Source organism: Macaca fascicularis, chromosome 9, assembly GCF_037993035.2.
Source record: "Macaca fascicularis isolate 582-1 chromosome 9, T2T-MFA8v1.1".
NCBI lineage: Eukaryota > Metazoa > Chordata > Mammalia > Primates > Cercopithecidae > Macaca > Macaca fascicularis.
Window position 1 is genome coordinate 18221482 of NC_088383.1, and position 277297 is coordinate 18498778.

General features: G+C 41.2%; 2 protein-coding genes and 3 pseudogenes across 4 annotated transcripts; 2 read left to right on the forward strand and 3 right to left on the reverse strand.

Moving 5' to 3' along the window:
- Positions 1-4800: 4800 nt before the first annotated feature.
- Positions 4801-136496, reverse strand: ST8SIA6 (ST8 alpha-N-acetyl-neuraminide alpha-2,8-sialyltransferase 6). Of its 2 annotated transcripts, XM_015455613.4 has the most exons (8): positions 136059-136496; positions 135467-135565; positions 74511-74600; positions 43152-43238; positions 17834-17978; positions 13371-13483; positions 9568-9660; positions 4801-7758 (listed from the first exon to the last, which is right to left on the reverse strand). In XM_015455613.4, the coding sequence occupies exons 1-8, from the start codon at positions 136157-136159 to the stop codon at positions 7290-7292; spliced, it is 1197 nt and encodes a 398-aa protein (XP_015311099.2). In that variant the 5' UTR covers positions 136160-136496; the 3' UTR covers positions 4801-7289. The 2 variants fall into 2 exon arrangements, with proteins under 2 accessions (XP_015311099.2, XP_065376456.1); XM_065520384.2 differs by lacking the exon at positions 74511-74600.
- Positions 81001-90990, forward strand: LOC135965059 (uncharacterized; annotated as a pseudogene).
- Positions 98187-98695, reverse strand: LOC102126208 (small ribosomal subunit protein eS12-like). The gene has a single exon (XM_045399643.2). It carries the CDS (start codon positions 98610-98612, stop codon positions 98214-98216), a length of 399 nt encoding a protein of 132 aa, XP_045255578.2. The 5' UTR covers positions 98613-98695; the 3' UTR covers positions 98187-98213.
- A 39948-nt stretch (positions 136497-176444) lies between the features above and the next one.
- On the reverse strand, positions 176445-177257 carry LOC102126600 (bis(5'-nucleosyl)-tetraphosphatase [asymmetrical] pseudogene; annotated as a pseudogene). The gene has a single exon (XR_012417222.1). The product of XR_012417222.1 is annotated as a bis(5'-nucleosyl)-tetraphosphatase [asymmetrical] pseudogene (transcript).
- A 91324-nt stretch (positions 177258-268581) lies between these two features.
- LOC102126961 (pre-mRNA-splicing factor 38A pseudogene) lies at positions 268582-269672 on the forward strand (annotated as a pseudogene).
- The last annotated feature ends 7625 nt before the right edge of the window (positions 269673-277297 follow it).

Below are 277297 nucleotides of genomic sequence, written 5' to 3' on the forward strand. Positions count from 1 at the left end.
TGCAAGAAGGAATAGAGCCACAATTATTGTCAAAGATGTAGCACTCTTCTCTCTATAATTGATAGAAGTATACAAAAAAATTAGGAAAGATAAGGCTTGACCAACAGCATCAATCAATCTGATCTAATTGACATTAGTAGAACACTCCACCTAACTACAACTGAGTACACATTCTTTTGAAATGCACACAAGACACTTACCAAGAAAGGCTATATTCTGGTCTGTAACACAGTCTCAATAAATTTAAATGGATTTAAATCATACTAAGCATATTCACTAACTACAGTGAAATTAATTTAAAATGATCTACAGTAACACATATGAAAAAAATCAGAAATGTTTGGAAACTAAATAATATACTTCCAAATAACCCTTGGTCCAAAGAAGATTTCAAAAGGCAGTTAGAAAGTATTTAGAAAGGAATGAAAATGAAAACATGACATATACAAATTTGTGGGAAACAGCTAACAGTTCTTGGAGGAAAATAGAGTGCTAAATTCTCATGTTTAAAAAAAGGTATCTCAAATCAATGACATTAGGAAACTATAAAAGGAAAAGCAAATACAACTAAAGAAAAGAAATAATAAGGATCAGAGAAGAAATCAGAGACCAGACAACAGGTTCTCAAGATGGTCAATAAAACTAATAAACCTCAAGCTAGACAGACCAGGGGCAAGAGAAGATGCAAATGACCAATGTGAGAAATCAGATAGGGGGATTATTGTAGACTCTACAATATTAACAGATAAGGGAATATTATGAACAACTTGATTAAGATAAATTCTACAACTCTGATGAAGAAGATAAATTTCCTGAAGAACACAAACTACCAAATCTCACTCAAGAAGAAATAGACTGTCTGAATGGTCCTGCATCTATTAAAGAAATTGTTCAACATTAAAAATCTTCCCTCAAGGAAAATTGTAGGTCAGATGGTTTCTCTGGTGAATTTTACCAAACGTAAAGAAGAAAATGCTGAACTTATGCAAATTCTTCCAGAATAGTAAAAAGCAAAACATAAACACAAACAAAACCAATACCAGCTTTGAAAAAGAATTAAGATTGGAGTTTTATCTCAAGACTTATAAAGTTACAGTAATAAAAATGGTATGATATTGGCATAACGACAGACAAATCAGTGAAACAGAATAGAGTCTACAAATAAATAAACACAAATATAAATCAATTGATTTTCAACCAAGCAGTACAACAAAGGAAAAATCTCTTCAACAAATTCTGCTGGAAAAACTGTTCAGATATATGCAAAAATATGATTTAATTCTTACCTTACACTATGAACACATATGAAAAATAATTAACTCAAGATGGCTCATAGGCTTAAATATAACAAACTATAAATCTTCCAAAAGAAAACATAGGAGAAAATCTGTTACCTTGGGTTTGGCAAAGATTTCTTAAGTTTGAAACCAAAAACACAAACTATAAAATTTTAAAAATTAATAAACTAGACTTTAGTAAAATTAAAAACTTCTGCTATTGAAAAACACTGTTAACGAAATGAAAAGGCAGAGAAAGTTGTTGCAAAATACATTCTAATAAAAGACTTGTATCTAGAATATATAAATATCTTTTATAAGTCACTTATGACAATCCAATTAAAAATTGCCAAAATATTTCAGCAGACGCTTCATCAAAGAAGATATATGGAAGTCAAATAAACACATGAAAAAAATCATAAGGGAAATGAAAATCCAAATCCCAATGAGATACAGAGATACAACTGTGTACCCAATAGACTGTCTAAAATTAAATACTGCTCAAACCAAATTTTGTCAAAGATGTCAGGCAAGAGCAACTGGCATAGGCTATTGATAGGAACATGAAATGTTACAACCCCTTTGTAAAACAGCATGGTAGTTTTGTAAAAGTGTTAGGCATACATGGACCATCTGACCTAGTCATTCCAATCCTAGATATTTGCCCCAAGGAAATAAAAATATATGTTCACAAGAAGACTTGCACAAAAATGTTCATGATACCTTTATTTGTAATAGCCAAAACCAGGAGATATTGAAATGTTCATCAACAAGTGAGTGGATAAGCCAATTGTGGTACATCCATATAACATAATTCTACTCAGTAAATAAAGGCATAAACTACTGATACACAATCAACATGAATTAATTTTAATATTATTATGTCGAGCAAAAGTGCAAGACAAGAAATGAATAAAGATGGTAAGATTCCATTTATATAAAATTCTAAAAAATGTAAACAGTCTAGAGTGTAAAAATGTAAATTAGTCTATAGAAAAACAGATTAGGAATTTTCTGGGGACCAGAGTGGGATGGACAGGGAGGAGGAAGAGGGAGGGATTACAAAGTAGCACAAGAAAACATTTTGGGGTAATGAATATACACATTGTCTTAATTGGAGAGACGATTTCATGGGTATCTGCATGTACATAAATATGTGCTATTTATTACATGTCAATGACATGGGATAATCCTGATTTTTCTTTTCATTTTATAATTGCATAATGGAAATAATATTGGCTTTAGAGTCAGACATATGAGTTAAATACTAGCTCTGCTCTTATATATAATGCAACCTTATGTAAGTTACTTACCATTTTGAGTCAGCTTCTATATTTATTTGTGTAGTAATAAGAATATCATATGTGAGTATAAGAATATATATGTCAAAGGCTTGCTGTATTAAATATAAGAACATGTATATTTTTCTTCTTTATCCCTAAACCCACTCCGATTACTCTCTTCTTAATGGGTACCCTTCTTGTATTTGACACGTAGCCTTGAATATGTTTGTATGTATGCATGCATATGCTTTAATGTAATTAAATGGCATTGTGCTAATTAATTAAAACTAATTAATTGTTTTCTCTTTACGCTAAATTTTAAGGATATACCCTTAGATATACCCTTATTTCTCTATATATGTCCAGTAAGTTGCTTCTAACTGCCGTATTGTATTCCATATCATGGATCCAGCCAAGTTAGTTCACTGACTTCCTAAGAAACAAACATCTGTGTGTCCGATTGTCTACTACCGCAAACAATAACGGAATAAATATCTTAGTACTTGTTTTTTTGTGCGGATCGGAATAAATTCTCTTGGCTGTATATCCAAAAGTGCAATTACTGGACTTTAGGACAGACATGTGATGAATTTTACTAACTCAGTACTCCTAGGTTACTTTCCAAAATGATTCAATCAGCTTATACTTCCACCATGACCTTACTAATTTTGACCAATGCAATGGATATAGTATCTCACTTTCATTTGCATTTCTCAGGTTTCTGGTAAATTTGAGTATCATTTCCTATTCTTATTAGCTACTCAGTTTTCCCCTTTGTAAATCACATTCTTATCTTTTGTTCATTTTTATACTGAGTTTCCTGTCTTTTACTTGTTGATTTATAATTCCTTGGAATGTCTATTAATGTCATTAATTTTATGCATTACTAAAAGCTATTTCAGTCTGTCCCCAGCCTATTAACTTTAAGGTGTCATTCACTGACTAGAAATCTTTCATTTTAATATAGTCATAACTATCCTTTCTTAGCCCAACTCTTTAAAAAATATTTTTGGGTCATGTCGAAGAAGTACAGTTCCTCACCCATATCTCAAACATAATTCTTCTACATTTTCTTCTGTGAGCTTTACAATTTTCTTTTTAATCCATCGTTTTCATCCCTCTGGAGTCCAACTTTTTATATGGTGCAATGTAGGCATTTTTCTCCATGCAGTGAGCCAGTGTTTCAATAGTATCTGCTAAAGGGTTTGCCCTGTCTCCATTACATAAGTGGTGCATCTTTATCATATATCACCCACATTTTTTTAATTGAAAAAAAGAATGCTTCTGGAAGAGTGATGACCCCAAATAAGAAAGAGCATGAGAAATATTCTTGCCTTTCCACTCTCAGGAGGGTACTGGTGACACTGTTCCTCACTATGGGATCAGCCTTCTGAAGCCACATGTAAATAGGACATCTTAAACACTCCTAGCAGCCTCAAGTGGATTTTTTTATTAGTATAAAGAAAGAAATAATCTTATTAGATCAAGTGCATCAGATAGATGAATTCCTACAATGCCTCCAATTTTTAATGGCATAATAATGTGTTTCCATGTCACGTTAGATAAATAAAATGTTTTGAAGGTCACAATATATTATATATCACATCATAACTATACTTCTGCAGTAGCTGTTTAGGATGTTAGTGGACCTGTTTTCTACAAAATTTTCCAATTTTCCCAAAGCTTCCTAATTCTTGGATTGATTTAGGGTACTTGACATTACATAACACTTAACTGGTAAATTTTTTTTAAGCAAGGAAAAATTTAGGCAAAAACAGGTCTGATTTACTGCTTAATTCTGTATTCTACAGAGAGTCCTCAAAGAAAGAGTTTTTGACTGATTACCTGGCTGAGAGCCCACACAGTTACTGGGTTAGGACTCACATGAAGAGGGAAATCTCCTTTAGTGAAAGTCATGATCTGTTTGTCATTGCCTTTTGTTCAAAGGGAAAAGCACCAGAGACTTCAAGGATGCTAGAGGATTATTATACTGTGCAAAAATTAACACTATGTAATTGATCATGGAGCCCTTTGCGGGGACCACAGAGTGCTATGGACTATATACTTAAATGAATATTTCTGCCTTGCCTTTAGATTTGGCTGAAAATTATATTGGAATCTTGTTATTCTGTTTCATTACTCAGTGAGGCTGAACAACAAGTGGAAAATAGAATCAAGCAAGCTAGTATTTCTGTTAGAAACTGGCAGTATGTAGCATTATGAGCTAGAATCCTAACTAAAGGACTACTTTTTTTTTTTTTTTTTTTTTTTTTTTTTGAGACAGGGTCTTACCCTGTCACACAGGCTGGAATGCAGTGGTACAATCCCAGCTCACTGCAGCCTCTGCCTCCTGGGCTCCAGTGATCCTCCCTCCTTAGCTCCCGAGTAGCTGGGTCCACAAGTGCACACCACTATGCTGAGCTAATTTTTTTGTTTTTTGTAGAGAGGGGTTATCACTATGTTGCCCAGGCTAGTCTCGAACTCCTGGCCTCAAGCGACCCACCCACCTTGACCTCCTAAAGTGCTGGGATTATAGGTGTGAGCCATTGTGCCTAGCCTAAAGTGCTACTCTTGTCTAGTATCAGAACTCAGACTTTCCATTCTCATTGCCCTTGGTTGTACTTGGGCTTTAAGAGCAGAAGATCACATTAGATCTAACATTTAAGCTATGCTGATTACACACACAGTGTCACAGTCAGACTTGGTTGTGGTGAATCTACAAATCTACAAGATGCAATTGATAGTTTTTCTTTTTGCTTTGCTCTTGAAAAATTTCCAATAATTCACTACCACAGAACAAAAAGACCTGTGACTTATGTTTTACAGTTTATATAGCCATATGTTATATTGTCAACATTCATGTTCTATCGCATTTTATAAAGTTCTAAGTAATGCCCAACAACCCCAATCTGTTGTGAAATCACAACTACAGACCCACTTGAGAAAAAGGTAAAAAGAATGCACATATTATATGTGTCACAATGAATGTGTCTAAATATGACAGAATATGGATATCGACAATACACCACATCAGCTATGTAAATAATAAAACATGAGTCACAGTTCTTGTCACTCTGTAATGGTGAGTTACTGCAAGTTTTTCCACCAAGATCAAAATAAAAAGAAAAGCTATGAACACTATTTTGCAGATCTGTAGATTAATTACCACCAATTCTGACTATAACACACTTAATGAAATCTCTGGGTGTCTGTTTACACAAAGATTTTTGGCTAATGTGAATCTAGGTAGGATTGTTGTAAAATTTCAAACATGCTTTTAGGATGGCAACACAGCTGTCGAACCAGAAACTTCAGATGTGTTAATGTGGAAATGTCTACAATTTTCTCCACAAAAGAAAACCCGCAAACATTTTTTTTAGCCTAAGTTTTTACTGGAACATGGGTATCATTATGCTCTTTGATCTCACGCCATTTGGAATATTTCTGAAATCCATATCAGTGACACTAGAGATTCTGTCTTGATGTTCTACAGAAAAATATTTAAGTCAGGATAGGATATTATATGGGGAAAAAACTTAAGTAAGCTCTAAATGTCCTAACTATATGTAATTTTTATTAAAATAGCATATAAAGTCCCCACATTGTATATTTATTTCAGTATATTTTGTTACCTTTACTAATCAATTATATATTCCTAATATCATCAATGGTTTCAGGCATCCACAGGGGGTCTTCCCATATCTGCAGATTAGGGGAGACTATTGTACATTGAAATAGATTCCACTGAAATGGATTTAATTATCCCTGCTTCTGTTCCTTGCAGCACTTGATTCATAGTTTTTGTCATTATAATACTTATCATACACTATCATAATTAATGATATGCACATCTGTTTTCTCCTATGAGAGACAATAATCCTTCTCGCCCTCTCACAAAGCCTGGTGCAGGGCCTGGCATGAAGTAGTTATTGAATTATTTTAAAACAAAATTGAATGAGTGACCCCACAGACAAGACAACAGGTAACAAAGACTGGGTATTGTAACCGTTCATGTCCTTGAAGTACAACGTATAAGTGAGAGAGAAAAAGGTGTAAGAATGAGGCAGGAAGTTAAAATAAAATTATGAAGTGATGAAAAAATGTAGACAGAAGAGGAAAATAAATGGCTTAAATCCAACCAACATATCATCACAGCTACTATTAAAAGTGAATTTAATCAGAAGCGGGCATACTGCCATACTCAGAAGAATTTCATTCCTGAATTATCACGAATTTCTTGTTTAAGTGTATAATTTTCTTGTATGCAGTCATTGAGGCAGAAAAATGGGAAGGATATTATTGATAGAGACCTGCCACAGAAAGAAATCCAATGGATACTGGTAATGTAGCTATTCTCTTTAGAGGAGATGTCCAAGACAGCATGCTTTTATTATCGGTCTGGTGAAGGTGGAGATGGCTGGTATAAATAGTAACAAAGAAATATTCTTTGAGTTCCTACCTCACACCAAAGGCCATGTCAATAATTTTCATAAATTACAAAAATTTGTATGAGTCAGATATCATGGTGTCCAAATTACAAGGAGAAAAAATGAAGATTAGAAGGATTGAATTACTTGCCATCATTGCAAAATGAGTGGGGAAGCTTTGGTCAAACCAAATTTGGGGGCTCGTCTTAGAATACTCTGTAGCCACCTCCTTTGGTGTTTGGAGACACTGTTAATCACCTACTGCATTATATTAAAATTATTCCCATTTTAAGATACTTTGTTTAGGCGACTTCACATTTGCTAAATTGCAGTTTGAGGATTCCTTTCATGTGAAGTTGGAGGATCTGGCTGTATTCTTTGGGCATCTGATGGAAGCCACGTTTAGGTAGCTTGTTGTCATAATAGTGATGGCTGACAGGTATGTCTTCTACAGTTTTAGAGAAGGGCCAGAATCCATACAGCTTCACGTTTTCACACAGTTCCACTGCAACACTTGTGATCATCAAGCCAGTGGACAAGCGGTATGCAGTCACACCTTTAGTTCTCCAGAAAAGGGCCAGATGTTTCAGGTACTTGGGATGGAAAAATAGAACCTTTTGTCTTGCTTTAGACTCTTCGAGCGTGTAGTACACTTTAAAAGAGGTACCCGTGTTGGCCCTGAAGGAAAATGCTGGCAGAAGAAAAAATGCATCTCCATAGGTTGCAATGTCCTCCAGAAATAGGGCTCTTTTTTCCTTTAAGTTCCCATATCTGCCAAATTAAAAAAAAAAATTATAGTAATCCCAAGAATAATAATCAAAGTAGCAGTTTTGATAACATAAAGCTGAATTTACCATTGGCCAAAAAACTGAACAATTTGTATACTGTATATAAAACAGATAAAGTGTGGACTCAGAAAACTCATTCAAGTAAGCATTACATCAATATCAATGGCTAGATCTTCATCTCTCTTTCTTGGAATCCTTTCAATTTTTACTTTCTTACTGGGCTATACCCTTACTGAACAGATATTTCTTGTATTACTTTTTATTCTTATTTGATATTTTTTCCTAAAGTTGCTTTTTGTTATTGAAACACCTTCCAAATGTATAATGATAAAATATTTTTTCAAGCATAGTATGCATATCAATACATTTTTTAAAATTCATTGAGCTGCACATTTATGATTCATGCACCTTTTGCACATATTTCATTATAAGTTTCCTTTAGAAAACCTAAAATAGACCAGGCACAGAGGCTCATGCTTGTCAGCACTTTGGGAGGCTGAGGCAGGAAGATCACTTGAGGCCAGGAGTTCGAGAACAGCCTGGGTAACATAGCGAGACCCCGCCCCACATCTCTATAAAAAATAAAAATATTAGCTGGGAACAGTGGTGCATGCCTGTAATCCCAGCTACTTGGGAGGCTGAGGTGAGAGGACCCCTTGAGCCCAGGAGTTTGAGGCTGCAGTGACCTGTGATTGCACTGTTGCATTTTAACCTGGGTGTCAAAGTGAGACAAAGAAAGAGAGAAAGAGAGAGAGGAAGGAAGGAAGGAAGGAAGGAAGGAAGGAAGGAAGGAAGGAAGGAAGGAAGGAAGGAAGGAAGGAAGGAAAGAAGGGAGGGAGGGAGGGAGGGAGGGAGGGAGGGAGGATGGAAAGAAGGAAGAGAGGGAGGAAGGAAGGGAGGGAGGGAGGAAGGAAGGACAGAAAGAAGGAAGAAAGGGAGGAAGGAAGGGAGAGAGGGATGGAGGGAGGGAGGGAAGGAGGAAGGAAGGAAGGAAGGAAGAAAGGAAGGAAGGAAGGAAGGAAGGAAGGAAGGAAGGAAGACTTAAAATATCTAAATGCAAATATAGATATACATATAGATTATTTTTGAAAATTTCCTCCACACATTGTAGTAACTATATGTATGATTTAAATAACTTAGTATCCTTGTAAGTATAATTGTGAGTGTTTAGAAAATATGCTTTGAAAGGCAAGTTCAATATTTATTTTACTTTATTTCAAGAGATGCTATAACTATTAGCACAAACATTCTATTACTAATGCTTATCAGTTACTTTTGATGAAAACAATGGAGTAAAAACTTTGTATAAGATTATTTATTAACCAACAATTTTATGGTAGTTATGTTGCATAAATGAAAGATGGTAATTATTTTTTAGTAATAAACTCTCCAACGTGATAACTGTATTTTGCCAGGTTGTCTTAGCGCTAACTCTCTGAAGTTTCTAAATAGAGTAAGTTTTATCAAGAAAGTGCTACCAAGATAGAAGAGTAATGCTAACGCTCTAAAAGAAAATGGAAAAAAGTGGCTTCATTATTGTTAAAAGAGATGAAGAAATAAATATGATTTGATTAGCTTATGACACTGGAAGTACAACTGAGTCATAACTCTTATGAACAACAACCTTGATAGAATGCCACAATTTGCAAATGAATTCTTATATATTTTTCCAAAAATTCATTCCACCTGTATTGCAAGTCAGTCTCAGCAACAAGATTAGTGCTTAAGCTGAGAAACATATTGAACAATGGAAAAATGTTCTTGATCAGTTATGTAACTTGCAGCTACTTACTTCAGAGTTATGATACTAGGATTTATAGTCACAAGATTTGTTTTACTGCCAACATCTTTACTAACATCTCCTGTGGTTGGGGGGAGGTTACACCTGAAATTTGAAAAGAAAATCATTTTCAAAATAGAACTTGTAGAAAAAAGATTGTATACACACATATGCACGTGCGTGCACACACACACACACACACACACATCTCTATAAAATGATTGTCCTTATGTTGGAGAAATCATTGCTATTAAGAGACCCTCAGAATCCATCTAGTTTCTATTTTAAATTATTTACTTTAGTAATTACTCAGTTCTTAGCTGACATTTCAATGTTGTATAAAATACACACTTTTTTTTTTTTTTTTTTTGAGACAGATCTCACTCTGTTGCCTAGGCTGGAGTGCAGTGGTGCTATTTGGGCTCACTGCAACCTCCGCCTCTTGGGTTCAAGCAATTCTTCTGCCTCAACCCCCTGAGTAGCTGGGACTAAAGGCATGCACCCAGCTAATTTCTGTATTTTTAGTAGTGATAGGGTATCACCATGTTGGCCAGGCTTGTCTTGAACCCATGACCTCAAGTGATCCACCTGCCTTGGCCTCCCCAAGTGTCGGGATTACAGGTGTGAGCCACTGTGCCCAGCTAAAAGATACAAATTTGATCAATGCTTTCAATATGGATAATCACTTTTATAAGTATCAAAATCAGAAATGACAATTACACCTTGTCTAAATTTAGAAGAGTTCCCAATCCTTTTATTAAAATTGTTATTTATATTATTTCTATTGATTATGTTCCCATAGTGGTATGATCACCAATTTGCATATTCTTAAAACCTTGATGTACTGTGACTAAAGTTATACGGTCTACCAGAAGCAAAGACTACATTAAAAAATCAAAACCTCCCGATTCCCATGTGGATAGTTTTGTCACCAAATTACGGTGTTAATAAATAAAATCCTAATGTTCTTATAGTGATGTTTTCATACTGATGTTCTCATCTTCCTTTGAGTACTAATTTGCTTTCAAATTGGAAAACAAATTAAGAATTCTAATTTTGAGTAATTATATTCTTGTCACAAAAAAGGAAAAATTGGTTATGACTTTCTAAAGATCATTTACTGAATTTCAAGTAGTAAGGCTAAACATAAGAAGGGAGCATCTTTGAGTGCTTCCTAAAGAAGGCTGTTCAAAATTGATGTGGTCTATAACATGACTGAAGGTGAAATGAGCCGTACCATGTCCTGTAAAACACATGAATGAATGAAACACGAATTTCCCTCATTGATATGAAAGCTATGTCAGAAAATAAAATAAATACCGCACCTTGGTAAAATAAATATGAATCAAATATTACTAATAAATATTAAATGATAAAGATTAATCATAGGTACTAGGGCATAAAAGTGACCTTGCTAGTGGGCCTCCCATAACAAATGTCCTTTCTAGAACAGTCTCATATTCTTTTGAATAATCAAAAGTGATTTCTAGTAGAATATCATAGAGAGGGGTATTTTATAGAGGAAATACAATCAGTTTTGGCTTAAAACTTAAAAGAAAAATATCTCAGTATATATTTATGAGTCTAAAATAAATGCCCATGTTTCTAGATTCTACTTTTGCTGATGCCAGGTACTTTCCTGAATATAGACTATACACACACACACACACAAACACACACACACACAAACAGTAGTATAGGTCATGGTATGTATTATACGTATATACATATATATTACATTTAAATTATATAACAGCATTATATGTTATATATGTATATGCATAATTTATGCAATACTCATATATTACATAACATGTATGTATAATATGTAATATGCATGTGTATTATATATAACATGCATATATAACATGTAAACTTATAATGTATATCCATATTATACATATATAACACATAATACTGTTATATACTTTTATTTATTATATAATATGTATATATAATATGTAATACACGTATACATTATATATAATTATATATCCTGTTAATTTTATACAAAATATATGTATCTATGTTATTATAGATGTATAATATGTATGCATATGTTATATAATACGTACATATGTAATATATATATTATATTACATATAATACTGTATTATATAGTATACAATATACTATTATATATTGCATATTATACAATATACAATATATTATATACTATATATAATACAGTATTATATATTTATTATACATGTGTATAATATGTAATATATAAATACTACTAGATTATATGTATTACAGTATACTACAGCATATATGTGATTAAATATATTACTACTGTAATATATATGTGTATATATACTAGTATAGTCATATATAGCAGTAGTATATATAGTCATTGCCTATTTTTGCTCCTCACACACTTAATTCATAGCTCCAAATCTTTTGAAATGAAAAATAAAAGTTTGCTTTATGAACTATCAACATGCAGCACCAAAATAAGTACAGGCTTAAAAAAATTAAATATATTTTAATGACACCAAACACATTCAGCCCTCATTTTGCCTTTCAGTTCAAATGGCTAGCTTTAAAGGAAATTCTATATTCAAGAAAATACCTGACATCAGCAAATGTGGAATCTAGGAAACAGACAGTTATTTTAGAATTATAAATGAAATATCTGCTGAGATATTTTTCTTCTGGGTTTTAAATCAAAACTTATTGTATTGCCTATACTTGCTATAAAGTATAATGAATGTTTAGGCCTCATCCTCATCACAGATGTTTCGGGAATTTTAAGCCTATAAAAAATCTACAGCAAGAAGAATTATCTTCCTTATGGCTTTTTCACACTGAGTACTTGAACAAAATGGGTAAACCATTCAGATATTGGCCATTTTAACACCAATCAGGAAGACCACATTCAATAATTGTTGCACTGTCAGGTCTATTGTGGCTTTATGATTACCTTCAGCACAAAATTTAAAAATGAGATTAAAATTGGGAGGGAGCTGTTTACTAGAAACCGTGTTTCTTTTTCAATTGCTTAAAAGGGCAGCATTAAATCAAGAAGGATCAAAGCATCTCCTGTGATGTATGAAATCAGTGCTCCTAAAACAGGAAGAATCAAACTTCCACTTACTCCTGAAAAAGGTGCATTTCAATTGAAACCCATCCTCAGACGGATGAATTACCTTTCCATTACACTGAGAGAGTGGAGATGCTTTGGTATGGCTTATGAGTACAAGGAACGCATGAAAACCATTTTGTTTCTATTTTTGCATGCTAACTGACACTCAGATAGAAAACATTTTAAAAGACCAGAACTTAGAAGCAGTACAAATTTGTTTTTTAAATTGCAAGCCAGAAAATGAAATAATGATATAGTTTGTATGGCTGTAAAACGTCTTGATCAGCATTTTCCCAAGTGTTGTCTAAGAACAAAACATCCTTGAAATGCTCTGTTACACAAAAACAAACAAACAAATAAAAAAGGATCTTCAAGGTCAGGTGCGTCTGGGACATGCTGCCCTCCGGAGTCCTCCCAAGGTAGCCAAGGTACCCATGAACACGCTGAACGCTCTGAAAGTTCCTGCAGTACCAAACCCTCTTTCACCACAACTTCACCCGGGGTTTCCTGAACATATATAAATATAGCACATTTTGATTCTTCTGGTATTGACATTCTGAGGATCTCATGAGCCATATAACACTTCAGGAAAAACTTCCTGGGTAATTAGTAGACTTTTGTAACAGAGTTCAAAGGTGAAAATATACAAAGGATATCTTTACACTGTCCCCCTCTGAAATACCCAGCTGATCTTTTGTTTCAAAGAAACCAATTCGACAGATCTTACCTAAAAACGAAGTCGGATTTATCTATTTCAGCTCCACAGAGAGACTTATTCAGAATTCCCCCATTTCCGACCACTGCACACTGATTATAAGGGTACTCCACAAAAGGCTGGGACTAGCAGGAGAAAGTGGAAAACTACCATGAAATACCATTAATTTTAGAACCATAGACAACAGCTTAATTCTAGTGACTTAACTTTTTATGCATGCTAAGGAGAAGAATAAGAACAAGAAAAAGCAGCAGCCCAGTTTGCTAATCAACTTACTATGACTTAGTATAAAAAATCAGCTGGGGCTGGGTGCAGTGGCTCATACTTGTAATCCCAGCACTTTGGGAGGCCAAGGCAGGTGGATCACAAGGTCAGGAGTTCAAGACCAGCCTGGCCAAGATGGTGAAACCCCGACTCTACAAAAAATAGAAAACAAATAATAATAATTAGCTGGGCGTGGTGGTGGGCGCCTGTAATTCCAACTACTCGAGACTGAGGCAGAGAATTGCTTGAACCCAGGAGGCGGAGGGTGCAGTGAGCCAAGATGGCACCACTGCACTCCAGCCTGGGCGATAGAATGAGACTCCGTCTCAAAAACAAAACAAAACAACAACAACAAAAAACCAGCCGGGTGCAGTTGCTCGCATCTGTAATCCCAGCACTTTGGGAGGCTGAGGTGAGAGGGTCACTTGAGGCCAAGAGTTTAAGATGGGCCTGGGCAACAAAGCAAGATCCTGTCTCTACAAAAAGTAGAAAAATTGGCTGAGTTTGGTGAAGAGCACCAGTAGTCTTTGCTGCTTGGGAGGCTGAGGTAGGGGAATCACTTGAACCTAGGAGTTCCAGGCTGCAGTGAGCCGTGATTGCACCACTGCCCTCCAGCCTGGGCGACAGAGCAAGACCCTGTTTCTTAAATTTAAAAAAAAAAATGTATAAGTAAAATAAAATAAAATAAATCATTATGTGAACCTAAGTTTCATTTCTCTTGAGAGAAACAGACAGCATAGAATACACGGCATAATGTAATATACAAAATACAGTATCATGTATTTTTCATCACATGATTAAGGAAAAAAATTAGAATGGCAAAACCCCATATTCTGCCTTTCTGATAAACAAGGACATTTTCAGCAAGAAAGAGAAAATAAAGAAATTAGGAAGCAGCATTAAATCTATTTATTCTAAGGCATAAAATTAATAGGTGATTTAGCAAAAATTTCCTGTGCTTCTTAAACAGTTAGACCTTCAGGCTCAGTAAGGCATTAGATTTATGCCTGCCGTCTCTGCGAATGACCAGCCAGCGTGCTTCAGGGAGGTCTACCAACTGGACTGATATATTTCACATTAATTTCCAAGACCTGAATCTTTTTTATTCCTTTTAGGACCCGGCCTGCTTACCCCAGAAGGTTTCCTATTTTCCCCAAGTTCTCTGCAGTCTCGAAATCTAACTTTTCGATTCAATGGCGTACTTCCCCTTTCCTGGTCACCTTCCATAAAGTAATAATGTGACCTCGAGCCCACAGTCGGGGTGCCAGCTCATGCTTCCCAGTGACGAGGTCCTGATCTACCGATTTTGTCTGTAGGATTAAGGTGTAAGTCCTTGAGAGCAGAGAGGCTGTTTATTATTTTTAATTTCCTCTCATTTTTCCTTCCCGATCTTGTGTAGTGCAATGTGCACAGCTTTCAATATCCATCTCATGGCCTTCAACAAGCTCTCCCACCTTCACACACACACACACATACTTCACACACTTCAACAAGCTCTTCACCCTTCACACAGAAAGGTGGCTTTGTGAATAAATCTTATTTCTTTTGCAAAACCGGTATCACAGTAATTAATTGACTGCACGTGCGCAGAACGAAACTGACCCTGGCCTGTCAGCATTGAAGGGGCCACTGGTAAATATTCAGGAATTTTGTGAGTTGGTTTTTTAAACCATTGGTCACTAAAAAGTGTCCAGGATGGGGGTATTGACGCCACTGAATTTGGCAAAGGTTACAAAATCAAGGCATGTCAAACTTGCCAAAGTCAGTTTACCAGCCCCACTGGCAACAGTCCAGGGCCGACGTGGTTCTGAGCAGCCCAGCGTGACAGAAGATGCCCCAGAACCACCGTGACTGCTGTCTGCCCCTGATGCTGGCTCTGGGAGCTGCCCAACTAGCAAAGAAACTCGGTTTCAGTACAACTCTCTTTGTGGGTTTGTCTTTGAAACGTAAAAGTCATATTGAGCTTTTTAAGCAAGAGGCACTATTTCAAATACATACTTTATTAGCACATTTAGCCTACACAGCAACCTTTTGAGTATTTTACAGATGGGAAAATGGAGGCATGAGTCCAAGTAACGGACAGAAAGTGGCAGAACTGGGATAGGAACCCAGACAGTTTGCCCCAGAGTACCTGCTCTAAACCACTACACATTATCGTTTCTCACAATTCCATGGATTAAAATGATAACTTAATGATGTATAATTATGTATCTTATTCCTTGTTATATCTGCAATGGCTAGCAGAGTGATTGGCTCTTAAATGAATGGTTCCCAGATACCTCAGGCTATTTCATGTCACCGAACTTCTAGCTCACGACGTCTTCAGCCAGTATCTACTAAATGGTGCCACCATAAATTCCGAATTTTATAGATAGGGTAGGATTGAAAAATGCAAATAGGCTCTTTATGGTATAAAATAGAAAAGATTACTGAAGGAAACATATCTCAAATTATGCATTCACAATAATGAATGTTTTTCTCTGGTTTCTTGGTCAACTGGGAGGAAAACATCTATATGCTTCAGTATCTCATGTTCCATATGAATTTAAATAAATTACAAACCTCAACATTTCCTTAAATAAACCTCCTAAGAAAATGCAAATTTGCACACTCCACTGCCTGCTCATTGCCCACTCTGGTTGAAAATCAAGTTTTGGTTTTTCTCTCTGCAAGTAACTTAGCAAAGTTTGTGGAGGAAGTGGCTCCACATCATTTCATCAAAACACTTAATGCGATCTTCTTGTGTGCCCAGCAGTTCGTTCCGGAGAGTTGCATGCAGAAGGGCAGAGTAAAGCAAAGTGGCAAAGAGGACATCTCCACCACGAGCCCCGTCCATGAAAGGAGAAGCTGGAGCAACACAAAAAAATGGGACCTGGCGCTGCAATTGGTGCTGTATTGACTGCAGAATTTCCTCTCCTCAGTTTAAAAAAAAAAAAAAAAAAAAAACAGTATAAATTTGGAAAGTGGATGCAGTTCCCGGTGGCATACATAATTATCAGGCCTATATTAAGTTAATCCTTTCAAAGGGTCAAATGAGGGTAAAGTAGTTGCTGCTCCTCTGTTCCGGTCAGTGGAAAACATGGCAGACACTGGCAAAACCTGAATGGATGAATGAGTGAAAGGGTTCACTGTCAAACTTTCCAAGGCTTTCCCTGATAGGAAAGATAAATACTCTTTCCTTATCATCTTTTCAATCACTGGTCATTTCAGGGCATCATGAGAATGCTTTATGAGTTATATTTTTTGTCCCCTTTTTCTTCCAGAAAATATACAGTATTTTTTCTCTATCGTTTTCTATTTATTTCTCACTCATACTCAACAAGTTATTCTTCCTCTGAATCCTAACATAAAAAAAGAATTGGAACAACTTACATAAGCAACAAAAATTAGCTGAAAGAGGTCAAAGTTCCAACAAAAGAAAACTGTAGGAATCTCATATCCTACAGTTAGTGTACTGCATATGTAGAGGAATCCCGTTTTGACCATCCTGACATGGTCTAATTGCTTTGTCATGGAATCGTAGAAAGATGCTGGAGAGCGTATGTTTAGAAGCAATGAGATGTTTACGTTCCTCAGAACCAAAATTTCCCCGTGAGGATTTGTATTAAGGGTCGAGTTTCTCCTCACTGTGTGAAGTGGCTTTTTATCCTATCATTACTCATTCTTCTGATTTTACAAATAGGTAGTGAGTGCATATACGTACTGGGAAATGTTCTCGGGGTTTGGGATATATCAGTGAATACAGCAGACAACAATCTCTATCTTATGGTGGCTACGTTTATTGACTATAAATCCTCACCTATTTACTTCCCAAAGATGAGCCACATAAACGCACCGTTCCTTGTGAAGGAATTGATTTAGTCACCATAACTGACAATTGGAAGAATCTTATTTGAGGTGAAAAATGGCCATCTTCACACGCCTCAGTGATTACTAAGCAGGAAGCCCAAGCGTCTCATCTCATTCGAAGAAGAGTCTGGAAGACTCAGGAGTGGAAGAGCTTATCATTTAAGATATAAATAATCCTTCCCTACAGAGCCACACTGCATTCAAAATGGCCCTTTTAAAAAATGGCCCACTATCCAAATTTTATACAACATAACAATATGGTATTTTAATTAATTCCATCATAATTGTAAGTTACAGCTTAAAGTAAAAGAAAATTCACCTGGAATGGTAACACAAATAACCCACCACAAATCTTTACTCACCACTGGAAACATATGAAAAATGTTCTTTTTAATTGGGATTTTCTTTTTGCTTTCCACCTCATAACTCATGTTAGTCCCAACTGGAGTGTTATTCTGAGAAACAACAAAGTTTTGAACAGCATCACAGCAGGAAGCAAGTTTTGCTCTGCAAAGGAAAAGAATAAAAAGGAAGCCAAGGTATAAGATTAAGAAACTGAAAATAGACACCACAATGGATGATGCAAAAGAGGATTTTGTCAGACTGACTTTCAAAAAGAAGATGATTATTCACAAAGATGACTTGTTATTTTTTCTCCAGGCTCTAAATCCCTTAAGGATTGGGACTGACTCTCTTTTTTACTTTTTTTTTTTTTTTTTTGTCTTTCCTTTAATCTTATCTTAATTTCTTTTTAATTTTTTTAATTTTACTTTAAATTCCAGGATACATATGCAGACAAGGAGGTTTGTTACATAGGTATGTATGTGCCATGGTCATTTGCTGCACCTATTAACCCGTCATCTAGGTTTTAAGCCCCACATGCATTAGATATTTGTCCTCCCCTTACCCCCAACAGGTACCAGTGTGAGATGTTTCCCTCCCTGTGTCCATGTGTTCTCATTGTTCAACTCCCACTTATGAGTGAGAACATCTGGTGTTTGGTTTTCTGTTTCGGTGTTAGTTTGCTGAGGATGATGGCTTCCAACTTCATCCATGTCCCTGCAAAGGACATGATCTCATTCCTTTTTATGGCTGCATAGTATTCAATGGTGTATATGTGCCATATTTTCTTTGTCCAATCTATCATTGATGGGCATTTGCGTTGGTTCCATGTCTTTGCTATTGTAAACAGTGATGCAATAAACATACATGTACATGTGCCTTTATAGTAGAATGATTTAGATTTCTTTAACTATATACCCAGTAATGGGATTGCTGGGTCAAATGGTATTTCTGGTTCTAGATCCTTGGGGAGTCGTCACACTGTCTTCCACAATGGTTGAATTAACTTACATTCCCACCAACAGTGTAAAAGCGTTCCTATTTCTCTACAGCCTCAACTGCATCTATTTCTTGACTTTATTTTTTTATTTTTTGAGACAGAGTCTCACTCTCTCTCACACTGGAGTGCAGTGGCATGATCTCAGGTTCACTGCAACCTCCACCTCCTGGGTTCAGGCGATTCTCCTGCCTCAGCCTCCTGAGTACCTGGGATTACAAGTGTGCACCACCCAGGCCTTGCTAATTTTTTTTAGTAGGGAGAGGGTTTCACCATGTTGGCCAGACTGGTCTCGAACTATTGACCTCAAGTGATCTGCCTGCGTCAGCCTCCCAATGTGCTATTTCTTGACTTTTTCACAATTGCCATTCTGACTGGTGTGAGATGGTATTTGATTGTGGTTTTGATTTGCATTCTCTAGTGACCATTGATGATGAGCTTTTTTTCATGTTTGTTGGCTGCATAAATGTCTTCTTTTGAGAAGTGTCTGTCCACATCCTGGGGTTGTTTCATTTTTCTTGTACATTTGTTTAAATTCCTTGTAGATCCTGGATATCAGACCTTTGTCAGATGGGTAGTTTGCAAAAATCCCATTCTGTAGGCTGCCTGTTCACTCTGATGCTAGTTTCTTTTGCCATGCAGAAGCTCTGTAGTTTAAAATCATGTGCAAAAATTACAAGGATTTCTATACACCCACAATAGACAAGCAGAGAGCCAAATCATGAATGAGCTCCCATTCACAACTGCCACAAAGAGAATAAAATACCTAGGAATATAGCTTACAAGGGAGGTGAAGGACCTCTTCAAGGAGAACTACAAACCACTGCTCAAGGAAATAACAGAGAACACAAACAAATGACAAAACATTACATCCTCATGGATAAAACAATCAATATTGTGAAAATGGCCATACTGCTCAAAATAATTAATAGAGTCAATGCTATTCCCATCAAACTACCACTGACAATCTTCAAAAGAACTAATTTAAATTTCATATGGAACCAAAAAAGAGCCCATATAGCCAAGACAGTCCTAAGCAAAAAGAACAAAGCTGGAGGCATCACGCTACCTGACTTCACACTGCAAGGCTAAAGTAACCGAAACAGCCTGGTACTGGTACCAAAACAGATATATAGACCAATGGAATAGAATAGAGGCCTCAGAAATAACACCACACATCTATCACCATTTGATCTTCAAAAAACCTGACAAACACAAGCAATGGGGAAAGGATTCCCTATTTAATAACTGGTGCCAGGAAAACTGGCTAGCCATATACAGAAAACGGAAACTGGACCCCTTCCTTACACCTTATACAAAAATTAACTCAAGGTGGATTAAAGACTTAAATGTAAAACCCAAAACCATAAAAACCCTAGAAGAAAATCTAGGCAATACCATTCAGGATATAGGCGTGGGCAAATACTTCATGACAAAAACATTAAAAGCAATTGCAACAAAAGCCAATTTTTTTTTTTTTTTTTGACAGAGTCTTGCCCTGTCCCTCAGGCTGGAGTGCAGTGGCACAATCTAGCTCAATGCAAATTCTGTTTCCCAGGTTCAAGGAATTCTCCTGCCTCAGCCTCCTGAGTAGCTGGGACTATAGGCACCTGCTACCATGCCCAGCTAATTTTTGTATTTTTAGTAAAGACAGGGTCCAACCATGTTGGCCAGGCTGGTCTTGAACTCCTGGCCTCAAGTAATCTGCGCTCTCAGCCTCCCAAAGTGTTGGGATTACAGGCGTGAGCCACTGCACCTGGTAGTTTTTTTTTTTTTTTTTAATCTCACTAGACTTCTAACTGACCCTGGATCGTAGCATGGTGACTTGGCAAGATCAATGGCAAAGCAGTTAAACATACTTATACTCAGGTAGGAACCTTCTTATCAATAGAAAATGCTCATGAATGTAACATTTTTAAAAATACAAAGTTTCTTCTGATAATACTGTTATAACACTAAAAACAAAAAATGAGAGGATTCATTTTGATTTTATAATAATTATAAAATACAGAAACTAAGTTAAGAAGAGTATCACAGTCACTAAAACAATACATAATCATTTATTGTAAGTCCAATAAAAAAAGAAATATCTAATACAGTGAATTTTTAACTGAGGCAAATTTAAAGTTGCTATTCCTTATAGAAAGGCCAGAGAAGCATAAATTAATACCAAGCTACATTTCAAAATGATTACCATGGAGTGAAACATTATTATTAGAATGTAGACCTAGGAAGTGCTTTCAAGGATCATCTGAGTTAACCCCCAACCTCTGGCAGATGCATGCAGAACTACTTAGAATTCATATTTCATTTCTTCAATTCTCCAACGATGTAGACTCCCTAAAGTCTCTTGATAATTGTTCCAGGGTTTAATCAACCTTACAATCAGAGAGATTTCTGCATTTGTACAATGCAACTATGTTTTAATGTAAATCCATTTTCCTTGTTAGGTTTTCATAGAATCTCCTTATAAAAATACTTCACGTACTTGAAAATGGAAATCAGGCAAAGCTTTAGCTTTTTTCGGTCTTGAAGAGTTTACAGAATTTTCCCTTCTCTCAGGTTTTCCTCATACAACCAGTTTTTCATGATTTTAGTCATCTCATTTATCTTTCAACCTCAACTTATTTCTCCATATTACTGAAAAATCTGTATCCAAGCCAGATTCAGTCATAAGACAAGAGTCAGTGAATATTCAAAAGAAATGTTGATGGTAGTGAGTCATTAGAAATAGTCCGTCCTCAGCCCACACTTCTATTATTAGTTTGGTCCTTAAGAGTAAGCTTCCATACATGTTTTTACTGAATTTTGCCCTTTTGAAAAAATACAATGCTCTAATTTGTCAAGGTCATCTAAAATTTAGTCTTCTAAACTCCAATAATTCTCAAGGCATGAAAAGTAAGGGTGATATTTGCACCTCAAAGTTAAGGTTTTTAATAATACTTCTTATCAGTTAACTTAGATAAGTTACAATATTCGTTAAAATAGTATGTCCTTCTTAATTGGATTCTGTCGCCCATTTATTGTTTCTTTTTGTATTTTACAATCTACCGTTTAAAAAAGATGGTTCATGGAGATTAACAAAAGAAAAAGATGAAAATAAATGGTATGTAGTCAAAAACATGATACTAAGTAGTTTTTAATTATACGTTTAATTTGATAAAAATTTGTGTGACATATTGCAAATTCAGAAATTCTTACTTGTATATAATTGTAATGGCTCTTTTATCCAGCATTTTGAGAAAAGGCAACATAATAAATCCTCATTTACCTTTGGCAAATAATTTCTCTAAGGATATTCAGTGCCTACAAGAATATTGCATCACCAAAAACACTAAATCAGATCTCCTCTTATGCTTTTTAAAAATATTAATAGAGTTTTTGCTGAAATGTTTTTTTAGATAGAGTCTCACTATGTTGACCAGGCTGGAGTGCAGTGGTGGGATCTCAGCTCACTGCAGCCTCCATCTCACAGGTTCAAGAGATTCTTAGCCTCCCGAGTAGCTGGGACTACAGGCGTGCACCACAACGCCTGGCTTATGTTTTGTATTTTTAGAAGAAATGGGGTTTCACCACCTTGGCCAGGCTGGTCTCTAACTTCTGACCTCAAGTCATTTGCCTGCCTCAGCCTCCCAAAGTGCTGGGATTATAGGCCTGAGCCACCACCCTGGGCCTTTTTCTGAAATTGTATATTTTAAATATCGTATAAAATTTCCAAACCTCTAGAAAAGTTAAAAGAACTGGACAATAAACACTTGAATAACCAGCAGCTAGATTTGACAATTAACTTTTCACTATTTTTGCCTTATTGTGTATCTGTCCATTAATCCAATTTTATAGTGGTACTTGTTGCAATTCAAAGTAAATTATAGATCTGAGTGCATGTCACCTCCAAACACTTCCTATCTCCAGACCCTCCGCCAAGCCCCAGAGGACACTTTTGTGATGATTTTTCACCACAAATTCGTTTTCCCTGTTCTAGTATATGACTAGTATTATGAACAGAATTATATCACATGTATGCCTTTTTTTTTTTTTTTTTGAGATGGAGTCTTACTCTGTCTCCCAGGCTGAAGTGCAGTGGCTCGATCTCAGCTCACTGCAACCTCCACCTCCCAGGTTCCAGCGATTCTCTTGCCTCAGCCTCCCGAATAGCTGGGATTACAGGCGCCCGCCACCATGCCCAACTAATTTTTATATTTTTAGTAGAGATGGGGTTTCACTATGTTGGCCAGGCTGGTCTCAAACTCCTGACCTTAGATGATCTGCCTGCCTCGGCCTCCAAAAGTGCTGGGATTATAGACGTGAGCCACCATGCCTGGCCTACACGTACGCTTTTATGTAAGACTTCTTTCACACAGCCTAAATGTTTTTTGAGATTCATATTGCCATATTATATGGTTTGGGTCTGTGTTCCCATCCAAACCTCATGACGAATTGTAGTCCCGTGTTAGAAGAGGGGCCTGGTGGGAGGTGGCTGGATCACGGGACTGGATTTCCCCTTTGCTGTTCTCATGATAGTGACTGAGTTCTCACGAGATCTGGTTGTTTCAAAGTGGGTAGCACCTCCCCCTTCTCTCTCTTCCTCCTGCTCCAGCCATGTAAGATGTGCCTGCCTCCTCTTTGCCTTGTGCCAGGATTGTGAGTTTCCTGAGGCCTCCCCAGCCATGATTCCTGAACACCCTGCAGAACCGTGAGCCAATTAAACCTCTTTTCTTTATAAATTAGCCCATCTCAGGTATTTCTTTAGAGCAGTGCAAGAACAGACTAACACACCTTGTGTAGCATCAGATTGTTCTTTATTGCTGGAGTAGTATTCCGTGGTATGGATGTACCAGGGTTGGTTTAGCCATTCCCCTTGCAACTTTTGAAGATCTCACTATCAAAAATCAACATTCAACCCCAAAGCACTCGTTATAATCTCCCAGGAAAAATATCAGAATTATAATCTAAGATGTCACAGGCTAAGGGGACTTTTCCAGCTTTTGTGTGCAGTGGCAGAGTGATAAGTGTACGGTCTTTGTCACTTTCCAGCTCATCCATGTGGCAGAGAGTAAGAGCCAGTGTTGCTCTTACAACAAATAAAACAAAATGGAATTTTTATCTCTATTACTCTATTTCTCATCAGCCCTAAAATCCCAAAGTGTTGGGATTACAGGCATGAGCCACCATGCCTGGTTATTATTCCCATTTTAAAGATGAGAAAATTGGGGTTGAGAGAGGGTAAGTTATATGACCAAAGCCTGCAGGTTGTAAACAACTCAAACCTTTGTGTTTTGACGTTCAGTTCTCTGCAGTTCACACTAGAGTATGTTGTAACCGGGGAAATGCCATTATCTAAGCCTCTTCCCCTAGAATCCTTTCCAAAATGGTAACCATAGCATAGGTTGTTGCCCCCGAAGTATTGCTGGTAGCATCTTGCTGAAAACCTACCTAGACTCAATTCAAAGGCCACCATGCAACTTACATATAAATGCTTGCTTCAAAGCCTGTATAACTGAGGCATTTGAGGTTCTCCTTTTACATGGAAGATATATAAGCCGCCCTATGGGAGCAGGATTATCAGGTGACCTGAACAATGTGCCCTAAAATAAACTGAAAAGAAGCCTCTGGCTTGATGAGAGTCTAATTCTTCTTGCATTCTACCTTGAGCAATTTCCTCCGTGCAACTCAGGTTCAAAAGAGAATACACTGCCCCCCATCCCCCCAGGAAAGAATTGGGACTTTCTGTACTGCACCGAGTTCTGGAATTCAGGAAGGTTCATATACTTTGAAAAATGCTTAACTTTCAAGGAGTAGGTTGGTTCTGGGAGGATCTGACTTAATGCTTTTCACCTGGATCTATAAAGATGGACTCGAAGATCTGCAAAATCACCTTTGCATCCAGATGTCAAATCATCTTTGCATTACAAATTCCTTTTGAGAAAGGGATCTTTATTAAAATTGTAAAAGTTCCTTTTTGTTTTTTTTTCACTGTAGGTGCTATTTTCTTTTTCTGTTTCTTTTGTTGTTTGTTTTTATTTGTTTCAAGTCTCAGGTCAAAATTCTTCTTCAGTTCTAAATTCAGTGCTTCCTGGATTTCCATGAAGTGTTAATGACTACTTAAGGCTTACAGTTCACAGACCCAGGACACCTGAATACTAACGACCTAAAGGCCCAAACCCATGACTCCCAGGCACCTCTTCTGTTTGTTAAACTCTGAGCCTCCCTAATGAGATGTGAAAAAGTTCCCATAAGGTAGAGGCTGCAGGCACTGTCTAGGTATTGATAAAGACCTACCTTTCCAGAATTCATTTTCTATGAATCTAATGAGGGTCCTAGGAAAAAGAGTTTTAAAATGTAAGCACCAGCAGAAAGTCAAAGGATTTATTTACCATCCAAACCACTTCTAAAATAGCCACATTTCTTTTTCTTCATGAAAACATAGCATACATAAGCCAACAATCCAGCACTTGCCTCTCTCCTGTTGATGCCCCCTTTTTTTGCCTCTCTTCTTGCCCTATTTGACATGTAATTCATGGATTGACCGATAATAATAACAATAACCAACATTTCGTGCATTCTCACTGCATGCTAGATATTTTACGTAGATTATTTCACTTAAGCCCTAGAATAGCCCTACAAAATAGATGCAATTAATATTCTCATTTTATAGATGAGGATAACTTAGGATAATAAAGTTAAGAAGGTCATATATGACATATTCATTCACTCATTCATATTTATTTAGCACCTATTAAATATTGAGCTCTATGAGAAGTGCTGGCTACACATTGGTCAATAAATTAAGCATTGTCTCTGCCTTTATAGTGTTTGTGATCCAGTAGGAAGGAAAATAAAAAGGTTTAGAGATGATTTGTAAGGCAGTAAGTAGCAAAGCAAAGATTCAAACCCAGAATTCAAACTCTTCCTCTAAAGCCACTGCCACCGCTTGTACTGCAAAGAACTGTTAAATACAGTGAGTTCTAAGTTTCTCTTCAAAGAATCAGTATGTCAGTATGTTCAGTTCTTTGTTCTCCATTTTAAAGTTTAACTTCCTCGTTCTCCTTGTCTCCTTGCCCCTAGTTTCAGTAAACAACCTTCCTACCAGTTGTAACCAGTAGTTCACATCTATTCCTCTGGTCACTTGCTCTGTCCTGAGTCACGCCTGGTCACCTGCTCTGACCTGAGTCACCTTTAGTCACCTGTTCTGTAACTGTATTTCCTGCAAAAACTGCTCATCCTGCCACTCTGGCTCGTACCCCTGCTCTCTTTAAAACAGTCAATCGGAATTAGCTTAGATTGTGCAGTCCAACCCTAGCCAACAGGGGAATGTCACAGCAGTAGGAGCTACCTGTGTCAGGGATAAGAACCCCTTCCCCTCCCTTGTTCAGGTGTGCTCTCGCCATTGCTCCATTCATGAGACACACCCTTCTATAGAAGTAAAATTGCCTTGCTGAGAAAATTTATGTTTGAGTGCTATTTCTTTTGTGGCACTAAAAATTTATTTCCAACAAAACCATGGTGTGCAATGGGGGAAATTAAAATGTTCTTACCTGAGCCACCGTATCTTACAACCCAAAATATTTTTCTAGATTTCTCAAGTTCGTATTTGGAAGAACTTCTTTAACAAAAAATAAAAGAGCTTTCTGGGCTCAAGGAGCCTTTCCATTGCTGTCACATAGAGTAGAAGACCCACCCCCTGCACCCTAGCTGCCCAGCCTCCACACACAGTCTTCATGTCCCAGTGACTGCTCTAGACTTTGCAGGAGTCTGTGTGTTTGCCTCTGGGCTTGCGTTGTGCAGTTATGGGAGGCAAGGCCTGGAGAAGGTGAGAGAGAAAGAATACTCTGGTATTGGAGGTTGAGAACAAGTCATCTCTGGTTAGAGGCCATTGAAGGCAAGAAGAAGATTTACAGGCTTTTGCTTGACTTTCTAGAACCCAGTAGTGTGCACTGGCTTTCCAAACTTCCAAGCATGATCTGAAACTGTGTATTTAAAGGAATCGTGCCTACAAAGGGAAGAGAGAGATACGTGCTACTCTGTAATGTTCAAAACCATGCCTGGTGTGCTTGAGTCTGTTGTGGAAGCTTTACTTTCAAAGGCAATTGACAAACCAGGGCCTGTCTGGAGGGAACAGATTGAAATTCATGGTAGGTGAAGAACTAATAATGTCCCAGCTGGAGAAGAGCAGATTCGGGGGATTCAATAGCTCTCTTTGAATATTTTAAGGACCATAAGGTAAAGGAATAATTAGATTTAAAATCTGTAGCTTCAAGCTACAGAATGAGGACTGATATGGACAGAATGCTTGCGTCTCCCCGAAATAAGTATGTTGAAACCCAAAGCCCCTGTGCGATGGTATTAGGAGGTGAGGTCTTTGGGATGTGATTAGGGTCTTGAAAGTGGAGCTCTGATAAATGTGAGGTTAGAGTAAGAAGCTGGGGCCAGGCACGGTGGCTTATGCCTGTAATCCCATCACTCTGGAAGGCCGAGGCAGGCGGATCACAAGGTCAGGAGTTCGAGACCAGCCTGGCCAACATGGTGAAACCCCCGTCTCTACTAAAAATACAAAAAATTAGCCAGGTGTGGTGGCAGGCACCTGTAATCCCAGCTATGTGGGAGGCTGAAGCAGGAGAAATGCTTGAACCCAGGAGGCAGAGGTTGCAGTAAGTGGAGACCGCATCACTGTATTCCAGCCTGGGTGACAGAGCAAGGCTCCATCTCAAAAAAAAAAAAAAAAATAGAAGCTGTCTGTCTGTAACCCAGAAGAGGGCCCTCACCCAGAACGTACCAGAACCATGCTGGCACCCTGATCTTAAACTTCACAGCCTCCAGAACCATGAGAAATAAATGTGAGTTGTTAAACCCCCTGTCTATGGCATTTGGTGACAGCAGCCCAAGCTGACTGAGACAAACACCAATATATACAGCAATTCAGCCCACATTCACTGAGCAGCCAGCAGTGATGGCCATGGCCCAAGGTCGTGGTGTTACAATTTGCAAAGTATTAAATACAAATATGAATAAAACATGAACGGGCCTTGCCCTCTGGGAGCTTAAGTGTATTAAGAGAGACAGACACAAAGCATCACTGGTATTTAAGTATCATTTCACCATAATATGAGGCTGTGAGAGCAGCACAGGGGAGGAACACTTAACCAACCTGGAAGTTAGGGGAGATTTTGTGATGGAGCTTTTAACATAGCACCCAGCACAGGAGGCACTTGATAGATATTTCCTCATTGAATGAATAAACCTGTGTTTGAGGATAATTCTTTGGGTCGTATAGGATGGATGGCAGTGGAAGGAGATCAGAGGGAGGAATGTCAGCTGGGACTTGGCTGCGAGGCTTTTGCTAGAGTCACCTAATTAAAGATTAAAAGGGCCTACATGAAACGAGTAATTTTAGAGTTGAAAAGAGGAGGAAGGAGACTTGAGATATATTTAGTAGGTGGAAAGAACAGCCCGGGCACAGTGGCTCATGTCTATAATCCCAGCACTTTGGGAGGCCAAGGCGGGTGGATCATGAGGTCAGGAGTTTGAGATCAGCTTCGCCAACGTGATGAAACCCCATCTCTACTAAAATTACAAAAATTAGCCGGCCATGGTGACGGGTGCCTGTAGTCCCAGCTACTCAGGAGGCTGAGGTGGGAGGATCGCTTGAACCCAGGAGATGGAGGCTGCAGTGAGCTGAGATCATGCCACCACGTTCCAGCCTGGGTGCCAGAGACACCCCCTCAAAAATAAAAATAAGAGTGACAAAGGCAGCACGGCGTTATGATAATGGCTCGATATGAGACGCTCTTCTTGGTCTTCCCCTAAACCTCAGTACTCCCAAATGAATTCATTCCTTTCACAAATATTCATCAAGGGCATCCCAGGTGCCTTGCACTGTGCTAGGCTCTGGGGATATGCCAAAGAATGACCTGGACCCCCAGCCTCTCCTCATCTTGCTCCTGAGACAGCACAATGTAGATGAGAAGCAGAAGATGGAAGAAGCCTCTGAACAAGGTAACAAAGGTGAACAATGGCTGTTAACTATGGTCCAGAAAGAAAAGTCAGCAAGATAGAGGGAGTCTTTTCTCTACAAAGGGTCACTGAACCACAGGAAGAAAAATCAATAGACGGTTGTGCAAGCAAAGAACAATTTGATTCCCCCCTAGAGAGCCATAGAAAATATTGTATTCATAAGCTCATAAATGTTTGAAAAGGGAATAGAAAACTATTTAATGAGCTCAGAAAATAGTTTCTAAATTTCAGCTCTGATGTTATTGGTACTGGCAGAAGAGAGGTGGAGAGGTTAAAGAGAAAGAGCAAACTAAGACTGTGCAGAAACCAAGGAAAAAAAAGAAGAAACAGTTGAACATTTCATGAAACAGAGGAGGAAAGAAAAGTGATGGACACATGAAATAAAACACAGAAAGAGAGCCCTGAGAAAAACAGAAGAGATGAAGACAGAAGGCAAAAGACAGTCACCCACAGAAACCAAGGATATAGAGACATGTGAAATAGACAGAAATGCAAACACAAGATCACAGAGGAGCAGGTTTACACAGACAGAACGTTCCACAGAAAAGGCCCAGAAAGAGAGATGCCAGACAGAGGCTCAGATAGGAGCATAAAAAGGGAAACGTGTGTTTGAGGCTCATGTCTATAGATGCATAAATAATAATAATAAATACATGCATGGCTTTTACTGTCTCAAGAACTCTTCCAAGCATTTTATATATTATTTAATCCTTAAAAGAGCCTTATGAGGAAAGCACATTATCATCACTGTTGTTGTCCCCATCTTTCAGATGTAGAAGCTGGGTCAGAGAGGTGAAGTTACTTGCCTGAGGTCACACAGCTAGCTAACAACATTACTGAGACTTGGATGCAGGCAGTCTAGGGTTTATTAATAGCTGTGTGCTCTTAATACTGCCCTACATCCCTGTAATTGTTGTCTGACATATACACAAATAAACCATGGCAAAGATGCACAGAGGGGGTAAAAGTCAAGAAGAAAGCCCACACAGTCACTGTCACAAGACATGAATAAACTCTGTTGTATTAGAAGTTTTCACGCTGCTAATAAAGACATACCCGAGACCGGGTAATTTACAAAGGAAAGGAGGTTTAATGGATTCACAGTTCTACGTGGCTGGGGAGGCCTCCCAATCCTGGCAGAAGGCAAGGAGGAGGAAAGCCACATCTCACATGGTGGCAAGCAAAGAGAGAAGGAGAGTAAGTTAAACCACTTGGATCACTTTTCTAATAAAACCATTGGATCTCATGAGACTTATTTACCACCATGAGAACACTATGGGGGAAACCACTCCAGTGATTCAATTATCTCCCACTGGGTCCCTCCCACAACATATGGACATTAGGGGAGCAACAATTCAAGATGAGATTTAAGTGAGGACACAGCCAAACCATATCATCTGTCCTTCATGGGAAAATGTCTACATCTTCGGAAATTTTGGAAATTGTGATCAAATATTCTTAAGCTGTGCTAAATATCCACAGCTATGTGCATAATAAAAGAGGGAAACAGTGCCCAAATCCCTCCCTCGAAAGGGCCAGGGAAGACCCAGCCAGATACAGGTTAAGGGGCTGCAGGTTGGAAACTGAAGTGCATGGGGTCAAGGCTAGGGGAGGAAATCCCTGCCCAGGCAACAGATTGCTTGGGGCTGGGTAAACCAAGACAAACTCCTGCAAAAAGATAGGATGGAAATACCCAGAAGAACAAATGTAATTCACGTGGACATGAATGGATAAACAAATCAAGCACTTACTACTGTTCTTACTACTAAGAATGTAACAGAAAAAAAGACAGAGAACATCCCATGGAGAACTCTTAGCTAGTGGGAGAGAGACAACAGCAGACAATTAGAACATGGTGCTGTCAGTCTACACTGCAACAGGGGGAGGAGGAGGGAAGAGCTGGGCTAGGCCAGGCCTACTATATACTTCTGAGGCTTCACAGAGGGAGCTGGGAGGGGTGAGACTGCAGCACAAAAGCTCGCTTCCTCTTGTCACAACAGTGGACCTTTGAGACTGAGATGCCTGGAGCACTTCAGGTGCTGCTCTGAGTGGGACAATCCACTCTCTTGAATCCTTAATCTTGTGTTTATATTTTGCTGGCTCCATAATAAAGCAAAGTACAAGCAAGTTTGGCTGAGTCCAATTTCATAGTCATGCAAGCCCAAGGAACTGGGCCAGCCATGGGGTCAAGAGCATGTTGGAAGGTACCTAAGCCACCCAAAGTTTGGGGACAGCTCCCCACAAAACACAAAGCTTAAGCTGAAAACTTAAAGATAAACAGAACTAGCCAGGTGAGGCAAGAGAAGGAGATGGAGGGGTAAAGACTGTTTGAGAAGCAGGAAGGAGAGAATGTGAAAGCCGGGAGGAGAGAGAGAGAGAGAGAGAGCATAGAATGTGCAAAATTCTGAAAGAAATCCTGTGTGACTTGGGAGATGGAGAACTAGGTGGAGAATGCTGGAGAACTATAGTAAGAGTTTTATAGGCATCACAAAGTCAACAATGTGGATTTCTTCTATGGGAAAGGGCAAAGCATTGAAGGGTCTTAGTTATGGAAGTGACACACGGGATATGCATTTTAGCATGTGCACCCTGGCTTCAGTGAGGATAGATTAGTGGGTCTGCAGAAAGATCCCACTGATCAGTTAGAAGGATAGGCAATGACCCAGTGTTGCAGTGGCCACCATGAACTCGTTCTCTCCCTACATGCACATGTCAGAAAATGAAACCTAAAATTCCTCCCCTTGAATTGGAGCTGGCCTTAGAAAGTACTTGCACCAGTAGAATACTACAGAAGAAGTGACATTCTGGGATTTCCAGTGCCAGGTCATAAAAAGTGTTGTGGCTTCTGCCTGGATCTCTTGGAACGTTCATTCTCTGGACACTTCCCCAAGAAATCCAGCCATTCCCCCAAGGAATTGAGTCTTCTTGAGCTGCAAGAAGCTCAAGTCACATGTGGAGGCTCCTTTGAAGATCCTTTAGATGGCAGCCCTAGCTGAATTCCTAGTAAGCAGTCAGTGGTAACTGAACTGACATGTGAGTGTCACATCTTGGACGTCCAGCTCAGGCAAGCTCTCAGATGACTCAGTGGACTGCAACCCTATGAAAGCCCTCCATTAAGAGTTCCCTGGGCTGGGTGTGGTGGCTCACATCTGTAATTCCAACACCTTGCTGAGATGGCAGGATCGCTCGAGCCCAGGAGTTGCCTGGGCAACATAGGGAAACCCCATCTCTACAAAAAAATTCAAAAATTAGCTGGGCTTGGTGGCGTGCTCCTGCTGTCCCAGCTACTCAGGAGGCTGAGGCAGGAGGATTGCTTGATCACAGGAGGTCAAGGTTGCAGTGAGCTGTGATGGTGCCACCGCACACCAGTATGGGTGACAGAGTGAGATCCTGTCTCAAAAACAGTCACAACAACAAGAAAAGAATTCCCCTGCTGAGTCCAGGCAGCCCACGAAACTGAGAGAGAATATGAAATCATTGAAAACAAACAAGCCATCAGTTTGGGGGCAGTTCCTTATGCAGCAATAGATAACCAAGATGCCAGTTAAGAGAGAACAATAGCTATGTATGTCTGGGCTCTCCAGAAAAATAGAATCAACAGCCTACCAATCTATCATCTACTTATCTGTCTTCTATCTATGTTATCTATCTATGTATCTATGTGTGTATATATGTATGTATGTAGGTATGTATGTATGTATGTATGTATCTATCTATCTATCTATCTATCTATCTATCTATCTATCTATCTAAAGAGACTCAAGAATTGGTCCACACAATTGCAACGGCTAACACATCTAAAATCTGTAGGGTAAGCTTGCAGGTTGCACATCCAGGCAGGAGTTGATTCTGCAATCTTGAAGTCGAACTACCTCTTCTCTGGGACACCTCAGTTTTTGCTTGTAAGGGCTTTAATTGATTGAGATGAGACCCACCCACATTAACAATGGTAAGTGCCTTTATTTAATGTCAGTTGATTGTAGATATTAACCACATCTACCAAATACCTCACAGCAACACTTTGATTAGCATTTGATTAAATAACGGTACTAGAGCCTAACCAAGTAGACACAGACAATTAGCTATCCAAGTAACCCAGACCAGAGATGGGTGGTGAGATTGCAAAAAGAAGATAGGTTTAAAACATATTTAGGGTGTAAGACTTTAGCAAAAGTTTGGCGACGGACTAGAAACGGGCACTGAAGAAGACAGCGAGGGTCACGCAGGGGTTTCTGATTCAGGCCACTGGGAGAAGGATGGTGCTTTTTCTGACACACAGAGTAGTGTAAGAGAGGGGAGAGGACCACGATAGGTTAATAATGAAGGTGGTGACCTGTTGTGGTTTTAATTCATGCTAAGACTTGTAAAGAAAAAAAAATGGGATCACGTTGCAGAACCGGAGTGAGATTGTGAAAAAGTGGGACTGTGAAATCATTGGAAAGAGGTGAGGGGTGCACCCATGCGGCCGCCTTCAGGTGCCGTTTGCAATGAGCATAAAACTGTGACAGAAGTGACTTGCAAGGACCCCCCAGAGCTCTAATTGCATGGGTGTCCCATGCCTGCTGAAGTGGGTAGATCACGAGGTCAGGAGATTGAGAGCATCCTGGCTAACACAGCGAAACCCCATCTCTACTAGAAATACAAAAAATTAGCCGGGCGTGGTGGCGGGCACCTGTAGTCCCAGCTACTCAGGAGGCTGAGGCAGGAGAATCGCTTGAACCCGGGAGGAGGAAGTTGCAGTGAGGCAAGACCGCACCACTGCACTCCAGCCTGGGCGGCAGGGTGAGACTCCGTCTCAAAAGAAAAAAAAAAAAAAAGAAATTAAAGCCGATTGTAAGTGTGAAAAATGCAAGTTCTAAAAATACAAAATCAACAGTTATGATTAATGTTAAGATTTCAGAATATAGTTTAGTTTGCAGACAAAAAAAAATCTAGGTCACTGCCATTATTGTTCCATGTGTGAAGAAGAGAATGTAAAGAAACCAAGTTTTGTTGACGGATTATAAACTTTTATTTAGTTAGATTTTTTAGGGAAGGAAAAGGGAAGAGTAGGAAACTTTTTTTTGTTGTTTTTTTTTTTGCAGACGTTGTCTGGCAACATATTGAGAGCCTGAATCAATACTGAATCCTATGAAAACAGTTTTGTAATTATAATGCTGAATCAGTCTTATGTGTAATTACACCAACGTGCTAATTTCTTAAGGGAAATGTTCACAGTATATTTTGTATTTATGCCACCGTCTTTTATAAAAGATCTTATTTCATGAACTTCAATTTACCAGACCAAGTCCTAACTGTAGGCTTCAGCAAGGACCAGCAATGCACGTGTATTTCAAGGAGCTTCATCTGTGCTCTGACTGGGAAACTGTGTCTTGCACAGGTGGAGAAACAGGGAGGCAGGTCATTTCTGCTCATGGTCATTAAATGAGCCGGGTTCACATACCTAAAGGGGCCGTAAGCCAGCGCACATCTCAGGCGTTGTTCCAGGACAGCTCCCACGGTTCACTGTGGAATTCATCATCTTCTGCTCTTTGGCTTCAGCCCTGCACTCAGCTTCTGTTTTTGCTTGGCCTCTGGGAACTGCTTTTGGCTTCTGGCTCCCTTCCAAATCCTAACTTTTCATCTTTGCCCTTAGGCTTCACCCAGCAGAATCTCAAATAAGAATGATCCCTTCCTACCCTGGGTTGTCAGCCCTTATTTAGCCCTAGGCAAGGGCTAAGTAATCTGGGGACAGGGCAGGAAGCGTAACTCTTGGCTCTGCCTATACTCGAGCTGATTAATTTTCAGGGAATTCAGAGCGATTCCTGATTAGACCTCAGAGCCCGTGGTTTGACCGGCCATCTTGAAAGGGAGGGACAAGCCACAGACAGTCCATATAAAGGTAAGTCCGTTTCTATAGAAAATAATGCACAGAAAGATGATAACCTAGAAAGTTGAAGTTTAATACTTTCTGCTCCGTGTGACCTACTTTCCATCATGAAAATACCAAAGAAAGTTCGAACGGAAGGAACTGAACAGGAAGGGTTGGACCTTACCAAGCGCGTGGTGATGCATATGAAACGATCATAAAAGCAAGACTGGGGTTTATAAATGTTTACACATCCCCTTAGGCAGAGGACTGGAACAGAAACTATTATAGCGCTACTGCTCCATCATAGACTTGCTGTATTTATTGCAGATACCAAGAGTTTAAACTAGTTAGTAAAATATGAATTGTAAGCCAGAAAAATTAAACTGGAAATAATCACAATAGCTACGATGTGCTGAAATTCTAATATGTAACAGCCTCTGTACTGAGCATTTGACATGTTGAATGTTCATAAAAACTCACACAGGTATGTATTGTTTCCATTTGACTGATAAAGACACTGGCTGGGAAAAGTGGCTTAGCCTAATAAGAATAAAGATGTTGCCATCAATAACCAGCAGCAAAGGTAAAATGGTGCCTTTAAGATGTTCTAGTACGAATTCATTCACTTACAGGGAGACCAAATTTAAAAGAAAATGAAAGATTAGGGATAACAAACAAGAAACATCAATAATAAAACGCCTGAAACAAACAAGACACATGGAGTCAACTTAAAGCTGAGCCTAGAAACCAGACTGTACTCCTCAACCCTTTCCAACTCCTAGTTCCTATAGTGAGTCTTGACCTATTTTCTGAACCACCTAGAAAGATCCTTTATTCCTCCTGATACACTCCATAAAACACATGGCTCAGATTAACCAAGCCTGTAAATTAAACACACACACACACACACACACACACAAATGAAAATTTATTAACTGCGGCTAGTGTAATGAAGGTGAATTTCAGGATAGTATGGCAGCAATGACTTAATCAGGTTGTCCAGGGAAGGCTTCCCAGAGGAGGGGATAACTGGTTCTAAACTGGTTGGGGCAGGGGTGGAAGTTGTTGGAGTGATGTGACCAAAGTCCATGGTCCCTCCAGTTACTGGGCAAGAAGTAGATGAGAAGGATTCACCATGGTTCATGGTGACCAGTTTGAAGGTCATGGATTAAGTAGAAGGTACTATGAGAGAGTGGGTATGGACAACTCCTTCCCGGATTTGGCTGTGTAGAGGAGGACAAAGCATCTTTGAGTGTTTAAGAAATGAAACAAAAAATAAAATCGAGATGGCATGCTGACATACTGTGATTTTACAATCAACTGGCTCACGATGAATGCTTGCTTCAAACTAAAGGAGTAGTTTGTGTTATTAAGAAAACAATGATCTAGCCCCAGCTACTCAGGAGGCTGAGGCAGGAGGATCGTTTGAGCCCCGGAGTTCAAGACCAGCCTGGGCCACATAGTGAGACCCCATCACAACAAAACAAAACAAAACAAAACAAAACAAAAATGATCTAAGAAATCCAGTGATTCAGGGATTCTAAAGGCAGGAAAACATACCATTTCAGCCCTAATAGATTGGAAGAAAATTAAGAGCTTCAAATAGACACCACCTTTTTATTTAGCAGTACATCTATACCTCCGTTAAAACAGAGTTGTCTCTTGAACTAGCCACTTGGTACATTGGGAAAAATCCCAGCAACCTAGAGGGCAGATGCCTGTAGTCTGTGTGATCATCCGGCTGACATCACACTGACAGATAAGATAGTGGCACTTATAGTGAGCCCTGGTTCAGGTTAATCTGGGACACTAATCTCAGAGTAGAGTTTGATCTTCAAACTCCTGACTCCCTAAAAAAATTGGGAAGGTGGCATGACCTACACATTTAGAATCGGAAAGTCAGACATCAGTGATTGCCCCTTAATGAATCTAGTGAGATGCAAAATGGAAGACATTGTGTTCAGAAAAGCCAAGAATATTATGAGACTTCAACAACTGGAGAAGCCTCATGTCATCATCTTGCCACTTTTCCCTTTCCCTGGAACTGCTGAGTGTTCCCTGCCCCCACCCCAGCATCTCTCTTCTAATTGCTTTACTAGGCTTCGCAGTCCAAGTCTTCATCACTTCGCACCTGGCCTAGTGCAGGAGAGGCCACCTGTCCTATCTATCCTGTACAAGTCCACTGCACTAATCATTTTTGACATGATATGGCAGAGTGGTCAATGGATATTGAGAATTCCAAGATTAGCTATCCAGTTCCTTCATTTACTAGTGATGACACCTTGGAAAATTCACCTAAACTCTCTGAACCTTTACCTCTTCATTTGTTAAATGGCGGGGGGCGGGGGGCGGTTAAATTTCTTCCAGAATAAATAAAAGTAAAAAAAAATTGTTAGTACTGTAACCAGGACATGTGTATTTAGCCTTCATTTTACGTTACATTCTTCCACCATCACATATTAGATGAAACCCAAACTCCTAGGGCCCCACGTAACATGACAGCTAAAGAAAGAAAATGAATAAATACCCAAAGGAAACGAAATCAATATGTCAAAAAGGTGTCTACATTCCCATGTTTCCTGCAGCATGATTCACAATAGCCAAGATGTAGAATCAGCCTAAGTGTCCATCAATGGTTGAATGCATATATATATATATATGTGTGTGTGTATATATATATATGTGTATATATACACACAAACAGTGGAATAGTATACAGCCTTAAAAAATGAGGAAATTCTGTCATTGCAGACACTAAGAATAAACCTGGAGGACATTATGCTAAGTGAACTAAGCTAGGCACAGAAAGACAAATACTGCATGATCTCACTTACACGTGGAATCTAAGAAAGTTGAACTTAGAGAAGTACAGAGTAGAATGGTGGTTACAAGAGACTGGGAGGCAAGGGAAATGAGATGATGATGGTCAAAGGATACAAAGTTTCAGTTGGGCAGAAAGAATACATTTTCAAGATCTATTGCACAGCAGGGTGACCATAGTTCCTAATAATGTATTGCATATTTCAAAATTGCTGAAAGAGTAGATTTTAAAAGTTCTCACTATAAAAAAAATGCTAAGCATGTGAGCTGATGGATATGTTAATTAGCCTGATATAATTATTCCACAATGTATGCATATATCTAAACACCATATTTTATTCCATAGATACAATATTCATCAATTAAAAATAAACATTTAAATTTAAAAGAATAATAAGTAAAACTCTTCAAAAAGTCCAAATTCAATCAGCAACTCACATGTCTAAGTTTTTCGCTTAACAGCTAATGTGTACATTGATATTGTTAAGCTTATAAAAGATCAGCTGACATATGTGAGTAGAATGTCGGAACTAACACAAGGTGAAATGAAATATAAAAGAATATGATGATTAAAGCAAAGGATAGAAAGGCAATTGAAATATAAACTTATAAGTGAAGGAATAATGTTAAAACACTGGAGAAAGATCTGTCTGCTGGGATATTGTACCAATGTAAACAATGTAATGTACCAGTGAAGACATGGCAAGCAATGTTATATAAGGAAAAGAGAATTTGAAACACAAGGCAGCCTAAAACGGAGCTTATTTGACATGTGAACATAAAAATATATAGGTAATACTGAGTAAAACTTGGGAGATAAATTTTGAAATAGAATTTAGAGGACCAGTGAACGCCATGTGAGTTCTATACACTTCGATGGCAAGGTTTATATTCTGAAGACCAAGGAGAGGAGCTAATCCCTAAATGTGCAAGAGCTAGCTTCTGTTATTAAATACGGCAGAAGTAATGACATGGTGTGGTTTTTGTTGCTTTTTCTAAATGCACAGGCACGCTGTATGGCAATGACAAATAGAAGATGATATGACAGTATATTAATGATGAAAAATGGTCTCGATGCAGAGGAAACAAAGAAAAAAGCTTTTTCAATCTGACAACTGACCCAAATCACCTATCATAAAGTATACATCTTCTTAAATTAAAAAAAAAAAACAAAATATGTATTGCTTTCAGCTGTCAATGTAGTCACCCTGTATGAACTGTAAACAGCAAACATTTAGAAGAGAATAGTGGCTCAGAAAAATGAACTTAGTCTTGTATTCTCAAAAGAAGCCCCTAGCAGAGATGATTTTTGGTTTTCTCCAAGAACTTTGTCTCACAGAACAAAATGCCTGGAACATAATAAGGTTCAATAAATGTTAATTGAATGAAAAAGTGGCCGGGCGCGGTGGCTCAAGCCTGTAATCCCAGCACTTTGGGAGGCCGAGGCGGGCGGATCACAAGGTCAGGAGATCGAGACCACAGTGAAACCCCGTCTCTACTAAAAATACAAAAAATTAGCCGGGCGCGGTGGCGGGTGCCTGTAGTCCTAGCTACTCAGGAGGCTGAGGCAGGAGAATGGCATGAACCCAGGAGGCGGAGCTTGCAGTGAGCCGAGATCGCGCCACTGCACTCCAGCCTGGGCAACAGCGTGAGACTCCGTCTCAAAAAAAAAAAAAAAAGAAAAGAAAAGAAAAAGTGTAAGCTCACAAAACACTTACCAAAATCAAACAATACTATTGCTTTTGGAGAAATGGTTCAGAAAATAACTGAAAACTTTGTGGTAAGACTAAGTGTGGTTTTCCAGTTTTATTATCTAATGCAAAAATTTGATTAACTTATCCCATCTCTTTTCATAATTTATGTCCTTTCACAAAGTTAAATCATTAAATGGCATGGTTTGAATAATGTAAATGTCATATAGTTAAAACAATTAACATATGTGGTAGATATGCATGTGTATTTTGTTTAACACTATATTCTTCAAAGAGCGAAAATAAAAATGAAAGCAACACAGTGACTGTTATTTTAGAAATATCAATGAATTTACAAATACAGTACGGGAATCTTTTCTCACATATCCAACACAAGAAAGACAAAGGAATAATTTCCAAGAAATTTTAATGTAATCAAACCCGAGGGGATAATTCAAGATTTAATAAAATTGCCACCATGTAATAGTTATCTGTAACAAAGTAATCGGGCACAAAATACCTGTTTTACAAGTCATTTGAAAGGTATCTCATTTGCATGAGTCATAAATGTGTGGGTTGACATAACAGCACTGTTTCCTGCCACTAAGTTTTCAGTAAATATGTGATTGATAATATTCAGTCACCTTGGATTCCAACTCATCTCTTTGAAATGTGAGGATGTCTAAAAAAAATCAAATGGTATTAGTGGCTCCAAAAGAAATTAAGAAACAAAATAATAGTGTGTGTATTTCTTGGGGTGGGGGGGAGCAGGGAAGTAAACTAGAAATTAAGCACTGTTACTGTGTACCTATTAGTTTTCTGTAATTGGTTACACAAATGAATATGGTTCTTTTAAGTTAGAAAACCATTCAAGAAACTAATGCAGTAATTACCATGCAAGTTACCTAGGGAATCTAAGACTAATTACTGAAGCTACTGATCTTCTGGGATAAAACCTGCTTACCAGAAGTTTCCAGAGTTTCACAAAGGAGCCTTCAAGGGTGAAGCAGAAGTGGGGAAGGAGGAGTAGAGGGTGTCTCATATCATGTTTAATTTAAATTTAAGCATCTCAATGTTATTCTCAAATAGCTGAGTGTCACGTTCAAGCAAAGGATTATCCATCATTTTTCTAAAAATCAGAGGGAGAGACTGTGAAGAGCAATAATTTCTTAGACTGAAATCCAGGTAGATTTTTCTGTTGTTTGGTTGGTATAAAATACTCGAAGTAAATAAAATTAAAAATAATTTAACTACCTGACATCTATAATTACAGGGAACATATCTATAATACCGGCATTATAAACAAGCCAGAGATTCCCCAGATTTGGCTAGCTATATTGGTAAAAATTTAGGAAAGTAGGTGGTTTATTATGATTTAATTGCATAGATTTCTGTTGAGGGTTTCTATAATTTAGTTTAGAAATATGCCCATAAAAAGAACATTACAATATAATAAATATTCAAGTCAATAAATAAATGTGTCTGTGCCTGTTCTTGGGTTACCTTTCCCCCAAAAGAATCCCCAAGAAGGGGATTTCCTTTTGCTCTTAAGCTAAGGGCGGATCTAAATCCAACTCAGAATGGAAATGATTCGAAGTTGGCCTTCAGTTCTTTTTTTTTTTGAGACGGAGTCTTGCTCTGTCATATCATCCAGGCTAGAGTGCAATGGCGTGATCTGCAACCTCTGCCTCCCGGGTTCAAGCGATTCTCCTGCCTCAGCCTCCTGAGTAGCTGGGATTACAAGTGTGTGCCACCACTTTTGGCTAATTTTTTTTTTTTTTTTTGTATTTTTAGTAGAGATGAGGTTTCACCATGTTGTTCAGGCTGCTCTTGATCTCCTGACCTCAGGTGATCCCTTGGCCTCCTAAGGTGCTGGGAATACAGGTGTGAGCCACCGCGCCCAGCCCCTTGAGTTATTTTAAAAACTGGGTTTTCCAGGGATTCAAAGTTGGCCTTCAGTTCTTTTGAACAGTGTTTTTTCCAGGGATTGCTGGAAGCTCTGCTCAGCTTCTCTGCCTCTCAGCCAAATTTTGCTTTTGTATTCGGCAAGTTCTTTATAAGAAAAACCAGCCCAAATTGATGGGTTCCCTTCACCTTCTGGGCTTTAGTCCTTTAAATTCTCCCTGCCTTGGTGGCGCTCCAGTGTCCTCACACAGGTGTTTGGTATACTTTGTTTTATTTTCATTACTCTCAGGAGGCTTGGTCTCAACTTAACAGCCACAAGTAAAAGCTCCTATACTCCCTACTTGGATCATTACAGTCATTACAAATCTATCTTTCCAGCTAATTATCTTAGATTGATCCTCAGTAGCTCACGACCTGAATCTCTCCCTCTTCTTGTCTATTCTGTATATGCAGAAAATCAGACTCTGTTATCACTTGCTAACCCTGTGATCATTTAGGTTATGATTGTGCAATTTTCAATCTCATCTTCCTGCCACCAGGACCTCTCAAATCCAGTCTTAAATAGATTGGATTTGGCATAAAACGTCCTGGAAATGAAATAAACAGGAATCCCCTTTCCAGCCTCTCTTCCTAAAATATCAGGTTGGAAAGATGTTTAATGGTATCCTGCAGGAAGTCATGATATCCATGTGTCTACCCAGTGGAGGGAAGATACCCATTTTTAGCTTTGACACCACCAGGAAGGTACTCTTTCACCTACTGGGGGTGGAGCAGAACCCTCCTCACATTGGCAGCAGAATCAAAGGCAGTTGGTCCAATCATACCAGCATATTCTGCTAAAGAAGGAACAGGCAGAGCCACTACATAAGGCAAACAAGAAGAGCTGCCTTCCCATATGAAAAAAGAGAACCATACTGCAGATATTTCTTAAGAGTATTTTAGGGGAAAACAAAGTCTCTTTAGTAATATTTTTTACAAGTTTAATGCTTCAAGTAAACTTTGAAAATAATAAGTAAAGATAAAGACATGTCTCTGGATTGTAATAGGATAAAAGAATTTGGCATAGGACAAAATTGGAATGGTATGTACAGGAAAGAATCAGAATGTGGGAAAAAAAAGGAGGAAGAGGAGGAAGAAGAAGCAGGAGGAGGAGAAGGAGGGAAGGAGGGAGGAAGGAAGGGAGGGAGGGAGGGAGGAAGGAAGGGAGGGAGGGAGGGAGGAAGGAAGGAGAAGAAAAAGAGTAAGGAGGAGGAGGAAAGAAGAAAGAAGAAAAGAAAAGGAGGAAGAGGAAAAAGAAGGAGGAGGAGGAGGAAAGAAGAGAAAGAAGAAAGAAGAAGAAGAGGAAGAGGAAGGAGGAGGAGAAAAAAGAAAAGAAGCCTCCCTCAAACAAAAACCAGAACAATCCAGACCAAGCAAGCACAGAGACAACTGACCTTGATTTATGATATGTGGAGGTATAGTGGGTAAGAACTATTAGATAAGTATTGATGCTCCCTCACTGCATATTGCTTTGACAAAGTTAATTTCTGTCTGGATGGGCTACAAGTTCTCCAACCACAGCCCTATAATGGTCAAGTGACACCTCCTCTCTGGGTTATTACTTAGAGCAACTCACGCCCATGAATGTCACTTGTGTTAAAAAGTGAATGAGGAAAAACTGGAAGAAACAGAAGTTGTTGTTCTAAAGTGATGGGATTATAGATTATTATGTTTTCCAAACATTCTTTAATACTATGATATTTTATTTACTAAATAAATAAATACCAAATATCAGTGGTACCAAAAAACACAACATCTTCTAAAATATAACTTAAAAACATAATAAAATCTTTCTCTTGAATTTGGCATTTCCTGTAATTAAAACAGTGACATAATGCAAATTTCTACACAAGAAATGGAGATGGAATGCCCTGTGGCTCATGACAGGGTCTTAGAATTCAGTCGGCCTCATTGCCAGCTGGGGTTGGTTCTACTTCTCTTTTTAATAACATATTGCCTATTTCTCTACAAAGCAAATGAACAAGACACTTTTAAAATCTCATATTATTTATGAAAAAAATTACCTAAAATTTGCATATTCTTCTGCTTGCCGTTTCCATGGACAGCTCTGTATATCTGTGATAATCTGAAGGTAGTCGTTCTCTGAATACCTAAAAATTAAATGTCAATAGAATTAGAAAATAACCATCTCATATGTGAGTGTTCTTAGAAGATACTTTTATAATCTACTCACTTTAGTCTAAATATTTTATGATACAAGATGAGGCAGAAATAATTAAAATCACACTCATTTCAAAACACTGAGAAAATACAATTTGTAAATGATTATGATGCTGGTTTAGGGATTTATAACTTGCACATATCATAAGCCAAGTGTAGTATTAAAAACCATGACAACACACCAACTCACATATATATCTTATGGACATTGCACCTTGGCTTGAAATAATTGACAAATAAATATATCTTTATAGATGTTTTATAGATGTTTGCCATAAATACATACTCAATAGATTTTTTTCAGACTCTAAGTTCACATATTTACCTCGGAATGTATAGACAAAAATTTCCTCCAAATAATTATACTAAGTTATAATTTTGAACTGTATATTCAACACCCGGATTGAACTGTTGAGAGAGAAGTTTATTGACGTAAAAATCTATAGCTAGAGTGGTATAGTTTGAGAAGCACTGAGCAGGATCCCAGTCCCCAGTAGATCTCTCCCTATGTGAAATTCCACCATTAAGTATTAATTTATAAAGCACAGAATATCCTTTAGTCTTTGTGTTCTCATTTGAAATGCAAATATCCCTTTGAGTGAGAAAACTCTTAAACTTTATTTCAATTAGTAACTTATTCATTAGTTGCCAGCTATTAGTGATCAAAGGCTCTACAACAATGAGATAGAATATATGTTGAAGACATAATGGAGAAGAAAAATGAAACCAGACTGATATCTAGATTGACAGAACGTGATGAAGAGTACTGGGAATGTAAAATATGAAAATACATATGAAAGACTTTTTCTTATTTTTCTAAGTCTTCTTGAAAGATAATTGTTTAAAGTGACTATAATAATATTTGAGGTGGGGTTATATATGTAGCCATAAATGCATGACAACTACAGAACAAAAGCCAGAAAGAGGTGGAGGCGGGGAAGTGGAAATTGAAGTGATATAAATCATTTGACAACTGACAGCAATAAGAAAAAGATGAATACTCTTCACCTAAAACAACCAGCAAAACCAAACAAAATCATAAAAATGTTATCATAAAAATACTCAGTCCAAAGGAAGGCAGAAAAATAGAGAAGGGAATAAAGAACAGGTAGAGAACAAACAGCAAGATGGCAGATTTAGGCCTAACTGTGTGACTAATCTCAACAAATATAAATGATCTAGGCATACCAATTAAAAGGCAAAAAATGTCAAACTGGGAGAAGAAGATGAAGAAGAAGAAGAAGAAGAGGAAGAGGAAGAAGAAGAGGAAGAAGAAGGGAAGAAGAGGAAGAAGCAGAAGCAGAAGAAGAAGAAAAAGAAGAAGAAGAAGAAGGAGAATAATAATCAACCAATCCACATGTTGTCTACATGAAACATATTAAAAGTAAAAAGATAAGAATATAAAAGTAAAAAGATAAATAAAAGTAAATAAAAGTAAAAAGATAAGAATCATTAAAACAAAGTTAGAAGGGCTATATTCATAGTATATTTCTGAGCAAGGAATATTATTACAAGAAAATAATATTTCCAAGCAAAGAATATTAATGAAAACAATGAGATTAGAGTAGAAATTGATAAAATCTTTAAAATTCAATGCGATCAAAAACTCATTCTTTGAAAACATCAATAAAATTGATAAAACTCTTGCCACACTGATTAGAAAAAAGTAAGAGAAGATACAAATGACCAGTACCAGAAATGAGAGAGAATGGAGTGCTAAGAATCCTTAAAACATTAAAAGTATAATAACTTTATGCCAAAGCTGGTGACTTAGATGCAATGGATATATGTGTTGAAAGACACAAACTACCAAAGGCCACTCAAGAAGAAACTGATAACAAATAGTCCTATAGCCATTAATAAAATTGATTTTGTAATTAAAATTTTCCTGCAAAAAAAAAAAAACAAACAAAACACTAGGCCCAAATGGCTTCACTGAAGAATTTTATGAAACATTTAAGGAATACTAATATCAATTGTAGGCAAAGTCTTCTAGAAAATTGAAGGGAGTAAGACACTTCCCAACTCACTATATGAGAACAGGGTTACCCTGATACAAAAATAAGGAAAAAATATTCAAAAAAAAAAAAAGGCCAGAATTTCTTATAAAGATAGATGCAAAAAATCCTCAACAAAATATAATTGAATTGAATCCAACAACATGAAGAAAGGATAAAGCACTGTGACCAACTGAGGTGTATATCAGGAATTTGGTTTATTTTAAAATCAATCAAGGCAGCTCACCATATTAACAGAATAAAAAAAAAACACAAATAATAATCTCAGCACACAAAAGGATTTGACCTGATCCAACATTCAGCAATGACGAAAACTTTCACAAAATTTAGTGAAAAACAGAATTTCCAACTTGATAAGCGCATTTTACAAAAACACCTATGGCTAGGATCATACTTAATGGTGAAAGACTGAATGATGAATGCTTTCCCCCTACAATCAGGAAAAAGACAAGCATGTCCACTTTCACCATCTCTATTCCACATTGTATTAGAGGTCCAACCAATGCAATAGAGAAGAAAAGGAAATAAAGCCATCCAGATTAAAAAGGAAATAGTAAAACTGTCTTTATTCAGAGATGTCATAATCATCTAATGATCATAGAAATGATGTATACATATGCCAACACTTGACAAATTATACACTTGAGTTGAAGTTCATTGAACATTACTCCTCAAAAAACTTTTAAATGTTTATTACTAAACTAAAAATTGTATTTTCCATGATGCTATAACTAAGATAATAAGCACTATATATCAGCTGTTTTTAAGGATCAAATATTTAAAATTTGAAATATGATTTATTATGAACCTAGAGTATATTTAAATTGATATGCTTTTTTAAAGAGTTCCCTGGATAGCTAATAAGTTGCTACCCTCCTATGAGCTCTCAGACTGCTTTGACCAACATTACTATAATAGCCTCTCTCACGTTAAATTTAATTATGAGTTTACATGTTGGTTTCTCAGTCTGTCCCTTCCCCTCAGGACTTTGAGGACTGACCATTTCTGGCCCAGCACAATCCCTACGACATGCTGATTTGTTTTTATTAACCTAGGAAATGCATTTTATTTATTTATTTATTTATTTAGAGATGGAATCTTGCTCTGTTGCCCAGGCTGGAGTGCAGTGGCGTGATCTTGGCTCACTGCAACCTCCGCCTTCCCGGTTCAAGTTATTCTCCTGCCTCAGTCTCCTGAGTAGCTGGGATTACAGGCACACATCCCCGTGCCTGGCTAATTTTTGTATTTCTCATAGAGACGAAGTTTCACCATGTTGGTCAGGCTGATCTCGAACTCCTGACCTTGTGATTCGCCCGCCTCAGCCTCCCAAAGTGCTGGGATTACAGGCCTGAGTCACTGCACCCAGCCTGGAAATGCATGTTTAAATATAAATACAACATGTAATAAGGTCATAAACTATTCTGAATAAGCTCAAAGCTTGGATTATGGTTTCCACTTAAAACTTCCCTCAGTACTGACTTCCACTGACTTTTCCTATTTACAAATCTCCCCATTTAAAGCCCAGCCCTCCTTCAATTTATCTATCGCTTGAGAATTCTCACATTAGAGCTAATAGCTCATTAGTCAATTTTCTCAGTCCAGTAATCCAATTCACCCTTCTTAATTTCCCAGTTTCTTAGTATTAAAGGCATGCGTGTGTGTGTGTGTGTGTGTGTGTGTGTGTGTGTGTGTGAAACTACTACCCCCTTTTTCCATGAGTAATGTATACATTATCTATACCCATCTTCCTTTTTGGGCTCCATCAATAGTAATCAATGTAGAACTTGCCGATTAGGTCACAGGAAATGGAGAAAGGGGGTTATATTGCTTGGTAGTAGAGATCTAACCTCTGCAACTTAAAGAATACAATAAATCCCTATCTCTTTTTGGCTGACTCTTGGACTTGAGGGAAATCTCCTTTCTCAGCCCTCTTTGTTGGCATGGCGTGGGTTAAGGATCCTCTCGTTCCTTCCTTCATACTTTATCTTATTAATACTCGGGAGTTGGCTCATACAAGCTTATGGGAGCTGACTGTTAAGTTTTCAGGAATGTTGTGAACAGGTTATTAAACCATTGGTAGCTTGAAATCAGCCAAAGTTGAAGCATTTACGCCACAGGAATTGGCAAATTTGACAAATCAGGTTTCTCTGCTTCCCCCCTCCACCCAAGCTAATAGTAAAACATGAATGAGCTCACCATAGCTCGTATACTTCTCATCCCAGCTGTGAGCCTATTGGCCTGGCTCCCACTCATTCATTATCCCCATAGTTTGAGCTTCACTGAGGCTTGCTGAAAAGGCCAGATAAGATTTTGCTGCCACTTCTAACTCATCAAATAAGACTGATCCAGAGTGGTTCTGGGTTGTACAAAACTAACATGTAGCATCCAAACAGCAAGGACTACCTTGGCAAATTAAAGATGACGTTATTAACACCAAAATTGTGTGCAAATGCTCCTGAGTATATAATAATTTTACTTTAGCTTACTTGAAAAGCAGAGATTTTTTTGCAATCATTCTTGCCTGTATATTGAGCTTAGTCTGGAACATTAAAATTGCCATCCACGGACAATTGGGAAAAACATGCATTGTAGAATACGGATAGCCTTCAAAATATTTTGTTTTAAACATCCTTCCCCCTGTATATTGTAGCTGGTTCCAATTTAACCTAATATTGAAAGATGCCAATCATAATGTATCTAAGTTTACTGGTAAGTTAGCTGAATAAAACAGCCTTTGACTTTATGGTCACTGATATGTAAAATGAAGTGAATACCTTATAGCAGACCCATCTATTATTAGATATACTTCTGGTCATTTTATATTGGAAGACGGTCCTCAAGGTACTTACTTCCTGAGATTATGTGTTCAAAAAGTTATTTTTATGTCCAATCTAGAAATGAAGCCTTATCCTCTGATATTATAGAGGGGAAAACAAGAATAAGGGATATCAAAGGGAAGTTTTTTCTAAGTGCTTGCCCTTTTTAGTGAAAGTTAAATCACCAACAGCTTTTTGAGAAAATTAAGATTGCCACAGGATCATCGCAACTATAAAATGGAAGCATGGTTGCAACCAAAAATCATTTGAGGAGGAAAAATCACATGTGTGCTCCAGCTGTGGGCCAATTTGGGGATAGGCGTGTCTCTGCAACAGCTTCCTGTTAAGTAAAATGTTCTGAATCACATCATATTTTCTGCACACTTACATATAGAGTTGATTTTCAGTTTACAAAGCATATATCTCACCCCAAAATCTTGGGAGGTAGCTCTGCTTCAGATATCATTTCTGTGTTTCTGGATGACAAAACTGAGAGTTGTGAGAAGATAAACAGCTTGCTCAGTATTGCATTGTATGTAGATGAGCTAAGAATTAAACTCATGTCTTTTGATTCACATTCTGGCTCTTTCCAACATATCATGTTGTGTCTCATCTATTTTCATAATGAAACTGAAAACTAATCCCATCAGAAACGTTTTCTGTCCCAAGACATACAATAAATCACACTAAATAATGCAGCAAGTTATGTTCAAAAGAATAAATAATGTCTATTTAAATCATTATTAGTAATACTCAAAATGAGCCACAAATTATAAATAACCTACTAAATGATAATAAATGTCATATTAAAATTTTAAACATTTTCCTAGAAACGTCTCTTTGAAGATGAAGACCCACATGCTGTGACTAGTTTTATCTCAATTAAGATATAAATAGGGCTTATAAAGCACTAGAATTTATGGTTAATTAATTAAATGATTAAATATTTACAGTAGTTCCCCCTTTCATATGGTTTCATTTTCTTCAGTTCCAGCTACCCATGGTGAACCACAGTCCAAAAATATTAAATGGAACATTCCAGAAATAAACAATTCATAAGTTTAAAATTGTGGACTGCTCTGAGTGGCCTATGAAATCTCACATCGTCCTGCTCCATCTTGCCTAGGATGTAAATCATCCTCCGTTCAGCAGATCCACCCTGTCTATGCTACCTGCCTGCTGACTTAGTTACTTAGTAGCTGTCTCAGTTATGAGACTGAAATAACATGGTATATATAGGGTTCTGCACTATCTGTGGATTCAGGCATCCACAGAGGGTCTTGAAACATATCCCATGCAGATAAGGGAGACTACTGTATTGGGTACTTACTACGTACCTAGAAGTTATCTTGGAGATACTCATTTACTAGTCTTATTTAAGCAGCTGAGATACCGACTTGGTTTCCTATGACATCTCTTCATGGTGAAAGCCCGCCATTTTTCATCCATTGAAATAGGTGGGGATAACACAGTAATATTAAGTCAATAGTTTTCTGAGTGATGTTCTGTGTAGATCAAAAAGTCTTTTGCAGCATTTTCACCAAGCCCCTGAAGAGCTCAGCTCTACTTGAAAATAAATTCTGCAAATGAATACAGTGCTACAAGATGTTCAGTCAATACAGTCAATCATTTCCACTGAGTAATACTCTTTAAAGGAATAGCTAATGAGTGTATGAAAGCTAAACTAGAAGTGCGTGGCAGGTAGACTGAGTTGAGCTATGCAGTGGCACTGACATTTTATCCACTAAAGGTAAAAGAGTTCAATTTACATTGTTTTCAGCTATGCACGATGGTAACTTCTAATTAGAGTGTCATGGGTATTGTCAACTGGCATGGGAAAAAGGGATGTGAAACTTTTATTTTCTCCATATCTTTTAATGTCCCTCAGACAAGTTAAATAAATATTAGAACATAGGTTCAGAGATTAACTCCTGAAGATGCCAATGTACTTCTTCACAGCTCCAGTGAAATCTCCAAAGTGCTAAAGTGTATTATTTGAAAAAGCCAGGTGTTCTTTTTTTTTTTTTTTTTAGGGATGCTTCCTTTGTTCTAGAAAATTAACTTCTCGGGTACAGGTATTAGGCATATACTTAAGATGTGCTAGGAAATGCTGTGAGCAGTGACTAACCTTAGCCAACCAAGAAAGAATGGTGTATCCATTTACAAAGAGGTGGGATGTGAGGTAGGAAAAGCTACACAGATTGGTGGAGCACATTAGGGCCATCAACAGGGTAGCGTAAGAGAGCTGTTCTCACCCCCAAATCTACAGGTGACCCAGAAAGAGCTGTGATTGTAGGTGAAGAAAAGGGTGGTAGCCTTTGGTAGAAGATGCAGTCATCCCTAATCCCAGCTCACAGGAGGAATCCAGGGGAGTAAATCCCCCAAACTCTCTCTCCTTCCATTCTCCTGCCAATGACTCCCACAGGCTGAACTTAACCAAAAGCCAAAGGGTAAGAGGGTCCAACTAATGTAGTCCAAGGAAGTCAGCCTCAAGGACATGCAGCAAGAAGAAAAAGCACGGATGGTAGATCTGAATGATCAGATCTTATAGCACAAACGGCAATCTATTCATGATGCTATTTCTCAGCATTATTTTGGGGTAACTGAATTGCACTTCAATGGAAAATTTGATACAATGCCAAAATCAACCAGTAGCTCACAGCAAAACACAAAACAGAATTTTCAGTTGTATTAGTCCATTTTCATACTGCTAGGAAGAAATACCAGAGAGTGGGTAATACATAAAGAAAAAGAAGTTTAATGAACTCACAGTTCCCTATGGCTGGGGAGGCCTCACAAACATGGAGGAAGGCAAAGGAGGAGCGAAGGCACATCTTACATGGCAGCAGACAAGAGTGTGTGCAGGGGAACTGTGCTTTATAAAACCATCAGATCTCTTGAGAACTATTTACTATCACAAGAACAGCACGGGAAAACCCATCCCCGTGATTCAATTACCTCCTACCAGGTCCCTCCCATGACACATGGGGATTATGGGAGCTATAATTCAAGATGAGACTTGGGTGGGGACACAACCAAACCATATCACTTCTTCTTTACAAATATCTGCAACCTGCAAATATATCACCAGGATAAAGAGAATGAATAAACAAATAATGAGTCTGATATTTAAGATTTTCATATTTCCTCTTGTCATACAATCACTATAAGATTTCTAAAGATGAAAAAATCAATGGCCCACTTTTCAAGGTTCAAGGAAATCTCCAGACATATAAGAGGATATTCAGAGATGAAAGTGACAATTTAGTGATCTTATACCATCAGTTTTTACAAGTAAGACCTATAAATTGCAGAGTCTGATAGAACCAATAAATTCACTATTTCACCATTTCTTGAAGTTACAACAGTAAATGAGCAAGCATGCACAGAACACCTGCTAAGATTCTTAAGCCATATATGAGTGGCTGTTAACCTTTTGCATCTTCAGTTGTCCCAACTCACATACGCTGAGTTGTCCCTTCCCTCCCTCTTGACTCTCCTATGCACAACTCCTATATCTATTACATATCCCTACAGCACTTATCCTTTTTTTTCATGTATTTATTGAAAAAATATGTATTGGGCATTTGCTATGCATGAGACACTGTTCTATGCATCAGTAGTAATCAACACAACACAAAAATCTATGTCCTTCATGGTGGATTACAGGCATGGTGGCTCATGCCTGTAATCCCAGCACTTTGGGAGGCCAAGGCCGGCAGGTCACCTGAGGTCAGGAGTTTGAGACCAGCCTGACTACCATGGATAAATCCCATCTCTACTATAAAAAAAAAAAAAAAAGTAGCCGGGCATGCTAGTGCACGCCAGTTACTTGTGAGGCAGAGGCGGGAGAACTGCTTGAACCTGGGGGTCAGTGGTTGCAGTGAGCTGAGATCACACCATTGCACTCTGGCCTGGGCAACAAGAGTGAAACTCCATCTCAAAACAAACAAATAAACAAACAAAAACACTATGTGCTCATGAAGTTTATATTGTAAGGGTTGATAGCAAACTGAAATAATACATACATTAATAGAGTGTTACAGCGCTAGGTACTTCAACATACTAAGTAATAAAAAAAAAAGAAAAGAAAAGAAAAGAAAAGAAAGCAGGACAATAGGGAAAGAAAGTATTAGGAACAGGGTTGCAGTTGATGTAGGGTGGCCAAGGAAGCCCTCACTGAGAGGTGATAAATGAGCAAATACTTGAAAAATGTATAATTAATTAATTAATAATTAGTAAGCTGTGCAAATATGAGGGGGTGCAAGTGTGGGCAGAACATTCTGGGCCAAGTAAATGACAATTGCAAAGGCTGGAGATAGAGGCAGGCATGGTGTGTTTGAGGGACACAAAATGATCTGGGTGGCTATAATCCACCTCTGAGTCACTCCTGAATCCAGTCATGATGGTGGCAGGAGATGAGATCAGAAAGTTAATAAGAAGTCTGATGGTATTAGCCTTGCTACTCAAAGTGTGGACCTGAGACTAGTGGTATTGGCATCACATAGGATAGGCTTGTTAAGAATGCAGTATCTCAGGTCCCATCCCTGACCCACAAAATTAAATCTATATTGAAACAAAATCCCATAGGTGATATGTAGTTAAAAGTTTTTATAGCTTGATTGCAATATAATTTGTATGCCACATAATGCACCCCTCATACGTGTACTGTTAAGTGGTTGTTGTTATATTCACAGATGTGTTCAAACATCACCGCAGTCAATTTTACAACATTTTAATCACCTCAAAAAAAAAAAATCCTGTATCCTTTATCACCCCCTGCATCCCATAAGTTTTGGTATGCCATGTCTTCATTTTCATTCATCTTAAAGTATTTTCTAATTCTCCTTTTGATTTTATAATTATTATATATTGCTAATGGATGACCTTAGTCATTATAAAATCTCCTTCTTTATCTCTTAACTTTTTTGTTTTAAAAAGTCTGTTTTGTCTGATATCAGTAAAGCCACTCCAGCTTTCTTGTGGTTGCTATTTGCACAGTGTATCTTTTTCCATCCTTTTACTTTCAATCTATTGTATCTTTGAGTCTAAAGTGTGTCTTCTGTAGACAGCATAGAATTGGATCTTGTTTTTAACTCAGTGTGACAACCTCTGACTTTTGATTGGGTGATTTAATCCATTCAAATTTAATATTGTTATTTTATGTCTGCTATTTTACTTTTTGTTTGCTGTATATTTCACATTCTTTTTTGTCTATTTTTCTTTTATAGCTTTGTTTTGACTTAGGTAAATATTTTCTAATGTAACATCTTACATCTTTAATAATTTTAACTATTTTCAATGTGATTGCTCTAAGGTTTACCATACACATCTTAACTTATCAGAATCTGCTTCAAATTTATACTAGTTTAATTGTAGAGATACATAGAAACATTATTCCTACATAGCTCTATTCTTTTTTCTCCTTTATTATATTATTATTATAGGTATTACATCTATTAATGTTACAAACCCAACTGTACCTTGTTATCATTATTACTTTATCATCTCTTGTCATTTCTATAGCACAGTATACCTTTGCTCCAACCCACTTCCTTTGTGCTGTTAATGGCAAACATATACATATATATTTGAGAAGCACTTGTAAGAACCTTGTAGGTCACTGGAAGAACTTTGTCCTTTATTTTGAGTGAAACTCAAAGACTTTGGAGCAGAGAAGTTATCTGTCTACTTACAGAAGTAGGATCCCCTTGCCTACTTTGTTGAAAATAGTCCTTAAGAGAGCAAGAGGTGGAAGTTGGGAGAAAATTAAGAGATGTTTGCCATCATCCAGCAGAGGGATGAAGGTGGCTTAAACCAAAGTGGGATTGGTGGGGTTAGGAAGAAATCAGCAGCTTCTGGTTTGATTTGAAGGTAGCCAATACGATTTAATTATAGATTGGACATGGTATGGCTAAAAAGAGAGGAATCAAGGATAACTCCAAAGTTTCAGGCCCAAGCAACTGGCAGGACAGACATGTCATTAACTGATATAGGGAAGAGTGCTAAAGTGCAAAGTTTACAGGGAAGTCCGGGAGATCAGTGTGAGATAGACTAGGTTTGAGATACCTTATAGACATTCCAGAAATGCTGTGACTGAACAGGGATACATACAAATCTGTGAAGAGGTTCAGGTGGGAGATAGAAATTTGGGAATTGTCAGTATGGCATTTAAAACCATGAGACTAAATGAGGTACTTGAGGGATGAGGATGAAGAGAAATGACGCCTGAGCATTGAGTTCTGGACATACAGTGTCAAAAAAAGGAGACGTGAGAAGGAATCTACAGTGAAGAATGAGAAAGGGCCAGGTGCCGTGGCTTATGCCTGTAATCCCAGCACCTTGGAAGGCCGAGATGGGAGGATGACCTGAGGTCAGGAGTTCGAGACCAGCCTGGCCAACATGGTGAAACCCCTTCTCTACTAAAAAATACAAAAAAGTAGCCGGGCGTGGTAGCACACACCTGTAATACCAGTTAATTGGGAGGCTGCGACAGCAGAATTGCTTGAACCCGGGAGGCAGAGGTTGCAGTGAGCTGAGGTCATGCCATTGCACTCCAGCCTGGGTGACAGAGTAAGACTCCGTCAAAAAAAAAAAAAAATGAGAAGAGAAATCCACTGTATGATAAATATTTGTTTAAATATACGACTCTCTTAATATACTGTGGACTGCCAAGAAATAGACATAATGTATTTATTGTCATGCTCCTTGTATACAAGAGTTCTGAATCCCTTCTCAACCATGTATACTTTGAAAAAGCTTCCCAGTGAGTCTAATGCACTCTCCAGGTCAAAAAGAACTCTTCCTGTGCTTGCCATGGTATTGGGCACATAGTAGTTGCTTTGCGTTTCTGAAGTTAATATTTAATATATGACTAGAACTTAAAAATGTCCAAAGCTTTCAGACATCAGTTTTGAATGATGACAGTAATTAGCCATCAGCCAGGATCTTACCAAGAGAACCATACTGATACCCAAGCTGCAAGTAAGGTACTGCTGCGTAAGATAATGCTATCTAAGTACATTTCTATTATGGACGCTTGTGTAAAATAAGTAACAAAAAGTGAGGAACGTGTATTACTATTTTGGAGCTGGATCACTTTTGAATAGTTTCACATTATACAATCAAAATCCAATGCCTTTTTCTTTTCAAATTTCTGACTTACAATTCTGCTGTCATTAAGAGTGGCGCCACCGGGCACAGTGGCTCACGCCTGTAATCCCAGCACTTTGGGAGGCAGAGGCGGGGGGAATCACTTGAGGTCAGGAGATTCAGACCATCCTGGCCAACATGGTGAAATCCCGTCTCTACTAAAAATACAAAAAATAACCGGGTGTGGTGGCGTGCACCTGTAGTCCCAGATGCCTGGGAGGCTGAGGCAGGAGAATACCTTGAACCCAGGAGGCACAGGTTGCACTGAGCTGAGATCGCGCCACTATACTCTAATCTGGTGGCGGAGCGAGACTCTGTCTCGAAAAAAAAAAAAAAAAGAGTAATGCCGGCAGGGCGCGGTGGCTCATGCCTGTAATCCCAGCATTTTGGGAGGCTAAGGCAGGCGGATCACCTGAGGTTGGGAGCTCGAGAACAGCCTGACCAACATGGAGAAACCCCATGTCTACTAAAAATAGAAAAATTAGCCGGGTGTGGTGGCGCATGCCTGTAATCCTAACTACTCAGGAGGCTGAGGCAGGAGAATTGCTTGAACCCGGGAGGCAGAGGTTGCTGTTAACCAAGATCGTGCCATTGCACTCTAGCCTGGATGACAGTGCTGGACTCTATCTCAAAAACAAAACAAAACAAAACAAACAAACAAACAAAAAAGAGTGGTGCCTTGGAGTAGTGAAAAGAGAATAGTTAGAATTTTATCCAAATCCCAGCTCTGCCATTTGTAACTGTCTGATGTTCTGGAAGCCATCCTCAGAGCTCATTTGTCTCACTTGTAAAATTAAAATAGTAAAATGTACTCTGAAGAAATATTGCAAGAACTATACATACATTTAAATTACCTGGCAGAGACTTAGCCCACAAAAATGGTAATTGTGACTATCACTATTGATAATTATGAATAATAATTATCATCGTTATGACAAAAATAGAATAATGTAAAGCATTATGAACTGAGTAATGGGTTAGTTATCCATGACTATGTAGCAAATTACTCCAAAACTTCGTGGCTTAAAATAACAGTAAACATTCATTATTGCACAGAACTCACGAAGTCTCTTATGACCTTTCTTGAAAGTCACACATTATTTCTGCAATATTCTGTTGGTTACACGGGGCAGCCCTCTTTGGGCTGACAGGGACTATAGAAGTGTATAAATACCAGGAAGAGAGGATCTTTCAGGCTGCGATCTGAGAGACCAAAATAGATAGCCTTTTATGAACTAGGAAGGACCACAAGGTTAGGAAAACAAAAGTTACCTACAGATCGAGGGTACAGGGCATCTAGGATGGCAACTCTATAAATTCCCATGGCTGTAAGAAAAACCACACTCTTTCTAAACTCCCTAATAGGAGCTATTAGGCAATTTATCAGGCTGATTTATAACCCAGATAACCTTAGCTATGATTGGACGGAGGACAGCCTTACAAACATTGTTTGCTGGCAAGCAACTCCAGCAGACCTTAAGCCAGTTTCAGCAGTTTATAGAGGCTGTGCACAAACTGTCTTTCTGTCCTAGAGTTCACCTTTTGACATAAGGAGCCGAATCCCACCTCATTTAAATGCTAAAACCCACCCCAAAGTGAATATGGGATGTATGTTACATATATAGCACATGAACTTGACTCCCCCTTATAAATATGCATAACTTTTCCCCAAAACCTGCTGAATATGCTTGACTTTACCATGTAATACAGACCCTGTGAGGCATAAAACCCAACCCGCTCTTCCTCTCTTTAAAGAGAGAGCACCTATAGTCCACGTTGGAGACTCTCTTCCCAGTTTGCCAACTGATATTGCCAATAAAGCCCTCCTTTCGGGCCGGGCGCGGTGGCTCAAGCCTGTAATCCCAGCACTTTGGGAGGCCGAGACGGGCGGATCACGAGGTCAGGAGATCGAGACCATCCTGGCGAACACCGTGAAACCCCGTCTCTACTAAAAAATACAAAAAACTAGCCGGGCGAGGTGGCGGGCGCCTGTAGTCCCAGCTACTCGGGAGGCTGAGGCAGGAGAATGGCGTAAACCTGGGAGGCGGAGCTTGCAGTGAGCTGAGATCCGGCCACTGCACTCCAGCCCGGGCTACAGAGCGAGACTCCGTCTCAAAAAAAAAAAAAAAAGCCCTCCTTTCTACCATTTTAGTCACCTCGCAGCTCTGGCTACCACACATAGCAAATAAACTATACCTTTAACATTGCCTGTTATATTTGAAGACATTGAAAACAGCAACAGATTTGCTTTCTTTCCCGATGCCACTTTTAAAATTGAAAATAATTCAAATTACTTCTCAACGACTTTAAATAAGTTTGATTATTTTTATTGCCATGGTCTTCCCAGAAAGGCTTTGTTCAAATGACCAGTTATTTGAGGAAGTATGAGGAAGCCTTCTGATATGAATGTGTAATCAACATTGTAGTCTAACTAGCAAGCCAGCATTTCCATTTTTCTCTGAGAGAAAATTCGGTTTTGTTTCCACTGACAAGTACTTATAATAAAATAATACACGATTCCAATCTTCAGCATAGTAAATATGATAGTAAGGAACTCTTACCAAGTATTAGTTAAGGAATTCAGATTAGGATTATGCTAGCTATTTTTTAACATCAACAGCCACAATACACACACACACACACACACACACACACACACACAAACACATGGGAAAAATACAGTCTTTTATTTCTCATCCTCCCACTAACAGATTGCATGACTTTGAACAAGTCATAATACCATTTTTTTACCTTTAAACTGAGGGAATTAGATTAAAAAAAAAAGTCATATATGCTCATAGTTGAAACAAACAATATACGAATTCAAATAATTTAAGAGAGACTATGCTTTTAAACTCTTAGATTGTGATTATTTTTCATGTACTCTCTGAAGTACAGAATGATTGTTAAACCACTTTTTAATAAATTTGACATAACTTTTGTTTAAATGAGAACATTTTCAGAGACTTCTATCATACTTTCAATATTATTAGCTCGGCCGGGTACAGTGGTTCATGCCTATAATCGCAGCACTTTGGGAGGCCGAGGCAAGTGGATCACCTGAGGTCAGGAGTTCAAGAGCAGCCTGGCCAACATGGTGAAACCCCGTCTCTGCTAAAAATAAAAAAATTAGCCAAGCATGGTGGCGGGCACCAGCTTCTTGGGAGGCTGAGGCAGGAGAATCACTTGAACCCAAAAGGCAGAGGTTGCAGTGAGCCGAGATCGTAGCACTGCACTCCAGCACTCCAGCCTGGGTGACAGAATGAGACTCTGTCTCAAAAATACATACATACATACATACATACATACATATATATATATATATATTTAGCTCAGCTGCCCTCCCAACTTGAAATTTTCTATCAGCAAACATAGCCTTTGCTTTGATTACCAAGAAGAATTTCCCAAAATACTAAGAATGTAATATGTTGGTATGAATGGCTGTTTTGTGTTGATGTATTATTTTCTGATCTATAGCTCTTCTTTTCTTCCAATTTCATATATATATATAGGGTCTCACTCTGTCACTCAGGCTGGAGTGCAGGGGTGTGATCACAGCTCACTGCAGCCTCAACCTTCTGGCCTCAAGCGATCCTCCAGCCTCAGCCTCCCAAAGCAATGGAATTACAGATGTGAGCCACCATGCCCAGCCTTGGAACTCTTAAAAACTGATGAGAAAAGGCAAGGTAAAAGGTCAGAGGTGAGTAGAAAGACAAAAATGGGCACATCACTTTAAAAAGCAATCAAAGCACCACAGATTTAAAGCAGAATGGAAACAAGTCACACAGCATTCTAGGCCAAGAAAATCTTGTCTATGACCAAAAATCTTTCTTTCTGATGGGCAACTTGAAACTTAGGATACTTGCATAGTTAGCAGGCTGTCAAGTGATATGCTCACATTTGGGCTTTTTGAAGTTTGATCGCCCATAATTTATGCCTTTTCTTTTCAAGCAGCAATCAGGTCATGTTGTTCTCTCTAGGATAATAGAGTTAAGAACACTTAGGGCAAGTCTTTAGTTCACATTTCACCCTGCAAAACGGTGCCTCCTGAGTAACAACTTTATGCCACTCCATGAAGAAGATATCTTTCAGAAAATTCAGTTGTTCCCGGTGATTTTAAGTGGTACAGCATGAAATAGCTCATCAAATATAGACACTCATCTATGGCGTAAGCTGCACTTAGTCTATGCAAGGCAGATGTTCCAAATCTGGATTCTGAGCATTTGTATTTTACCCCAGAAAGCTATCTGAATACAAGTGAGCCCACCATGCCCTAGCAATTGTGCAGAAAGTCACAGGGCAGTGGCTTACACGCTGTTCCTTAGAAGACATCTCAATCCCTTAGTAGAGGATCTATTTAAATGCTCTGGTGCTCAGAAGATGTACAAGATTGCTGCTGTTTAAAAAAAATGTTTCTTCCCACCTTTAAGAGACACCCTAGAGGCCTATAATCAATAGAATGATCAGAATGGTAGAGCTATTTAATACATACGTGGCAGAGATGCCTGGCAGACTACCACTGATTGGTTCTCCCTTTCTGTAGTACACACCTGTTGCTACAAGCAGCTGCACAGCCACACACTTCATTCCCAAACACCCACCGCACATCAATGCTACTTGCATTTTATTAGACAAAACCCCCAACATGTCCCTATGTCCCCAACATCTACAGGGCCAGTACCAGATGGCAGAGTGAGAATGGGAGTGATGTGTGCTCACTGCAGGCTGCATGCAGTATCAGCTTTCTCTTTATTAGTAGTCACTCTTGGAGCAGCAAGATGGTTGAAAATGGCTTCATCTTAAGATGGAAGGAACCAGTATCCCTGAATCAACATCGCGGGGAAAAGCCACCCAGGAGGGTTGGTTGCCTGATAAAGAAGGAATATTTTGCACTGTGTGAGAGAGAGTAAAATTTTGTGCTCAGACTTCTGAGTTTTGAGAGATTTTGTTAGAGAAGTGCGTCTACTCTAACCAAATGGTAGAAACTGAACAAATCAAATGGTACATTTTCTTGGGAGCCAGGACTCTTGGGGGAAATGAAAGAAAAGCATAAAAAAGAGAAGGCAAAACAACAGAAGCAGAAAAACCCAAGAAAAGGAAATGAGTTCATTTCCTGGGTCAGCACCTCTGAAGTATCTGCTCTTAGAAAAATCATTTCATTTATCTGAGGCAACGAGCAATAAGATGGACAGCTTGGATAGCCATAGAGACATTTTTCTAAAAATATAAGCAAGAAAGATTACAAATAATAAGTTTGCCATACTGAAAAATGAGCAAACTAGCAGTGATAAGAAGGCTATAAAGCATTTTTAATACAGTATAATATTTTATCTGGGAGATAATGTACTAGAAAGAATAGAGCTACAGAAAAGCAGAGAAATATTCAAGGAAAAAGGACAGGGCAGGAAAAAAATAGAAAAGTACAGACTCAAAATAAGAGAAAGAGTCAAAGAAGTTAAAATAGGTTTCAAAAAAGTATTGGTTTATAGATTTAAAATTTTTTTGAAATCTAGGAATTAGAGTTTGTCAGGCCTCTGAGCCCAAGCTAAGCCATCATATCCCCTGTGACCAGCGCGTATACATCCAGATGGCCTGAAGCAACTGAAGAACTACAAAAGAAGTGAAAATAGCCAATTCCTGCCTTAACTGATGACATTCCACCATCATGATTTGTTCCTGCCCCACCCTAATTGACCTTGTGACATTCCTTCTCCTGGACAATTGAATCTCAGGAGCTCCCCACTGAGCACCTTGTGACCCCTGCCCCTGCCTACGAGAGAAAAATCCCCTTTATCTGTAATTTTCCACTACTTACCCAAATCCTATAAAACTGCCCCACCCCTGTCTCACTTTGCTGACTCCCTTTTTGGTCTTAGTCCGCCTCCACCCAGGTGATTAAAAAGCTTTATTGCTCACACAAAACGTGTTTGGTGGTCTCTTCACATGGACACGCGTAACAGAGATGGTATAAAAATGCTTTGAAAACCTAAGAAATACATTCATTCAATCATTTGTTTATTCAACAAAAATTGATTGAGCAATTGCTGTGTGCTGAAGCCTTGTGATTGGCACCAGGGGATAGACATGTGAACAAGACATTGTCCCATTCATTTTGGAGCTCAAAATCTGAAACACAGAATAAAGAATTATGGCACAAAAGACCCTATCCCACTCATTCTCCTAATGGCAACTGCCTAATTTCCATTTATTCAAAAAATACGGTTAAGACTAGGGGAGAAAAAGGGCACTTTTCCCTCCCACTATAACTCCATCTTTCTAAATCCTATTTTAGCAATGTGAAAGGGACAGATAGGCTGAAGAAAGAGAAGATTCTAAGTTTTTAAAAACAGGGCCAGATAATTATTTCTAAGAAAATGAAATTACTTTTTTATCGCCATACACTGAATGGCTTTCCCCATTGTGCTCCCTAAGTCTGTAATAGCACACACAGTTCCTGACCATAGGCAATACAACCAAAAAAATTAGTCTCCTGTGTGCAAAACAACACTTTTATAACAATAGGCAATTCATGCCTGCTCTCTCTAGACCTTTGCCAGAACAGAATACCAGTGCAGGCTAATTATATGAGCTAGCTGAAAATCGCATGTGTTTAATGGAAAGGCACCCCCTAAAGAATTGCTGAGAAAAGGTCTTAGCACCCAAAACAAAACAACAGAGAAGGAGTGAGAGGGCAAAAATGGGGGTATGGGCACCCGGCATTCTCATTAGCATGCCGCAGTTAACCACTTTTGTTGATTCACATCAAAGAGTTGTCAAATTCTCTGCCTTGAAAAAGATGCCTTCCATGATTAGAGAATTTTCTCCCTCTCTCACTCAAGTGTTTTGCAAAAACACAGATATTTGTCACTCTCAAGTTGAGAACTTTTGTCACTTTGGAAAGCAAAAACAGGTAATGTCAGAGATCACTGAAGAGAGTCAAAGGCAAGTTTCAGTCACTAATTTGCACATCTGTCAAGCAGTATAGCCAGCTTTCCACAGGGTCCGGTGGAGCAAAGACCAATTTGCCCGTTCTACTTTTCCTGCATCATTTTGTCACACGTCTGATGTGCGGAGGGTGCCACAAGAAGTTTGGAACTCAAGTCCCTCAGGAAAACCTTCAAAAAGATCCTTGTAACACCCACCTACCCAACAAACAACAAACAAAACAACAGCTTCAACATCAAAACCGGCATGTAGTGCATCTCCAGTGCATGAACTACTTTAAGTCCACCCCCAAAATCAGTGACTTTATCTTGAAAGGGGAGAAGCATTTGCAAAAGTGTTCATTCCAACCAGTCTATAGAAACCTAGAGTCCTGGCAGGAATGATGGCCTGCTCCAATCAGGGAATTTAAGAAGGGCTTAAAGAAGGGACTTTTCAACCAGGCGCGATGGCTCACGCCTGTAATCCCAACACTTTGGGAGGCCGAGGCGGGTGGGTCACGAGGTCAGGAGATCAAGACCATCCTGGCTAACACGATGAAACCCCATCTCTACTAAAAATACAAAAAATTAGCCAGGCGTGGTAGCATGCACCTGTAGTCCCAGCTACTGGGGAGGCTGAGACAGGAGAATCGCTTGAACCCGGGAGGTGGAGGTTGCAGTGAGCTGAGATCGCGCTACTGCACTCCAGCCTGGGAGACAAGAGTGGGACTCTGTCTCAAAAAAAAAAAAGGGAGAGAGAGAGAGAGTGAAGGGACTTTTCCCAAAGATCTAGGCAGGTTGTAGAGAAATACAGGGACAATAGTAGGGGACTATTAACAGCTTATCCCTAAGTTGAAGGGTCCAGTGGAGGGAATGGGAGAGAGGGAGGGAGAGAGAGAGAGAGGGAAAGTAGGAGTGAAAGTGAGAGAGAAAGAGTAAGAATGAGAAAAGGAGAGGGTGAGAGTCCTAATAATAACCTTAGCGTTTGTTCAGTGAGGCAGCCCTTCTTTCAGTCAAGGATGTAGGCCAGGAGTGTTGGGTCACACCTGTGAAAGGAAAATATCTTGGGCCCCCAAAATCACTAAGGAAAACTCAAGCTGGGAACTGCTTGGGGCAAACCAGCCTCCTATTCTTTTCAAAGTTACCCTCTGCTCGCCAAGATAGGTGCGTATCCGATTGCCTCCATTGGAGAGGCTAATCAGAAACTCAAAAGAATGCAACCGTTTGTCTCTCACCTGTGACCTGGAAGTTCCCTCCCCACTAGGAGTCTTCCTGCCTTTGCTTCAAGTTGTCCCGCCTTTCCAGATGTACTTCTTACATATATTGATTGATGTCTCACGTCTCCCTAAAGTGTACAAAACCCAGCTAGGCCCGACCATCTTGGGCACATGTCATCAGGATGTCCTGAGGCTGAGGAACAGGTGTGTTCTCAACCTTGGCAAAATAAAGACTTTCTAAATTAATTGAGATCTGTCTCTGATTTTCTGGGTTCACATTTTGGTAACCATGAAGGGATTCTGAGTGGAGATGCCCCTGACCTCTCACAAATCTCCTTTTGGTGCCTGGTACCAGCATGAGCTAACTTTATAGCTCAAATCAATAGGACAATTTGCTGAGGTCTGAGAGCACCTTCCAGAGAATCCCTGGTCTCCCAAAATCTGGTTGAGATCTAAAGTTTATTTTGCTGTACAACTCCTTTTTGGGGGACTTTACTTGCTTCCAACTGGAAGGCATGACGATGGAAGGCAGGTACCTCCTTTATGGAGCTTGAGCTCCCTTCCAACAGGGAAGATGAGTTTTGTTTCATTTGTTTCCTGCTTCTAGGATGGTAGAGAGCAGTCTACAGCTTGAGACCCATCACTAAGAAACTGGTTTGGGATTCTGTCTTGCAAATTACTTTAAACAACAAACGTTAGTATTTAACAACCAGCTGGTGTTAATTTCTGCTTACACTTACAGCACTCAGAAATCATATAATTTGTGTGATCATTGTTAGTTTTGCTTAATGGTTTTGTTGTTTGTTTCTGTCTTGGTCAAATCCGAGGAGGAACCCTAAATTATGGGGAACAAGGTCTCTGAAGTGGGAGGAAAATGGCCATCAAAAGGAAAAAAAAAGATTTTTAATTTTAACTACAAAAGGGGCTTTATTTACATAACAAGGCCACCTTTTTGCCAGCCAGACCAAACTGAAAGAGCAATGACTGTACTTCTGAAACAGCAGCATTTTGTCCTAGCTGAAATATGTAATAAAATTTAAAAAAAAAAATTTTTTAAGGAGCTGCATGGTTAAAAGTCAGCTTAATGAAAAAGCTAACAGCCAAGATATGTGTGTGTATGTGTGTGTGTGTATGTGTACATGTTTGTATTTGAAAGGCCTTCCTGTTTTGGGTTTTTTTTTTTTTTTGTCTGTTTTTCTCTCCTTTTTTTTGGTCTGTTTTTTTCCTTTTTCTTCCCAGTTGACTGAGTTCTGTTTTCACCTGATTTTTTGACTAACATAGTTACTGCAACAGAGGTTACTCTTGGATTTTTAAGGAAGAGTGTAGTTTAATTTTATGTTTAATTTGATTCAAATAAAAATGAAAGTGTCTCCCTCTAGTACCACCAGACTTTTTCTCTCTGTACCTTATGATGCAAATTTTGCTATTTGATTTTCACCTAAGTTGCTTCCTTTAATGTGCAAACTTAAGGGTATTTAGCTGACAACTACCTAGGGTTGTAAAACAGATTATCAAGAATCTGAAAGTCTATAATATGAAAAAAGGGGGGGTTATAAATCTATAAAATGTACTTCCATCGGCATGCCTAATACGTCTTTATATGTATTTAGGTGCTGTGTGCACAATGTTTCACTACTAAAAATATATAAAAGAGCTCTAATTAATTGGCTTAAAAAAAAAGTGCTTAAATCAGATACCAAAAAAGACTAGTCACATGCTTTTAAAGGTTATATAACTTAAGTAAAATCTTTAATAAATAAGCTGGCTTTAAAATTATTGGTAAAGGGCCGGGCGTGGTGGCTCACGCCTGAATCCCAGCACTTTGGGAGGCCAAGGCAGGCGGATCACGAGGTCAGGAGATCGAGACCATCCAGGCTAACACGGTGAAACCCTGTCTCTAGTAAAAATACAAAAAATTAGCCGGGTGTGGTACGGGTGCCTGTAGTCCCAGCTGCTTGGGAAGCTGAGGCAGGAGAATGGCATGAACCTGAGAGGTGAAGCTTGCAGTGAGCCGAGATGGCACCACTGCACTCCAGCCTGGGCAACAGAGCAATACTCCGTCTAAAAAAAAAAAATTATTGGTAAAGTAGTATTATAAGTGTCTTAAGAATTGCCAGCATACATTTTTGTTTGCATTTATTAATCAAGCAATTTCATACTTATCCTTGCCAAATACTGTAAGGTGTCAAAACTTGGCATGGGTTACAAAACTGTAAACCCAGCCCAAAACAGAATGATCTTTGCTTGTGTAATTTTTAATAAGTAAGACATTGATATGGGTTTAAGGAAAATAGCTGCATCTCAAATTTAGTAAGATTATCATAACTTCTAAACCTGTGGCTTTAGGCAGTCTAGTCCACAGACAATAAGGAGGTTTGTTGTGGGAAAGAACTGTTACCGTCTTTCTTTCAAAGCTAAACTATAAACTAAGTTTCTCCCAAAGTTAGCTTGGCCTGTGTTCAGGAATGCACAAGGACAGCTTGGAGGTCAAAAGCAAGATGGAGTCAAGTCAAAATTTTTTCACTCTCTCAGTTATAATTTTGCCATGGTGGTTTCATAACTTTAAATAATGACTATCACATTTTTCATAAATAATCTAGGTAAACTATTAAAATAAATAATTAGGTAAATGTAATGGGATAAATACTTGTAGACAAACTGGTCATAATTTAGAATATGAAGTTGTATTACATTAAATAATAGATATCTCATTATTTGGGAATTTTCCGATAAAAGAAGTTTCAGTTATAAAATTTTTTTTTAATAAATGTCATTACATCCATGTATCTTCTTGTAGGTGCTTTTTTGTTTGTTTGTTTGTTTGTTATTTTTTTGAGACAGAGTCTTGCTGTTATCACCTAGGCTGGAGTGCAATGGTACAATCTCGGCTCACTGCAACTTCCTCCTCCCAGGTTCAAGCAGTTCTTCTGCCTCAGCCTCCCAAGTAGCTGGGACTACAGGTCTCTGCCACCGTTTCTGGCTAATTTTTGTATTTTTAGTGGAGACAGGGTTTCACCATGTTGGCCAGGCTGGTCTTAAACTCCTGACCTCAGGTGATCCACCTGACTCAGCCTCCCAAAGTGCTGGGATTACAGGCGTGAGCCACTGCACCCGGCCTCTGTATATGCTTTTAAAGTCCTTGTAACATTGACTTACAGGGCTTTAACTCCTGGGTTTAAAAAGGACATCAAGTCCTGCTAAATCCTAAACACTGATGGAAATTAAAGCCTCATCTTCAGGCCCCATAGAAGATGCCAATCAAAATAAACTGCATGCCTGAGATACAGGGCAAGAAATTAAAGCTATTCAATGCCTCAAGGCCCAGGGACTACTGTGAAAGAGGTGGGCCCATAAGATTTGTAAGGGCTGATTTTGAAAGTTAAAATAAGTTCAGTTTCTCTATGAATTAATCATTAGTGTCAAAGGCACACTGATGCAAAACTAGTATATGGATCCCTGTGTTAGATTAAGAAGGTTTTCTAGAAGCATAACCAACACCTTAATAAAGGTTATAAAGGTTATAAAAGGCTTGTGGAAGTTATATTTTATAATCAAGATTAAATTTTATAGATTGTTTACAAAATTTTGAAGAACAAATGTAACTGGCTTCATGCTGTTTTTATCAGGGCTTCTTGTTTAGAAAATTAAGTCTCTTTTCACAAAGAATGAAGGTTTTCACTTTCTCTTTTAAAAAATGCTTGAATTATCACTTTGGTTAAATAAGTGACTTCACAATGACCTGTAATCCTATTTTGTAATATCAAGTGTTTTAAACCTTTGATATTTGACAAACTGTCTAAAATCAAATGATAAATTATGTCTTTTTCTAATCTGGTTAATCCTTTAAGACATTAGGTTCCCTAAAGACCAAAAAATGACATAATTTGGCTTATTCGGTATAAAAATTATACAGGAAGCATTGTCAAATATAAAGTGGTATTTCGTTTTCTTTGGGCTATATTTGTATAAATATGTTATTAATATGTGTTCCAAAATTATGGGAAACTCCTATAATTCTGATATAACTTAGCGTACATTATCAGTAATAGTCATAATTGTTATAATCATTGTGTGCCACAGAGGTAACAAATTTTCTCATCAATTGTGTCTTTTGACTATGACTGCCTTAAAACTTCTTTTTCATCCACGGACAATTGTTGTCTTGTTGTGTTCCTCTTTAGAGGGTGGTTTTATAATCAGCTATAAAACTTCAACAGGTGATTTTAAATGCAGCTTTCTAATAACTTTGTAGATTGTGATATCAGAATGTAGGAAAAACTTTCAGAACTCGTGGAGAGCTAAAATTATCATGAGTATCAAGCAGAACACAGGAATTAACTGCATGGACTGAAACAATCTTTTTGACTTTTTGTTTAAAAGTGTTCACTGATCCTTTGTTTTTTCAGACCCTTAAAACATTTCTTTTGAGCTACGGACAGCTTTTAACAATTTAGTATACTCCCATGAACAAAATTTGGAGCATATTTGTTTCTCTCTGATTTCTCTGGAATTTGGAAACCACTTGTGAATATTCTTAACTTATGGCAATACAGCTATTTGCATAAGTGCGATAGGAATCTGTTTTCATTTGTAACAGGGCACATTGGAGAAATCGGTTATTTTACCAAGGCTTTGACTGGAATGCTGTGCTTTCCTTTAAAGAATCAAACTTGACTTATGGAACCAATAAAGCCCTTGGGAAAACTGGCCTCAAATTTTGTGTACACAGTGCCTGTACATGGTTTCTGACCTGTGGTAAAAACAGAATGCCACTTTCTGACAGGCACAGAACTCCCAGGTTAAACTTGGAACCTCAAGAGGAGAGAAAGTCGTAAGTATTTTATGGCACAAATCCATGGCTGGGCTTGGCTTTTAAAAAGTCTTATCTGAGTTTCCTTCTATGGAACAAAGTTCCATCAAAACCAATTTAAAAACCTATGTAAAAATAATTATTCCTGCTGCACTATATACAAATAATTAGGCCAAGTCTAATAAGCAAACCAGTGCTACCATGATTTGCCTTTAGTAAAATGGGAAACTGGAGAGAGAAAAAAATTGTGTTTCAAAACGATAGTATACCTGTTAGATTCTAGTCATGCCTAGTTCTTTTTTTTCCATTTTTATTACTTTCTACAGTTTGGACCAAATTCTAATTTTTCTTGGCTACAAGTCTTCAAAACAATGTTTTCAATTTTTTTCTTTTTTTTTTTTTTTCCATTTTTCCTAATTTGGAATCACTAACATCTAAGCTGTGCTTTCTTCAAACCATGAGAATGGAAGCCAGACAATTTAAACTTCAGAAGAAAATAACAGCAACCAATTTACATACATAAGCCACTTCCGCATCTACCTACTAATGTATGGACTTCAGAGTAATGTGGCCTATATCGATTTTTCCAGGATTGTTCTTTTGTTTTTTGTTTTTCCCCCTTTCTCCCGCTAATTTTCTTTTCACAGGACAGGAGACTTCACAACCTGCTAAAATGAACTTTCGGGACCTACCCATCTAGGAACAAACCATCCTAGCCATGAAAGATGGCAGATGAAACCTGAAACCAGAGCCTTTTTTTTTTTTTTTTTTTTTTTTGTAAAATTCTTTATCCAAAAGATTTTTAAAAAGAAAAAGGTGAAATGTGAAAGGAAAATATCTTGGGCCCCCAAAATCACTAAGGAAAACTCAAGCTGGAAACTGCTTAGGGCAAACCTGCCTCCCATTCTATTCCAAGTTATCCCTCCCCTCACTAAGATAGATGCATATCTGATGGCTTTCTTTGGAAAGACTCATCAGAAACTCAAAAGAATGCAACCATTTGTGTCTCACCTATTTGTGCCCTGGAAGTTCCCCCTACACTTCAGTCTTCCTGCCTTTACTTCAAGTTGTCACCCCCTTTCCAGATCAAACCAACTTACTTCTTACATATAATGATTGTTGTCACGCACCTCCCTGTGAAGAGACCACCAAACAGGCTTTGTGTGAGCAATAAAGCTTTTTAATCACCTGGGTGCAGGCGGAGTGAGTCTTGAGTCGGAAAAAGGAGGGAGATCGGGGTGGGGCAGTTTTATAGGATTTGGGTAGGTGGTAGAAAATTACAGTTAAAGGGGGTTGTTCTCTTGTAGGCAGGGGCGGGGGTCACAAGGTGCTCGGCGGAGAGTTCCGGACACTTATTGTCCAGGAGAAGGAATGTCACAAGGTAATGTCATCAGGAACTGGCCATTTTCACTTCTTTTGGTGGTTCTTCAGTTGCCTCAGACTATATGATGTATAAGTGCAGGCTTGGGCTCAGAGGCCTGACAGAGCTCTCATGTCTCCCTAACATGTATAAAACCAGGCTGTGCCCCAACTACTTCGGGCACATGTTATCAGGACTTCCTGAGACTGTGTCACAGGCGCATCCTCAATCTTGGCAAAACAAACTTTCTAAATTAACTGAGACCTGTCTCAGATTTTCTGGGTTCATGTGCCTGTAAACACAACACTTTGGGAGACCAAGACAGGAGGATCACGTGCACCCAGGAGTTTGAGACCAACCTGGGCAATGCAGAAAGACCCCGTCTCTACAAAAAATAAAAATCAGCCAGCCATGGTGGCACGCACCTGTGTTCCTGGCTATTCAGGAAGCTCAGGCAGGAGGATCGCTTGAGTACAGGAGGTCAAGGCTGCAGTGAGCTGTGTTCACGCCACTGCAGTCCAGCCTGGGCGACGGAATGAGACACACACACACACACACACACACACACACACACACACACACACAAAGGGCCGGGCACGGTGGCTCACACCTGTAATCCCACCACTCTGGGAGGCTGAGTCAGGCAGATCATAAGGTCACGAGTTCGATCACAAGGTCAGAAGCCTGGCCAATATGGTGAAACCCTGCCTCTACTAATACCACAAAAATTAGCCAGGCATGGTTTCGCGTGCCTGTAGTCCCAGCTACTGGTCAGACTGAGGCAGGAGAATTGCTTGAACCAGGAGGCCGAGGTTGCAGTGAGTCAGTGTCATGCCACTGCACTCCAGCCTGGGTGACAGAGTGAGACTCTGTCTCCAAGAAAAGAGAAAAGCATGTAGTTAACCTGCAATGACACCAAAAACAGTTTCTTCTCCTTCCTCCTGCAAGGCTCTTGTATTGGTTGAACCGCGAGAGCGGGCCAACAACACAAGGCAGTGTGGAGCAACAAGCTGTTTTAATGAGAGCCTGAGTGCAGACGGGCTGAGGCCTAAAACGGCATCAGCCCCAAATGAGGACAGGGCAGGGGTTTATAGTCTCCTATAAACAGGAAGTGTCTCAGACTGACCTAACTGCTACGTAGTACCCGGTCCGCCTCTCTCTTGGTCTTCAGGCCACCTATCTTCCTGCTTCTGCTATTTTGCTGACGCACGCTGATGACGTAAGTGGCTTTGCGCCTTGGGACTGGGCCTGAGTAGGGAGGAGTTATTCATCCCCCCACCCAGCTTCAAGGTTCCAGGGAAAGTCTTTGGCCTCCCTTTTTCTGATCTCTTTCCATGCTCCTCCTTGGTCAAATCCAAAGAAAAACCGGATGGCAAAAGAGTCCAGAACCTATTGGTGAGTTCCATGTAAGTCAGCCTCCTTGGGAAAAGTCAGGCAGAGATGAAACTGGGGATGAAAAGCTGTGAGGGTGAAAGTGGATTGAGTGGGGCCAGTGGAAGACACACAGCACCGTGCATTCCCCTCGCAAGCTTAAGGCCCGCTAGTTGGAATTTAAGGAAAAGAAAACAATTTTTTTTTTTTTTTTTGAGACGGAATTTCCCTCTTGTTGCCCAGGCTGGAGTGCAATGGCGTGATCTTGGCTCACTGCACCCTCTGCCTCCCGGGTTGAAGCGATTCTCCTGCCTCAGCCTCCCGAGAAGCTGGGACTACAGGCTGCGTCATCACGCCCGGCTAATTTTGTATTTTAGTAGAGGCGGGGTTTCTCCATGTTGGTCAGGGGAGTTCGGAGTTTCTCGAACTCCCCACCTCAGGTGATCCATCCGCCTCAGCCTCCCAAAGTGTTAGGATTACAGGTGTGAGCCACTGCGCCCGGCCCAGAAAACAAGGATTTTAACAGAGCTATCATTTTATGAGAAACGGAGCTAACATATAGGATTGGACTGCTGTCAAATCGATTAACTCAAATCAGAGATCTTAGCCAATATCAGGCTTTCCTAATAATTTCAAGGATCTGCAGAGAAATGAGGGGAAATGGGGATAAAGGGGAAGTGAAAAAGTTAAGAGATTTCTGCTGAACACTAGGAGAGAGATGGCAACTCCTTTTACTTACCAGGATAGAATAGACTATGACATGATAATAACGCCAAGCTGTCAATTGCTTTACAAAACAAAGGTTTATTTCTTGTCCATGAAATGCCCACTGTATATCTGGAGGGCCGTCTAGGACAGCTCTGCTGCATATAGTTTAAGGCTTGTAATGATGGTTCATTTTCTGTGTTAACTTGACTGGGCTCAGGCATGCCCAGATAGCTGGTAAAACATAATTTCCAGTTGCGTCAACAGGCTCAGACATAGCAGAGACAGGCATGGGACATCAAGGGTGGACACCCCAGTCCTGTCTTCCCACATTGCACATGGCCCAGGATAGTAGGTGAGGTTTCTAGGTGAAGTCCATGGGCTTCCTCACACAGCAGGAAGGTTTAAATTGTTACACGGTTTCTCTTTTAGACCCAGAGAGTTCCACAGCCTTTGAGCCATGCTCCAGGGAGTCCTGCCTCCTGGATCCTGGATCCCATTAACTTTAAGCAGGACCTCAGCCAGAGATCAGCCTGCTAGGGACACTCAATGGATGTGTCTCTTCCTTTAAACAAATATCATTGTCTATTTACCCAGAGGCTCAGTGGAGAAACCGGTTAAACCAGTTTACCTACTTTGGTTTCTTTATCCCCAGGTCAACCTCCAACACCCCCAGGTAAGGGAAGGAATGGATTAGAGGCAGCGGCTTTACTCCTTCCTCCCATAAACTCTATTTCTAACATTTAAAAGAAGAGGTGTGTGTGAGAGACTGAGAGAAAGAGAATCATTATTATTATGATATAGAGATGAGAAAGATTCCTTAATTATGATATAGGAAGAGAAAGTGAAAAACATGAAGGCAGGAAGACCACTCACTGGGTCTTCCTTGTACAGGACTGGCATGTGGAAATCAGCAATACCTCTTACTGAAACCATCTTTGAAAATGATAACTGAGGAAATTATGACATGAAAGAAATCAGACCTAACTGACTCCATCTTGCTTCTAATCTTTAAGCTGTCCTTGTTTATTCCTGGGCGTAGGCTGAACTAACATTGGGAAGGAATTCAGTTCGTGGTTTGACTCTGAAACAAAATTGATAATTGCCCTTTCCTGAAAGAACCCCTTTCTGCCAGGGGACCAGTCTGCCTTTGCTGGACTAACAAATTAGCTACAAGATTAGAAATTACAGATTAGGGGTCATATGGCCTCTGGCTCCAAGAGTCTGAACCTCCCCATATTACTCCTGGGGATACCATCACTATTGTAAAACCTAACATCAGTACTTGAGATATTTTTTAGACCCTACACTGGATGGATCAGCTGACACCCCCAGACGAGTAATCTGGATCAGCCAGTTCTGCCATCCCACCCAGGAACAGAAGATGGCAAGAAAAACTCACTTCAACTCCCTGTGATTCCATCTCCAACCTGACCATCAGCACTCCCCACTTCCCAAGCGCCTACCCTCCAAATTATCTCTAAAAACTCTGATCCCCTAACAAACGCTCAGGGAGACTGATTTGAATAATAAAACCCCGGTCTCCCACACAGTGAGCTCTGCATGAATTACTCTTTCTCCATTGCAATTCCCCTGTCTTGATAAATCGGTTCTGTCTAGGCAGTGGGCAAGGTAAACCCACTGGGCATTTACATTATCCTGAACCGTCTTCAAATGTTAGGCAAGCATAAAGCAAGAGGAAACTTGGATTACTTCCTTTCAGGGAGGTTACAGGCATAACCTTGTGTCCCTGCCCAACACACACACATCCTTTGTCCAGCACCATTGGACTGGGCACCTTCCAGGAACTTCTCACATCAGAGTCTCAGGCCACCAGTGCCTCTTCCATGTAGATGAGGCATGGAGCACTTGGATTTCCTTTTTTTGAAGGAGATGATGTAGCAAACCCTCTAAAATCCAGGATTGTAAGCAGCGCTGGGGAAGCTGAGGGGGTGTCACAGCTGAGACTGGGGGTAAATCGTTTACCTGCTGAAACTGTAAGCACAGTTTTGTTCCAGTGTGTATTTCTCTAGGATAGCGTTCAGAATACATATCAGGTTCTCAGAAAGGATTGAGGGCCTATAAAAGTTTAGCCAGTAAAACTACATGGTGTTTTGAGGGCTTTTTTGGTTGATTTTAGAGACAGGGTCTTGGTCTGTCACCCAGGTTGGACGAAGTGGTGCAATCATTGCTCACTGCAGCCTTGAACTCCTGGGCTCAGGCAGTTCTCCTTCCTCAACCTCCTGAATAGCTGAAACCACAGACCCGAGCCACCACACTCAGCTAATTTTAAAAATTAGTTTCAGAGTCAGGGTCTTGCTCTGTCCCCTGGGCTGGAATATAGTGGTGCCATCATAGCTCACTACAATCTTGAACTCCTGGGTTCAAACCATCCTCCTGCCTCAGCCTCTTGAGTAGCTGGGATTACAGGCACATGCCACCCAATTTTAATTATTTTTTGTAGAGATGGGGGTCTTGCTATGTTGCTAAGCCTGATCTCAAACTCCTGGCCTCAAGCAATCCTCTAGCCTCTGCCTCCCCAAGCACTGGAATTACAGCCATAAGCCACCGCACCTGGCTCCTACATGGTATTTTTAACAAATGCGGATCCAGGGACAGATAAGTTGAGTCTCACTGCCAGGGTCTGACCCTGGTGCACACTGTTTGGCCCCTGGTCCATCCTGCTCATTAACAGGACCTACAGAGCCCAATGGTAAGCCTGAGAGTGAACACAGTCTCATATTCCAAATGACTTCAGAGACACTGTCAAACATTCTGAATATAAAACCCTTATTGTAAAAGGAAATTAAATGTGAAGAGTAGAACTTACCCTTTCGTTTTGTTAGAGAAAGACTCAATGCCATATTGCAGATTTTTGCATTTCTCCGTCAGTTGGAGCGACTTCTCATTCAGATATGTGCTGTTTCATGAAAGAGATTTTTAAAAAGATTGATTTAAAATGAGAGCTTATAAGATATTGTTAACAAAAATCAGATTTACTTGATAAAGTGTGTCCAAATGAAGTCTGATTTTTACTCCTTTATTGGATTTCTCCTTGGAAAAGGAAATTAATATTTTCACCTCTGATGGGTCTAAATGAAAAAAAGAAAAAAAAAAAAAAAAACTTATGCTCTAAAGTCAAACATAAAAGAACTCCATTTTGAGGACTTTTTTTTTTTTTGAGATGGAGTTTTGCTCTTGTTGCCCAGGCTGGCGTGCAATGGCACGATCTCAGCTTACCGCAACCTCCGCCTCCCTGGTTCAAGCGATTCTCCTGCGTCAGCCTCCCCAGTAGCTGGGATTACAGGCACCTGCCACCGTGCCCCACTAATGTTGTATTTTTAGTAGAGATACAGTTTCTCCCTATTGGTCAGATTGGTCTCGAACTCTCGACCTTAGGTGATCCACCGGCATTGGCCTCCCAAAGTGTTGCGATTACAGGCATGAGCCATCGTGCCCCCTCCTTTGAGGACTTTATACTGGCAGGTTTTCATATTCTGAGGTTAGTATTTACAATGAACAAGTTATTTAATAGTTTTAATCACTGCATTTATTTTGCTTTATTTTTATTTATGTATTTTTGAGAGGGAATCTCACTCTGTCCCCTAGGCTGGAGTGCAGTGGTGCATCTCAGCTCACTGCGAGCTCCACCTCCCAGTTCACGCCATTCTCCTGCCTCAGCTTCCCGAGTAACTGGGACTACAGGCGCCCGCCACCACATCCGGCTAATTTTTTGTATTTTTTTAGTAGAAACGGGGTTTCACCATGTTAGCCAGGATGGTCTTGATATCCTGACCTCGTGATCCACCTGTCTCGGCCTCCCAAAGTGCTGGGATTACAGGTGTGAGTCACCATGCCCAGCCGCGTTTATTTATTTTTATTTTTTTTGTTTTTTTTGAGACGGAGTCTCGCTCTGTCGCCCAGGCTGGAGCGCAGTGGCGCGATCTCGGCTCACTGCAAGCTCCGCCTCCCGGGTTCACGCCATCCTCCTGCCTCAGCCTCCAGAGTAGCTGGGACTGCAGGCGCCCGCCACCTCGCCCGGCTAGTTTTTTGTATTTTTTTTAGTAGAGACGGGGTTTCACCGTGTTCGCCAGGATGGTCTCGATCTCCTGACCTCGTGATCCGCCCGTCTCGGCCTCCCAAAGTGCTGGGATTACAGGCTTGAGCCACCGCGCCCGACCCGCGTTTATTTTTAAAAGATGTTTTCTTTGGTAGAAAACATGCAGACATAGGAGATCATTAACTCTCTCCACAATGAACACAAATCTGGCCTTTCATTATTCTGATAGCTGCAATATACTGGCCTGGTGCTATTTGTTTTATAAACTTTGAAAACTGGAGGTGGAAAAAAAAAAATCCAGTCAGGTTAAGGACATGGGTTACAAAGTTAGCCTGCCTAATGAGCCTCATGGACATAGGCATGTTATTTAACCCACTCCAGGCACAGACTTCCATATTTCTAAATCAAGGATAACTGTGCTTACCTCATAGTGTTATTGCCATGATATATATATATATGCTAAGAAAACAATGTAAACCACTTGTAACATGCATCACATATAGTAAGTGCTCAACAAAAATCAACTATCTCTTTCCTTAGACTTAAAAAATACATATGCGGCCAGGTGCAGTGGCTCACGCCTGTAATCCCAGCACTTTGGGAGGCCAAGGCGGGCAGATCATGAGGTCAGGAGATCGAGACCATCCTGGCTAACACGGCGAAACCCTGTCTCTACTAAAAATACAAAAAAAATTAGCCGGGCATGGTGGTGGGCCCCTGTAATCCCAGCTACTCGGGAGGCTGGGGCAGGAGAATGGTGTGAAGCCAGGAGGTGGAGCTTGCAGTGAGCCGAGTTTGTGCCACCGCATTCCAGCCTGGGCAACAGAGTGAGACTCCGTCTCAAAAAAAAAAAAAAAAATATATATATATATATATATATATATATATATATATATATATGCGCAACCCTAACTTGCTGTTAATGCATTTATTTCATCATCCTCAAGGTATTCGTTGATAGCCTAATATGGGTTGGGCCCACACACAGGTTATTTAGGACAGAGAGGAAGAGAAAATAGACATGGTCTCATTCCCTAATGGAGCTTACAGTCTGATTAAGGAAAAAGATATCAATCAACAAATAACCACACAAATGAATATGGAATTATGAACTGTGATTGGTTATGGTTGAACCAGAGTAGGTGGCTCAGAAGAGTAGGTCTCTACTCACACTGAGGGGTCAGAGGAGGGCTCCAAGGGATTGTCATTTAGGTGGAGACACCCAAGGATGATCCAAACCAAGTGGGTAGTGCATTCAAGGCAGAGGAAACCATGTGTGCAGGCCAGGCACAGTGGCTCACACCTCTAGTCCCAGCACTTTGGGGAGCTGAGGCAGGTGAATCACTTGAGCCCAGGAGTCCAAGGCTGCAATGAGCCATGATTGGGCCAGTGCATTGCAGCCTGGGTGACAGAGTAAGACCCTGTCTCAAAAAAATAAATGTGCAGTGGTTCCAAAATGGGGAGCAGTCTGGATTATCTGAGGAACTGAAAAGATAATGGGATTCAAGGCTGAAGAGCCATGGGGTGATTGCAGAGAAATGAGGAGAAATGGGGCAAGAGAGGAAGTGAAAAAGTTAGGAGGTTTCTGCAGGACTCCACGAGAGAGAGATGATGGCAACTCCTTTTACTTATCAGGATAGAATAGACTATGATGTGATAACAAACAACGTCAAGCTCTCAGTTGCTTACAAAACAAAGGTTTGTTTCTTGCCCATGAAATGCCCAGTGTATGTCTGGAGGCCCGTCTAGGGCAGCTGTGCTTCATGTGGTTTAGGACTTGTGATGGTTCATTTTCTGTGTCAACTTCACTGGGCAAAGGGGTGCCCAGATAACTGGTAAAACATGATTTCTGGGTGTGGCTGTGAAGGTATTTCTGGAACAGATGAGCATTTGAATCAGTAGATGGAGTAAAGGCTGCCCTCACCAACGTGGGTGGCAGCATCCAATCTGCTGAGCACTTGGATAGAACAAAAAAGTAGGGGAAGGGTGAGTTCACTCTCAAGCTGGGACGTCATTTTCTCTTGCCCTTGGACATCGGTGCTCCTGGTTCTAGGGCCTTCATATTCAGACTGGGACTTAAACTGTTGGCCCCCTGGTTTCTATCAAAGTCTCCTCAGCCTTTGGGCTTAGACTGAACTACACCACTGGCTTTCCTGGGGCTCCAGCTTGGAGAAGGCAGGTCCTGGGACTTCTCAGCCTCCCCTAATTATGGGAGTTAATCCCTCGTAATACATCTTTTGCTATCTCTCTATTGCTTCTGTTTTTCTGGAGAACTCTGACTAATACAGCGATCCAAATTGCTTCAGTCTTATGGCACCTTCATTTCAATAACCTGCTTCCATAATTGATATGGCAGGAGAAGAACATGCTGGAAGGTCTTGCCCTGTATCCAAATGTTTGAGCCAGAATTACAATGCATCATTAGCCAGAGCTGGTCACATGCCCCACCTGATTGCAACCTGGGAGTCAGAAATGAGCCACCCTTCTGTGTCCCCAGGGAGGAGATCTGACACAGGTGTGACTGGAGACTTCACCACACTTGTGTCCATCAGGGGGAAGAGAAGTGGACAGATTTGAGATCCATTCTAGAGGCAAGACTGACAGGACTTCATAGAAGATTGGATGTGGGAAGTGAGGGATAGGAAGGCATAAAGAAATAAACAAGACAGATTTGTAATTAATTCTCCAATATTTCTCAGAAATGCTTTCTAAAAACACTGCCTGCAGAGTACACATGGGCTCACAAAAGTCCCTTTTAATCCTGATAGGATTTATCTCCCCCGCCACCTCCTTCTCACCTCCCTCTAGTTCAGTCTCCACGCATCACCCTCTGTGTTTTCTGAATGTATTATCATACTGTCCAAGGATTTGTTTATTTCCCATTTGCCATGTATTTTATGCAGGCAGGACCGTTCATGAAGTGAATTACCAAGCCAGCAATGCTTCGAATTATGATGGCATTGCAGTACTGAATTGTGAAACTGTGACTGGTAGGCACCAATAGGATTGTGTCTCCTATGCCTCTTCTTAAATCAGATAGATTATCTTTTTAAATAAAAACTCAGAACGGGTTTAGTTGGGCAAACTAAAATCACAGAAGATACATGGAAACAAATGAGAGGATCTGGGGTAGAAGTGGAGGTGACAGAATGAAGTCCTGGGAACCAAACGGGGTCTTTGGAGTCAGCAAGGCCAGTCTCTGAATCTGGACTCCACTCTGTGACTTGGGCTTTCGAACTTTGGGATTGCCTTTAAAAACAAAAAAAAAAGGCCTAACCCAATAAAGGAATTTTAGGAATTTAATGGGGATGTATATAAAAACACCTGACAAGTAGAAGTCAGTAAATAATTGTGTTCTTATTCTCTCAAAGTCATTATCGCATTATTTTCTCAAATCAGTCATTGTTATTGCCATAGAGGTAGGGAGCATCTCACACTGGTAAGAAGTCACCCAGTAATGAAAGGTACAGACAGGGAAGCCCTTTTAGTTATCTTTGCCTCTATACCTTCCCTGTCCCCTCCTTTTCATTTCAAGAGTCTTCAGAGTTTTCTTCCTTTTTTCATCTAATGTCGTTCAAACTTGCTCCAAAAAGAGACCTTCTCAATTCTGGGATGAGAGAGGACACTAGCTGTGAGCAGATCCCATCTAAGAGGTTGGTGCACACCACAAGCGAAGACATTGGGTTGAATCCTTTTTAAAAACTGATTTGGGGACATCTCTCAGACAAGTCATAGGGGATTGAGAGAAATTGATCAAGGTGAAAGTAGAAATTGCAAAGACTCTGAACCAGAAACAACATGGTGGCACAAGAGATGGCTGCAAGACAAGCGTGGGTTGATGCGTAAGCCCAGGAAGGATTACTGGGTGATATGGTTTGACTGTGTCCCCACCCAAATCTCATCTTGAATTATAACTTTCACAATTCCCACGTGTTGTGGGAAGGACCCTGTTGGAGATAATTGAATCATGGGGGCAGTTTCCTCCATACCGTTCTCATGGTAGTGAATAAGTCTGATGGTTTTATAAGGGGAAACCCCATTCAGTTGATTCTCATTCTCTCTCTTGTCTACCACCATGTAAGACATGCCTTTCGCCTTCTGCCATGATTGTGAGGCCTCCCCATCCACGTGGAACTGTGAGTCCATTAAATCTCTTTTTCTTCATGAATTACCCAGTCTCGGGTATATCTTTATCAGCAGCATTAAAATTAACTAATACACTGGGCATCATATCACATCTTGCTGCAGGAGAGCTCCTTTCCAGGTAGAAGGCCAGGATATGAATGGAGAAGGACCCACCTAAAACTAACCAAGTTAGAAGTCTGAGCAGTTGAGTCTAGGGAGAGAAAAAGAATAGGATTCAGTAGGGTTGCCAAGCAAACTCTAAGAACAAAAACCCTGGGACCAGATTCTTGCAGGCTCGAAGTATGAATTCTGTTTCTGTCAATTCTGAGACTAAAAAAAAGTTTTTAAATTTTATTCCAATTTTCTGTTGAAAGCACTTCTTAAAAACTTGCCAGGCACAGTGGTTCATGCCTGTAATCCCAGCACTTTGGGAGGCCAAGGTGGGCAGATCATCTGATGTCGGGAGTTCAAGACCAGCCTGACCAACATGGAGAAACCCCATCTCTACTAAAAATAAAAAATTAGCCGGGAGTGGTGGTGTGTGCCTGTAATCCCAGCTACTCGGGAGGCTGAGGCAGGAGAATCACTTGAACCTGGGAGGCAGAGGTTGCAGTGAGCCAAGATGGCGCCATTGCACTCCAGCCTGGGCAACAAGAGCGAAACTCAAAAAAAAAAAAAAACAAAAAAACAAAAACCACACACAAAAAAATAAAAAACAAACAAACAAAACCTTCTTACCAGAATTAGCTGAAACAGAAAAAAAGGACCTGTTCACATCAGAACTGCCAAACTCTACAGTGAGCTTGCCCCCAAAGAGACAAGTCATGGGAGAGACCATGGCTACTACCCTCATGGTGTTCTGCTAGAACTCTGTAGTCAGCTTAGCATGAGAAGCCTCCGACCCATGCGCAGAGATGGCTCTAACTGTTCTGCCAATGCTTCTCTAATTGCTCCATTAGAAGATCACAATCTGCTCACATGTCACTGTGCAAGATTATTTTTCTGCCCACTTGTAGCATTTGTCACATCTTGACAGCCCTCTCAATTCCCTGATCCACTGACATCTTGTCACCTGGCAAATCTGCAATAACGAAGCAATACAGCCCCTGGTATCCTATATTCCTATACCTGACGCATGAGGGGTACTGGAAAAAAAACTCATGCAGGTGGGTTGGTGCCTTGGTAAATTCATGGTGTCCAATTTGCAGGGCCTTTTATATACCTTGGCAATTCCATTACATGCCCAGTTCCCTCCACGGCTATACTAGGCATCCACTGTTTCCTATTGTCTGCCTGTTCTCTGGACTCCTAACTTCTCATTTAACTGTGCTCCTTTTTCAGAGAAACAGGATGCAGGTGGGTGAGCATTGGCCTGTAAGTACAAACCATCCTGACTTTCCATCTCAGAGAAAGAAATATCTCCCCTCTCACAAAAGAATAATCCACCTGCCATCACATCCCTCTATCTCCTCCGAGATCCAGCCCATCCCTTGATTTTTGTTTCTCCTGAATCCCTTCTCCCTACCACGGTCTCCTTTCCCAGCTCAATTCCATCTCAAAATGAAAAACAAACAAAATCATCCATTCTGCTATGCTCCTTCATCTACTGCCTTACCTTTCATTCAGAGTGCAACCAACTCTTGTCCCTTTTCTTTACCTGCAAATCCACTAAACCATTGTTGGAAAGCATCACCAAGTCCAAGAGCTCTTTCAACATTTGCCACTTGACCCCTGAGGGTATGTGAACCGCTAACAACTCACTCAGTACCTGGCTTCCACCACAGTCCTCTCTTCTTGTCCTTTGACCTCTGACTACTCTTCAGGGTCCTTTCACAGGTTCTTTCTTGGACCAGTGCATAAGAGTGGGTGTTTCTTATGCGTCTTCTTTTTCTGATGTGAATTTAAAGTAAGTGGCTAGTATTCAGTTTACCGGTGTTCCCTCATACACTGCCTCTATGTTTCGTGTCTTAGCCTGCTGGCTTCCTCTAAACATCTCTGCCAACCTCTTTCCCCTTCAGCTCCATCCTCGTTTCCTCCACGGTAGGTTGTCTTGTGTGCACTTTTTTTTTTTTCAGACGAAGTCTCGCTCTTGTCCCCCAGGCTGGAGTTAAATGGCACATTCTCGGCTCAATGCAACCTCTGCCTCCCGGGTTCAAGCAATTCTTCTGCCTCAGCCCCCTGAGTAGCTGGGATTACAGGCGCCTGCCACCAAGTCAGGCTAATTTTTGTATTTTTAGCAGAGACGGGATTTCACCATGTTGGCCAGGCTGGTCTCCAACTCCTGACCTCAAGTGATCTGCCCGCCTTGGCCTCCCAAAGTGCTGGGATTACAGGCATGAACCACCGCGCCCGGCCTCCTGTGCACTTTTGATCACATCACTTCCCTGCTCAAAGACCTTCCATCCCCATCACTCTTGAGATGTGCTCTGTACTCCTTATTAACTGGGCATGCAAAACCATCCCCCGCCTGACCCCTGCCTGTATTTGTTAACCATTAATTGGTGCACATTTCCCTTTTTTAATTCCTTCCAGTCTTACGTGATGGCTTCTGGATGCTTTTATTATTGGATTACAGAATTTGTTTGTTTGGTACTGGCAACAAAGACTTTAGGCATGTTTTCATCACTTCAGTATGTTGGAGGGGGGAATCTTTAATAAGGTTGGAAAGAAAAGATACACAAAAACAAGCAGTTCTGCTATCGCTGTTATCCACATATGGTTGATGTGCTATAAAAAATTATATCTGTATAAGTCATTCTTGAGTGGAAAGTCATCACTTTACAAGCCCCGCTGACAAGATTCCACAGAATAGCCAAAAACTTAAAAGACTACAATGGCTACTACCAGGTAAGAAAAATTAAGACTCTGGGCCGGGCATGGTGGCTCACGCCTGTAATCCCACACTTTGGGAGGCCGAGGCGGGTGGATCACCTGAGGTCAGGAGTTCAAGTGCTGGCTGGTCAACATGGCGAAATCCCGTCTCTACTGAAAATACAAAAATTAGCTAGGCGTGGTGGCACATGCCTGTAATCCCAGCTACTCAGGAGGCTGAGGCAGGAGAATCGCCTGAACCTGGGAGGCAGAGGTTGCATGAGCTGAGATTGCACCACTGTACTCCAGCCTGGGCGGCAGAGCAAGCAAGACTCCATCTTAAGGAAAAAAAAAAAAAAAAAATTAAGACTCTGATAATGTGAAGAATGCCTCTTGAAGGAAACAAACTATTCAATCCCTACAAAATAATGCCAGAAGTGCTTACCAATCATCCACAAAGACCTCTAAAACATAGAATTGATGTCACCCTCTGCATATGACTCATAATTAATACAATCATGCAATCAGTCCCCTGGCCAAGTAAAACATCCCAAAGAATAATCTCCATATGGGTGACAAAGGAGTTTCAAGAATATCCCAAATTCTATTTACAGTGACCATACAGGAGCTAAAACAGGATTGTGAATTTAAATGTAACACTTAAAACCAAATCAATGTTACTCTCTGAAGAAAGAATGCTTTAATAGACAGGGAATATTATCAAAGAACAGAAAGCCCAACTAGTTACAAGATTCTTTCTGTATACTTAGAAACACTATGTCCTCATTCCAGGGATGAGGAGCCAGGAGAGCATCCTAGCCACCAGCATCCTGAACACTGTAGTGGGATGTAACAGGCTGACCTGCCCCTGGGACAGAGGCCACAGTCATTGCCTGTGTTCCAACTTCCAGCTCATTAAGCAAACTTCTAATTATAATGTAGCCACCGCCCCCCCCCGCCCAACACACATACACCACGTAGTTTTCCTGAGGGAGAAAGGCAAGCATCCTAAGTCTACTGCATGGTTTGAGTACTCTTTTTAATTAACAAATTAATATTCTGGTTTATAAATCATCTTGTGTGAATCTGGCTAACAAAATTCTGCCTTCGTATGTCCATTATCTCAGGAACTGACAAAATCAAGTTATGGTGCCTACAAAGATGAGGGGCAGATTCTGGCTGCCTTTTAATTTCATCATTCACCAGATATCTGTGCCAGAGAATGGTAAGTTCTGGAGATAAAACAAGGTACAAGACAGTTTCTTTGCTGCCTTGAAGCAAACAGCCTGGTGGGGATGACAGACAAGTAAACACACAATTACCATCTGAGCTTGCAGAATGAAAGCCGGCTATCTTCTGTAATCATATTAATTTCAAGAAACCATGATTCTGTGCTTTGGTGAATGCCATTTAATTCAAATAGAGGAACTTTTCCTAAAATGACTTCATAGAACTTCATTTTATCCACAAACATTTCAGGCAGCTTAAAATTGCAAAAATGTCTGCAAATAATCTCTGCTTAGTTGGCTTTTATTTGCCTTCAGTTACCCTCAATGAAGATTAATTAGCTAGTTCTCTGCTTCTGAGTCAGTTACCATAATGTATTTTGCCCTCCTACCATAGTTGAAAGATAGTTTTCAACAATGTAAAAGCAGCCGGATGTGGTGGCTTACACCTGTAATCCCAGCATGTTGGGAGGCCGAGGTAGGGGAGGGTCTTGAGCCTAGGAGTTTGAGACCAACCTGGGTAACTTAGTGAGACTCCTGTCTCTACATACAATTTAAAAATTAGCCAGATGTGGAGGTGGGTGTGTGCCTGTGGTCCCAGCTACTCAGGAAGCTGAGGTGGGAGGATTGCTTGAGCCTGAGAGGTGGAGACTGCAGTACGCTTTGATTGCACCACTGCACTCCAGCCTGGATGACTGAGGGAGATTCTGTCTCAAAAAAAAAAAAAAAAAGCAAAATTGTAACTCTCATGCACATATAAAATGAATATATGTGAAAGCGTTTATTCTACTCATAATGAGGGAAGCAGTTCAAAGGAGAATGCAGAGCACCACCACCTTTACAGATCAAGAATATTAAGATGAATGTGCCAATAAAAGAACTGGCAGGGTGAGGGGCAGGGTGAGTCATTAGGACCTCTACCACGAAGGACATAATTTGCATATTTATGGACAAGAATTATTTTGCATTGCTATCAATTAACTGCAACTCGGAGTTATCAAATAGCTCCCACAGGATCAGAATCCGATAACTCAGAGGTGTGTGATCTGGCCAGGTACAGTGGCTCATACCTGTAATCCCAGCACTTTGGGAGGCTGAAGTTGGTTGACTACCTAAAGTCAGAGTTTGAGACCAGCCTGGTTAACATGATGAAACCCCGTGTCTACTAAAAATACAAAACTTAGCCAGGCATGGTGGCACATACCTGTAATCCCAGCTACTCGGGAGGCTGAGGCAGGAGAGTTGCTTGAACCCAGGAGGTGGAGGTTGCAGTGAGCCGAGATCACACGACTGCACTCCAGCCTGGGTGACAAAGTGAGACTCTATCTCCAAGAAAACAACAAAACTAAAAGTCAAAGAGGTATGTGATCCAAACAGTGCAAACCTATCCATTGTGGCACAAAATTTTCCCTACACCGTGAACACTATCGCTGCCCATCACTCTAATGTTAAGGGAAGGATTCACAGGAATGAACCTCACAGACTCACTTCTTCTGAATTTCAGTCTCCCTGCACCCCGCAGATTACCCCAAATGGGGAAACAGATGGGCCTGGCTCCGGCGTGATTGAGTCCTTTGGGCAGTCAGAAAGTATTGGCTTACCTGAGTCGCCTGAAGTGGGAGTTATCAAAAGGACAGGTTTGATATGGAGATTTATGAAAACTTCAAATTCAGTGTGCAAGAGTAGGACCCAAACTAGGAAATGGTGTATTTAGGCAAGTAGAGATAAAATAAAATAGAAACAGATTGAAAACAAGTTGCCAACATGAGCATCCGTGTCTCATTTCACTGGTCCAGAAGTGACAGGTCCTTGGCTATGGGAAGCAAGCCTAAAAGTGTAGAGTCAGGGTGGAATTCACCCACAGTGCAGTGTTTCTGTCTTTTTTAACCGACTTCCAACAATATTCTCTTACTCTAGGCTGCTCTGAAGGTACTGAGTTATCTCAGTTGATTGCTCATTCTGCCTTACTGTTTTAACAAGTGTCATGAATACTTTCTTCTTTAACAGAGCTCTTTTGCAATTCTATAAATTGTGCCTAACTGATAGCAATGCAAAATAATTCTTATCCATAGGCATGCAAATGAATTGTGTCCAGGGGAGAGGCAACTCTCCCTCTCCCACACCACAACAAAAAGGTAGTTCTGCCTCCATTGACACACTCAGCTCGATAGTTCTGATCTATACATGTAAATGTATCTATTCTGTGGATTCTCCTTTGAACTGGTTATAACACCTTTCCAGTTCTCTCACTGATGATTTAAATTCAGTCTTTACGGTTGAGCCCAGGAGTTCGAAAGCAGCCTGAGCAAAATTTCTTTTTTTTTTTTTTTTTTTTTTTTGAGGCGGAGTCTCGCTCTGTCGCCCAGGCTGGAGTGCAGTGGCGCGATCTCGGCTCACTGCAAGCTCCGCCTCCCGGGTTCCCGCCATTCTCCTGCCTCAGCCTCCCGAGTAGCTGGGACTACAGGCGCCGCCACCACGCCCGGCTAATTTTTTTGTATTTTTAGTGGAGACGGGGTTTCATTGTGTTAGCCAGGATGGTCTCGATCTCCTGACCTCGTGATCCGCCCGTCTCGGCCTCCCAAAGTGCTGGGATTACAGGCTTGAGCCACCGCGCCCGGCCCCTAAGCCACCGCGCCCGGCCCCGCAAAATTTCAAGAACTCATCTTTATAAAAAAATTTTTTTTAAATAGCCAGGCATGGTAGTTCATGCCTGTAGTCGCAGCTACTCCAGAAGCTGAGACAGGAGGATTGCCTGAACCCAGGAGTTCAAGCCTGCAGTGAGCCACGATCACACCACTGAACTCCTGGGTGACAGAGTGAGACTCTGCCTAAAAAATAAAAATAATAAAATAAATATTTAAAAAGTGATCAATTTCATATCTGTATGAAATACATGGTTTTACCTTTATATGAAAATTGTCTTTTAACACCTCAAATGAGGGTGCTGACAACATTTTTTGAATGAAATAAACAAATTACAGTGCCAAGAGGATAAACTTTGATGGCAAGTGGATAATCATTCAAATTCCTGCTCTGATACACACTAGATGCTTAACCTTAAGCAAATTATTGGCTGGATGTGGTGGCTCATGCCTGTAATCCCGGCACTTTGGGAGGCCGAGGCAGGAAGATCACAAGGTCAGGAGTTCAAGACCAGGCTGGCCAACATGGCAAAACCCCATCTCTAATAAAAGTACAAAACTTAGCCAGGTGTGGTGGGGGGCACCTGTAGTGCCAGCTACTCAGGAGGCTGAGGCAGGAGAATTGCTTGAATCTGGGAGGTGGAGGTTGCAGTGAGCCAGGATCATGCCATTGTACTCCAACCTGGGCAACAGAGCAAGACTCCATTTCAAAAAAAAAAAAAAAAAAATAGAAGAAAGTTATTTAGCCCTTCTGTGGTTTCAGCTTCCTCAGGTGCAAAATGAGAATAATCTTCTCTTTGATGAATTTGATGCAAAATCTGTACGAGACAATGCATAAAAACACTTAGCACAGTCATTGGAGTGGAGACCCAGCTTAATAATCAGTATTCAGGAGTATTTGTTTAAAGAAACCAGAATGTGTCACCTCAAAATATGCCTCTTTGACATAAATGGTTTTTGAGCTAAAGGCAATTAAGAAGCGACTCAGAAAAGCTCTTTGCCTTCCTTCGGTTTGCCTGAAAGCAGGGCAGAGAATTGCAAAGACAAAAGGTCTTCTACCCTCCCCCTATTTCCCACCTAAAGCCAGGATGTAAATTCTCCTTTACAACCTTTTATCAGCTCGGCAACAAAGCCAGGAGATTCTGCCAGTGGACTTCACTCCGTTCATTTCCCATAAATTTGCCTTCCTACATTTTCCCACTTCTAGAATCCTGGGATGGCTTTCCCTTTGTCTTGTCACTTCTCTGAAATTTATTGTTCTTTGTCAAATATACGACATAAGCCAGACTCCTAAAGCCACTGCTTTGAGTTACTTTTCTCCCACAGGACGTGCACTGCATGCATTAATACACTTGCTTGTTTTTCTCTTGTTAATCTGTCTTTTCTTGTGAGTCTGTCCCAAGTACAAACGTATGAGGGTTGAGGAGGAGTTACTTTTTTCTCCCATTCATAGTCTATACAGCGGCAGTCGTTATTGTCTTGGCAGGCGTCTTAAAGCAGCATTTCTTCAACTGCAGTGTGCCCATGAATCACCTGAGAAATGTAATAAAATGCAGATTCTGGTTCAGTAGATCCAGGGTAGGCCCTAATATTCTACATTTCTGAAACCAAGGGCTAATCTTTTTTTTTTTTTTTGAGATGGAGTTTTGCTCTTGTTGCTTAGGCTGGAGTGCAGTGGTGAGATCTCAGCTCACCGAAACCTCCACCTCCCGGATTCAAGTGATTCTCCCCCCTCAGCCTCCCGAGTAGCTGGGATTACAGGCATGTGCCACCACACCCGGCTAATTTTTGTATTTTTAGTAGAGACGGGGTTTCTCCATGTTGGCCAGGCTGGTCTCAAACTCCCAATCTCACGTGATCCGCCTACCTCGGCCTCCCAAAGTGTTGGGATTACAGGTGTGAGCCACTGCGCCTGCTACTGAGGGCTAATCTTTTAAGTTGCTTGCACCTTGTTGATTTTTGCTGCTTGTTGATTTTTTAAACCCACATAGCTTAAAGGCAGGCTGCTAAATGCTGTAACTTAGCCTTCACTAGCTTCCCTATAAATAACAGTCTGACATATATGTCACCATAGTAACAATTGCTTAAGTTGTCTTTCGGGAACTTGGGGCGGCCCCTATCCAGTTAAAACCAGCTGAGACCACCAACCCTCCGAATGCACCTGCATGGATGTCCAAAAAGTGACATTTGCCATCACAGGGCCAAAACTCCACCCTCAGATCATGTTAACACTGCTATTTTCTGACCACGTATCCTAGGAAGAGCCATGAGCCCAGACTACACTTGCTGAGATCACCAATTACCTCATTTCCCCCCACCCTCAATTATCTTCCCCCACCTTAGACCATCCTAATTCTTTACTCCATAAATATCCCTAAGCACTATCCTTGAGGAGGTAGATTTGAGAGCTGTTCTCCCATCTCCTGGCTGGGCTGCCCTGTGAATGAATCTTTTCTCTTTTGCAAAACCCACTGTCACCGCGATTGCCTTACTGTGTGGTACTGGCAGAACGTACCTGGTTTGGTGTCATATCTATGAGCTCCCAGACAATGCCAATCCCACTGGACTAAGGGTCTCACTTTCAGTAACAAGTTCTTAAAAGTCACCTGGATCAAGTTCTTCTGCCCTGACAGTCTTTTTCATAATAGTCTAGAGCAAGACTTCACACACAAGAAACATGGGACTGTCTCATAGGCAGAAAGGTTTGTGGGAAACGCAGTGAGTCCATTTGAAAGCTACAAAAGTAAAGTGAGCTAAGTCATCATGTCACCAATAAGTGTTCTATTTTGTTTTCAATTTTCAGATAAAAACCATAACAAAGGAAATAATGGAAGAGGAGACTTATGTTACTGGGAACATTTAACATAATTATTTTCCTGATTCAGCAGCATGGTTCAGTGTCCCAGGAGCTCTGCATCAGAGAGTCACCCCGATCCATCATGGCCAAAGCCCCCAGTCAGCCTGAGCTCTGGATCCAGCCCAACAAATGCAACCCTTGAATAGGGTTTGTGCAAGCAAACTTGATGACGACTGAAGAAACCCTGTCGCTTCTGAGAAAACACCCAATCCAAGAATGTGAGTTCTGGAAATGTCATTAAATGTCAGTTATATCCATGCCTACGTGTCCATATCAGCTATGCAATCACCATCAGCAAGTTCTTTTTCCCAACCAAAAAAATAAGTAAATTTCTCTGCTAATTAAATATTTCCACAGGCCTGGCACAGTGGCTCACGCCTGTAATCTCAGCACTTTGGGAGGCTGAGGCGGGTGGATCACTTTAGGTCAGGAGTTCAAGATCAGCCTGGCCAACATGGTGAAACCCTGTCTCTACTAAAAATACAAAAATTAGCTGGACATGGGGGTGTCTGTAATCTCAGCTACTTGGGAGACTGAGGGAGGAGAATCGCTTGAACCCGGGAGGCGGAGGTTGCAGTGAGTCACGATTGTGCCACTGCACTCCAGCCTAGGCGACAGAGCGAGACTCTGTCTCAAAAAAAAAAAAAAGATAAAATAAATAAATGAATAAATAAATGTATCTTCACTAAAACTCAAATAAGTGAATTTTGAGATAAGAATTTTATTTTTTATTTTTTATTTTTATTTTTATTTTTTTTGAGACAGAGTTTCGCTCTTGTTGCCCAGGCTAGAGTGCAATGGCGCGATCTTGGCTCACCACAACCTCTGCCTTCCAGGTTCAAGAGATTCTCCTGCCTCAGCCTCCCAAGTAGCTGGGATTACAGGCAAGTGCCACCATGCCTGGCTAATCTTTTTTTTGTATTTTTAGTAGAGATGGGGTTTCTCCATATTGGTTAGACTGGTCTCGAACTCCTAACCTCAGGTGATCCGCCTGCCTTGGCCTCCCAAAGTGTTGGGATTACAGGCGTGAGCCACAGTGCCCAGCTGAAATAAGAATTTTAATGGGAAAATATCTTTTATCTGTATTCAATGTTGACTCCATGCTAATTTGAGTGTTTGAGATGGCCATTAGGTGCTGTAACATTGAAGAATTTACAAATACTTAACTATTTGAACCATAACTACAGTTTTAAAATAAGTTTACTCATCTAAGGGTGAAGATTCTCTTACAATGGGAAATCTTAGCTCAACTTTTACATGTTCATGCTTTATACTCATTTTCAGGAAAGCATCAGGTTCAATACCTAGGAACTCCTGTAGAAAGTGTTGCAGAATCTTCTTTAAAAGAACAAAACAAGGCAAAACAAAGTTTAATAGGGTAGCACAGCCAGGTGTAGTGGGTCATAACTGTAATCTCAGCAATTTGGGAAGCCAAGGCATGTGGACACTTGAGCCTAGGAGTTCAAGACCAGCTTGGGCAACATAGCAAGACCCCGCCCCTACCAAAAAAAAAAAAAATCAGCCAGATGTGCTAGTGCACAGCTGTAGTCCCAGCTTCTCAGGAGGCTGAGGTGGGAGGATTGCTTGAGCCTAGGAGTGTGAGGCTGCAGTAAGCTGTGGTGGTACCAGTACACTTCAGGAGGCCAAGGTGGGCGGATCTTCTGAGGTGGGGAGTTTGAGACCATCCTGACCAACATGGAGAAACCCCGTCTCTACTAAAAATACAAAATTAGCAGGGAGTGGTGGCACATGCCTGTGATCCCAGCTACTCGGGAGGCTGAGGCAGGAGAATCACTTGAACCTGGGAGGCAGAGGTTGCAATGAGCCCAGATCCACTCCAGCCTGGGCAACAAGAGCGAAACTCCATCACAAACAAACAAAAAAAACATAGAGTTATTTCTGGCCAACAGAGCAAGAAAGAACTGAACCAATGAAAACTGGTCCGAGTCTCGGAGCCTATATGAAAAAGCTGCCTAATTAATGTGGAAGCCTCAGGGAAATGATATACCATGAAAACCTAACACTACAAAAGCTAGTTGTCAGACATATGTGAGGAGTGAACAAAGTCCTAATTTGCTGGCTTAACATTCAAAACTGGTGAGTGTCTGTGTATCATCTAAAGACTGTTTGGGGGTTATTTGTAGAGTTCAGCTGAGTGTCATCGGAACAAAGATTAGTGCAAAAAATCTTTCAGAAATCACACCCAAACATTTGCGTGCACCTTAAATATGAAATGAAATGGCAAGATGAGTATGTCACAATAAAGTATAAATAGCAAGTGAAATGTCTCATCGTACTGGGACAATTTTATAAATGAGGCAAAGGCCCTGTCAAAAAATAATGATGATTTTCAAAATTCTGAAAGGCAAAGGGGAAAACTACTTCACTCAGTTAACAGGAAGCACACAAGAATCTCTCCATTGACCAAGACTTTTTTTTTTCTATGACCCATGCTTTCTAAGACAATAATGAAAAACTGTAAACTAGAATTTGTTGAAAGAACCACTTCTAGAGTTTGCCCTTTATCTGCTATTTTATGACTTCCTTGTCTATTAGTAGCCTCCTAATAAATGTGAACAAATGAATGAATGAGTAAGAGACAACTAAGCATGAGGTATTGCGAGATGGTAACTCATCCGGGAAAATTAAAATCAGGAGTGTGGATCAGATGGAAAAACAAAATAAGACATTCTAGAAAAAAACATCACCAGGAGGATGTCGAACCAAAAGGTCCCCTGGTTAAGCTTCAGCTAATTATAAGATTTAATTAACTAGAAAAACTCAATCCTTGTTTATTCTATTTAATTGAGATTTTACAGTATTGAAAATGATGTTACTCAAGTGTACTCATTAATATTTAATGGAAGAGTAAGAGAATTGGCTAACCAAATTTACTGTGCTTAGGTAAACTGCAATTAGGAAGGGTTAGCAGAGCATCCCAAGGGACCTATCAATCACAAAATGAAGCAATACAATTAATTACAGATGAATTTCAACCAGGAAACACACAAAACAATGATCCTCAAAAAAGATGGAATAAAATTACTTGAATGTGGTGGTCGGTTCTGACAAGAGCAGTCAATCATGTGTCATTTCAGACAACTCAGAAGCAATTACCCTACCCAAAAGACTTGAACTCTTTGTGTGTGTGTGTGTGTGTGTGTGTGTGTGTGTGTGTGTGTATGTGTGTGAGAGAGAGAGAGAGAGAGAGAGAGAGAATTTCACTCTTGTCGCCCAGGCTGGAGTGCAGTGCAATCTCGGCTTACTGCAACCTCTGTGTGTGTGTGTGTGTGTGTGTGTGTGTGTGTGTGTGTGTGTGTGTGTGAGAGAGAGAGAGAGAGAGAGAGAGAGAATTTCACTCTTGTCGCCCAGGCTGGAGTGCAGTGCAATCTCGGCTTACTGCAACCTCTGCCTTCCAGGTTCAAGCAGTTCTTCTGCCTTGGCCTCCCTAGTAGCTGAAATTACAGCCCACCACCACACCCAGCTAATTTTTGTATTTTTAGTAGAGAAGGGGTTTCGCCATGTTGGCCAGGCTGGTCTCGAACTCCCGACCTCAGGTGATCTTCCCACCTCGGTCTCCCAAAGTGCTGGGATTACAGGCATGAACCACTGCGCCCGGCCCAGACTTGAGCTCTTGATTGCATGAAAGTGTATTAATCTTCTATCTGCTTATTCCAACTTTCCCAGCTGATAAAACGCCCTACTGTTATTTCACTTACAATTTGGAATAACCTGCATCTAGTTAAGTTGGAGCTACTTTGTCTTGTTGCAGATTTTCTTTTGCTTTGCTGTCTTCATTCTAACTTGGCAGAGCCCAGGTGCTTTGTCTCTATTTGCCTGCAAGACTCTTTTCCAAGATATCTCAGGTTTCCCTCTAAAGCACCTTCCACCTGGAGGATATGTGTTCTTATTCTTTAATTCCTAGCCCTATTTCCTATTCATCTATAAAACTAGGCTTTGTGAGCAGGATCATGCATGGCAATGAGTTCTAATGAGTTTTTAATGTTTCACACCTCATGATGAACATATATTTGCATTTCAGAAAATGCTTTTAAGGAACGTTTTTTTTTCTGCCCTCACTCCCAACTCGGTTGTCTTTAAGCAAAAGCAAAGAGAGCTGTGGCCAGCCTGGTCAGATGGCTGCAATCATTTGAGGCCCTCTCGCTGCGCTGTGGCCCCTCTTGCCTTCCTAGCCTGCCCATGCTTGCCCCATCTCAACCTCTGCCCCCGCTCCAGCTGAACAGATTTGCCATTGTCAGCATTCATCTTTGGGGATCCTTCTTGACCATGGTTAACAATCGCTGTGATTATCCTCACATCACACACTTTTGGGCTTCTGTTTCTTAGGACAATGCCTGCTCTCCCTGCTAGCCTGTCCCCCACCCCAGGCCCTCCAACCTCCAGCCACCCCAACTCCAGAGCCACATCCTATCCCACTGACTAACCCAACTGACAAGCCAAGCCCAGTCCCCAGACCTAGAGCTCAGAGAAATTATTAATCCAATCAAAGGCACTAAAGTTGGGATTCTGACTGTGAAGCAGGTACCAAATTTTTGACAGAGAGGGGCTCCTCAAACCATACTATTCCTGGATTAAGTGTCTGGCAATAGGCAGGGGATATGATGTGATCTAGCAAGGCCTTGCATGGAAATTAACCTGCGTGAGCTCCACTTGGCTGCCCTCCAAAGGTCAATGCATTATTTGAGCCTAGGGGAGCCAGCCACCGCTACATCAGTGGCAGCATCAGGGTACCCTTTTTAGGTCTAAACCTGCATTTTCCTAATATTCAGGTCTGTAGGAACTTTTACTACAAGAATTTTACAGGAATGGCTAAATATCTGTAAGTACTTAAAAGTATATATGGTAATATATAATATGACAGAAGAAATAAGACCTAATGTTAGATACATCAGCAAGGTAATTATAGTTTACAACCATCTATTGTACATTTCAAAATAGCTACAAGAGAAAAAGGGGAATGTTTTTAAAATAAAGAAAAGACAAATACTTAAAGTAATGGATATCCCAAGTATACTGATTTGGTATTTACAAATTATACAAATGTATTAAATTGTCATGTGTACTCCAAAACAATGTACATCTGTTATGCATCAATTAAAAAAAAAGATAAAAGTATGTATGGATCAGTAAGTACTTCTAAGTATCTATAAAGCGATATAAGTGCATATTAGTGTAAGAGAACTAAGGAGAATTTGAGATCAGTGTTTACACAGTGCTAGCATTTTGTTATCTAAAACATCTCTTTTTCAACTCTATCAAAGATTGAATGCATTTTTAAATTCAAGGAATATAATATTCAGGATGATTATTTTTATTACGGCTGTGGACTTTTTCCTTGGGCATTGAATGCTTCTATTTAGTTCAACTACTTACTATCTTTTCTTCTCCTTTTTTTTTTTTTTTTTTGCTTAACTTTCTATTTCTTTCCCAGTAATAACATATATTTTCTCAACTTCTTAAATCTCTTTATTAGATACAATTGAATGTAATTTGGAATTTACGAGTCTTATCACATTCTCATTCTGCTTGAGCAATTCAAGATATAAGAAATACAGACTGTCTAAATTTCTTCAGTTCCTCCAACTATTTGCTTAAAATTCCTGAAATTAAAATTATAGTTCTTTGACACCGCTTCTGTCTAATCATTGCTGATACCTGGAAAACACCAAATGGCTTGCTTACACAGCGCACCACTCTGAAATTTCTCACACAAAGGGTTGTCTTACACAGAAACACTGACCATTTTGACAAGGGAATGGTCCTAGAATTGGGCCAGAGCTAAAAATAAGCAGAGTAAACAATTTTGATATTCTTCTTCAATGGTCATAAATCCAGTTAGCATGTTATCATTTACATATTATGATTTTGTTCATGATAGTTGTAGTAGAATGGCCTGAAGAAATCAAGATCTGTTATATCTGCTACATTACTTTAGTTACCAGACTGATAACTCACATTATAGTTTATCAAGTATTTCAATTTGTTCCCTGGAATAATCCTGTGAAGTGGGTATTTTTTATCACTAGTTTCATATAATGAATATATTATTCATTATATGAAATATATGAATATATTAACAACCACTCTCTGTTAATGTCAATACATTCTATTTATCCAGCTCACTTACTCTAGTATTCTCTCTGCAATGATTCTTTAATCTCATTGGGAAGCCCCCATGCCCAATACATGCCTCCTATCTTCATTTCCCTCCTTCCCCAACTCACAACCTTGAAAACATTCTTATCGCTCTTGTTTCTTTTTCTGTTGTCCTTGACTGGCAAATTTGGAGCCATGGATGTACCCAACTGTCTGCCATTTGGGGCTACCCCTGACTAGCCAAATACTGCTAGAGAAACTCTCCTGAATGATTTCACTCTAAACTCAGCTCTATGAACTTCAAATGGGCATTTAAGGATACCTGGCAATCCTACTATATTTTCCTAATAAATTTCATTTTCCTCTTTCAAAAATTGTTATTTATTCTCCCTTCTTCTCCAACCTCCCATATCCCCACCAACACACTCACTCTCCGCTGATGACCTCACTTCATACTTTATTAAGAAAAAAGAAGCCTGCAGAGGAGCAACACTTTCATACTCTTCCCACTGTATCTAAACATCTCTAAGTTTCTGTGCCAGTCTTAGTCCGCTTGGGCTGCCATAACAAAATAGCACAAAATGAGTGGCTTAAACAACAGAAATTTTTCATCTCACATTCTGGAGGCTCAAAATCCAGCATCACAGTGTTGGCTTGGTTGGTACCTGGTAAGGGCTCTCTTCCTGGCTTGCAGACAGCTGCCTGCTGGCTGGGTCCTCACATAGTCTTTTCTTGGTGCATGCATGAGGGAGAGAGTGCTGGTGTCTCTTCTTCTTACAAAGACACCAGCCCTATCAAATTAAGGGCTACCTCTATGACCTCATTTAAATAGAATTATCTCCCTAAAGACCTTATCTTCTAATATAGTCACATTTGGGACCAGGACCTCAACATGAATTTTGGGGAGACAGAATTCGGTCCTTAATAGTGCCTGTGTTTTTCATCTTACCATATGTTACAATAGAAAAAAATGTCCCTGCTCTCATCAAAAATCAGTAGCCTCCAGTATGCTCTGGCCCCTGCCCGTCTCACCTTCTTAACATCACTGACCTCCTCATCTCTTCCTTCTCTTACATAACTAGGGTTATCCTTCTTACAAGCACACAAACACGCTCCTCCCTTGACTCCATAATCCCTCTCCATCTCCCAACTCATTTTTCTACCTCCCTGTAAGTACCAGTACTCTAACAAATTATCTGAAATTACTGCTTCCCCTTCCTCAACAATTTATTCACTCATTAGAAGACTTAAAACTGGCTAATGTAGCTTCTGAGGCTCAGAAAATGAAAGCCCAAAATATGACACTTTGGACTTCAAACTGAGAGCACGTGGACAGCAGCAAATGCAGAGAAGGGCTTTCCCCAAAGGTCCCTCCCTACCTAAACACTGGGTTCTCCTAAGATACTCAGTCATTGTCAATAACTTCCCCGGGGTATCTCATCCACTGGGAGAAGACTGAAGAATATCCCAGGAAAAGAAGACCAGAATTAATGCCATACCAGGAGCCCAGATGGGCTTTGTCTCAGACTACCATCTGTTCTTCAGGTCCATTCATCTTCCCTAAAACTCACTTACTCCTCCTCTAAATTGTCTGCATCCCACCCTTCCCTCTCCCTGTGAAGAAGGGTATATAAGCTTCTAAATGCCATTGGGTCATTGGGCACTCAGCTTCCTGGGATGCATGCGTACACATAATATACATGTTAGCCTTTTCTCTTGTTAAGTGATCTATTAGTTTATTTCTCAGACTCAACTATCGAACATCCAGAATGGAAAGAAAGGGATCTCTCACCCCAACATGGATCATCTCAAGCTCATCAACAGCCCCCATGTTCCAAATTCAATAGACGCCTCACTTATCTTTTTCTTTTTTGAGACAGAATCTTGCTCTGTCACCCAGGCTAGAGTGCAGTGGCATGATATCAGCTCACTGCAACCTCCACCTCCTGGGTTTATGTGATTCTGCCGCCTCAGCCTCCCGAGTAGCTGGGATTACAGGTATGCCACCACGCTCAGCTAATTTTTGTATTTTTAGTAGAGACAGGGTCTCACCATGTTGCCCAAGCTGGTCTTGAACTTGTGACCTCAAGTGATCCACCTGCCTGAGCCTCCCAAAGTGCTGGGATTACAGACGTGAGCCACTGCACTGGGCCTCACTTATCTTATTCGATCTTTCAAGAACACCTTACCCAGTCAACCACTCTCTTCCCTGAAAACTACACCACACTCTCCTGGTTTTCTTTCTGCATCCCTGACTGCTCCTTCTGCCTCTCCTTTGTTGGCTTCTGCTCCTCTTTCAAGCCTCTAAATGTGGGAATACCCTGGAACTTGCTCCTAGATCCTCTTTTCTTCTCCAGCTGTCTCCAGAGCTAAGTGAGCTCATTTCACTCTCTGGCTTTGAGTCCTATCTCTCTGGCGATGACACCCAGATTGATATGTGCAGCTCTGACCTCTCCCTTGAGCTCCAGACTCATTTATATGGTCAAAATGCCCATCTGACATTTCCAACTGGACGTCTAATAGTCTTGTCAAATGTAGCATATCCAAAACACAACCTTTGACTTTCTTCTCTCTTTTCCAGTCTTCCCCATTTCTGTGGATGGTAATGAACTGCTGAAGCCAAACATTTATCATTCTGATTCCTCTCCTTCTCTTCTCTCCTATACCCTTGTGTGTGAGCCAAAGATTTATTTATTCATTTCTTGCATTTGAAGTACTCTTCGATAACATCCTTGGCCTGAGACTCCTTTCCATAGTCCTTAATTACTACACAACTGCAACCAACCACTTTACGGGGTTTCCCCTCTCTGTCAATTTTACAGAGGCCTACCCATTCTCCTAGTTTCTTGTTGTCATCAACCTTAATTAGGTTGATCTGATGTTCAGCACAAAGGGCCTCCACCAACTTGACATACATAGGCTCATCACAGTTGGATGCAAGCACACAAAGATGGGCTTGGCGCTTGTCTAAGGCTTTGGCAGCTTCGCGAATTCCACGTGCTAGGCCATCGTGGATGAGGGCGGTCTTCAGCACCTCTTGTAAAGCAGTATTAACGTCCATTACACCTCCAGCAGCAGTGCCTTCCTCGGCCATGGCGGTGGGTTACGGGTGAAGCGGTATCTTGAACGCACCCAAGCCTCCGCCTCCGCGCGACTCCGCGGCGGCAGGGAAAGAGCTACCCAGGCTTTTGACGATTCAGCCTTAAATCCATCTACTTCTCTTTATCAGTACTTCTACTGCCCTCATTCAAGGTACATCAGCTCTTGTCTGGATGGAAGCCATGGCCCCATAAGTAGTGTTTGTGCTTCGATTGCCTGACTGCCATACATTCTCTATGCAGCTATCAGAGTACTATTTTAAAAACTTAAATCATACTTGTCATACATGACATATTGTCATGCCCTTGCTCAGAACCCTTCTGAGGCTTCACTAATTATTAGAATAAAGCTCAAATCTTCACCAAGGCATGCATCCTACAACATAACCTGACTTAGTAGATCTATTTCCTCCTTTGCTGTCTGTATTGGTCCATTTGCATTGCTATAAATAAATGCCTGAGACTGGGTAGTTTATCAGGAAAAGAGGTTTATTTGGCTCACAGTTCTGCAGGCTGTAAACAAAGCATCGTGCCAGCATCTGCTTCTGGTGAGGGACTCAGGAAGCTTATAATCATGGCAGGAGGTAAAGGAGAGCCAGCACATCACATGGGTAGAGAAAGAGAGAGAGAGAGGAGACAGTGCCAGGCTTTTTGAAATAACCAGATCTTGTGTGAACTCAAAGAATAAGAACTCACTCATTACTGCTAAGACATTCATGAGGGATCTGCCCCCGTGACCCAAACACCTCCCACGAGGCCCACTTCTAACACTGAAGCTCACATTTCAACATGAGATTTGGAGGGGACAAACATCTAAACCCTATCACCCTACATGATCCATTCTTTCTGCTTCTCAAATATGCCAGGTTCAGGGCTGCTGTTCCCTCTGCCTTGAATGTTCTTGTTCATCCTTCAGGTCTTAACTCAAATGTCAGCCCGTCAGAGTGACTTTTGCTGCTCCCTATGGAAAGCTCGTTCCCACCCCACCCTCAGCATTTATTTCTACTTCTTTCCTACCACTTAGCGCTATGAGCTCCAGGAGGGCAGGCTTTTGTCTGGCATGCCCCCTGCACCTTCTCCAGCACCAAACACAGACCTGGCACAAAATGAATGTTCACTGAAAGAATGAAATTGATCTCAGACTCTCCACCCAGCTCCAGGCTGCCAAAATAAGCCCCTAATTGCCTTCCCTGCTTCTCCTTTTGTTCCTGCCCCATCTGTCTCCTAGGGAGACCTGTCTCAGCTAGACCAGTCCTGGGCTCTTCACACATCAGAGTTAGAGGGTTGACAGGGAATTAATAGAAGATAGAACCTGAAAGGCTTAGGAGGGGAAAGACTTGGAGAAATCCGTTGTCAGTCAAAAATAATAAAGTACAGAGGTGTATGTGAGGAGGTAGGGGAGGGAGTGCAGGAAGGGGAAAGAAATCTGTATAGTCCAGGTGTAAGTAAGAAAGTTCTTTCAGCATTTGTCAAACTTGAGTTTGGGAAAGGGTGTGGGAGATAAATAACTGAGAAGAGTAAATGGGATTGTAGCACAGGTGAGGATTCTGAATTAGGGCCACTCTGTCACCCAGGCTGGAGTATAGCAGTGTGATCAAAGCTCACTGCAGCCTGGAGCTCCTAGGCTCAAGCAGCCCTCCCACCTCAGCCTGCCAGGTAGCTGGGACTACAGGATGTGCCACCAAAGTCAGCTAATTTTTTTTGTATTTTTTTGCAGATATGGGGTCTTGCTATGTTGCCCAGGCTGGTCTCAAGCTCCTGAGCTCAAGTGATTCTCCTAAAGTGTTGGGATTACAGGCTTGTGCCACCATGTGCAGCCCGGAACCCTGTTTATGTACTTTAAGAAGAAGGAAAATAAGGACGCAATTTTTTTTTTTTTTCTGGCATGTTGAGTTGTGTTTTCTGAAATACTAGCCTGGGCTGAATGCCAGGGGCCTGTGATTTCAACAAGGTTACATACATATGAGAAAACTGAAGCTCTGGGTGGTCATAGGACATGACCACTGTCATTCGGCTGATGGATGACAAAAGGAGGATTCAAACCCATGGCTTTTACCTACAGGGCCCTTATTGTTATAAGCGTTCTCCTTGCTTCCCTCCAAAGCAAGAAATGAGGTTAGCCAGACATGTGGCCTCCAATTGTTATCATTTTCCTTTCTAATTGTTTACAATAATTTAAGTCAAGTTGGCCAGGAGCAGTGGCTCATGCCTGTAATCCCAGCACTTTGGGAGGCCGAGGCAGGTGAATCACCTGAGGTCAGGAGTTTGGGACCAGCATGGCCAACATGGCGAAACCGCGTCTCTACTAAAAATACAAAAATCAGCCAAGCGTGGTGGCAGGCACCTGTAATCCCAGCTACTGGGGAAGCTAAGGCAGGAGAAGTGCTTGAACCTGGGAGGCAGAGGTTGCAGTGAGCTGAGATTGTGCCACTGCCCTCCAGCCTGGGCAATAAGAGTGAGGCTCCATCTCAAAAAATAAATTAAAAAATGTAAGTCACTCTCACCAATTTTTGGTTTCCAAAATATATCTTTATCCTCCCTTTACATATCAAAATAACATGTTTCCTTTGTCATTTTCTATCACCTCTCCTCTTCTCTGTGATTCATTAATGATCACCAGTAATAAGTATCAAATTATACGTGTAAACAACCTTTAGTACCAGACTGTAATTTGTCTCCATCTGGAGAATGAAATTTGCTTAAAATGACTGGAGGGGCTGGGTGCAGTGGCTCACACCTGTAATCCCAGCACTTTGGGAGGCCAAGGCAGGAAGATTGCTTGAGCCCAGGAGCTTGAGACCAGCCTGGGCAACATGGTGAGACTTAATCTATACAAAAAATTTAAAAATTAGCTGGGTGTGGCGGTGTGCGCCTGTGGTCCCAGCTACTTGGGAGGCTGAGGTGGGAGGATGGCTTGAGCTTGGGAGGATGAGTCTGCAGTGAATCATGTTTGTGCCACTGTACTCCAGCCTGGGCAACAGAGCAAGACTCTGTCTCAAAACAACAAACAAAAACAAAAAAACTCAAAAAAAAAAAAGAAAAAAAACGACCGGAAGATTTCTGACTAACTCCACACAGCGGCGTTTCCATTCCCTCCTTTATGGCTAGATGTTTCCGGTATGAAGATCATTGTCTCTGAAAAGGAAGTCATAGACAGAAGAAAAAAGGAGCCGTTCTGATTTCCCCACCCTCGGGGAACAATATTCAATCTGCTGCAAACAATGAGTATCATATCCCTTTCTTGTTTTTGTTTAAAACATGGCTATCAAAAAACATTGGAGGTTCTTGTATTCCTTAGCTTTTTTCCTACAATCTTCTTACAACTTCACAGCCATTGTTTTGCACACATTTTTCTTACACACACTTTATTTTTCCACCTACCCTTTCTGACTCTGATGTCATGCAGTCATGCTAATTTGAAAGATGCTTTCCTATTTTTTCATTTGCATTTATATCATCAGAATTTCCTTAAAAAATTTTTCCACTTGGTGGAGGCTTAAATAGACACATGTTTTCCAAATAGATAAGAAGGAGGTTTTTAAAATGATAACCATGATATAGTTAACTTTTTAAAAAAATTATTACCTCAAAGACGAAAGACTCTAAAGTGCCTTATAAAAGAGCTAGTGCACGTTTTTGTTATGGTGAAAGTCATGTGAATATTTGCATTGCATGTGATCATACTCAAAAACTCTATAAGGATCATCTAGAGACTAGATACTGATGCATACCCCCTGGGGCTGATTTAGGCACCATGAAATAGTTGATAACACCTGCACAGAACCTCTGTACCAAATGGTAGCCAACAGTTACTTTAATCATAAGCCTGATAATGTACTACTTCATGGCAAATAGACCTTAATAATTCTACTCCTCTCTTGCTGCCAACCCTGTACTGAACAGTGAGAATACATTGTGTGCATGCCACCCAGGCCCTCTATTTTCATCCTGCCAGCTACTGGGAGTTTTGTCTACTGATGGCCCCCACTGGATCCTTCCCACGCAGGTGTCCTCTGTGAAAGGAACTGTCTCTTCCAAGGTGACACCTTGTATTGGTGTCACACTGCTATAAAGAATGACCTGAGACTGGGTAATTTATAAAGAAAAGAGGTTTAATTGACTCACAGTTCCACCTGACGGGGGAGGCCTCAGGAAACTTACGGTCATGGCGGAAGGCAAAGGGAAAGCCGGCGTGTCTTCTAACAGGGCAGCAGAAGACAGAGAGCAAAGGGGGAAGTGCCCACACTTTTAAACCATCAGATCTCATGAGAACTCAGTCATGAGAACAGAACACGAGAACAGCAAGGGGGAAATCCAACCCCGTGATCAATCACATCCCACCAGGCCCCTCCCCTGATACATGGGGATGACAGTTTGACAAGAGATTTGGGTGGGGACACAGAGCCAAACCACCTCACAGCTCCTGAGAGGCAGCCACGTCATGACCGACTGATGCCTAGCCCCTTACCTGGGGTGGAACACAACTGGGGAGGGCCATGGTAGCCTCAAGCCCCCTATGGAACTGGCTGAGTCCTCTGCTGCAACTGTATTAGACTCTATCTGTCTTCTCCCGCTACTTAGTCCTGTTTCCCTCATGGGCATTGTTCCTGAGAGCACTTCCTAATAAGTGTCCTATATACAAATCTGTATCCCAGAGTGTGTTGCCCAGGAAATTCAATTTACAACAGTTCATAATACAAAAGAAATTGTATAGTATGTAGTTTAATTGACCTGTGCTTCTAACAGGCATGCAAAAAAATTGTGTACATAAATTGCCCAATTAACTAGCCCTGAATGAGTGTGATCTTAGAATTAAAAGGATGCATACAAATTAGAACAGATCTTAAACTTAATTTTTTTTTAAGACTGGTCTTGCTCTGTTGTTCAGGCTAGAGTGCAATGGCGCAATCAGTTCACTGCTGCCTCAACCTCCTGGGATCAAGGGATCCTCCTGCCTCAGCCTCCCCACTAGCTGGGACTACAGGAGTGTGCCACCACGCCCTTCTAATTTAAAAAAAAAAAAAAAAAAGGTTGTAGAGATGGGGTTTTACTCTGGTATCCAGGCTGGTCTCAAACTCCTGAACTCAAGTCATCGTCCCTCTTTGGCTTCACAAAGTGCTGGGATAATAGGCAGGTGCCACTGTGCCTGGCCTTTAATTTTATTTCCTCTTGATGACAACATTTTCCATGGGTACGCAGCCATCCAAGTAAAAAGGAAACAAGTAGAGAAGAATAAAGATTCTGCAAGTGTTTGCTTTATACAGCCCTTTTCAGAATGCATTATAGACTATACTGTAGATTTTATTTATTATAATATAGAATTTATAATTTCATACATAAAGGTAATTTCAATCCTAAATCTGTGTCAATAAAGTAGAACGCCTAACAGTGACATTAGGTCACTCTTTCACTTTTAATCAAGAGGACAATCTTTAAGCCAATAGAAACAGTCTTTAATCACGCTAAAAGAGAAAAAAAACCTGAATATTGAAGAGCAAAATAAATTTAAAAATCTTTAGGGAAAAGCTTACATTTGAAAGAGTCAACTGTTCTAAAACATTTATGAAATACCATTTTTGATGTGCAAAATAATGAATTTATTCCCTGGTCCACATTTTTGCCTGAAGCACCACTCCCCACCCCACAAGTAATTAAGAGTTATTTTATGGGACAAGAGTTAGCCAGTCATATCCAATTACTGTGAATCAGAAAGACAAAATTTATATATCCTTTTCTGTCCTCCCATAATACTGATCTTCTCTTTACCAAATGGTAGCCAACAGCTACTTTAATCATAAGCCTGATAATGTACTACTTCATGGCAAATAGACCTTAATAATTCTACTTCTCTCTTGCTGCCAACCCTGTACTGAACAGTGAGAATACATTGACATTGTCATGGTTCATGACACATTGATTAATCAGGTAATACACATTCTAAACACTTAGTGAAACGGACTGTAAAAAAACTATTTTACTGACTCTGAGGGGTAACAATTTGTCTTCTTCTACTTTAATGACGATACTGTGTCTCTGTCTTTACAGTCAATGATACTTAAAATTACCTGGAATGACTGGGTTTCACTGATTCAGCATCACTTAAAAGTCAACTGAATTTTGCTAAAATTTCCAAAAAATAAACAAGAAATACCGAACAATTTTCAGCATGCTAAGAGATAGAGAAGCGAGTGATAGAAAGGATAGAAATTATTGAACAATACGTTCTACATAGGATGATGCACAATGCTAATTTCACTTTGAATACAGCCAACTGGAAAATGATGAAAATCCCGTTCAGTGTAACAGGAAATAAATGTGCATGGGTGCAATTTTTGATAGAATAGTGTTGCCATTCATTTGGCTGCACCAGAGCCAAGGAGACACTCAGGGAGTGCTTGGTAACAAAAAATACGGACCTGATAAATTATGCAGCCAAATTAGCAAGTAATTAGACAGAAACATTGAAACTGCACCAGAAACAGCAGCTATCCCAGAAATTCCAAACATTTGCTAAAACAAATAAGTGGAAGCTTGTGAAATTCACTATATTTACAATTGCTCACTCCTGTCTTCGAAATCCTAATAATTTCCTTGGGGGGGAACTTCTGGAATCCCCCAGAGTTGATTTCCTTGTCATATGTTTTCGTAGCATCCTATTTTCATTTCCTGCACATAACTTAATATTCCTGGGATTCAGTAATTTATGCTTCCCTCCTCCAACTAGCTCCATGAGTCTAGAAACCTCATGTCTGTTTGGTTCTTTGCATGTCTAGTGCAGTGTGGGCTACATTACAGGTGCTCCAAATATACTTTTTAATAAATTAATAATCTTCTCACACACTAGCAGTTCTCTTTCCAGTCTTTTCTGGGTTGTTACTTGCATTGTCTCTAGATGCTCTTCCTTTCTCTTCCACTACCACTATGGTGAGAATACAATAGCAGACAGCATCCCTGGAACAACATGACATCTACAGAAAAGGGGCATGCCTCTCCCACCCCTTTGTACTCTGTACACCAAAATAGATCACTTGTTCCAGTGCAGTAAGGCATCCCTGATGGGCCCCAAAATACATAGGCAATAATCTCACAGGAATCTTACATCTCTGTCTGAAATTATCTTCAGAACCACACAACATATATTTTACTAGGTGCTCTGTAGATAACCAAAGTGATGCAGAAACCACACACGTTCATCCAGTGCCTACCACGTGCCAGTTATTGCAAAATTACCCCACATCAAGGACAGACAGATAGCAAATCTCCCTTGAATCCTTCTGTCCAGCTATGGTCACGCTCACACTTTCTAACATTCCCCCTGCAGCAACATTCTCTCCGTCACCCCACCTGATGCCTTAACTGCCTTACGTTTGACCTTTATAACATTATTTCCAAATTCTTTTTTTTTGAGATGCAGTCTCACCCTGTTGCCCAGGCTGGAGTATAGTGGCACAAGCTCAGCTCACTGCAGCCTCCTCCTCCCAGGTTCAAGCAATTCTTGTGCCTCAGCTTCCTGAGTAGCTGGGATTACAGGAGCACACCACCATGCCCAGCTAAATTTTGTATATGTAGTAGGAATGAGGGTTCAACATTTTGGACAGGCTGCTCTCAAACTCCTGACCTCAGGTGATCCGCCCTCCTTGGCCTCCCAAAGTGCTGGGATTACAGGCGTGAGCCACCGTGCCTGGCCTATTTCCAAGTTCTGTTGTTGCATCCTTTGTCGTTGTAACAGACACCATATTTCAATCCTGCCTGTGCCCCCACACAGTGTGTGAGTGTATGAGCGTGAGTGTATGTGTGTAAGCCTGCCATCTATTAATGTGTTCATTTAAAGATTGTGCTCTGATTGTCAATGATAAAAGAAGACAAACCGTATTTTCATTATACAGGATATTTCCACAGGTCTAATATGAGGTTTCTTCTCACTCCATTTATTCATACCTATTTCATTATCTCCCTGTTTTACTTGCAGCTGTGCCCATCAACCACTAATTATTTTTCCTTTAGGAAGAAATAATACGTAACATCATCAATTTTTTCTTTTGAGACAGAGTCTTACTCTGTCACCCAGGCTGGAGTGCAGTGGCACAATCTCAGCTCCCTGCAACCTCTGCCTCCCAGGTTCAAGCGATTCTCCTGAGTAGCTGGGATTACAGGCACACCTGGCTAATTTTTGTATTTTTTTGGTAGAGACGGGGTTTCCCCATGTTGTCCAGGCTGATCTTAAACTTCTGGCCTCAAGTGATTCTCCCACCTCAGCCTCCCCAAATGCTGGGATTACAGACATGAGCCACCACGCCCAACCACCCATCAATGTTAACTCTAAAAAAATTGCTTCATCTTACCACCAGCTATTTGGGACTCAAAATTGAACTAATAACCTAGGAATATTCTATAAAGTAAAAATGACTTTCAGAAATTACAAACATATATGTATATCATATATACATATATATTTACATATACACACACATCTTTAGTAGCAGGATATGCTTACAAGCACACATATAGTTGTATCCGTTTGGGTTGTCCCAAAAGCCGACCACAAGACAAGGATTGAAATGTAAGTAGGTTGACTGGGCATGGTGGCTCACACCTGTAACCCCAGCACTTTGGGAGGCCAAGGGGGGTGGTTCACCTGAGATCAGGAGTTGGTGAAACCCTGTCTCTACTAAAAATACAAAAATTAGCTGGGCATGGTGGTGCGCCTGTAATCCCAGCTACTCGGGAGGCTGAGGTGGGAGAAATGCTTGAACCTGGGAGGCGGAGGCTGCAGTGGGCCGAGATCGTGCCCCTGCACTCCAGCCTAGGCAGCAGGGCAAGACCCTGTCTCAAAAAAAGAAAGAAAGAAAGAAAGAGAGAGGAAGGAAGGAAGGAAGGAAGGAAGGAAGGAAGGAAGGAAGGAAGGAAGGAAGGAAGGAAGGAAGGAAGGAAGGAAGGAAGGAGAAAGAAAAGAAAGTAGGTTGTTTAGGAGATAATCGCAGGTAAAATGGGAGGGGAGCAGGAGGGTGAGATACGGTGGTATAAGGCCTAAAATTAAGATCCGATATTATGCATGCCTTGACATCTGGGAAAACCTGTGAGGGCCTCAAATACAAGTTCCCATCCCCACTCTTTTTCCACAGATAAGGTACCCTAGTCAAGCCATCCTCCTTATCACAGGAACCAGTCACAGTTCCTGCTTATCTCTGAGTAGTGGGGTTCAGTTGCCTGCCACCCTGTGGCATTATTCAAACAAGACAGTCACATCCTCCCACAGGCACTAGGGGAAGCTCCATCCTGCTGATACTACAAAACCAGCCTCCCACAGCCCCTGCTTCTTCACTCTGTTCCCAAGTGCTGGTGACCCTGTGTGGTACACGATGTCCTCTTCTGCCCTGCAGTGAGCATATGGGACTAATACATTGCCATCGAAATCCTTATCCAGTGTTGGGTGTCATGTGTCTGGGCATCCCCATAATCCTGGGGTGATGGGGTGAGAATCCCCCTTTACCAATGGGGTGACCAGGAGGCAATTAAAACAGATACATAAGAAAATGCATGTCATAAAATGCATGCTGTCAAGCAAGTTTTTACATGGTTAACTGAGAAACTGCAGCAAAAAAAAAAAAAAAAAAAAAAATGGTCTGGAGAGTTCTGGGAGCCAGTGGAGAACCAGCTTCAGAGATACCCAAGTGGGAAAAACAGCTGGCGTTTTTAAAAGCCAACACTTGTCAGTCATTGATTGAAGTCTGCTTCCAGGGACATTAATTCTCCCACATCTCAAGGAAAGTGATTCAGCCAGCCAGAGAAAGCCCTCAAGCAAAGAAATGTTCAGGCTGGCAAGTGGAAGTTGACCTGCAAGCACTTTCATTGTAAGACCTGAGGGGCTATGAGCTGAGCCTGGCTGCTACAGTGTGAGAGAGTGGTGGTCTTTTAGATCAAAATCCTGCCCCTTCTTGATATTTTCCATAAAATTCATGGATCTACCAGCAGAAAGACTTCATCTTTTGGTACAGAAAAAGTTCTATGCATGGTGCCTGGCACAGTGGCTCATGCCTCTAATCCCAGGACTTTGGGAGGCCAAGGTGGGCGGATCACTTGAGGCCAGGAGTTCAAGACCAGCCTGGCCAACATAGTGAAACCCTGTCTCTCCTAAAAATACCAAAATTATCCAGGCATGGTGGTATGCACCTGTAGTCCCAGCTACTTGGGAGGTTGAGACAGGAGTATAGCTTGAACCCGGAGGCAGAGGTTGCAATGAACTGAGATCGTGCCACTGCCCTCCAGCCTGGGCGACAGAGCAAGACTGTGTCTCAAAAAAAAAAAAAAAAACACAAAAAAAAGTTATATGCATGAAAGGGGGAAAGGGGGATAAAGAAAAAACAGGGAAAAATGTTAAATGCCACGGTCTGATGATAAAAGATACTTCTAATTCCTCTCTAACCTTCAGCACTGAGGAATGAGAGTTCTCAGACGTTAGCATATATCAAAGTCATTAGGAGGGACTGGATTTCAACTGGAGGGTCTCTCATTAAGTCTTCTGGGGTGAGATCTGAGAATCTGTATTTCTAACAAGTTCCCTGGTGCTGCCAATGCTGCTGGTCTGGGGACCACACTTGGCGCTAGGCCAAGGTTCTACAACCAAAGGTTTTCAAACGTAGAGCGAAGGAGACCTGATGGAGCTGGGATGGGGATATGATAGAGTCAGAATGATTCCGGAAGAGGTCTCTTCAAAGTCCGCTGCACCATCACAGCATGAGCCGAAGCCATAGAACAATCAGCAGCTTTGTCTTTGCTGCCTCGCAGTTAGAGAGGAGAAGGTGGTGGGATTTCCATCTATAGATCAAGATCAAGGAGACAGTCAAGTGAAAACAAGAACTTGAGGATGGCAGCTGAATGTGAATTCAGCCAAAGTCCTGATATACATGGACATTCTTCTCTAGGGACAGGATGACAAGGGGTTTCCAAAAAAGACAGTATTGAGAACTGAAGTCACTCAGTCTCGCAGAGGCAATCATTGGACACTTGTCTATTGATAAGGGGATGCCTTGCACGTCATCCTTTATTCCTGAAGGAGCAGGAGCAATGGCCTATCGGAAATCTCCAGGTATCTTGGATTTATGGAAACACACTTGCTGATGAAAAGAGGACAGCCCTGACTAGCACTTTCTCTTTTTGCCTCTGAGTTCGAGTAGGCAAGAAGTACACGAGTCCTTCTGTTTGTATGAAGAAAAAGAAACAAGATCGTCGTGTTTATTGTCAGAGCATTTTGAGACATTGTTTTGACTTCATTTTAAGCCCTATTAACTTCTAGTATTATCCCTAGCAGATTTCCTCACTAAAGTGAGTGACCAAATCTCCCTCAATTTATTTAAATGCTATCACATAAAACTTGAACACGTATTCCATAGGTTGCTGTGATGATAAGCAGATAATATGTGCGAAGCACCCAGCTGGTTGTGTCCTGGTGCAGCCGCCATCGGCCCTTCCCCTCCCCTCCCCACACTCTGTCCTCCTCCTTAGTTGTCTTGCTGATGGCTTCCTGTCTGTAGAGTACATTACAAACCCTAATACTTTCATTCATTCACTGATGTAGCAAATGCTTATTTTTATTTGATATATGACCCTCCATAAATCCTGGAGATACAAAACTGATGGGTAGTTCCTGCTGTTGCATTGTTCTCAATCTACCTAAGAAGTGGGTAAATAGAGTCAGTTGACACTGGCGTGATACTGACTTATGTGGAGAAACACACAGGGAGAAAGTTAGAGACAGGAGAGGCCATTGGAAGGGCTTCCCAAGGAAAGGAGCCACTGAGCTGTGTCTCCAGGGAGGAGCTAAGCAACCAGCTAGGTAGAGGAGGAGGCGGCCAAGCAGAAGGAACAGCAAGTAAAAGTGTGCAGAGGCCAGAGAGAAGAAGGTGTCTGAATTGATAGAAAAGGGGACAGGAAGGTGAAGAGCAGCACCAAGAAGCAGAGGACAGCCACAGAGCTGGCATCATGGGAGTCCAAGGAGAAAACCAGTGTGACGTGGAAGGCGTGGTCAAATTCGAGGAAGCAAGTAATACAAGGATAGACCTGTTGGCTACGATGCCAACCATCTCAGCAGAAAGCCTGCTGGGAGAACAGTAGGTGGGGCAGAAGTCAGTCCGTGATAACCTGAGAAATGAATGGGGGTTGAACGCTGTCAACATGTTATATGGCTTTTGTGGCCTGAGCTGCACCGCCACACCCCCTTCCTGTTGTGTGGGGGGATTCATGATGATATTAGTAGCACATACGGTAAGTGCGATCTGGGGTTTCATTTAACATCTTGTGTTTTATTCGGTTGTGCCCCCTCCTCCTGTTGGTTTATATCTAGTATTAGTAGATAGATCTCTTTAAAACTTGGCTTCGTATTTTGGACTACATCAATTACCCTTAGAATTTATGATCACTTATTCATTTATACTGCCAGTTTTTCACTTTAGGGATATAATAGATCATCACCACGACTAACCCCACCACCAACACCCCCACATACTCCTCAGTACTTTTTCTACCTTTTATTTCTATTTTTCTTTTCTGTTTTCGAGGCAAGGTGTCACTCTGTTGCCCAGGCTGGAGTGCAGTGGCATGAAATCAGCTTTTCTTTTACTTGCTGTTCCTTCTGCTTGGCCGCCTCTTCCTCTACCTGGATAGTTGCTTAGCTCTTCCCTGGAGACACAGCTCAGCGGCTTCTTTCCTCGAGCCCTTCCAACTGCCTCTCCTCCCTCTCACTTTCTCCCTGTGTGTTTTTCCCTGTGTGCCCATGAAATCTGCAACCTCCACCTCCCGGGCTCAGGTGATCCTGTCACCTCACCCTCCTGAGAATAGCTGGGACTACAGATGCGTGCCACCATGCTCAGCTAATTCTTGCATCTTGTGTAGAGACGGGGTCTCACTATGTGCTCAGGCTCGTCTTGAACTCCTAGGCTCAAGTGATCTGAACACCTCAGACTCCCAGAGTGCCAGGATTACAGGCATGAGCCACCATGCCTGGCCTTACTTTTTCAACTTCTATTTGTACTTCACATTTTACCATTTGGCGCTTCATTTAGCATCTGGTACCTTTTTTCTATAGCATCCCTTCTCTTCCAAATATTTATATTCTTTGTTAAAATTTTTTTATTTCAATAGTTTTTGGGGTACAAGTGTTTTTTTGTTACATGGATGAATTGTGCGTGGTGAATTCTGAGATTTTAGTGCGCCCATCACCCGAGTAGTGTACATTGTACCTATGTGTAGTTTTTTTATCTCTAGCGCTCCTCCAGTCTTCCCCCTTCTGAGTCTCTAAAGACCATTATATCCACTCTGTATGCCTCTGCATACTCATAGCTTAGCTCCCATTTATAAGTGAGGATATACAGTTTTTGGTTTTCTACTCCTGTGTTACTTCACTAAGAATAATGGCCTCCAGCTCCATCCAAGTTGCTCCAAAAGACATTATTTTGTTCCTTCTTATGGCTGAGTAGTTTTCCATGGTGTATACACACCACATTTTCTTTATCGATTCATTGGATGGGCACTTACGTTAGTTCCACATCTTTGCAATTGTGAATTGTGCTACTATAAACATACGTGTGCTTGTGTATTTTTCATATAGACTTCTTTTCCTTTGGCTAGATACCTGATAGTGGGATTGCTGGATTGAATGGTAGATCCACTTTTAGTGGAATCTTCATGCTGTTTTCCATAAAAGCTGTACTAATTTGCATTCCCACCAGCAGTGTCTAAGTATTCCCTTTTCCCCACATCCTCGCCAACATCTGTTGTTTTTGACTTTTTAATAATGGTTGTTTTTTGCCAGTGTAAGGTGGTATCTCACTGTGGTTTTAACTTGCATCTCTCTGATGATTAGTGGTGTCAAGCAGTTTTTCCTATGTTTGTTGGCCATTTGTATGTCTTGAGAATTGTCTATTCACATCCTTTGCTCACTTTTTGATGGGATTATTTTTCTCTTGCTGATTTGTTTGAGTTCCTTGTAGATTCTGGATTCTAGCCCTTTGACAGATGCATAGTTTGCAAATATTTTCTCCCATTCTGTGGGTTGTCTATTTACTCTGCTGATTATTCCTTTTACATTCTTATTAAGGTTACATGAAAGACTTGCTCAGTGTGATCAGGGGCTCCCTCTTGTGGCAGACAGTGGCCCAAAGCCATTCCCAAACCCCTTTCCTTTGCCTGCCTTCAATACACAGGCTCCTAAGCGAGACATTTATCTTTCTAGACTTCCAGAAGCCAAGGCTGAGCATGTAACACTTATGGCTAAAAAGATTTAGGCAGAAATCTTTGAGTAGGGATTTCCTTTTCAACTACAAAGGCAAAGCCTCATTAGGAAAAAGCCCTTTGCTCTCCTCCTTTTCTTTCCTTCTCAACTGTGAAGCAGACTGCCCCAAGGGCTGCCACCTTTGGCCGACATGAGGATGAGAATCAGCCGCTGAGGACGGCTGGAAGGCACCCGAGGATCAGGTAGCTCCCACCCTGAGATGGAGGGTAAGGGAAAGAAAGTCAGGGCAGGTCTTTTGAACCACATTTGTAACATTTATATAAAAGATATTTCTTCACAGTGCTGTTTTAAAGGTATTTTAAGCACATCATTTCAAAGTGTGACCGAAATAATGATATACCGATTCGAAAGCAGTTATTTTAGTGAATAAAAGTTTCGTTTTAAAGGGGGGGGGGAAGGGTGTGAGTGTAATATAGATTTATTTGGATTTCTGAAAAATATAGCCCAACCAGGCTATGGTAGAAAAAGCATTAACTGTTAGAACAACAACGCAGAGCCCGCTGCAAAAACAAGGGAAGAATTCAGAAAGCCAGCATGAGATCCTCTCTGTCCTAAAAACAACCCTGCAGGAAGGCGTCCTGGGTTCAAGTCCCAAGTTGTACACCTACTAGCTGTGTGACCTTAGGCAAATCACTGCAGTTTCTCTGTGCCTCATGGTCTTCTTTTGGGGGGGGGGGGTGGAAGGAATTTGCCCAACAAATAGTCAGTTTCTACTATTTGCCATCAGTATTCCAGGCACAACTGTAAATGAAACAGACAAACATCTTTGTCCACATGGAGCTCGCTGCCTAGTGGGAGGAGATAGATAAGAACAAGTACTGTGAAATATATGTGGTGTCATATGATGAAAAGTGGTACAGGAAAAAATAGGGCAAAGAAAGAGGAAACAGAGAGTAGGTTTAAGAGTGGAGTCTGAAAGGAGAGACAGAAAACCGGAAGCCGGAAGCGCAAAACCGGAAGCCAGAAGCCGAAAACCGGAAGCAGGAAGTAGACTAAGTGGGTATCTGGGGGATGCTCATGAAAGAGCCTTGGTCCAGGCAGAGAACACTGTTGGAGACAAGGTGCCAGAGCATACCATGTTCTAGAAATAGCTGGAAGTTCCATGCAGCGGGAACACAGTGAGCAAGGAGAATTGAAAGAGATGAAGTCAGAGAAGCAGTGGGGACCAGATTTTTTAATGACTCACCAGCCTGGGAAAGGACTTCGGCCTTCGCTGAGTGAACCGAGGAGTCACTGGAGGAGAGCGACAGGACGGAGTATGTATTTAAAAGGACCACTCAGCGTGCTGTTTTGAGAATAGATTCTGGAAGAGGACACTAGTTCTGAGGCAATTACAACAATCCGAGCAGACAAGAGGAGAAGTTCCTTTCCACCCCACAGATTTGCTGTGATGTAATGTGTATGAATGTGAATTTCAAGAGACTGCCTGCGTTTATGATACATTATTATTGCCAGTTTATGACCTTTATGCTAAAAACATGCTAGCAGGAAAAAATACAGCCAACAAATGCAGTTGCATATGAGCTCACAGACGATGATAAACACACTTTTCAGCTTTACAAAGAGTTGACGCCACATTGGTGTCTGATTTAGATCCTACTTAATGGCTCAAGGAAACAGATGAGTGAGACCTGTTAAAGCAAACTAAATATGGCCTGAGGACTCTGTACTTCTATATTAGGGTCCTTGTGGAAGAACTGTAACCTAGCTTAATAGTCAGACAAGATTGAAGAGCTAACTTAGAAGTATGTGCCTGTAACAACAGCTGAGTCTTGGCCAATTCCAGCAGCCGTACTTCAACCACTCATAGACTGCTAAGTGTTCAAACTGTGTTCAAATAAGACAGACACTAACTTGTAACCACCCCAGTTTTTCTGTACCTCAATGTCAACTTCTATGTGTCACTTCCTTGGTTTTTGTTGTTGTTGTTTGTTTTTTGTTTTGTTTTTGTATATAAATTTGCTCTGACAATGAGGCATCTCTGGAGTCTCTCTGAATCTGCTGTGATTCTGGGGGCTGCCCGATTCATGAATTGTTTGTTGCTCAATTAAACTCCTTTAATTTAATTTGGCTGAAGTTTCTCTAATAACAGACCAATGACAGGTCACATCCCAACTTCTCTGGCTTCTTTATGTGACTCAGGAAACTAATGAACATTTTAAATCTGGGGGAAAAAAATAACCTGTACCTTTCCTCAACAGGGCAATAACACATTTTTATATCAGCTTGTTAAACACACGTGACACATCTATATCAAGTTGCTACTCACACACACACCCTTGCTTAAATAATTGTTAAACACCTGTGGTCCAAAAAAATAATCACAGGGCATCACTAATTCATTTGCCAGATTAAAGATCTAAGATACAGCTTTAATATCCAACCATTGGTAATCAAAGAAATTCCAATTAAAACAGAGATACCATTTTTGCCCATCAAACTAACAAAAATATAAACATAATAATACTTAATGTTTATGATAGACCCCCAACTGATCAGAAACAGATGCTGGGCCCATGGTAGGCACTTCGCCTGTGCAGACACCCGCTCAACCAGGTATCCACCTCTGGAGTCCCTGGAAGGAGGGCCAGGGGCTGGGGGCAGAGCACCCGGGACTCGGGGCTGCAGCCCTCTCGGCACTTTAATAACTGGTATGGCCATCCTGGCTGAATATCAGCTCTGCCTCACTGCAGCCCCAGTCATCTCTCCAAATTACAGACTTCATCAGGTCATCCACCTGAAAAGCCTTCAATAAAGTCCCAAAACCTGTGAGATAATGCCTGAATTATTTAGCAAGGAGTGCCCCTTTGTTTTGTAGCCCCACTATCTACTTTTCCAGCCTTACATTCACCTGTCTTCAACGCATATCCTGGGACCCAGCCATCCCGAGAGATTTTTCTGCTTCACAAACCCATCTTGTTCTTATATCCTTAAGCCTTTAGATGTGGTGCCAAGGTCTTTTATCCTTCTTACCTGCTCAAGGAATTTCTACTTATCCTTCAAGACTCAAAACAGGCACTTGTACCTGTTTAGCCTCCCCTGGCTTCTCTCCCCTGGGCTACCCCCTCTTCATGCCTAGACATATTTCAAGGACAGCATTTATGCAGAATGGTCATGACACATGCTGCTTCCCACCCTCTAGATGAGGGACTCCTTGGGAGCAGGGACATATGCTTTCTTGGGACGGTGTCCACAGATTCTGAAACTCCGGCTGACCAGAGCAGAGTCTCAGAAAATCTTCAAAGATTCGACAACTGATGTGCTTTGCCACAAACACTACAGAGCTGGACCTAGCACCTGCCTTCCTAAGGAAAGAAGGATGTTTTTACCCAATCAAATTAGGTACCACCTGCATATCCACCCTGTTGGTACCCAGGCTCTAAGATAAGAGCACAGGTTTCCTGCAGCATAAATATCCACTGAACGGATGAATGAAGCCATTAATAACCTTTTGACTGTGTGCTGGAGTCAGTACTGTGCTGAGAAGAATATTTTCAAAAGAAAAGAAAATCATCTTTTTGAGTGAGTCGGGATAGAATCTTTGGATATAAATTCATTCTTTTCTTAGGGGACTTGCTCTTAATGAAACTCAAGGTGAATGAGGTGGATGTGCTTATTCCTCGGACCTTCCTGAAAGTACAGTACAATCCCACAAATATAGCCTGAACCTGTGTCTGTAGGTGTTGGGAGGACACACACACACACACACACACACACACACACACACACACACGGGAAAGGGAAACTGAATTGGTTAACTGCAACTTGGGTAAAGTAAATAATGAGGCCTCAGTGCACGTTCACTGCCATGGTTTATAGTTTCTCTTGTGCCACGAGAGGGCAACTTTCTGGAGGTGGCCACCAGAACACCAGCTTCCACCTTTAAGGCTGGGCACAGACTCTCCGACCCACCCACACAGACTGGGGCAGCTCCAAGCTCCCAGATTCAGCAAGGACTCCCATGCTGAGAAAGCTCTCCAGGTTATTTTCAAAAATGGCCTGGGGCCTGAGTTACACCCAGGGGGATGCCGGCCCCTGGAAAGCCCCCTGAAGCTGACCTCTCCATGCCTGGCTTATTCTGCATTCCTTGCTGCTGCTGCTTATCTGAATTCATTAAGTTTGACTTTATAATCTGAAGAGATTCAAAGATCTGAGCTGGTCTCTTTCCTCTCAGTATGGTATGTGGCGTCTAGGCCAAATTCTATCACCTCCAGGTCTCCCCAAGGCCCTCTGTCTCCAAAAGCCTATCACATGTGCTCACCTCCTTCTTCCAAATCCCCTAAATGTCCAGAAAGCTCGATCTCCATTTCCTATGAGACACACTGCAACTTATCTCTGTTTCACCATCTGGAGCCTAATTCCCATGAGGGCAAAGACCATGAGGAGCACAGGCTTCAGCTTTGTGGCCTGGGACAAGTTGCTGGCCTCTCTGTGTCGTGGCTTCTCCTTTGGTGAAATGAGAATATTACCAGTTCTACATAATAACGTTGTGGTGAGAATTAAATGAAATCATACAAAGCTGCTGAAACCTGGCACTTAGTATCAGTTGAATAATTGCTAAACTTCCTTGGTTCTATTGAGCTTGACATAATGTCTTTGTGTAAGCCCCACACATCACAGGGACTCCCATTTGGGTGACTTTCTCTATCTTAAACAAACAGCATTTCAGCCCTGACTTGAACTGCTTATAAAATGGAGGGCAATGCAAGAAATCTGAATATTAACGGAAAATTTTGCCCATTCTGTCTGTGTCTCACCTCAAGATATTTTTGATAACAATGTGGATTGCCTAACGAGACTTCTTAAAAGTTGGTGCTCTTCAAAAATTGTTACATCCTCTCATATCATATCCAACAACAAAACTTTACTTCTGTGAAAGCTGATTATGTGAATTGGGTGATTCTTGCCATACCCAAATAAAACAAAGTCTGGGGACCAGCGGGGGGAAAGCACTCTGCACATAGCACCTGCTTCAAAAATTACCCACAAACCCAGCTACCAAAACAATGTGCTGTAACCCTAAGATGAGTTTTACTTAGCAGCTGCTGGAATCACCTGCTGCAACTCTAACACTAGTTTTACTTACCACCGTCACTCACCAGTCAGAGCTTGCCAGCTCCCAAAACCTTCTATAGTGCCAATGAGCTTTCTTTCTAAACAATACATAACACTTCTCTTACTGATAAAACTCCAGTATGGTTTGGCTGTGTCCCCAACCGCATCTCATCTTTAATTCCCGCGTGTTGTGGGAGGGTCCCGGGGGGAGGTAATTGAATTAATAGCAGGTCTTTCATATGCTATTCTCATGATAGTGAATAAGTCTCACGAGATCTGATGGTTTTATAAAGGGCAGTTTTCCTGCACAAGCCCTCTTCCCTTGTCTGCCACCCTGTGAGATATGCCTTTTACCTTCCACCACGATTGTGAGGCCTTTCCAGCCACGTGGAACTGTGAGTACATTAAACCTCTTTCTTTTGTAAATTGCCCAGTCTCAGGTATGTCTTTATTAGCAGCATGAAAACTAATACAAACTCCCAACCTTCTCTTTGTCCTTCAGGCATACCCAAGACCACTCCATCTGTGTGTATACCCCAAATTGCAATTCTGTGATTCCCAAATAAAACATTTCACTTAGGCCGGGCGCGGTGGCTCACTCCTGTAATCCCAGCACTTTGGGAGGCCAAGGCGGGCGGACCACTAGGTCAGGAGATCGAGACCATCCTGGTGAACACGGTGAAACCCCATCTCTCCTAAAAATACAAAAAAGTTAGCCGGGCGTTGTGGTGGGTGCCTGTAGTCCCAGCTACTCAGGAGGCTGAGGCAGGAGAATGGCGTGAACGCAGGAGGCAGAGGTTGCGGTGTGTGGACATCGCTCCACTGCACTCCAGCCTTGGCAACAAAGCAAGGCTCCGTCTCAAAAAAAATATAATAATAAATAAATAACCATTTCACTTACAGATTCATCTCTCTCTCTCTCTCTCTCTCTCTCATACGTATTTCATATATATTTGAGGGAGGGTCTCTCTCTGTTGCCTCAGGCTGGAGTGCAGTGGCACAGTCACAGCTCACTGCAGCCTTGAACTCCTGGACTCAAGCAATTCTTCTGCCTCAACCTCCCGAGTAATTGGGACTACACATGTGCCATCACACTCAGCTAATTTTATTTTATTTTTTAATTTTTAGTTTGTAGAGACATGGTCTCACTATGTTACCCAGGCTGGTCATGAACACTTGGCCTCAAATCCTCTTGGCTTGGCCTCCCAAAGTAGTGGGATTACAGGTGTGAGCCACCATGCCTGGACCATCTCTATATTTCACTTTGATTTCAGCATACTTGGTGTCAGAAGTGGAGTCTGAAGCAGACTCACCTTGGAGAGATCAACAACAGGCCCCGGAACTATGGCTTGTGGTACTCACATTCAGGCCCCTTGGACCTTTCTTTTCTTTTATTTTATTTTCTTCTTTCTTTCTTTCTTTTCTTTCTTCTTTCTTTCTCTCTTTCTTTCTTTCTCTCTCTTTCTTTCTTTCTTTCTTTCCTTCTCTTTCTTTTCTTTCTTTCTTTCTCTCTTTCGGTCTTTCTCCTTCCCTTCCTTCCTTCCCCTCCCTTCCTTCTCTTCCTTCCCTTCATTCCTTTCCCTCCCTTCCCTGCCTTCCCTCCCTTTCTTTCTTTCTCTCTTCCTTTCTTCCTTTCTCTCTTCTGTCACCCAGGCTTGAGTGCAGTGGCCCAACCTCAGCTCACTGCAATCTCTGTCCCCCGTGTTCAAGCGATTCTTCTGCCTCAGCCTCCTGAGTAGCTGGGCACCACCATACCCGGCTGATTTTTTGTATTTTTAGTAGAGATGGGGTTTCACCATATTGGCCAGGCTGGTCTTGAACTCCTGACCTTGTGATTCACCCACCTCGGCCTCCCAAAGTGCTGGGAATACAGGTGTGAGCCACCATGCCTGGCCATGCCCCCCTGTTTCTGTAGGTTGCCTCTTTTCCCGCCTGGTGAGTCTCTCTTGGATTAAACTCTCTTATTTTGTTTTATTTTATTTTATTTTATTATTTTACTGAGCTTGATTTTATTTGGGAATTGGTTATGAGAGGTCTTTCCCCCTCTGGTTATGAGATCTCCTGTTTAGAAAGGGGTTTTTTTCCCCTCCTGGTTACAGAGACTTTTCCCCACTGGAGAAGAGTTATCCTCTTTCTTGATAAGTATGTACTTTATACTCCACTTCATTTGCATACCTTGAGTTTAATTTGGCTTTTGTGTATTTGGCATTAAACCGAATCACCTAGATAAATTTATTTACAAATGGGCTCTCAAAATTCAAAGGCATGCCAGTATAGCTCCTGCTCTGGGGCCCCAGCTGGTAACATATACAAACATTATGGAGATCATTCAAAGAGTCTGTTTTTCTGAAAACTAAACTAAAAAAAAAAAATCACACCTATAAAATCATACAGTCCAAATAGGACACATATCTCAATTGGTATCTCAAGGCTCCAAAACACATTCAGGACTCACAGACTGCCTCTGAGCTAGCTGAGCCTTTCCAGTCCAAAGCCTTTCCCTTCCCTTCCTACACCTCCTCCTCTTTATCTTTCTCTAAGCTAAGCTCTCTTTCTCCAAAACTCCTCAGCTATTCTGTCTTACTGACTATTTAAGTAAAGACACTTGGAAACCAGAAGATAACAAAGAAAATCATTTTGACCTTTGTGGTACTTATTAAAAGCAAAAGATGAAATTCCCATGTAAAAGACACTTCCTCTGTACTAAAAGGAAAGGCAAACTCTTATCTTTGAGGAAAAGGGATTGAGACCAAGAGAATACTGCACAGGCCTTGTTAGAATAACTCTTACCTTTTGAGTCTCTTCACATAATTCAGTCACATTTTCAGAGTTAACAATTCTTTATTCAATGCAGTGTGTTGGTCACTGACTCAAACTGCCTTACCCTAAAGGTGCTTCACAGCCTCCATAAGATGACATATTATGGCAAATACAAAAGACAAACCACCTTCCAAACTACAACTTTTTACAGTTTTACGGTTTCTACTTAATTTCAAGTTGAAAATGCTATCTTCTTCATTTAAAATGATAATTTCATTTCTTGAGGAAGAATTTTCCTCTTCCAGCTTTTCAGATTCATATCTCAAGTTTTAGGTATTCAGCTTTTTATACATCTCACTACATATGATTTACAGGTCATGCATTATTACGTTCTGGGCTTCTTCCTCCTGTCTCTTCGGGGTTTGTTTTGTTTTGTTTTTTGTTTTTGGAGGTGGGGATGGAGCCTGTCTGTGTTGCCCAGACTGGAGTGCAGTGATGCAATCTCGACTCACTGCAACCTCCGCTTCCTGTGTTCAAGTGTTTCTTGTGCCTCAGCCTCCTGAGTAGCTGGAATTAGAGGCACCCACCAACACACCCTGCTAATTTTTGTACTTTTAGTGGAGACAGGGTTTTGCCATGTTGGCCAGGCTGGTCTCAAACTCCTGACCTCAGGTGATCCACCCTCTTCGGCCTCAGCAAACTGCTGGGATTACAGGTGTGAGCCACCATGCCCAGCCTATGTTTAACTTTTTATGAAACTGCCAAACTCTTTTCCAAAGTAGTTGCACTTGGACCTCCACGAATGTCTGATTTAGTGCCAGCAATCTCTAAGCCTCATCTCCCCGCTGTGTCTGTCGCCTCCTGCACAATCCTAACAAGGCTCACTTTACCCCCACTACCGATGTGTCGATTTAGCGACTCCCAGGCCAACTGCACGTGAAGAAGAGGAATCACTACCAGGCATGCTGAGGTTATCTCCCAGGAGGAAATGGCTCATTATAAATCATTAGAGCAATAAAATATCCATGCAGCTGTTCCTGCAAAGTGCATGAACATAAATGGAGGTATTTTCAATTGTACAACAAAGATTCAACACTCCCTTGAACTATGTGGATCTTCCAACAAGGAAAGGAAGATCTCAAATAAACTCCCAGTGCCAACAATCTTAAACCGGATGCCGGCTCTGGCTTCACTCCATTACAGCAGTTTGAATGGGGGATAACTATGGGATTCAGGATGACAATGCCCATGGCTTTCGTAACTATAAGCAATAGGAAATTACTCCACAACTCCTGGAGGCAAAGGGATACTGATTTTTAATCACTTTTTTAATAGTTTATCAACTCAATAGTTTCTCAAATGTAATTTGTTTTTTGTTTTGTTTTATTGTTTTTTTGTTTTTTTGTTTTTTTTTTTGAGACTGATTCTTGCTCTGTCACCCAGGCTGGAGTGCAGTGGTGTGATCTCAGCTCACTTTCACCATGTTGGCCAGGCAGGTCTCAAACTCCTGACCTCAAGTGATCCACCTGCCCCGGCCTCCCAGAGTGCTGGGATTACAGGTGTGAGCCACCATGCCAGGCCTCAAATGTAATTTGTAATAGTTTCTCAAATGTAAAACTTTGCCTCAAGGTCTTAGGGCTATCCATAGATTCATAAGGAGTAAACAAAACTCCTGTGCACTGCACCGGCTATTCAATCTCCCTGTTCTAAAACTTCTTATCCTCCTCTAACCCTAACCCAGAACTTCCTCCCTAAGTGAGTAATAAACCTTTCTGTGATCCCACTAAAGAACCACTGTCAGGAGCTTTGGCAGTAGAAGCTAACCTTGGGAGGAAGCCTTCTCCATGTCACGGTGGCATTGCTACAAAAGCCATTATAAAAGGCATGGAGTCGTATCTTATTGTGGTTTTGGTTTGCATTTCCCTAATGATTACTGATGTTGAACATTTTGTCACATGCTTATTAGCCATCTATCATCTTTGCTGAAGATAGGTCTTCAGATCTGCCCCTTTTTAAACTGGGTTTGTCTTCTTGTTAATTGAGTTGCAAGAGTGCCTCACATATTCTGGATACAAGTCTTTTATTGAATGTATGATATACCAATATCTTCTCTCAGTCAATGGCTTATCTTTTTATATTCTTAATGGTGTCTGTTGAAGCACAAACTATTTTTTTAATTTAGGAAAAATATAATTTATCAAATTTTTCTTTTATTGATTATGTTTTTGGTGCCACATCTAAGAACTCTGCCTGATCCAAGGTTCTAAAATTTTTCTTGTATGTTTTCTTTTTGACATTTTATGTCTGTAGCTTTTGTCTGTGATCCATGTGGAAACGATTCTTCTATGTATGGTGTAAGGTAAGGATCTAAACTTATCTTTTTTTTTCTTTTTTTGAGATGGAGTTTCGCTCTTGTTTCCCAGGCTGGAGTGCAATGGCATGATCTCAGCTGACTGCAACCTCCCCCTCCCAGGTACAAGTGATTCTCCTGTCTCAGCCTCCCAGGTAGCTCGGATTACAGGCATGAGCCACCACGCTCGGATAATTTTTTTGTATTTAGTAGAGACGGGGTTTCACCATGTTAGGCTGGTTGCGAACTCCTGACCTCCGGTGATCCACCCGCCTCAGCCTCCCAAAGTGCTAGGATTACAGACGTGGCGCCACCATGCCTGGCCCCTGGATCTAAACTTATCTTTTTGCCTATAGAGATCCCATTGTGCCAGCATCATTTGTTGAAAACTATCCTCGCTCCACCATCTGGCAGTCCCACGTCTAAATTCATTAATTAATTTAATTAAGTGTCATTTGAAAGAATCTGTCAAACTCAATAAAATTACATTTATCAAAAAGATTTATTTGAAAGTTCCACATTTGAAATTGGCCCTAAACACATGCTCTAATTTTTATTGTTTTTATAGTAAAGATTATATAAAACAATCTTTTTTTTTTTTTTTTTTTTGAGATGGAGTCTTGCTCTGTCCCCCAAGCTGGAGTGCAGTGGCATGATCTGGGCTCACTGCAACCTCCACCTCCTGAATTGTAGGTTCAAGCAATTCTCCTACCTCAGCCTCCCGAGTAGCTGGGATTACAGGTGCCTGCCACCATGCCTGGTTAATTTTTGTATTTTTAATAGAGATGGGGTTTCCTCATGTTGGCCAGGCTAGTTTCAAACTCCTGACCTCGTGATCCACCTGCCTCGGCCTCCTGAAGTGCTGGGATTACAGGCATGAGCCACCGCACCCGGCCAAAACAATCTTTTAAAATGTTATATGTGTCTCATTCTGCCAAAACACACTCTTAAGGAAAATGGAAGAAACCATATACAGTGGGAAATGTTTGGTAAATGCAGTATTTTCCAGGTTGTTACAGCTTTTTCCAAGAAACCAGCCCAAGAAACCAATATTACTATTCACATATGTGAGTAGTAATATACCATAAAATCAAAAAATTTATGTGCACACTTTTTAGCTTAGAATATGCCATTTTTCTTCAAAAGGATCCTCTAGCAGCAGCCCAGTGTAAAACTGAGTAACACTAATTTCTGCCTTGGAGATGCATTTTTTAAAATCATTATTTTTCTAAAGTTACATTTCTATACAAAGTTTCCATTGATCTGTAGCTTTTCAAAGAGTGTTCAAAATCCTACAGAAGAGAGTGCTAGCATTGACTGAAAAGATATGTGATCATTAATCTCCAAATTGTTTATTTTAAAAAATTCTCCTAAGTACAAATATCATAAGACTTCATACCAGCTTGTTATTCAAATTCTTTGTTAATATACAGTCTGCCTTTAAGAAATAATTATAGATATGGGCTTTCAACTCTGCAGGTTTAAATCATCCTCTTCCAATTAGAAAATTGTGTTTTATATGCTCACACATAAGCACACAACTGTAAACTCGGACTATTTTAACCATGTAAATCTCACTATCTGTCTATCCTGTAATACAATATGGTAAAGGGTACCTCCAAAAACCTAGACAAGGCAACAAAACTCAAATCCCAAAAAGCTGCTATTCTAGATTATAGTTGGGGTACAGTGGTGAAAAAGATAGACAAGGCTCCAACCTCCCAGAACTATAATCTATTGCATGTATAATATTCCCTAGATATAGGAAGCATAAATACTTTGGTATCCCCAAAGTGAATATGGTTTGTTGGATGAACTCCCAGCTCAAAAACACAAAAATATGCCCACAACTTAATGTGCAAACAGTAAAGCAACATTGGCAAATATAAATATGTAGGACATGGGTGTCCTCCTGAAATAGCGAAGTACCAACAATATTATCAAATACATATTATAGCCTTAGAAGATACCTGGCAAACACCAGGTTTTGGAATCACACATTTATTTTATAGAGTTAGGAAATAAGGGGCTATCATCTCAAAAAAAGAAATATGGAATCCAAATATAGCTTCTAAAGACAGCATTCCAACAGAGGTTCCAGCAACCAGTGAGAGACTTTAATCATTTGCAAAAGTAATGGTCTCTTTACAACCTCAATTTCTTGGAATGCTGCATTTAAAAATTATATGGTAGAGAATTTCAGTGTATTTTACAATAACAACAATAACTAGCAAGATAACAAAAATTGTTTTATAATAACTGCAAAAGCACAGGTTGTGCCCTATAAAATTATCTTTAGAAATAATTATGCCCATGGATATGAATGTTCCTGAGAATTAATGACTGATTATCTACAGCATGTACAAATCATTCTTAGTACTTGGTGAAAAATAATAATAAATTTGTTTGAATCTGAGGACATAGAAAAGATGGGCTTAGCTGCCCTGGACAAGCTAAACTCCTCTAAGTGTATGTAGATAAATATACTACAGCAATGGCCATCTTCCTAATGGCAAAAGAAGCTGTAAAACAAGACATCGGGGGAAAAAAGAGCACCTTTCTCATGTTTACCAAAACATCAGAGGTTCTTTAAAGGCTTCTCTTTTTGCCCTGCAAATAAGAGATTATGGAACTCTCGCACCCTTAGATCACAGAACAGCTAAAGACTACTGACTCTAAAAGGAATCACTGCACCTTGCAGAAGTGGGGATATATTTCTTTCCTTTTCTTCCTTTCATATCCCTTCTGCTGTAACCAAGCCTCTGGTCTCATTATTTCCAGTGTTAGCACCTAACATGCCACAATGTCTGTGTTTCTCTATAACCACCCCTCCAAAGGTATCCTTCCTGCCTCCCCTGGGCAGTCAGGTTTTTTCTTCTTTCAAATTTATGCTAATGTCTGTTGCCTTAAAGGAAGTGTCTAATAAGGAGACACTGAATTAATAGACAAGACCAGACAACACTACCCCACTAAGGAAGTCTCGATTTTTGTTGCAGGGAAACCACCTTTGCTTTGACATATGTGTGTAAATGGTATTGTCTGCTGAATGTTGCCTCGTGAGTCATAAAAAGAAACTTACCAGCCTCTTTGTTAAGAGAAGTGCTGTCAAGTAACTAGTAGTTATATGAGTGAGATAGAAAATAAAATTCCACCTCCAACAACCTCTGAAATGGGAGGTGGGTCATTCAGACACCATTTCTTCATGAACTGCTGCCCTGTTCCTCTACCCAGTCCACAAAGGAAAGGCAATAGCAGGGCATTTCTTTGTGTCCTTCAAGCTCTCTCTGGCTCTTCTGTCCATGTGAAAAGACACCCGTAGAAGCTCAGGGGTGACTGCAGCCCATATTCTGTAGCCCTCTACCTGGGTCAGCTGCCCTGGACAACTGCACCTGACAGTTTTTCCAGAGCAGAGCAGCCAGAGAGGTGACAAAGAATGAAAGCACTGAAAAATGTCAACCTGGGAAGCAAATGTGAAACCCATTTCCAAACAGGGAAGGCAAAGAGAAAAGCAAGTCACATCAGAAGAGAGATTGGGGAGAAATCCCTCGGAGTCTTAAAAGAGAAGGGTTGCAATTAAGATGGAATTAGGAGGTAGAAAAAGAAGCAGAATGTAAGATGTAAAGCCTCTTTTCAAAGCCTTTCAGAAACCAGACTCAAGGCAACTTTAAAGCATTCTGAATTTTTAAAATCAGAACACATATTAGTATCATTATTTCAGAAAGCAAAGACACAACAGTGAAAAAGCTTTTATTGCTCTCGGACATAAAATCCAATAGCCTTCATCTATTCGGAGCGTGGGGTGGAGAGGAAAGGGGTAAAAGGGTAAAAATCAAGTGTTCTAGAGTTAGGTTTAGTTTTCTTTTTTCAAGCTCTAGTTCACACTCATCTTGAATTTTCTGAAGCCTGTAGTTATGATCCCATTGTGAACATACACAACAAAAAATGTCGAATAAAACATTATTACAACTTTCAATATAAGACAGCAGAGAGTAAACAGTGCCTGATTTTCTCTCTTCCAGACTATTTACATTCTTACGAACAGACACAAGTCTACACAAAATGACAAGCGCACACTTCGGTGGCAACAGATGAGCTGCTTCAGAAATTTATCTGGCTTGGGGAAGAGAGATTATTAACAAGAGCAAACATAGAACCACTCTGAGGAATTACCAGCAGCTGATGTAAATTTTCACCTCAGAAGCAGACCAGGTCCAGGGAGAAAAAAACTAGAGACGTTTTGATTCTCCTCCCACTGTCTGCCTTTCTTTTCAAAAGAATAGAGAGCCTGCCCCAACTGGAAAATCAGGTAGCTTCTCCCACACAGGAAAGGATCTGCTGCCTGAGGCAGAAAGGGCTACTTGGGTGCCGCTGTTCCCAGTGCCCCTTCATTTCTCTCTTCCTACATCCTCTTGAGATTACATGTTGATTACATTCTATTCTATTGTATTGTATTACATTATACAGCAACACTGAAAGAATGAAAGGAAACAGGAAAGGGAGTCAATCGGCCATTGCACCCTGCAGATAGGAAGAGGGTGGTGGATACTGGGACAGCACGGTGGGCCCAGGCCTCCCAGGGTTTTAGATGACATTTGCCACATACCATTCCTGGCAGCAGCGGCAGGTCAGGGTGACCAGGATCACCTATAAATACATGTACTTTGAACAGTCATGAAACCAAGGCACGAGAGCAAGAGATAGCTTTGGGGTGTGGTATCCATAAATTCAAATCAGTAAATTTCATGTTATATGTATTTTATCACAATTTAAAAAAAAAAAACAAAACTCAAACTTTAAACATTCAGAGATTTGTTTAAGGGGATATATGGCTGTAAAAAGGGAATATAATGTAAAAATGGATATAATGTAAATGTAAAAAGGGAATATAATATAAAAAGGGAATATAGTGTAAAAAGGGATATAATGCTGTAAAAAGGGAAATCTTTTAGTCCCTGAGGTGGACAGCAAGAAGTCCTAAGTCCTCCAGTCTGATAATAAGCACAGTGGGACAGAGGACTCCTCACTTGAGGACATCTAGGTTGAAAACAAACAAAAAAAAAATCACAAAACTTATGAAAATATTCTATAATGTAGGAGGAGGTTATTGCTCTTAAAATGCAGAGAAGAATCATACTTTTGAAAAACAGTTAACTACAAGAAACAGGACATCTTTAGAAAACATTCCCTTCGTGGTCTCAAGGAAGTATAAGAAAACACAAAATAACAAATAGAAAGTGAGATATAAAAGGCTACTTAGATACTTTCTGAGATGTAAACTGATACAGTAAGTTTCAGGCTGAGAGAAGAAAATAATTGTAAAGAATATAAAATGTAACCAATTTACTGTTTTCCATAGAGCACAACAGAGAAGTGACACTTCGGAAAAGTAATTCAGTAACATGGAAGACAAATTTGAGAAGCCATCCCAGAAAGCAGAGGAAAAAGACAGAGCCAAAATGTGAAAGAGAAATAAAGTTATTAACTTGCGGAGGGGATGGTGAAGAAAAGGAAGAATAGGAACAATGCAAGACAGAAAACAAAGATTCACTTCACAAAATAGAGGAAAAATAAAATGTCTACAAAGCTTTAAGAATAAAAAGAAAAAAAAGGACTGGGCGCCGTGGCTCATGCCTGTAATCCTAGCACTTTGGGAGACTGCAGCAGGTGAATCACCTGAGGTCAGGAGTTCAAGACCAGCCTGGCCAACATGGCAAAACCCCGTCTCTACTTAAAAAAAAAAAGAAAAAAAAAAATTAGCCAAGCGTGGTGGCGGACACCTCCTGTAATTCCAGCTACTTGGGAGACTGAGGCAGAAGAATTGCTAGAACCCTGGGGGCGGAGGTTGCAGTGAGCCAAGATGACACCATTACCGACTCTGTCTCAAAAAAAAAAAGAATAAAGCTGTGATCGAATAACAGAATCCATGTATGAAAAATAAGAATTGTGACAGGGAGCAGTGGCCCATGCCTGTAATCCCAGCACTTTGGGAGGCCGAGGGGGGCGGATCACGAGGTCAGGAGTTGGAGACCAGCTTGGCCAACATAGTGAAACCCCATCGCTACTAAAAATATAAAAATTAGCTAGGTGCAGTGGCGCGTGCAGTAATCCCAGCTACCCAGGAGGCTGAGGCAGGAGAATCACTTGAACAAGCGAGGCAGAGGTTGCAGTGAGCCAAGATTGCGCCACTGCACTCCAGCCTGGGCAACGAGAGCGAAATTCCGTCTCAAAAGAAAAAAAAAAAACAGAAAGAATTGTATCATTAAATTAAAATAAAAGCTTTCATGAACTACCAGAAAAAAAAAAGTGCCCTCAAATCTAAAGTTTCTTGACTATAATCTATATTCCAATGCTAAAAATATTAGACTTATGCAAATTGATACTAAGCGTATGACCAAGAAAGAAATAAAGAACAAAGAACTAAAGAAATGGAGAGGGGATCATTTAAAATGATAAATTCCAAGCAATGAAAAGAGAATCTAAGTAGTACTCGGTTGTTAAGCAATAACTCAATTCAAATCAAAAAATAATTTTCATAGGAAAAAGTGTATAGTAAAATAATAATTACTAAAAAGCCCACCCCTTTGCCACATGATCCCAAAAACTATATAGATTAATTTAACTAATATTAAAATTAAAAAAAACATTTTTTTTAAGACAGTGTCTCTGTCTGTTGCCTAGGCTGGAGTGCAGTGGAGTGATATTGGCTCACTGCAAACTCCACCTCCCATGTTCAAGTGATTCTCATGCCTCAACCTCCTGAGTAGCTGGGATTACAGACACCGGCCACCACACCTGACTAATTTTTGTTTTTTTAGTAGAGACAGGGTTTCACCTTGTTGGCCGGGCTGGTCTCAAACTCCTGACCTCAAGCAATCTGCCTGCGTTGGCCTCCCAAAGTGCTGGAATTATAGGTGTGAGCCACTGTGACTAGTCTAGTTTGAGGATTTCTAATTAGCTTTAGCAATTAGCGAGTAGAGGCCAAAGTCCTTCTGCAGAGAAAAAGGACCACAGGAAAGTGAGAGAAAGGCCAGTAAGAAAAATAGCAGGCGAACCTCTATAGGAAAACAGAGACGTGAAGGTGAGGTCCCCCTTCTCTGGTAAACTCATGGTTCAGTCATCCCAGATGGGCCAATGAAACAGACACCAACTAACCAGGACATTCAAAGAATAACAGCAGCTGCTGTCCAGGACGTCACAGCCAGCCGCACAATTCCAAATCATCACCATAGATGTTTAAAGCCAAAATGGACAGCTGCCACCAAAAGTTGCCAAATCATAGCCAAGACATGGATATTCCCATGGAACTCCAAATTAGCTAGTTACACAAGCTTGTGCTGGCCGTTTCATTAATCTCCCAATAATTCAATCCCTCATTTCTAATGATTGGATATTTGGGTACTTACTTATGACATTATGGCAGGGTTTTATTGAACTTCTTTCATAATCAAAATGAAATTAATACTATTTAAGAAAATAATATTTTAGAAAAAAAATTCCAATCACTTGGAAAGTTTAAAGTCTTCACCTAAATGACTCTGAAGATAAACAAAAAGTTCTAAAATGTAATTATAAACAATTTAGAATGTATTTTTTAAAATCTAAACATTATATATAGAAACTGAAGGAATGAGTCCAAAGCTGCAGTCAATGGAAAATTCATAGTATTAAATATTTGTGTTACAAAAAAGAGGAAAAATAACATAAATAAATCAAGCATTCATTTCAAGACATTAAGTTGAAAAAATAGAATATTTTAAAAGATAAAAGTACCACGAAGGAAATAGAACATGGAAATATATATACATTGAGTAATAAATCCAAGAGCTGGTTATTAAAAGAACAAGAAAGTCAATGAAAAACTTTGACAAAACTTATTAGCAAGAGAAAGGGTCCATTGTAATGGGGTGATACTTTGAAAACTACTAGTTTATTTTTATCTTTTTCTTTCTGAGCATATGACCTTAACCTAGCCCACTTGAAATATCTTTGCAGGGAGGAAGAAGAGATTAAGACTTTTTCCTGAAAGAATGCAAAAAGAGTAGATAAGGTAATAATCCACTTTAGACAAGTAAAATAGGATTTTCAGCAGCCTTGAGAGAATATATTCCAAATTCTTTTCATTCTCCCACTTTAGCACATTAACCATCTTACTTGGAAGACATAGCTGCTTGACTTTTCCCAATCCTTTTCCTCTTGTCCCCACAATTTATCATTAAGGCTTGAGTTTGAGTTAGACCTGCAGGTTGGCATAAGGGCGAATAGAATATGAAACAGAGGGAAGCCTGCCAATTTCTGGAACTGAGTCAGTAGGAGCAGAAGAGAAAAAAAGAAAGAGGAAAGTTTTGGCTCGGAGAGGGAGAAAGATGGGGGCAATAAAAAGCTAGGGGCAAGAGTAATAACAATGACAAAAAAGCTTTGCTTCCTCCTCCAATTAGGATTTTGAAATAGTTCACTTCTTGGGCAGTACTCCATCCTGAGATAACTAAGAGTAGGGTCACATCTACTTGGTGGAGCAAGCAGAGGGAGGCTGTGATATTTAGTTTTCTGAACTAAGTCTGGTTCTTATATGTTTAGATGGGGCCCAGAAATAGGTGAGAGGCTGGCGGTGGAGCTAGCTAGCAACAGCTGAGTGAGTAGCATAGCCAGTGTCACAGAGAGACAACGCGAGACAGGACCAAAAGAGAATCTTTGCCAGATTCCTGAAAGGTAACATCAGTAGGATCTCAGATGAGGCCAAGACAAGCCAGAAGCACCAGCAGGTGCAACACCTGAGGGAAAAGAAAGAGCCACAAGCTGCAGATCTTATCATTGGCTCTCAACAGGGTGCCTGGCCACCAGATGGAAAAGGATGAACATCACCCTGTAGATTAGAAGGAAAGGATACCATGATCATGAGCTCCAACTCATGACCACTGCATCACCTAAGGCCCCCTCCCTAATACACCTGAATGTCATCTTTTTAAATTTTCTTTTGAGACAGAGCCTTGGCCTGCCACCCAGGCTGGAGTGCAGTGTCATGATCTTGGCTCACTACAATCTTCCCTTCGTGGGTTCAAGCGATTCTGGCCTCTCAGCCTCCTGAGTAGCTGGGACTACAGGTGCACACCCTCGCACCCAGCTAATTTTTGTATCCTTTAGTAGAGACAGGGTTTCACCATGTTGGTCAGGCTAGTCTCGAACTCCTAACTTCAAGTGATCCACCCGCCTCTGCCTCGTGAAGTGCTGGGATTACAGGCGTGAGCCTCCGCGCTTGGCCTACCTGGATGGCATCTTAAAGTGAGATAAGATGGTAGGAGCAATCCAAGAGCCTGGGCATTTTTCCTCAGAAAGAACAAATATTGCCAGAAAGAGTCTCTTCAATTGTCACATCTAAGCTTTTGCCTGGATTGAATATTTGAACACACGTACACACGCAAACACACACACACAAAATCTTTCCCAGCACCTATGGCAGGCAACACAGTGGGAAATTAAACGTGTGGGATTCTGGATTCTCCTGGCCTGGGTTTCACTCCAGGCTCCACAATGTGTTAACTCTGTGATTGTGGGCAACTTACTTAATCTTTTTGCCTTGATGTCCCCCTCTATAAAAATTAGGATAACAATAGTTTCTCTTAGTATTTTTTAAGGATTACATGAATTAAATGTAAAGTGCTTATACCCAACAACAAAGTCATGGAATCAACCTAAGTGTCCCTCAACAGAGGACTGGATAAAGAAAATGTGGCGTATATATACCACATACTACAACTCAGCCATGAAAAACAAGGATTTAATGTCTTTTGCAGCAACAGGGACGGAACTGGAGGCCATTCTCTTAAATGAAATGACTCAGAAACAGAAAGTCAAATACCACATGTTCTCATAAATAGGAGCTAAATAATGTGCACATATAGACACAGATTGTGGACTAATAAACACTGGAGACACAGAAAAGTGGGAGAGTGAGAATGAGGGGAGAGCTGAGAAATTATCCATTGGGTACAATGAGTACACCCTATTTGGGTGACGGTTGCACTAAAATGTTGACTTCACCACTAGGCAATATATCTATGTAACAAAAATGCACTTTACCCCCTAAACCTATTTTGAAAATTTTTAAAATTAAAAATGTCAAGTACTTAGATCAGTGTCTGGCCCATAAGAATAGTTGATTAAGTGTTGGCTGTCCTTATTCCTACAAGATCATTACCATGGGGCTCATGTGGGAAGATCAGACCAGCTCCAGAAAAATGAAGAAATTACAGTTTCTCTATACAACCAAGTAGTATGGTGGATTAAAACTTGTACCCCTGGCCGGGCGCGGTGGCTCAAGCCTGTAATCCCAGCACTTTGGGAGGCCGAGACGGGTGGATCACGAGGTCAGGAGATCGAGACCATCCTGGTGAACACAGTGAAACCCCGTCTCTACTAAAACTACAAAAAACTAGCTGGGCGAGGTGGCGGGCGCCTGTAGTCCCATCTACTCGAGAGGCTGAGGCAGGAGAATGGCGTGAACCCTGGAGGCGGAGCTTGCAGTGAGCTGAGATCCGGCCACTGCACTCCAGCCTGGGCAACAGAGCGAGACTCCGTCTCAAAAAAAAAAAAAAAAAAAAAACTTGTACCCCTGCTCCATAAATAACCAAAATCATAAATGATAAAGGGGACAGAAAATAAATCAAAACATAAAGAGGCTTTTACAAACACAGAAGAATGGTATAAGTTTTAAAAAGCTTAATAAAATGGGCCATATTCAGAATTATGAGTTACCTATTTTAGCCCAAGAAGTATGCCAAGTAGAAAAGAAGTGTGTCAAAAGAAAGTGAAAAATTCATCAAAGAACTACCTCTAAAAACGACCTGAGATCAAATGCCATTTAATGAGTACATTCTTTCAAACGTTCGCAAAGGGTCAACCCTCGAATGTGTAATAGCCACAGGACTTGGGAAAACATTGAATGCTTCTCAGTTCATCGAGAAAGCTAGGTTACCTATAGTACACCAACCGGAATAGAAAAAACTATAGGACATTATTTTTCTCAAAAGCTTTTGTTACTCCAGGAGGTCCTGGTGCCTCTAATATGCTGTGAAATTCCAATGAGGGGGTGGCAGGCAGTGGTGTTCCTCACTTCAGGGTTTATTCCAAACACTTCCAGACCCTTCTTAGAGGCGTGCTAGAGCTGCCTGGAGTCATACCATCAGAAGATTAAGGTGGATCCAAGAGCCAAGAATATAGAGAAGCATACGCAGAGGAAAAGGGATTTGCAGGAGATAAAAAGAGGAAAAGAGACCGTATACAAGATTGCAATCATAATAGCAATGCTAAGGCAGGAAGCAGTACATTCTGCTTGTGAAAATGTAAATTGATTCAACCCTTCGAGGAAGCAACTGACAATGTGACTTGGAATCTAAAGAGTACAGACTCTTTGACTTAATAATCTCAACTCTTATCTGTCCATCCTGGGTAATGAACTTGAAATGAAGCTAAAGATTTACATACAAGGATGCACTTCATAGAATTACTGATGGCAAACAAAATAAAACAGAAACAAGAAGCAACCTAAATGTTAAAAATGGAAACTATTAAATAGATTATGGCACCTTCAGATAATAAGTTATGCAACAATCCGAAGCAATGCTTTTGTAGGGGGAGGGGAATGTAATGACAGGTATAGGTCTAGGATTTTTAGAAAAAAGTCAGAAGATAAACTACAATGTATAATCTCAGCTATATTTTTAAAATATATGTATATAGAAAAGACTACTGGAAGAAATACAGACCAAAACCAACCTGAATATGGTCTCTGAGAGGTAAGGACTCTGAATGAAAAACATTTTCTTTTATACAGTTCTATTTTCTAACTTTCTGCACCAAGCTGTATTACTTTTACAATCAGAAAACACACACACACACACACAATTACTGCCTATGAATAAATACACGTATGAATGATAAGAAAAAAATTTAAGCCTCCAATCACTAAGGACAAAATCATTTCTAGCACACAGAAGAAACCTGAATCTTAACACCGGTGCGTTTTAAAGCATAGAAAACAAAAAGCAAATCAACCAGATCCCTCCATAAAGACAGGCTGAGCTGCTTCTCTCGAAAGGTTGGCGGGGGCGGGGGGCGGCTTTCAACACACCATCGTCGAAAGGAAAACTCAGCACCCGTTTTTCAAATGCAGCTGTTGGAGGATCCCCTTTGATTCAAAGACCCTTCACATCAAGGCTTAGAGGGTTGAGGGAGTGTGAAGAGTGCCCCCACTCCCCGCGCCCTCTCCAAACACGCACACTCTCACACTCAATCGCGTGGTCCCAACCTGCCTGCTCCCAGCGAGTCCAAGCCAGTGCAACCGCGCCCCACGCTCGGCTCGCAGCCCCCGAGCCCCATTCCGCCAGCGCTGGGCGCCGCTGTACCTGTTCGTGGCGCGCGGTACCGCGGTCGCCGGGCTCCGGAGCGTCCTCAGCGCTGCGGGAGTGCCGTGAGTGGCCTCCTTGCTTTCCTCCACCAGGATCCTGCACAGCCGAGGAGAAAACTTAAGTTGTTACACCCCGCCGGGAGCCGTTGGCTGACAGGCTGGGAGTCGCGCTCATTGCCTGGCAGGGAGATCTCGCGCTCCCCGGCTCCCAGGTCAGGTCCGTAACCCGAGAGTTGGAAGAGCCTTAGGGCGGGAAGGAAGGGACAGCAAGGACCAGAATGGGGAGCCCGGGATCCTGATGGGGAACCCGACGGCTGGTCCCTCTCCACAGCTGCCTCGCCCACAGAGATGCGCGCTAGAGCCCCCGCAGCCCTGACCGGTCCTTCTGCTCCCCAGCGGCTGTCCACCGATCCGAGGGTCGCCTCCCTGCGACCCCCTCCCCCACTGCACTCTCAGGCCGTCGCCGCCCGTGGGCTGCTCCCTGCCGCGGCCAAAAGTCTCTGCGCCCGCGGGGAAGCGATGGGCGTCTTGGGGGCCCGGGGGCGCCAGGCGGGGCGCGCGGCGCTGGGACCGGCGGGCGGGTGGGTTACCTGGTGCGGGCGGGCGCGTCTGCCGGGCACCAGAGCAGGCGCAGCAGCAGCAGCAGCAGCAGGCTGGCGAGCAGGGCGAGCAGCGCGCCCCCCGGCCGCATCCTGAGCCACAGGCGCCGCCGCCACCGCTGCTGCCGGGGCGAAGCGCAGCCCGGGCGGCCCCGACTCGCCGCTCCCGCCGCCGCCGCCACCGCCGCCGTGGCCGCAGCCCCGAGCACCCACAGCGTTCACAGGCGGCGGCGAGGGGCGCCCCCAGCCCACCCGGCAGAGTCTCCGCGGCGGGCGGAGAAGAAGCCGCGTCCGGGCTCGCTCCGGGCTCCCGGCTCCGGCCCGCGGAGCGCCGCGATCGACTGGCAGATGACGATTCGCCGAGCTCGCCGCCTGTCCTCCCGGAGGCGCTCCGAGCTGCTGCGGGCTCCGGTCGCCGCTGCCACTGCTGCTGCCGCCGCCGCCGCGCGGGGTCACCTGAAGGTTGGGGCGCGGAAGCTCAACTCGGTGCTGATTGGGCTCCAACTTTTCTGCGCCCTCGCCTCGTCCCGAGTGCCCTCGTGTCCCCCAGAAGCCCACGCAGCCCACCCAGCCACAACACAACTCTGCCTGGGGAGAGAGGAGAGAAGGGCCGCTTCAAAAACTTTCGAAACTGTGCAGTCGCTCGACTGCATCCTCCCACGCATGAATAAAGCTGGGGACTGGGGAATTGCTGGGTGGATCATGACCCAGAAGAGAAGCAGTAACCTGTGCTTACTTCAACCCAGATTCAGAGGGACAGCGAACTGGTATGAGGGGCTGGGAGACCTTTAGGTGTGAGCACATTACTACCCGCAGACCGATGTAGCCCCTGCCTGTGTTTGCAAATAGTTTTATTGGAAAACCTCCATGCCCATGGCTTTGTATTATCAGTGACTGCATATGGCTGTATGATTTAGGGCTGCCAGGGCAGAACTGAGTAGTGATGACAGAGGTGGCATAGCCCACAAGGCCTGAAATATTCACCATTTGAAGCTTTCCAGAAAAAGTCTGCATACTGCCCTTAAATAAGCAAGAGGCCATTAGCTTGAGGCTGTCTCTGTACCTTGAGTTCCCACCTAACAATGGAAACCTACATTAGGCTGTAATGAACAGGAGGCTACAGGCCAATCACAGGGAACCAACTCATTACACCAGGCCCCATAAGGTAGCCTGCATAGCTATAGCCAATCAGTTTCTCTATTGTGCTTCTGAGTTTGGCCTATCAGGCTTTGCTGCTCACACCGTGAGGTGGACCTCACTGGACCTCCTCTGGTTGTGAGTGCTGCCCAGTTCATGAATCCTTTGCTCAAATAAACTGTGGTAAATTTAATTTGTCTGATGTTTTTCTTTTAACACTGCTACGGGCTGAATGTTTGTGTCTCTACAAAATTCGTATGTTGAAACCCAAATCCCCAATCTAATGTGGTGGTATTTGGAGGTGGGGCCTTTAGTACCTGATTAGTTCATGGGGTGGAGACTTCCTGGTAGAATTAGTTCCCTCATAAGAGCAGGCGGCCGGGAATTTGCCTCCTCTCTCTCTGCTCTGTGCAGTGTAAAGACACAGCAAGAGGGCAGATTTCTGCCAAGCAGGAAGAGGACCCTCACCAGAACCTGACCATGCTGGCACACTGATCTTGAGCTTCTCACCCTCCAGAACCATGAAAAATAAATTTCTGTTCTTTCAGTCACCCAACCTATGGTATCCTTCTTATGGCAGGCAAAATGAAACCATGGTCTAGATCATATTGGTTAGTATCTCATTTACAAGTATCTCATCTGTTGCAGGAGAGTGATCCAATGACACTATGAAACAGACTGGCTCTCCAATTATTTATTTAGAAGTGGGTCTCAACTCTTTATGCCCTAAACTATCCTGACTGCCCAAGCCTCCACTTAGCCACTTCCCTAGGTTTTAATTCCATTGTGGTTATATGTGGGCTTATGAAACTATTCATTCTTACTTTGGTATAGTTATGAGATTTTTCCAAATGCAACCCTTGGATTCCACCATCTTGGGAGTACCTTGATAAGATCTTTTGAAATGACTTCAATTTTGAAAAGGCTTTAATGAGTTAACTTTCCCAAGCAACAAAAATATGATATTTCAACTGACATCTAGACACATATGGTCTTCACCTGAAAGAGGCCAAAGTGAGAGCCATTTGGGAGCAACCAGGCCAGACAGCTAAATAAAGCTGTCACCAAAGATTCTATCACAAGAAAACATATATCAGGGAAAGAGATACCAATGTCCCTAGTCTCTTTCTGCTAATTTTGGATTTACTCTAAAAACATCTGGTTGAACACAAAACAGAAGTTTGCACACAATAATTGATCAATAAATGTTTGGTCAATGAATAAAAACACATAAGAACTCGTGTTATTTTTAAAGAGAAAATGGAGCAATAAAACTAAAAATAAATGTGACTAGGAATATGATTTCCTTCTATAGCTCAATACTGCTGTTAATATATGTGCTAATCAAGAATAAAAATCGTCTTCTACTTTTACATAAAACTAATATTTATAGGGATTCAGTTGCTTCATCTGAGTATGACATACAGTAATGCTATATTCAGGTAGTGATAGAATAATATTGTAATCTAATTCTACATATTTCAAAGTTTAAGCCGTTTGTTAAATAAGTAGAATATGGCACAATTATCTAGAAAATGAAGAGTTGCCTGGATTTGAAAGACATTCCAATTTTTATCTCAGTGCAGAAAATTGTGCAGAAAACTAATGCTGAACATGGTTTGCAGAAAAGGAAAAAGGCATTATTGTATCAGCCAGGAAGCTGCAATTTCACCTAATTTACTAAAGTTTAATATTTCAGCACAGCTGGGCTCAAGGCAACAGCAGAAGAGTCAGCCTTGCACTGGGTTCCCTAAACACCCTTACTGCAAATGAAGTTACTTTTTATCAAGCCAATGGCTATCAGCAGGGGACTCACAAAAGCCCATTTTAATTGGAAAACCAAGTGTAAATTTGCAATGGGAATTCTGAGCCCAGTGTTAAAATTTGACAGTAGGGAACTTTACCACAAGCTTTCTAATTTAAGACTTGGGTGGGTAAGATATGAATTAACTTGCTCATCCTTGAGAGAGAAAGAAACCTGACAAGAACAAGATACCTTAATATTATTAGCCATAGAACTACTACTGGAAAAGTGTGCATTTGGTAGCTTAACATTTGCAGGCTTGACTTGCAACCCTAAAGATCTATGCCATGTAGTAATTTGGAATGCTGCTGAGGACAGGAATTGAAACGTAAACTCAGGTTGACATCCAGACGCTGCTGCCAAGCTTGTGATAAGTGGCGAGCCCACCTCACTCACCCAGTCCACTCCACATCGGCCTCTCATCTGGTCTTTGTTATTCTTTATTCATCATCATAAATGTCCTTACCTTCATAAAATAACTTTTAAAAAATGATTGGGAAGTTTTGATATATAAAACATCTCCAGGCCTAAGGAAATCTTGAAAGCTGAAGTTTCTGATTTGGAGTGTAAGGTTTCTTATTCAGCTAACAAGTGACTTTCCACCAAAAAGATGATTCAGGGGAAAGCTAGAAACATATAAGATTTCCGTAAGTGTGGATTTGGGGATTCAGAAAGATGAATCACAAATATCAAGTGTCTACTTGACATTTGATATATACTTAATATATATGTATATACACTATATACATAATATGCAATGTACAGAATATATACTGTGTATATACCTATTGTATATATAATATGTACTATACATATACATGCCATATAATAATTATGCATATGTAAATTGTTATATATTATGTGTAATATATTGTGTATATACATCATTATATATTATGTATATAATATAAATGTATAGAAACTATATATACACATATGTGTTTACATAGTATGTATAGTGACATCTATATCTACATAATTTTTTCCTTATATTGAAGATTCTTACTGATATATAACAGTGAATAAGTGTACATAGATATGCTATATCTCTACAAAGATTATATGTATACATACACACACTATATAAACAAATATGTGTATATAGAATGCATATACATGTATACTATGTGTATACACACTGTATACATAGTAGATACAAATATATCTCACTGGTATATATGAACATCTTCAATATAAGGAAAAACAGGAATGCTGTGAGAAACACACAAAAAATTGATGCACCAAAGACTCTTTTCTTCATTCGGGCGACATTTTTACCTCTCTGTTTAGAAAAGATGATTTCTGATGTTTCAGACTGCTTGATTGGTTTTTGTAACATTAAAGATTTGTGAGGACTACAGGACGATAGGTCATTTATAACATTAAATTATACCTTGGGAAGGACGTTTATAAGACTATGATAACCAAGATTACGTATTTTCAATAAATCATAGGATATAAATAAAAGTAGAAATGACTTGAAGAAATCAGTGACCTCAGTATCTCTCCAAATATGTCTTATTACAGATTTTTGCCCACTGTTAGTTGAATATTAAAGAATGGGGACCAGGCGCAGTGGCTCACACCTGTAATTCCAGCACTTTGGGAGGCTGAGGTGGGCAGATCGCTTGAGCCTAGGAGCTTGAGATCAACCTGGGCAATGTAGCAAAACTGCTTCTCTAAAAAAAACATCAAAATAAAAAAAAATTAGCAGGGCATGGTGGTGCACACCTGTGGTCCCTGTGACTCCAGAGGTAGAGGTGGGAGGATCACTTGAGCCTGGGAGTTGGAGGTTGCAGTGAGCTGAGATGGCACCACTGCACTCCATCCTGGGTGAGGGAGTGAGGCTCTGTCTCAAAAAAAAAAAAAAAAGAAAGAAAGTAATTCTATGCATAAAGTAGTTTTAATTTAAAGAGTATAACTAAAACTACAGGACAAAATATAAGAATTATTATTCACTTTCTAAAACAGATTTTTAACATATAAACATTCAAATTTCCACAATTTCTCTCTTTGAAATGCACTTAAAACACTGTAAAGGACTAAAAGGGGAAATGCATGCTATTTATTCATATCTCAAGACTATAAAATGGCAACAATCCCATTTCACAAACTCCCTGCTGAAGGTGAACTAATTGCACAAGAATGCCAACTTCAAGACATGTCTGCTCTATTTGTGATCTTATATTTGTGGGAAACAAGTAGAAAAGTTGGTTGGGTGCGGTGGCTCACGCCTGTCATCCCAGCACTTTGGGAGGCCAAGGCAGGAGAATTGCTTGAGTCCAGGAGTTCAAGACAAGCCTGGGCAACATAGCAAGACCCTGTCTCTACAAAAAGCCTTTTTTTTTTAATTAGTCAAGCTTAGTGGCTCGTGCCTGCAGTTCCAGCTACTTGGCAGGCAGAAGTGGGAAGATCACTTGAGCCAGGGAAGCAGTGGTTGCAGTGAGCCAAGATCATGCCACTGCACTCCAACCTGAGTGACAAAGACCCTGTCTCTTGAAAAAAAAAACAAAAAACAAAAAACCGTAGAAAAGTTTTTAAGGCCTTACTAATTCTCAATTTGAAAGGGCAAAGGCTACGAATAGGCTACGGTTAAAACAAGTAGCAATCAGGGTGAATGGCCAGGGCTGCAGGATTTAAAAAGAGCTGGAAGCTAATATTCTGTTTTCAGCAAATGTAGCGTTCTTGCTAAAGGAATGATAGTCACCTAGAGATGCTGCTAAACTTAGGGAGAGATGCTGCAAAAGAATGTTGTGGCTATGACTAAAGTCAATTTACCAGTAGAAATGAGCACCTGCTCTACCTGTCTGATTAGAAATGAGTACCTGTTCTACCTATCTGATCAACAAAAAGTTTTTGAGCTATTGATTTTCACCAAACTGGCCTCTCCCAGAGTCAGAATATCCTGCCTAATTCTAGACCCTGTCAGACCAGGCAAAACTTCAGTTGTTTGAACAGATTGAGGGGTGGAGAGTGAGCATGCAGAGATAATATGTCAAACTCTGTCGAATTTCTTCCTCCAACTTCTCTTCCCCACCTCTTCATTCCATGTAACCTGAACTATAAACAGATAACTTTAAAAAAAAAATTCATCCAGCCTGTAATGCAAAACTAAGTTTCGACCAGTGCACAAAGAGAAAAGAAGGACTGCCAGAGAATTTCCATTCACAATATTCCTAGCAAGTAGCAGAAAGGAACAGACATGACTTATTTCAAAGATGACCAGACAGGAAAGGAAATTATGCAAAGGTTCTGGAAAATATAAGATAAAAGGAAAAAAATGTAACCAGTAAAAAGGGAAGTGAAGAAAATATGTTGGAAGAGACTTACTCCAAGAAACAGCAGAAAATTTAAACAAGATCACTTCATACTCCCCGGGAAATTAAATATATGTAAACACTGTGATAGGAAAGTCCAAAGGAAGACAAACTGAAAAAGAGGTAGTAAGGCAATAGAATACGTTGAGAAATGAACTGACAACAGTAAAGCAAAACAAAACAGAAAAATGTTGCAAACTCAGAATATCTGACAGAACTTATATGGCAAAAATCTGAATCAATGTCAGATTGAACTGGCGACAATTGCAAAAGAAAAAAAACAGCACACACAGGGAAATGACAGGGAAACTACACTGATCAAAAATATATATATGTATCAAAAACAGATTTTTTTTTTTTTGAGATGGAGTTTCACTCTTTTGCCCAGGCTGGAGTATAGCGGCAAGATCTTGGCTCATTGCAACCTCTGCCTCCCAGGTTCAAGCGATTATCTTGCCTCAGCTTCCCAAGTAGCTGGGACTACAGGTGTGAGCCATCATGCCTGGCTAATTTTTTGTATTTTTAGTAGAGACGGAGTTTCACCATATTGGCCAGGCTGGTCTCCAACTCCCGACCTCAGGTGATCCACCCGCCTCAGTCTCCCAAAGTGCTGGGATTACAGGCGTGAGCCACTGTGCCTGGCCCAAAGACAGATATAAAATATACATCCGTTTTTTCTTTTTGAGATGGAGTCTCACTCTGTCGCCCAGGCTGGAGTGCAGTGGCGCAATCTTGGCTCACTGCAACCTCTGCCTCCAGGGTTCAAGTGATTCTCCTGCCTCAGCCTCCTGGGTAGCTGGGACTACAGGCAAGTGCCACCATGCCAGGCTAATTTTTGTATTTTTAGGAGAGACGGGGTTTCACCATGTTGGCCAGGCTGGTCTCGAATGCCTGACCTCATGATCTGCCTGCCTCAGCCTCCCAAAGTGCTGGGATTACAGGCGTCAGCCACCATGCCTGGCCACATCTATTCTTTTCTTATAGGTATTAGATGTTCTTTTTAAAAAGCATTACAATGAAACATTGAAAACACTCAGGACATAATAGAAGAAAACTTTCCTGAAGCAAGGAAACGTGAATCTGCAACATTTCTTCTTCTTGTCTGAACTCACTATACGAACTCATGGTGTTACAGACAAATTTAATAGAGAATGACTGACTTCATGATTTATTTGTTGCAGATATTATTCAAAGACAAAAGAATCCTAAAAATTTCAAGAAAGAAGAAAAAGGTAAAGATTAACCTGACTTCCGACTTCATCTCAGCAACTTTAAACAAAAGGAACAAAATCATATTTACAGAGTTTTTAAGCAGAAAAGATGTGGCTCACACATTCCATGCCCAGCCATGATAGTTTTCATACGGAAAAGCAAATGTTTTTAACTATGAGATTTTCAAATACTTTCAAATATTTAAGAACTCAGAATACACAACACTTACGTGTGTATCCTAAAAAAAGAAAAATCAACTTGAGCCATAGCCCAGCCATAAAACATGAATCAAAATAAGGACTTAACAATGAAGTCTCGTTCATAAATAATTCAGATAAGAAAATAAGCCCTGTAAAAATGGAATTAAGTTTAAATATTAGAATTCCACAATATAAGTATTACATTCTGCTTAAAAATAGCTAGGTAAATATGAAATTATACGTTGATGTAATAAATCTTGAAAGGAAAATTCCAGTTTATGGCAAATAGTGGAAAGGATAAAATAAGAAGGGGAATGATGTAGGTAGTAAAAGCGCATTATTTTCTTCATCTTTCAGCATGCATAGATATAATGAAATCATTAAAAATCCTGCTAGTCAGAAAAAGTAATAATTGTTTTACCCCACTCCTCCCCAAAAAAGTATAAAAATCTTCCAGAGAGGGGAGAAAGAAAACTCAGACTTGTAAGCAAATGATAGAAAGAATAAGGTAATTCACCTGGCACAGTGGCTCATGCCTGTAATCCCAGCACTTTGGGAGGCTGAGGCAGGAGAATTACTAGAACCCAGGAGTTCCAAGCTGTAGTGAGCTATGATGATGCCACTGCATTGCAGATCAGGTGACAAAGTGAGACAGAAAGGGGGAAAAAATGAAAGGGAAAAAAAGGAAAGGAAAGGAAGAAAGAGAAAGAAAGAGAGAAAGATAAAGAGAGAGGGAGAAAGAGCAAAGGAAGGAAGGAACAAAAGAAGGAGGCAAGCAGGGAGGGAAGGAAGGAGAAAGGGAAGGAAGGAGAGAAGGAGGGAAGGAAGGAGGGGACCATTAAGTGTTACATAAAGTTTATAAGAGGCTATGGATTTGGACTGAGCTCCTGCACTAGGCCCCAACAGATCAAACCAAAATGGCATGACTCTTGCTAAAGTTCCATGTCATCAAACCAAAACTAAGTTGTTTGACTTGCTAAGAAATCAGGTGAGAGCAATAACAGCCAAATCTCCAAACAGACCAGTTCTAGCCAGCATGATAAGGAAATCCCCTCTGCTTTAACCCTTGTAAGGAGGTAACCAGAAGTAACCTGATAGTAACTAATTCCCTTTGCTGTTTCCTGGATCCAGCTTAAGCTATCTTATAAACACCAACTGCTCTGCCACATCCAGTGTAGAACCTCCTTATTTTCAGACAACATGTTGCTGGATTAATGACTCCCAAATAAAATCCAACTAGATCATTTAACTAAATTTGTTAAAATTTCGTCTTTTGACACAAGCAATATAGGGATCTGTTACAAACACTTAGCAATGTTTTATAAAATATGACAATTAGAAATGAGCGCCCAGCTAACCTCTTAATAATGAAAGAGAAATCCATGAGTACCAGAACTGAGGAATGAACAGAAAAAAAGATCAGCAAGGGGATGACCTGACACAGCTGCTCACATGGGATGCATTAGCATCCTGGCAACCTGGAGATTCGATTTCGTTTGTTTTCATTTTTATTTTTTTAGAGATGGGTTCTTGCGATGTTGCCCAGGCTGGAATACAGTGGCTATTTACAGGCACTATCCCATTACTACTCAGCACAGGAGTTTTAACCTGCTCTGTTTTCGGCCTGGGCCAGTTCATCCCTGTTTAGGAACCTGGTTGTTCCCCGGCTCCCAGGAGGTCACCGTATTAACGCCGAACTTAGTGTGGATGCCTGATCAGCATAGCACAACACAGCCCAGAGCTCCTAGACTCAAGCAATCCTCCTGCCTCATCCTCCCAAAGAACTGGGACTATAGGTGCATGTCAACCTGCCCAGCCAGTGTTCACATCTATGCACAGAATGATAAAAGAAGACCGTGTTCCTAGTGAAACACGGTTAGAATTGAAATTCATTCATGAAGCTCTTTTGTTGTTAAAAATTAATGCAAAATATCCTTGGTAGCCAAATATCAAAATAAGCCAGACTTGATGGCATTTGCCTCTAGACGTAACTACTCGGGAGGCCGAGGCCAGAGGATGGCTTGAACCCAGGAAATAAACCTGTAGGGAGCCATGATTGTGCCACTGCACTCCAGCCTGGGAAACAGAGTGAGACTCTGTCTCTAAAAGAAAAGAAAAAAAGAGAGAGAAGAAAATATCATATTCACAAAATGGAATACCCAGGGATACAGAGGGTCAGCTTGTCACATACATGGGTTCCCCAGAGCTGACAGTAGGACCTGTATACGCACAGACTGGTATATGCAGGAGGGCAGGGAACCAATCCGTGGGTATACCAAGGGATGGCTGTAAATGGTCTCTTTTCTAAGAGAAAAGCGACTGACCCCAGAAAGAGGAAGTGAGATGCAAGAATAAAAATGAAAAAGGAAAATGGCAAAACCATCATTGACTACATAACACAAAACAATGATGACTCATCTGTAAAGAGAACTACAAAACAAGACTGAACCGAAACCACAGACAATAATAACATGGAAGACAGACAGGAGGGATCAGGGCTCAAGCATAATAAGCTCCTTGTCTTATTCGGAAGGTGGGTAGAAATAATAATTACCTTTATGCAGTATTACGTCAAATATGCACTTTGTGAATGTTAAGACATCTACTGAAAAATAAAGTTATAACTCTTTTTTTTTTTTTTTCTGAGACGAAGTCTGGCTCTGTCGCCAGGCTGGAATGCAGTGGCACGATCTCGGCTCACCACAACCTCCGACACCCTGGTTCAAGCGATTCTTCTGCCTCAGCCTCTCAAGTAGCTGGGATTACAGGCATGCACCACCACACCCAGCTAATTTTTGTATTTTTAGTAGAGATGGGGTTTCACTATGTTGGCCAGGATAGTCTTGATCTCCTGACCTCGTGATTCGCCTGCCTCAGCCTCCCAAAGTGCTGGGATTACAGGCATGAGCCACCATGCCCGGCCCTAAAAGTATAACTCTTAAACCAGTGGAAGAAAAAAAGAAATAGAAAAAAAATCAATCCATTCAATAGAAGACAGAAAAGCAAGGAAGAGGTAGGGAATAGGAAGTCAAAAAAACAGCACAAAATAAGATAGTGTAAATAAATTCAAGTGCATCAGTTATGATAGTGAAATAAAGAATCAGTTAAATGACAGAAACTCACAGATTAGATGAAAATAAGAAAAATGACACAGAAAAAATATGAACATAACAGTATGTAAAATGATATACAAAGAAAATATTAGCCAAAAGAAAGCTAAAATAATATCAGACAAAACAGACATGGAAGTGCAAAGTATTGATAGACATAAAAAGGGAAGGCCAGGCGCAGTGGCTCATGCCTGGAATCCCAGCACTTTGGAAGGCCAAGGTGGGCAGATCACTTGAGGTCAGGAGTTTCAGACCATCCTGGCCAACATGGTGAAACCCTGTCTCTACTAAAAATACAAAAATTAGCTGGCCGTGGTGGTGCATGCCTGTAATCCCAGCTACTTGGGAGGCTGAGGTAAGAGAATTGCTTGAACCTGGGAGGCAGAGGTTGCAGTGATCCGAAATAATGCCACTGCACTCCAGCATGGGCAATAGAGTGAGACTGTCTAAGAAAGAGAGAGAGAGGGGAAGGAAGGAAGGAAGGAAGGAAGGAAGGAAGGAAGGAAGGAAGGAAGGAAGGAAGGAAGGAAGGAAGGAAGGAAGGAAGGGAGGGAGGGAGGGAGGGAGGGAGGGAGGGAGGGAGGGAGGGAGGGAAAGGAAATTTCATAATAATAAAAGTCACACCACAGTAGATACAGTCCTGTATCTGTGTGAAACAACCAACAATGTAACTTCAAACTATACAAAACAAATTTGATAGATTCAACACCTCTCTCACTCAAGGAGACAACAAAATAGCAGAAAATAGGAATTGAGCAACACAATTCAAAATAATACATTTTTCTCAAACTAATCTGGATTATTTTTGAAAACGAACCATATTTCAGTTCACACAGCAAGTACCAACAAACCCCAATAGTGATTATAAAGGTTATGTTCTCTGATCACAAATCAGAAAAATTATAAACCAATTTTTTAAAGATTAAGATGACCCCCATACTAACACATTCAGACACCAGTGCTCCTTTACTTATAGTGGGGTTATATCCCAATAAACATGTTGTAAATTTAAAATATCTTAAGTCAAAAATGCATTTAGTACACCTAACCTACCAAACATCATAGTTTAGCCTACACTCCGTTAAAAGGGCTCAGAACCTACATTTAAGCCTACATTTAAGCAAAATCATCTAACATGAAGTCTATTTTATAGCAAAGATTGAATATATCTCATGTAGTGTATTGGATACTGTACGGAAAATGCAAGCCTGGGCAACATAGGGAGATCCAGTCTCTACAAAAAAAAATTTAAAAATTAGCTGGGTGTGGCGGTGCACACCTGTGGTCCCAGATATTCGGGAGGCTGCGGTGGAAGGATCACTTGAGCCCAGGAGGTGGAAGCTGCAGTGAGCCATGTCACTTGAGCCTGGGTGACAGAGTGAGAACCCATCCCCCCCAGAAAAGACAGAAAGAAAAAGCAAAGCAGAATGGTTGTATGGGTACTTGAAGTATGATTTCTACTGAATGCATATTGCTTTTGTATCATCATAAAGTCAAAAAATTGTAGGTCAAACTGTCATGAACCAGGGACTGTCTGTAATTCATAGGCCAAAGAGTCATCTCGATTAAATTTAGAAAATATTTATAAAACACCAATTTTATAAGAGAGGTGGAAGCAGTTCTCGAGGAGGACATTGTTAAAAGAAGTATCTGCCTCTGTTGAGGTCTTTGAGGTATATCCAGATGAGATGAAGCCGCTCTCATCAAAAGGAAAGAGCTGTTTCTGCAGCCTGGAGAATTAGGGGAGCCTGGAGGTTCAAGGTGCTCAGGCTAATCTACCCAAATATCTCCACGACAGCTCTCAAAGTCCCATTCCTTTCCTGTCATAACCTTGCCGTTTGCATAGGTGACCTGTCAAGGCTGTAGGTTCCATCCACTTTGTAGCACTGTCACCCATAAGATTAAATCCTGGGCCAAAATGACCTTCAGCTGCAAGTGATAATCCCCTCTTTAAATGCTGCCACAGAGGTCTTCCAACTTTCAATTGAGTTGATATTTAGCTAACCTAAGGCTGATATTTTTAAATTTAAAGCTTCTAAAGCATTATCCAAAATCAGGCAGTTCATGATTCATTTCATTACCGTTACCCTCAAACTATTGAAAGGACTTGCCTGTCTCTCAGGCGGATGGTTCATCTCCTGCACCTCGCCTGAATCCATGTCAGTGAGACTCTCATTGGGATGTCAAGGGTTCTTACCACTCCACCCACCACCAACAATTCTTGTGTTATGTAGCTGCTAAGATTCAATTCCAGAGCCCCCGCCTAAGGTTCTGCTTTCCAGGGCCACTTCTGATACCAACGCTTGACCTGCTCACCACGTCCCACGTCGCCAAGCAAAGCTTCAGGCAAAGGCTTACAAGCAGGAAGCTTATTTGAGAAATGTCCTCCAGCAGCAGGAATGAAGGATGGTGAAACGGTTCAACTGGTCCATTCTATGGGAAGCTAAAGCCCAACCCCTCTAGGCACCCACTGGAACACCATATGGAATATGTCTCAGAATTGTTCTCCTGAAAGGCAGAGAAAAGGGGCCTTTATCCAACACTGTTCCTTATCTGTCAGGGGTTGTCCGCTGAGCTGTAAATTCCCTCACACTTTCACATTGCACTTGAGTGAGGACCACGTTGGTTCCTGCAGAAATATCACCATGACACCACGGTATCAAAAAAGCTCCAGGAAGAAGAGGTATCCTGGGAAGCTGAAGTTTACACCAGCACTAATATGGAAACCTAAGCATTGGACACCAGATAACAGGTCGCATACAAAGAATCAGGAATTAAACTGTCGTAAGAGGTGGTGAAATCTACTGATTGAAAAAGAACTCTCGAGGTTGACTACCTGGGTTCATATCTCGGTCATTTCACTTACCTGCAAGTCCTTAACCTGCAAGGTATTCAACTTCTTGTGCCTCGATTTCCTTATATTTAGAATGGAGATAATAATAATAGTAATATATACTTCATAATGCTATTGTAAAGATTAAAGAGTTACTCATATAAAGAGGTTTGGACAGTGTCCGGCATGTAATAAACACTAGATACGTGAATAACTATTATATTCTTGGTAGCAATACTAGAAGCCAGAAAACACTTTCAAAATTATAAGGCAAAATTACTTCCAATTACTAGAATTTTATACCAAGAAAGGACATAGAAATTATGTAATTGTCCCGCAGTAGAACAATAGTATTTTGTGGCTTGTTTATTCAGCAGTTCAAATGAAAGAACAAAGTTTATATACCATAAATCCCCAAAATTATAATACAAGAACCGAGTTCACGGGAGGGGCGGAGCAAGATGGCCGAATAGGAACAGCTCCAGTCTCCAACTCCCAGCGCGAGTGACACAGAAGACAGGTGATTTCTGCATTTTCAACTGAGGTACTGGGTTCATCTCACTGGGGAGTGCCGGACGATCGGTGCTGGTCAGCTGCTGCAGCCCGACCAGCGAGAGCTGAAGCAGGGCGAGGCATTGCCTCACCTGGGAAGCGCAAGGGGGAAGGGAATCCCTTTTCCTAGCCAGGGGAACTGAGACACACAACACCTGGAAAATCGGGTAACTCCCACCCCAATACTGCACTTTAAGCAAACAGGCACACCAGGAGATCATATCCCACACCTGGCCGGGAGGGTCCCACACCCACGGAGCCTCCCTCATTGCTAGCACAGCAGTCTGTGATCTACCGGCAAGGCAGCAGCGAGGCTGGGGGAGGGGCGCCCACCATTGCTGAGGCTTAAGTAGGTAAACAAAGCTGCTGGGAAGCTCGAACTGGGTGGAGCTCACAGCAGCTCAAGGAAACCTGCCTGTCTCTGTAGACTCCACCTCTGGGGACAGGGCAATAACAAACACAGCCGAAACCTCTGCAGATGCAAACGACTCTGTCTGACAGCTTTGAAGAGAGCAGTGGATCTCCCAACACGGAGGTTGAGATCTGAGAAGGGACAGACTCCCTGCTCAAGTGGGTCCCTGACCCCTGAGTAGCCTAACGGGGAGACATCCCCCATTAGGGGCAGTCTGACACCCCACACCTCACAGGGTAGAGTACACCCCTGAGAGGAAGCTTCCAAAGCAAGAATCAGACAGGGACACTCGCTGTTCAGAAATATTCTATCTTCTGCAGCCTCTGCTGCCGATACCCAGGCAAACAGGGTCTGGAGTGGACCTCAAACAATCTCCAACAGACCTACAGGTGAGGGTCCTGACTGTTAGAAGGAAAACTATCAAACAGGAAGGACACCTACACCAAAACCCCATCAGTACATCACCATCATCAAAGACCAGAGGCAGATAAAACCACAAAGATGGGGAAAAAGCAGGGCAGAAAAGCTGGAAATTCAAAAAATAAGAGCGCATCTCCCCCGGCAAAGGAGCGCAGCTCATCGCCAGCAACGGATCAAAGCTGGACGGAGAATGACTTTGACGAGATGAGAGAAGAAGGCTTCAGTCCATCAAATTTCTCAGAGCTAAAGGAGGAATTACGTACCCAGCGCAAAGAAACTAAAAATCTTGAAAAAAAAGTGGAAGAATTGATGGCTAGAGTAATTAATGCAGAGAAGGTCATAAACGAAATGAAAGAGATGAAAACCATGACACGAGAAATACGTGACAAATGCACAAGCTTCAGTAACCGACTTGATCAACTGGAAGAAAGAGTATCTGCGATTGAGGATCAAATGAATGAAATGAAGCGAGAAGAGAAACCAAAAGAAAAAAGAAGAAAAAGAAATGAACAAAGCCTGCAAGAAGTATGGGATTATGTAAAAAGACCAAATCTACGTCTGATCGGGGTGCCTGAAAGTGAGGGGGAAAATGGAACCAAGTTGGAAAACACTCTTCAGGATATCATCCAGGAGAACTTCCCCAACCTAGTAGGGCAGGCCAACATTCAAATCCAGGAAATACAGAGAACGCCACAAAGATACTCCTCGAGAAGAGCAACCCCAAGACACATAATTGCCAGATTCACCAAAGTTGAAATGAAGGAAAAAATCTTAAGGGCAGCCAGAGAGAAAGGTCGGGTTACCCACAAAGGGAAGCCCATCAGACTAACAGCAGATCTCTCGGCAGAAACTCTCCAAGCCAGAAGAGAGTGGGGGCCAATATTCAACATTCTTAAAGAAAAGAATTTTAAACCCAGAATTTCATATCCAGCCAAACTAAGTTTCATAAGTGAAGGAGAAATAAAATCCTTTACAGATAAGCAAATGCTTAGAGATTTTGTCACCACTAGGCCTGCCTTACAAGAGACCCTGAAGGAAGCACTCAACATGGAAAGGAACAACCGGTACCAGCCATTGCAAAAACATGCCAAAATGTAAAGACCATCGAGGCTAGGAAGAAACTGCATCAACTAACGAGCAAAATAACCAGTTAATATCATAATGGCAGGATCAAGTTCACACATAACAATCTTAACCTTAAATGTAAATGGACTAAATGCTCCAATTAAAAGACACAGACTGGCAAACTGGATAAAGAGTCAAGACCCATCAGTCTGCTGTATTCAGGAGACCCATCTCACACGCAGAGACATACATAGGCTCAAAATAAAGGGATGGAGGAAGATTTACCAAGCAAATGGAGAACAAAAAAAAGCGGGGGTTGCAATACTAGTCTCTGATAAAACAGACTTTAAACCATCAAAGATCAAAAGAGACAAAGAAGGCCATTACATAATGGTAAAGGGATCAATTCAACAGGAAGAACTAACTATCCTAAATATATATGCACCCAATACAGGAGCACCCAGATTCATAAAGCAAGTCCTTAGAGACTTACAAAGAGACTTAGACTCCCATAAAATAATAATGGGAGACTTCAACACTCCGCTGTCAACATTAGACAGATCAACGAGACAGAAAGTTAACAAGGATATCCAGGAATTGAACTCATCTCTGCAGCAAGCAGACCTAATAGACATCTATAGAACTCTCCACCCCAAATCAACAGAATATACATTCTTCTCAGCACCACATCGTACTTACTCCAAAATCGACCACGTAATTGGAAGTAAAGCACTCCTCAGCAAATGTACAAGAACAGAAATTATAACAAACTGTCTCTCAGACCACAGTGCAATCAAACTAGAACTCAGGACTAAGAAACTCAATCAAAACCGCTCAACTACATGGAAACTGAACAACCTGCTCCTGAATGACTACTGGGTACATAACGAAATGAAGGCAGAAATAAAGATGTTCTTTGAAACCAATGAGAACAAAGATACAACATACCAGAATCTCTGGGACACATTTAAAGCAGTGTGTAGAGGGAAATTTATAGCACTAAATGCCCACAAGAGAAAGCAGGAAAGATCTAAAATTGACACTCTAACATCGCAATTAAAAGAACTAGAGAAGCAAGAGCAAACACATTCGAAAGCTAGCAGAAGGCTAGAAATAACTAAGATCAGAGCAGAACTGAAGGAGATAGAGACACAAAAAACTCTCCAAAAAATCAATGAATCCAGGAGTTGGTTTTTTGAAAAGATCAACAAAATTGACAGACCACTAGCAAGACTAATAAAGAAGAAAAGAGAGAAGAATCAAATCGACGCAATTAAAAATGATAAAGGGGATATCACCACCGACCCCACAGAAATACAAACTACCATCAGAGAATACTATAAACACCTCTACGCAAATAAACTGGAAAATCTAGAAGAAATGGATAATTTCCTGGACACTTACACTCTCCCAAGACTAAACCAGGAAGAAGTTGAATCCCTGAATAGACCAATAGCAGGCTCTGAAATTGAGGCAATAATTAATAGCCTACCAACCAAAAAAAGTCCAGGACCAGATGGATTCACAGCTGAATTCTACCAGAGGTACAAGGAGGAGTTGGTACCATTCCTTCTGAAACTATTCCAATCAACAGAAAAAGAGGGAATCCTCCCTAACTCATTTTATGAGGCCGACATCATCCTGATACCAAAGCCTGGCAGAGACACAACAAAAAAAGAGAATTTTAGACCAATATCCCTGATGAACATCGATGCAAAAATCCTCAATAAAATACTGGCAAACCGGATTCAGCAACACATCAAAAAGCTTATCCACCATGATCAAGTGGGCTTCATCCCTGGGATGCAAGGCTGGTTCAACATTCGCAAATCAATAAACATAATCCAGCATATAAACAGAACCAAAGAGAAGAACCACATGATTATCTCAATAGATGCAGAAAAGGCTTTTGACAAAATTCAACAGCCCTTCATGCTAAAAACGCTCAATAAATTCGGTATTGATGGAACGTACCTCAAAATAATAACAGCTATTTATGACAAACCCACAGCCAATATCATACCGAATGGGCAAAAACTGGAAAAATTCCCTTTGAAAACTGGCACAAGACAGGGATGCCCTCTCTCACCACTCCTATTCAACATAGTGTTGGAAGTTCTGGCTAGGGCAATTAGGCAAGAGAAAGAAATCAAGGGTATTCAGTTAGGAAAAGAAGAAGTCAAACTGTCCCTGTTTGCAGATGACATGATTGTATATTTAGAAAACCCCATTGTCTCAGCCCAAAATCTCCTTAAGCTGATAAGCAACTTCAGCAAAGTCTCAGGATACAAAATTAATGTGCAAAAATCACAAGCATTCTTATACACCAGTAACAGACAAACAGAGAGCCAAATCAGGAATGAACTTCCATTCACAATTGCTTCAAAGAGAATAAAATACCTAGGAATCCAACTTACAAGGGATGTAAAGGACCTCTTCAAGGAGAACTACAAACCACTGCTCAGTGAAATAAAAGAGGACACAAACAAATGGAAGAACATACCATGCTCATGGATAGGAAGAATCAGTATCGTGAAAATGGCCATACTGCCCAAGGTAATTTATAGATTCAATGCCATCCCCATCAAGCTACCAATGAGTTTCTTCACAGAATTGGAAAAAACTGCTTTAAAGTTCATATGGAACCAAAAAAGAGCCCGCATCTCCAAGACAATCCTAAGTCAAAAGAACAAAGCTGGAGGCATCACGCTACCTGACTTCAAACTATACTACAAGGCTACAGTAACCAAAACAGCATGGTACTGGTACCAAAACAGAGATATAGACCAATGGAACAGAACAGAGTCCTCAGAAATAATACCACACATCTACAGCCATCTGATCTTTGACAAACCTGAGAGAAACAAGAAATGGGGAAAGGATTCCCTATTTAATAAATGGTGCTGGGAAAATTGGCTAGCCATAAGTAGAAAGCTGAAACTGGATCCTTTCCTTACTCCTTATACGAAAATTAATTCAAGATGGATTAGAGACTTAAATGTTAGACCTAATACCATAAAAATCCTAGAGGAAAACCTAGGTAGTACCATTCAGGACATAGGCATGGGCAAAGACTTCATGTCTAAAACACCAAAAGCAACGGCAGCAAAAGCCAAAATTGACAAATGGGATCTCATTAAACTAAAGAGCTTCTGCACAGCAAAAGAAACTACCATCAGAGTGAACAGGCAACCTACAGAATGGGAGAAAATTTTTGCAATCTACTCATCTGACAAAGGGCTAATATCCAGAACCTACAAAGAACTCAAACAAATTTACAAGAAAAAAACAAACAACCCCATCAAAAAGTGGGCAAAGGATATGAACAGACATTTCTCAAAAGAAGACATTCATACAGCCAACAGACACATGAAAAAATGCTCATCATCACTGGCCATCAGAGAAATGCAAATCAAAACCACAATGAGATACCAGCTCACACCAATTAGAATGGCGATCATTAAAAAGTCAGGAAACAACAGGTGCTGGAGAGGATGTGGAGAAATAGGAACACTTTTACACTGTTGGTGGGATTGTAAACTAGTTCAACCATTATGGAAAACAGTATGGCGATTTCTCAAGGATCTAGAACTAGATGTACCATATGACCCAGCCATCCCATTACTGGGTATATACCCAAAGGATTATAAATTATGCTGCTATAAAGACACATGCACTCGTATGTTTATTGCAGCACTATTCACAATAGCAAAGACTTGGAATCAACCCAAATGTCCATCAGTGACAGATTGGATTAAGAAAATGTGGCACATATACACCATGGAATACTATGCAGCCATCAAAAAGGATGAGTTTGTGTCCTTTGTAGGGACATGGATGCAGCTGGAAACCATCATTCTTAGCAATCTATCACAAGAACAGAAAACCAAACACCGCATGTTCTCACTCATAGGTGGGAACTGAACAATGAGATCACTTGGACTCAGGAAGGGGAACATCACACACAGGGGCCTGTCATGGGGAGGGGGGAGGGGGGAGGGATTGCATTGGGAGTTATACCTGATGTAAATGACAAGTTGATGGGTGCAGCACACCAACATGGCACAAGTATACATATGTAACAAACCTGCACGTTATGCACATGTACCCTACAACTTAAAGTATAATAATAATAAATAAATTAAAAAAATTATAATACAAGAACCATTACTATTTATTCTTATTGTGCAAGGATGGTTCAACATGAGAAAACCTAATTTTATACACCATATTATTGGGGTATTGGAGGAAAACCATTATCATCTTAGAAAGGATATATTTAGCAACCTCTCCTAAACTTAAAAAAAAAACAAATCTGAGGCCAAGTGCAGTGGCTCATGTATGTAATCCCAGCTACTTGGGAGACTGAGGCAGGAGGATCACTTGAGCCCAGGAGTTCAAGGCCAGCCTGGGCAACATAGTGAGATCCCATCTCAAAAAAGAAAAAGAAAAAGAAAAGAAACTTTAGTAAAACAAGATGAGTTTGACAGCAGCTTCAAATAGAATGATAAAACAAATTAATATCTTAAATCAAAAAGGAGTCATATGCTTAATAGCTTAATAAAAACAAGAATGAGACAGGATCTTTTTTTTTTTTTTTTTTTTTTTTTGAGACGGAGTCTCCATCCGCCGCCCAGGCTGGAGTGCAGTGGCGTGATCTCGGCTCACTGCAAGCTCCGCCTCCCAGGTTCAAGCGATTCTCCTGCCTCAGCCTCCTGAGTAGCTGGGACTACAGGCGCCGCCACCTTGCCCGGCTAGTTTTTTTGTATTTTCAGTAGAGACGGGGTTTCACTGTGTTAGCCAGGATGGTCTCGATCTCCTGACCTTGTGATCCGCCCGCCTCGGCCTCCCAAAGTGCTGGGATTACAAGCGTGAGCCACTGCGCCCGGCCGAGACAGGATCTTAACAATTGTTTGAGTGAAGTGTGTCTATGGTCCCGTGCAGGTTTTTGACATGCGATTTGACTATTCAACATACTAAAAGTAAGTTTCTTAATATCATCAAAGCATTAAACCTAAATAAAACCTTTTAAAATACTCAACACTTTTATCCATAGCTTAAGAATCAGTATAACTGAAAAGTATCAGTTGTTCCATTTCTATATTTAATGCTAAAAATTAGTATTGATTTTGTACCTATCTCTGAAAATAGGGAACAGAAAATTAGCAAATAGCTGATTCTACGGTCATTGGCAACTAACCAGAATAATAATTCTCACTACTGATTTATAGGACCAATTTTGTCCCTACCTATATGCATGTAGGTTTTGGACTCAGTAGAAAATTTCGAGGTCTATTAACACAAGTAATTCAACTTTTTCTTTTCATTTAAAGGCCTCTTTTTCCAAGGCATCTTTCTAGAATATGATCTGATATTTCAAGATTGAGGATAAATATTTAGGAATATTTGGGAATCAGACATAAACTTCAGATCATTTTCTGATTATGTCCCTTCTATCAGTTCTCTACACTTGGGAAGAAAATGTATAATGTACTTGTAAAACACACGGTCTACGTGATTTTGTCACCATGCCTTTGCTCTTGCCATTCTGTTCTCTTTGCCAGAAAAGCTCTTGCTCCAGATATATTCTGTGCTCATCCCCTCTTTCTCTATCCAATCAAATATTACCTTAATAAAATAAGAACTGCCTTTCAATCCTAGACACCCAACATCTCCTACCTCCCTTCATTGCTTTATGTTTTCTCTAGCGCTTGTTGCCACCAAATACATTATGTATTTATTTGTACATTTCTAGAGACTTCTCCCAATTACAATGGAACCTCCATGAAGGCACAGACTTGGTCTATTTCGCCCTATTCCTGCATTTCCAGTGCCTAGAACACATAGAAGGGACAAAAGAAGCATTTGTTAAATACAGAAATGAATGTAAATGCCAAAGTGTTTATAATATGCAAGTGACATTTTTCTGTAGCTAACCTAACCACTGCCTTTCCTCTGAAAACTTCAATGGCCTTTAGAAATGCTGGGTACAATCACAGTAATGATAGAAAAGTAAATATAAGGAGAAGTTTTCGTCAGTAAACAGTGCAGAATAAAGCAGAATGAAAGGGCAGATAAATGTGTCAGCCACAGACTGAAAAAGTTCAAGCAAGTTGTTTTCCCAAGAAAGTATTTTTTCCCACTAAAAATATTCACTTGGTCATATTTCTTTGGAAAAGATGGCGTGTAAATATAGTACTGAGATTTTAATAGATTACTCCGCAATCTTCCCATGCTGATACTCAGAGCACTCTGCTATAAGGTACAGAGCATGAGGTTTTTATTTAAACAGGTTTGGTGTGGATTTTGGCTGTGCCACTCACTGGTTATATGACTCTGAGTGGGATGTTTAACTTCTCTGAGTTTCTTCATCTGCAAAATGAGGGTAAAGTGAACCTACTAGGGACTCTGTTCCTCCTCCTGGGTTCTCTAAATCAGGGGTCCCCAAGGCCCTGTATCAGTCCGTGGCCTGTTAGGAACTAGGCCACGCAGCAGGTGGTGAGTGGCGGACGAGTGAGCGAAGCTTCATCTGTATTTACCGCCGCTCCCCATCACAGGCATCACTGCCTGAGCTCCGCCTCCTGTCAGATCAGCAGCGACATTAGATTCTCATAGGAGCATGAACCCTATTGTGAGCTGTGCATGCAAGGAATCTAGGTTGCTTGCTCCTTATGAGAATCTAATGCCTGAAGATCTGTTACTGTCTCCCATCACCTTCCAGTGGGACCATCAGGTTGCAGGAAAACAAGCTCAGGGTTCCCAGCAATTCTACATTATAGTGAGTTATAGAATTATCTCATTCTATATTACAATATAATCATAGTAGAAATAAAGTGTGTAACAAATATAATGCACTTGAACCATCCCGAAACCACCCCCACTCCATCTGTTGAAAACATGTCTTCCACAAAACCAGTCCCTGGTGCCAAAATGATTGGGGACCACTTCTTTAAATGAAGAGCACCCTCAGCCAACAAGATGCCAGAGCCAGACATGAGTGTCACCCCTCACTCCCTGTTCTTCTTCGGTGCCCCCAGCCACCACATCCAACCCATCAATACACTTTCAAGTCTATGTCATCAATTTCTCTTGAACCCATTCCTTTCTCTCCAGCCACACTGCCATTTGTCTTTTCCATGGTCCAGGCCATCACCATCTCTTCTGTCTGGATTATTGCAACACCCTCTTATCAGATTTTATTGTAGCTGGTTTGCCTACCACCACTTCCCCTCCATTCCCCAACAGCAGAAAGAATGATGGCCATAAAAGACAAACATGCAGTGATCTATTGCACAGCAGTGTCTGTAGCTGACGCCTGGTGGGATTGTTTCTGCTGCCTGGCCTCCTTGGGTTTATGTCTATTTCCCAATTGCTGTTCTCTGGTCCTCCTGATGCTTCCAGAACTAGCCAATAAATATCCTCCCATTAAATTCCCCCGCTGCCCAGGTCAATTACTTGTAACCAGGAGCACTGACTAGCACATCATGAAATGCCCGCTCCCTCCATCCCCTGCAAACGCACCTATGCTTCCAGTGGCCTCCTGTTCATGCCTACATCCTTAGCATTGCTTTGGGATTCAAGCGTCTCTCACCTCTCCAGTTTCCTCATCTCATTTTATGCTCCAGCCACATTCACCCTCCCGCAGTTGAGCCAGCGTGACATATTCTCTCTTTTTTCTGGACTTTTGCATATGCTGTATTTTCTCCAAGACCCTCCCCTGTATGCTGTACTCAACACCCTCCCAACACCCACCTATCCATCCTTCACTTGGCTAATGTCTACTTGTCCTTTGGATCTCAGGTTCAAATTCCCTCGGAAAGCCTTTCTTGAATACATTGCATGTGAACTTACTTCTTTCTAATGCAAGAGAGCGCTCTTCATCTAGCAGCTGTAGGCAGCTTCACACCTATCGCCCTATAGTGTCCCAAAGAGATGGCTTCCAACCCAGCTTCAGTTAGAAAAATCCTTGCACAGGACCCACCTGGAGTCATGAGCTCATCTTTCTAGTAAGAGGGATAAGGCTGTGGCTGTCTAGCTGCAGTCACCTGCCGCCACCTGCAGAGTTCTTTGATCCACCCCCTTCCCTTTTGTGGGGTACTTTCCCCAGAGAGCTCAATGCTTAGCCATTTTATTTAGAAAAAGAATTTCTGACTGTGAGTGAGAGGTGTCAAGGAGAGACAATTGGAAGGCGGTGCTTTAGGCATTTCTGTAGAAAACTATAAGGATAGATACCTTTAACAAGGACACAGCTAAAGTAGGGCATTGTGAGTTGTGTGAAGACACCGGAAGCTTAGGGCTGGGAGAGAGAGTTGGAGGAGGTGGGAGAAGAATTCACAAAGGAAGGGGAAAAGACAGACTTCCGGTGCTTTGTAGATCCACCCAGGCTTGGTGGCAGTCACTGCTATTTATAGACGAAAAGGCATTCCTGTGCTTTCAAGTGTCAACAAGAGAAAAGAAAATAAACCTGAGACGTAGGCCAGAGAGACCTGAATTCTCAGTTCTGCTTAGTTTGCTAAGGCAACTTAACCTCTCTGAGCCTCAATTTCCTCATTTATAAAATAAGGACAAAAATATCATTCTTGATACTAAGTGCCCAAAGCAAGGTGCACAACTATGTATAGTGCCATCCCATTTGCCTTGTTTAGGAAAAGTAGCGTATTACTCAAGTATCACTGTGTATACACGAAGCGGTAACCATGGTTACTTCAGGAGAGGAAGTGTTGGAGTGGCGTGAGACTTCACGTTCCACTGTGTATTCCTCTGGCCTTTTTTGAATTAAGTGCTAGGTATGTGTTTTAATGATTCTAATGAATTCATTAATTGCATAAGAATATCTTTCTCCCAAAGTTATTGCAAAGAAAACGCCTGTAATCCCAGCACTTTGGGAGGATGAGGTGGGTGGATTGCTTGAGATCAGGAGTTCAAGACTAGCCTGACCAACATGGTGAAACCCCGTCTCTACTAAAAGTACAAAAGTTAGCCAGGCGTGGTGGCGCGGGCCTGTAATCCTAACTACTCAGGAGGCGGAGGCAGGAGAATCCCTTTGACCCAGGAGGTGGAGGTTGCAGTGAGCTGCAATCTTGCCACCGTACTCCAATCCAGCCTGGGCGACAGAGTGAGATTTCATCTCTAAATAACTAACTAAATAAATAAAATATATTGTGGGTCTAAATATATAACACATTCTGTGCAAAGATATTCTGAACAAACAGTGACCCAGGGACCTATCTCATATTTATGTTGTTCTTCTAAATACATATTTTATTTACTATAAAAGTTTACCTTTTTTTCCTAAAAAGATACTGTAAATTATTCAAAGCCCAGTACATTTCACTATTGCTTTCCACAGGTAAAATAGGTTTCTTGGATCACTATCGAAGTTTTTAAAAAGCAAGCCTGAGAACCCAGAAAAGTACAATTCAGTAAAATCAAACACTCATCCAAGAGACTTATTGTTCCAAAAGCGAAATATGGAAAATTGGATGTCCAAATGGAAAATCAAAGGTTGTCATTTGGGGATTAACAAATAGTACTATTGTGATTAGGAAATTGCACAGAAATTAAATCTCTCTTCTGTACCCTATAAGAGTAGGAGGTGAGAAATTAAGATCTGGAGGCATTTTTTGATCTAGAGTCACATGAATAGCACAGGAATTGTTATTTAAAGCCAAATCATTCTGATAATTAAGAACATCCTTGATGAATAAAATGCCTCATTTCAGATCTCTTCCTTTTAGACGTTGTCCCTTCGGTTCCTTCATATTTGGCCACGGAAATGATAATCCCTCAGAAGAATTTTTGATGAGAAGACCTCTGTTTAGCTTTTCACATCATACTCACCATGCTTCTGGGAGCATTTTCTTTTTTTTAATTTTGATCTGGAGAGACAGCTACAGCTATTTTTTTTTTTTTTTTTTTTTTTTTGAGACAGAGTCTCACTGTTGCCAGGCTGGAGTGCAATGGCGCTATCTCAGCTCACTGCAATCTCCGCCTCCCAGGTTCAAGCGATTCTCCTGCCTCAGCCTCCCTGGTAGCTGGGACTACAGGCACGTGCCACCACACCCAGCTAATTTTTTTTGTATTTTTGGTAGAGAGGGGGTTTCACCATGTTAGCCAGGATGGTCTTGATCTCCTGGCCTCGTGATCCACCCATCTCGGCTTCCCAAAGTGCTGGGATTACAGGCGTGAGCCACCACGCCCGGCCTTTGGAGGGCATCTTCTTATACTCTTACATTCACTGAATTACTTAGGATGGCTCTGTCCCAAGGATGCTGATCACCTCACTGTTCCAAATCACTTAGGTTATAAACCAGAATTCTTATTCTCCCAGACTCTACACAGGGTGTAAGTGGTAATTTCACTTTTAAGTTATGAGATAACCGTATGTTTACCCAGCTTAATTAATTTTCCCTTGGAAAATGTTCCTTAATTATGTTTTGCATATTTGAATGATTCCTATTTTGCACCTGTGTTCAGAGGCACCTGATTCTAATGAATTGATTGTCTAGGCTAGAGAATGAATATAATTATATTTTGCCTGCTTTGATGATGAACTTTTCATGTCTGACCTAGCTGGCATTTTTGTACCCTGTCTTATCACCTCATTAACTCTATTAAGATGTTTCAGTGATATTTAACATCTTATAGATATGTAATTAAAATATAAATTTAGTCAAATTTATATTATAACTAATATTATAGAGCCAAGACAACTTGGCATTCTCTTCTTGCTTTCTCTGAGAAACTTACTAACTTGGAACTTCTCTCGGCCAATTATTTTCACTGTTTTATTCCCCCATGGGCATTTTTATTTGTTTTGCTTTGACAATTTTTCTTTGACGACCACTTTGTCTGTTCAATCACGTCTCCAACATGCACACAAAATAAAAAGTCGAAGGAGTTATTCAGATCATTTGCGCCAACATCATATTTTGTATTTAGATTATTGGGCTAAGGAGAGCACGGCTCAAATTTTCTTTCCTGCCTTATCCAAACAACAGTCTAATTACCCTTTCTATTCCAGCTGTGAAAGCCAACCAGGGGAAGCAAAATGATTCTTTTTCCAGGTCCCAAAGCAAGTGATTAGCAGCTGTGAACCCAGGAATCTCTACTGTCTCCACAGGTGCCCATCAAATATGACCTCATGTTGCCACTGAATTGGAAGAAGATATTTTTCCTTTCTTCTGAGAACTGTGGCATGTTATTGCTGCTACTGATTTCATTCCACCTTAGAACGACTGATGTTGTCCTAGTTATTTTAAATCTGTTCTGGAAAATAGTTTAAATAAGTGCAATAATTTCAGTAGTCATGTTTTCAGAGAAAAATGCCTTTAAAATGAAACAACTTTTACTTAGGAGTCTTTTGTTTAGTAAGTATAAATTACAGGCATTTGTCAGTGATACAATAGGATAGAGATATAGGAATAGACCAGTGTCATCACACACACACACACACAAATGTTTAGAGATTTAATTAGAAGAAAGGACAGCTAGACAATAAAAATTTAATACAAAATCTAAAATTACAAAATCTAAAATTACAGACTGAAGATGAGTTAGCATTTTAAGAATGCACCTTTTTATAGAGCTGGTCATCAGGTTTAAGCAGAGCTGAACAGATGAATATTATCCAGCCTAGGAAAGGAAGATTCCTCCTCCCTGAGACAAACAGCACTTAATAGACACCCGAGGGAAGGAAAATTCCTCATGCCTTTTCTCATCCATTCATTTTTACATAAAATACATATTCAGAATTTATAATGTTTCAATACAGATAGTGAAATAATATAACTTATTTTGAGCCCCACATATGAGTAACAGATAGTTCTCCCATACTTTTTTTTTTTAAAGGAATGACCAATTAACCTTTTTAAATTGATTTGTACTTGTCTCTGTATTTAAGAAACTTAAATTTACCATTTTTTTCTTATTTTCTTTTTAATTGTTCTTTTCATTTAAGGAAAAACATTCAAACTCACAGTTTTCCTGTTTGGAAGTCAAAGCTGTTAGTGGACAGGAATATTGACAGTCTTGTTCACACTGTATCCCCAGCACTTAGAACCACACTGTTACTTAAGTAGGTGATAGAAAACATTTGCAGAATGAATGGATCCATAACATATTAAAGACACAGATTAGGCGTTCATTGGCAAAATATGCATTATGATGATGTCTCATAAATATAAATAAATTTCATAGTATTGTTGGGACTCAGAAAATAATACCCCAAAATGAAGGTCTCAGAAGCAAAAGTTTTTCTCCTTTTCATGCCCTCCATCTCTCATCCCATTCTCTCCCAAGGCTAGCTGTGGAAACTAGAATCTTTCTTCCCCAAGGCAGGTCACAGAAACCAGAAATACTTTTTCCCCCAAACCAGCTATAAAACCTAAAAATATCATTCTAACTCCCCGACCCCAAACTTTCCACGTAAAACCCAGCCATAAGGGCTGGATGTGGTGGCTCTTGAATAATCCCAACATTTTGGGATGCCAAGGCAGGAGGAGCACTTGAATCCAGGAGATTGAGACCTGCCTGGGATCCAGACTCTACAAAAAATTTAAAAATTAGATGGGTATAGTGGTGCAAGTTTGTAATCCCAGTTACTCAGGAGGCTAAGGCCAGAGAATTGCTTGGGTCCAGGAGTTTGAGGCTGCAGTGAACTGTGATCACGCTACTGCACTCTAGCCTGGGTGACAGAGTAAAACCCTGTCTCAAACAGAACAAAACAAAAAACCCAGAAGCCATAAGGAAATTATTTGATCTACCTTATTTGACTGATATGGTTGACTGTGTCCCCACCCAAATCTCATCTTGAATTGTAGCTCCCATAATTCCTTCATGTTGTGGGACGGACCTGCTGGGAGATAATTGAATCATGTGGGTGGTTTCTCCCATACTGTTCTTGTGGTAGTGAGTAAGAATCACAAGATCTGATGCTTCTATAAGGAGAAACCCCTTTTGCTTGGCTCTCTGTCTTTGCCTGCTGCCATCCATGTAAGATGTGACTTGCTCCTCCTTGCCTTCCACCATGATTGTGAGGCCTCCCCAGCCATGCAGAACTGTAAGTCCATTAAACCTATTTTTCTTCCTGGTCTCAGTTATGTCTTTATCAGCAGTGGGAAAACAGACTAACACACTGACTAGAGGTCATAAGACCCTCATTTCAGACAGGGTTGTGCCCCATTCCCAGATGGAAAAATTGCTGCACAGAGAGGCCAAGAAGAATCTAGACAGATAGTCCTTGCTGGGTTTCCCCACTCAGTCCATTAGCATTAGATCAGACCCTTTGTTCCAAGCCTGTTTCTACATGGCTGTTCACATTCTCTTGCACCTAAGTAAAAAATTGACAATTTCCTTTGTATCTTTGGGTCTTTACTCTGAAGGCACTCATGTCACATAAAACTAAGATCAAGGCCGGGCACGGTGGCTCATGCCTGTAATTCCAGCACTTTGGGAGGCTGATGCAGGCGGATCACGAGGTCAGGAGATAGAGACCATCCTGGCTAGCACAGTGAAACCCCGTGTCTACTAAAAATACGAAAAATTAGCCGGGCATGGTGGTGGGCACCTGTAGTCCCAGCTACTCAGGAGGCTGAGGCAGGAGAATGGCATGAACTCAGGTGGTGGAGCTTGCAGTGAGCTGAGATCATGCCACTGCACTCCAGCCTGGGCGACAGAGTGAGAATCTGTCTCAAAAAACAAAACAAACAAACAAAAAAAAACCCACGAAGATCAAATAAATGTGTATGCTTTTTCTCCTATTAATCTGCTTCTTTTCAGTGATTTCCAGTGAACCTTCAGAGGGTGAAGGGAAAATATTCCCTTGGCCCAGACAGTATCTTGAGATTTTTTTTTTTAATTTGGGAGGCTTCTTGAATTTGAAAATCGCAGATCTATGGAATTCACAAGCATGATAAACACACAAAGCATAACATTTTCTCCTTCTGAGACCCCTGGCAAGCCAGACTAACATTCCATTTTTACTGGGGAAAGGAGGCGAGTTCTCCAGTGATGTCCACATCTGCAGCATTCTTTCAGGAACAGAAAAAGCAGAAAATATACAATAATAGCTGGGGCCAGGCATAGTAGCTCGTGCCTATAATGCCAGCACTTTGGAAACCCAAGGAGGAAGGATCATTTGAGGCCAGGAGTTCAAAACCAGCCTGGAATACATAGCGAGAGTCCATCTGTACAAAACAAAAAAACAAAACAAACAAACAACAACAACAACAACAAAAAAACATAAAATAATAGCTTATTGATGAAGATCCACAGCTATTAGAAGTGGACGTACCACACCCACTCACAGCATAGGAACAAGTGGTAAAAGGCAGAAAGAGAATCATTATTAACACAGAAGCAAGAGATTTTCAGCCTCAACATCTGAGAGTGGCCTTCCCAGAGACTCTGGTTAGGCCGCCTTGTCCTAAACCGATGTTGAATCCTGTAATAATCAGTTAAAGGGTTTGTTAGTGGCATGAGTATGTTATATGGCTCTGGATTTAGGGGGTGGAAGAGAGTCAACAACCTTTGAAAAGTATAGGCTAAAATGCTTTTCTCTGTGGTCCAGTTCTTAGTTCTATCCCTCTGCTGTGATTCTCGGGGAATGTTTCGCATGCACGGATTGACTTCCTTGTTCCTTAACTGAATGACTCCTAAATTTGACCTCCAGCTTTGTCCTCTCTAGTGAATAGAAAACACTCCTATATCTAGAAGCTTCCTGGATATCTTGCCACCTTGATTTCCTGCCAGTACCTCACTGAAGTTCTTGTTTATCTGCTCCTCCTGCCCAAACTAAACCTTCCTCTTGACCTCTCTATTTCCTGCGATGATGCTACTGAGCCACTGTGAAGCCTTTCAGGCTAGATTTCCTAGATTTATCTTCATCTTTAATTTCTCCCCCTCTCTTTTTACCTTTTCAATATATTTTCTCTGTCACCACCTTCCCCTCTTCTAGCATCAAAACTGGTCCCTTGACTTCACTTACTTCCTAACCTGATCGATCCTATAGCACTTCCAAAATATTTTTCTTCAGAGTTGTCATACGTAGGTCTCATGCCATGCTGCTGTTCCAAGAAAAAATTTGCAGTTTCTCTCAATTGCCCTGCAATTGAGTAGGAGATTGGCAGGACTTATTTCCCAGTCTCGAGAGGATGAAGTGAAGAAACTAAGCTGGGATCACACCTGTAACCCCAGGGAGGCTGAGGCAGGAGGATGGCTTGAACCCAGGAGTTCAAGACAAGCCTGGGCAACATAGCAAGACCCTGTCTCTATAAATATTAGCTGGACATGTTGATTTGTGCCTGTGGTCTCAACTACTCAGGAAACTGAGGTGGGAGGATTGCTTGAGCCTGGGAGATCATGGCTGCAGTGAGCTATGATCATGCCACTGTACTCCAGCCTGGGCAACAGAGTGAGACCCTGTCTCAAAAAAAAGAAAACCAAAAAAAAAGAAAAAAAAGGAAGAAAGAAACCAACCAGCAGGAACCAGCAGAAGGTGAGGAAAGTGATCACTAGCTATCTTCATTGCTTATTAGCATAAGATACTCTTACCAGTGCCATGACAGCTTACAAATGCCATGACAATGACCCAGGAAATTACTTTTCCTTTCCATGGTAACAACCTGGAAGTTATTGCCTCATTTCCTAAAAGTTCAAAGTAACTCCCCTCAATTTGCATGTAATTGAAAGTGAGTTCACGTGAGTATAAATACAGTTGCCACCAGCCCAAACTGCTACTGACTGGTGCACTGCCTATGAGTGAGCCCTACTCCACAGGGAGCGTGTACCGTTCAATAAAAGATCGCCGTCTAACTCTACTGGCTCATCCTTGAATTCTTTCCTGGGTGAAGGTAAGAAACCTCCTGGGCTTAACCCCACTTTGGGGGCTCACCTGTCCTGCATTAACTCCTGCATTGGATAAAGTCAATATCCAAACTACAAACTATACCCTTGTTATCATCAGCACCCAGACACCAGGGTTCAACACCAGATCAGATGTCAACTTTTTATGGGTCAGTTACTTCACCTGAAAAGTGTTCTGTTAGGGTTGTGTAAAGATTAAGTGAGTTAATATATGTATGTTAGGCACTTAGAATAGTACCAAGCACTTAGTAGGTATTATACTGGCGTTTCTTGTTATGACCAGTCTTAGAACCTAGCAAATAGAAACACCATTTCCCAAACATGTCTTCACTTTTATCATTTCTCAACTGATACAGTTTCGCTCTGTGTCCACACCCAGATTTTATCTTGAATTGTAATCCTCATGTGTAAAGGGTGTGACCTAGTGGAAGGTGATTGGATTACCAGGACGGTTTCCCCATGCTGTTCTTGTGATCGTGAGTGAAATCTCACGAGGTCTGATGGTTTTATAAATGGTAGTTTTTCCTGCGCTCACTCCCCACGTAAGATGTGCCTGCTTTCTCTTCCACCACGATTGTAAGTTTCCTGAGACCTCCCCAGCCACGTGAAACTGTGAGTCAATTAAACCTCTTTCCTTTATAAATTACTCAGTCTTGGGGAGTTCTTTATAGCAATGTGAAAACGGACTAATACATGAACTTTTGTTCAAATTGTTCCCTCTGCCTTCAATGACCTTTTCGTCACTTAAAGTCTACCCATTTTTCAAAATCTACCTCAAATACCAATACTTCCCTTGAAACTTTCACTTAAAAGACTTGCCTTTTTCTGAATTCAGGATACTACATCTGCCCCAACTACCTTTATTCATAAGAAATAAAATAATATACATTTTAGCATTTTAAAGTCTCTATATAAGATGATATTCTATAGAGCTGTTATATTACTAAGTTGACCTTTTTGTTACAGTCATACTCCAAAAATTTTCATTATATTATTTTATTTCATTTGTTTGTAAGTGAATTTGAAATCATTTTCAAGAGCAAAATTGGAAACAAAATCCCAGCTTTAGGAAGAAATAAATCAGAGCTTTCCAAAACCAATATTCTAGGATTTAGAAAGATTTTTAAGAGAGCAAAGTTTAAATATTTTTGAAGTATAGACTTATAAAGCATTTCTGGGGAATCTGAAGAAACAAATATAGCATTGCACAAGTATTATGCTATTTAATATTATTTTGATCAGGTTATTTTAAAGTTTGAATGACTTTTTTTTTCTTTCAACTGTACTTTCTCAGCTATATTTCATGCATTGTAAGATTTTAAAGGTTGGCCCCTTGTGGAGACAAATTACACCTGGGGAAATTAGCCCAGGTGTTGGCAATTAATTGTGGAGCCAGAAACTCCCCAGTGATGTGAGACGGAGCCTTCCCACCGTGTTCTGTGGACTTCTTTTTTCTAAGATGCTGGATCTTCAATTTTAATGAGGGAAAAGTGCCCCCCTGTGGTTTGTACTTGGCCTTGGATTTTTTTTTTTTTTTTTTTTTTTCAATCTAAAGATTATGTGCTTTCCCAAGGAAAAGCTGGCAAAACCAGGAAGAAGGCGGTACTCACCTGGATTCTAATTTTCTCCTCTTTGGGATTCTTATCAGTAGCAAATCACCTTTCAAGTCATCCCTTCACCCATCCACCAGCCTCAAATCCACGCCCTCACACTATCCCTTGTTCATTCCCACTTAGGTTCCTTCAGAGCCAGGATCCCTCTGAGAGCTCACCCATCCTAATGTTTTCAGGAGGGAAACAAACAGAAAATGTTTTCAGTAATGGTCTGTGCTGGACTCCTTCCTCCTTTCTCTAGTTATTCTCTTCTTTTACCACTCCCACTCCAACCTCCCTGCCACCACCAAACTTTCTAGTATCTCTGATGCATATCCTCTCATTTATATTTATTCTTTCAAGAAGTTTGTTTTAGGTTTGTGTGCATTTATTTTTTTCTTTTTTTGAGATGGAATTTCGCTCTGTTGCCCAGGCTGGAGTGTGGTGGCACAATCTCAGCTCGCTGCCACCTCTGCCTCCCAGGTTTAAGCAATTCTCCTGCCTCAGCCTCGAAAGTAGCTGGGATTATAGGCATGTGCTACCACACCCAGCTAGTTTTTGTGTTGTTAGTAGAGATGGGGTTTCTCCATGTTGGCCAGGCTAGTCTCGAACTCCTGACCTCAGGTAATGCACCTGCTTCGGCCTCCCAAAGTGCTGGGATTACAGGTGTGAGCCAAATGGTCTTGAGCTACAGATAGCATTCTTTCTTCTAACTGTTACTCAGCACTCTATCTTTGAGAATGGGCCATGTTGGTGTGTGGACATTCAGTGCATTGCTTCAAAGGGCTGCCCTGTGTTCCACAGCAGACATAGAGAACATTATACCGATCCTCTATCCCAGAGATGGTACCCTGAAGGCCTCCAAATCCCACAAACAATGCTATGATGAGTATCCATAAGCCTGTTCCAACGTGGGCCTGTGTGTGAATTCCTTCCAGAAATACCAAGAAAGAGAATTCCTGTATCCTAGAAATATGCATACTCAGTTTAATGATTTCCTGCCAGGATGTTCTTAAAGACTGCAACACCAATTTATACTTCCACCAGCCTGTTCATGGGGGTGCCTATCCTTTGCCAGACTATTGTGTGGAAATGATATTTCCTTGTATGTTGACTTAGAATTCTGAGGAATAATAGGAATAATACCCTGGAGCAACTCTGCTGTTTGTTAACTTTTGTTTGGATTTTCCCTTCTGTAAATCACCAATTTGTATTCTTAAGTTTTTTGTTTTGTTTTGTTCTTTTGTCAGGGTTCCTACCTTCTTCTGGTTGATGTGCAGAAATCCCCAGTTCCTTGTGTTATCTAGGTTTCGGTTCCTTGTCAGTTTTAGGCCTTGCCAATGTTTTCTCAGTATCTGTCACTTCTAACCTTGCCTGTGGCATCTTTCATTGCATGGAAATCCTTAGTTATTTCTTTATGATATATCCTTCGCAAGAAGAAGCCTTTTTCTATCCCTCATGTAAGGGGATATTCTCATGTTATCTTTTCTATTAAATCTGACATGTATATTTTTCATATCCAAGTCCTTTTCTGGAGTCCAACTTTGCACATGGTAGATAGGAATCAGTTTCATTTTTCTTTACATGGGAGTCAGTGTTCCCAATGTCATCTACTAACATGTATGCTTTCATATTAATCTGTAGAGCCATCTTCATCATATATTAAGTTGCTGAATTGTCTGCTCTGCTCCATTGTTTTACTGTCTTCTTGCATATCTATATCACACTGTTTCTATCACTGTGAGGCTTTTTGGTATGTCTTAGTATCTGATAGAACAGAAGCAGCCACATTTCTCATTTTTCTAAAGATCAAATTGACCATTCATGGACCTTTAGTCTTTCACATGAATTTTGTAGTAAATTTAACCATGAATTTCATTGAAACTTCCTTGAATGTATAGATTAATTTGAGAAGAATTGACATCTTTATAATATTAACATCCATTCAGAGACACTGAAAGTATATTTAGTTGGATTAATTTCTGTGTCCTTTGTTCAGTTTAAAATTTTTTCTCAAAAAAGATTTATTCTTTAATTCCTAAATACCTTTAGTTTTTATTGAAATTATAAATCATGCCTTATTTTTCTTGTATTTTCTAGACAGTTAATACAAGTATTAAAAAATTTTTGATTTTTATGTTGATCATGTATCCAGCAACCTTGATCAACTCCCTTAATTGTTCTAGTAGCTTATCTATTGATTCCATTCCTAGGTAAATTATATTATCTCTCTCTTTCTTAACCAAGCTTTATATGCCATGTGTTTTTTTTTTTTTTTTTTTTTTTATGGCAGTCACTGGAATTATGTTAAACAGTAGCGGTGTTAGAGACATTCTTGTCTTTTCCTCTATTATAAAGTGAATTTTTTTGTTTTGGGGTATATAGTGGTAGCAAAAATATCTCCTTTTTCCACTTTTTCATTTTGTTACAGAAACTCTGAATTTTAACTAGAGTTATATCCATCCAGAATTAAGACTACCTTTTTCATCCTCTCTTGCAGCTAGATGTGACCTCGTAATTAAGTTCTGGCCAATGGGATATGAATAGAAGTGATGTGATCATCTTTTGCTCGTAACTTTAAAAAGGGTCACCCTATCAGGAATCCCATAGATTGCTTCTGAAGGTGAAGAGTATGCACGTAAGAAGAGGGTTAAATGAGGCTTCCTTTCCCATCACTTCCATTCTCCCATGGAAGAAATGGGTATGTCTTCCAGTTCCTCGTTTCTGATGGCTGAAACGTGGATATAATGATGGTGTCCAGAGTAATAACAGTGGATCATACAGTTGAGGCCAGCACCTCAGGATGACACATCAACATAATAGAAGGAGACTAGACCCCCATACCATGAAATTGCCCCCTTAATCCTGGACTGCTGTTGTACAAACAACACACACTTGGAGGAAGTACTTAAATTTGTATTTATGCCCTCATGTTTAAATGCCATATGGCTAGATATAAAAATCTTGGCTCGAAGTTCATTTCTCTTTGTTTTAAAATACTAAGCCATTGTTTTCTTGTATCCAGCACTGCTATTGAAAAGTTTGATTTTTGTTTCTCTGTAGATGATCTGCTGTTTATCTCTACAAACTTACAATTCTCTTTGTCTTTGACGTTCTGAAATGTGACTATAGCATCTAGGTGAGGGAGTTTTTGTTGCTGTTTATTTATTTAATATACACATCATGCTTGACACTTGGTTAGCAGCTGTTCCAGTCAAGAATTCATCTTTAAACTCCTCAAAAGAATAGGAATTGTGAGTAGATCGTCTCCCTCAGTTACAACCTACTTGCCCTGGAGAGATAGAGGTGAAGAAAGTGCCAGAGTGTGGCTAGTCATTCCTCATATATTGTTATGAACTCTTCACTCTTGGAAGGCTTTTGTTATGCTCTGATATTAACCTGAAGACCCAGGCTATAATGGCTGATTCCTGAAGTGAAGGGTGTAGCAACCATTAACCCAAGATCATGGAAGAAAGAAGCAACAGCAGAACATAAAAGCTTTTTTCAATCTGCGCTCTCGCTGTGCCTGTGAGATCCTTCTCTCAAGCTATCTCTTGTCTCTCCAACCTGGCCCCCATTTCTCCCACCATCCACAAACAGGAGTTCACTCCACTGTTCACATTCCCCAGGACGTTCATGCCATGTTTATGTTAGTTTCTCAGCTCCATGCTTCTGTCTTACTACTAGATTCTCCAAGGTTGATTTGGGAAAAGAAAGCCAGCAACCCATCCTGGCTCACCATCCTAACGAAAAGCCAAACATCAGATACAGGAATTGTTTAAGAGGCTTTGGTTGGGTGGAGTTATGCACACCTGTAATCCCAGCACTTTGAGAGGCCGAGGCGGGAGGATCACTTGAGTCCAGGAGTTCGAGACCAACCTGAGCAACATAGTGAGAACGCCCCCATCTCTAGAAATAAATAAAAATAAAAAGAAGTCTTAACAATTGGCAATATTGATGCATTAATAGTGAGACTTTTAATCTGGAAGGAAGGGAAGTTACCCTCACTAGAGCCTGGAGAAGAAAGTAAATTCATCCAGATGAGACGTTGTTGGACTACTTGACTGTTTTTCCACACTCTGTAGGTACTCAGACCATCTCTGAGATCATCTCTGGAGAAAAACATGACGTGGGGAAGAGTAATATTTGGAAATTCCCTAGGAGGCCACCCTATCAGGCATCCCATAGATTGAAGGTGAAGAGTATGCACATAGGAAGAGAGGTTAAATGAGGCTTCCTTTCCCATCACCCATCTCAGAAGCATATCACGCATTAAACACAACCACATAGGACTGTTCTGGGTATGCTGTGGCTTTTGGGTTTTTTTCTCCCAAATTTGCATGGGTTGTTCATTATATAAATAGTTATTGCCAGAGGCACCTGAGGGAAGGTCATCCTCTAGGCTGCTTTTTAACATGTAAAAAGTGCAGGGTGAAATCGTCAAAGGACTATTAATGCCTGCATAACTCATGGCTGCTGAGTCAACTTAACTTTGACTGAGCCCAAGGACCACTTAGGAATCACAGCTTCTGGACATCGTCATACCCTGATGCCCAAAATAAACTATCTGGGACTTCTGTGAAACTGATGGTTGTCAGGAATGGGTATAAAAGTTCTAAAATCTTGCATGAGAAATTGGATGACTGAGTTTGTTCTCCTACCTTTTCCAAAGAAAAAAGGGAGAGAAGTCTAATCTTTTAAAGTAAGCATTAGAAAACTCCAAATCCAAACAACAGATGAGCCACTTCTCAAAAAAAAAAAAAAAAAAAAAAGCAAACTATTAAAAATATCAACAGAAGGTAATATTGTTAGTAATCAAACTGGATAATCAAACTGGATTGATCCAGATATAATACAATCATACACTACCTTTATTATCTGCTTCTCAAATTTCCTTCTCTCTATCGCATCATCTCCCTCTAGGGACACTTTTGCCTGTCAGTATTAATTAAATGTGAATGTTAACATGTAGGAAGATTTATAACTTCCTTGGCCTGACAGCTGTGCTGAAACTGAAATGCATCAAAGAGGATGAATGGCCACCTCTGCCACCCATGAATGATGATCACTTCTCCAAATTGGCCAGAGAGTTTGAAAAAGTATTTTTGGGAACTTGCCAGCTAAGACTTTTCCATTCCACCTCCTCACCTCTTTCTAACCACTGCCACCATCATAAAAGAAGCACATCTATATGAAGCAGTGTGGAAAATTGGGGCCCAGGCGTGAAAAGTGAAAAAGGTGAAGACCTTGTGATCAAATGCCAAACTGCAAAGAACAAATATTTTGGCCTAGAATCACCCCTATTTGAATCACAGCCAATTTAAGCAAATATAATATGTGTTCATATAATCTGTCTGTAAAGATTTAAAATGGGTCAGAAACACAAATTTTGTCCTGTTTTAGATTGTGGATCCAGATGACAAAAAGAATGGATGTCAAAACACCTCAGAAGTTTCAGAACAGAAAATAGAGAAAACAAATTTGACACTGACAATCATCTCTGATCATGACATTTCATACAGTTCCCAAAACCAACTTTTCAAATTTAAAAATGTGTCTATGTTATGGTTTATAAGAATTGCATGAAGTTTTTTTTTTTATTCCGGTTTTACTATGCATGCCATCTATTTATATATTCAAAGTGTTTACATTAACATGACTTTACTATGTTGTCTTCATAGCCTTATTCATATAACTTTATTGGCATAACTTGACTCTTCCAGGGTAGTCTTGCCCTGGCAAATGACTTGATTGCTCATTACTGGAAGTTCCCAAAAGATCTGTCAACTCTTCACTGGAAAGCATCAAATGCTGGTTTACAATTCTGTCGGACTCTTGAACCCCTTGCCTCAAATTCTTCACCATGCTGTTTCCACTAACCCTAAACTGGTAAACATGATCCCGACCCCAATCCTAGTCAAACACTTGCTTTGAAGGCCCCACCTTAAACCAAACTTCCAGTTCCCAACAAAATCTGACCTTTCCTTTCTCCCTGAAACCCTGTGGACACTCTGCCAAGGCAGCGTTCTTCCAGAGCATGGGAAGCAGTAACCTCAGCTTTGTCTTACCAACAAGCTGTGTTGATGAGAGCTGAGAAACATTCCACAGAAGAGCATGCTATGTTGCGATATATACATTAAAAACATTTAGAAGCTTACAGAAAAAAGAATGACATAAGGGACAAATTATTTTTCAGTTTAGTAAAGATTTATGTGGGAAAGAGGCTGATGGAAAGATTTTTCAATTGTAATAAATAGTAAATGTGTGGGTCTTGTGCTACGTATATCTATGCATGCCCTGTATAAAACAGCAAACCTCCTGCCCAGCACCCCCTATTCCTCATATTTTGATGCCCTTTTTGGGGGGCGGTGGAGGAATGATGGTGGGAGCTTCAACACTTACCACCATCTGACACACAAACATACAAATTTGCTTATTTGTTTCTTGTGCATCTCTACACTCAGTCCTAATGTACAGGCCTGATGTACAGGCAAAACCACTTCGCTTAAACTGTGGTATTGCAGTGGAGAAAGAGTTTAATTAACCCAAGGCCCCAGATGGAAGGACTGGAGTTATTACTCAAATCAGTCTCCCTGAGAACTCAGGGGCTAGGGATTTTATGGGTAATTTGGTGGATAGGGGGCCAGGGAATGGGTACTGCTGACTGACTGTGGGTGAAACTATAGGAGTGTGGAAAACGCTCCTCCTGCACTAAGTCCATCTCTGAGTGAGGGGCACAGGGCCAGTTGAGTCATGAATCACAAATCCAGGTGGGGTTGGTCAGTTGCCAGAATGCAAAAGTCTGAAAAACATCTCAAAAGACAAATGTTAGGTTCTACAATAGTGATGTTATCTATGGGAGCACCTGGGGAAGTCAGGACTCTTTTTTTTTTTTTTTTTTTTTTTTTTTTTTTTTTTTTTTTGAGCTGCTTGCAGTTTATTTATAAAGTACAAGGTACACTTATTGGGCCTGGCCTTTTTTATTTTTACTCTTTGCCTTCCTTTCCACCCAGCCAAGATTTTTGTGTGCTCTCATCTGGGAGTTGAGCCGATTTCACAAATCTATCTGCTCTTGGCTGTGATGAGCCAAATACTAGCACAACCTTCCCTGGACCTGAGGGTGGCTTCATCTTAGAAGGCCCACAAGGATCCTACTGAAGTAAATGACTCTGCTCCAGTCAGCTCAGTCCTCTATGGAGCAAAAAAACTGGTGTCCTTCTTGGAGTGCCGCCTTCATCTCCTTGAACTGAGCCAACTGGCAGGCCTCCTCCAGCCCCAGCCAGCAGTAGGCTTGGTGCTCATGGGAGAGGCGGATCTCCACATCATAGTCCTTCACCTCTGCCAGCCAGTAAATGACTGTTTTAGGCTTGTTCCTGGCCACATGATTGAGTTCTCTTTTGAACCCCTCAATGATGGTCAGCTGGCCTGCTTCTATGCCCGCTTCCTTTCGAGTCTCCCTCAGGGCTGTTTCCAAGTCATCCTCTCCTGGTTCCACATGGCCTTTGGGAGGAGTCCAGTGATGAATGCCATCTGATGCCTGCAGCAGTAAAAACTCAATTGTATTGTTGTCCACTTTGGGAATGAGGCATCTTCGGAAGATGATCAAGCCACATGCTCTCAGGGCCATGGTCTTATCCAGAAGCAGAGGGAGGCAGGAGGCGGATCTTGGACCAGTCAGGAATCTTATGACCTCTGGCCACATGACTCCTGAGTAGTAAAGGATCATAGAAACTACTCCCGTGTTCTAGCAGATTTCAGGCCTCTCTCGTAATCCCAATCTTGTGGCCTTTTATTAGCCTTACAAAGGCAGTTTCAGTCCCTGAACAACAAGGAGATCAGTTTTAGGGAAGGTCTGTTATCATCCTTCCTTCCAGGTTAAGCTATAAACTAAATGCCTCCCATGGTTAGTTTGGCCTCTGCCCAGAAATGAGTGGGGACAGCTGGCCTGTGAGGCTAAAAGCAAGAAGGAGTCAGCCACGCTAGATTCCTCTCACCGTCATAATCTTTGCAAAGTTGGTTTCACTAACTCATATATAAACTTCACGAGGGCAGTGCCTTGGTTTGTTCCCTGCTGTATCCTCAGCACCTAGAACACTGCCACATTTACAGTCAATATTTGTTTAAAGAAGGAAGAAAGGAAGCAAAGTGGGAGCAGAGGGGAGAGGAAGAGAGGAAGGGAAGGCAGAAAGGAGGGAAGGGGGAAGCTAAATTATGGGAGATAACACAGTTTCATGACAAATACCCTGCCTTGGGAATTAGATCTCATTCAAATTCATTTACCAACTTACTAGCTATATGACTTCAAGCAAAATACTACAATTCTTGAGAGCCTGTTTGCAGGTTCTAGCAGGGGAATGCAGTTACTCATATACCCTTAACCAAAGACCTGTCCTCCTCTATCCGGGATGGTTGTCCTCTTCAACCTAGCAGGCAGCTTCAAGAGGGATGCACATGGGGCAGTGAGTGAGGAAGGGGACACCCACCTAGCCAGCCAGGTCAGCCAAATCAACCCTGGCTATCAATGGGGTCCAAATCAACCCTGGCGATCAATGGGGTCCAAATCAACCCTGGCGATCAATGGGGTCCAAATCAACCCTGGCGATCAATGGGGTCCAAATCAACCCTGGCGATCAATGGGGTCCAAATCAACCCTGGCGATCAATGGGGTCCAAATCAACCCTGGCGATCAATGGGGTCCAAATCAACCCTGGCGATCAATGGGGTGACAGGTGCCACCGCCAGTTCCCCCCACCTCCAAAATACTTTAAGCCCCAATTTTCTCATCTATAAAATGGAGGCAAAAATATCTTCCCTCTTGCATAGTTGCAAGAACAGAAAATGTATAAAAATATCTGAAAAGTATCTAGCATAGTTCCTTGCAAGCAGTAAACTGTTAATAAATATAAGATCCAGATGTAAAAATAGAAAATTCATAGGTATTTAGGACAGAACTATAGCTAAGCTTTGCATTCTAAGAGAGTGGAGGCATCTACTTACATATTTTTGTAGAAAATGGGATATTCATTGGAAAAACACCTAAGTGAACTTTTTTGGTTTAGAAAATAGCAGTCATTGGGCAAGTCACAGAAGAATTTAGGCAAAGGTGCTTGCTTGCTTTGTATAATTAAATGATGGGTATGAAAACTTTGTGTTTTCTGTTGGAAACTCAGGAGATAGTACAATGTGGACAGAGTGATGGGGAATTCCATTTTCCTCTACTCACCTTTGGTTCATTAGCTGGATCCCTGCACATTAGACTGCTAAAAGGCAGATGAGCAAGAGAAAGGCCGGGTGCAGTGGCTTATGCCTGTAATCCCAACACCATGGGAGGCTGAGGCGGGTGGATCAAGTCAGCAGTGCAAGACCAGCCTGGCCAACATGGTGAAACCCTGTCTCTACTAAAAATACAAAAAGTAGCCAGGGATGGTGGTGCATGCCTGAAATTCCAGTTACTCAGGAGGCTGAGGCACGAGAATTGCTTGAATGCAGGAGGCAAAAGTTGCAGTGAGCCAAGATCACAACACTGCACTCCAGCCTGGGCAACAGAGCAAGACACTGTCTCAAAACAACAACAACAGAAAGTTTATTAACACGTGCATCCTGCATACACACAGGAGAAATTAGTGATAAGGGACTCAAAGGGGTGATTAGAACCTGGGCTTATATAGCATCATAATAAAAAAAGCAATCATTTTGCAGAGAAATGACAAGACAAAGGAAAGGAACTTTAGGCTTTTAGGAATAACAGACTATAAGAAGGTGAATGCACGGAGGAAACGAACGGAACTTAAAATAAAAATTAATATTAAAAAAATTACAAGTTAAGGGTGTTCCAGAACACTTGGTGATTCAGACAAATGATATTTTCATACATAATTTATATGTTTTTGAAACAGTCTCACTCCATTCCTCAGGCTGGAGTTGAGTGGCACGAACATGGCTTACTGCAGCCTCGTCCTCCTGGGCTAAAGCAATCTTCCTGCCTCAGCCTCCCAAGTAGCTGGGACTATAGGTGTGCACCATCATGACTGGATAATTTTTAAATTTTTTTGTAGAAATAAGGGTCTTATTATATTGGCCAGGCTGGTCCTGAACCCCTGGGCTCAAGTAATCCTCCGCATTGGCCTCTGAAAGTGCTGGGATTACAGGCGTGAGCCACGGTGCCTGGCCTTCATACAATATTTTAATAAATCAAAATTAATACAAAAAGACCCACAATAGACAAATATCAAATTTTTAAATAAAATTGACATAATGACAGGATCATTATGACTGAATTTTTTTTTCCTTTGGCCTCAGGCTGCAAATCTGGCTCAACACAGCACTGTGACTGATTCTGACTTTATCTGATTTTTTTTTTTTAAGGCAGTGTCTTGCTCTGTCCCCAGGCTGGAGTGCAGTGACACGATCATAGCTCACTGCAGCCTCGACCTCCTGAGCTCAAGGGATGCTCCTGCTGAGCTCAGCCTCCTGCAGAGCTGGGAATATAAGCACATGCCACCATGCCTGCCTTATCTAAAATTTTGATAATTTTGTTCATCATGGATATTTTTGCATTAATTTTGATATCTTAAAATATTGCATTAGTCAGGGTTCTCCAGAGAAACAGAACCAATTTAGATAGGAGAATCAATCTAAATCTTTTTTTTAGATTTATTATAAGATACTGGCTCATGTGATTATAGAGGTGAAAAATTCCTCCCTTCTGCAAGCTGGAGACCCAGGAAAGCCAGTCATGTACTTGGAAGGCCTAAGAGCCAGAGAGCTAATGGTGTAGATTCCAATCTGAGTCTGAAGGCCTGAGAACCAGGAGCATCAAGGAGAGAAGAATATTGATGTCCCAACTCGGTGGTCAGGCAGAAAAAGGGGGAATTTCTCTTCCTCTGCCTGTCTGTTGTATTCAGGCCCTCAACACATTGGGTGGTGCCCACCCTCACTGGGTAGAACCATCTGCTTTACTCAGTCCCTCCATTTAAAGACTAATCTCTTAGTATTTAAGAGATTTGGAGGCTGAGGCAGGAGGATCGCCTGAGCCCAGGAGTTTGAGGCTGCAGTGAGCTGTGTTCATGCTACTGCACTCCAGCCTGGGCAACAGAGTGAGACGGCTGTTCTAAAAATATATTCAACACCTTCACAGACACACCCAAAAATAGTGTTTAATCAGGTATCTGGGCATCCTGTGGTCCAGTCAGGTCGACACAGAACATTAACCATTGTAAATATTATTTATCCTAATTACTGAGTGGTTTATTTTTGTTCCCTCTGAAATCTTACGCCAGAAGTGAGTGAGGCCCTGGACCAGCCAAATTCCAGCTCTGGGCCATGGGTATTGTGTTAGGTATGTGAATTTCTTGGCAGTCCAAGCACTTTAAGAAATATTGGTTGAATACCTACCGAGTATCAGGCATGGGGTTCAGTTTTTAGGGAGTGAGTAGTAAGCAAGACAGTCAGTCCCTGCCCTCATGAAGCTCACCGTCCAGTGAGAGAAATGTACATGAAACAGTCAAGATGATAAGTGTTACGGAGAAAATACAAAGAACATGGAGAACCTACAGCAAGAGGGCTTGTTTTGTTTTGTTTTGTTTTGTTTGAGATGGAGTCATGCTCTGTGGCCCAGGCTGAAGTGCTATGACGTCATCTTGGTTCACTGCAACCTCCACCTCCTGGGTTCAAGAGATTCTCCTGCCTGAGTCTCCCGAGGAGCTGGAACTATAGGCGCATGCCACCACGCCCAGTTAATTATTTTGTATTTTTAGTAGAGACAGGGTTTCATCATGTTGACCAGGCTCATCTCGAACTCCTAACCTAATCCTCCTCCTAAACCTCCTCCTAATAAAAATTAACTGGGAATGGTGGTGCATGCCTGTAGTCTCAGCTACTCAGGAGGCTGAGATGAGAGAATCGCTTGAGCCCAAGAGGTCAAAGCTATAATGAGCCGTGATCATGCCTGCATTCGAGCCTGAGTGACAGAGCAAAACCCTGTCCCACAAGTAAATAAATAAATAAATAGAAAATCAAAATTTGGAGATGGTACAGGAGGAGAGAGAAAGTGCATATTACAGTGACCCAGGCAAGAGAGACTGGCCAGGCGCTAAGTGGTAGCAGGGAGAAGAGAAAAGTAGAGACAGCTGTAGATGAAGTAATCAGGATGTGATAGCTCATTTAAAGGAGGGGTGAGGTGGAAGAAGGAGTCAAATGTGATACCTGAGTTTCCAGCTTGGGCAACTGAGTGGTTGGCAGAGTCATTTCCCAGAGATTGGGCATATTAATTAAGGTAGTAGCTGTATACACAATAGAAGTTGCTAACTGAAATGATTTTTTTTTTTTTTTTTTTTTTTTAGAGACAGAGTCTTGCTCTGTCACCCAGGCTGGAGTGCAGTGCTGTGATCTTGGCTCACTGCAACCTCCGCCTCCCAGGTTCAAGCAATTCTCCTGCCTCAGCCTCCCGTGTAGCTGGGACTACAGGCGCACATCGCCACACCCAGCTAAATTTTTGGATTTTAGTAGAGACGGGGTTTAACCATGTTGCTCAGGCTGGTCTAGAACTCCTGAGCTCAGGCAAACTGCCTGCCTCGACTTCCCAAAGTTCTAGGATTACAGGTGTGAGCCACCGCGCCTGGCCCTGAAACGATTTTGTATGTTACATACTGTACTTAGTTACTCCATGGAAAGAATCAAATCCTTTTCAGACAAAAACAACAACAGCACAGAAACAATTATATAAGTTGATTGTCATACCATGTGATAAGAAATTACAGGTTGTTATTAATCATTTTGAATAGAAAATAAGTGATGTAAGATGTTGGCAGCTGCATATTATATAGTAACAGACTAATAATAGGCAGGTCTTGAAAGTCTAGAAATTGATTTCATTTTCATTCATCCAGTTTGTGTTTCTTGGTTTATTATTCATACATTCTTTAAGCCTGACTTTCTAAGAGGCTTATCATAGGGAAAAAAAGGCTCATAATTCTCAGTATTTATTTTGAAGGGGATTGGAATGATTTATTCCATAATGTTACAAACATAGACAAAACAGCATTCTCTCCTGGGATCTTTGAGATTTTACAGGTCCTGTGCAATGATTTTGATTGTATTTTCCATCAGTATTGTGTTTATTATCTGAAAGGTTTCAGGAGAGGGAAAGGATAATATTATTATAAAGAAAACATATAAAACATCACCTTGGGTTCAACATGCTTCAGAATGTCCACAGCGCCACATTTGCTCCAAAATTACCCATAGGCAAATAAATAGCAGCAGCAGCTAAAAAGTTTTAATCTCCCCCAATCCCCTTACAAAAATAGACAGAACCACTGATACAGCAAAGCAAAATCTCGTGGACATCTACAACAAAAGTGGTAAGATATTCCCATGAGGAGGAGGGGTCAAACCACTAACGGCAGTAAGATATATATGGTAACGGCTGTAGGAAGAAACAGAAGAAAGAAAGACGACTTCCAAAAAAGAGCCTAGAAAGCAAATTGGCAACAGGCACCCGCTCCCAGAAGGGAAAGTCTATGGAAGCTACCCACTCCCAAAGGGAAGAGTCACCCTCGGCATGGAAAAATACCATTTCCAAGGGGAAGAGGAAACTCTCAGCATGGAAGGTACCCGTTCCCAAAAGGAAAACTCCACTCTCGGCATGGAGAGCGTCCATTTCCAAAGAGAAGAGTCCACTCTCAGTGTGGAAGCCACCCATTCCCCAGGGGATGAATCCACTCTCAGTCCATCAGGTCAATCTGACAAAAGCAGCCAAAACTCTTGGTGGGGACGGGGGTGCCTTTGCAGGCTCCAGATCTGCAAACTCCGTGATTGCTCAGATCAAAATGTGTTTAAAAAGAGAGAAGTCTTGGCCGGGCTCGGTGGCTCACGCCTGTAATCCCAGCACTTTGGGAGGCCGAGGCGGGCGGATCACGAGGTCAGGAGTTTGAGACCAGCCTGGCCAACATGGTGAAACCCCGCCTCTACTAAAAATACAAAAATTAGCCAGGCATGGTGGCACGCACCTGTAATCACAGCTACTCGGGAGGCTGAGGCAGAAGAATTGCTTGAACCCAGGAGGCAGAGTTTGCAGTGAGCTAAGATCACACCACTGCACTCCAGCCTGGGCGATAGAGTGAGACTCTATCTCAAAATAAAAAAAAAAAGTCTTTGTAATTCTAGAAGTTGAACTTCACAAGGAAGAGAAAATGGTTAATATTTATGCAGTGAAATGCTCAACCCTACTTTCATAAAGTAGGACAAATCCCCATACTGAGGAGAGACTGCCAGGCATTAAATGGAAACAGAACAGAACCGGGGCACCAAAACTTAGGAAAGAGGAGAGTCACACCGAGCTGGAAAGGGAACACATCTCAGAATGTGGTGTGTTCAGGTCTAAGTCCGTGTTTGGCTCTAAGTTCATAGATCTCAATGCAGCACAGTAACAACAGAAAATGAAGCCCTCGAACACTGGCCCTAGGGAAGATATTCCAGGCATCCTCCTCTCTGAGAGGATAGGAGAGCCATGAGTTAAAGCGTAATTGTGCTTGAATATCCCATATGATGTAATTAAAAAAAAAATTAAGTGGACAGAAAATATTATTTCTGTAGATAATGAATCCATGTCTTACAATAATAAAAATATTAGCCTAATATTTCCAAATGAGCTTAGAGAATTTCAGAAAATGGTTGTAGCTATGGAAGAATGCCATAAATCAGAATTAGAAAATGAGCCTGTAATCTTAGCATTTAGGGAGGCTGAGGCAGGAGGATTGCTTGAGACTAAAAGTACAAAACCAGCCTGGGTAACATAGTAAGACCCTGTCTCTACAAAAAATAAAAAATAAAATTAGCCAGGCATGATGGTGTGCTACTGTAGTCCTGGCTACTTAGGAGGCTGAAGTGGGAGCATTGCTGGAGTCCAGGACGTCAAGGCTGTAATGAGCTATGATTGCACCACTGCACTCCAGACTGAGTGACAGAGTGAGACCCTGTCTCTAAAAAAATGTAAAAAGAGGAAAAAAAAAGAAAAAAGAAAACGAGATGATTGGACAAAAGAAAAGTTTGAAATGTGAGCTAAGAGAATTTTAAAAAGAACTAGGAGTAAAAGAAAAAAATAATTTCAGAAATGAAGACCAAAGTAGGATGAGCTTAAGGACAAATAAACATCATAAGAAAAAAAGAGAAAATAGAATGAGAGGAAAATAAGAAATTAAAACAAAATTTTAAAAAAGATAAGGGTTGGAGAAGCTAGGTGTGGTGCCTCACACCTGTAATCCCAGCACTTTGGGAGGCCAAGGCAGGAGGATTGGTTGAGGCCAGCAGTTCAACACCAGCCTGGGCAACATAGCAAGATTCTATCTCTATAAAAATAAAAACATATTTTAAAAAATTTTGAAAATGGTTTGGAGAGGGAGTAATAGATTATTACTTATATATTAGCATACATGTAATAAGAGTCTCAAAAGAAGAAAGCCAAAGCAAGGGGAGTGAATACAACTGGAACTATATTTCAGAAAAACGTTCCTGATATCAAGTAGGTCTGAATCCACATCTTTAACGGGCACACGAGGTACCTCGGAAAATCCATTGATAGTGGCCAAAATGAGACTTTCTTTGTAAGTAAATGTATTGAACTGAAAGAAAAGGAAAAAACCAAACGAAATCTTTAGACATCAAAGTAAAACGACCAAGCCACTCATTAGGGAAAGAAACTAAGACTGACAGATTTCTCAATAGCAACATTTTATACCGTAGAGCAGTGGAATAAAGTATATTACAAACAGTAAGAAAATGTAGTCGAGGCCAGGCGCGGTGGCTCGCACCTGTAATCCCAGCACTTTGGGAGGCCACGGCGGGCAGATCACCTGAGGTCAGGAGTTTGAGACCAGCCTGGCTAACATGGTGAAACCCGGTCTCTGCTAAAAATACAAAAAATTAGCCAGGCACAGTGGCGTGCACCTGTAACCCCAGCTACTTGGAAGACCGAGGCAGGAGAATCGCTTGAACCCAGGAGGCAGAGGTTGCAGAGAGCTGAGATCACGCCACTGCACTCCAGCCAGGGTGACAAGAGCAAAACTCCATTTCAAAAAAAAAAAAAAAGAAAAAATGTAGGCAAGAATTTTACATCCAGTCAAGTTTAAAGCCATGCACAAACTGTTATGAATAAGCAAGAACTCATGGAGTACTGTTCTCTGTGCCCTTACTAAGGAACCTACTAGAAAAAGACAAACAAATGACTGAAGAGGAATTGGCTTAAGGATAAGGTGGGCGTTGAATATATATATTTACATGTATAACAATCAATACCTGATGGATACAAGGGTGACCCTATAGAATGTGGTTGTTATATGATACGATACTACTATAAACAATTATAACACAATTGTTCTAAAAAGCAATCTTTATAAAGCAAGGCAAAATGAAATGAATAAACCTAACTGTTCCACGAGTTGGTGGCATAAGCACAGACAGAGGAAGTGTTTTAAGTAACTTTAAAATACAATAATCTGAGGATATATCCCTAGTGGTATGTACCATAAAATCAAGCAAGCAGAAAGTCTTAAACTGTTTTCTTCTAGCATTCAGATTTCTACTAATACTATTGGCACTGCTATTCTGAAACCATTACTTTGTTAAAATAGAAATGGGGTCTTGCTATGTTGCCCAGTCTGGTCTCGAATTCCTGGGCTCAAGTGATCCTCCTGCCTTGGCCTCCTAAAGTGCTGTGATTACAGGAATGAGCCATTATGCCTGGCCAAGCTGTTACATACTATATAAGAGAAATCAAGTAAATAATTATGTGCATGCTATTAGGAACCAGGATTTTTGGGATGAGAAAAAAAAGAATAGAATCAAAGAAATACATTAAAACGTTATAATCTAAAATTTCAATTGGAAATGTAAATATGAACTAATAATGTAATTTTAAAATATATACACACATATAGATGTCAGTTCTGCTCTTTAAAAGTGCTTACTAGGCCGGGCGCGGGGGCTCACACCTGTAATCCCAGTACTTTAGGAGGCTGAGGTGGGCGGATCATCTGAGGTCAGGAGTTCGAGACCAGCCTGGCCAACATAGTGAAACCCCACCTCTACTAAAATTACAAAAATTAGCTGGTTGTGGTGGCACACACCTGTAATACCAGCTACTCAGGAGGCTGAGGCAGGAGAATCGCTTGAACCTGGGAGGCGGAGGTTGCAGGGAGCCGAGATCACACCATTGCACTCCAGCCTGGATTACAGGGTAAGACTCTGTCTAAAGAAAAAAAAAAAAGAACTTAATAATAATAAGCCAAGTAGTGGTGAGTACCCCTGGTGTCTACGTTGTGGAATATAAGTACTATTTTGCACTAAAAGAAACCAGAGCTTCTTGGATAAATGGCTAATTGCAGGCCTAGGGCAAGAAATACAGAAATATTTTGTAACGTCAAAATATTTGGCACTACAAATGCCAAAAATTTGTAAACCGGAAATATTTTGTGCCAAAACAAGCCTAAATCATCATGTCAAAATGCCTTAAGGAGTCAAATTGAAGAATCTTCAACTAGCCAAATATGGGACCATTGGAATTTTGAAGGAATATTAACCACCCTTAATTGAAATATGCCAGATATGTCTCAATCCTTTAGTCAGTAATGATACTAAAAGACTTCGTTGGTCACATATGGAAAATACTAGGAATCAACTCGTTATTTTGAAAACTGATGCAGATAAAATGAAATCAAGCTGTTACCTTGCCTTATGTGTTTGAACTGTACCTGGGACAGTAACTGATGAAGGAAAAATTTGGAAGTATTCTAGCTAGTGAAGAAACGTGATAGAATTAGAATATCACTCTATTTGCAAACCTTAATGAAATAGTGAATCAATAATGGCCGTTGATATCACAGAGAGCCAACCAGACATATATGCCTCCTGATAGAAATATACAACCCTACTTAGGAAATATTACCATCAAAAAATTAAACCAGACCGCTCGAGCTTCTAGCAAGGAGAAATAAACACCATAAGAGAAAAGTGGAAAATGGAATGGAAGGAAAATAATAAAAATCGATTATTATTTCTATATTAGCATACAGGTGCTGGGAACCTACCCAATTTACAGGAAATGCAAGAAAAAGAAACATGTTAAACCATATATACAGGGATGCAATCAGATAGTTTTAGAATATGGGAGGCTTCACAGAGAAGTGTCCTGCCTTCCTTAAGAAATAAGTTATAGGACAGGTGCGGTGACTCACGCCTGTAATCCCAGCACTTTGGGAGGCCAAGGTGGGTGGATCACAGAGTCGGGAAGTCGAGACCATCCTGGCTAACATAGTGAAACGCCATCTCTACTAAAAATGCAAAAAAATTAGCCTGGTGTGGTGGCGGGCACCTGCAGTCCCAGCTACTTGGGAGGGTGAGGGAGGAGAATGGCGAGAACCTGGGAGGCAGAGCTTGCAGTGAGCTGAGATCGTGCCACTGCACTCCAGCCTGGGCGACAGAGCAAGACTCTGACTCAAAAATAAATAAATAAATAAATAAATAATTTTTAAAAAAAGAAATGAGTTATAATGAATAAAAAGAAGGGGAAAGATGAGAAATCTATAGATGAAAATAAATGTAAGAGACATATTAACAAATTGCAGTGTATGAACCTTATTTGTATCTTAAGTCAACTGTAAAACAATTATGAGATAATCAAATGTGAACACTAGTTGAATAGCTTAAAATATTAACAATTTATTAACGTTTTAAAGTTTAATATTGATGTTCTGGTTATATTTTAAAAGAGTTCTTATGCTTTATGGGTTCATACAAACATATTTTTGGAGCAAAGACTATCATAAGACTGTTTCAGATTTTAAAAATGAGCTTGCCTCAAAATAATCTGGTGAGGCAAGAAAGTATAAATGGGGCTGGGCTCCGTGGCGCAAGCCTGTAATCCCAGCACTTTGGGAGGCCAAGACGGGTGGATCACGAGGTCAGGAGATCGAGACCATCCTGGCTAACACGGTGAAACCCCGTCTCTACTAAAATTACAAAAAATTAGCCAGGCGTGGTGGCGGCGCCTGTAGTCCCAGCTACTCGGGAGGCTGAGGCAGGAGAATGGCGTGAACCCGGGAGGCGGAGCTTGCAGTGAGCTGAGATCCGGCCACTACACTCCAGCCTGGGCGACAGAGCGAGACTCCGTCTCGGGAAAAAAAAAAAAAAAAAAAAAAAAAAACAGAAGAAAGTATACATGGACCAAAATTGACCATGAGTTGATAATTGTTAAGAGTGATGAGACTTGGGGTTTGTTGTACTATTGTCTACACTTTCGCATATCCTTAAAATTTCCCCTCAGGGGGAATTTTAAAAACACACATGGTTCTGCTTTTTTTGTTGTTTTTTTCTACTCCAAATTTATCTCAACCAGTCAGTCCATCTACTATGAGGATGCTAGATTAACTTTTCAGGTTACCCAGCCATTTGAAAATGGGCCCTAAGTTAAAAGAATAAATCATACTATAAGTGTGACATATTTTACTTGATGCTGGTTTATATCATTTGTCAATGAATTTTAATAAACACTCAGTGACATACTGATTGCTTTATACTAAATAGGCAACAGAGAAAATGGATTATACCACTGACATGAATAACACCATCTATCAATGCTGTGTGGCATGGTGACATCACTTTTGAAATTATCCCATTTCTTCATAGATGAAAATATCTTTTGTCATTTAAAATTATTATCCTGCCTTGGCATTACACGCTCACCTAAACATAATTTATTAAAACCTCTACTTATGTAATAATTTTTATTCCTGCATGTTTTTCATCTTTTAGTTTATTTTAACAAGGCTATGCCCTAGCAGGAAAAAGCTGAAATTGAACTTTGCATAGCTAAGTAGGAGGAAGAATGTTGTATTCTTCAAACTGGAGTGACACAAAGTATTCCAAATGATGCAAAAATTAATAAGACGTAGCCCTGGGCTTTTCTTTCTTATAGTCGCATATTGCTTCTAGCTTTTCATTCTCTTGTTATTAATTGGTCGCAAATCTTGTTTTAGCTATCTCAGTGTTCCTCTCAGCTGATTTTTTTCTTAACCAAAATAATATATCATTCTATTTTTACAGTACATGACTAATTTAGGCAATCACTGCAGTTTTAATTAATGGAATATGATCAAAGTGTTCAGCTTCAAAACCCATTATTTTTACAGTCAGCGATATGGTAGAACCGTGCATCTGGACATCCGGAGGTTCACTGCCACAAGGCATTTTCTCTAGGTTTCAGTTTCTCATTTCTCTGTTTCTCATTTCTCTAGGTCTCAGTTTTCCTCCTTCAATCTTTCATTGAATAAATATTTATATACCTTCTTTCTTTTTTGAGACGGAGTCTCGCTCTGTAGCCCGGGCTGGAGTGCAGTGGTGCATCTCGGCTCACTGCAAGCTCCGCCCCCTGGGTTCACGCCATTCTCCTGCCTCAGCCTCCCGAGTAGCTGGGACTACAGGCGCCTGCCACCTCGCCCGGCTAATTTTTTGTATTTTTAGTAGAGACGGGGTTTCACCGGGTTAGCCAGGATGGTCTCGATCCCCTGACCTTGTGATCCGCCCGCCTCAGCCTCCCAAAGTGCTGGGATTACAAGCGTGAGCCACCGCGCCCGGCCTTATATACCTTCTAAGTGCCCAGATTTGTGCTGAAATTAGCAGTACAGGGGTAAGTGTGATATCACCTCCTTACAGTGATGTTGGAGTTGACACCAGAAAGATGGTTAAGAGTTAGAAGACAGCACTTTGGGAGGCCGAGATGGGCGGATTACGAGGTCAGGAGATTGAGACCATCCTGGCTAACACGGTGAAACCCCGTCTCTCCTAAAAAATACAAAAAACTAGCCAGGCGTAGTGGCGGGCGCCTGTAGTCCCAGCTACTCGGGAGGCTGAGGCAGGAGAAGCGTGAACCCGGGAGGCGGAGCTTGCAGTGAGCCGAGATCGCGCCACTGCACTCCAGCCTGGGCGACAGAGCGAGACTCCGTCTCAAAAAAAAAAGAGTTAGAAGAATGACGAGTCAAGGATAGGAGTGTTTTGAGCAAGGAGAAATTCAATGGCGCTTAGGAAAAGGATGTGTATACCATGAGGATGTAGGATTTAGAATGAAGGAGGACTTTGGGAGGCCGAGACTGGCGGATCACCTGAGGTGAGGAGTTTGAGACCTGCCTGGTCAACATGGGGAATCCCCATCTCTACTAAAAATACAAAAATTAGCTGGGTGTGGCGGCACGCCTGTAATCCCAGCTACTCGGGAGGCCGAGGCAGGGGAATCGCAGAAACCTGGGAGGCAGAGGTTGCAGTGATCTGAGATCGCGCCACTGCACTCCAGCCCGGGCCACAGAGCAAGACTCCCTCTCAAAATAAAAAATAGAATGAAAGAGGAAGATAAGAAAATAGGCATACTTGCTGAATGATAGGATTAAACTAAATGACCCATTAGGTCCTTCCGGTTCTAAATGCTTACATAACTGGCCGGGCATGGTGGTTCACTCCTGCAATCCCAGCACTTTGGGAGGCTGAGGGGGTCTGGATCATTTAAGCCCAGAAGCTCCAGACCAGCCTGAGCAACCTGGAGGAAGGTAGTCTCTACTAAAAATGCAAGAATTAGCCAGGCGTGGTGGCATGTCCCTGTAGTGCCAGCTACTCAGGGGGCTGAGACAGGAGGATCACCTGAGCCTTGGGAGGTTGAGGTTCCAGTGAGCTATGATTAGGCCATTGCACTCCAGTCCGGGTGACAGAGTGAGAACCCATCTCAAAAATAAAATGAAATAAACCAAATGCTTACATAACTGTGTAGCAGTTGTTGAATCAGAGAATCGTAGCTTTATCCTTTGTTACCACCAAGACCATTTGCAAATTCTTCGCCTCTTTAAATCTCAGTCTTCTCTATAGAATGGTGAGTATACTTACCTTAAAGTTGTTGTGGTGCTTAACATAATATATTTAAAGTCTGTGTCTGGTATACCCTAATCATTCTGTGTATAAATGGTAATAGAAATGTGTAAATGGTATAAATATGTATAAATGGTAATAATCATCGTTAGCTTATATTTTACGTTACTCAAAGAAGCTTCTGCATCTACTCCCTACTTTATTCCAAAAAAGAAAAAAATCCTAGGAGAGATTCATGAGAATCTTTATTACTCTTGTTTTACAAATGAGAAAACTTGAGCTCACAGAGCTTTAGGAATTGAATGGTGGAAACTGGTCTCTTGGTTTCCTGTTCAACTATTTTCTTCCCCCATCACACATTATTTTTCTATTTTAGCTTCTCTTTGAACAAGTAAGAAATATTAACACAGTCTGGGGGCTTGTACGGATTTGTTTATCTTATGGCTGAAGATTTCAGGTTTTCCTTTGGGTTGTTTTTCTGTTATTCTAACAGATCGATCTTATACAAAAACAGTTCCTCTCATGCTTAGCCTTCTTTCTGGAGTGTTAAGATTCTGAGTGTCCTGTCACTCAACAACCTGTTAGAAGGAAGCCAGTAAGGGTTCCTAATCATTTTTACGAGCACCACAGTCTCTGCTCTGTCATTCTTCCATTACTTTAGATCTGTGAGCTAAAGCTTTCTTTGCAAGCTCTTTCTCAGGAAATCAGTAAAGCTTCCACTAGAAATTGCCTCAGTTGGATGACACACCGCAAATAAAAAGTCACACCATTTGGGACCATGAGCTCATCTTCCCTTGAAAATTTAGGAGAAGTAGACTCATTCCTAGCTTTGTTTTTCCTTGAATTACAGATACGAAAAACCTAAAAGCCATTCCAACCTTTGGAAGTGGAGGAAAAGAGGAAGATAGACCTGAAAGAACGTATTGTCTGCCAACATTTAAACACTTTAGAGCTGCCCTCTCTCTGATTTATTTATTTATTTTTTTTTTGAGACAGAGTCTCGCTGTGTCTCCCAGGCTGGAGTGCAGTGGCATGATCTCGGCTCACTGCAAGCTCCGCCTCCCGGGTTCACGCCATTCTCCCGCCTCAGCCTCCCAAGTAGCTGAGACTACAGGCGCCCGCCACCACGCCCGGCTAGTTTTTTGTATTTTTAGTAGAGACGGGGTTTCACCATGTTAGCCAGGATAGTCTCGATCTCCTGACCTTGTGATCCACCCGCCTTGGCCTCCCAAAGTGCTGGGATTACAGGCTTGAGCCACCGCGCCCGGCCTCTCTCTGATTTAAAACGGATTAAACAGAAGTTCTCCTCTTCAGCAGCTGTGCAGTTGAGTGTGTGTGTATCGCAGCTTAGTTCTTTTCCAGGCAGAGTCTCTATTTCATCCAGGAACAGGAACGAGACATTTTCTGACAGCAACTTGAACTGAAGGGGACATATGGTTTATTGGTTTCCATAACTCTCTCAAGGAAATGTTTCTTCTGCTATTCACCTCCAATTTGGCTGGGTGTTAAATCTGTAGTATAGCTAAAGATGTTTTCTAAATATTAGATATCCATTTTGAGTGTGGTATGTGTCTCTTAATTTTTTTTTTTTTTTTTTTTTGAGACAGAGTCTTGCTCTGTCGCCTAGGCTGGAGTGCAGTAGTGCAATCTTGGCTCACTGCAACCTCTGCCTCCCAGGTTCAAGTGATTCTTCTTCTGCTTCAGCCTCCCAAGTAGCTGGGATTACAGGTGCATGCCACCATGCCCGGCTAATTTTGTATTTTTGGTGGAGATGGGGTTTAACTGTGTTGGCCAGGCTGGTCTCGAACTCCTGACCTCAAATGATCACCTACCTCGGCCTCCCAAAGTGCTGGGATTACAGACATGAGTCATTGTTCTCGGCTGGGTAGTTTTCATGATGGGAGAAATCTATCAAGAGACTCAGTGCTGCCTGCTGTCTAGTCATTACCACAGAGTACAGGGCTGTCAAAGGTCTTGTTTTAAGTCTGTTTCCCTGAAAATTATCCCTGGCCATTTGCCTTGAACAATTACATTTCAAAAATAAGATCTTTATTGAAAAAAGCAAAGATAAAAATGAGAGGGAATGAATACGAATGCCAGATATCACACTGGTAAAACTCATAGAATAGACAGAGTAGCACAACCATTGGCTTTGTAGGTTTCCTGACTCTTTTCATGGTCCTTGGAATGGTTTTTACCCTACAGTCAAATTTCACATTTAGGGTGCCATCATCAATAGAGTTCTTTGCTACAAGTCAATTAATTAAATTGGTGGGTTCTTTAATATCTTAGACACTATCAATTAAATATGCACGTAATAAAAGGCCTGTATATTCCTATGAAATACCTACTAAAATGTTTAAAAATTGGCTGGGCGTGGTGGCTCATGTCTGTAATCCCAGCACTTTTTGGGGCCGAGGCAGGTGGATCACCTGAGGTTGGAAGTTTGAGACGAGCCTGACCAACATGGAGAAACCTCATCTCTACTAAAAATACAAAATTAGCCGGGCATGGTGGCACAAGCCTGTAATCCCAGCTACTCAGGAGGCTGAGGCAGGAGAATCGCTTGAACTCAGGAGGCGGAGGTTGCAATGAGCTGAGATTGCACCATTGCACTCCAGCCTGGGCAACAAGAGTGAAACTCCATCTCAAAAAAAAAAAAAGAAAAAAAAGTTTAGAAACTGGTGATACCATGGAATACTATGCAGCCATAAAAAAGGATGAGATCATGTCCTTCGCAAGGACATGGATGGAGCTGGAGGCCATTATCCTCAGCAAACTAACGCAGGAACAGAAAACCAAATACTGCGTGTTCTCACAAGTAGGAGCTAAATGATGAGAACACATGCACACCTAGAGGGGAATGACATACACTGGGGGCCTTTCAGAGGGTGGCAGGTGGGAGGAGGGAGAGGATCAAGAAGAATAACTGATAGGTACTAGGCTTAATACCTGGGTGATGAAATAATCTGTACAACAAACTCCCATGACACAAGTTTACCTATGTAACAAACCTGCACTTGTACTTCTGAAAAACACAAAAACTGGTCATACATGTTTAAAGTGTGTGTGTGTGTGTGTGTGTGTCTGTAGTCTTTCTGTCAGCTACAGAATGAGAGTAAGACTCCTCCTTGCCTATTTGACCTCCCACTGTACCCTGACCAGGACCCGCTGTAACAAATTTCTTCTCTTTCTTTGTACCTCATTCACCTCTTTCTCCACATGATGCTTGAGGGCACAGCACTGACTCCACTTTTCTCAGTTTATCAAAATCTATTGGGCACAGTGGCTCACATATATAATCCCAGCATTTTGGGAGGCCAAGTCAGGAGGATCACTGGAGGCCAGGAGATCGAGACCAGCCTGGGCAACACAGTGAGCCCCTGTCTCTACAGAAAAAAAAAAAAAAAAGTTTAAATTAGCCAGGCATGGTGGCATGCACCTGTAGTCCCAACTACTTGGGAGGAGGCTGAGGCGAGAGAATTGCTTGAGCCCAGGAGATCAGGGCTATAGTGAGCTATGATTGCACCATTGCACTCCACCCTGGGTGACAGAGTGAGAACCTGTCTCTGAAGAAAAAAAGAAAATTCTGGCCAGGCATGCTGGCTCACATCTGTAATCCCAGCACTTTGGGAGGCTGAGGTGGGCAGATCACTTGAGGTCAGGAGTTCGAGACAAGCCTGGCTAACATGGCGAAACCCCATCTGTACTAAAAATACAAAAATTAGCCAAGTGTGGTGGCATGCGCCTGTAATCCCAGTTACTCAGGAGGCTGAGGCACGAGAATCGCTTGAACCTGGGAAGCAGGGGTTGCAGTGAGCCAAGACTGCACCATTGCACTCCACCCTGGGCAACAAAGTGAGACTGTGTCTCAAAAAAAAAAAAAAAAAAAGGAAAAAAAGAAAAATCTACGCAAATGTACTCCTTCTATTACTAAAACCAGGATCAAATGACTAATTTTATTTGACTATATATGATAACTGCTTTCAAATTCATGACCATCATTCACTCTGCTTCTCCTTAGGAAATTTTTGTCTCATGGCTGATATACATTTTGTAGGAGTTTGTGTTTTCCTTTTTGCTTTGGCTTCCTGGATGCTCAGGATCAAACTTGTAACCCAATTTAGTAAACTCCAATGGCCTTACGCCTTGCATTGCTCCATAATATATTCTTTTTTCTTTTCTTTTCTTTTTTTTCTTTTTGAGACAGAGTGTCACTTTGTTGCCCAGGCTGGAGTGCAGTGGCACAGTCTCAGCTCACTGCAACCTCCTCCTCCTGGGTTCAACCAATTCTCTGCCTCAGCCTCCTGAGTAGCTGGGATTATAGGTGCGCACCACCACACCTGGCTAATTTTTGTATTTTTAGTAGACATGGGGTTTCTCCATGTCGGTCAGGCTGGTCTCGAACTCCTGACCTCATGATCCACCCGCCTCGGCCTCCCACGGTGCTGGGATTACAGGCATGACCCACCACACCCAACCCATAATATTTTGTAGTTTGTTTTATCTTGCTAATGAATGTAGATTTTTCTCTGGCCTTGATTTTTTAAATTACTCTCACGTTATCTATAGCTTTTAAACCTTCATCAAAATGTGTGTAGAGTAAATGAAAGTATACACCTATGTATACATATAAATGTATATTATTTATACATGGAAATTATGTGTATAAACTTATAAATAAGTCCTTCAGTTGTAGAATGCCGTTCAGAAAATCAGAGGCATTTTTAGGAGGGTACAACTAAGACAAAAGATTAATGCCTCTTTAGGAAAATACGTCTGAAATAAAATAGCATCATGCCTAATAATTATCCTCTAGTTATTTTCCTGCAGCCTTACCACACTCTAATCCATCTATTGTCTTGAAATTAATTATCTGTCTTAAACACAGATTAAATCACATTACTTATATAATTTACATAATCATAGTACTTACATAATTATCTGTCTGAAACAAATATTTGATCATATCACTTTCCTGCTCTGGAACCTTAGATGACACGATTACAGAATAAGAGCTGAGTTCCTAGGTATGGCATTCAAAATCCTTATAAGATACCACCCTCTTGGTTTGGCATGGTGGCTCACAGCTGTAATCTCAGCACTTTGGGAGGCAGAGGTGGGTGGATCTCCTGAGATCAGGAGCCTGGCCAACATGGTGAAACCCCCTCTCTACTAAAAATACCAAAAATTAGCCAAACGTGGTGGTGGGCACCTGTAATCCCAGCTACTCAGGAGGCTGAAGCAGGAGAATTGCTTGAACCCGGGAGGCTGAGGTTGCAATGAGCCAAGATCATGCCACTGCACTCCAACCTGGGCAACAAAAGTGAAACTCTGCCTCAAAAAAAAAAAAAAAAAACCAGATTCCATCCTCTTACCTGTCGAGACTTTGCTCTCTACCTAGATCTAACGTATCTTCCTCTCAAAAAAATTTGTACTACGTGTTTCTGGACATGACCAGCCCTTTTTTCTCCATCTTTAAAACTTTTCTTCCTCCCCTCTTTCCAAAGTCTACAGAAAATAACTTTTGCCTTCCTTCCTTCTGACCTAACATACGTCCCAGGCTGGGTTAATTTTAAGAACGTCAACATGTTAACGATCCTCTTAATGAACATATGATTTTAGAACAACAAAACAAATTGGTGTTCTCTTTTGTATTGACATTGAAAACTTTCTCTATCATTGCCTCTTCCCAAGCTCACCTCAAGAAGTATATCTTGTAGCCCAGTATGTTCTTCCTTCTGTGACTCGTGCTTATTCTCTAACATATTTGGAAGCAATAGACCTTAATAATTGAGAGGTGTGGCTTTGAAGTTAACTCAACTTGGGTTCAGCCCACTTACTTCACTTCACCTGCAAAATAAGATGATAATACACAAAACTTTAAAAGACGTCCATAAATTATTTGACAACGCTCCCATGAAGAGGCAGAGCCTATGTGCCCTCCTGTTGAAACTAGGTACACTTGTGGCTTGTTTGTAAATAACAAAATGTGGGAGAAATGACACTAGGTAACTTCTAAGACTAAGTAAAAAAAAAAAAAAAGTTATGCAGCTTCTTCCCTGTTCACTGAGATGTTCACTTGTGGAGGCTTAAACTAGCATTTAAGAAGTCCAATTAATCTGAGGCCACCAGGCTCTAAGGAAACCTAGGTCATACAAAAAGGCCCTTGGCTAAATGTCTGGTAGGAAGCCTCAATTGAGTTCCCAGCCAACAGCCAGCATCCGTTGCTAAGCATGTGACCGAAGACCTCTCCAGGTGATGCCAGCCCTCAACTGTCAAGTTCCCGCTTGTTCATTGAGTCTTCCCAGTTGAAGACCACCCTTCATGTGGCAGAGACGAGCCATTTCTGTTTTGTTCTGTCCAAATTCCTGAGCTGCAGTCTACAAGAGCATAACAAAATCGTTTCTTTAAGCTACTAACTTTGGGGATAACTTGTTATGCAGCAAAAATAATTAGAACAGAAATTTGGTACCTAGAAATAGAGTGCTGCCATACCAAAAAACCGAGAGCACGAGGCATTGGCTTTGAGACCACTTTCTAGCAGCAGCTGAACGGGCTTTGAGGAGACTGTTATCATCTTAGGCTGGAGGAGGCTAGTGGTGGGGACTTGCAGACAAACAAGGAAAATGTCATTAGAAGCTGGAGGAAAGCAAAATCATTTTGCCTAGTGGTGAAAGTCTCGCCACACTGTCACATGTGGTAATGTGAAAAAAATAAATAGAAAATATTGGATTAAAAATGTGGTAAATATACACCATGAATACTACGCAGCCATTAAAAGGAATGAAATAATGTCTTTTGAAGAAACTTGGATGGAGCTGGAGGCCATTATTCTATGGAAGTAACTCAGGAGTGGAAAACTAAATATCATATGTTCTCACTTGTAAGTGGAAGCTGAGCTATGAAGATGCAAAGGCATAAGAATGATATCCTGGACTGTGGGGACTTTGTGGGGGAGTTGAGAGGTTGGTGAGGGGTAAAAGGCTACATATCGGGTACAGTGTACACTGCTCTGGAGTTGGGTGCACTGAAATCTCAGAAATCATCACTAAAGAACTTATCCATGTAGCCAAAAACCAACATACCCCCAAAAGTATTAAAATTTAAAAAAATAAAAAACACACAATGAAAAAATAATAATTACAAAAAAAAAATTTAAAAATACAAAATAAACCTAAGGAATCCGATGATCTAGCTAAGCAAATTTCTCCATAAAATATTAAAAGAGCCACTTGACTTTTTCTTTCTGTCTGTGATAATATGCAAGAGAGATGAGCTCAATTCTTGACCCACAGAAGCTGCGAGCATGATAAAATGGTCATTTTCAGCTTCCAAGTTTTGGGGTTATTTGCAGCACAGCAGTAGTAACTGGATCAATACCTCAAAGGATTATCGAGAGGATTAAATGAGACATGCACATAAAGCAATGAGCATGGTGTTTGGCAAAATAAATGGTCAATGAATGAATCTTAAGGTTAACTCTTCAACTTATTTGGCTTTGCTTAAAATATTTAGCATGACCCTGGAGTGTGCAAGAGGTGCTTAACATATGCTCGTTGACTTGAATTGAGGACAGACTCGAGGACAGAAAAGATGTTTGCAAAAAAAAAACCCCATGATCTTATTTTCCTGACCTGAGAGGGAATTTTTTTTTTTTTTTTTTTTTTTTTTTTGAGGCGGAGTCTGGCTCTGTCGCCCAGGCTGGAGTGCAGTGGCGCGATCTCGGCTCACTGCAAGCTCCGCCTCCTGGGTTTACGCCATTCTCCTGGCTCAGCCTCTCGAGTAGCTGGGACTACAGGCGCCCGCCACCTCGCCCGGCTAGTTTTTTGTATGTTTTAGCAGAGACGGGGTTTCACCGTGTTAGCCAGGATGGTCTCCATCTCCTGACCTCGTGATCCGCCCATCTCGGCCTCCCAAAGTGCTGGGATTACAGGCTTAAGCCACCGTGCCCAGCCTCAGGGAATTTTAAAAATATTATTAGAAGTTGAATTCTTCTTGTTACAGTCTATGAAATTCTAAAATCTTGGGAAGAAATCAGACTGTACAATTCATTTAATCCTTGCCTTTTCAGCTAAGTCTAGAGTAATAAAATTATAAATGCCTGGATTTGGTGAATAATAGTTGATTTGGGCCCAGGCTCAATCACATAATCCCAAGGATCCCTTGAGCCCTTGAGCCTTGGAGTTCAAGGCCAACCATAAGCAACATGATAAAAACTCATCTCTACAAAAAATTAGCTGGGCATGGTGGTGTACATCTGTAGTCCTGGCTACTCAAAGGAGGAGGTGCTGAGGTGGAAGGATACCTTTGAACCCAGGAGGTCGAGGCTGCAGTGAGCTATGATCATGCTACTGCACTTCAACCTGGGTGATGCAGTGAGACCTGGCTCAAAAAAAAAAAAAAAAAAAAAAAAAAAAGTTAATTTGGGAAATGAGAGGTCTTGACTAGCAACTGTGGATATGGATATTGCAGTAGTCCACATCTGATTCAACCTTCACTGCAACTATAAAGTTTGTGAGATTTTCTTCCCTCTCATTGAACCTTATATATCCTCAAACCCTTTCCACAATCCAGCCTTATCCCCATCATCCTACTGTATAGGATGATACTGTAACCTACTACATCCCATCCTGTAGAGTCAAACATGGGAAGGAATTTTTATACTTAAAGCGTTTAAAAAATTTCCTGGAGACAAAAATCCCACTTAAGATGTGGCAACATATGAATCACAAGTATGAAAATCTCTTATTATAAAAACAGTCACTCACTTGTCACTTACTTTGTCACTGTTGTTGCAAGAGACAATGCACTGTGACCGATAAGACTTACGGGGTCCCTAATCTGTGAAGTCTTCACTTCTCAGGGAGGAGGCCAAGTGACCACTGCAGACCGCACACTTAGAAGGAATTTGAAAAGCGCAAACTCAAGCAGTGAAAATGCATTCTGATGCCTCTGTTGCATGTCTGATAAATGGTCTTTTTCTCATTTCCCAGTGAGAAATCTTGTCTAGAAACTTAGCTCTTCTTGCACTAACGTGCTGTCTTGCTTCTGCTAATGAACTGCTTGGAAAATTTTAACCTCCCCCTTGAAACCCTTGTAGTGGCTGCAGTCCTCGCTAGCTATGACAGGCTTCTCTAACAGTTCACAATCAGGGCTCCACAAATTACTTGTGCCAGCGATCTCCACCACCAAGCCAGACCAGTGTTTCGGAGCACTCTTCTACTTTCACCAGTCCCCCCAATTAATGCTTGCCCACTTGGCCAATGGCATCCCTCAGAACATCTGCCTTTACATAGACATTTCCTGGCATCTGCCTTATCTGGTGAATGAGACTAGTTTTGTTCTGGCCAAGCAAGTCATGTGAAATCAAACGATAGTAACGTGAGGATGAAAAGCTTCCCCGTTATTTATGTATTTATGCTTTTAGAGACAGGATCTCACTGTGTCATTCAGGCTGGAGTGCAGTGGCTGCCGTCATAGCTCACTGTAGTCTCAAACTCCTGGGCTCAAGTGATTCTCCTGCCTCGACCTCCCAAAGTGCTGGAATTACAAGTGTGAGCCACCATGCATGGCCTCTGTTCTTTAAATGGTTCTATTTCATAGTTATAAAAGAACAAATTAAATAGGCAACTTCCTTTGCTCCTTGAACTGCTCCTTTAGAGAAGCAAAAAGAGGTTTCAAAATATCTGTAAAATGAGGTGAAAGGCCATACCTTTCCGTCATCCGAATAATGATATTCCTGCTGAGAAAAGGGCAAATAGTAAACAATTTCTTTTCATACTAAAGATATGTAAAACATGACTTTAATATTTATCTCTGCAACACTGTCCCAAAATTCTCTTGGTGCTAGGGAAAATCTTTTCCGAGAACTTAAATAATAACAAAAAGGAAGGGAAATAGGCCAGACATAGTGGCTCATGCCTGTAATCCCAGCACTTTGGGAGACCAAGATGGGTGGATCACCTGAGGTCAAGAGCTCGAGACCAGCCTGGCCAACGTGGCAAAACCCCGTCTCTACTGAAAAATACAGGAAAAAAACCAATTTAGCTGGACATGGTGGCGAATGCCTGTAATCCCAGCTACTCGGGAGGTGGAGACATGAGAATTGCTTGAACCCGGGAGGCAGAGGTTTCAGTGAGCTGAAATCATACCATTGCACTCCAGCCTGGGTGACAGAGTGAGACTCTGTCTCAAAAAAAAAAAAAAAAGGAGAATTAAAAAAATTAAAAAGGAAGAAACACTTCTACACAAAGACTGATCTCCTACTTGTTTTTAATTCAAGAAGTACTCTCTGAGGAGAAGGGGTGGGGAAGGTCCATCGTCCTATTCCATTAGGAGAAGACTCTGAGAGATAATGAGACAAAAAGGCTCAACAGGTCTCCCCAAGGACAAACTCAACTTGTTGCTTCGAGCAGCAGCTCCCAAAGTGCAACTAGAAATTTCTGAGATCTCACACCCATTAAAATTCTAGGAAAAGGAGGCTAATTTTGCAAGTAGTCAACTCGAACTTCCTGTTATGTGTGCCTCTTATAAAATGACAAGAAGAGGATTATATGACGGGAACAGTTGAATAGCTACAGGAAAGTTTCCAGGTTCTCGTAAAGACTAGGTAAATAGATTTATCTTGAGATGTCTACAGTTTTTTTAAATAATTAATTAGATTTAAGCACAAAAGGATCTATTTAAATAATTACCAAAGGTACTACCGATGCGATTATATAAGCAATCTCTCTGCCGATGTACCCACTGGTACTCCTATGCCCTGTGGAATATGTATAAAAGAGGCATATTATCAAGTGAGAACTAGCTTTGGTGGATTGAAGACCCAATGAAAATAGGAAGAAAATCTCTGGCTAGAGTAGTCAAAGTAATTAGGAGAGGAGACAAAACAAGATGTTGACCACCAATGAGCGTGATTAGGTGCAACAGTAGATCATTTCCAAAGATGGCTGCCAATAATTGCCACAGTCCCTGAATGTGCAAGCCACTCCTTTCATCAAGATTCATCAATCTATCTCTCTCCCCTTGAATCAGGGCTGGTCCATATCTTGCTTTGACCAAGAGAACGTAAGGGAAGTGATGGGACATCACTTTACCCAGACTTCTGAGCCAAGGCCTTAAAAGAACTTGTAGCTTCCACTTTCCCTTTCTCAGAAGCCATTTATCATAGGCTAGACTATAACATGGTGAGAAACCATGTGGAGACGGTGGCCCATGCCTGTAATTCCAGCACTTTGGGAGGTCAAGGCAGGAGAATTGCTTGAGGCCAGGAGTTCCAGACCAGCAAGACCCAATATCCACAGAAGATAAAACATTAGCCAGGCATGGTGGTGTGTACTTGTAGACGCAGCTACTTGAGAGACTGAGGCAGGAGGATCACTTGAGGCCAGGAGTTCACAGCTGCAGTGAGCTATGACTGCACCAATGCACTCCAGCCTGGACCACAGAGCAGACCCCTCTCTCTGGAAAAAAAAAAAAAAAAAACCTTAAAAAGAAAAGAAAGAGAGGCCGAGCCAGTACCATCACCCAGCTGAGGTACCAGACGTGTGAAAGACCAACCTCAACTTGAATGTTGCTGCCGCAGCAGAGCTCCCAGCTAAATGCAGCTACAGGAGTGACCACAGCCAACACTCAGTGGAGCAGAAGAACATCTCAACTGAGCCCAGCAAATTATGAGAAATAACAGTCTTTACTAATAGATAGATGGAGAACTGAAATAGGTTCTCTGTCCCCAGTGACAACGAAGAGCTAGTTTGATAACATATGTGCCTTGAGTGGTGAGTAGACCAGATGTGTGGACAAACTTCTGGGTAAGTCAGTGGTTTCCTGAAAGGTGGGCAGTTTACTAGTCCATTTTCATGCTGCAGATAAAGACATACGCGAGACTGGGTAATTTATAAAGAAAAAGAGGTTTAACAGACTCACAGTTCCACATGGCTAGGGAGGCCTCACAATCATGGTGGAAGGTGAAAGGCATGTCTTACACGGTGGCAGACAAGAGAGAAAAACAAGAACCAAGTGAAAGAGGTTTCCCTTATAAAACCATCAGATCTTGTGAGTCTTATTCACTACCACGAGAACAGTATGGGGGAACCACCCCTATAATTCACCTCCCACCAGGTCCCTCCCACAACACGGGGGAATTGTTGGAGCTACAATTCAAGATGAGATTTGGGTGTGGACACAGCCAAACCATATCAGGCAGTAAAGAGGTATCCATCCAAGCCACCAGAAAGCCATTGCCAGTTCTGACAGGATGAAGAAAGAGCAGACAAACTAGGATTGAATTGAAGGGTTTTCTGGACACTTCTAAACTTAGACCATATGGCAGAATCCCAGAAAGCTGAATGATACAACACAGAAACAATAGCTCATTCTGGTTTGCAGGATTGGGGGAAAGGGAATAAAATGGCAGTCTACTGAAAGGTGCAAGGAATACAGATAGGTGACGGGGGAAACTGATACAGAGACATGAAGGCAACCAAAGCTAGTAAGCCAGTCATCAGAGGGGCGATGGGGAGTCTCTGGGAAATCTCTGGAAATACACCACAGAATGATGCAAGCTATCGAAAGGAAGCCAGAATGAATGACTATGTTTATGCATACACAAACATATAAACATATGCATGGATGCTGATGGTTTTCTGGGAATGCTGCAAAAGGAGTAGAATGTGCCCCTTGGTATATTCCAGGAAACTAATTTCCCAGGGAAGGCAAAGTAAGAAGTGCATGGAATAGGCTGGGTGTGGTGGCTCACCCCTGTAATCCCAGCACTTTGGGAGGCCAAGGCGGTGGATCACGAGGTCAGGAGTTCAAGACCAGCCTGGCCAAGATGGTGAAACCCTGTCTCTACTAAAAATACAAAAAATTAGCCAGGCGTGGTGGCAGGCGCCTGTAATCCCAGCTACTCGGGAGGCTGACAACTGCTTGAACCCAGGAGGCAGAGGTTGCAGTGAGCTGAGATCACTCCACTGCACTCCAGCCTGGGCAACAGAGCAAGACTCTGTCTCAAAGGAAAAGAAAAAAGGGCATAGATTAAAGTTTACAGGTGAGATCCACAGACATTCTTGGTGAAACCGAATTCACAAGCTGTGATCATTGCCAACTAAGCAGTCAGACATGAAGCAATCTTATCTCAAAACTGCAGAAAATTTCCTGACAGAAAAGATAAGGCCAAGTCTAACGGATGGGAAGCTTTGCAGTAAGAAAGCCACATCTTCTCACTTCTGCATGTTATACCGTTCTATGGGCTGGTCAAGTGACAAGCTAATTAATGCATCAGAGTTCCCCAGAAACTGCTAAGACACTGGAAACTGTTTCATGAGGACACAAATTTTATTCAGTAATGAGACTAAATATAATAACTGAGAAGCGTGTTATTGCAAAACATCAGGCAAATGAATTATTGTTTTCATGACAAAGGTCTTCAAAGTGACAAGAGAGAGACTGATATTAAGCAACTTTAGCAAAATATCCTGTATGAAATGAAATAAAAAAATTTAGATTGGGATTTGCACATCCTTATTTTTGTATCTAGATCACGTTCTTGATAAACCAACTTAATTGTGTATATAGTTGATATTAAAGTATAGATTTTAAAATATTACCCTATTAAGTTGTTCACAATGTTGAGGCATTTCCACTGCTGTATTGTCAAAAACACATGTCTAACTTCTAATAATTCCTTAAAAGTTTCCATAATTTTACTTTCCCTTCTATATTTCCACACTAGTGAACAAATTCATTTGGTAGAAATGGTATTTTAGAGATGAGATTCAAGTACGTATTATACTTGGATGAAAATGAACAAAGTAATGACAACTTGTTTTGATTCTTTAAATTTTTTCATTCTTACTGTGTCTAGAGTATGACTATTCTAATAAAAACATCTGTTTTAAAGAATCAAAACATAGCAAATGTGTCACATTATATCGAGATTTGAATGTAAGATAATGAAAATTATTGCAAATAGAATAACAGCTTGTATTTGGCAATCTGTAGCCAGAGACTGTGATATGACGAACAAAAACATTTTTAATCAGAGAAAAAAATCTTGGAGAAGAATTTCCTTCTGTTAGCACAATTAATTTATAAAATGCTGATAAATATCTACCCTTTATAGAGTGATGCTATCTATAAAGCTTTGCAGTTATTTAATTCATAAAGCAACTCTCCTTTTACAGGAAGCAAAAAAGAGATACTAAGAAACTGGCCTGTGGTCTCACAACCCACAAGAAACTTGGGACTCTAAAGTTTAACCTCTCACAGCACTAACCATAAACAAGAGTTTTGGTGGCCTTTGTGACACCAGAGAAGAGCTTCTCTTTTCTGTTCTAGTGCTTCAAGTTGACAATGTTGCTAATGATTTAGGATCAAGATCATTAATTCTATACATTTTACTACATTAAAAAAAATTTTTTTTTGAGACAGGGTCTCACTCTGTCACCCAGGCTGGAGTGCAGTGTCACAAACACAGCTCACTGCAGCCTTGATTTCCTGGGCCCAAGCAATCCTCCTGCTTCAGCCTCCTGTGTAGCTGGGACCACAGGCATATGCCAATATACCCATCTGATTTCCGATTTCTTTTTTTTTTTTTTTTTTTTAGAGTTGGGGTCTTGTTATGTTATCCAGGCTGCTCTCGACCTCCTGGGCTCAAGTGATCCTCCTGCCTCAGACTCCCAAAGTGCTAGGATTGCAGGTATGAGCCACTATGCCCAGCCCATTTTTAACACAACCTATGGAAACCAGAGTTAGGTTAGCAAAAATTCTTAAATTTGTAATTGCAATATTTCAGCAATTCTTTAGCTGGGAGAAAAAAAAAGAAGTACTAATAGTGCAAATTCTTGGTTAAATAATTTTAACTAGCAGTAAATTCTCATTGTATAATATTTGAAAAAAGAAGGGAGTGTTAAAAGGCAATAATCCTGCCCAGTGGCATCGTACAAAATTTTAACAGCTGGATAGAAGTACTGCTCTCTTGCCATGAGCCTAAGAGATTATTTGGTCCAGTTCCCATCTTGAGTAGCGAAGGCGTTTTTTATACAGTAATGTTAAGTGACTCATCCAGATCGCGTGGCCGCTAAATGGTGGAGAGAAGACAAGAACCTCAGTCTCTTGCTTCTCCATGTACTTTTCCTTTATGTGCTTGACGACATCCTTTTAACTTCTGTACAGAGAGGGCACCCAGCCTGCTGGAGGGAAGTCCCAAGAGAAGTTGCTGATCCCAGCTAAGGGAAGTAGACATGTAAGCCCCAAAGAGGATGCTTGCGATATACAGACTAGTCAGAAATGTATAGCTTTTATCATACGCATTCAAATACGTTTGAAAAACAAGAACATCCACAGTCCGGATGGGTGACCACGAGTTATATCAGCCCATCTTCCTGATCATCACACTTCTGATATGACTCACTGTCACTTCAGAAAGTATTTGTTATGGTTTGAATTTCTGCATCTGTTTCTGGAAGTTGTAGGGGGAGAAGTTGAATTAATTTTGAATTATCAATACTATTGCAGAACACTAGAAAATTATTTGCATTTATTTTATCTTATTGTATTTTATTTTTGAGACAGGGTCTCACGCTGTCACTCAGGTAGGAATGTGATGTGGTGCCATCACAGCTCACTGCAGCCTCAACCTCCTGGGCTCAAGCAATCCTCTCACTTCAGCCTCCTGAGTAACTGGCGCAACAGGCACGCACCACCACATCAGGCTAATTTGTTTTTTTTTAGAGATGTCTCATTATGTTGCCCAGGCTTGTCTCGAAGTCCTGGGCTCGAGCAATCCTCCCATTTTGGCCTCCGAAAGTGCTGGGATTACAGGTGTGAGCCACTGTACCTGGCCAAGGTTTGTGATATTTTAAAACAAGGGCTAATACAAATTACTTGTAAAACAAGTCTCAAGTATATTTTTAAATTCTAGATTGGTTTTCTCCTTTATTCCCCACTCCTAGTGCCACTTCCAAGGCTACATATACTCACAGAATTAAAATAATTATAATATCCATCTAAAGAATATTTGTAATAGCATGACTATCTTGCCACATTCAGACACAAACAAGGTTATCACACATCTTTAATTTTATTATTTAAATGCCCACTTGCCCAGAATTGCCCCCAAGAATTCTGGAGGTTTTTCTAAGAGGAGAGAAAACTGTGAATCTGATGAGTCCTGACTTTCATTGTCATTGTTTAATCCTGCTGCCAGATAGTTTCTTGAAGAACCTGTGTCATTGTCTACTCAGGTTTTCAATGATCCTACTGCTCAGATCATGAAGTTTCTTAAAAGGAGAAAGATCCCTCTCTCTGTGGTACTTCATAGCAGGGCCCTTGTGACTACAGTTCTTATATTTGCATTCACCTACTCAGTGCCCTAAGCCCACGCAGACTAGCAGAAGCAGGAGCGATTTCCAGCCTCATCTAAAGGTTGCCCTGAAACCAACAAGCAAGATCCTATGTTGATCCATGGCCACGAGCCCAGACAATCCCTTCCTGATATGAGTTCCATCTTGGAAATTCCTGGTATCCATGCAAGTCCACCTCAGACATTAGTCAGCACCACCTCAGTTCTCAAAGCAGTTCTTTAATAACAGAAACAGTAATGACACTAATACTTAAAAGCCTGTTCTAAGTACTTTGTTCATTTAATTCTCATAGGAATCCTGTGAAGTAAAGATCAACTTTTGTCACATTTTTCTGATGAAGGAATGGAAATATCGAGAGTTTAGGTAGCAGAGCTAGTAACTGGCAGGGACGAGATGCTTTGAACCTAGGAAGGCTGGCTCCAGAGGCTGTGCTTGTAACCACAGCTCCCTTAAATTCCAAAGGGAAGAGATTGAAGTCTCTGCTTCCTCGGAGGTTCCCTGAGCCCTGTGTAAGGATGTCCCTCCTCTCTACTTCCCCAAACCCAATACCTTAACGAGTATAGAGAAGAGACCTTGTCAAACAACAAAAGGTATTGCGTGATCCGCTCCACAGAGCAATGAGGCACCTACACATCTGGGTAGACAGAGGCCACCCGAGTGATCCTTCCAAGAATAAAGAATAAAAGTCACTGTCAAAGGTGATTTTTGGTCTCCATCTGGGTGAGAAGTGTCTGGAAACTTTTAAAACAATGGTTTAGGTTTTGTTTGTTTTTGTGATTTTTTTTTTTTTTTTTGAGACGGAGTCTTGCTCTGTTGCTCAGCAGGTTGGAGTGCAGGGGCGCAATCTTGGCTCACTGTAAACTTTGCCTCCTGGGTTCAAGCCTTTCTCCTGCCTCAGCCTCCCAAGTAGCTGGGATTACAGGCATGAGTCACCACACTTGGCTGATTTTTCTATTTTTAGTAGAGACGGGGTTTCATCATGTTGGCCAGGCTGGTCTCAAACTCCTGACCTCAAGTGATCCTCCCACCTCGGCCTCCCAAAGTGCTGGAACTACAGGCATGAGCCACTGCACCCAGCACAAAACAGAGGTTTTTATATGGCAATCATAAAACTTGCATCGGGGGGAAATGACATCTTTATTTTCACTATCTGTTCACTGAAAGCTAGCATTTTCTTCAGCTATAAATATTGGTAGCAAACTGTAATAGTATTAGCAATGTCTGTGGTTTTATGACCAATTGAAATCACACATATTTTCATATCACAGCAATTTGCAGATATCTCAAAAGATCACTTCTGCCCACTCACTACTTTGAAATTCTGTTAGTCACAAGACTAACATAACTAGGTCTTACGTTCAGACGCCAATAAAGAAGCATCTATATTGCTACGTTGCAAATATATTTTTAATAGTTTCATAACTACATTTCAATAGAATTGGTTTGCTTTGTAATCCTATGAATCCTGTTTAATGCATTTTAAAACATCATTCTGAGAAGAGATCCATAGGTACAAAAAGATTCAGATCCCTGTTTAAAATGGATTCTCTCTCATGCTCCAGAGCTTTAATCCCTTTCAAACAATCTCCGTGTGTCCTGCAGGCATTGGTTTCATTCATTCAACACAGCAGTTCCTGTCTTCCATCTTTAAGGTCAACTCTAGACCCTCCCAGAGGGCCCAGAAACAGTGGATCTAATCTGGAGGTCCTGCCACAGAAAGTTCTATTACCTGGGCTTAGAAATCAAGCCAAAAGATAGCTTTCTTTGAGGGGAGAGGAGGAACTGGACAGGGCAGGTATGATTTCTGGGCCTCTTGAGAAGACAGGAGGACACACAGGCCAGGGCTCCCTGGCCTATCTGGGTGTGGAGGGAAGACACCAAGCTGAGCAGAGGAGACTGGTGCCTTTCCAGCAGGCGCCACTGAAATGTAGTGAGCGTCATGTCATGTCAGGTGTGGCTGCATGACAGGCCATAGAATGCCATGGTAAAGACCATGGACTCTTGAACTTTACCACCTCGATTGGTCTTCTACCTCCATCACCTCCTAGCTGTAGATCTCAGCCATGCTACCTAACTTCTCTCTGCCTCAGTTTTCTCATGCATAAAATGGGAGCAACTATGCTCATTTCATAGCGTTGTTAAGTGCAGATTCAAAGCGTTATACACGTAAAGCGCCTAGCACTTAGTAAGTGCTCCGAAAGAGTACTCTGACTACAATCTCTCCCTTTCCCAGTACTCTGATCAGTATTATTTATAGTTTTCCCCATCATTAGGAGGATGCACAGGGTTGGCAGATAAGGCGTTTCAATGTAATCTACCAAGTACTTCAATTCATCACGATTTAGGATTGTGCACATTATGACTCCTGACTCTTAGGAGGCTGTATCAGTCAGGGGTTTCCAGAGGAACAGAACCAATAGCATGGTGTATCTACATGGCAGAGGGAAGGAGGTTTATATTAAGGAATTGGCTCATGTAATTATAGGAACTGGCAAGTCTGAATTCTGCAGAGTAGGCCAGCAGGTAGAGATCTATGGAGAAGCTGATGTTGCAGCTCAAGTCCAAAGGCAGTCTAGAGGCAGAATTCCCTCTTGCCCAGGACACTGCAATCTTTCTTCTCTTCCGGACTTCATCTGATTGCATGAAGTCCACTCACATGATGGAGGGCATCTAATTCGTTCTGACTGCTACAACACATTATCATAGCCTGAGTAAGAGAGTCTATAATAAACAACCACCAACATTTATTTCTCACAGTTCTGGGGGCTGGGAAGTCCAAGATCAAGGTGTTGAGAGGGGTGGTGTCTGCTTCCTGTTGTGCAGATGGTTGCCTTCTCATTGTATCTTCTCATGGTGGAGAGCAGACAGAGACATTTTGTGTCTCTTCCTCTTTTTTGTTTTTGTTTTTTTCTGAAACGGAGTCTAGCTCTGTTGCCGAGGCTGGAGTGCAGTGGCACGATCTCAGCTCACTGCAATCTCCACCTCCCCGGTTCAAGCAATTCTCCTGCCTCAGCCTCCCGAGTAGTTGGAATTACAGGCACCTGCCATCACGCCCAGATAATTTTTGTATTTTTAGTAGAGATGAGGTTTCACTGTGTTGGCCAGACTGGTCTCAAACTCTTGACCTCGTGATCTGCCAGCCTCAGACTCCCAAAGTGCTGGGATTACAAGCATGAGCCACCATGCCTGACCTCTCTTCGTCTTTTTATAAGGGCACTAATCCCATTCATGGGGGTGCCCCTCTCATGACTTAATCATCTCCCCGAGGCCACACCTCTAAATACCATCACAGCGGGGACTGAGGTGTCAACATATGAATTTGTGGGGGTGCAAACACTCATTCTCTAGCAGGGGGTAATCTGCATTCTTCAAATCTACTGATTTAATCACATCTTTAAAAACACCTTCACAGCAAGATCCAGACTGGTGTTTGAGCAAATATCTGACTACTGTGGCCTAGCCAAGTTGACACATAAAATTAACTGTCGCAGAGCCATGATCACAATGGATTTATCATAGACAAATGCTACTTTTTGCTCTGCTGAATGAAAATCCATCTTCACCAAGGCCTAACAGTTGTAGACGGGGACAGAGCAATCTACCAGATAGGTCACCAATTCTGATGAGACATAACACGTTGCTGCAGAGAGCACACTGAAGTCCCTGAGAACTGTGTTTCAACACTCAAGTCAGGGCCTTGAATTCAAACAGTTGAAATTCTGCTTTCTATTCTCCATACTGGAATTTCCCAAGAATGGGAATCATCCATGTAACCACCGACCACAGAACCAGGACAGTCCTGCTACCGTTACAAAGCAGCACATCTATTGAATACTATTTCATTGGAAGCCAGGCTACAAACAAGCCCAGGATGGAATCCTCTTATTGATTCATGAAGTCTTTCTCAGGATGAAATACGTCTTTGTGGGTAACCTGACAGCTCGTCCACTGAATGCCTGCTTGGAGAAGGAGGAATCTCCCAGTTGTGAAGAAATGTCTGCCTCTTCTCACTATTCACAATAGCAAAGACTTGGAATCAACCCAAATGTCCACCAATGACAGACTGGATTAAGAAAATGTGGCACATATACACCATGGAATACTATGCAGCCATAAAAAAGGATGAGTTCGTGTCCTTTGTAGGAACATGGATGCAGCTGGAAACCATCATTCTCAGCAAACTATCACAAGAACAGAAAGCCAAATACCACATGTTCTCACTCATAGGTGGGAATTGAACAATGAGATCACTTGGACACGGGGAGGGGAACATCACACACTGGGGCCTATGGTGGGGAGGGGGCATGGGGGAGGGATGGCATTGGGAGTTATACCTGATGTAAATGACGAGTTGATGGGTGCTGACGAGTTGATGGGTGCAGCACACCAACATGGCACATGTATACATATGTAACAAACCTGCACGTTGTGCACATGTACCCTAGAACTTAAAGGATAATAAAAAAAAAGTTACCCCCCCCAAAAAAAAAAATAAATAAAAATAAAATACTAGTTAAAACTTATTTTCCCAATACTTATATAATGTATTGGTTTGCTTATTAAAATAAGATTTGCTGCAAAAAAAAAAAAAAAAAGAAAAAGAAAAAGAAAGAAATGCCTGCCTATTCTTCCACTGGGCTGTGGGGACCTAGCCAAGATGCAACTTCCAGAGTCAAACAATAGGATTGAAATAAATATAATGGTAATTCAGCAAATACTATTTTGTCCTTTCACAGGTTAACCATGGTGGTAGCTACAGAGGTATGCCTCTCAGATTTCCTTCGAGAGAGTCTACTGCAGGGAGCCTCTGCTTGCTGCCCCTTGGAATCCATTATGACATTCATTCTGAGGACAAGAATCCTCTGTGTTGCTACCAAAGTGGGTATACCAGAGCAGGCCTATGCGGGACTCCTCCAACAGGTGGCCTTGCTTGGGGTTCTCCACAACCTGGTCAAGTCTCTCAGAACTGTGCTGAAATCTGGGCCTGGCACGGGGGCTCATACCTGTAATTCCAGCACTTTGCGAGGCCAAGGTGGGCGGATCACTTGAGGTCAGGAATTCGAGAGCAGCCTGACCAATATGGCCAAACTCCATGTCTACTAAAGGTACAAAAATTAGCCAGGCATGGTGGCATGCGACTGTAATCTCAGCTACTGGAGAGACTGAGGCAGGAGAATTGCTTAAGCCCAGGAGGCAGAGGTTGCAGTGAACTGAGATTGCGCCACTGCATGCCAGTACCTGGGTGACAGAACAAGACTCTGTCTCAAAAAAAAGAGAACTGTGCCGCAGTCTGAAGCTCTTCTTAACCAACCAACCCTCCCTTCCTGCCTTCCTCCTTTCTCTCTTTTCACAGGTATCAGACCTACATTACCATCCGAAGCTCTCTCCATCCCCTTCTGTTCCCTCTCCCTGTATCCTTCACAGAAGTTTCACACAATAAATCTATTGCATGTCTACACTCATTTTGGTACCTGCTTTCCTGAACTGACTCAACCTACTCTGTTCTGTTGCTTTTATATTGATGTACAGAGAATAACTGCTGTTGGGACATCCCTTATTAGCTATAACTAGGAGAATCACACATCCTGATTTGCCCAAGATAATCCCAGATTATATTTTCTATCAAGCATAATTATTAACAGCCTCCTGCATACTCTCAAAGTCTCCCACTTTGGATAAAAAAATATTGTTAGCCCAGCTTTAGGCTATATTCAAAGATTAGTTTAATAAAATGTTTCCCAAAGTATATTTCGTGGACTGTAACTCAGAAAATGCTCTAGGCAAAAGAGCTCGCTGGACAAATAAACTTGGGAAATACTCTTGTAAATTCTCCACTCATATTAGTGTGTTCAAATCTTGGAGTAAATCTTAGAGTAGTATATCCTGCAGTAGAAAATCTTGTTTAACTTGGTTGTTACTCAGTGTTTGCTAAGCTTATTTGACTACAAGGCTTTTTTTAAATCTTGAATCCATAATACCATTGAGTTAACCACTGCCAAGGCTGAATTCTCTCTACTCGCCGCTACCCTTGAAAACAGCTCAAAGTATCAGCGGTTTCACAGTGCAGCAGCTTGTTCACTTAGAGGTGCTGGCTTGATGCAAAAAACAACTGGGCCCCAGTCTGTTCTGGCTCTGGATTCACCTCCGAGTGCAATTCACATTAGCAACTGTGATCCACAAAGCCATGTGGGCCCTTGGTTAAGTGAGGTCATTTGGATTTAAATGTTGCTTTTAATGGCTTCTAATTTTGCCCATAAAATTTTTCAATCATAAAAATCCTCATTTTTAGTACCAAATTGGAAATGTTGTCAACAAATCACTTCATCTACAGTCACTGAGGTGATTTCAAAGAGCCCCTTCCATCTGGCCAGTTCTCCTGCTCTCAGTCCTGCCAAGACCACCCCGTAAACCCAATTTTGAAATTTGGAATGCTAGAGTTGGCTGCTTCCAAATTTAGTGTGCGCTTTCAGTTCACTCAATCTCTTGGTTTCCCCTCTTACATTACATACGTGTATATCTGTCCTCCCCAACGAGATGTAGGTATTTTAAGGGTACACATGTACCATAGGCATCAACATACCACCGACATGGTAGGGTTTGAATGTAAATTTTCCCCCCACACTCAACTGTTGGAACTTAAAGCTCAATATGATGGTATTAAAAGGTGGGACGTTTTGGAAGTGATTAAGTCTTGACGGCTCTGGCCTCTTGAAAGGGATTAACGTCCTTATGAAAGAGGTTTCCGAGAGGGCCTCGCCCTTCTATCTCTTCCGCCCTGTGAAGACACAACATCTGTCCCTTTTTCCCTTCCATCTCTTCTACTATTTGAAAACATGGCATTTGTTCCCTCTGAAGGATGCAGCAACGAGGCGCCATCTTGGAAGCAGAAAGCGAGGCCTTGCCGGACACGGAATCTGCTAGCACCTAGATCTTGGACTTCCCAGGTTCCAGAACTGTAAGCAATAAGTTTCTATTATTTATAAATTACCTAAGTCTAAGGTATTTTGTCATAGCAGCAGAAATGGACTAAGTCATGACATATTTTGGGAAAATGGTTTTGTCTAGTGCTTTGTGGAAAGAAAGGAAGCAAAGGAGAGAGGAAGGGAGAGAGAGAAGGGGGGGTGTGAAAGGGAGGCCGAGAGTGGGAGAAAAAGAGGAAGGAGGGAACGAAGGGAGGGAGGAAAGAAGGAAGAGAGGAAGGAGAGAAGGAGGGAGGGAAGGAGGAAGGAAGGGAGGCAGGAAAGGAGGAAGGAAGAGAGGGAGCGGGGGAGGGAGGGAAGGAAGGCTTTTACCAGCACAAAAGAAAACTATAAAAGATGGCCTTATGTTATGTTTGTACTGAAAAGACTAACTTGATATTTGGTCAAAATAGTGTTTATGTTCTGTTGACGCCCTGACATATTTTATATATTACAGTTAAAATATATTTCTTTAAGTGTTCATAAGGTGAGGAGCCCAGGGAAACGAAGGAAAAGAATAAAGTGCAAGGGTCTACTGTATTTTCATTAAAGAAACCCTGATTCAATTTATTTCAGCCTTATGTTATCTTTTTCCATCTTCCAATTGACTGAATTAGTTAGTAACTTAATTATAAGTCAAACTGAAAGCTATCTTGAGTACTCTTGATATGCAGGAAAGAACAAGAGCCTAAATAATGTATATATTTTAAATCCTTAGGTAAGGATGTAATTCTCTTGCCGTTCTGTAAATACCAAGACCCTTATTTTTAAAATGTAACACCAAATTCCCTGACTGGAAAAAAACATAATGGTCCATTGTATTATCATTATATTTTTTATTCTGGGTCCTAAATCATTCAATGGGATAAAACAAAATGCCCCATTTATGTTAAATATTGATCTATTAAAATATACATTTTAAAAACTAGAGGACTTGTTCAGTTCTTACCATCACTTTCAATTTTCTGCCTTTAAAAATTGGGGGAGTCTGGGTGTGGTGACGCATACCTGAAATCCCAGCACTATGGGAGGCTGAGGTGGGAGGATCGCTTGAGCTCAGGAATTTGAGGCCAACCTGGGCAACATAGTGAGACCTCGTCTCTACTAAAAATAAAAATTTTTTTTAAAGGGGGAAATTATTTAATGCAATATAGTACCATTTTTATACATGGTCTGATTAGATTTAAAGGGAAATGTCGTAAACAAGATATTGTTTAGGTAGACTCCACTAAATCCAATTATTATTATTTTTTAATCAGAAAGCAAGAAATTTAAAAGTAACCAGGTGCGGTGGCTGGCGCCTCTAATCCCAGCTACTCGGGAGTCTGAGGCAGGAGAATCACTTGAACCCAGAAGATGAAGGTTGCAGTGAGCAAAGATCATGTCATTGCACTCCAGCCTGGGCAGCGAGAGTGAAACTCAGACTCAAAAAGAATAAAAAAAGGAAAGAAAGAAAGAATTTTAACTACCAGTCTGAAATGGTTTTTCTTGAGTAACTTCTGGTATAGCATTTTGAACTTCCATTGAAATATGGTACACAACAACAGAAATAAAAAAAAAAAAGCACCACCAGGAAAATCTAGTATTGGGGATAATTTCAACTTAATATAAGTTCAAGAGAATCGCAAACAAAATGAGCCTGAGTAACTGAAGAGAATAAGGAAAGACTATCTTCCTGCTCCAGTATTATTTTCCAGGTCTGATATACAAGACCTGGGCCATGGAGAAGACTGAGCAGCTGTTCCCCTTCTGCACGTGTGGACTTTCGAGACACTCATGATGCTATCAGTCTTTCCTCGCCTTCACTGCACCTCTTCAACCAGCTCCTCTCTTTCAAAATTCATTTGGAGGCTGCAGTCGCCATAAAATAAACTGATCAGAAAAGTCAGTGGAGGTCTGGAAGTAATGCTTTTAGTTCTAAAAAATTAGTCTGCCCAGATTCAATCAAAGACAAAACATCTTATACAGCAACAGCTCAGCCCACGCTCCTCACTCCACACTGTCTACTTAATATTGCTCTCCTTGCATGTCCTGCTGACATAGTGAGTCCAGAGTGGACTCACAATCTTCCTCCTAGAATACACATGCTCTCTCCCAACAAAAGGCAATGTCACTCACCCAGTTAATTAACCTACAGGTTGCTGGTGGTTCTTACTCCTCCTTCTCCCTCATTCATATCCAAGTCTGTCATTTCTGCTTCTTATTCATTTGTCAAAAGCATTCATTACTTCCCATCACCACACTACTTCCAGCCTTCACCGTCTCTTCTTTTTAGGAGTAGTTGTGTGATGGTACCTCTTTTAAATTTTATTTTATTTTTCTGAGACAGGGTCTCACTCTGTCCCCCAGGCTGGAATACAGTGGTGCAATCTCAGTTCACTGCAACCTCCACCTCTGGGGTTCAAGAGATTCTCCTGCTTCAGCCTCCCAAGTAGCTGGGATTACAGGCATGCACCACCATGCCCAGATAATTTTTATATTTTTAGTAGAGACGAGGTTTCACCATGTTGACCACGCTGGCCTCAAACGCCTGGCATCAAGGGATCACCCACCTTAGCTCCCAAAGTGCTGGGATTATAGGCAAGAGTCACTGTGGTTACCTTTTTTTTTAAAATTTTACTTTAAATTCTGGGATACATGTGCAGAATGTATAGGTTTCTTACATAGGTATACATGTGCGTTGGTGGTTTGCTGCACCTACCAACCCATCATCTAGGTTTCAAGCCCTACATGCATTAGGTATTTGTCCTAATGCTCTCCCTCCCCTTGACCCCTACCCACTGATGGGCCCCGGTGTGTGATGTTCCCCTCCCTGTGTCTATGTTTTCTCATTGCTCAACTCACACTTTTGAGTGAGAACATGCGGTGTTTAGTTTTCTGTTCCTGTGCTAGTTTGCTGAGGATCATGGCTTTTAGCTTCATCCATGTCCCTGCAAAAGACATGATCTCATTCTTTTTTATGGCTGCATAGTATTCCATGGTATATATGTACCACATTTTCTTTATCTAGTCTGTCATTAATGGGCATTTGGGTTGGTTCCAAGTCTTTGCTATTGTAAATAGTGCTGCCATAAACATACGAGTGCATGTGTCTTTACAGTACAGTGATTTATATTCCTCTGGGTGTATACCCAGTGATAGGATTGCTGGGTCAAATGATATTTCTGGTCCTAGATCCTTGAGGAATCACCACACTGTCTTCCACAATGGTTGAACTAATGTATATTTCCACCAGCAGTGTAAAAGTGTTCCTATTTCTCCACAGCCTCGCCAGCATCTATTTCTTGACTTTTTAATAATTGCCATTCTGACTGACATGAGATGGTATCTCACTGTGGTTTTGGTTTGCATTTCTCTACTGATCAGTGATGATGAGCTTTTTTTCATATGTTTGTTGGCTGCATAAATGTCGTCTTTTGAGAAGTGTCTGTTCATATCCTTTGCCCACTTTTTGATGGGGTTGTTTGTTTTCTTCTTGTAAATTTATTTAAGTTCCTTGTAGAATCTGGATATTAGACCTTTGTCAGATGGGTAGATTGCAAAAGTTTTCTCCCATTCTGTAGGTTGCCTTTTCACTCTGATGCTAGTTTCTTTTGCTGTGCAGAAGCTCTTTAGTTTAGTTAGATCCCATTTGTCAATTTTGGCTTTTGTTGCCATTGTTTTGGTGTTTTTGTCATGAAGTCTTTGCCCATGCCTATGTCCTGAATGCCATTGCCTAGGTTTTCTTCTAGGGTTTTTATGGTTTTGGGTTTTACATTTAAGTCTTTAATCCATCTTGAGTTAATTATTATATAAGGTGTAACCATGGTTACTTTTGTGTGTCCACTTGCCTGGGCCACAGGGTGCACAGACATTTGGTCAAACAACTCTGGGTGTCTCTCTGAGGGTGATTCTGGGTGAGATTCATGTTTCAATAGGCATATTCACCAAAGCAGATTGCTCTCCCTCCTGTGAGTGGACCTCATCCAATCAGTTGAAGGCCTGAATAGAACAAAAAGCCCAACCGTCTTGTGAGTAAGAGAGAATTCCTCCTGCCTGAATGCCCTAGATAGGACATGGGTCTTTTCCTGCATTAGGACTCAAACTGAAACCTCGACTCTTCTTGGATCTCAAGCCTACAGGCCTTTGGCCTGGAACTTACACCATTGGTTTTCCTGGTTCTTGGGCTTTGGGACTGAGACTGGAGCTACATGCTCAGCACTACTGTGTCTCCGGCTTGTCAATTGCAGATCTCAGGACTTGCCACCCCCTATAATCACACAAGCCAACTCCTTAGAAGAAATTTCTTTCTCTCTGTCTCTCTCTCTCTCTCTCTATACACACACACACACACACACACACACACACACACACACAGATGTATACATCCTATTGGTTCTGTTTCTCAGTAGAAAACTGACTAATACGAGTAACCCCCTAATCATCTCCTCAGGGTCACTGCCTCCCCTCCCTATCCCATTTTCCACAGAGCATCCAGGGTGATCTCAGACTACACATCTGATCATGGCACCACCCTGCCTAAAATCCTCTAAAGGCTTTTTATTCATCTTAGGAAAACACCCCAAATCCTCAACAAAGGCTGCATGGTCTGCCCAACGGGGCCCCTGCACTTGGCTTTAGCCACTGTAGGCTTCTTTTTATTCAAATGCCCTAAACTCTTTCCTGTCTCCGCAGCTTTGTGCATTCAGTTTCCCTGCCTGAAATAGTTGTTCTTCCACCGTTTATGATGCTAATTCTAATTCATCCTTTATTGCCTCCACTTGAGGAAATTTCCACAAGTTTCCCAACCTGCAATTCTAGAACAATGGTCCCGTTATATGTCACACCCTGCATTTTCCTCCGTGACCATGCGTGTTGCTAAAGGTTACTTATGTAATGGTTTGTTCGATGTCTTTTCCACCACTGCTCTGCAATTCCATACCCGTGCGGGCATCTGAATTGCACATAGGAAGCCCTCTAGCAATATTTGTTAACAAAAGTGAATATGTTATTTGCAATAAACCTATATAAATATAGTTCTTTTGTTTTTTCTTTTGAGACGAAGTCTTGCACTGTCGCCCAGGCTGGAGTACAGTGGTGTGATCTCGGCTCATTGCAACCTCCGCTTCCTGGGGTCAAGCAATTCTCCTGCCTCAGCCTCCCGAGTAGCTGAGATTACATTACAGGCACCCCCCACCACACCGGACTAACTTTTTTTTTTTTTAAAGTAGAAATGGAGTTTCACCATGTTGGTCAGGCTAGTCTTGAACTCCTGACCTTGTGATCTGCCCACTTTGACCTCCCAAAGTGCTGTGATTACAGGTGTGAGCCACCATGCCGGGCCAAACCTATATAAATAAAATAACACGAGTAAATATAAAAGCATGGACATACATAGTCTTTTTTGTAAAAAAAAAAAAAAAAAAAAAAAAAAAAAAAAGGCAAAATCATTTAAGTACCAAAACATACTCCAAACTGCTATGGCTGTCCCTTAATATCAGACAATTTTTGTGTTTAAATTTAGTTTGTGAAAGTGCAATACTTTATTTTAAAAGCCTGAATTAGCATTTTAATGCATAATAATATGTGATCTCTAATAACTAGGTTGCAATATAAAAACGATTTAATTTCTTCATATAATATAATGGGTGCCAGTGGGATTGCGTAAGGGAGATGGAGGTACCTGTGGAACTAGGAAGGGGAGAGAGACAGTAAGTAAGGGAAATGTCAGCAGAACTAATAAAGCACGATCCTCAAGTGCTTCCAGAAAACTCAAGGGAGATGTCAGCACCGGGTCTCAGAGCTGACTGGGTAGGTTTGAAGCGGGGCTGGACTATGCTATCAGTTTAGGGGCATGAATTCATGAAATTGGATCTTTAATATCACTAAATTTGTACTCAGAGTCATTGGGAAATTTGGATTCCATGTGTAAAATACCTGGCACATTATGACTGAATACATTTTAGTTTAATCACTTTTGGTTTCATCTTTTTGTGTTTTGTTGTTATTGTTGTTGTTTTGTCAATTAAAAACAAAACAAAAATGACTTAGTTTAGGTTAAATTTCACTTAGAGTAGATTAAAATGATGCTTCCTTTACAGTTCAGATCTGAGTTGTATCGTTACATTTTTTTCCTAAGCCTGGGAATATCTTGAGTCATATCTTCCACCCCTAGTGAATTGTTTTTTTGTTTTTTGTTTTTTGTTTTTTGTTTTTGACATGGAGTCTCACTCTGTCACCCAGGCTGGAGTGCAGTGGTGTGATCTTGGCTCACTGCAGCCCCCACCTCCCAGGTTCAAGTGATTCTCCTGCCTCAGCCTCCCAAGAAACTGGGATTACAGGAATATGCCACTGCATCCAGCTAATTTTTGTATTTTTAGTAGAGACAGGGTTTTGCCATATTGGCCAGGCTGGTCTCGAACTCCTGACCTCAAGTGATAGTTTGATCACTTTTGAATGACCTCAATGATTCCATTATTTTCAATGGAGAAGGCTAATAAGCCAGACATCTGTACCTAAATTCCTCTTTATATTGGCTTCCACCTAGATCCTATTTTCAAACTTTACTGTAAGAAACAGCTGAGAAGTTTGTAGAAATACCAGCTCCAGGGCCCAGCCCTCCCCCAGAGACTTTCATTCAGTGGGTCTGAGGTGGGATACAAAAATCGGATTTCAGCAAGCTCAAGGAGTTTCTGATGTAGATGGTCCACGGGCCACAGTTTGAGAAATGCTGATGTTGAATCTGTGAACAGACCTGTGGTAACTGTGCTTTAAAACTACTGCATATGGTTGATATGGTTTGACTGTGTTCCCACCCAAATCTCATCTTGAACTGTAGTTCCCATGAACTCCACGTGTCATGGGGGGGACCCAGTGGGAAGTAACTGAATCATGGGGTTGGATTTTTCCCATGCTGTTCTCATGATAGTGGGTAAGTCTCACAAGACCTGGTGGTTTTATAAATGGGTGTTCCCCTGCACAAGCTCTCTTGCCTGCCACCATGTAAGACATGCCTTTGTTCCTCCTTTGCCTTCTGCCGTGATTGTGAGGCCTCCCCAGCCATGTGGAACTGTGAGTCCATTAAACCTCTTTTTCTTTATATATTTCTTTATATACCCAGTCTTGAGTATGTCTTTATTAGCAGCATGAGAACAGACTAATACAATGGGATACTATGGTGTTAAACCATAAATAAATAAATAAAATAGACTTCAAGAAAACAGATAAGCCTCTGAGTAGTGAAATTCTTACCAATCTTAATTTCTTTAGTACTTTTCTGTATTCCTTGACTTTTATGTTAAGATGCACTTTTTTTTAACTTTTATTTTTAAGTTTGGGGGTACAAGTACAGGTTTGTTACATAGGTAAACTTGTGTCATGGGGGTTTGTTATACAGATTATTTATCACCCACATATCAAGCCTAGTACCCATTAGTTATCTTTCCTGATCCTCTCCCTCCTTCCACCGTCCATTCTCTGATAGACCCCAGTGTGTGTTGTTCCCCTCTTTGTGTCTGTGTGTTCTCATCATTTAGTTCCCACTTGTAAGTGAAACATGTAGTATTTGGTTTTCTGGCCCTGTGTTCGTTTGCTAAGGATAATGGCCTCCAGCTCCATCCATGTCCCTGCAAAGGACATGATGTAATTCATTTTTATGGCTGCATAGTATTCTGTGGTATTTTCTTTATCCAGTCTATCACTGATAGGTATTTAGGATGATTCCGTGTCTCTGCTATTGTGAATAGGAGATGCACATTTTTAAAACCAGAAAGAAATGTTTTAAAAATGATTAGTAGCTGGATATGGTGGCACATGACTGTAGTCCCAGCTACTCAGGAGGCTGAGGCAGGAGGATTGCTTGGGCTCTGGAGTTTGAATCTAGCCTGGGCAACATAGCAAGACCCTGTGTCTAAAAATTAATTAATTAATTAATTAAAACATAACAATGAGTATATGCTGTCTTGGTTTTAGTCTATGGTTCACTCATACCAGTGGACCAGAATGAAACAGAAAATATTTGAAGAAAATATACTAAAATATTAAAGGTAGTAATAGGTTTCGGCTGAGAAAGAGATCCTTTTCTTGCTTTACTTTTTAGCTCTTTACTTGCCTTTTTGGTGGAAGAATGTTAACTTTATCTTTAAACTATAATAAGGATATTTTCTATCCAGAGTTATCATCCATTCTCAAACCATTTCACTTGGCACCCTGAAGGAAGGGCGCTTTCATCTTGAACTTCCCAGCCTACAGAACTGGGGGAATACATTTCCATTCTTTATAAATTACCCAGTCTGTGGTGTTCTGCTATAGTAGCACAAATGGACTCACACAATGTAATTCACCACATTAGCAGAATAGAGGAGCAAAACATTCAGTTATCTCAGTACCTGAAAATAAAACTCTTGATGAAAGTCAATACTAGGAAGGCATGGTGGCTCATGCTTGTAATCCCAGCACTTTCGGAGGCTGAGGCAGGTGACTCACTTGAGGTCAGGAGTCCGAGACCAGCCTGGCCAACGGGTGGAGGTTGCAGTGAGCCAAGATCCAGCCTCTGCACTCCAGCCTGGGCAACAGAGTGAGACTCCATCTCAAAAAAAAAAAAAAAAAAAAAAGTCAATACTGGGTCATAGATAAAACTCAATTGTCCATCAACAAGAGAATGCACAAACTAATTATGGTCTATTCACACAATGGAATGCTATTCAGTGATAAAAAGAACAAACAACAGATACATGTTAGAACATGAATGAGTTGCGAAAATATTATTTATGGTGATTGAAAGAAGCCAGACACAAAAAGTACATATTGTAAGATTTCATATGAAGTTTAAGAATATGTCATACTAATCTCTGCTGTTGGAAATCAGGACAGAAGTTACATGTATGGCGTGGGCACTGGAGAGAAAAGGGCAGAAGATAATTTTCTGAGATAATGGAACTATCTTATATCTTGATGTGAATGGGAGTCACACTTGTGTGTGTGCGTAAACATATCTCCAGCTGTACACTTAAGATGTATGCATTTTAACGTGTATACATCATACCTCACTAAAGTATTAAAAAATGTATATGGATATATTCTCCCCCTCATGCCCATCTCCGTTCCTGCTTTATTTTTCTGTTTCACACCTACCCTATTCTGAGTTACTACATTATTTCTTACATGATTTTTACATTGTCTGTCTTCCTTAGTAGAATGTAACTTCTCTGAAGGCAGGACTTTGGTTCATTGCTGGATTTCAGTGATGAGAACATTATCCTATATTAGACAGTTAAAAATATTCGTTCAAGGAATAGAAGGTATCCATATTTTATGCCTTATAGTTATTTATTTGTTTATTTATTTATTTATTTTTGAGATGGAGTTTTGCTCTTGTTACCCAGGCTAGAGTGCAATGGCACAATCTCGGCTCACTGCAACCTCTGCCTCCTAGGTTCAAGCATTTCTCCTGCCTCAGCCTCCCAAGTAGCTGGGATTACAGGCATGTGCCACCATGCCCAGCTAACTTTTGTATTTTTTTAGTAGAGACGGGATTTCACCATGTTGTTTAGGCTAGTCTCGAACTCCTGACCTCAAGTGATCCACACACGTCAGCCTCCCAAAGTGCTGGTATTACAGATGTGAGCCACTGCGCCTGGCCATATGCCGTATAGTTCTGAATTGTAATTAAAAGCTTTCTTTCCCACTAAGGGAATGGCTAACAAATGGAGGAGACAATGGCTTTCCCCTCACTGCACTCCAGTCTGGGCGACAGTGCGAGACTCTGTCTCAAAAAAAAAAAAACAAAAAAAACCAGAAGCTAAAATTTTCGTATTTGAGACATAAATATATAGCAGTAAAATTTAGCAGGAAACCATGGTTGTTCAGAATCTAAAACAATAAAAAAAGAGGCGTGGGATATTTTATCAATTTTACATAAAATTGCTGCCCCACGGTGATGATAAAAAGCCAAACCCCTTTCAGTCACTTTTCTCCTTGCTTTTCACTTCTCTACAGACAATGCATCCTCTTAGTGCCTGTTCCCAGGGCTGACTGGCCCCACTGCCCTGCCCCTGGGGTGCTACTGAACTTCAGAGAAAATTTTTACAGTGCCCTGTCAAACTCAAATAAAAATATACAGATGAGGCCGGGAGTGGTGGCTCACACCTGTAATCCCAGCACTTTGGTAGGCTGAGGCAGGTGGATCAACTGAAGTCAGCAGTTTGAGACCAGCCTGGCCAGTATGGTGAAACCCCATCTCTACTAAAAACACAAAAATGAGCCAGGCATGGTGGTGGGCGCCTGTGGCCCCAGCTACTTGGGAGTCTGAGGCAGGAGAATTGCTTGAACCCGGGAGGTGGATGTTACAGAGTCAGGATCATGCTACTGTGCTCCAGCCTGGGTGGCAGAGGGAGACTCCGTCTCAAAATCTATCTATCTATCTATCTATCTATCTATCTATCTATCTATCTATCTATCTATCTATCTATCTGTATTCACACACACACACACACACACACAGAGACACACGATTCTCTAAGCAAAACATCTTGTTTGGGAAAACAGAATTGCAACTGAGGGCATATACACAGACAGTGGAGGTCTTCAGTATGCTTGAAGAACAAAGGGAAGATTGGAGGTTTTATGAGAAAGCGTGCAATGTTAGGTATTGTTTTGGAAGAAAGCTCATTGGCACTAGAGCTCTGAGGAGCTGGCAAGCCTGGGTTGGTGAGTGACAACAGTAGGTAAAACTAGTCTTAGGGTGGTCATAGCAGGTCGTTTCATCAGCTACCAGGTGAAGCTTATCTTAGGGTTAGATCAGGTCGTTTCACCAGCTGGGCTTGGAGATGATTCCTGAAGCAGGTGCTATGTGCCTTGAGTGCTTTTCCCCCCAGCTCCCTTGACTATGATTTAGTTGGGTATAACAAAAATAACTCAATTTCTATAATCAATTCTCACAGCACTGGCTCAGTGTCCTCTGACATGCCCCCTCCTCCACCACCACCCTCCTCCCACCTGCCGCAACCTAGGTGGGAAGAGAGCAAATCAAAGACTCTTGGCACCAAGCTTCACTACCCAGAATGCTCAGGGCAGCAACTGGAAAGTGTCATGGCAAGAGGATGATGTGCGAGGGACTTCAGCCCCTGAGTGACAGTGCAGGGCGAACGTCGGAGTAACTCAGGACCATTCATTGCCTTTCAGTGTGGATCTGTCTGATGATTTACATAGAAAAGGGAGCATGGAGCGAGAGGTAGTGATCTGATTCTCATGACAGACACCGGAAAACTCAGAAAATGAAAAGAGGAAAACACATGTTTAAAAATGACTCTTGTGCCGGGCACGATGGCTCATGCCTGTAATCCCAGCACTTTGGGAGGCTGAGGCGGGCAGATCGCTTGAGGTCAGGAGTTCGAGGCCAGCCTGGCCAACATGGTGAAAACCCATCTCTACTGAAAATACAAAAACTAGCTGGACTTGGTGGCGGGCACCTGTAGTCCCAGCTTCTCAGGAGGCTGAAGTAGGAGAATCACTCGTACCCGAGAGGCGGAGGTTGTGCAGTGAGCCGAGATCACACGCTGCACTCCAGCCTGGGTGACAGAGAGAGAGTCCATCTCAGAAAAAAATTTACAAAAGGCTCTTTCTGTAAAGAATGCCAGTTATAGTCATTCATGTGGACACGCAGCCATTTCACTAATCACCGTGCAGCATATTAACAATAGTCCACATCACCACATATGTGTCACAGTAAGTGCTTTTAATTGGACAATGTGTACTCTGTCTTTCTATATCACAGTTTATAACTCATGTAGCCTAACCTAGCCTATCTGCCCACGGGTTGAAAGAATCTCATGGAACGTTAGTCCCATGAATTTTTTGTCCCCAGTAAAAATCTGAATGCTGGGAAGCTCTGGGCTTTCCACAGTTTGGAACGAAATTCCTGTTACCTCCTTTTGTTTACAAGTCTCTCTCCATGGCCATCACGGCCACCACTACTGTGCTTCCATCTGTTAGGATTCAGGCTAACTTTGAGAGGCAAGATGGTCAGGCCAGTGCTTCAACAAGCAATTATTTGGGAATGTTTCTTTCTCATTAATCAAGAAGCCAGGCACAGGAAGTTCTGCTCTCTGAAGTGCTTCCAGTGTTATCCACCAATTAAGGGGATTATGAACTATCCCTCACTGACTCAGTTGTATGACAACAATAGGTTCCAGATTTCCCAAAAGTTCTGATTTCAAATATTCTGTCTCCCAATGTTTCGCTCAGAAAATAGGGTTTCTGTACTCAGGGTTTGTGACTGCCCAGCTGCGTGTTACCTGAGTAATGACGCCTGAGATGACAATGAAGTTTGTGTGCAGTGGTGGACTGTTCAATGTTAAGCTTTCTTTAGAGAGGAGAGCAAGATGGTAGTGTCACTAGACATGGCCCCAGACCACTCTGATAGCCAACATCATGGAAGTTGGTCACCCTCTGCAATCAGGAACCAAACCTTCACACACAGACTTGGCTGAATGGATTTGATTGCTGTTTCAAGATGTTTGCTCTTTCCAAACAAAGAAATAATTGGGAAATTATGGTTCCTTATGAAAATAATAGACGACAATTTTTTTTAAGAGACAGCGTCTTGCTCTGTTGCCCAGGCTGGAGTGCAGTGGTACAACCACAGCTCACCATAACCTCAGACTCCTGGGCTCAAGCAAACCTACGTTGCTGAGACTGCAGGTGCACACCACCATGCCTGGCAAATTTATTTCTATTTTGTGTAGAGATGAGGTCTTGGTATGTTGCATAAGCTGGTCTTGGACACCCAGCCTCAATGGATCCTCCCACCGTGGCCTCCCAAACCACTGGGATTACAGGAGTGAGCCACCACACCCGACCAACAGGCAACAATTTAAAATGATGATTATATTAGTTTTTTATTGATACTGCGACAAATTACCATGAATTTATCGTTTAAAACAACTAAAAGTTATTATCTTCAATTCCGGAAGTCAGAAGTCCAAAAGAAATCGGTAGGGCTGTCTTCCTCCTGGAATCTCTAAGAAGCCATCCATCTGCTTGCTTTTCCAGTTTTCACACACAGCCCCTGTTACTCAGCCCTTGTTCTCCACCTCACTCTGATCTCTGCTTCCACTGTCACAGCTCCTCAGCTTCTCCCACCTCCTTTTTTCTCTCATAAGAACCGTTGTAATTACATCAGGTGCACTCGGATAATCCAAGATCATCTCCGCATCTCAACTGCTTTATTTAACCACATTTGCAAAATCTCTCTTGCCACAAGGTGACATATTCCTGGGGGTGAAGGGAAACAGGTGATTGTTCTGCTGACCACAATGATCCTGACACTGTGCCATCACACAGAAGAGCATTCCTGATAGGATGTTAATTGAAGGAAAATATACAATTGAAATTATTATGTGGCGTATAAAAATGTACACATGGAATACAAAATCAAAATTAAATGAAATGCCAGGTCCAGTGGCTCACACCTGTAATCCCAGCACTTTGGGAGGCCAAGGTGGGCAGATCACCTGAGGTCAGGAGTTCGAGACCAGCCTGGGTAATGTGGCGAAACCCCATCTCTGCTAAAACTACAAAAACTAGCTGGGCTTGATGGGTGCCTGTAATCCCAGCTACTCAGGAGTCTGAGACACGAGAATTGCTTGAACCCAGGAGGTGGAGGTTGCAGTGAGCCAAGATTGGGCCACTGCATTCCAGCTGGGGCAACAGAGCAAGACTCTGTCTCAAAAATAATAATAATAGTAACAAATAAATGTGAAAAAAGTTCATTTTTTTAATGGTATATTCTGGAGAAAAACAAGATATGACATTTATCAGAACACACAAAGACAGTAGTTAAAAATGGAAAAATAGTACATATGTTTTATTTATCTCAAGAATTAATTAAAAGTCTTATTTCCCGGCCGGGCGCGGTGGCTCAAGCCTGTAATCCCAGCACTTTGGGAGGCCGAGACGGGCGGATCACAAGGTCAGGAGATCGAGACCATCCTGGCTAACATGGTGAAACCCCGTCTCTACTAAAAATACAAAAAACTAGCCGGGCGAGGTGGCGGGCGCCTGTAGTCCCAGCTACTCTGGAGGCTGAGGCAGGAGAATGGCGTGAACCCGGGAGGCGGAGCTTTCAGTGAGCTGAGACCCGGCCACTGCACTCCAGCCTGGGCGACAGAGCGAGACTCTGTCTCAAAAAAAAAAAAAAAAAAAAAAAAAAAAAAGTCTTATTTCCCTTCCTAATTTATAATGAAATGAGAAATAAATGAATGAAAGCAAAGTCAAGATTGGTTCAGTCAAATGACAGAATAGTTATCACTTCAATTTTACCTTCATGATTCAGTCAGTAAAGATAGCATAGTTATTCTCAATATTAAAAGAGAAAGAAAAGGTAAAATATAAAGCTAGAGACCTGACTCTCTGATGATTCTTTAGAAGTTCAGTGTTTATAGTCTAAATGTAATTGTTATCAATTCTTATAACAGTTTTCTTGAGCTATAATTCACATACCATAAAATTCACGTTTATAAGAGTGTGCAAGCTGGGCGTGGTGGCTCATGCCTGTAATCCCAGCACTTTGGGAGGCTGAAGTGGTTGGATCACCTGAGGTCAGGAGTTCGATACCACCCTGAGCAACATGGCGAAACCCCATCTCTACTAAAAATAAAACAATTAGCCGGGCATGGTGGCGGGCAGCTACTGTGGAGGTTGAGGCAAGAGAATCGCTTGAACCCAGGAGGTAGAGGTTGTAGTGAGCTGAGATTATGCCACTGTACTTTAGCCTGAACAACAGAGCAAGTCTCCATCTCAAAAAAAAAAAAAAGTGGCTGGGCGCGGTGGCTCAAACCTGTAATCCCAGCACTTTGGGAGGCCGAGACGGGCGGATCACAAAGTCAGGAGATTGAGACCATCCTGGCTAACACGGTGAAACCCTGTCTCTACTAAAAAATACAAAAAAACTAGCTGGGCAAGGTGGTGGGCACCTGTAATCCCAGCTACTCGGGAGGCTGAGGCAGGAGAATGGCGTAAACCCGGGAGGCGGAGCTTGCAGTGAGCCGAGATCTGGCCACTGCACTCCAGCCTGGGCAACAGAGCGAGACTCCATCTCAAAAAAAAAAAAAAAAAAAAAAAAGTGTGCAACTCCTAGTTCTGAGTACATACACGGGGTCATTCAAGCATCACCACTGTCTAATTTTATGACATTTCATCATCCCCTAAAAAACAATACCCATTAGCAGTCACCCCTCATTTTCTCCTAAACCCCTGGCAACTACAAATCTTTCTGTCTCTATGAATTTATGTATTCTGGACATTTAACATAAATGGAACCATACAGTGTGTGATCTTTTTGACTGGCTTCTCTTGCTTAGCATGTTTTCATGGTGCATTCATGTTGAGGCATGAATCTGTATTTTATTCTTTTTTAGGGCCTAGTAATATTCTAGTGTGTGCATGTATCTCCTTGTATTTATCCATTCACCTATTGATGGACATTTGAGGTAGGTCTACTTTTTGGCTATTATGCATAATGCTGCTATGAACATTCATATACAAGTTTCTGTGTGACATAGTTTTCATTTCTCTTGGGTATATACCTAGGAGTGGAAATGCTAGGTCACATGGGAACTTTATGATTAACATCTTGAGATGTTAACGGCCATCAAACTTTTTGGCCATCATACGGCCAAACTGTTTTCCAACCTGGCTGCACCATTTTACAACTCCACCACTGATATACTTCAGATATTGGTCCCTGCCAGTTCTCATGTTGAATTGTAATCCCCAGTGCTGGAGGCGGGGCCTGCTGAGAGGTGTCTGGATCATGGGAGCAGATCCTTCATGGCTTGGTGCTATCTTTGCGGTAGTGAGTTCTTGTGAGATATGGTCATTTAAAAGTGTGTAGCATCTCCCCCCTCTTTTGTTCTTGCTTTTGCCAAGTGATATGCCTCGTCCCGTGTCACCTTCCACCATAATTTTAAGCTTCTGAGGCCTCCCCAGAAACTGAGCAGATACCCAGCACCATGCTTCCTGTACAGCCTGTAGAACTGTGAGCCTATGAAACCTCTCTTTTCTTTATAAATTACCCAGTCTAATATATTTCTTTGTAGCAAACCAAGAACTGCCTAATACAACCACCAATGTTTGCGGGGCCCAATTTGTAGACATCCAGCCTCGCCAACACTTATTATTGTCCAGGTTTTTTGTTTGTTTGTTTTTGTTTTTGTTTTTTGAGACAGAGTCTCACTCTTGTTGCTCAGGCTGGAGTGCAGTGGCACAATCTCAGCTTACTGCAACCTCTGCCTCCTGGGTTCAAGTGATTCTCCCGCCTCAGCCTCCCAAGTTGCTGAGATTACAGGCGCCCACCACTATGCTCGACTAATTTTTGTATTTTAGTAGAGACGGGGTTTCATCATGTTGGTCAGGCTGGTCTCAACCTCTTGACCTGAGGCGATCCACCTGCCTCGGCCTCGGAAAGTGCTGGGATTACAGGCATGAGCCACCGTGCCTGGGCTACTGTCTAGTTTTTAAAATTATAGCCACCCTAGTGGGTGTAAAATGATGTCTCATTATGACTTTGATTTGCATTCCTGTAATCATAATGAGGTTGAAACATCTTTTCATGTTGTTATTGGCCATTTGCAAATTTTTTTTGGAGAAATGTCTGTTCAACTATTTCTTAGTTATTTTTCTTTTTATTGTTCAGTTGTAAGACTTCCTTATATATTCTAAATACAAGCCCTTTATCAGATATATGATTTCCAAATATTTTTTCACTCTGTGAATATGTTATTAATTTTTTTAAAACCAAACACACTCTATGTTTGCTTATTTGAGATTACAACAATGCCAGAAAAAGTTCCTCTGGATATAATTTCTTTCACACCGGCATTTTTCTCTCCGTTTCTTTCCTTTTGGTTTGAAGTTCAATGTTACCATTCTAAAATTATTTAACATGTGATTGTCAAAAATACTACCTTGACATTGAATGTATAGTTCATTTCTCTATAAACTACTTGTGCTTTTTATCTTGCACTGCGGTTTTCACTGCCTTTTATCTATAAACAACCCAAAATAAAGCGTTTGCCAGTAAGTGTTCTCATCTCTTGTGTCTTACTCATAAAATCGAGGCTAATATTCCATCTTGTAGCTCCAGGTAGTTCCCACAGGCTGCTCCTGTCAAAATTCAGAATAACCAGGGATGAACTTTCTGCTCTATTTAAGGGCTGCTTTTTTCTTCTTTCCTGCTCTCAGGACTGGCTGCTGTGCTTTTCAAACATGACAATCATTTTAGGAGCCATAATCCTTAATTGTGTAAGTGATCATCTCCATCTAGGCTGTCTCAGAATTTTAATAACCCAGAAGTTTGTATAAAAGGGAACATCGACCAAAGTAATTGTCGTGGAATAAAATAGACATTGCTCTTCTATGACTCCGATTATCTTTCCTTTTAGAGGGTATTGCTTTTGCTTTCTTTCTTTTCCTTCTTTTTCTGGCTGTGTTCATTCCCTTCATCTTCAGGAAGCCATTGACATGTCATCAACTCACACCACCTCTTTCTTTTAGCTTCTTCCTTGAAGCTTTTTCTATGAGAAGATAACCTTAACCTGACCTGAGTTTTTCATTCAGCTTTTAATGCAATTTTCACTCTTTTGGTCTTTCTTAAAACCTAAACTTCTAGCATTTGAGATCTTCTTCCAACACTCTTAGAAGGCATTTTGATAAAATGTTTTTCAGGGCAAAATACGTTCTTACTCTGAAATGGGAGTTCTGTGTATCTTTTGGTGATCGTGCAGCATGGGATAGTATTATTTGGTAAGGCCAGGAAAGAGTGTTTGTGCTGCAAAATCTGTTAATAGTTTAGGTTAATATCTCAATTTTTTTTTTTAAATAGGGTCTCACTCTGTCACCCAGGCTGGCATGCAGTGGCATTATCACAGCTCACTGCAGCCTTGACCTCTTGGGCTCAAGCCATCCTCCCACCTCAGGTGCCCAAGTAGCTGGGACAATGGGTGTGCACCACACAATGGCTAATTTTTAAATAATTTTTTGTAGAGATGGGGGTCTTACCATGTTGCCCAGGCTAGTCTTGACCTCCTGGGCTCAAGTATCCTCCCACCTCGGCCTCCCGAAGTACTGTGTTACAGGCATAAGCCAATGTGCCCAGCCTCAAACTGTTTCTAAAGATTTTGAGGACTTTTTTTTTGGCGGGGGCGGGGAAGCCTTGAAAGCTTATATAGTTGATTTCATTTTCCTTTCTACCTGACTCTCATTCATTTAAAATTATCTGGAAATTCAATTGTGGCTTATGAATTTGATTAGCTAAATGATCAATTAGATAATAAACCAGATTATTGGACATCCACATAATGGAATACTCGATCTCTAGTAAATAGAGCAATATGAAATAATGCTTATGTTAATGGAGAAAGCAGTTATAGGTTCGGTGTGATTGTAACTATACAAATAAAAATGTTCTTAATACTGAAAGGAAGTACACCAAAGTACTAATACAGATAAGAGTGCACATTGTTCTTTCTGCTTGTCAGTAATTTCCAAGTGTTCTGCAAATTCAGATTTCATCGATTCTAAGATGCACTTTTAGGTCAGATGCAGCGGCTCACGCATGTAATCCCAGCACTTTGGGAGGCTGAGGTGGGTGAATCACTCGAGGACAGGAGTTCAAGACCAGCCTGGCCAACATGACGAAATCCCATCTCTACTAAAAATACAGAAATTAGCTGGGCATGGTGGCACACACATGTAATCCCAGCTACTTGGGAGGCTGAGACAGAAGAATCGCTTGAACTCGGGAGGTGGAGGCTGCAGTGAGCTGAGGTTGCACCACTGCACTCTCGCCTGGGTGACAGAGCGAGATTCTGACTCAGAGTAAATAGATAAATAAATAAGGTGCACTTTTGCACATTTTAATATCTCTGAGATTGAGATGTACCTTGTAATTTCTCTCATTCATGCAGCAACTGCAACACAGTTATCATTGTGTGTGGATGAGCATCAAAATTGCCAAACTCTGCGTCTGTGCCAGCCACTTGGAAGGCTATCCCACAGTCAAGAGTGGAATGATCATTTAAGAAGTGCTGCATCAACAACACCCTTGTTGGCACAGAGGACAAGATCTTTTGCAAAACAGAAATCTTGATGATTTCGCGTCAAAACTCATTTAGAGGAATTTGACTACAAGCTGAAGTTTTAGCAATACCCTAACCAATTTGTTTTGTTTGTATTTCTTTGAGCATCTGTGTGCCTCATGTATGCAGAAGAGTGATGTATAATGAATTTCTTTAACGTCAGCAAAAATAAGCCTGTAAGAGTTTTTTTTGTTTAAAATGTCCTTTAAAAAACTTTTAAGTGATAAGAAAGCATAGGGAATTTATGTACATACACATATATACATATATATACACATATACACACATATAAATGTGTACACATATACATATATACATATATGTACGTATATACATATGTATGTGTACATGCACACACATGCACACACACACATATATGTATTCTTTTCTTGAGACAGGGTTTTACTGCCATCACCCAGGTTGGAGTGAAGTGGTACAATCGCAGCCCATGCAATCTCTGCCTCCTGGGCTCAAGTGATCCTCCTACCTCAGCCTCCCAAGTAGCTGGGACCACAGGTGCACGTGCCATGTGCCCGGCTAATTTTTATATTTTTTGCAGAGACAGGTTTTTGCCATGTTGCCCAGGCTGGTCTCAAACTCTAGGGCTCAAGCAGTCCTCCTGCCTCAGCTTTTCAAAGTGCTGGGATTTACAGGTGTGAGCCACCGCAGCTGGCCATAGGGAAGTAATATATTTTGAAAGCATATTCTCTTCCCTAGCATTATATAAGCTAATGGCACATACAGTCTACAGCATCTTAGGTTTGGCTGCATGTAACACACTCCAAATAACAGTGGTTTCGATGAAATGGAAAAGTATTTCTCTCTCCCACAACTGTTTGTGGGTGAGTGATCTGGGGTTGGTATAGGAAGTACTTAACAGAGTCACCTCAAGATTTGGGCTCCTTCAATCATGTCATTTACTCATTTCTAGCATGTTCCTCTAATCCATGTGGCTTGCCATCATACTTGTGCTCCTAGTGGTAAGAAAAACAAGGTGAAAAAAAGGAACATGCCCTCTCCCTTCAGCATACACCCCAGAAGCTACACACATCACTTTCTTACATAACACATGAGTCTAGGCACATAGACCCACCCAGCTAGCTGCAAGGGAGGCTGGGAAATGTCTCTAATCCACCTTAGAGAACCCATGAGTCTAGGCACATAGACCCACTCAGCTAGCTGCAAGGGAGGCTGGGAAATGTCTCCATTCTACCTTAGAGGTCAGGAAACATTTTCTATAAAAGGCCAGGGAGTAAATATTTTAAGCTTTGCAGGACACAGGACATCTCCATTGAATATTCTTTTTTGTTTGCTTGTTTCTAAACATCCCCTTACAAATCTAAAAACACTCTTAGCTTGTGGGCTATACAAAAATAGGAAACAAGCTGGGTTTGACCCACAGGACAGTGTGTCAGTCCTTGTTCTAGACTGTCATGTGTACACATATAAAGCTAGAGTTCCATTCTTTTTCTTTTTCTTTTTTCTTTTTGAGATGGAGTCTCACTCTGTTGCCCAGGCTGGAGTGCAGAGGCGTGATCTCAGGTTCAAGCTATTCTCCAGCCTCAGCCTCCCGAGTACCTGGGATTACAGGTTCCCACCACCACACTCAGGTAATTTTTGTACTTTTTAGTAGAGACGGGGTTTTGCCATATTGGCCAGGCTAGTCTCGAACTCCTGACTTCAGGTGATCCACCTGCCACAGCCTCCCAGAGTGCTAGGATTACAGGTGTGAGCCACTGCACCTGGCCTTTAACAATTGTATTTAATGAGCACATATTACTAGTTAAATATCAACATTTTAGAGAATAAAAATGTATTAATAATTTAGACTTTCTATTCACAAGCCATTGTTCTTCATGGAATATGATTTATAGCACAGTGATACATTACAAATAAAATAACTGCTAAAAGTTTAAAGCTAGCCAAGCACAGTGACTCACTCCTGTAATCCCAGCACTTTGGGAGGCTGAGGCAGATAGATCACGAGGTCAGGCATTTGAGACCAGCCTGGCCAACATAGTGAAACCCCGTGTCTACTAAAAATACAAAAAATTAGCCAGACGTGGTGGCAGGCGCCTGTAATGCCAGCTACTCGGGAGGCTGAGGCAGAAGAATCGCTTGAATCTGGGAGGTGGAGGTTGCAGTGAGCCGAGATCACGCCATTGCACTCCAGCCCAGGTGAAAGCGCGAGACTCCGTCTCAAAAAAAAAAAAGTTCAAAGCTGTCACTTCACACCAAATAGGTTACTATCGGAACTCTTGTGCTCTGGCAGCAATGTTAAATGGTGCAGTTGCTATGGAAAATAGTATGGCAGTTTCTCAAACAATTAAACATAGAAATTACTATACGATCCAGCAATTTCACTTCTGGGTATACCCGAAAGAATTGAAAGCAGAGTCTTGAAGAGATATTTGTACACTCATATTCATAGCAGTACTACCTCTAATAGCCAAAAAGTGGAAGAAACCAAGTGTCCATTAACGACTGAATGGGTAAACAAATGTACTACACACATACAATGGAATATTATTCAACCTTAAAAGGGTGATATAGGCTGGGCACGGTGGCTCACACCTGTAATCCCAGCACTTTGGGAGGCCAAGGCAGGTCACGAGGTCAGGAGATTGAGACCATCCTGGCTAACACAGTGAAACCCCGTCTCTACTAAAAAATACAAAAAATTAGCCGGGCGTGGTGGTGGGCGCCTGTAGTCCCAGCTACTCGGGAGGCTGAGGGAGGAGAAGGGCGTGAACCTGGGAGGCAGAGCTTGCAGTGAGCCCAGATCCTGCCACTGTACTCCAGCCTGGGCGACAGAGCGAGACTGTCTCAAAAAATAGGGTGATGTATATGCTATATCCTTTTAAGGATGACATAATATTCTGATACATGCTACAAATGGATGACTCTGAAGACATTATGCTAAGAGAAATAAGCCAGCCACAAAAGGACCAATACTGTATGATTCTACTCGTATGAAGTTCCTAGAGTGGTCAAACTCATAGAGACAGAAAGTACAATGGTGCTTGCCAGAATCTGGGGAAGGGAACAGGGAGTTAATGTTTATTGGGTAGAGAGTTACCGTTTTGCGAGATGAAAAAGATCTGGAGGTGGATGGAGGTGGTGGTTGCACAACAGCGAGAATGTGCTTAATGCCACTGAACTCTATGCTTAACAAAATTAAGGTCTCCATCTTCATTCACATTCTCAATAAACTAACACAAGAACAGAAAACCAAACACCGCGTGTTCTCACTCATAAATGGGAGTTGAACAATGAGAACACATGGACACAGGGAGAGGAACGTCACACACCAGGGCCTGTCGGGGGGTTGGGGGCTAGGGGAGGGATAGCATTCGGAGAAATACCTAATTAGGAGAAATACCTAATTGGGTGCAGCAAACCACCATGGCACGTGTATAACTATGTAACAAAACTGTAGCTTCTGCACATGTATCCCAGAACTTAAAGTATAATAAAATAAAATAAAAAACATTGACCAGGCACGGTGGCTCATGCCTGTAATCCCAGCACTTTGGGAGGCCGAGGCAGGCAGATCACCTGAGGTCAGGAGTTTGAGACCAGCCTGACCAACATGGAGAAACCCCATCTCTACTAAAAATACAAAATTAGCTGGGCATGGTGGTGCATGCCTGTAATCTCAGCTACTTGGGAGGCTGAGGTAGGAGAATCGCTTGAACCCAGGAGGTGAAGGTTGTAGTGAGCCGAGATCATGCCATTAAACTCCAGCCTGGGCAACAAGGGCAGAACTCTGTCTCAAAAAAAAAAAAAAAAATTAAGGTCATAGATTTTAGGTTATGTGTATTTATTTAACCACAATTAAAAAAAAATTCAGATCTTAAAATCACTGAGTTTAATTCCTATATAACATTTTATTTTGCATTTATAACAGTTCAGTACTAGATAAAGAAATTACTGCCGGGCGCGGTGGCTCAAGCCTGTAATCCCAGCACTTTGGGAGGCCGAGGTGGGCGGATCACGAGGTCAGGAGATCGAGACCATCCTGGCTAACATGGTGAAACCCTGTCTCCACTAAAAAAAAAATACAAAAAACTAGCTGGGCGAGGTGGCAGGCACCTGTAGTCCCAGCTACTCGGGAGGCTGAGGCAGGAGAATGGCATAAACCCGGGAGACAGAGCTTGCAGTGAGCTGAGATCCGGCCACTGCACCCCAGCCTGGGCAACAGTGCGAGACGCCGTCTCAAAAAAAAAAAAGAAAAAAGAAAAGAAATTACTTCTATTGACTTTTGTTTTTCAATTATGTGCAGGAATTAGTTGTAATTTCTCATCATTGGTTTAAACGTAAAGGCCTCAAAAACGAAGAAAAGAATTTCCTAATCAGTGGTTCTCCATAGCAGGCCTGCCTTGGGCTTTGTGGGGGAAATCAGGTTGGGAGAGTTTAAATTGTCACAGCAACAGGGAGGATCGCTGGCATTGGCCGGCAGGGATCAGGAATTTGAGAACTTCTGCAATTCAGGGAGAGTCCTGTCCAGCCGAGATTGTGCCTGTCTCTCAGGACTTGCATGGAGATGGAAACCTACTGATGACTCTCTGAGCTACACTTGGATAAAGATGTTACCCAAAAAAGGGGTCTTGATCCAGACCCCACGAGAGTGTTCTTTGATCTGGCACAGGAAGGAGTTCAAGGCAAGCCGCAGAGCACAGTGAAAGAAGCGAGTTTATGGAAACTTACAGAGAAAGGCACCCTCAGAAAGGAAGTAGAGGAAAGCCGTGGCTTTAGGTCTTTCTTACACAGGGAACTTGCCCATGTCAACACTAAGCTGTGTCCACGTGCAGGTGACCAGGCATCATGACAAATGTATTACTCTATTGATTCAAAGAGAACTAGCCTTGACTGGGTGTGGTGGCTGATGCCTGTAATCCCAGCACTTTGGGAGGCAGAGGCGGGTGGATCACCTGAAGTCAGGAGTTCAACACCAGTCTGGCCAACATGGTGAAACCCTGTCTCTACTAAAAATAGAAAAATTAGCCAGGCATGGTGGTCCCGTGCCTGTAGTCCCAGCTACTCAGGAGGCTGAGGCAGGAGAGTTGCTTGAACCTGGGAGGCAGAGGTTGCAGTGAGCCAAGATCGCACCACTGTACTCCAGCCTGGGTGACAAGAGCAAAACTCTGTTTCAAAAAAGAAAAACTAGCCTTAACAGTCTAGTGTGTGTGAGTGCATCAAAGCGTTCCAATTATTACCTAGAAAGCATATATTTTTATGGGTTTTGGGACATCTGGATTTTCTGATGCTGTAGGAGTTTGTCCTTGCAGGAATTACCAAGCTGCTTTCTTAGCTGTAAGCATCTTGGAACCATGGGTTGTGCCTGGCAAGAAATGTGCCTGGCTAGTTTAAAGACGGAGGTTTTCTTAAAATGGTGTCATCCTGGCTCTCCTTGGCTCCTGCTTCCCTAACATACCTGTAAACCAAATTATTATTTTTTGCACATTTTTATACATTGAATTTTCTAGGACTGCAGTGACCATATTTGAGGGATGTTTAAAATTTGTTTTGGAACTTTGCCAAGAGTGGTTCACCATTTGGGCAAATCACAGGACTGATTGCAACGGCAATGCAACATACTTGAATCTGGCTGTACCTGCAGCGGTCACACTCATGGTGAGCCTACGGGGAGGGACAGGCATCCCACGGCATTATCTCTGCTATTGTCGTCACGTGCAAATATTTACATAGGAAAGACTGATTATTTCAGTTATTCCCTTATTATTTATTTTGCTCTTTGGATCTAATGTAGAGAACCTATAATTAATCTGAGAATCGTTTCAGATAGGACATAATCACTAATTGAAATCCCTGAAAAATTAGAAGATTACTTGGAAAGGTGAGTCCAAAGCCAGCTGAGGCTAGAGATGGAACAGCTGGAGATCCTTCAGAAGCCCAGGGTCTTCTTTGACCAGCTGTTTACTATGCGTTTTCCTCATTCCTGAATTCTTGCTGTTGATGAAGTTCTTCAGGGCTAAGAAGGGAAAAGGGGTCGCTTGAAGGCAGTTGTGGCTTTATAAGATAATTGTAGTCAGGAGTATTGCGAGAGAGAGAAACAGAGAGAGAGAAAGAGTAAAGAGAAGAAGATTTATGTTAAAGAATTGGCTCTTGAAACTGCAGGACTGGCAGGTCTGAAATCTACAGGGCAGGCCGGCAGGCTGGAAGATTTGTTGCAGCTGGAGTCCAAGAGCAGCCTGGAGGCAGAATTCCTCCCCTTTCCTGGACTTCAGTCTTTCTCTCTTAAGGCCTTCCGGTGATTGGATGAGTCCCATGCCCGTTATAGAGGATAATCTGCTTTACTAAAAGTGGACCGATTTAAATGTGAATCATATCTAAAACACAGCTTTACAGCAACATCTAGGCTCACGTTTGATGAAACATCTGGGTACCACAGCTTAACCAAGTTGACGCAAAAATTAACCATCACAATAACCAAACAGAGCTTGGAGTAAAGGTGTGAAGGTAGATGTGGGTCCCTGAAGGTGGGAACGCCTCTTCCTCTGAGCTGGAGACAGCAAGCCTAGAAGGTCTCAGTGAGCAGAGGAAAGTGGCCTCTTCAAACTTGACTGGAGGCTAAGATTCAGCCAGGATTGCCATAGAGACCATATTTCCAGTTTTCCTTGTAGCACGGCAGAGTGCCCCAAAAGCTAGGTGTCCAGCTCCCCAGTCTTCATCTCCTGGTGTTTTGATCAAGGTGTTGGGGACGGTTAGTGGCCAGTCGCTCCCAGCAGGCACAGATTTCGGAGAAGGCACAGTCCTCTTCCTTCTACCTGAGGCACAGCCCTTGGATTTAGTGGAAGAGGATTAAGCCCTAGTCTTGGGAGATTGCAAACTCCCCTAGGAGGCACATGGCAGCAGAGAGCCCAGCGGAGGATGAAAGCTCTCCAATAGGGTCCCAGAGGACTCACACTGACCCCAGAGAAGAAACATGGGACAGGGAGGAAAGGTTAGATTCTGAATGGGAAAAAAAAAATGGAGACTGAGACCTTCTCAAAGGAGTCACCAACACTGTTTTTTGTTTTTCAGGTGGAGTCTCACTCTGTCGTCCAGGCTGGAGTGCACTGTCGCGATCTCTGCTCACTGCAACCTCTGCCTCCCAGGCTCAAGCGATTCTCCTGCCTCAGCCTCCCAAGTAACTGGGACTACAGGCGTGTGCCAACACACCTGGCTAATTTTTGTATTTTTAGTAGAGATGGGGTTTCTCCATATTGGCCAGACTAGTCTCAAACTCCTAACCTTGTGATCCACGTACCTCAGCCTCCCAAAGTGCTGGGATTACAGGCATAAGCTACTGCTCCTGGCCAAGGAGTCAGCAACACTTTAACCGTATCACATAACATGGTGTAAAAGGCCTTGGTATTGGTTTATTTCTTAGGAGAAAAGTAGAATGGAAGAAAAGAGAATTGTTGAGCATTGACTGTCTACCAGTTGCTATGTTAAGCACTTTATGTTGTATTATTTCAATTCAATCTTTAATTCTACCTTGTTAAGTAAGTAGGATTATTAATCCAGTGTATGAAGAAATTAAGCTTAAATAATTTCGCCAAGGTCACAGAACAAGTAAGTGGAGGGGCTCGAACTCAGATGCAGAACATCTCATTATGAGGTTTATGTTTCTGATCCGGTACCAGGCAAGTCCCAAAATTGGGGCTTAGCCTGGGAGGATTCTTGGCTTTGCCCAGGAAAAAAATACAAGCATGAGCCAGTGGTGTTAGACAGCAACTTTTATTGAAGTGGCAGTGTACAGCAACAGCAGAGGGACTGCTGTTTGCAGAGCAGGACTACCCTACAGGCAAGGTGCCCGGAGTAGTAGCTCAAAGGCAGTTCTGCAGTCCTATTTATACTCACTTTTAATTACATTCAAATTAAGGGGCAGCTTATGCAGAAATTTCTGGGAAAAGGATGATAACAAGCCGGGAGCAGTGACTCACACCTGTAATCCCAGCACTTTGGGAGGCCGAGGTGGCTGGATCACCTTAGGTCAGGAGGTCGAGACCACCCTGACCAATATGGTGGAACCCCGTCTCTACTAAAAATACAACAATGAGCCGGACATAGTGCTGTGCGCTGTAGTCCCAACTACATGGGAGGCTGAGACAGGAGAATGCTTGAACCCAGGAGATGGAGGTTGCAGTGAACCAAGATCGCGCCGCTGCCCTCCAGCCTGGGAGACAAAGCGAGACTCGGTCTCAAAAAAAAAAGAAAAAAAAAAAAGATGATTTCTGGGTCCTCAGGTCGTTGGCATAGAAAGGGGTAACTTTCAGGTGTTGCCATGGCAATGGTAAACTGACATGGCCCACTGGTGGGTGTGTCTTATGGAAAGCTGCTTCCCACTCCACCCTATTTTAGCTAGTCCTCAAATTGATCCAGTGTCCGAATCCTATCTCCTACCTCACTTCTAAGCCCTATCCTGGGCTTCTTTCCAGTAAAAGGAAGATGTGGCTTGTGGTGTTATGTCGTACATTGGTTTTCGTCCATGGTTACCGATTCCTAACTCCCATAGCCCTTGTTGCAAGTCTTTTGTTATGAGGTTGGCTGTGTTAGGCCTTAGGTGCAGACTTCCAGAAACAGAACCTCTCTCCTGCCCTCTTTTCACCCGCCCAAGGCAGGACTCTAAGAGTCCCCTACCCTTCTGACTGTGGGTCTTAAGACCCTCCCATGAGAAGGTCCCACCCGATACCCTGGGGGAAGGAACGCTGATGGCATAAAACTTTCATAAAAACCCAAGAGGACAAGGTTCAGGGAATTTCTGGATAGCTAAACTTGTGCAGGTTCCTGGAGAATGGTGGGCCCAGGGAGGGGTGGAAGCTCTGCACCCCTTGCCCCGTATTTCACCCTAGGCATCTCTTCATCTGCATCCTTCACAACAGCCTTTATAATAAATCAGTAAATGCTAGTGTTCCCCTGAGTTCTATGAGCCACTCCAGCACATCGACTGAGTCTGAACAGGAGATCACGGGAACCCTAGCTTGAAGCCGGTCGGTCAGAAGTTCTGGAGGCCAGACCTGCAACTAGAGTGTGTGTTTGGGGGAGGGGGCAGTGTTGGGGACTCAGCCCTCAACTCATGGGATCTGACACTGTCTTCAGGTAGATAGTGTCAGAACTGGATTAAAGGATGCCCAGGTGATGTCTGCTGCTTGGTATGTGGAGGGAAAAAAATATTCAGTCACAGAAATCTTCTGTGTTGATGATTGTTGTGGTGAGAGGTGGAGGAAAAGCGCTGTGAGAAGGAGTTTTCCTTACACGAGGCCTTCCCAGGAGGCTGCACAAGGAGGGAAGGATCCAGTGCAGAATTCCGGGGAGGAGGGTAAGCTAGAGCAACAACAAAAGCAGTAGAGAGACTGAGAAGGGAAAAAGAAGAGACTGATAAAGGGGGGCATTTTTAGTGGCTGCCGCAAGAGGAAAATCTGGAGAAGTGAGAGGTAGCTAAGTAGAATGTTTAGAAATTTTTCTGTGTGCAATGCTGAATGAAACTACTAAAAAAGAAACTTACAAGAAAAACCTATGCTATTCTCAAGACTTTTGGAGTCAGACCGCAGCTACCATTGCCTTTCTGTTCCTTCTTCCTTTTCATGAAATACAGGACTAGGTCACATGGGGTCACAATGAGAGTTTCTTTCGTTTTGTTTTAGATTTTCTAAGATTTTTTTTTCCTCTTCTCAGTGTTTTTCAGATACATCCCTTCCTTTCCACCGTAACTCGAATTTTCTTTATCTTACAACTGCATGTTACAAAGACTTAGTTTGCCTCTCTCCTCGTTATCCCGAACATGATCACCATATGAATATCAAATGTTGACTGGGCACAGTGGCACATGCCTGTATACCTAGCGCTTTGGGCGGCCGAGGCAGATGAATCGCTTGAGCCCAGGAGTTCAAACCAGCCTGGGCAACATGGCAAAACCCCATCCCTAGAAAAAATACGAAAATTAGCCAGGTGTGGTGGTTTGTGCCAGTAGTCCCAGGTAGTTGGGAGGCTGAGATGGGAGGATCTCTTGACCTCAGGAGGTGGAGGCTACAGTGAGTTGTGATTGTGCCACTGAACCCCAGCCTGTGCAAGAGTGAAATTCTATCTCTAAATATATGTGTGTGTAATATAAATATATAATATAATATATAAATATGTATACATGTATACATGTGTGTAATAGGTATAATATATAATATGTATATATGTATACATGTGTGTAATATATTATATATGTATATATACATGTGTGTAATATATAAATGTAAAATATATGCATATTCACATATATACACATATATAGTTTTATATGTATACATATATGTATTTTATATATGTATACCTATATAATACACATATACATATATTTTTATATACATATATGTATTTTATATAGGTATACATATATAACACATACATATATACATATAGTTTTATATGTTTTATATATAGTTTTATATAATAAAATATATATAAATACATATATAAAACTATACTCAGTATATATATACATATATGTATATATGTATAGATGTGTATATACCCACATATATTTTTACATTTATATATTACACACATGTATACATATATAAAATTATATATGTATATATAAAATATATATGTATATATAATGTAATATCTGCATATAATTCTGTCTCAAAAATTCTCAATAGCCTCGTTTAAATTCTTCAGCCTAGATCCAAGACTCTTCAGAATTGAAACCTATAAATTATTCAACAGTATCTGCCAAGACTGTGAGTACAGATGTGCAGATCAGCTAACATCCTCTCTGACCCCATCGCCCTCTTCCTGTTCCCCACCCTACCATTCACAAGACAGTCCCACCACCACACTCCTGCTCAGAGCATTTCAATCTGGAATTTCATCCCATTGCAATCCTATGCTTTTTTTCAGGACAAAAATCAAATGAAATGTTTTCTTAACTTTTTTTAGCCCATAATTAGCATGTTGTTCTCCAAATGATTATCTATTTCACACACTTCTGTCAGTAAACAGGGTATAATTGGCTGAAAGCTCAATAAGAAGAGGCAGTTGATACATGTAACAAAAGAAAAAGTGAGTTGCTCACTACTCTTGCACCCGTCAGTTATAAAATAGGGCAGGCATCTCGGTGAAGAATGACATTATTACATTTCCCAAGCGGCATTTCAATGGGGATCTGGTTCTTGCTATGAGATGCCTGTCCTTGTCCTTAGATATGTTGATAGTCTTTACTAACAAGAGCTATAAGATGAATGGGACAGAAAAAGAAGAGGGCTTATTTTGGTAGAATGCAGTTCTCTCCTTTGCAAAGCCAAGGGCACAACCCTCAAAAGAGTTGAATTTATGGTTATATGGGCCAGGTGCTATGGCTCATACCTGTAATTCCAGCACTTGAAGAGACTGAGGTGGGAGGACTACACGAAGTCAGGAGTTCAAGACCAGCCTGGGCAACAGAACAAGATCGTAGCTGTACAAAAAAATAATTTTTAATATTTAAAAAAAATAGTTATGTGGGTAAGAGGAGGAATTGGCATCTCGCTCACCCGGCCACATAAGTACTGCTAGACTAGAGAAAAAAGCCTCGGATGGCCAGGCAGAGAAGACATAAAGACTGAGAACCCACTATACCTACCATCACTACCACCACCTCCTCCACATCTCCCTCCATCTCTGTCTCACATTGGCTCCCCCAGAGTTGTAGATCCAGGGCTAAGAGGAGTAAATGATGAAGGTGGGGATTGCACACTTCCTGGTGATACTTTCATGAAAGGATAGAGAAGAATGTGCATCAGAGAAATTCAATCTAATGCTATCAGCTGCAGGCTGGTTGGAAATACAGGCAAATCTCCAGTGAGGTGACCAACAACTAGGGAATACAGGGAAAGGAAGACTGAGCTCTTCAACAGCATGAGTTCCAAGCTGAGTCGCAGGCAGTTAATGAGATCAGTGGGTATGGCCAACAGAGAAGACAGAAACCTCACCACCTCCAAAGTAGAGTTTCTTATATAAGGGGATGACAATAAGGGGAGAGCCAGCTAGTTCTCTGTTGGTAGTTACAGAAGGACGTGTCTTTTATCCTCGTGATGAGTATACTGAGTGTCAACTTGATTGGATTGAAGGATACAAAATATTGATCCTGGGTGTGTCTGTGAGGATGTTGCCAAAGAGATTAACATTTGAGTCAGTGTGCTGGGAAACGCAGACCCATCCTTAATCTGGTAGGCACCATTTAATCAGTTGCCAGAGAATATTAAACAGGCAGAAAAACGTGAAAAGGAGAGAGAATGGCTAGACCTCCCAGCCTGCATCTTTCTCCTGTGTTGGATGCTTGCTGCCTTTGAACATCGGACTCCAAGTTCTTCAGTTTTGAGACTCAGACTAGCTTTCCTTACTCTTCAGGTTGCAGATAGCCTATTGTGGGATCTCGTGATCATGTAAGTTAATACTTAATAAACTCCCATATATGTATAATATATATATTTTATATATATTATACACATTATATATGGGAGTTATATATAATATATATTTTATATATATTATATATAATATATATCAGTTCTGTCCCTCTAGAGAATCTATATATATATGTCCCTCTAGAGAATATATATATATCAGTTCTGTCCCTTTAGAGAATATATATATAATATATGTATCAGTAATATGTATTTTATATATATGTTATATATATGTTCTGTCCCTCTAGAAACGATGAATACAGTCCCCTTCTTTGTCTCCTCTCCACATCAATACCACAATGAAACGTTCCCAAATCCTCCATCCTGGAATCCCAATGTCTCAAAAATAGAGGTATAGAGACCACATTACAGAAATTAACAATCTCATTCTATGAATCACTGGTAAGAACATATGTAGAATATCATTCTTATTCCTGTGTATCAGAAGTTAAGAGATTTTTAAAAACTGAAGTGTGTAAAAAAAATTGTGTAAAGTATAAATTAGATACAAAAGTGTCTCAAAATAATTTCCTAAAGAATATTTAAAGAAACCAGCCAGGCACAGTGGCTCATGCCTATAATCTCAGCACTTTGGGAGGCTGAGGTGGGCAGATCGCTTTAACCTGAGAGTTTAAGACCAGCCTGGCAACATGGTGAAAGCCCATCTCTACAAAAAATACGAAAATTAACTAGATGTGATGACATACAACTGTAGTCCCAGCTACTAGGGAGGCTGAGGTGGGAGGATTGCTTGAACCCAGGAGTTCAAGGCTGCAGTGAGCCATGACTCCACCACTGCACTCCAGGCTGGACAACAGAGCAAGACCTGTCTCCAAAAAAAAGAATTATTATATATGTATATATACACATACATACATACATACACATACATACACACACACACACACACACACATATATATATATATTTAGGCTGGGCGCCATAGCTCATGCCTTTAATCCGACACTTTGGGAGGCCAAGGTGGGTAGATCACCTGAGGTCAGGAGTTCAAGACCAGCCTGGCCAACATGGTAAACTCTGTCTATACTAAAAATACAAAATATTAGCCGGACGTGGTGCTGCATGTCTGTAATCCCAGCTGCTCAGGAGTCTGAGGCAGGAGTATCGCTTGAACCTGGGAGACAGAAGTTGCACTGAGCCGAGATTGCACCACTGCACTCCAGCCTGGGCAACAGAGCAAGGCTCTTTCTAAACAAACAAACAAAAAAACAAAAAAGAATATTTAAAGAAACTGATTGTCTTTAACCTGAAGGGATAGATAACTGTCTTTAGATATTTGGAGAGATGTCATGTGGAAAAATTAGACTTATACGCTATGGTTTTAGAAAGCAAACAAGGAATAAATGTGTGAAAGTTACAGGGATACAAATTTCATCTTAACAGTAGGGATGGATGAACTTTCAAAAAAGTAAGGATGACCTGCCCCAAAATGGACAGTACTGTCACTTGATGTATTTGTGCAGGGGCTGTATATTAATCCCCTAGGGCTGTAGTAGAGGAAAGCTCAGCATTGGAGCGAAACTGAACCAAATGGTCTTCAAGTTCCACCTCCCATTCTAAGATTTATATTTAATGATTTCTTATGTCACCCAATTTTTAACTTGGTTTCTCTTTGTTTATTCTTACGTATGTGAATCTTGTTCTCTCATTTAGTAGAAATCATCCACCAGGAGAATGTTCTGTATATATGGTGCATAATGACAGGCATACCTAAGATACCATTACGTAATTAGGTTCCTAGGATTATTATCTGGTGATCAGAAAAAAACTTTTAAGAACATCTGGTCTTAGCCTGGCCAACATAGTGAAACCCCGTCTCTACTAAAAACACAAGAAGTAGCTGGGCATAGTGGTGCGCGAATGTAATCTCAGCTATTCGGAGGCTGAGGCAGGAGAATCTCTCGAACCCAGGAGGAGGAAGTTGCAGTGAGCTGAGATTGCACCACTGTACTCAAGCCCGGGTGACAGAGCAAGACTCAGTATTTAAAAAAAAAAAAAAAAGAACATCTAGTCTTACCCCTCTTCTGATATTTAAACTTCCTGCATTATTTCTCCCAAATGATCCTCCTCTTTCCCCCGCTTCTTGAATACCTTCGTTGATGGTGAACTCACTCACAGGAGCTCCATAACATTTTTAGGACAAGTTTACCACGAATTTCACTGTCTCAGTGATCTGCTACTGCGTAACAAACCACACCCAGAATTAACATCTTAAAATAACAGTGATTTTTATTTCCCTGGATTGGCTAGGTGGTCCCCCACTGGTTTTGCCTGGGCTCGATTAGGTGGCTGCTTTCAACTGAGGGACGGTCTGAGCTGGAAGATCCAAGATGGCCTCACGTGCCTGACTGGCAGATGTCAATGGCTGTTGCCTAGAGCTCTTTGTTTCCCTTTCATGTGGCCTCTCATCCTCCTCCACACTAGCCTGACTTCATTATATGTCTCGGGACAGGGTTCTAAAAAAAAAAATGAAGGCGGAAACTCAACAGCCTCTTGAGACCTAAACTCCAGGTTGCGTACAACATCACTTCCACCATATTCTTTCAGTTAAACCACAAGGGTGATCCAGACACAGGGGGTTGAAGAAAAAGACCCCACTTCTGAAAGGAAGGGATGGAAACCCACACATATGTGTGAGGACATACATAATAGGAGGGGTGAAATGAGCAGCTGTTACGCAATCTAAAGTATTTAAAGAAGGCCAGGCGCGGTGGCTCACGCCTGTAATCCCAGCACTTTGAGAGGCCGAGGCGGGTGGATCACCTGAGGTCAGGAGTTCAAGACCAGCGTGGCCAACATGGTGAAACCCCGTCTCTACTAATAATACAAAAATTAGCCGGGCGTGGTGGTGGGCACCTGTAATCCCAGCTACTCGGGAGGCTGAGTCTGGAGAATCACTTGAACCCAGGAGGCAGAGGTTGCCGTGAGCTGAGATCACGCCACTGCACTCCAGCCTGGAGGGGACAGAACGAGACTCTGGCTCAAAATAAATAAACAAATAAAATGAAGTAAAATAAGCAAATAAGTATTCAAAGACATTACACAGAAGTCTTCCTGCCTCTAACTCTTCCTATGGGTCCTTGAGCCTCTGTCTTGGTCTGTTTCCTACTGCTTATAACAGAATACCTGAAACTGTGTAATTTATAAAGAAAAGGAATTATCTTTTACAGTTATGGAGGCTAAGAATCCAACATCAAGGAACCACATCTGGCAAGGTCTTTTTTTTAATTGGATAAAATACACACCTATAATTTACCATGTTTACTATTTCTAAGCGTACAGTTAGTTCAGTGGTAAGAAATACATTGACGGCTGTTGTGATACCTCAGTTCTTGCCTTCTTAGTTTAAAAGAATTGAAACAGGAGACCAGGTGCAGTGGCTTACATCTGTAATCCCAGCACTTTGGGAGGCTGAGGTGGGTGGATCACTAGTCAGGAGTTTGAGACCAGCCTGCCCAATATGGTGACACCCCGTCTCTACTAAAATTACAAAAATTAGCCGGGCGTGGTGGCGCGTGCCTGTAGTCCCAGGTACTCAGGAACCTGAGGCAGAATGGCTTCAACCCAGGAGGCAGAGGTTGCAGTCAGCCGAGATCGTTTGCCACTGCACCCCAGCCTAGGTGGCAGAGCGAGACTCCATCTCAAAAAAAAAAAAAAAAAAAATAAGAATTTAAACAAGAGACATACAGTGTAGGGGATGCAGCATATAGTAATTTATTGCAAAAGAAAAAGAGTATTTTGAAAGTTAGGTACAGAATAGACAGTGCATCCTGAGAGAGAGAGGATTCAGGGCGAGCTGCTCGTAAGGATGAGACAGCAGAGACCGTTACTAGGGAAAGGGAGTCTTACATGATTATTCATAAAGGGGTGGGAAGAGGAGTTGCTAGTAAGCATGTTCTGCGTGGTCTTCTGGGTGCACATGTACAGTAGCTGTACATGCGTCTTCAAACGTCACATGTCTCATTAGCATCTTAAATCTCTACCCAGGGTGTGTTTTTTACTGTTATAATGATCAGAGGGTGAGTTTGAGGACAGGGAAAATCAAAATACGTGTGCACTCTCGAGAGGAAAGTCCCTGCTGAAGATAAGTTTGCTTGAATGAGCTCAACTGCAATGCAAATGCTGAGGCTTATTGTGTTGACCGTACAGTCACCACGGTTACTGCGTCCCAAGAACGTGATCATTTCCTTGACTACCCATCTTGCCTCAAATGCATTTTTTGTTTTTAGATGGAGTCTCGCTCTGTCACCCAGGCTGGAATGGAGTGGCATTATCTCAGCTCACTGCAACCTCCGCCTTCCCGGCTCAAGCAATTCCCCTGCCTCAGCTTCTAGAGTAGCTGAGATTACAGGCACGCGCCACCATGCCCGGCTAATTTTTGTATTTTTAGGTGAGACAGGGTTTCACCACGTTGGCCAGGTTGGTCTCGAACTCCTGACCTCAAGTGATCTGCCTGTCTTGGCCTCCCAAAGTGTTGGGATTACAAGCGTGAGCCACTGACCTGGCCATGCCTCAAAAACATTTATATCCTTATTTTTCCCTTCATCCCCTTTCCCTACTCCTTCCTGGGCTCTGGTAACTGCAAGTCTGCTCCCTATCTTCATGAGTTCCACTGTTTTTAGTTCCCACACATGAGTGAGAACATGAGTGTCTGCTTTTCTGTGCTTGGCTTATTTCACTTAACATAATGGCCTCCAGTTCCATCCATGTTGCTGCAAATGATAAGATTTCATTCTTTTTTATGAAATAAAAGTCCATAATGGTATTCCATTGTGTATATATACTACATTTTCTTTTTTTAATTTTCTCTCTCTCTCTTTTTTTTTTTTTTTTCTTTTTTGAAATGGAGTCTCACTCTGTCTCCCAGGCTGGAGTGCAGTGGCGCGATCTCGGTTCACTGCAACCTCTGCCTCCTGGCTTCAAGAATTCTCATGCCTCAGCCTCCCGAGTAGCTAGGATTCCAGGTGCCTGCCCCCAAACCCCCGCTAATTTTTGTATTTTTGGTAGAGGTGGGGTTTCACCATGTTGGCCAGGCTGGTCTTGAACTCTTGACCTCCAGTGATCCACCCACCTCAGCCTCCCAAATTGCTGGAATTATAGGCATGAGCCACTGTGCCCGGCCTGTGTATATATACTACATTTTTTTCATCTGTTTATCTATTGATGGGGGGCTTCTTTCTGGTGGGGACTCCACAGAGTCCCAATGGGGCACAGGGTATCTCATAGCCAGGGGACTGAGCACACTAACATGCTAGCTCAATTCTTTCTTCCTCTTTTTGTAAAGCCACCAGCTCCCCTCCCATGATAATCCATTAATCCATTAATCTATGATGGAATAACCCCTTCATGAGGGCAGAGACCTCATGATTCAAGCACCTCTTAAAGGGCCCACCTCTCAATGATACCACATTGGGAATTAAATTTCAACATGAGGCCAGGCATGGTGGCTCATGCCTGTAATCCCAGCACTTTGGGAGGCCTAGGCGGGTGGATCACCTGAGGTCAGGAGTTTGAGATTAACCTGGCCAACATGGTGAAACCTTGTCTCTACTAAAAACACAAAAATTGGCTGGACATGGTGGCATGCACTTGTAGTCCTAGCTACTCGGGAGGCTGAAGCAGTAGAATCGCTTGAACCCGGGAAGCGGAGATTGCAGTGAGTCAAGATGGTGCCACCGCACTCCAGCCTGGGTGACACAGTGAGACTCCATCTCAAAAAAAAAAAAAAAAAAAAAGAATAAATTTCAACGTGAGTTTTCGAGAAGACAAATATTCAGTATTCAAACCACAACAACCTTTAAGAACCACACTAAAAAATAAGGCAAATCCTTTTTTCAAATAACAGCTTTTCCATTCTTTGAGGAAAATTGGAATAGGAATGCCAAGTCCTTTTTACCTTCGTTCTTTTCACCATTCCTCAACCTGACTTACTGCCTTTACTGCAGATCACGGAATAAATGCCAACTCATACTTACTGATTCAGAAATTCTGCAGCATGGGCCCCTGCAGTGTGTTTCAACAAGCCCTCTGGGTGATTCTGATACATGTGAAAGCATGAGAACCACTGGTCTGGTTTTCTTGCTTGATCATCTCTCCATGGTCTTTTAAAACCATGGTTTTTATCATTCATCTGCTTGCTCTAATTGTTGCAGCAGAAAACTGTGACCTGCTGCTACTTACTGAATGCGGCATAGAAGCGAAAGTTCTCTGCACTTGTTCTTAACTGTTAGCAAGGTATAAATGCAATGTTGCTATTTGATAGCAAATATTATCTCCCTTTATTATGACACCAACTTTTCTTAAGGAAACTTTATCGTCAATCATGTGGTTTGGGTGACATAAATTCCATCTCTAGCCTCAGAAATGGACCCTGATTCGCACAACCAAATTAATTCATGCAGTCGTCCACAGTAATTGGCTCAAGAGCAGATACACAAACTCACTGAATCCTGTGGTGTTCGAGGGTTTCTGAAGAGAGACATTTTCCCCACTTCCACTGGTTTTAGTAGAGGAAGGACATGTTTGAAATTGGACTTCTTTTAACTAAACTGGGGAGCCTGAAACTATCACTGGTCACTTTTTTAAGGCCTGAAAACACAGCCCACCCTGCGCTAGACCAGAGAGGTGTGATGCAGATGACATTATTTGAGCACTGAAGCAAGCCACTCCTGAACCCTACTCTACCTATGGAACTTTCATGTGCAAGAAGAGCGACCAGCCAGGCACTGTAGTAGGGATGGGGTTTCACCATGTTGGCCAGGCTGGTCTCGAACTCCTGACCTCATGATCCACCCCACTCAGCCACCCAAAGTGCTGGAATTCCAGGCATGAGCCACCGTGCCTGGCCTTAATTTGCATCATGTCTTTAAAACGCGAGAACAAATGTTTGTGACGCCCGTAGAAGTAGCAGAAGTGGTACCACTTGTAAAATTAAAGGTCAAGGATGAGAGTTCTAATTTTTATTCTGTTCGTCCATGCGACTTAACCTTTATTCATATTTGTAACCTTAGATATTAAATAGAAAGCATGTTCACGACCTGTCGCATTCAGTCACAACGAAGAAAAAACTACCTATTGTAAATCACAAGATGAATACAAATTACTATCTGCAATCAGCTAGGCTACATTCCCTATCCTGACACCTGAGGTTCGTAACATTACCGTGGAGGAGCCTTTTGGTACCTTTAAAAAAAATGGCAATATAACTCAAAAGTGTGAAGTTGCAAAACCCATTATTTTAAGAGCATGATCCTAACATAGTAGCACAAAATAAACCCTTACCTTTCCTTTTCTGTGACACAGCTGTCATCTGGGCTTTGACCGTGGCTGTTAATTTAGTCTATGACTACTAAATTCCAGCTGAGCCAAAGAAACTGTAGTTCATTAAAGTCCATTTCTCAGTTCAAACAACTGCCAACCACACAAGCTGTCCCTGCAATTAAGGAAATGTAAAGTGATCCCCCACAGAGAGGAATGAAGTCAAGTCAGAAGCTAGGCCAGCAAATCATTTTCTTCTTACAGCTTCCCAGAAAAGCTTTGGCAGAGGACATGACCAGACCATGAACTATGATAAATAGATGAAGGCTTGTTTGTATCATGCCCCTATATATTCAGCACCCGAAAGAACATTTTTCCCTGGACTATACTAGGTTCTGGATTCCGTCCAGATTTCATACACTGCCAATATCTCTGCTGCAAGCAAGTTTTATATGATCAAGAAACCCGAAGAGTTTTAGGAAGGGTCGCAACATTGGGAATATCAAGTGTACACCGCTTTACTTCTAAATTTCCTTCATTATAAATTCAAATAAGCTTCAGGCAGCTATAATTCCACTTTTCAATGCACACTCACAACTGAGCCATAAATTTCTTTGCACTCAAAGTAATTCCTTTTTTCGTCTTTCAGCATGAAAAAATATGAATTCTCTACACAATTATTGCAGTGTTTATTGAAAAAGTCATTTATCCTGTCTTCCTGAGAAGCAAAATTATTGGTTTAAACACCACACTGCTACCTTCCTGACAGCATTTTTACGTGTCCTTAATTTTAATACCTCTCTAGGTTGTTCGCTTGCTTGGTTTTAGGGAAAGTATGAGAACCTGAATTAAGTTCACTGCCATTGATGACTCATTTTGCAATCTTGTTTAAATCAGATATTAATAATCAAATGCAACATTGTGCTCCAAGTCTGACAATTCAGAAGCTGTTTGGAATTCATGAAATCAATACACAAATATAGAATCCTCGTTGCATTGCCAAATGAAATTTAATAGGAGGGCGTTGTTTTGGATTGAGCTGCTGTACTAAGCCCCAACAAACCAGAGCAAACCAGAATGGAGTCAGTCACGCTAAGTACCACATAGTCAAACTGAACTTTGAGATGGTTTTCCAAGGAATAGGAAACTCACCGCAGCCAGTCAAAAGGAGCCCAGTCACCCTGAATAGGCATGATGAGAAAGCTCCCTCTGCCTGAACCCTAGAAGGAGAGTAACTTGGAAATGACCAGTCAGCTTTCAGTTCCCTGTTTCTGCTTCTTCAGCTCTGTATGCCTGTAAAGCCCACCTCCTCTGCTCAGCCTACTGGAAGGTCTTTTCTGTTTCATAAATGAGATGCTACCTAATTCATGAATTGCTAATAAAAGCCAATTTGATATTTTAACAAAATATGTTGAAATTTTGTTCTTCGACAGCATGAACCCCAAACAATTTACCAGCTCACAGCTTTACTAGCTCTATCTCAATCCCCCACAATCTCTCACTACTTTCATTTGTCCATCCCCACCTCCTCATCTTCCTGCCACAGTCACACAGACACACACGCTCGGCTGTTATTGGAGAGACTGAAGTCAAGTCAACTGAATAAGGAAAATGAATGCAAACTTAACTGGTTGATTCTTTTTTTCATCATGCATATTGTTCCCTCATCTCTGTAATACCTTTCAACTACCTACTGGGCAGAATTGATGGAAAAAATAAACATGTAGATCAATGGCATAAAATACAAAGCCCCATATAGATCCCTCTAAGTGTGGATTTCTATAGTTTCAAATTACAGAGAGAGACATCACAAAGCAAAATATAATCAGCTTGCATATGCCAAAGCACATGTGCCCACTGTGGAGGGGGTGGGGGAGGCCCATAACTATAAGGAACGAGAGAGGAAGAAAACTTGTAGACTTGTAGGAGAAGCAGTAGATAAAAGATAAATGTCCCTATCAGATAAACAGCTCTTTGAAATTCATTTTTAAAGCATCAAGAATTTCATAGATGCAGACACTGAAAAAACAGTCATCTTAGTAATCACTGTCAATGCAATTCTTTTTTTTTTTTTTTTTTTTTTGAGACAGATTCTTACTCTGTCACCCAGGCTGGAGTGCAGTGGCGCAATCCCAGCTCACTGCAACCTCTGCCTCCTGGACTCAAGTGATTCTCCTGCCTCAGCCTCCCAAGTAGTTGGGATTACAGGTGCACGCCACCATGCCCAGCTAATTTTTGTGTTTTTAGTAGAGACCAGGTTTTGTCATATTGGCCAGGCCTGTCTCAAACTCCTGACCTCAAGTGATCTGCCTGCCTCAGCCTCCCAACGTGCTGGGATTACAGGCATGAGCCACCGTATCTGGCCATGTTAATGCGATTCTAAAGTACCATTCTATACTTTCCTGGACACCAGCATTGTATATAATTTGTTTTAGCTATGCAGCTACGTTTTTGCCACTGGAACATCCATGAATACCACTTCCACATCTGGCTCATAAAAACTGCCTGCATACAAATCTGGGTGTCTCTTCTGCTGTGCTAGGGTCATAAAGACAGGCATGTTGACCTTGAAAGGCGTATGTTAAACACAGCATAGCCATAAGATAGAAGGAGCCTAAGTCCCTGGATCCACTGCACAGAGGTGAGTTACACACCCATCCCTTTTGACTTTATGTTAACCTGCTGAGACTTCTGGATACATTGGTTAAAGTAGCTAGCTTTACTACCTGCTTTTAGTTGGAGGATTTCCTTTTTTTTTTTTTTTTTTTTTGAGATGGAGTCTCACTCTGTTGACCAGACCAGGCTGGAGTGCAGTGGCATGATCTTGGCTCACTGCATCACTGCTACTTCTGCCTCCCAGCTTTAAGTGATTCTCATACCTTAGCCTCCCCAGTAGCTTAGATTACAGGTACCCGCCACCACACCCGGCTGAAATTTCATGTTGGCCAGGCTGTTCTCAAACTCCTAACCTCAAGTAATCCACCCGCCTCAGCCTCCCAAAGTGCTGGGATTACAGGCGTGAGCCACCACACCTGCCCTAGTTTGGGGATTTCTAATTAGCTTTAGCAAGAAATTAGAAGGAAACAAGTTGGAACATGACAGGAAAAAAAATCTCAAGTTGCCAGGCGCAGTGGCTCACGCCTGTAATCCCAGCACTTTGGGAGGCCGAGGTGGGCAGATCATGAGGTCAGGAGATCGAGACCATCCTGGCTAACACGGTGAAACCCCACCTTCACTAAAAACACAAAAAATTCTCTGGGCGTGGTGGCGGGCACCCGTAGTCCAGCTACTCGGGAGGCTGAGGCAGGAGAATGGCATGAGCCCGGGAGGTGGAGCTTGCAGTGAGCCGAGATCGCGCCACTGCACTCCAGCCTGGGCAACAGAGTGAGACTCCTTCTCAAAAAGAAGAAGAAGAAGAAAAAATCTCCAGTTAAAATATTGTAGCCCCCATACAGATAACCCTGATTCCCTTCTTTCTCTTTCAATATAAACTCTTCTATTGTCTGTCATCTCCCTTCTTCCTGATTAGACTTCATTTTTCATCTAAGAAAAAAACTTCATAGGTTTGGTTTCATATTATCATATCAATAAACACTGAAATTATCCTACCCAATATCCAAAAGGAAAACAGAATTATTGATTGACTACTCTACAGCCAATAACAGCAGGTTTTTCGGTGGATACATGTAAACTATCTCACATGCCAAGATCAAACCAAAGAAAAGAAAGTATGAGAGCTTATGACCTTAGGATGCATTCATATGCCAAAATTTAGTTGTTGTTGTTGTTGTTAAGACGGAGTCTCCCTCTGTCGCTCAGGCTGGAGTGCAGTGGTGTGATCTCGGCTCACTGCAACTTCCACCTCTAAAGGTCAAGCGATTCTTCTGCCTCAGCCTCCCAAGTAGCTGGGACTACAGGTGCCTGCCACCACGCTCAGCTAATTTTTGTATTTTTAGTAGAGACAGGGTTTCGCCATGTTGGTCAGGATGGTCTTGATCTCTTGACGTCATAAGCTGCCCGCCTCAGCCTCCCAAAGTGCTGGGATTACAGATGTGAGCCACCACACCCGGCCCAGTTGCACTTTCTTCGTGCATTTTTACAAGGGCAAAAAAGGGACAGACTCACTCCTTCCAGCCCTTTTATAAGGACACCGATCCTATCTAATCACCTTCCAAAGGCCCCACCTTGGGCTTATGTAACAACATAGGAGTTTTGAAGGGACTCATACATGCAAACCACAGCATTTGCCCCATCAAATTCCTTCAGAACCCTATGCCTTTGGTTAGGCTGCTGTTGCTTCTGCCCAGCACAGAAAGAAATTTTTTTAAAATAAATAAACATCTATTTATATTTTATGTAAATCTACGTAATCCCTCAAGACTCAGCTCCAGCCTGCCCTCCTTTGCAGTGTCTGCTGAGTTAATTGGCCCTCTTCCGTACTCAACAGCATATTCGCAAAGCACTTGACATGTACCTTTTTAATTGCAAGTTGATTTGTCCTTTAAAAAAAACATAACTGTAATCCCCTTGAGAGCAGGAACAACCTTTCATGCCTTCATGCTCAGAGCACAGTGTTGGCATATGGATAGTTCCTTAATAAAGTTGTTATACGGCTGAGTGAATTCTGTAGCTTGAAAGCTCTTTTGAAAAATGATGCCAAAATCACTTGTTAACCTAACCCCACACCTCAAAAGTTTTTGTTTTGCTAGAAAATAGTTGAGTAGCGTGGTACTAAGATATGGTAGAGAGTAGATTTGTTTAGACTAGGTATTTTTTTCTGTTGCTGGTTACAATTTATAGTTTATCAGAAATTCTCATCAGGTGCTATGTTACAAACAAGTGTCAATAACGGAAGTATCTAGTATATGCTTCTGGAATTCACCCTTCTGTTGATAGGATTCATTGATTCATTCATTCAATAATATTTCAATACCTTGGAAGGCTGAGGCAGGCAGATCACTAGAGCTCGGAAGTTCAAGACCAGCCCAGCCAACATGATGAAATCCCATCTCTACTAAAAATACAAAAATTAGCCAGGCATGGTGGCAGGCACCTATAATTCCAGCTACCCGGGAGGCTGAGGCAGGAGAATCACTTGAATCTGGGAGGCAGAGGTTGCAGTGAGCTGAGATTGGGCCACTGTACTCCAGCCTGGGCAACAGGGACTCTGGCTCAAAAAAAAAAAAAAAAAAAAAAAAAAAATCAATACCTATTCTGTGCCAAGCTGCTTTAAGTGTCGGTGATGAAACAATGAATGAAAGATAAATAAAAAGATCAATAGGCCTGCCCTCATTGAGTTTATGACATATACAGTGGTCATATATGTAGATATGTGTTTTGTCAACTGTTACATAAAAGCTAAGTTGGAGTTAGGGGATATAGAATGCAGTGGAAGGAAGAGGGTTGCTACCTCACAGGGTAGTCAGGGAAGGCCTCTGTGACAAACTGACATTTTGAGCAGAAACTCACAGGGAAGCAGTGCCAAGGGCATTGGCCTTGAGGCAGGAGCGTGGTTGGCATTTTCTAAGGACAGCAAGGTGTCAAGTGTGGCTGGAGCAAAATAACCAAGGACAATAAGGTAGAAGGTGGCTGTGACAGCAGAGGAGAAGCAGCAGATTGCGGAGGGCTTAGCAGCCTGCATAGTTAGGACACTGACTTACTCTGATAGTAAAAGTAGAAGTGGGGAATTACTGGAAAGCTTTGAGAAAAGGAAAGACATGATTTCACTTTATCTATTGTTTATTTATTTTTGAGATGGAGTTCTGCTCTGTCAACCAGGCTGGAGTACAGTGGTGTAATCTCGGCTCACTGCAACTTCTGCCTCCTGGGTTCAAGCGGTTCTCCTGCCTCAGCCTCCCAAGTAGCTGGGATTACAAGCACCAATTTCGCTTTAGTTTAATAAAATAATTGCTGTGTTAAGAGTAGCCTACAGGGGGCCGGGCGCGGTGGCTCAAGCCTGTAATCCCAGCACTTTGGGAGGCCGAGGCGGGCGGATCACAAGGTCAGGAGATCGAGACCACAGTGAAACCCCGTCTCTACTAAAAAAAAATACAAAAAATTAGCCGGGCGCGGTGGCGGGCGCCTGTAGTCCCAGCTACTCAGGAGGCTGAGGCAGGAGAATGGCGGGAACCCGGGAGGCGGAGCTTGCAGTGAGCCGAGATCGCGCCACTGCACTCCAGCCTGGGCAACAGCGTGAGACTCCGTCTCAAAAAAAAAAAAAATAAAATAAAAAAAAAAAAAAAGAGTAGCCTACAGGGACCCAGGGATTAATTGAGGAAACCAGTTAGGAGGTAACTGCAATGATACAGACAAAAGAAAATGATGGCACAGCCCAGGACAGTGTCAGCCATGGAAGGATGAAATGTCTGCATCTGGATATACTTTGGTTTTCGTTTTGTTTCTTTAGTTGAAGTCTTGCTCTGTCATGCAGGCTGGAGTGCAGTGGCATGATCTCGGCTCACTGCAACTTCCTCCATCTCCCGAGTTCAAGCGATTCTCCTGCCTCAGCCTCCTAAGTAGCTAGGACTACAAGTGTGTGCCACCACGCCTGGCTAATAGTTGTATTTTTTGTGGAGACAGAGTTTCACCATGTTGACTAGGCTGGTCTCAAACTCCTGACCTCAAGTGATCTGCCCACCTCAGCCTCCCAAAGTGCTAGGATTACAGGCCTGAGCCACCATACCTGACCATGCATCTGGATATATTTTGAAGGTCAAACCAGTAAACAGAAATATGAGAGAAAATGTCACATCGACAATGACTGCAAGGTCAGGGGACAGCAAAATAGATTTGCCATTTACTGATATGTGGGAGTTTATTAATGTGTGTCTTTGGGGGAAATACAATGCTTTCTTTGTTTTTGTTTCATGTTAGATTATAAGGTTATAGTTATAACTTACATGCTTAAGAATTCTGAGGACTATTTTACGGTGCTCCTTTTCTTCCTCCAGTTCTTCCCAGTAACCAACCTCTGAAGCTTCTTTTTCAAGAGTGTCTCAAACACTTCATCCAGCGTTGCCTTTTTACTCATGTTCCTTTTGTTTGGCTCTCAGGACTTCTTGCCTGGAATCATGCAACAGTCTCCTAAATCGGTCTCCAGCTTTTAGTCTTTGACCCTTCCAGTCTTTCCCACACTGACTAAAGGACAGATAGGATCGTCACCACTGGGTTCAAAAATCTTTGACGGCCTTCGTCTGCTAAATGAAGACCACGCCTCTCTGAGAGAGGCCCAGCATGTGCCCCTTGGTTTTTTGTATTTTTGTTTTTGTTTTGTTTTGTTTTGAGACAGGGTCTTGCTCCTGCTGTAATGCAGTGGCACAATCTCAGGCTGTAACGCAGTGGCACAATCTCAGCTCACTGCAACCTCTGCCTCCCGGGTTGGAGCGGTTCTCCTTCCTCAGCCTCCCGAGTAGCTAGGATTACAGGCGTGCACCACCATGCCCAGCTCATTTTTTTATTTTTAGTAAAGACAGAGTTTCCCCGTGTTGGCCAGGCTGGTCTCGAACTCCTGACCTCAAGTGATCCACCAGCCTCAGCTGGGATTATATACCCTTTAATTTAATTTTTAATTTTTTTGTAGGCAATTTTAGGTTGAGGCAGGAGGATCAGTTGAGCCCAGGAGTTCAAGACAAGCCTGGGTGACAAAGCAAGACCTCTGAGTCTACAAAAAAATTAAAAATTAAATTAAAGGGTATATACCCAAAAGAATATAAATCATTCTATTACAAAGATACATGCACACATGTGTTCATTGCAGCATTATTCACAATAGCGAAGACATGAAATCAACCCAAATGTCTATCAGTGATAGACTGGATAAAGAAAATGTGGTACATATACACCATGGAATACTATACAGCCATAAAAAGGAACGAGATCATGTCCTTTGAAGGAACATGGATGGAGCTGGAAGCCATTATCCTCAGCAAACTAATGCAGGAACAGAAAACCAAACACCACATGTTGTCACTTATAAGTGGGAGCTGAACAATGAGAGCACATAGATACAGGGAGGGAAACAACACACACTGGGGCCTGTCAGGGGGGTGGGGTGGAGGGAGGGAGAGCATTAGGAAAAATAGTTAATGTATGTGACGCTTAATACCTAGGTGATGGCTTGACAGGTGCAGCAAACCACCATGGCACACGTTTACCTGTGTAACAAACCTGCATATCCTGCACATGTGCAGAACTAAAAATAAAAATTAAATTTAAAATAAAAGTTTTAGAAAACATCGAATTTGTCTCATAAACCAGACATGCACAGGGTTTAGTAGAGTCATTCTCCTAATTGGTCCCCAGTAACTGTTTGAGGTGGGTTTTAATAGCCAAATGCTGCTGCAATGAGAATGATCTTAATATTGAGAAAAGGTTCTGCAGGATTTGGGGTTGGCCCTCACATAAACAGTAAACATATACACATTCATTTTTCAACTGCATTTTCCCTCATATTATTATCATAGTCTGTTTAAAACAAAACTACCCAAACAATGTATTTTAAAGGTCATATTCAAATACTACCATAAATATAAGCTTCTCTAGAGTAATATTTAGAAAACATTGTAAAATAAATTAGATGTTTTGTTCCTCTGAGGCCAAGCAGGTTTTCATTTTCTTGTGCAAATAAAAAATATTGATTTTTCCTTTTTGTTTGAGGAGAAAAACAATCCTTAAAATATACTAGGCAGACTGCTTATGTGCTACAGAAGCCAGATGTCTCAGGGCACTGAAATGGAAAAATTAGTGCTGAATCTCATAATGTAAGAATATCTTAAGGGAAAAGTGACAAATGTTGTGATTTGGAAACTTGAGGCTAGCTGGTTACATTCTGCTTCGTATCAGGGGCACCTCCAGGATTTGCTTCACTGCTCATATTAATGTTACTGGTTTCAATGTCTTTTTCTTACTAGACTGTTGCCTCTAAAGCCACGCTTTACTCCTATAAAAATTATTGGCATAGGGCCTGGTGCAGTGGCTCATGCCTGTAATCCTAGCAATCTGAGAGGCCAAGACAGGAGGATCGTTTGGGCTCAGGAGTTGGAGACCAGCCTGGGCAAGACCCTGTCTCTATTAAAATGAAATAAATAAAATAAAATAATTAAAATAAAATAATAAAAATAAAAATACATTTTTTTTCTGCACTAGAGTATACATTTCTTGAGGGTGATATTCTATAAAATTATTGGCATAAATATGTTTGTCCTCATTAGATTTTAAGTTCCTAGAGGGCAGGAACTGTGCTTTCTTTATACTCCCCATGGCTCTTACTATAGTGCTTTGCACTCAGCATTCACTCAAGCAATCTTCAGTTCATCTCACCCCTTGTCTACTACTCCTTTCGACCTTTCTTCCTTTGCTAAAGGACACTAAAACACCCAAGTTGCTATCTATGATTCAGAACCTTGTATTACTTGTAATATAGGTTCAGAAGCTGAAACAGAGATCCAAAATAATAGTAGTTTAAACAGCCCAGGTGTAAGCTTCCCAAGAGTTACTCCTCCAGTCTATCCTACCTGTACAGGTGTTTCTGGGTTACTGGGTATGGTTGTGCAGGATGTGCACTGCACAACTTCACAGAGTCCCATTCACACTGTGGTCTATGGGAATGGTGCTCACAACTGCACAGCTGTATTCAGCAGCCCTGGAGCTGCTCCATGGTGGTAAATATCCACGTTCCTTTATTTTAATTGCTCCATTATTCCTAGGGAGTGTCAAGATCCATCATGTCCCAAGATGGATCGCTGGCATGACATCCATAGCCCACTAAGGGCATGCATACTGGAAGCTGCATGTCGCTTCCACTCACGTTCCGTTGACTAGAACTTACTCACACAGTCATGCCTCGCTAGGAGAGAGACTGAAATATATCTTTATTCTCAGTGCCAAGTTAAAACTGAAGGGTTGAATTACTAGAAAAGTGGAGAACTGACCTGGGGGACAACTAGAAGTCTCTGCTACAAGCCAGAATGCCACCTTTCATTTTGGAAAGTCACTTTCATTTTAATTTCTGCAGTCTTTATTACAACCATCACTGCGCCTTGACTCCTGACACCACAGTGCTTTTTCAGGCCCACTTTATTTGTTGCCCGACCTCCTGCAACAGTCTTCTAATATTTCCCTGCCTCCAATCACTCAACTCCAATCTATGATTGATGGGAAATGCCAGATAATCCGATCCAAATCCATCTCTCCATTCTTAATTTTTCCTGCTCTTACACATGCTTTTGCCTGGTTCCAGCTGAACTCCTCTTTCCTCCTTGTACATTCTGTATCTTCCTACCTGTGGCTTTGTGTTTGTTTGTTGAGATGGAGTCTCACTCTGTCACCTAGGCTGGAGTGCAGTGGCACTATCTCAGCTCACTGCAACCTCTGCCTTTCGGGTTCAAGCAATTCTCATGCCTCAGCCTCCCAAGTAGCTGGGATTACAGGTGCATGCTACCACACCTGGCTACCTTTTTTTTTTTTTTTTTTTTTTTTTTTTTGTAGTTTTAGTAAAGATGGGGGTTTCACCATGTTGGCCAGGCTGGTCTTGAACTCCTGACCTCAAGTGATATACCCGCCTCAGCCTCCAAAAGTGCTGGGATTACAGGCGTAAGCCACAGCACCCAGCCGACTTGTGACTTTTCTCAGACTGTTTCTTTGCCAAATTGCCTTTCTGCCCTGATTCCATGTCACTGTCTTAATTACCTTTTCAGTCCCAGCTCAAAAATACCCACCCCCATCACTCATTATCTGACCATTAGTCAGATCAGTTCTACTTGAAGTAAATATCCATATACTAAGTTTTACTTCTTATTTACGTGCAATATATATATATATATATATATGGTAAAAGGTACATATTTTAAGGATCTAATTCAATGTATTTTTAATATCTGTATATACCTATTGTGGTTGGCAAAATGTTGATCCCCATGACCCTCACCTCCTAGTCACATCTGTGAACATGTGACATAACAGGCCAAAAGGGATACTGCAGGAGTAATTAAGGTTACTAATCAGTTGACCTTAAGACAGGAATATTATTGTGGATCATCCAGAAAGGCCTGATGTAATCTCATGAGCCTTTAAAAGTTAATCTTTCTTTTTTTTATTGAGACGAAGTCACACTGTGTCACCTAGGTTGGAGTGCAGTGGTGTGATTTCAGCTCACTGCAACCTCCACCTCCTGGGTTCCAGTGATTCTCCTGTCTCAGCCTCCCAGCTAGCTGGGAGTACAGGTGCGTGCCACCACAACCAGCTGATTTTTATATTTTTAGTAGAAACAGGGTTTCACTGCTCTTTCTCTCCTGCCACCTTGTGAAGAAGGTACCTATTTCCCCTTCCCCTTCCGCCATGATTATAAGTTTTCTGAGGCCTCCCCAGCCATATGGAACTGTGAGTCAATTAAACTTCTTTCCTTTATAAACTACCCAATCATGGCTATTTCTTTATAGCAGTGTGAGAATGGACTAATACAGAGAAAAAAGAAAAGAAAAGAAAAGAGTGGGGGCTGAAAGTACACAAATCCCTGCATGTGTAACAGTCCAGAGACTCCTTTCCCTGGTCTTAAAATAGTGATTGTATATCTAAGCAACCTTGAAATGAAAAGGGCTCCTGATATATACCATAGGCAGCATTTCATTTTGGTGGGAGAAAGAAAGGTCTATTTAATAAATGCTGCTAGCATACTCTGAAATCAATGCAGGCAAAAATACAACTAGATTTCTATCCTACGCCATGAACAATCAAAATTTCAAATGAAAAGAAAGTTAGACAAGCCATAAAAGAAGAAAATAGGAAAGAGCGTACTTAAGATTTGGAGGTTCCTAGGTCTTCTAAGCAAAACATAAAAGCAGGGGAAAGACTGGAATTTTGTACACAAAACTTTGAATGTCCTGTAAGACAAAAGCCATCATAAACAAAGCCAGACACATGCACCTGATGGAAAGAAACATACATGACAAAAAATGCATGTACGTAACTGCTCTATGCACTTACAAATAATTTTTAAAAGACTCATCATCCAAGAGAATACTGTGCAAACAACATGGAAGAGCAATTCACAGGAAAAATACAAATAGTAAGACCTAAAACCATAAAAATCCTAGAAGAAAACGTAGGCAATACCACTCAGGACATAGGCATGGGCAAAGACTTCATGACTAAAACATAAAGCAATGGCAACAGAAGCCAAAATTGACAAATGGGATCTAATTAAACTAAGAAGCTTCTGCATCACAGAAGAAACTATCATCAGAGTAAACAGGCAACCTACAGAATGGGAGAAAATTTTTGTAATCTATCCATCTGACAAAGGGCTAATATCCAGAATCTACAAGGAACTTAAACAAATTTACAAGAAAAAAACAACCCCATCAAAAAGTGGGCAAAGGATATGAACAGACACTTCTCAAAAGAAGACATTTATGTGGCCAACAAACATAGGAAAAAAAGCTCATTATCACTGGTCATTAGAGAAATGCAAACCAAAACCACAGTGAGATACCATCTCACACAAGTTAGAATGGCGATCATTAAAATGTCAAGAAACAACAGATGCTGGAGAGGATGTGGAGAAATAGGAACATTTTTTTTTTTTTTTTTTTGAGACTGAGTCTGGCTCTGTCGCCCAGGCTGGAGTGCAGTGGCCGGATCTCAGCTCACTGCAAGCTCCGCCTCCCGGGTTTACGCCATTCTCCTGCCTCAGCCTCCGGAGTAGCTGGGACCACAGGCGCCCGCCACCTCGCCCGGCTAGTTTTTTGTATTTTTTAGTAGAGACGGGGTTTCACCGTGTTAGCCAGGATGGTCTCGATCTCCTGACCTTGTGATCCGCCCGTCTCAGCCTCCCAAAGTGCTGGGATTACAGGCTTGAGCCACCGTGCCCGGCTAATAGGAACATTTTTACACTGTTGGTGGGAGTGTAAATTAGTTCAACCATTGTGGAAGACAGTGTGGCAATTCCTCAAGGATCTAGAGCCAAAAATACCATTTGACCCAGTAATCCTATTACTGGGTATATACCCAAAGGATTAGAAATCATTCTACTGTAAAGACACATGCACATGTATGTTTATTGCAGCACTGTTCACAATAGCAAAGACTTGAAACCAACACAAATGCCCATCAATGATAGGCTGGATAAAGAAAATGTGGTACATATACACCATGGAATACTATGCAGCCATAAAAAGGATGAGTTCATGTCCTTTGCAGGGACATGGATGAAGCTGGAAACCATCATTCTCAGCTAATACAGGAATAGAAAACCAAACACTGCATGTTCTCACTCATAAGTGGGAGTTGAACAATGAAATCAACACAGGGAGGGCAACAGCACATACTGAGGTCTGTCACGGGGTGGGGGGCTAGGGGAGGGATAGCGTTAGGAGACATACCTAATGTAGATGACGGGTTGATGGGTGCAGCAAACCACCATGGCATGTGTATAACTAGGTAACAAACCTGCACGTTCTGCACATGTACCCCAGAACTTAAAGTATAATAAAAAAAATACAAATAATACCAATACGCACATGAAAATAGGTTCCATTTTAATAATCAAGTAAATACAAATTGGGAAAACATGGAAAGATTTACACTATTCAGTGTGAGAATATGGGGAAACGTGCTCTCATACCTGGCTGCTGGAATTAAACTGATATAGTTTTTGTGGGAGGAGTACAACTAGCAGCATCTACCAGAATCTAAAATGTGTGTTCCCCTTAATCTATTAATTTTACACTTAGGAATCTCTCGTATGTGCCTTCAGCTACACAAAGATACAACATACTTGGGCCTGTTACTTAACCTGATACTGATTCTTCCTTGGCGAAATGTTTATTACAGTAGCGTATGCCTCATTTAATTGTTATTTTCAAATGAGATAAAGAATACATGGCCTGTACATAATAAATTTCAATGAATAGATAAAAATCAAATCTTGATGTTACTATGATCCCCATTTTATTATGACATGGTTGTTTTATGTACCTATATACTATTTTTGGCCGGGTGTGATTTCTCGTGCCTGTAATCCCAGCACTTTGGGAGGCTGAGGTGGGCGGATCACAACGTCAGGAGTTTGAGACCAGCCTGGCCAATATGGTGAAACTCCGTCTCTACTAAAAATACAAAATGCTCACCAATAGAGAAGTATATATTATGAAAAAGCATGCACATATATGTACATACGCACACAAATCTCCAAGATGCTGTTCGAGCAAAATAGCAAAGTCACAAAATATGTATAGATTATTTCCATGTATTTATCCCTCTGTGTGTGTGTGTGTGTGTGTGTGTGTGTGTGTGTAAAGAGAAAGAATGAATGTGTGTTTTATAAAGATTTAAAAGAACACCAAAGTTTTATTAATGCCCTAAGTATTTGGCAAAGGGAATAACTGAAGAGGCACTGACATTGTTTTACCCTGTGTTGTTCTGTATTGTTTGAATTCTGTCCTTTCTGAACAGCCTGTAGAGGTGTCAGTGTTCCCATTAAAACCAGTGAACTTGCCTCATCCAAAACCACAACAGCTGAACCCTTTGACTTCGATCAATTCTAAGTAGTTTGGTCATCTGTGTTTTCAGATTAGAAATGATAGAAGATAATTTATAATCCATATTTTGCATAGCATTGAGGATGAAAGAGATTTACATCTCTTTTTTTATTTTTATTATTTACTTATTTATTTTGAAACAGAGTATCGCTCTGTCGCCCAGGCTGGAGTGCAGTGGTGCATCTCGGCTCACTGCAAGCTCCGCCCCCTGGGTTCACACCATTCTCCTGCCTCAGCCTCCTGGGTAGCTGGGACTACAGGCGCCCGCCACCACGCCTGGCTAATTTTTTGTATGTTTTTAGTAGAGACGGGGTTTCACCATGTTAGCCAGGATGGTCTCTATCTCCTGATCTCGTGATCCGCCCGCCTCGGCCTCCCAAAGTGCTGGGGTTACAGACGTGAGCCACCACGCCCGGCCATATCTCATTTTTTTAAAAAAGGGACTTAGGATAGTGAGCTTAAGTTTTTTGAAAAATCATCTTATTCCTAACAATGGCAGATTAATGAAGCATTTCTGAACGAAATTATTTCATCATATTCTGATTAAGGAACTCTGCATTTGAGAAAGCTATAAAATTTTTATATTCTTCAATTAATACTCTACATAAAAGATTCTAAAATGGCTAACCGTACAGTGAAGGATGCGCACAGCACCCACCGCACCAACGCTCAGTATCTGGCAGAGAAGATCATTCGAACTCGAATCTATGAGTCCGAGTACTGGAAAGAGCGGTGCTTTGGACTTACGGCTGGGGCTTGTAGTCTGTAGAGCCATGGAGTTAAGGTTTGTGGGTGGCATCCATGGTGGCAACATAAAACCAACACCCTTTCTGTGTTTAACCTTGAAGATGCTTCAAATTCAACCCGAGAAGGATATCACTGTAGAGTTTATCAAAAATGAAGATTTCAAGTATGTCCGCATGCTGGGGGCATTTTACATGAGGCTGCACTGCAGTTGATGGCTACAAGTACTTGGAGCCTTTGTACAAAGACTGTCGAAAAATCAAGAGCCAGAACCGAAATGGAGAGTTTGAATTGATGCATGTTGATGAGTTTATTGATGAACTATTGCACAGTGAGAGAGTCGGCGGTATCATTCTGCTCCGGCTGCAGAAACGCTAGGTATCAGAGGAAGCTGAGCAGCTGGAGCCTCGAGTTAGTGCTCTGGAAGAGGACGTGGATGATGTGGAGTCAAGCGAAGAGGAAGAAGAGGAGGATGTGAAGTTGGAAAGAGCGCCATCACCTGATCACCGCTCTCCTAGAAGGCGGAATCGATCTCCCAAAAGGAGAAGCCCCGCCCCGCGCCGAGAAAAGCATCGGAGCAAGAGTCCAAGACGTCACCGCAGCAGGTCCCGAGATCGGCGGCACAGATCCCGTTCCAAGTCCCCAGGTCATCACCGTAGTCACAGACACAGGAGATACTCAAAGTCTCCCGAAAGGTCTAAGAAGAGCCACAGGAAGAGCCGGTGAGGGAATGAGTAATGGACTCAGTTTGGTTTTAGTCCACATGGCCTCCTGTGGATATGAGGGTATCTGTCTATGTGGAAAGATTAAGATCCCTCCCAGCTAGCTATAAGAATATTTTAGTTTTTTGGCCGGGCGCGGTGACTCACGCCTGTAATCCCAGCACTTTGGGAGGCTGAGGTGGGCGGATCACAAGGTCAGGAGTTCGAGACCAGCCTGGCCAATATGGTGAAACCCCGTCTCTACTAAAAATACAAAAATTAGCCAGGCGTGGTGGCAGGCGCCTGTAGTACCAGCTACTCGGGAGGCTGAGGCAGGAGAATCAGTTGAATCCAGGAGGCGGAGGTTGCAGTGAGCTGAGATCATACCACTGCACTCCAACCTGGGTGACAGAGCGAGATTCCATCTCAAAATAGTAATAATAATAATAATAATAAATAATAATATTTTAGTTTTTTTATCAAGTTTCTCAACCTTTGTTTTTAACGAAGGAGATGCTGAGTTTTGTATCTCTTTTTAATCATAATCAACATCAGTTTTTTACCCAACTAACCTTGACTGTATTCAAACTTACAAAAGTAGAAGGGATCTGGAGGTTGGGGATATGAATGACAAGGAAAGGATGTGGCCACCTGATGACGCTTTCCCTTTTTATTAAACCAGACACACCTGTTTCCCATTTCTCTGTAGTTTAGTTTTTGGTTTGTTGTGGTCGGAACTGCTTTGAGAATCCTGGGATTTGTGCTGCTGCTGTTATTCAAAGATGAAATGAGTAAAACGTAGTAGCTCCTAACTTTTTTCCAGCAGCAGCAAACGGTAATAAACATGAAAACTGGTTAGCAGCAGTTTTGAATGAACAGAATGCATTCAAATGTAAGGCTTCTTCTGGATCATTAAAGCCAGTTTCATCAAACAGTTCAACAGAGAGTGGCACTTAATACCCTTTATACAGCCCATTTTTTCATAGTTTCATTTGTTCTTGCCCACAAGCTTAAAATCCAGGTTAAGGTATCCAGCCTTTATTATATAAGCATTGACATTACCCAGGCCTAGTCAGTAGCAGTAGGGTAACAGGATTGAAAAAGATTTGATGGAGAGGAAAGTATCTAATACTAGTCATGGTTTTGACCTAAATTGCTAGACAATAGTGCCATTCACAAAGTCAGAAAATACAGCAGGAAAAGATGGCTTTTAGAGGGGCAGAGAATTAGAGGATTGTGGTAGTAATGAAAATGATGCATTCAGTTTAACAAGTTTAATTTGAGACAGCTATGGTATAGCTAAAAAAAAAAAAAAAAAAAAAAGGACCATAAAGTTGGAGATAGGGACCAGAGTTTAACATAGTGATCAAGGCCAAAATTGACAATGTTTCAGTAATTGTGAAATCTGTCAATAAGACTCCCCAGAGTGTTTATATATCAGAAATGCACACAACAGAACCATAGGCAACACCAACACTGGTGACGGAAAGAAGTAGAAGAACATTGGAATGGCCCATTCAGAAAGACAGGAGAATTAGGAGAGAATAGGTGAAAGAAGCCAGGGGTCAAGAATGCAGAAGCAAAGGAAGGACTAAAAAGCCTCCATAGACATTGATAATCAACAGATTATTAAGATCTTTGCTAGGAGAGTTCCTTTACCTGTACTTAACTCCCTTAAAAAGAGAAAAGTGATTGAATGACTCCCAGCAACCGTAGTCCCAGCAGGAACTGTGAAGACCAGCTGCCCTGCAGGATCCAGTTTTTCTTGGGAGGTTGTATCTAGTCATAAGGTAAACATTCTCTACATTCTATTGCCTGCTCTTGAACTGAGACTTCTGCGGCAGTATTAAAGCATTTTTTAATCTTATTTGAGCTTTCATATTCTTCAGTGATTCCTTTCATAATACCTGAGTTAATAAAAGTGGTCTGAAAGAGCGCTTTTGGTTTCTGATACAACTACATAGGACTACCTTTTAAGATTCAATATAAGCATCTCTATGTAAATGTAAAAAAAACTATATGTAAAAATTAATAATTGGCTGACAATGGAATTCTCTAAAAGATCTTCTGTTGTGAAGATAGTAGCTCCACCACCCCCCATCTTCTCTGGGGCATTTCAGGAGAGCAAAACCCCACTCTGCCTGCCCTAACAGGGGGTCAAGCTGGCTGGAAAATATCTCACCAGGGTCTGCCTCATTTGAAATACTCACTGTCAAAAACCATGACCAGCAGGATACCGTATATATCCTAAAGGAGACCAAGCTACAGGAAGCTCCTCTTTACGATGCTACTACTAAATGAACTGTAGCCTTCTACTTCTAATTCAGGATAAGGAAAACAGCTAAACACGGGCAATCTTTCAAACTAATAAAAGCAGAAAAAACTATGGGAAAAGAAAATTTTACCAAAACTATTCTCCGTAAGTGATTCTGTCCCAGAAACAAGTGAGGTAGGACTTCAGAAATTTCACCTGACACAACTGTTATAAAACCGTGAAAAGCAGCAATGCCATTAGTAACAACTAACATTTATTGGGTACTTATATTGGCCCACCTCTGTGCTACAAATTTATAGATATTACCTCATTTGCTCCTCAGACCACTGCTTATTCCATTTTACAGATAAGGACTTTGAGGCTTAAGAAAGTTAAGTACGGCCAGGCACGGTGGCTCAAGCCTGTAATCCCAGCACTTTGGGAGGCCGAGACGGGCAGATCATGAGGTCAGGAGATCGAGACCATCCTGGCTAACACGGCGAAACCCCGTCTCTACTAAAAAAATACAAAAAACTAGCCGGGCGAGGTGGCGGGCGCCTGTAGTCCCAGCTACTCGGGAGGCTGAGGCAGGAGAATGGTGTGAACCCGGGAGGCGGAGTTTGCAGTGAGCTGAGATCCGGCCACTGCACTCCAGCCTGGGCGACAGAGCGAGACTCCGTCTCAAAAGAAAAAAAAAAAAAAAGGAAAGTTAAGTACTTTTTCCCAAATCTAAGGCAAGTTTCACTCCGAAGCCTTGGCTCTTAACCATGACACATGTCACCATTCCACCACTGAATGTGACTGAGAATCTCAGAAGACCTGTCATGAGAATCTAATAACAATTACACCCTAAGGTATTGTGTATAACTTTTATTTTGTTAGTATTTGCCAAAAAAAAAATACATAAGAAAATATTGATAGCTTTAAACTAATCCATTTCATTTACTACAAGATTATAATTGGTACTGAAACAGCTCAGCCTTAATTTCCAAAACTTTAAAATATATGTGGCAAAGGTTTCTTTGCCTCTTTTAATGTGTATCCAACTAAAAATATACTTTTAAGTAAGAAAACTGAATGTTTACAAAGTTTACAAGCATCTAAAGTTAATTCACAGCAATATTTTTAAATGCTTTTTTAAAAACAAAGCAAATAATAACTCCATAAGCGTACTAAATAATTTGGAGTTTTCCAGGGCCAAAAATGCATCATAACTATAAACATACAACTTAACCAACATTTTCACAAACTAATGCTTTCTAAAAAACCTTCTTACTAGCTATGCTCACACTTAACTTTTGCTACCTGTCATTGTTATTTCATACAACTTACAAACAGACAATATCAACTCTTCTTCAAAAAAATGTATTCTGAAATTTTGGACTTTCTGGAATTTCAATTCTCATAAGATGTAATACTTTTTCTTTCTTTCTTTCTTTCTTTTTTTTTTTTTTTAGAGACAGAGTCTCGCTGTCACCCAGGCCACATTGTAGTGGGTAATACATTTTTAATGCTATAAATTAAGTTTCTATATAAAATTTCTCATATATATTGATTTTGGAATTGAAACAAAAAAGTAATACCAGATTCTGGAGCAAATGTTTATGCATACAAGTTACAAATAAAGTTGTAACTTGGAAAAAATGAATATTTGATGCACAAAGATCTACAGACTCCGGGATAACAACTGTTTTAAATTCATTTTTTCTTCTTGAGTACACTTAATGTAAATTAACCTTTCCATTTCCTCATTTCTTAAGATTAATTTCTGTTGCAAGGGTTTTAATAAAGTTCAGCGAAAGTTTAACTCAATAAAATCAGCTTCTGAACACATTAATTTAGCCACAAACCTATTTTAGTCAACTTATGATTAAATTAAAAATCATTCAGGCAAATTATAATTATTTTCTGTCATGCATATTTCTCAAAAACAGAAGCATATGCATTCCCCACAGTCTTGAATATATCCCTCCGTAAGAAGGGGTGTGTGTGTGTGTCTGTGTCTGTGGGAGGGCTTATTAAAAAAAGACACTAGAAGTTCTATTTAAGTAACAACACTACTATTAAAAAAATTTTTTTTGACATAGGGTCTCTGTTGCCCAGGCTAGAGTGCACAGGCTGGTTACCGCTCAGTGCAGCCTCGACCTCCCAGGCTCAAGCAATCCTCCCACCTCAGCTTCCCAAGTAGCTGGAAGTACAGGTATGTGACACCATGCCTGGTTAATTTCTGTATTTTTTGTACAGACAGAGTTTTGTCATGTTGCCCAGGCTGGCCTCCAACTCCTGGACTTAAGTCATCCACCCACTTCAGCCTCCTAAAGTGCTGGGATTACAGGAGTGACCCACCACACCTGGCCCAAAAATCTTTTAACCTACTTTCTAGTTGTATCTAGTTTATATCATGTCATCAAATTCAATACAACAAAAATACCTGACTAGATCTTACTATTGTCCTTTCTTCCCAGCTACATTACTTAAGTGAATGGTCCGATAAATTGTACAGCTATAAAATAATATTTGCTAAAAATATCTTACTGTCAGACTATGCAAATATCATTTTTCATTTTTATAAACTTAAAACTACAGTGTTCGTTTTGATAAGAAACAATGAGACATGACTGTAGGAATGCTGATTTTTTTTTCTTTCAGTTCTATTGGGTACACTGAATATGGCATTTGTTAGAAGTCATTCCCCACCTCTCCACCCCTTCTTGATATTTCTACACCCCCCTCCCCCTGAGATAGAGTTTTGCTCTTGTCCAGGTTAGAGTACAGTGGCAAGATTTTGGCTCACTGCAACCTCTGCCTCCCGGATTCAAGTGATTCTTCTGCCTCAGCCTCCCAAGTAGCTGGGAATACAGGCATCTGCCACCACGCCTAGCTAATTTTTGTATTTTTAGTAGAGACAGGGTTTCACCATGTTGGCCAGGCTGGTCTCAAACTCCTGACCTCAAGTGATCCACCCGCCTCAGCCTCCCAAAGTTCTGGGATTACAGGTGTGAGCCACCGCACCCGGCCTTTCTCTATTGCAGTGTTTCTTAAAGGCTGGGGGGTCGACTAAGTTGCTTGCACCAGAACTGCCTAGCACCTTGCTAAAAAATTCAGGTTTCTTAGCCCCACAGCTGCTGATGCAAAATCTGTAAAGAAAGAATTCTGAGGTCCTCAGATGATTCATAAATGATTTGATCTGAAAACCATTTTTCTACAGTCATTATCCTCAAAGTTAAATCACAAAATGTTAACTGAATTTAAGAAAAATTGTTAATTTTTTAATTGTATAAATTGAATTTAAATATGTAAGGCACAATCACTAATCAAGAAACAAAATGTATTTTTACAGCAATCTCAATTTTGCATTATATATAATTTTAGCAAAGCAAGAGAAGATGGTAAGAGTATAAAGTAATGCGAAACAGAACGCTGCAGTTAAGAACATTCGAGCAAAATGAAAGTATATTAATTAATCACAGAATTTTCTAGGGTATAATCTAGGGGCATAAACGTCAATGTGAAGGTTGAGTTAATAATAAGCCTGGAAATTGCACATGCATAAATAATTTAGTGTTTTTTATGCACTTAAAAAGACATCAATCTTCATGTATGAGATGACAGGCATATTAATCTGGTTTTAAAAATCCAGGCAGGGCGCAGTGGCTCATGCCTGTAATCCCAGCACTTTGGGAGGCCGAAGTGGGTAGATCACTTGAGGTCAGGAGTTCGAGACCAGCCTGACCAACATGGTGAAACGCCATCTCTACTAAAACTACAAAATTAGCCGGGTATGGAGTCGCCTGCCTGTAATCTCAGCCACTTGGGAGGCCGAGGCAGGAGAATCACTTTAACCCGGGAGGCAGAGGTTGCAGTGAGCTGAGATCATGCCATTGCACTCCAGCCTGGGCAACAAGAGCAAAACTCAGTCTCAAAAAAAAAAAAAACCCCAATGTCTTATTTCATAAACTCCTATGAATTAGAACTCCTTCTATTATTAAAATACTCATGTGCAACCAAAACATTAAGAAACAAAAGCCCTGAGACATGAAAGTTAACATCACCAGAAAATTGAACAATTTAACATTCCTGACCAAAGGTACATAATTAAATCTAATCATTAGGAAACATCAAACGAACTCAAATGGAGGGACTGTCTATAAAACAACAATCCTGTACTGTGGAAAATGTCCAAGTCACGAAAGGTGAAGAAAAACTAAGGAACCACTCTGGACTAAAAGAGATGGTAACTAAATGTAATTGCTGACCCTGGATTGGATCTTGACCCAGAATATACATGTGCATGCATAATACATGTCAATGAGACTGGAATAAGGTCTACCAGTTAGACAAAGGGATTGCATTATTACACTAAATATGGCCTGAGAAGCACTCTGTACTTCTATATTTGAGTCCTTGTGGACGAACTGTAACCTAGCTTAATAGGCAGACAAGATTGATAACCTAACTAGGAGTATGCACCTGTAACAACAGCCGAGTCTTGGCCAATCCCAGCGGACGTACTTCAACCACTCACAGACTGCTAAGTGTTCAGACTGTGTTCAAATAAGACAAATGCCCATATGTAACCAATCCAGCTATTTCTGTACCTCACTGCCGGTTTCTGTATATCACTTCCCTTTTTTTGTCTATAAATTTGTTCTGACCACAGGGCATCCCTGGAGTCTGTCTGAATCTGCTGATTCTGGGGGCTGCCCGATTCACGAATCGTTCATTGCTCAATTAACCTCCTTTCAATTTAATTCGGCTGAAGTTTTTCTAATAACAGTATCAATGTTGATTTCCTGATTTAGGTTATGGTACAGTGGCAAGGTAGCACGATGTCCTTGTTCTTAGGAAATAGGCACTGAAGAAATTAGGGGTTAATGTTTCAACTTATTCTCAAATGGTTCACAAAATATTATGAACAGAGAGAGAGAAAACTACAGCAAATGGGACAAAATATTAACAAGTGGGCAATTCAAGTGAAGGATTTAGAGACGCTTTTCCTACTATTCTTAACAACTTTCCTGTAACTTTGAAATTATTTCAAAATAAAAAATGCCCAAAATATTTTAAAAGCTATAACAGGAACACACAAAAAATATCTAAAATGTTTAGAATATATTTTTAAGCTTCATATCTAAAGGAGAGACCTATGTCCATTTAAATATTTTGTAAATTTAGACTAAAACCATAAACAAATTGAATTTTAAGTTCTATTCAATGCCTTCATACTGGAAATCACAAAACTGCATTGCTTATTTTTTATTCTATCAATTATATGTTTAATCCAAATCTAAATGTATATGAAAGGCAAATACCTCTATACGTCCCATATTCCTATGAAAAATATTTTAAATGTTGCCTTTTACAGTTATTTTTTTCCTTCAAGGATCTCTTAATGATTTATTGTATCA

Coding starts and splice junctions, on each gene's coding strand:
- LOC102126208 (XM_045399643.2), bottom strand. CDS start 98,612: ATGGCCGAGGAAGGCACTGCTGCTGGAGGTGTAATGGACGTTAATACT.
- ST8SIA6 (XM_015455613.4), bottom strand. CDS start 136,159: ATGCGGCCGGGGGGCGCGCTGCTCGCCCTGCTCGCCAGCCTGCTGCTG. Junction 17,979..43,151: donor GAAGAATATGCAAATTTTAG/GTAATTTTTTTC, acceptor TTTCCTTTGCAG/AGCAAAACTTGCTTCCTGCT. Junction 13,484..17,833: donor TTTTTCATATGTTTCCAGTG/GTGAGTAAAGAT, acceptor TTCTCCTGCTAG/TCCCAGCCTTTTGTGGAGTA.